The sequence below is a fragment of the Podarcis filfolensis genome (genome assembly GCF_964270895.1).
Source record: "Podarcis filfolensis genome assembly, chromosome: W".
In the NCBI taxonomy this organism is placed as follows: domain Eukaryota; kingdom Metazoa; phylum Chordata; class Lepidosauria; order Squamata; family Lacertidae; genus Podarcis; species Podarcis filfolensis.
In genome coordinates, this window is record NC_139619.1 from 22,391,256 (window position 1) to 22,679,613 (window position 288,358).

Genomic DNA, 288,358 nt, shown 5'->3' on the forward strand with positions numbered 1-288,358 from the left:
GGAGATCCAAAGGTATGTGCCTTCACACTCAAGCCCTGATTTCTACAACATATGAAAACATATGAAATGGACTGCCTGATATAGTGGCATCTACATGAGACCCTTGCAGAAACAATTGTTTACCACACCCCCAAAAGGATATTACGGAGCTAGAAAAGGTTCAGAAAAGGGCAACCAAAATGATCAAGGTGATGGTGCAATTCCCCTATGAAGAAAGGGTGCAGCATTTGGGACTTTTTAGTTTAGAGGAAAGATGAGTAAGACATAGTATGACAGACGTTTAGGAAACTATCCGTGGCCTGGAGCAAAGCTGTTGTGCTCAAATTCTGCTTGCTGGTTTCCCTTTGGGGCATCTGGTTGGCCACTGTGAACACAGGATGCTGGACTGGATGAGCCATTGGCCTGACCCAGCAGGGCTTTTCTTAGGTTCATACGTTCTTGTTCTTGTTCTCTCTCTCTCTCTCTCTCTCTCTCTCTCTCTCTCTCTCCACACACACACACACACACACACACACACACACAGGGAATGCATGAAGCAGGATTGTGGTACATAATGCCAGTATACCAGGCCGCCACACTCCATGAGGCAGGTACACATTTTCAGCTGAACCCATGAACATTCAAACCATGGGTGGGATGACAGCAGCAACATCCCCTTCTGCATCAGCTCCATCAGCTTAGTTATTAACCTTCTTGCACTGGGCAAGTCTGCACTGCAAGGTTTCCTGCTCAAATTTGCTTGAACCCTAGTGGGATCTGCTGTGCAATCAGGGCTCCCACTCACGTTTCAGCAAACACAAGTGGAAGACCCTTGCAGACCTTTCCCTGCTCAAGGCAGGGACATCAGAGGCCACAGGAGTGGGTGGGGACGATGTGTGTGCCTCCCTTGCCCTCATCAACAGGCTGAATGTTCAGCTGTCATGAACACAACTGGCCTAAGTAGAGAAATACAGTATGAGTCAGTAAGCAGTCCTCCTCCCCCTCTCTCTGACACAGAATGGAATGTTGATAAGCAGCTAGCAGAGAGTGGGAGAGTGAGAAGTCAGCTCACTCAGTACACACAGGCAGACTTGGAAAGCAGGCGGCGTAATATTTCCTCACCGGACGAGGAGGCAATTAATCATCTGAGCCCAAGGAGTCATTGTATGGGAAAGGTATTAGACAGGAAGCAAACCTAGAAGCATAAGGGTCATAGGTTCAGGATATTCTGCAGAACCAGAACCAGGAAGCATTCTTCAGAAGGGTCAATTGATTCATAAGCCATAGACGTTCGGTTAGCTGTCCAAGGCTAATTGTTTGTATTGCAATAAATCTTCAAGCTAATTACAACTTGTGTGCTGTATTATCAAGACGGCAGCCTGGGCTTCTGACATCAGCTGGATGTCTGAATGTGGTTCTGCTGTGTGTGTACTTTGCTGTGTGTGTGGTCTATGTTAAAGTTAAGAGCCACTAATTTATTTATTTAGTACATCTCTATCCTACCTTTGTCTCTAAGGAGCTCAAGGTGGCGTCCATGCTTCTCCCCCACTCCTCATTTCATTCCCACAACAAGTTTGTGAGGTTGGTTAGGATGAGAGGCAGTGGCTGGCTTCACGGCAGAGTGGGAATTCAAGCCCTGGTCTCCCAGGTCCTAATGTGACACTCTAATCCTCACAACAACCCTATAGCCTTCATGGCTGGTGTTTTCTGTTCTAGTGGCAGTGAGTTTCACAGATGCAGTGAAGATGTTAGTTGGTGTTGCTGTAATTTATGTATAGGTTGGGGGGGGGTTGCCCCTCCAGCAGATATCAGGCACATGCAGCCCACTACCAAAATCAGCACAATCACTTTTGTGACTTTTGTGATTTGTCCCCACAAAACACTTCATCACAGTTTCTTCCTATCTATTCAAAGGGCCTCTGCTGCACAATACCAAATGTAACATAACAATTCACTGATAAATGTATCTATGTACTGGCTCACTGGGAAAACTTCAGAAATTCATATAGACATGTGAGCTCAGCTACTCAGCAGCCCCTCTGCCTGAGTGATAATTCCTGGCATCCTGATACCTGAGTGACAGACAGGTAGCCATTCCAGAAATAACAAACCCAGATGAAGACAAAAGGGTGTGATTAACTTGGCTGGGAAACAGGGAAGTGTAAAAATCTCTTTTGTTACACTTGATGGGTGTTTGGTGGAGGGCAAGGGGAACCATGGGGCAGGGTCCAGGATGCTCAGATTACTGCCACCAGACCGCCCCTTTCATGATGTAACCATGACGTATTAGTGATGTAGTTTGGGGGAGTGTAACATGGAGATTAGCAGCTAATAAAAGTTTGGGTTCTCTTTTGTTTGGGGCTTCTGTTATGTACTGAGTTGAATAGGATCCAAAATGCAGCAGCCTGATTGGTCCTAGAACAATGCAGCAGTATGATTGGTCCACAGGAGCCACCCAATCCAGCTCCAAGTGGAAGTGAAGCCACAACCTGATTGGCCTACAGGAGAATCCTGGAATTAGCCAATCACGTGCAGCCCATTGTGTAAATAATGTATATAAAGCAGATATTTGGGGGGAACATTCATTCCTCCTCACCACTATGAGCTGAATAAAAAGCATGAAATCCACTCTTGACTCCAGGTATATTTCACTGACAACGAGGATGGGATCCCGCTGAGCTGACCACCACAAACAGCACCGCCACCTGCCACACCGCTGCCTTGCACCGTGTATCTGTCAGGATCTCCGCTCGGCTAAGCTGATAAAGCTCATTTTCCTCTGGCCGAGTCCTCTGACGATAATTAACGACCTGAGCCTTTGATGAGGCCTCAGACACATTCCCGTTCAGCAGAGAATCAAAGCAGCACAGGGAAGTGATGAGATTTATGGCTACATCGCTATGCTTCACTTCTTACTATGCAGACAGCAAAGAAATATACATTCTCTCTCTATGAAAGCAGAGAGCAACTGCACAACAAAGGAACAAAGGAACAGAAAACCACTAACGTCACATCCCGTCTCCCATCTCCCGTGAGACTTCCAACAGCCTGGACTGTCTCTGGAATGTAAACAGAGTCCTGTGACTCTAAGCAGCTGCACAGTGGCACAAACAGAAACTAACATCCTCCCCCTTTCTGTGAACACCACTGGGCAGTGTGTCATGTACAATCTCAGTACAAACCCAATTTCTGTACATAGGTACAGTGTTGATCCTTCGGAACAACTTTGGACAATAAATCAGCAGGAATTTCATTACCTGGCATGTAGGACACCATTACAAGTCCTTTCTGAACACATTCCCTAGCGTGTTGCAGCTTCAATTGCAAGTGCTTTGTGCTTTGCTTACAACCTTCAGAAGTCAGCAAAGCCAAACATGCTTTGTTGTCCTGATAAACCTGGATTGGACACTTGACAGGAATTCTCATGTCTTTACACAATTGTAACAACCATTCACAATCCACCAGTGAATAAGGCAGTGCATTCAGTCCAGCTTCACAAGAACGCAAGCTTACTGTTGTTTGCTTCTTGCACGACCAATCAAATAGACCCTGGTTGTACATGTAGCAAACTCCAGGCGTGCTTTTCCTGTCTGTAGTGTCACTTCCTAAACTCGCATCAGCAAATATCTCAAGACCACCAGACTTCTGATTGTTAAACCTCAGTCTGTAATGCATAGTGCCTTTCAAATAATGTGCTATGCGTTTCAGAGCTTTCCAATCCTTAACAGTAGGATTGTTGACTTCTGCTTAGCAAATTCATGCTAACTTCAGTGTCAGGTCTTGAACATCTGGCAATGAAGTTTAGTTTGCCTAGCACACTTCTGTACAGTGTTGTGTCAAAAAATGCTTCTTCAGTATCATCTACCTGATAACCTGTTGTCATTGGTGTGTCTACAGGGTTAGCATCCATCAGGTTTAGTTTGGTTAACACATCAGCAATTTTCTGTGACTGGTGTACTAAAATATTACCATCTTGGTCTCTCTCTATTTTCAGAGATAGGTAGTTGGTTACCTCACCAAGATCTTTCATGTCAAAGTGCTCCTTCAGTTGAGCTAGGGCACTATTGTACATCCTGCCAAAAGAAAAGAATATAATCAACATAAAATAAGCATCGTGTTGAGAAACATGTAGATTCTCTTCTGCAGCAAGTTTGAGCATAAGCCTAATGCTCTCATATCTCATGGTGGGTGTGTAGGTCTCGTGATAGTCTTCTTCTGGTACCTGTGAAAAACCTCTGGCTACCAATCTGGCTTTGTGTCTGACTTTGCTTTGAAGACCCATTTGCTGTCAAACAGTTTCATCCCTGGAACTGATTGAAGTAGCTCCCATGTTTTGTTCCTCTCTAAGGAATCAAGCTCAGCCTTCATGGCAGTTAACCATGGCTCAGCATCCTTCGAGTCCAAAGCCTGGATCTCTTGGAAGCTTCAAGGTTCAAATACCTTCCTGGAGTTATTAACAACAGTTACAGCTTTTGCTGCTTTAGCAAATTCATCAGCAAATCTCTTTGGAGGTCTACCCTTTGTGGCTCTTTCAGACCTGCGAATTAGACGTAAGTCTTCAACGCTCTCCTCTTCTTTCTGAGGAGAAAAGTGGCTTATAGTGAACAGTGGTTCCTCCGATTCTCAATCAGAGCCTTCAGAGGGTCACAGAGAGGCCTTAGCACTCTTGAAATCGTCCGAACCATCTGAGTCAGTTTCAGATTCAGAATCAGAACCTTCATCAGTGGGTGTGGGGTATTGCTGCTGTTTATCCTCAGTCTCTTCAGTGTCATCAGGATAATATTGGAAACTTCCCACATTCTCCCCCCCCACACACACACTTGGCATTGTACTCAACACTTCTAGTGAGCCTAATTGTCCTAGAGTCAGTCATCGTTACTCTGTAAGAACCTTTCTGATATCCTAGAAAGACACCATGCAAACCACGTTTGCCTAACTTGGAGATTTGTGGTGTGTGAACCCACATGTCAGAACCAAAAATCCTCATGTGCTTGATGAATGGTTTCTTGCCAAACTTCTTTTCATAGGGGGTACAACCAATCGGTGATGACAATCTGCGATTATAAGCCTAAACAAAACAGCCGAGCACTTCTGCCGATTGGGATCATGCAGCAAGGTTTTCAAGCCCTGAAGCAAAGTTTGGCTTGCCCTTTCACAAAGTCCTTTCATCCAAGGAGACCGTGGACTTGAAAGGTCATGTTGAATTCCTTTCTCAGTCAGAAAAGCTTCAAACTGCTGAGAAGTGAATTCTCCCCCTCGATCTGTAAATAAACATTTCACCTGTTTATCATGCACATTTTTCAACCAAGCACAGAATTCCTTGAACCTAGGAAATGCTTCTGATTTCTGCTTGAGATTGAACACATGAATATACCTGGAAAATGAATCATTGAGGACCATAAAGTACTGTGATGGCCTGGGAATCTGATTCAGAAGCTGAATCTGAGGAGTCCCAGCCTGCACAGGAGTCCCCGCCTCCAGGGCCAGCTGAACTGGGGCAGGGGCTGGAATCTGAAGGGCCTGCACCTGTGCCGGATCCTCAGGAGCAGACACCAGATGCATCCATTCTGGCTCCGGAGGTGATTGAGCACCCATTGCCTGCAGGTGCACCTCTCCCAGCCCCGTCGGGAAAGGTGAAGCTGCTCCTGGGTCCAGTAACCCTCCAGCCTCTCCTGAGCTGCAGAGGCTCAGGGCAGAGAGGCGGAGGGAACTGGGTTCTCTCAGGAGGAGTGCTCGCCTTAAGGCCAGGAGAGGCGGGTCACCTGTGGGAGGAGATAAAGGCCAGTCAGCCCAGTCCCAGGTTGCGGGAGCAACGTCGTTGGAAACCTGTTTCTGCCAGCACCCAGACCTGTTTTTCTGGAGTTCCAGACCACGCCCGGCTTCTTGCTTTGGACCCCGCTTCCCCCTTGGTGGACAGTCTCCAGACCCTCGGCCCAGGACCGGACTTTGACCACACCTCACGGTAACACCCCCCCCCCCGGGACCAGCACAAGTACCTGGCTCCACCCAAAGAGGGTGCTAGTGGACCAACTAGATCAGCATGCACTACCTGGTATGGTTCTGTAGCTTGTCTACTAGATACCTTACCTTTTGCAGCCATTTTGACCTTGTTTGCTGCGCATGCCTTACACTTCAAGTGGTAACTGCAGGGTTTAATAGTCATACCTTCAACTAAGGCAGGCATTTTGGAAACTGCCTCGAAGTTTAAGTGACCAAGTTGCCTGTGATAATCATGAATACATCCTGCATGCAAAACCTTGTTAGTATCTGCAATACAACCAGTTTCATCCTGCACATCAACAGAATCATCATAATGCAATACAAACAAACGATCAATATAATCAGCATGCAATACAAAGTCATCTTTCTTGGTGATAGTGCACTTCCTCTTCTTGAAGGAAACGTCTATGTCCTGTTCAGTCAGCTGCGAGACGCTCAATAGGTTGTGTGCAGCATCTGGAACAAAAAAAAACATTGCGTATCGATGCATCCAAGCTGTGAAGAACAACCGTCCCGTAGCCTTGACTGGAGATCGTGTGGTCATCCGCTTGGTGAATCGCACCTTCCTGCGGAGTAAAGGACACGAACAGGTGTTTGTCTTTGCAGATGTGCCGAGCTTCTGTCACTCTCGCACTAGCCATCTTGTGTCTTTAAAGCAGGCTGTGTCTGTTTACAAGCAAGCTGCATTCCAAAAGCACACTACTTGAGGCTTTTGCTTTCTCCTGCTGCTGCCGGTAAGTGCTTTGGCTAAAAGTTCAAAGTCCACCCTTATTGCCATTAATTAGGGACTGGCAGGCTTTCCGGGGCTTGAGCACATACCTCTCATCAATCTTCTTGACACGCAGAGAAGATAAGCTGCATTCCGTTCTTCTGGGCCCGGAACCAAAAATGTCGGGATCTCCGCTCAGCCAAGCTGAAAAAGCTCATTTTCCTCCGGCTGAGTCCTCCGACGATAATTAATGACCTGAGCCTTTGATGAGGCCTCAGGCACATTCCCGTTCAGCAGAGAATCAAAGCAGCACAGGGAAGTGATGAGATTTATGGCTACATCACTATGCTTTATTTCTTACTACGCAGGCAGTAAAGAAATATACATCCTCTCTCTATGAAAGCAGAGAGCAACTGAACAACAAAGGAACAGGAAACCACTAACGTCCCATCCGTCTCCCGTCTCCCGTGAGACCTCCAACAGTATGGAATGTGTGGAATGTAAACAGAGTCCTGTGACTCCAAGCAGCTGCACAGTGGCACAAACAGAAACTAACATGGACTACACTGACAGGTAGCAGTTCTCCAGAGTTTCAGACCAAGATGTCTCCCAGGCATACCTGGAAATGCTGGGGTTTAATCCTAGTACCTTCCACATGCAAGGCAGATGCTGTATCACTTAGCTACACCCCTTCCCCAAGAGGGCACAGCTAGGGAGATAAGCTGGGAATTCTTCTCCCGGTTGTTTATTTATTCCAAACATTTGCATTCTGCCCTTCATCTAAAAGATTCCAGGGTGGTGAGCAACAAGTCTAAATAAATTATTTCTATCATAAACACTAAAATATACAATAAAGACATAGTATTAATAGATAATATGAGGCATCAGCTACAATCATTCAGGAGACAAAGGCATTCCACAAATTAAAGCACGTGGGAAAATTAAAATGTTTTAGCCTGGTGCTGAAAAAACTAAAAAAAGGGCAATGTACAATAGGTGCCAGATACAACTCTTTGGAAAGTGCTTGGGTTGTAATCTGAACTGGAGAACAATTCAGGACACCCTTGATACCCACAAATTTTAAGACAAACCCTGAAACTGATAATGGAGCCCAAAGACCTTTGCTGGCAGCCCAAAATGAGTCCTAGATCAGAAGAAATTAACTTTGGCTGCATCATGCAAAGTGATAATATGATTTGCTCTGCTAGTAAAAGAGTGAAGAAACACTGGGATGTACAACTGATGTACCACAGTTTAAAGCTAATTCAGGCCCTGGGTAATTTGATATTTAACAATTTGTGATTCTATTTTTAAATTTGCGCACAGTGGTTTAAACATATGAGATGCATTTATTTGATACATAGGGGTTGATGAGGTAAATTTATAGAAACAGTAAATATGCATACATATTGCCATTAGCCATAGCTGTTATTTTATAAACCCAAATAGCACCAACCTGCTATTTGTTGTTAAATGGCTTCCTTTCAGTTATTACTGTTGCTTCAGTTTATTTTTTATTAGTGTGGGATAATTTTTAACCATAATATGTGCATGATCATTAAAGTGAGCACTGAAACTCCTATATTTGGCTTGAACAAATCATTTGCAACTGAAACAGCAAACTCAGAGTCTGATTAACTAAACATATTCTATTTATACTAGAAGGAGTGGGAGGCTGTGAGCAACAATTCATGCTTCTTGTATGAATTCAATACTTATCAACCTTTGGCATAAATTCAGAATGTATTGTTCCTTGAAACACCAGCATTTTTTGGAGTCCTGTGGAGGACAGTGAGAGGAGAAAGACCAAAATATGTCAGCAAAAAGGTTTCTTGGAAACTGGTGGATCCTATCTGTCATCCTGACCTAAGGTCTTCAAGGTTGCTCTTGAAAGACTTTGTTTCCTTAGTGGCACACCATAAACATGGCAATAGCTATGTGGATATATTGTTTTATAACTGATCCATTCCTCAGATTAAAACCAGTTAAGTACATGAAGCCTGCTAGAAGGAACCTGCCCTTTGAACCAATGCTCCCTAGTAAATACCGTATTTTTCGCTCTATAGGACACACCAGATGATAGGATGCACCTAGTTTGGGGGGGAGGAAACAAGAAAAAAAAATTCTGAATCCCAGAAGCCAGAACAGCAGGAGGGATCTGGCTTCTGGGATAGCCTCTTGCTGTTCTGGCTTCTGGGATAGCCGCTGGGATAGCTAGTCTAGCTTTGCGCGAAGCCTCTGCAGGGCATGGGGAGCCTTCATCCCCGTGTCCTGCGGAGGCTTCTGGGACAGCCCGCGAAGCCCCTGGAGGGCAGTGGGATGAAGGCACCCCACTGCCCTGCGGAGGCTTTGCGCCGCTAACCCCGAAACTAGAACAGCGAGACGGAGTGCTGCGCAGCGCTCCTTCTCACTGTTCTGGCTTTGGGGACAGCCTTTGAAGCCTCCGCAGCTAACCCTGAAGCCTTTGGAGCGCAGCGGGACCTCGCGCTGTGCTCCAAAGGCTTCGGGTTCCTTTCGCTGAAGCCGGGAGAGTCTTGCTCTCCCGGCTTCAGCGAACGGAACCTGAAGCCTTTGGAGCGCAGCACGAGGTCCCGCTGCACTCTCCAGGCTTCAGCGAAAGCAACGCGTAGCCTCCGGAGCGCGGAGGGAGCTCTCCCTCTGGGCTTTGGAGGCTTTGCATTGCTTTCACTGAAGCCAAGGAGCCTGCATTCGCTCCATAGGACGCACAAACATTTCCCCTTAATTTTTGGAGGGGAAAAAGTGTGTCCTATAGAGCGAAAAATATGGTACATCTAAATGTCTGTGAAGTTTTGTTCCTGCTACACCTAACTAATTTACTATTATGTCTTGTGGGCCTACCTCATCATTGACCCTTTGATGTGTGCAGATCTATGAATTTGTTTAAGCAGTTCAACCCAAAGTTTCATTTATTTCATATCCATTATTTTTGGATACACGTTTTGAGCTGCGCAAGTGGCCACTTTGCCTGCACAATGAAAGTGAAATGAGAAGGAGGAAGACATTGAGAAATCTGCCATTTGTCTTTGAAGTGCAACTGCTTGCTGAGTGTTATAAAGAAAGCTCTGGCAGAGCTTGAGAGCGGCCAGGGGGGAGCCATGTTACTCCTCTGGTCCAAATGTACTGTTTCTAAGACTTTACGTTCATTTCTACATCTCTTAGATCAAGAAACCATACAGCCTTATCCTTTGGTTTGTGTTTTTTCTTCCATTTTCATGCTCAACAACATGCAATATGGCTAGACACTATTTTCCATGGAGGTCAACCTGAAATTAATCTTGTATTGCATTTCTTTTAGCAAGCTTTATTTACAGAAAAAATGCATTACACGTGATGGGAGTTATTTATTGGAATTAGACTTTACGTATGGAGGAGAAGGTCTGTCATTGGCTGTTGGCTGTGATAGTTAAATGAACCTCTATGTTCAGAGGAAGTCTACTTCCAAATGCCTAGTGCAGCGGACTATCTGGTGATTCCCCTTCATCTGGGCCTGGTCAGTCTCTTCCCCTTCCTTACGTTGCACAAACAGTTGACAGTAATTGAATTAGCTACTTTTCTAATTTGAACCTCATTTCACTATCACCTTCAGCTCCAGCTTGTGAAAGCTCAAAAACATTTATATATCCAGTGCTGAAACGAGAGTAGATGGACTTCCATCATTCCTGACCACAGACCAGGGCTGATGGGACTTGGAGTCCAACAAAATCTGCCTGGCCCTAATAAGGTCTTTTCTTAGGTTGTAGTTGCAAATCTTATTCTCAGTCAAAAATAAGAGTCTACACTTTCCCACTGAGAATAAGATTTGCAATAAGAACAGCCTTGAAGTTCAGCTATGTTGTATGGAAATGTTCCGTTTACAGCATGAGCTATCAGTGATACGTGGTAGAAAACATAATATTTGGTTGAGCATTATAATGAAGTGTGTACCATTGAACTCAGTTATGCTTATTCCAAGTAAAAATGTCTACCATTATACCGTATTTTTCGCTCTATAAGACGCACCAGACCATAAGACGCACCTAGTTTTCTGAAGAGGAAAACAAGAAAAAATATATTCTGAATCCCAGAAGCCAGGACAGCCAGTGGGATCGCAGCGCAGCGATCACGCTGGCTGTCCTGGCTTATGGTATAGCTGTGCGCAGCCTCTCCTTGCCCGGGAGAGGCTGCGCACGGCCAAGCAAGAAGCCAGGAGAGCCATCGGAATTGCAGCACTGTGATCCCGCTGGCTGTCCTGGCTTATGGGATAGCCATGCGCAGCCTCCCCTTGCCCGGGAGAGGCTGTGTGCAGCCAAGCAAGAAGCCAGGCTGTCCTGGCTTATGGGATAGCCACGCGCTGTGCTCCGGAGGCTTCCGGCGGCTATCCCTGAAGCCAGGAGAGCAAGAGGGGTCAGTGCGCACCACTCCCTCTTGCTCTGCTGGCTTCGCGTTACTTTCGCTTAAGCCATGGAGCCTGCATTCGCTCCATAAGACGTGCACACATTTCCCCTTACTTTTTAGCAGGGGAAAAGTGCGTCTTATAGAGCGAAAAATATGGTAAGTACTGATTATGGATTTGCTGCTGGGAGATTCTACTATAATTAGTTACGAGAATATTGTTGTGGTCAACTTCACTATTGGGTAGTTGAGGAAGTAAATTATAATTGATTGCTAAAGGGAAAGTCTGGCATGAATTACTGGAATCAGCGCAGTTAAAAAGCTGTTCAGAGGAAAACATCACACAGAGCCAAACAAACCCAGTCAGGTTTTTGATATTGGTTTGGAAAGAAGAATGCAGAGGGAGAGAGGCGGAGGTCAAGCAGAGGAGGTCACAGGACAAATTTGTAGGAGGAAAATGTATGAATCCCTGTGACTCACATGTGTGGGGTAAATTATAAAAGAATCAGCTGGGTGCATGGATTCAAAATGTGGAGCTAAATTCACTCTGAAACAGGAGAGAGCCTCTAGTAGCAGAATTTAAACTCACAAAAGTCAAGGAGCAGTTGGAAGTGTAGGTTGTTAAAACCTTTTCATATCCCATTTAGTCTGCTTGCAAAGTGCTCCCTTCTTTTTATCCCTATGTGAGTGACTCTAAGCAAAAGACCTGCAGCACAATACCTTTTTAAAGCAGTTTTCTTCTTCACCTCTCCCCAACCCACATCACCCCCCGCCTAATAATTCATGCACAGCAGCTTTATCAACCTCTATTCAGGCTGTTGCAAGTGAACTCAATATTGCCCCCCTGCTAACTTTGTTTTTTCCATGTTTTGGAGCAACTGCCAAACCGACATTTTAAATTATCTATTTTGCACTGGCTTGCAAACAACCCCTCCATTACAGCTCAGAATGAAAAAACATAAGCTGTTGCAAGTGTCAAACCACTGCAGCTATCATGTATTCACCCTGCATTATTTTAACGTTGACACTTGCTTTTCCTTTACTGGATTTCCCCCCTCATGTTCATGGGACTAGTCAAAGCTTTGCAAGATCCGGAGCTGGGCCTCTCTGAACTCGGAGGCTATAGTCACATCAGTGTCACTCTGTAGATCAGACTTCAATTCCTAGCTCATTCCTTTTCAACCTGTCTGTCTCAAAATTCACTTGCATCCTGGATGTGACACTTAGCTGAACTACCGTAGATTCCGGCGTATTAGGCGACTGGGCGTATAAGACGACCCCCCAACTTTTGCCTTTAAATTACAGAGTTTGGCCAAGCGCCGCCAGGGGCAGAGCACGCACCCCTCCTCTGCCTCTGCCGTCGCAGCAGCAGCAGCCCAAGGCGAGGCGTTTGGTGGGTGGAACTCCCTCCCTCCCAGCTCCCTCCCTCCCTCCGGGAAAAGGCCGCGAGCGGCTCCCAGCCCTGCATGATCTGGGGAATCCTCGGACACGTCATCCCCAGGCCAGCCAATCGGCTGGCCCAGGGGGTGTGGCTTGCCTCATTTAAGGCAAGCGCGGCTGAGGAACTCCCTCTTTGGCCGGATGCCCTTGTCATTCAGCTGGGTGAAAATGATCTGGCCTACCGGAAGGGCGTTGACTTAATGTGGAACATTTTTGATGATTTTGATGATCTGAGGATTTCTTTCCCAAATTTAGTCATAATTTGGTCATCACTGTTGGAAAGGCGCACTTGGAGGGACTGGCGATGCCCTATTGCTATAAACAAATCCAGAAATACCCTGGAATGCTCAGTGGCTCGTAGAGTGGCAGCACTGGGGGGGGGGTCATTGACCACCCCAACATCCAGTTCAGCAAGGTGACTGTTAAGGTGTGAAACCTAAGACGCTGGCAAGTTAGCAATGTCATGTGACTTTAAATAGTCAAACTCGTTAAGTTGTTAAGTTGCTCAGTATATAAAGAGTGTTTGTTTTCTCTGCCTGTGGGGCGTGAAGCAAAAATGTCTGAAAGCTCCGGAGGTGTTTCTGTTATCTTTCTGCAATAAACCTGTCTTTGGAAAGACAGGCTTCCCTGTGTTGTTATTTCTTTGCTGCTGAGACTTTGAAGCTTGTACTGCAACAAGAATCTCTGCACTGGACTTAATTAATGCTCTGCAAAGAGAACTGTTGCTGGTGGCGCAGCAGAAGCGTTTACTGGACCAGTACACAGACTGTCTTAGGTTATGGCTCCTTCTACGTTTCTACAGCTGTATTGTGTGCAGAGAAAGTGAAAGCAGCTTTCGGATGAGAGAAGACCGGCTTGGTCGTAAATCCAGCTCTTAAAGGAACTGAGAGGCTGCAGAAAGTTGAGAGAGCTGCGTAAGTGAAGATTTACAGCTTAATTAGCTGCAAAAGGCTAGCTTGACCTCCCGTTGTGTTTTTGTTTTGTTAATAAAAACAGAGGACGGTGGTAGGTTGCTAGTGAAGAGACGGAGGGAAAAAGTTTAAAAGGCGTCAGAGGAGGCTGGAGGCGTCTGAAAAGTGAGTAAAACAAATCCCAAGGGGAAAGAGAAGCAAGGGCACACAGAGGGAGTAGCAGCAGACCCCAAGAATGGCAGTGGAAAATTTCCAGGTTCCCTTTACAAAGTTGAACTCTGCTAATTACGTGCAGTGGTCTAAGAGGGCTCAAGTCTGGTTGGAAGCCAAAGAAGTGTGGGCTGACTATGTCCAGAGGCGAAAGCCGTTTGTGGCTGTTGCAGCAGATGCCACAGCAGAGCAACAGGCTGCTGCACATGCTCAGAACAGGGAACATGATAAAACGGACACTAAAGCTAGATGCATGTTGATGGTATCGATAGACGATTCCCAATTACCTCATGTGGAAAATTTAAGGTCTGCATTTGAAATTTGGGAAGCTCTTAGGCGAATTCACCATAGAGCCACGCCCAGAGAGAAGGTGAACATTATACGTGCTTTGTATGAGTTGAAACTGAAGCCAGGGGATAGTGTGGTTGAACACACGTCACAGATGACTGAGTATTTCAACCGACTGTCATCTCTAGGTGTGAATTTTCCTGAAAATATTAAAGTTTATACTCTGCTTAGCAGCCTGCATGCAGGGTTTGAAAACTTAGTACTAACTTTACAAGTTTTGCCAGAGGACCAGCTGAATATGAATTATGTGACTGGTAGTTTGTGTGAGCAAGAATATCAACATCATCGAAAACGTACTGATAATTCAAATACCCCAAGGGTTGGATGTTCAGATAATTCCCAGTGTGGGGGAACTAGCAGGCAGAGCTGTAAGGAAGCCTCACAAGTGTCTGCTATGGCCCGCAAGTCATGTATTTGATGTGGCAGCAGGTTTCATTTGATAGCAAAGTGTCCAGAAAAGCAACAGGAATTTCAACAGTCCAAGGCCAGTTTCCGGAGCTACAGGGGAAGACGACGTGAGAACTACAAGAATCAACGATCCAGAGGGGGAGCAGGTGCTGATAAGGGACTATCTGCAATGGCAGCACAACAGAGTCCTAAAAGGAGCCAACAAACCTTGAAGTGGATAATTGACAGTGGAGCAAGTCACAGTTTAGTTCCAGCGACATCTAGTGGCAGCTTGATGAACTGCAAGACATTGCCAGTTGCAAAAACTGTGACTATAGCAGACAATAGTAAACGAGAAATGAACCTTAAAGGCACAATTTATGTTAACTGTTTGCAAACTAACCTTCCTGTTTTTGTTCTCCCAGGAATGAAGAATGGACTTTTGAGTGTGTCATGCCTGGTAAAAAGTGGTTTTAAGGTTGAGTTTGAAAATGATGTGTGCACCATTTCGAAACAGGGGAAGGAGCTAGTTAAAATTCCCTGTGAGGGTGGGCTTTTTGTTTTGGATGAAGAGCAGTTAGCAGCAGGTAGATGTTCAACAGGTGAAGCGCAAGCTAAGTGTGTAAATAAGGCTCCTCATACAGGTTGTGCACATCTACTACACAGAAGGTTAGCTCATATATGCTTTAAGTATGTAAGCAAGATGCCAGATTTAGCTGAGGAGTGTAACATTAAACCCTGTCCAAATTTTCTGGATTGTTGTGCTTGTAAACATGCTAAGGTTAAGACATGTGTCAGAGCTGCCCGAGGTCCCAGCTCACAAAGGACCAACGCCACTTCGTTGTTAAATACGAAAGTCTTTATTGAAGTTCAGTTTCACTTCCAGAGCCGCAGCGTGCAGCTCTACGTCTCAACCGTTAGACCGCTGATGCTCCGTCTGAGTCTCCTCCCCCCAGACACCAGTTTAAGACTCTAGCCTTACTCCACCTCTTCCTCTGTTCTTTCCGCCTCTGGTTCCGCCTGTCCGTTGGGGTCTCGCCCTTTCTAGACTCTTCTGACGCTGAATCCCCTGAGCCTTCCCCCTCCCTCCGGCGGGCTTTAGGAGCTGGTTCCCAATCCGGGTCTCCTGCTGTCCCCCGCACCTGTACATTTGAACTTGGCGCGCGCGCCCAGCCAGCAACTTTCCTCCTGACCGTTTCACTGCTGCTGTCACTGCTTCCCCCTCGGGGGGGGGGGGCTAGCTGCAACTGACCTCCCCTCCTTTCCCCCACTCTCCGATGGAGGCGTGGTCAGCCCTGACTCACCTTCTCTCCCGGCTGGAGGAGACGCTGGCCCTGACACATGTGACTCTTCCCCCCCACTACGCTCTGGTGGGGAAACTGGTCCTGATCCCCCACTGCTGCTTCCCTGGCGAGGAGATATTCCACTCCCTCTTCCCCCCACCTCGAGTCCAAAATCTCCGTGACCTCGTTGAGTGGCGTCGCCCTCCGTGACCCCTCCCTCGTTGGAGATTTGTTAAGTGGGTCTGGCGCGTTCCCTGGCGCCTGAAACCTGTGGGGTGCCCTGTAGGGTGTGAGCACTGACCTATGAAAGACTGGATGCATTCTGGAGCCCTCCGGGAGTGTTAACCGGAAGACCACTGGATTGATTTGTGCCGCGACCTGGTAAGGCCCCAGCTGCTTGTGTTTGAGCTTCCTCTTAGCTAACGTCCTGGCCGGCACTGCCTGGGCTGCTAACCAGACCCAGTCCCCCACCTGGATGTCTTCCCCAACTCTCCTGTGCTTGTCTGCCTGCATTTTGTAGGCGTGTTTCGTATGGAGAGAGTCAGAACTTACAGGGTTAAGAAGTTCTGAGTGACGTCTCACATTCTTTGAGGCGGGTTTAGAACGCGGAAGTGGGAGTGTTCTGTGTCTCTGAGAGAGAGAGAGAGACACACACAGTGTGAGCTGAGTCCGCTCACGGAGAGGATCGAAATGAGTGCTCTGTCGCCGGGAGATTTATGATTTGTTGTTTTTGTACGACAATAAAGCTATTTGTAAGATAAGGAAGGACACCGAGCGTCTGACTGATTTACTGCACAAAGGCAATTATCGGCTCTGTTTCAGTCGCTGTGCTAAGCTCTGCTAACTGCAGCTTGGGGCCCGGAGGGAGCAGAGACACGCACGGAAGCGTGTGGGTTCCAAGGGCAAGTGAAGCTGCCAGTCAATTTCACCAAAGGTTATGGGAGGTCAGCTGACGCTGTGAAGCAAGCCAAGTCCGTGCCGGTGTGTGCTGTGGTCTCCTGCCAGGGAGGGCAGTGGAGAAAAGCTGAAAGCCGAGACGCTGAGAAGCTGGAGCCAGCTGGGGAGCTGTGCCTTTGATCGTGAGGCAAGGAGCTAGCTGGGAGCAGCTGTGCCTGGACCGGGTGCCGGAGAAGCTACTACTGTTCGTAAGTAAGCTGGGCCCCGGGGGAGAAGATGGCAGACAGCCATGAATCGTGTGCAGTCCCTTTTGAGAAGGTGGACGGGAAGGAGCCCTGGGTCGCGTGGCAGGCACTGAAGCTAGTGGGAGCCAGACCAGAAGTGGGGGCCAGATGCTGCACAGAAGCTGCAAGTCCAGCAGGAGCTGGGGGACGCCCAGAGAGTCCAGACCGGGCTGAGCGACGCCCTGTGAGCCCAGTGGGGGCTGGAGCTGTGTTTGGAAGCCGGTGCAATGCTTCGACACGCCAACGTGATGGGCAGCCGTGTGCTGGAAAGCTGCTGAGAGCTGGGAAGAGGAAGGCAGGAGCAGTCCGTTCCTCTGGAAGTTATGCACCCAGGAATGGTGGTGCAGGCCGGATGGGCCAGTCAAAGGGTCTTGAAAGTGCCCCAGCTGTTTGGCAGGAGCTGGAGAAGGTTTGCAGAGAAACCACCGAGCTGGAAGCCAAAAGCCGCATCCCCAAGTGCAGAAAAGCCTCAAGGAGTGCTGCTGGCAAGAGTGGGGGGGCACAGAATTCCAAAGGCCACTTTGTAAAGTTTTCCACTCGTTGCTGTTTTGTTTGCGGTTCCCCTGACCATCTGCGCAGCTGCTGCCCACAGAGAGCGATGGAGACAGGGCAGGAAAGTCCCAAGGACATTTCCCATGGGAACCAGCCAGGTTTCCATGGCAGCCAGCCCGGCAGGAGAGGCCAGCGTGGGAAGGCGCAGGGACGGCCAGAAGGGGAAGGAGGTGCTTATCAGCTGTCTGCTTCAATGGCTGTTTTGAAAGACACCTGCAAAGGCCCCAAAGAGGGGGGCAGAAGGAACTCTGTTGCTAAAGCAACGAAGGACAGAGTGCTACGTTGGGTAGTTGACTCTGCTGCAAATAGACATCTCGTGCCTGAGACACCTGGTGTCCAGATAAAGAACTGCAGAGCTGTTTCAGCTGGGAAATCAGTGTGTTTTGCTGATGGGTCACAGAGGCTTGTAACAAAAGCTGGGAATGTTTTTGTTTCTCTTTTGCAGGCGCAGCTGGAAGTCTATGTGGCGCCGGGAATGAATTGTTGTCTTTTATCTGTACCGTGTCTTTTACAGGAGGGGTATATGGTTTGTTTTGAGAACAATGTCTGTACAATTTCCAGAGGGGGGAAGCAACTGGTACGTGTTGAAAAAAGTCAGAACAACCTCTTTGTTCTAGAAATACCTCTGGAGGGAGTGGGGAATGCTGGGAAAGCTAACATTCACACTCATGTTTCATGTGCATGTGTGTGGCACAAGAGGATTGCACATGGGTCTTGTGGTGACTTGCAGATGTTATCAGAATGCACCAAAGGGTGCAAGGTAAGAGAATGTGGTGAAACCCTAAATTGCAGGGCTTGCAGAAAAGCCAAGACTAAGGGATACAGTTATCCCAGGGTGGAGAGAGTAACCACAAAGCCTTTTGAGCTTGTGCACGTAGACCTGTTTGGGCCTATGCCTCAGCCAAGTCTGGGCAAAGCCAGGTTTCTGCTGACATTGTTAGATGATTTCACTCAGAACTCCTGGGCTTTCTCGCTGAGAACGCAGGAGGAAGCAACACAATTGATCAGGGATTGGGTTGCAGAAGTGGAACAGAGGTTCTCCACCAAGGTGCAGGGATTCAAGTGTGACCGAGGTTCAGAGGTCACTGGGTCTGCTCTAAAGAGTTTCTTTCGCCAGAGGGGGATACGTCACAAGGTGACTTCGCCTCAGGAGAGTGGCGTGGCAGAGCTGAGGAGTAAAGCTCTGGTTCAAGCATCAGAGGTCCTACTGTGTGACTCTGGGTTGCCTCACAGTTTCTGGGGGGAGGCAGTAAAAACGGCCAATTTCACGATGAACAGGTGCTACAATTCAGTGGTAGGTGACACCCCGTATTTCTTGCTCAACGGACAGAAGCCGCAGGTGCATTTCTTCCGTTCGTTTGGTTGCAGAGCCTTGGTGCCTGTACCAAAGTGTCTGCAGCAAGAGGGTGGTCCAAGGTACCAGGAAATGATCTTCTGTGGGTATGAGCCTACGACAAAGGGGTGGAGATTTGCATACCCAGAAGGTGATCAGACCAAGCTTCTGATCAGTAAACATGCTGAGTTCAATGAGCAGCAGGAAAGTAGGGTAAGGCGCAAAGCGAGCCATGACATTGTCTCAGATTGTCTGTCTGAATCTGAGGAGGAGGGAGAGCCAGGTAATGGTGATCTGATCGATGATCAGGATCAGCACCAGGGTAAGGCGTCTCCACAGGTTGTTAAAGGAGTGTCCAAGAGTGAGCCCTCATCTCCTGTTAGAGTAACGGAGAAAGCTCACAGACGGGTCAAGTCAGAGGGGGAGTCGTCTGATGAGAAAGACGCACTTGCTGGCCCCAGTGGGTCAGAAGAAGCACCCCAGTTTGTGCCCAGGCGGTCTTCTTGGGCAACAAAGGGAATTCCACCTGAGAGGTTTCGAGTCACAAATGCGTGGATTGATCTCGCACAGTGCGAACCTGAGATTTGTGAGGAGACTCAGCAGGCAGGTGGGAAGGTGTGGAACACACAGAGGTCTGTAAAGGTGTGTTCACAAGTCCTCTCAGAATGTGATACGAGAGGGGGTATGGAGAGAGTCAGAACTTACAGGGTTAAGAAGTTCTGAGTGACGTCTCACATTCTTTGAGGCGGGTTTAGAACACGGAAGTGGGGGTGTTCTGTGTCTCTGAGAGAGAGAGAGAGAGACACACAGTGTGAGCTGAGTCCGCTCACGGAGAGGATCGAAATGAGTGCTCTGTCGCCGGGAGATTTATGATTTGTTGTTTTTGTACGACAATAAAGCTATTTGTAAGATAAGGAAGGACACCGAGCATCTGACTGATTTACTGCACAAAGGCAATTATCGGCTCTGTTTCAGTCGCTGTGCTAAGCTCTGCTAACTGCAGCTTGGGGCCCGGAGGGAGCAGAGACACGCACGGAAGCGTGTGGGCTCCAAGGGCAAGCGAAGCTGCCAGTCAATTTCACCAAATTTCGCCAGTTCCAAGTGCCTTCGGAGTTGCTCGTGGACCTCCTGTAACTCTGTTGCTAAGTGCTCTGCTCCCCGTGGCTCCCCCTCCCCCTTCATCTCTAACCCCGGGAAGGTTCTGGGATGCCTCCCATTGTTGGCGAAGAACGGTGTCACCCCTGTAGACCCGTGCTTCGTGTTGTTGTAGGCAAACTCTGCCAGCGGTAGGTAGTCCACCCAGGTGGAGGGTTGTTGATTTGCATAGCATCGCAAGTACTGCTGCATGATGGCGTTGACCCTCTCCGCCTGTCCGTTGGTCTGCGGGTGTCGTGCCGACGCTAAGTTGATCTTGACGTCCAGGATGCCCAGCAGCTTCTGCCAGAAGCTCGAGATGAATTGGCGACCCCAGTCGGACAGGATGGACCGCGGCAAGCCGTGAGCCTTGAACACGTGGTCTATGAACAGCTTGGCGGTCTGTTCCACTGTGGCCACCTTCGCGCAAGGAATGAAGTGCGCCATCTTGGTGAACATGTCTACGACCACGAGTACAGCTGATTTGCCTCGCGAGCTGGGCAGATCTGTGACAAAGTCCAGGGCCACTCTCTCCCACGGTTCGAACGGCGTCTGTAGGGGTTCTAGCAGACCCGCCGGCTTCCTGTGTACTGGCTTGGCCCTTTGGCAGGTGTCACACCTGGAGACGTAATCCGCGACTTCTCCTCTCATCTTGGGCCACCAAAAGTCTCTGGTTACTAATTCCGCCGTCTTGTCCTTGCCGAAGTGCCCAGCGCTGGGCGCGTCGTGTAACTGCTGCAGGACATTCGCGCGGAGGTCGTCTCCGGGTACGTAGAGAGCCCCTTTGCGGATGAGCAGTCTGTCTCGTATCTGGAACTCGCCGTCCTTCGCTGTGCCTCTTCGCACCTCCTCCATCTTGGATTGTGCGAACGAATCCATCTGCAGCGCTCGACGCACCGCGTCCAGGTCCACTGCGGCTGAAGCGCACGCCCACGCTTTCGGTGTGAAAATGTGTTTGGCCACCACCGGTGCCGCTTCCTCGAGATACTGCGGCTTCCTGGATAGTGCATCCGCCATGACGTTGTTGTCTCCCGGGATGTATTCTATCCGGAAATCGAAATCCGCAAAGAACTCCGCCCAGCGGATGTGTCTCTGGTTCAGGAACCGCGCCGTGCGCCAGTACTCCAGGTTCTTATGGTCCGTGCGGACCTGCACTGTGTGTCTGGCTCCGACGAGGAAGTGCCGCCACGCCTTGAAAGCTGCATGAATGGCCAGCAACTCCCTGTCCCAGATGGTGTAGTTCTGTTCCGACTTGCTGAGTTTCCTGGAGTAGAATGCGCACGGCCTCCAGTCCCCTTGCGGATCTTGCTGCAACAGGACCGCCCCCACTGCTCTGTCCGAGGCGTCCGTCTCAACCCTCATTGGCTTGCTGGGGTTTACGTGTAGCAGCTGTTCTTCGGACGCGAAGAGACGCTTGAGTTTCCCAAAGGACTGCTCCGCCTGGTCCGTCCAGGTGAACTTCTTCTTCTTGGAGCTGAGTGTGTCCGTGATGGCCGCCGTCTCCTTCGCGAACCCCTTGATGAACTTGCGATAAAAGTTGGCGAAGCCAACGAACTTCTGGACCTCCTTCCGATTGCGCGGGCTCTTCCAGTCCAACACCGCACAGACCTTGGTGCTGTCCATGGCGAGTCCCTTGTCGGACAGCTTGTAGCCCAGGAAATCCACCTCCGTCATGTCGAACTGGCACTTCTCTAGTTTGGCGTAAAGTCTGTGCTCCCGTAGCCTCTGCAGGACCTCCTTGACGTCCCTCTCGTGAGCCTCCTGCGATTCTGAGAAGATCAGTATGTCGTCCAGGAAGCAAACACACTTCTTGTAGAGGAGTCCCGCTAACACGTGATGCATGAAAGCTTGGAATGTATGGGAGCCATTTTGCAGACCAAACGGCATTACGCGATATTCATAGGTGCCTAAAGGTGTAAACATGGCCGTCTTCCACTCATCGCCCTCCCGCATGCGTATAAGGTTGTACGCCCCTCGTAGATCCAACTTGGTGAAGAGTCGTCCCTTCCTCCTATAATCAACTACGAGCCTGCGTTGGGGCGTGTCTTTCTTCTTCACGAAAAACAAGGGACTGCCCCCCACTGCTTTGGATTCTTGGATGAATCCCCGCTTCAAGTTGTGATCTATGAACTCCCTGAGTTCTTGCAGTTCGTCCTCAGACATGGAATACAGTTTTCCAGTCGGCAGCATCGCCCCCGGCAGGAGGTCAATCTTGCAGTCGTAAGGCCTGTGGGGAGGCAGGTTATCCGCTTCCCTCTCGCAGAAGACCTCCAAAAACTCCTTGTATTTGTTGGGTACCGCTTGCACCATGCCTAGGTGTAGCTGCGGTTCATCCTCTTGCCCCTCTTCTTCCTGGCAGGTCCGGATGCAGTGTTTTGCGCAGTAGGAAGAGCAGAAGGTTAATTGCCGCTGGTACCATGCTAATGCCGGGCTGTGCCTATCCAGCCAACTCATGCCCAACACTATGGGCGTGTCCGACAGGTGGGTGACGTTGAAGCTGATGACTTCCCGGTGGTTTCCAATTTGCATTACCATAGGCGGTGTTTGCTGTACCACCTCTCCTCCCAGTATCTTCCTGCCATCGACCGTGACGACGTTTAGGGGCATCGTGGCTGGCAGGAGTGCTATGCGATGTTGCTTGATGAAGTCCACTCCTACAAAGTCTGCGTTGCTACCAGAGTCAATTTCCAATGTTATTGCAGGGGACTTCAATGCTCGCATTGCAACCAAGTGGGAGTCCTTAATCAAAGCCAAATGGTGGATAACCCCAGAATTCATTGATGACCTCTCCCTCCATAATCAAAGACTTTCCAAAGACAAAAGGGTAAATGAAGCAGGAACCCTTCTTTACCAATTGGTACTACGTCTAAACTTAGTGATTCTAAACGGGAACTGCCCGCCTGACGTACCGGGTGAGTTTACACACATAAGCTCCTCTGCAAACAGTGTCCTGGATTATATGTTAGTATCTCATGACATATTCCCCAAATTTTCCCACTTTAAAGTTGAAAATATTCAACTGAGCGATCACCTACCGTTGGTCGCCACAATGACTATAGACTGGACCCCAGATGGAGACAGACACCCATCACATTTGATTACGAACTCAGCATTGCAAATCAAAAGTATAAAATGGTCCAAACTACAGGCCCAAAAATACTCAGAATATTTCCAACAAGGACTAAAACAAGCATACGCAGGCTTAATTGAGGATCATTATGATTATGACCAAACTCTAAGACTATTCTCGAATCTGTCAGAAGATTTAACGTCTTTTTTCTCTGTCCCGATGCATAAAATAAATCGAACACAAAGGAAGATAAGTGCATTGTGGTTCAATAGTGCTTGTAAACAGGCTAGACAACTTCTTGGTAACATCTACAAAGAGTATAAAGCCTCCGGGGCAACGGTCCTGCCAAAAGAATATTTCCAAGCAAAATCGGCCTACAAGCAAATTCAAAAGGGAGCCAGACAGGAATGGCAAGTGAATCAATGGCGGGCAATCATAGAAGCCTCATCATCACGGAACTCCAGACAATTTTGGCTCCTGGTAAATAAAAGAACTAAAAGATACCCTTTAACTATTATTTCTGCCCCGGTTTGGGAATCTTACTTAAAAAACTACTTTGCCACAACCGACTGTATTGCTAACACAAGAGATGAATCTCAAGATCAGCTTCCCCTCTGGCCCCCCACCGATCCGGAAGACATCCATGACTTGATCGTTAAACTCAAAACAGGGAAAGCGCCTGGACCAGACCTGATCCCGGCAGAAGCTATAAAATACCACGCGGACTGGTGGGCCAAAGTCCTGGCAACCATCTTCGATGCCGTTAACAACTCTGGAATGATCCCGGAAGTATGGAAGGACGCTGTTATCGTTCCAATCCACAAAAAGGGCTCACCAGATGACCCGGGGAATTACAGAAATATCAGTCTGCTCTCAATAGTGGGGAAACTGTATGCCCGCTTCCTGTTGAACAGACTTATTCAATGGGCCGAAGAGAAAAAATTAATTGGGCCCGAACAAGCTGGATTCCGCCCAAAACAGTCAACAATTAATCATATTCTAATTTTACAGCATCTTGCCTGGAAATATTCCACCCCAAAGGGTGGCCAACTCTGTGTGGCATTCATTGACCTAAAGGCAGCATTCGATAGTATCTCCAGGAGCATCCTCTGGGAAAAACTCACCCGCTGGGGCATCGACAGAAAGCTTCTCTGGCTAATAATCAAACTCCATGAGAACTCAGCGGCTAGAGTGAGACTCACCCCGGAGGGTGATCTCACCAATTCAATTCCCATTAACAGAGGTGTCCGACAGGGTTGTATATTGGCTCCATTCCTGTTCAATTTGTTCATAAGCGACATGAGGACTCCCCTAATAGAGGCTCAAGAAAAGATTCACGCACCACGCCTAGCACTTTATCGCTGCCCTTTGTTACTATATGCGGATGACACAGTCATCCTTTCTTTTTCTAGAGTAGGTCTTATGAGGGCCTTAAAATTTTTTGGATCATATTGTAACGCAAATTCCCTTACAATTAATTATGGAAAATCTAAAGTCCTAGTTTTCTCAAAGAGACGGAAACTCCATAATTGGAGAATTGACGGGAGAGTCATCGAACAAGTCTATAGATTCCAATACTTGGGAGTTTGGTTACAACATAACCTTAGATAGAAGGCCCATGTAGCCTATGTTACAAACAGAGCCAAAGCTATCTCCTTGGCGATCTTGCGATTTTTCTTCACCGATGGGGCCCTTCATATCCCATCGGCGCTGAAAGTCTTCAAGGCCAAGGTGATCCCGACAATTGCTTATGCCATCTCAATTTGGGGGACTTTTGTCAACTTATCTCACTTAGAGGTTATTCAAAATCAGTTTTTAAGAGGGATATTGAAACTGCCCAACTGTAAGTAATTCAGCGCTACGCATAGAACTTAATATTGTATCCCTGGAAAACGCTCTGTGGAAGCACATACTTTGTCACTGGCTATCTCTATGGCACAGTCTCCCAAACTTGTACTTGATACAGTGTATGTGGAGAGATGATTTCCAGAGCCCATGGGTAAAAAATTTACAACTGAAAATTACGGCAATGGGAATCTCCCCATCCAAATTACTAGAGCAGGATATATTTCCAGCTAAAAGAACAGTAACCTGTAAACTAGAGGAGATGGACTTGCAGCAGAAAATGGTCTTGGGCAATGGTACCTGCTCACCTCTAAACCTCGGTTTATTACCCCTCTTAAGGCTCCCAAACTATTTGAATTCCTTGACTTCTTCGGCTCATAGATATGCCTTTGTAAAGGCAAGATTCAACACCTTCCCATCGTACGTGCTGAGAAATAGATTCTCCAATGGACAGATATCGCTCTTATGTGATTGCAATTGTGGGGCACCGGAATCGTTGCATCACATAATTCTTGACTGTGCTTTTCACTCATCGGCCAGGAGCAAGTTTCTTGCTCAATATCTAAAGGGAATTGCCGATGATATGAATGAAGCCAAACTGAGATATCTATTAAATGATGATGACCCCCTAAGATCACTCATGGTTGCCAGATTCTTGATCAGCGTCCTATCCCTAAAGAAGAGAAACGGACTCCTGTGCGGCTTGGATAATCCCTTTAAACTATGATCTATGTTTTAGGTTGTAATTAGGTGATATCACCATGGATGTCTTCTACTAATTTATAAGCAGAGGGCGATGTTTATGTTACAAATTTATTGTAATGTATTATGTTGGTCCTTTGTTTTTGTTTTGCTTTGGTTCTTGTCTGTTGTTTGTAAGTTTTGGCGGTTTTAAATTTGGAGGTTTAAGTACATTATGTTGGTATGGGAAACTGTCGTGTGATGGGCCAATGGCCGTAATAAAGATCAATACAATACAATACCAGAGTCAATGGTAATTGGGACTTCCAGGGTGAGCCCATTGGGCAGCTGGAGAGATGCAGTGAGTTGCACCACTGGTTTGGGTGGGAGGGGGTCTGTGGGCTGTAAAATCTCTGGGGACTGCTTCACTGACTCGCCTGGCTGGGCCCCAGTGCTTCCGTTTCCAACCAGGCTTCTTCTTTTCCCTGCAGCTGTTCTTGCTGCTGAACTGCTCCCTATACTGTTGCTGAGGCTGCAGTGTGCTTCTGGATCCTCTGGGGACACTCTTTGGCCATGTGCTGTGCACTGTCGCAGATGTAACACTTCCTGCTCCCTCTAGGAGCCTTCGCCTTGACTGCTCCTGGTGTTTGGGCTCTGCTTGCTGTCTGAGCCCTGGCACCACCTATCTCCATCGGCTCTTCTCCCCTCCCCAGTGGAGGCGTGGATAGCGCGCGCCCTGTCTCTTTGGGTAGGAAGGGAGTTGTTTTGGCTGGGGTGCTTGCCCTATGTCCCTCCTCTCTGCTCCAAGGGCGGTCTTCCAGGCGCACCCCTATCGCCAGCGCTCTCTGGACGACTTCTGTGGTGCTTTTAGGTCTTTCTCCCCTTGCCAGCTCATCTTTCACGGGCCCCATTCAGTCCTTCCCAGAACAGATCCCTGACGGCAACGGAGTCCTTCTCCCAGCCCAGCACATTCACTAACGCAAAAAAGCGGGAGTGATATTGTCTCACCGTGGCTTTCCCCTGCTGCAGCCCATGCATTTCCCTCCTGGCCACATCCACATCTACCGTTGATTTAAAACAAGCGTCCATAGCTTTGATAAATGCGTCGGAATTTTGGAGGGCGGGATCATTTTCGCGCCATAAATTCCGCAGCCACGATTTAGCTTCCCCATGCAGATGAGTAATTATGAATCCCACTTTCTCTTCCTCATCTCTAAAGTCTTTCCGAAGCAAATTGAGCACGTAAATTATGTCGGCTCTGAAGTTAGGGTACTGCTGCAGGTTCCCGTCGAAGTGGGCTACTATGCTGCCCCCCCTCTTCCCGAGGCCAACTCCCTCCGGCTTGGGTCCTGGCAGCCCCTCTTTGCCCCAACGTTCCCACCTGGTCTGCAGATCCCAGCAGAGCGCTACTGCTTCTTCTTCTCTTTTCCTGGATGCTTCTACTTCTGCGTACAGCCTTGTGACTGCGTTTTGCAGTTCTGTCACCTTCTCCTCTGTAGTCATCTTTGCCTATCTTCGTGAGCTCGCAAAACGCCAAGTCTTGCCCCTCGCTGCGCCAACTCACGCTGCGAGGGTTAATTCTAAAGGAGACGGAGCATACTGTCAGAGCTGCCCGAGGTCCCAGCTCACAAAGGACCAACGCCACTTCGTTGTTAAATACGAAAGTCTTTATTGAAGTTCAGTTTCACTTCCAGAGCCGCAGCGTGCAGCTCTACGTCTCAACCGTTAGACCGCTGATGCTCCGTCTGAGTCTCCTCCCCCCAGACACCAGTTTAAGACTCTAGCCTTACTCCACCTCTTCCTCTGTTCTTTCCGCCTCTGGTTCCGCCTGTCCGTTGGGGTCTCGCCCTTTCTAGACTCTTCTGACGCTGAATCCCCTGAGCCTTCCCCCTCCCTCCGGCGGGCTTTAGGAGCTGGTTCCCAATCCGGGTCTCCTGCTGTCCCCCGCGCCTGTACATTTGAACTTGGCGCGCGCGCCCGCCCAGCCAGCAACTTTCCTCCTGACCGTTTCACTGCTGCTGTCACTGCTTCCCCCTCCGGGGAGGCTAGCTGCAACTGACCTCCCCTCCTTTCCCCCACTCTCCGATGGAGGCGTGGTCAGCCCTGACTCACCTTCTCTCCCCGCTGGAGGAGACGCTGGCCCTGACACATGTGACTCTTCCCCCCACTACGCTCTGGTGGGGAAACTGGTCCTGATCCCCCGCTGCTGCTTCGGGGTTCCCCGCTGGCTCCTTGTTTCTGGTGCGTCCCCCCTGGGACCCCCCTTGCCCTGACCATCGGCGCCCCCTTCTGGGAATCTTCTGATTCGCTGGAGAAGCTCATGGAATCTCTTGGGTTACTGTCATACTCCCCTACGCTTCCCTCGGATTCTTCCCCTACGCTCTCCCAATCCTCTCTCCCCTGTGCTCCTGCTCCTGAGCCCCTGACAACATGTAACTATCCTAGATCTGATAGAGTAAGCAAAAAACCCTTTGAACTTGTGCACACAGACGTGTGTGGCCCTATGCCAGTCAAATCGCTTGGAGGTGCGAGATTTATGCAAATTTTGGTGGATGATTTTTCAAGGGCTAGTTGGGTTTTCTTTCTGAAAGAAAAATCACAAGCAGCTTCCATCCTGATGGATTGGATTGAAGAAGTCGAATGTAAATTTGACACCAGGGTACGTAAAATACAATCAGATCGTGGTGGGGAATATGTGAACCACACGCTGGAGACGTGGTTAAAAAGGAAAGGTATAGTTCATAGACTTACCAATCCCTATTCACCACAGGAGAATGCAGTTGCCGAAAGAATATTTCGTACATTACAGGAAGCCATTGCTGCTTTGCTGTTTGATTCTGGACTTCCACAGCGTTTTTGGGCTGAGGCTGCACTGTATGCGAATTATACTTTTAACAGAGTATACAATAGCACAGTAGGCAACACTCCTTACTTCATGCTATTTGGGAAAAAACCAAAAATTGATCATCTAAGAGTTTTTGGATGTCGTGCTTATGTGCTGGTGCCTAGGGCACAACGTAGGAAAGGCGATCCTAGATCTAAAGAAATGTTTTTCTGTGGTTATCAAGCAAACACAAAAGGTTGGAGATTTGTGAATGTAGAAGGCAATCAAACGAAAATCACAATCAGCAGAAGTGCAGAATTTTGTGAACAGGATGATTGGAATAAAATTCATGGAAATCCTGACATACTATTTGATGTGGTGAACAGTAACAATGAAACTCAGGCCCCCGGGCAGGTATTAGTTCCAGAACAGGCTGAGGAATTTGAGTCTAAGGACAAGGGTGAGAAATCGTCTAGTTCACCCACGTCTGTAAAGTCAGGATCTTCTAGCTCTAAAAGTTCACCTGTACAGCAAGAGAGACGTGTAAAGTCAGAATCAGAAAGTTCTTCAACTACTAGTGACAAACAGGTGACAACTAGTGATTCTGGGTCAGAGAGAGAAACTGAAGGAACATCGCAGGAACTGTTAAGGCGTTCCAAGCGTACCAACAAAGGTAAACCTCCTGAAAGGTACCAAGCTATTAGTGTTTGGGCTGGTTTGGCAAATTGCGAACCTGAAAGTTTTGAGGAGGTTGAGCAATTACCCCAGGAGGAGGCCAGTAGGTGGCGTGAGGCCATGCAAAAAGAGTTGAATTCTATGAAAGAACTGGGTGTGTTTTCCATCACCAGACTGCCAGAAGGTACCAAGGCAGTAAGTTGTAGGTGGGTGTACAGGATAAAGACAACAGCGATGGGGAAACCAGAGTACAAAGCAAGGCTTGTAGCTCGAGGTTTTACGCAAAGAAAGGGGTTACATTATTCTGAAGTCTATGCACCCACTTCAAGGAGTGAAACCCTACGGGCACTATTAGCAGTTGCTGCTCAGAAAGGGTTCAAAGTGAATCAATTTGATGTCTCTACAGCTTATCTTCATTCAGACTTGGCTGAAGAGCTCTATATGGAGCTACCGCCAGGATTGGAAGTTGGTAAATCAAATCAGGTATGGAAACTACATAAATCTATTTATGGACTCAAGCAATCTGCTCATAATTGGAATGAGTGTTTGAATGACGTTTTGGTAGGCATTGGTTTTAGCAGGAGCAAGGCTGACAATTGCTTATATTTCAGAGGTTCAGGAGATGCTCAAGAATCTTTGCTTGTTTATGTAGATGACCTGATTTATACTTCAAAGACACAAGAACAAGTAAAAAAACTAGCCAAAGAGTTAAATAAACACTTCAAAGTTAAGAATCTTGATGATGTGAAGGTCTATCTTGGTGTTCAGATAGATAGGACCAAAAATGGCAGCTTTCTACTGAATCAAAAAGGCAAGATATTGCAAATGTTGAAAAAATTTGGCATGACGGAGTGTGCAGGTGTTAGAACACCAATGGAAATGGGTTTTGTAAAAGACAATGAGTTCAAGGATAGTGCTGAATTCAAGCGTGCTGAAATCTTTCAGTCAGCACTGGGAAGCTTACTTCATCTTTCGCAATGGAGTAGACCAGATATTGCTTACGCTGTTAACTTACTCAGCAGAGAAGCTTCAAAACCTAGTGTAAATGCATGGAAAGGAATTCAAAGAGTGTTAAGATATTTACAACACACCAAAGATTTTTGCCTTGAATTATCTTCTGAAGGACAAGCACAGATTACTTGTTGGGCAGATAGTGATTGGGCAAATTTAAAAGATAGAAAATCAGTGTCTGGCTGTGTAATAAAATTTGGCAACTCTCTGATTGGGTGGAGATCCAAGAAACAGAACCTGATTGCTTTATCGTCAACAGAAGCTGAGTTCTGTGCCTTATCTGAGTTATGTAGAGATCTAGAATTTTACAAGTGCTTGGCACAAGAGATGTATGAAAAGGCCATCACTCCAATCACTGTATGAGGTGATAATCAACCGTGTCTTAAGTTAGCACAAAATGGGCAGTTTAAAGGTCGTACAAAACATTTGGATATCCGCTTTCAAAATGTTTGTCAAACGGTAAAAGCAGGAATTGTTAAATTAAATTACTGTCCCAGTCATGAAAATCAAGCTGATGGTTTTACAAAACCGCTTGGGTTTCAGCGGCATGAAAACTTTTGTGAAGAAATGGGTCTGAAGTAATTTTGTTTTTGTATTGCCAGCGAGAGGGGGTTTAAGGTGTGAAACCTAAGACGCTGGCAAGTTAGCAATGTCATGTGACTTTAAATAGTCAAGCTCGTTAAGTTGTTAAGTTGCTCAGTATATAAAGAGTGTTTGTTTTCTCTGCCTGTGGGGCGTGAAGCAAAAATGTCTGAAAGCTCCGGAGGTGTTTCTGTTATCTTTCTGCAATAAACCTGTCTTTGGAAAGACAGGCTTCCCTGTGTCGTTATTTCTTTGCTGCTGAGACTTTGAAGCTTGTACTGCAACAAGAATCTCTGCACTGGACTTAATTAATGCTCTGCAAAGAGAACTGTTGCTGGTGGCGCAGCGGAAGCGTTTACTGGACCAGTACACAGACTCTCTTAGTGACCCTCTACCGCGAGGATGGTGTGCATCTTTCCAATGCGGGAAATGATGTTTGGTTGGCTGGCATATCTGTGGGGATTAGGGATTGGTTGCAAGTCTGAGGGTATTGGCGGCGAGCTTTGCTCGAGTGGCGGTTAGGCATTGGTATGGGTATTGTTATGTGGATGTATGGGGGGGAGCGCCATCACCTCCCCCGGATATTGAAGGGTAGTCCAGTAAAGGATTCTGGGGGGCGTGGCCCTGTCCAAAGCCTATGGAGGCCAGGGCCCAAGGCACGCCCCCGAGCAGTGACCCTGGGGGAGTGGCTAGTTGATGTGCATCAGCAGGGCTCCCCCTGCTGGTGTTAACCCTTCCCGGTCTTCAAGCAAGCATGCTGAAGCCGGATAGCCGGATAGTCGGATAGGACCAATGCCTAAGCCAATACCGCTCATCACCTGTAACCAATAAAGTTGTGGCCAATTTTAGCCCATTAACCTTAAATTAACGGTGTCTTGTGTCTTTATTCCTACTGGTGGGAGGTGGGAACTTGTCACGCGAAGGGGAAATTGGTCATCCAATGTCATCAATACTTCAGGTGACTGACAGGATGTGGGACCCTACTGCGGGTCACGGGCTTTGCCAGTAGTCAGAGTCCACCAGCTGGATCCTGTCTTATGTTTTCAGCAGAGATATGCTCCAGAGAAAAAGACAACCATAAAGAAAGTCTGTCAGGTCCTTGTTCAAGGATGAGTGCCTTTTATAATTCCCTCTTAACAGGGAGGAACAGTGAATGCTGTGATTGTAGCAAGTGAGTGTCGGAGAAAAATCAAGAATTCCCAAAATCTTTAATATTTTTCAAAACTAAAATAAACACACACAAAGCCTCTGGGATAGGAAAGAATGCAGCCTGAAATAAACATATAGTGTTGTTGTTTAGGGAGGAAAGGGTCCCAAAAGCTTTAGCGTTGAACTAGAAACAATAGATAAAAGAAGCAACTAGGGTGAGATTAAAAGAAAAATAATAATTCAGGACTATTTTTTAAACCCTATATCTGTAACTCATAGAGTTTATTTGACTTGTGTGACTTCTATAGTTAATAATATACCACACTGCAGTTTGATGGTGAGTGCAGAATAAATATTCTCTCTGTTTGCGGGCCAGATGTTTCTCATTTCATCCTTTATTTAGAATGCAGAACAAAGACAGAATAAGTACAAAGCTTTGAAAAAGCATACATGGGTATTGTGCTAAGGGATTTTTTGATACATAAGCATAGTTATAATGACCATTGAAGAATGTTTCCTAGTTGTATAGATGCTAAATTTGGATCTCCGGTGCTTTGTTAGGCAAACAGGAAGATACATTGCAGAAAGATTGTGGAAGATGACATGGAGAACCAATTGGGTTTTTAGGAGGGAAATTCAGCTCCTAATGCCAGCACCTGACTGGCCAATTAGGAAAGCTGAGGCGTGCATTTATAACATACCTCCTCCCCTGTTGGGCATGCCAAACATTTCCTTGCCTGTTTGTGATTACCTGAAGTCCATTATAATGGTCCTAATGAGTGGCAAAGGCATTTTTCAGCAAGGCAGCTATTTTGATTTTTCCTAAATGCACACCCTTGGTATAACGTTGTCATTTCAAGAGGCAATGTAATTTTGTAGGCTCCATCCAAGTGCTGTGCTGGCAAACAATAGAAGAGGAGATTGGAGATTTCCATTTAAATATATTTCTGACTTGTTGCTTGTTCCATTTTTTTCCTTTCATATATGATTGTTCGGGTAATCAATCCCAGTCAGCACGGCCAATGAGCAGGAATGATTAGAGTTGAGTTTCACAACATCTGGAGGCTACTGAATTGGCTGCCCTGATGTAGCAGCAGGAAACCATGTTTTCCTGTCATATTTGAGCCATGCCCGTGGTTTGCCTTGGTTAACCTAGATGTTTGGAATATACATGAAAGAAAATGAAGTGTTGCCATTAAAATAACTCTGCGGTCCATCAGGAGTATGGTTTTTTATAATAATAAAAAAACTGCTAATAAATACATATGAATTAATAGATATTCCACAATGGAGCACCGAAACACATAGATTTAGGTTGCAATTTTAACTTTTTTCTTTTCTTTTCTCAAAAGCTTATACTATAGGAAGTTCACAATGAAAGGAAAGCATACTGTTGACATCACAGTGAGCATCTGAAGCAAATGTTGCTACCTGAAATATTTACTTCACCAAGTAAGAATGTTGAAAACAATCTGGCTGGGCCCATACTAAAACCTTTGCTTTGCCTGGAATGGGAGCTGGCAACAGCCTGATGAATTGACCAAAAAGGGGCCGGGTTGGATGGCAGTCATGAGATTTAAAGTACAAGATGATGAGGGTTGTCTTCCCAGGGGCCCAAATCATTTTTCAACTCGCCTGTGTTTCTCCTTTCTATCCATATTTGCTGTGAACACTCTTGTTTGTTTCATCAAGGTATCTGCAGTTGGGATAGGAAACCTCAGGCCCATGGCCAAATGAGACCCTCCTGTCCTTCCCTATCAAGCCACTGGGACTCGTCCCGGGCCATGTCCCACTGTGGGTCACATCTCCTGTCCTCAGAACACATCCCTTTTCCCCTTATCCACTCTCCTTTAGGGCTTTTGCCTTTGATCAACAGGTAGAGGGTGATGAGAGGGGTATCGATGTATAGAACTTTCTTTTTTTTTTTTTTTTTGAATTTGGATAATTTTTTATTAGAGTTTTACAGAAAAGAAAAATAGAAATTCTCAGAATAAGAAACCATAAGTTACAGAAAACAGAAACACAATAAAAATACAAAGAAAAAAATCACAACTAGTTAAGAAAAGTTACATTTAAGCAAAGAAAAAAAAAATAAAACGAATCCATTTTTCCCAATGACCTCAGATTCATATGCTTATGTTCTTGACCTCCTCACGCCTCCCCCCTTTGTATTCCCATTTAGATATTTAATTCAGCAAATTCTTACCCTTTTTCAAATATTTAAGCTTTATACCATAACATATTCTATATCAATATTTTCAACCAATCATCAATACCTTTTTTGCATAATCTTATTAACTTTTATCACTAATTACCACTTATTACCAATCCAAGCACAGTTTTAGCATTCATTAATTTTATAGTATTTCTGAAGATAGTCTTTGAATTTCTTCCAGTCTTCTTCCACCAACTCTTCTCCCAGGTCTCGGATTCTGCCAGTCATTTCCGTCAATTCCATATAGTCCATCACCTTCATCTGCCACTCTTCCAGGGTGGGTAACTCTTGTGTCTTCCAATACTTTGCGATAAGAATTCTTGCTGCTGTTGTTGCATACATAAAGAAAATTCTGTCCTTCTTTGGCACCAATTGGCCCACCATGCCCAGGAGAAAGGCCTCGGGCTTCTTAAGAAATGTATATTTAAATATTTTTTTCATTTCGTTGTATATCATCTCCCAGAAAGCCTTAATCCTTGGGCATGTCCACCAAAGGTGAAAGAATGTTCCTTCATTCTCTTTACACTTCCAACATTTATTGTCGGGCAAATGGTAGATTTTTGCAAGCTTGACTGGTGTCATGTACCACCTGTATATCATTTTCATAATATTCTCTCTTAGGGCATTACATGCCGTAAATTTCATACCTGTGGTCCACAACTGTTCCCAGTCAGCAAACATGATATTATGACCAACATCTTGTGCCCATTTGATCATAGCAGATTTAACTGTTTCATCCTGCGTATTCCATTTTAGCAGCAAGTTATACATTCTTGAAAGTATTTTAGTTTTGGGTTCTAACAACTCAGTTTCCAATTTTGATTTTTCCACCTGGAAACCTATTTTTTTATCCGTATTATAGGTTTCTCTTATTTGAAAATAGTGCAGCCAATCTCGCACCTTATCTTTTAATTTCTCAAAACTCTGCAATTTCAATTTATCTCCTTCTTGTTCCAATATTTCCCAATATTTCGGCCATTTGGCCTCCATATTGGACTTTTTCAGTGCCTTTGCCTCCATAGGTGACAACCACCTTGGGGTTTTATTCTCCAATAAGTCTTTATATCTTAACCAGACGTTAAACAACGCTTTCCTGACAATATGGTTTTTAAATGCTTTATGAGCTTTAACCTTGTCGTACCACAAATATGCATGCCACCCAAAAACATTGTTAAAACCTTCTAAATCCAAAATGTCTGTGTTTTCAAGAAGCAGCCATTCTTTCAGCCAACAAAATGCGGCCGATTCATAATAAAGTTTCAGGTCTGGCAGGGCAAAACCACCTCTTCCTTTAGCATCAGTTAGTATTTTAAATTTTATTCTGGGCTTCTTGCCCTGCCAGACAAATCTAGAGATATCTCTCTGCCACTTCTTGAAACAGTCCATCTTGTCTAAAATTTGCAAAGATTGAAACAAAAATAACATCTTTGGCAATACATTCATCTTAATAGCCGCAATTCTGCCCAATAAGGAAAGCTTCAGGTTTGACCATATCTCTAAATCTTTCTTCACTTCTAACCAACATTTCTCATAATTATCTTTAAATAAATTTAAGTTCTTAGAAGTCATGTTAACCCCCAAATATTTAACTTTCTTTACTATTGTTAGGCCTGTCTCCTTCTGAAACCTTTCTTTCTCAATCGGTGTTAAATTTTTCTCAAGAACTTTAGTTTTTGACTTATTCAACTTAAAACCAGCCATCTGCCCAAATTCTTGAATCACTTCCAAAACTCTTTTCGAACTAGATTTTGGCTCCTGTAATGTTAAAACTAAGTCATCTGCAAATGCTTTCAATTTATATTGCTTAGCTCCGACCTGAATGCCTTTAATCAGACGGTCCCTTCTAATCATGTTCAATAGTACCTCCAGGACTGAAATGAACAACAATGGGGAAATTGGGCAGCCTTGTCGTGTACCTTTCTCTATCTTAAATCCCTCTGTCACCACATTATTAACAATTAATTTAGCCTTTTGTTCTGAATAAATTGCACTTATACCATTTTCAAACCCTTGACCCACCCCCATCCCCTGAAGATTTTTCTTCATAAAACTCCAAGAAATGTTGTCAAAGGCTTTCTCCGCATCTATGAAAATTAAAACTGCTTTAGTATTTATATTCACTTGCAACTTCTCCAGAATGTTAATTATGTTCCTTGTATTGTCCGACAAGTGTCTACCCGGGAGGAAGCCAGCTTGGTCCTTATGGATCTCTTCCAATAGTACTTTTTTTAATCTATTAGCCAAAATGTCAGCAAATATTTTGTAATCCACATTAAGGAGGGATATGGGGCGGTAGTTCTTAAGTTGCGTCTTTTCAGACTCAGTTTTCGGTATAAGTGTAATATAAGCTTCCTGCCACGACTCCGGCGCCTTTTTCCCCTCTAATATCTCATTGCACACCTCCATTAGTGGTCGAATTAACCAATCTTTCAAAACTCTATAATATTTGGAGGTTAAACCGTCTGGTCCTGGAGATTTGCCCAACTGCATATTTTGAATGGCACCCGCCACTTCCTGTTCTGTAATTTTGTCACTCAACATTATCTTTTTTTCTTGAGAAATTTTTTGTAATCCATTTTTCCTCAGGAATTGGTCTAACTCGGCCTCTTTCTGTGGCCCTTGTGTATAGAGTTGTTTAAAATATCTCTGGAAGCAGTTTCTAATTTCCAATGGATTCTGTATGATCTTTCCATTTACCTCCAAATTTGTAATAGTATTTAATTTCTGTCTTTTCTTCATCTGCCATGCTAGCAGTTTCCCACATTTGTTGGCCGATTCAAAGGACTTTTGTCTCATCTGCTTAATTTTCCATTCCACTTCCTGATTTATCATTTTCATATATTGTACTTGATATAACTTAATTTCTCTCAGGATCTCTTGGGATTTTGGTTTCGCTCTTAGTCTCTTCTCTCCTTTTATTTTTCCCAAAATTTTATCTTTTTTCTCATTTTGGATTCTCTTCTTTATTGCATTCTGTTGGATCAGAAACCCTCTCATGACCGCTTTGCCTGCGTCCCAGATTGTTCTTTTTTCAACCGTAGTGTTCAAATTTATCTCGAAATAGTCTCTCAAAGTTTTTTGGGCCTTCTTAGTCACTTCCTGGTCTCTGAACAGGGTGTCATTCATTCTCCATCTAAAAGAACCGATTGGCATTAGTTTCATCTCCATCTTCACTGCATTGTGGTCGGAGCAAGTTTTTGGGCAAATTTCCACTTTTCGTGTCTTAGGTGCCAGTCCTCTAGTTATCCATATTTGATCAATTCTTGTCCAGGTCATATTGGCTTCAGAGAAGAATGTTCCCTCTCTTCCAAGGGGGTTCTTAGTTCTCCAAATATCAGTAAGGTCCATATTGTCAACTAGTTCAAAAAAGGTTTTCGGTAGTCTGCCGTCTTTAGTTACCACCTGTCTTTGCGACTTATCCATGTTAGTAGATACCACTCCATTCATATCTCCCATCAAAATGATGTTATAGTCCATATAGTCCAACAATGTCTCATGCAGTTTCTTAAAAAATTCAGATTTCCCCTCATTTGGTGCATATACTCCTACAATCAAATATTTTTCACCTTGTAGTTGGATCTCAATTGCGACAAACCTTCCTTGTTCGTCTTTAAAAACAAATTTCGGTGATAGGCTCTCTTTAGCATAAATAACAACTCCTCTCTTTTTAACTTTATCCGATGAAATAAATTCTTGACCCAATCTTTTATTAATGAGAACTTTTCTGTGGAGCCTTACCACGTGGGTTTCCTGCAAACAAATTAAGTCCAATTGTTCCTTTTTCAATATATGAAAGACTTTTCTCCTCTTCTCCGGAGAGTTAAAACCGTGAATGTTCCAACTTAATAATTGCAGAGACATAGTGTAATTATTTTAGTTACCTCCAGTCGCTCCCAGAAGCTCGTCAAGTTCTTGCGGTGGTATCTTCTTTTTTGATTTGTCGAATTCCAAAGGTGGTAGTGCTGTGTCTACTCCTGGTCTCAAGGCTTTTAGCACATCTGTCGCTTCCTTTTGTAGATCTTCTTCAAAATCTCTCAGAAATTTTTCCTTGTCTTCCACTGATCTGATTCTGAACTTTTTTCCTTTAAATGTAAAAGACAGTCCCTGGGGGAACTCCCATCTGAAAGCAATAGAGTTCCTTCTCAGCAAGGCCACCAAATCTCCGTAGTTAACTCTCAAATCCAAAAGATGTTTCGGAATATCTTTAAAAATCTCCACTCTGGACTCATTAATCTCAAGGGTCTTCTGGAAGTGAGCACCCAGTATTTTGTCCCGTTCCTCTTTCGAACGGAGGGTCACCAAACAGTCTCTCACCCTGTTTTTCCTCCCTCCTCTTCCAAGTCTAAAGGCGCTCACTATCTTAAAATCTTTATCCAGCTCCAAATTCCAAAATTTCTCAAATTCCTGTGAAAGATAGTCGTTCAAATTATCTTTCTCAAGTTCTGGCACCGCTCTGATCCTCAGGTTTGTCTGCCTCTCTCTCAATTCGACCATAGACAATAAGGCCTGGTGGTCCCCAATCTGTTTACGTATTGGTTTAATTTCTCCCTCCACAGCCACAGCTTTTTCTTTTGCCTCCTCGGCTTTTTCTTTTGCCTCCTCGGCTATTTTCCTGGTAGTCGCAGATTCCTCCAGCAGTTTTTCTATAGCTTTGGTATTTGAGTTGATGCTAGCTGTGTTTCCTTTAATTTCAGCTGACTGATCTGAGACCTGCTTACTTAGGCCTTCCAATTTTTCATAAATTTTGTTCAACACAGATGTAAATTCCCCTTCTGAGGCCATTCCTTTTAACTCAGATTGCCCTGCGTCTTCCTCCTGAGTCGCAGGGGGGCCAGGCACAGATGCTCTGCGTTGCTGGGAAGCTAAGGTGGACTGTTGCACTTTGACCTTAGCTCTTGTTGCTCTTTGTTTAGTCATTCCCCCTTATCTTCCGTCAAGGTCAATTCCCAGAGTCAAGCCTTGCAGTGGAAAGTCCCCAAAGTTAGTAATGGAAAATTCCCCCAGTCAGATACTGACTTCAGTAGTCCTCTAGGGGGACACAGTAACCGCCATTGGATTCTCAGTAACCAATAACAAAGTCTTTTTGTAGCTTTCCGTGTCCCCTCTTTAATTAAAACTAAGTATCCAGTTAAAAGGAGACTCTGAATGTATCTCCTTGCAGAGTTAGAGCTTAGATATTTACAGTATCCATAGTCAATGCGAGCTCAAATGTAGCAGTCCTCATTAATCTGACAGTCCGTTCCCAGGGAGTCCGAAAGAAAAAACTATTTAAGTTCCCAGAAGGTCCCCAGAAGAAATACAGTCACTTTCTTAACTTCCCCCCTCTCCTCTAATGGGGGAGTTCTTTCTTTTGATGCTTGGAGTTAAAATTTTACAGTCCACTTTGAAGTACTAGCATAAAAAGGTCTTTGCTTTGATCTTTTACAAAACGGAAAGGCGGACTTCCTGTTTGCACCTTTCCGCTTCGGAGCCCAAATTCGCTTATTTTTACTCTTCAAATCCGAAATTCATAAATTCCCCTACTCACGGATGTTCTCTTTAGAGCCGAATTTCACAGGAAAAAGGTCAGCGCTCTCCGGCAACAGCTACGCGGCTTCGCTCCATAGACGCAGCAATCGACCCGTAGCACCGCGCCACTCCCGCTGCACACCGGAACCCCTTACGGGGCTCCCTTGCTAAAACGGGGGGCGCAAAGGGTGCCTGCTGGGTCCCACGCTCGCAGGCTCTTTCTGCCTGCGATTTCAAATTGGGTCCCCGCTTCGCCGTAGCGGAACAGACCCACTTTCTACGGAGCTTCTCCTCCTGCTCAGAAGGAGACCGCCATTGCCGTTGGCGCCGCCTCCGGAAGTCCTCGATGTATAGAACTTTCTGACTCTTGCACAGCTGAGATGGAGCCTGCTGTGGAAAGGTAAAAATCGCATTTGATTGTTTTGCCCACTTCCCTCTGCTCCTGCCCACCAGTGGAATACAGTCCCCAGAAGGATGTCCACAGGAGAATGCGGCCCTCAATTTCACCACCCCTGATCCTAAAGAATTCAGGATAGCTATTAATGAAATAATATAGTTGGTGTTTCAAATCCAAGAACAATGAAGCAGATGTCTCTAACCATACTGACATGGTCATTCATCATCTCCAGCAGTCATGTATTTTGCTTATCATATCTATACGCCGACCTTCTTTCAAAGAAGGCAGAGTGTCTTGCATAAAGTTTCCAAGCAGTCTTTCATCCAGATAGCTGATAGAGCCAAACCTTTTTAAATGCTACCCTATCTAAGCAAAGTCAAGGTTATTTATTTACTTAGGCAAGTCTGGATTTAAGCCGATCACAAAAGGAAGTCCCTCTTCTGTCTGTGGAAGGCCTTTGATTCAGTGAAGGCAACATTCTGGCAGACTGAGAGAAGAAACTATTTTTGCTTATTCTCCTCTCCGTGTGCAGCCTCCTATGTCCCCTAGAAATCTGCCCCAGGTGAATGGGAAGAGCCTCTGGAACAATGCAGGAGGTGAGCCTGGGAGTTGCAAGGGAGAAGTGAAATGTCCTGAGTGACACTCTACTTTGAGGATGCTACTGCCAATGATGGGATAATCTGTACCCAACTGTCAGCTTCGTTCCAGAGCTGACAGAGGCTGGGAATGAGAGCAGACAAAGAGAGATAAGGACACTGGAATGTGAGCTGGAATGTGAGAGGGAGGAGGGGCAGCCTAGCGGCATGGCTTCAGAGAACAGAGAGCAGGCAGCAGATAGCAATGGTAAAGCCACTTCCAAACCTGAGCAGGAGGTGGGGTTGCGGGCTTCACGCCCACCCCACGTGAGCGGGGGCTGGTTTCAGCCCCCGCGAGAGCAGGGGAATCCCGGCCGCGTCGTCCACCCAGCCAGCCAATCGGGTGGCTGGGGGGGCGTGGCCTGCCCTATTTAGGGCCGGCGCGGCCTTTTTCTATCCTTCACCAATGCCTTTTCTTCTGCACCAAAATTAAGAAAATAGTATATTGTTGTTTACTAACTTTATGAGAAATCAATGTTCTGGTACAGTATGTGAACACATTCACTTTTGTTGTGGTGTCATATGTTGAAGACTTTTAAAGGAAAAAAAATGAGGTCTGTTAGAGTAAAATGGATCCTTCAAAAATTATGGTAAATATGTTAGGCTGACATGCACTCAGTAGCCTCTGTGAATTTATTTTCTTTTCTTTTTTTATAATATATTTATCGTGTGAATTTATTTTCAACACATCAGCCCATGTCATCAAGATCCTAATTGGGCACTAACTGCTTGGGGAGGTTGGCATGAAATTTAATTTTGCTAATCAGCCCAAGGCAACATTAGCATGAAATAAACAATTTGTGTAGGTTTCATTTTTTTTGTAATGGGCAAAAGATCATCGTCTTGCTTTTGAAGAAATTCTGCTGTTTGAAGGAAAATGTATTTTGGCAAGTGGCATGAAAAATATGCATTAAGGCTAAGGTAATGCCAAATCTGTTCTCAGCAGTTAATTTCATTTTCACTCTCTCTCTCTATTTACTCTCAGGCAGCTAACTGCATCCCAAGTCTTACTGAACATTATGAACCTTCTTTGTGCTAATGCACAGAATGAAATTCCAGGAAATGCAACACTTTCCCTTTCTGTAATCATTAAAAACTAGACCCCTTCCCCTCAATACTTAAGACTAGAGTACATATATTGGATGGAATCTTATAGTTTATAATTTTGGCAAGGGGTGTTTTAAGTATCGTAACAAGAGGTTGTTTCATCCCCCATACTGACTTAAGTATTTATTTATTGCTAAATAAAATAAGGCACTCTATAAATAAATTAAAAATTATTAATTATCATCACACACACACACAAACATTTGGTTACAGTGGCTCTTTTCATTGCAACATGGCAGCAAGGAGAAAGCTGTATTCAGTAATTGTGAGATAAATATTCCACTGAAAATATGGTGCTTCCCTTTTTAACATTTCATTTTCTTTTTGTTCCTCCACTGACGTATGACTGCTAGAGTTTTAGATTTGTTGTTTTTTAAAAATAATTTTTATTAAGTTTTCCATTTTAACAATCCAATCAGATCACATTAAATATTCCAAATTATACAAATACATATCATAAAGTCCAAATATTTTGCCAAATTATAAATTTTTGTTGGGGCTTCTCATGTTTCAAGTTCAGTGGGGTCCAATCATCTTATGGTTGGTTCTACTGCCTTAAGTTTCCAATAGTTCTTTCTTTAAATCTTCCTGCTGTTATCCTTCTTTCTTTCATAGCCTCTGAGTTGTTTCCACAGGCGACCTGAAGTGAGCTATAACATGCTTCTGTGTGAACTTTGTATGACTCTCCCTTTTTTTTTTTTTTTGCAGCTGGTAAGTCTTTTATTTTCAGTATGACCTCACACACTGGTGTTTATGCCGAATCGATCCAAAAGTAGTAGTAGTAGTAGTAATAATAATAATAATAATAATAATAATAATAATAATTTATTAATTATACCCCGCCCATCTGGCTGGACTTCCCCAGCCACTCTGGGCGGCTTCCAAGAAATATCAAATACTGTAATAACCTCAAACATTAAAAGCCTCCCTAAACAGGGCTGCCTTCAGATGTCTTCTAAAAGTCTGGTAGTTGTTGTTCTCTTTGACATCTGGTGGGAGGGCATTCCACAGGGAGGGCACCACTACCAAGAAGGCCCACTGCCTGGTTCCCTGTAACTTGGCTTCTTACAGTGAGGGAACCGCAAGAAGGCCCTCGTTGCTGGACCTCAGTGTCCGGGTAGAACGATGGGGGTGGAGATGCTCCTTCAGATATACTGGACCGAGGCCGTTTAGGGCTTTCAAGGTCAGCACCAACATTTTGAATTGTGCTCGGAAACGTACTGGGAGCCAATGTAGGTCTTTCAAGACCAGTGTTATATGGTCTCGGCGGCCACTCCCAGTCACCAGTCTAGCTGCCGCATTCTGGATTAGTTGTAGTTTCCGGGTCACCTTCAAAGCCCCACGTAGAGCGCATTGCAGTAGTCCAAGCGGGAGATAACCAGAGCATGCACCACTCTTGCGAGGCAGTCCGCAGGCAGATAGGGTCACAGCCTACGTACCAGGTGGAGCTGGTAAACAGCTGCCCTGGACACAGAATTGACCTGTGCCTCCATGGACAGCTGTGAGTCCAAAATGACTCCCAGGCTGCGCACCTGGTCCTTCAGGGGCACAGTTACCCCATTCAGGACCAGGGAATCCTCCACACCTGCCCGCCTCCTGTCCCCCAAAAACAGTAATTCTGTCTTGTCAGGATTCAACCTCAATCTGTTAGCCGCCATCCATCCTCCAACTGCCTCCAGACACTCACACAGGACCTTCACCGCCTTCACTGGTTCTGATTTAAAAGAGAAGTAGAGCTGGGTATCATCCACATACTGATGAAGACGCAGCCCAAACCCCCTGATGATCTCTCCCAGCGGCTGCATGTAGATATTAAAAAGCATGGGGGAGAGGACAGAACCCTGAGGCACCCCACAAGTGAGAGCCCAGGGGTCTGAGCACTCATCCCTCACCACCACTTTCTGAACACGGCCCAGGAGGAAGGAGCGGAACCACTGTATTACAGTGCCCCCAGCTCGCAGCCCCTCAAGACGGTCCAGAAGGATGTTATGGTCGATGGTATCAAACGCCGCTGAGAGATCCAGCAGAACTAGGAAACAGCTCTCACCTTTGTCCCTAGCCCACCGGAGATCATCAACCAGTGCGACCAAGGCAGTTTCAGTCCCATGATGAGGCCTGAATGGAAGGGATCCAAATGGTCCGCTTCTTCCAGGCGTGCCTGGAGTTGTTCAGCAGCCACTCGCTCAATCACCTTGCCCAAGAATGGAAGATTTGAGACTGGACGATAGTGTTAGGATATTTCCGTTCCACCTTAAAAGGGAGCAGGCTTTGTGAGTCACAGAGTCTGCGTCTTTCCTGTTCACAGGAAGCATATGTTTTGTCTATTGCTTTCGTTCTCTCTGTGTGTCTGAACATCGAAGCAGGCAGTCATGTTTTTTTCTTTGTTCTGACCAATGCTGAATAAACTTGTAAATATGCTCTCCTGAGTGCGTCTTTCACTGTGCGAACTCTGCTGATAGAGCGTGCACCAGCTCTGGAATGTGGCAAGCTATTTCTGAAGTTCGTGTCACTAATTGACTGATACTGTATCGACGGGAGATCGATGGATCGTCCGGAATCGACGTGGGGTCATGATGGCCTTTGTCTCCCTGGCAGTATCCCAACAATAGGTTTCGGGCCCAGATTCACGGCACTTACAGGAGAGTAAGACTGCGACAGACTGCTGAGGTATGTGTGGAAAAGTCAAGGCTTTTCGTTGCCGCGGCAAAGTCTCTTTGAACTCCGGCCGGCTAATTGGCCTGGGAGTCGAGCCAAGTAGGCCTCAAGATTTATGAGTTGCTGAGATAAGAAAGCATAAAGGCTCACGGCTCAAGTGAATAGCTGAGATGGATCTTTTACAATCCTCAGAAGCTGCTCCGTGTCCACCAAAGCTAAGTGGCCACAACTATCAGACCTGGGCAAGGTACTGTGAGGGCCAGATGAGAAGGCTTGGAGTATGGAATACCATTTCTGAGGACCCCCCAGCCCCTGTGACAGATGAATGGAAGGCACAGGATTCAAGAGCCATGGGGATAATTTTGCTCTCAGTAGCTCCTGAAGAGTTAATCACCCTGGCTGGCAAGGCCAGTGCCCGTGAGATGTGGGATGGGCTTAAAGCCTGTCATCTCCGACAAGAGGCTGGGTCTGTGTTGCTTTACTTCAGAAAGCTGCACAGGAAGCGTTTGGGGCCAGGGGAAGACCTTAGAGCCCACATTTTACATTTGCAGCATCTCAGACAGGAATTGACTCAGAGAGGTTTCAATATGCCTGAGTCACTGTTTGCAATTCTTATCCTGGACTCCCTGGATGAAAGCTACCATGCCGTGGCAAGTCAGCTGGCGACTCTACCTGCACAGGACCTCACTGCTACAAAGGTCTTGGCGACTTTGCAAAACGAATACGATAGAAGGAATGCAGAGTTGGCTTGTGCGCTTCAGGGGGAGCAATGTGGGACAGCATTCCAGCCTCCAGGGGGAGCCAAAGCGTTGGCAGCTGTGAAGTGCTGGAACTGTGGGACCCAAGGTCACACTCAGAAGTTTTGTCCAAAGACTGGAAATAAACAAAGGAAGAAGCCAGCAGATGGCCAGAAGCAGAGGGGGGGTGGAAAGCCCAAGCCAGGGAAAAACAAGGCTTTGTTTGCTGGCACTGCTTCTCCAAAAGCCGAAGGCAAGTTTGATGGCCAGGAGCAGGGGGGCAAGCAGCAAAAACCCACGCCGGTGGAAAACAAGGTTTTGCTTGCTGGAAAAGCTGCTCCAAAGGCCAAGGCCAGGTTTGTTGTGTATTCTGGCGCATCAAAGCACATTGCCAACGACCGGCATCTCTTTATCTTTTTTTTTTTAATAGATATTTATTGAAGTTTCAAAAAAGGTTACAAAGAAAAGGTTACAAAATGAAAAAGGGAAAAAAGGGGGGGGAAAGAAAAAATACAAAAATGCAAAGAAATACAAAGTACAGAAAATAAATAAAAAGCAGTTAAAAAACAAATCAATCTTTTCATATCATATATTTCATTTGCTTGTTTCCCTGACCTCCTCACACCTCCCTTTTTTGTATTCCAGATCAATTAGTTAGTTCAGCAAATCCTTTCCCTCCTTGTTTTTATCTTGACCCTTTGCCTTAATGTGTTATAACTTTACATTTTCACCTAATAACAATCCCCTTTTATATACTCCTTTATAACATTGCCGCCAAAACCACTTAACTTCACTCCGACATCAATCTAACATTCCTTAATTTTGCAGTATTTGTCTAAGTAGTCTTTAAATTTCTTCCAATCTTCTTCCACCAACTCTTTTCCCTGGTCTCGGATTCTGCCAGTCATTTCCGCCAGTTCCATATAGTCCATGACCTTCATCTGCCAGTCTTCCAGGGTGGGTAAATCTTGTGTCTTCCAATACTTTGCAGTAAGTATTCTTGCTGCTGTTGTAGCATACACAAAAAAAGTTCTGTCCTTCTTTAACACCAATTGGCCAACCATGCCCAGGAGAAAGGCCTCTGGTTTCTTCAGGAAGGTATATTTAAATACCTTTTTCATTTCATTATAAATCATCTCCCAGAAAGCCTTAATCCTTGGGCACGTCCACCAGAGGTGAAAAAATGTACCTTCATTTTCTTTACATTTCCAACATTTATTATCGGGCAAATGATAGATTTTTGCAAGCTTGACTGGTGTCATGTACCACCTGTATATCATTTTCATAATATTCTCTCTTAAGGCATTACATGCCGTAAATTTCATACCTGTGGTCCACAACTGATCCCAGTCAGCAAACATAATGTTATGTCCAACATCTTGTGCCCATTTTATCATAGCAGATTTCACCGTTTCATCCTGAGTATTCCATTTCAACAGCAAGTTATACATTCTTGATAATATCTTAGTTTTGGGATCTAACAGTTCTGTTTCCAATTTTGATTTTTCCACCTGGAAGCCAATTTTCTTATCCAGATTGTAAGCCTCCCTTATTTGATAATAATGAAGCCAATCTCGCACTTTATCTTTTAGTTTCTCAAAACTCTGCAATTTCAATTTATCTCCTTCTTGTTCCAAAATCTCCCAATATTTCGGCCATTTGGCCTCCATATTGAGCTTTTTCTGAGCCTTCGCTTCCATCGGTGATAACCACCTTGGGGTTTTATTTTCAAGTAAGTCTTTATATCTTATCCAGACATTGAACAATGCTTTCCTGACAATATGGTTTTTAAATGCTTTATGTGCTTTGACCTTATCATAACACAAATATGCATGCCACCCAAAAACGTTATTGAAACCTTCTAAATCCAAAATGTCTGTGTTCTCAAGAAGCAGCCATTCTTTCAGCCAGCAAAATGCTGCTGATTCATAGTAAAATTTAAGGTCTGGCAGGGCAAATCCACCTCTTTCCTTTGCATCGGTTAATATTTTAAATTTTATTCTGGTCTTCTTGCCCTGCCAGACAAATCTAGAAATATCTCTCTGCCACTTCTTGAAACAGTCCATTTTGTCCAAAATTTGCAGTGATTGGAACAAAAACAACATTCTTGGCAATACATTCATCTTTATAGCAGCAATACGGCCCAGCAAGGAAAGCTTCAAGTTTGACCATATTTCTAGATCCTTTTTCACTTCTGACCAACATTTTTCATAGTTGTCTTTAAATAAATTTAAGTTCTTAGCGGTCATATTAACCCCCAGGTATTTTACTTTCTTAGCCAACGTTAAACCTGTCTCCTTCTGAAACCTCTCTATCTCAATCGGTGCTAGATTTTTCTCAAGAACCTTAGTTTTTAACTTGTTCAACTTAAATCCTGCAACTTGACCAAATTCTTGAATCAATTCCAATACTCTTTTAGTACTAGATTCTGACTCCTGTAATGTCAGTACTAAATCATCTGCAAATGCTTTCAATTTGTACTGTTTGGCTCCGACCTGTATACCTTTAACCAATTGGTCCCTTCTGATCATATTTAGCAAAACCTCCAGGACCGAAATAAAAAGCAATGGGGAAATTGGGCAGCCTTGTCATGTCCCTTTCTCTATCTTAAATTCCTCTGTCACCACATTGTTAACAATTAGTTTAGCCTTTTGTTCTGAATAAATTGCACCTATACCATTTCCAAAACCTTGACCAACCCCCATCCCCTGAAGTTTTTTCTTCATAAAACTCCAAGAAATGTTGTCAAAAGCTTTCTCCGCATCTACAAATATTAAAACTGCTTTAGTATTAATGTTCACTTGTAGTTTTTCCAAAATATCAATTATGTTCCTCAAATTATCAGACAAATGTCTTCCCGGGAGAAAGCCCGCTTGATCTTTATGGATCTCTTCCATCAATACCTTTTTCAATCTCTTGGCCAAAATGTCAGCAAAAATTTTGTAATCCACATTAAGTAACGATATAGGGCGGTAGTTCTTAAGCTGAGTCTTTTCAGTCTCTGTTTTCGGTATAAGTGTAATATACGCCTCTTTCCACGACTCTGGTGCCCTCTTCCCTTCCAGAATTTCATTGCAGACTTCCTTCAAAGGTTGTATTAACCACTCTTTCAAAGATCTATAATATCTAGAAGTCAGCCCGTCCGGCCCTGGAGATTTGCCCAGTTGCATATTTTGAATGGCACCTTCTACTTCCTGTTCAGATATTTTATAGTTCAACATTAATTTACTTTCTTGAGAGATTTTTTGTAATCCATTTGTTTCCAAAAATCGGTCTATGTCCATTTCTTTCTGTGGCCCTTGTGAATATAATTGTTTAAAGTACCTCTGGAAACAATTTCTAATCTCAGTTGGGTTATGTATGTTCTTTCCTTCCACTTCTAAATTTGTAATAGTATTTAATTTTTGTCTTTTTTTCATTTGCCAGGCCAGCAATTTCCCACATTTATTAGCTGATTCAAATGTTTTTTGTCTCATTTGTTTAATTTTCCATTCTATTTCCTGATTCATCATTTCCATATATTGTACTTGATATAATTTTATTTCTCTCAAAATCTCCTGCGATTTTGGTTTTACCCTCAATTTCTTCTCACATTCTTTTATTTTCTCCAAAATTTTATCTTTCTTCTCATTTTGACTTCTCTTCTTTATTGCATTCTGTTGTATCAAAAACCCTCTCATAACAGCTTTGCTTGCGTCCCAGATTACTCTTTTTTCTACATTAGTGTTCATATTTATTTCAAAATAATCTCTCAAAGTTTTTTGGGCCTTTTTATACACTTCTTCATCTCCAAATAAGGTGTCATTCATCCTCCATCTGAAGGAGCCAGTTGATATTTGCTTCATCTCCATCCTTACAGCATTATGGTCGGAGCAAGTTTTTGGGCAGATTTCCACTTTCTTTATCTTTGGTGCCATTCCTCTAGTTACCCATATTTGGTCAATTCTAGTCCATGTCATATTGGCTTCAGAAAAGAAGGTTCCCTCTCTTCCCAAGGGGTTCTTTGTTCTCCAAATATCCACTAAGTCCATATTGTCTGTCATTTCAAAAAAAGTTTTTGGTAGTCTACCATCCTTGGTAACTACCTGTCTTTGTGCCTTGTCCATGTTTGTAGATACAACTCCATTCATATCCCCCATCAAAATCAGATTGTAATCCAGATAGTCCAATAATGTCTCATGCAACTTTTTAAAAAATTCAGATTTCCCCTCATTCGGTGCATAAATTCCTACGATCAAAAATTTCTCTCCTTGAACTTGAATTTCAATTGCCAGGTATCTTCCTTGTTCATCTTTAAAAATAAATTTCGGTAATAATCTCTCCTTTGCATATATCACTACTCCTCTTTTTTTAACTTTGTCAGATGAAATAAACTCCTGTCCCAATCTCTTATTGATAAGTAGTTTCCTGTGTAACCTTGTTACATGAGTTTCTTGTAGACAAATCAAGTCCAATTGTTCCTTTTTTAATAAATGAAAAACACTTTTTCTCTTCCGAGGAGAGTTAAGACCGTTGCAATTCCAACTTAAAAGTTGCAGAGCCATGATGGGGTTACTTCGCTTTACCTCCGACTGCACCAAGTGTCTGTTCTTGTTCTGTCAACTGTGTCTCTTTCTCTGGGCCGTGCAATCCAAAAGATAGGTTTGCTATATCCAGTATTCCTTTTTCCAGTGCTCTTGGCTCTTCTCCAGATTCCACTTCTTTTTGTAGATCTTCTTCGTGGTCTTTCAGAAACCTGTCTTTTTCGTTGACTGATTTTATTTTTATCTTTCTTCCTTTGTATTTAAAAGATAGACCTTGAGGAAATTCCCACCTAAAGAGAATTCTATTTCTTCTCAACAGGGCCACTAAGTCTCCGTAGTTAAGCCTTAAGTCCAAAAGATGTTTTGGAATATCCTTAAATATCTCCACTCTTAAGACGTCAATTTCCAAAGTTCTTTGATAGTGCAAGTTCAAAATTTTATCTCTCTCCTCTTTTGTTCGAAAGGTAATCAAACAGTCCCTCACCTTGTTCCTCCTTTGTCCTCTTCCGAGTCTGAATGCACTCACTATCTTAAATTCTTCCTTTCCCAAGTCCTGTTGCCAAAAATCTGTAAATTCCTGTGTAAGAAAATCAGCCAGATTATCTTTCTCACGTTCTGGTACAGTCCTGATTCTTAAATTTTTTTGTTTCTCTTTCAATTCAATCATAGACAATGTCAACAAATTTGGTCAATTCTTGTCCGTGTCATTTTGGCTTCAGAGAAGAAAGTTCCCTCTCTACCCAAGGGATTCTTTGTTCTCCAAATGTCAACTAAGTCCATATTGCCAGTCATCTCAAAGAAGGTTTTTGGTAGTCTGCCGTCCTTAGTAACTACCTGTCTCTGTGCCTTGTCCATATTTGTAGATACCACTCCATTCATATCTCCCATCATGATGATATTGTAGTCCAAATAGTCCAACAATGTCTCATGCAACTTTTTAAAGAATTCAGATTTCCCCTCATTTGGTGCATAAACTACTACAATCAAAAATTTCTCTCCTTGTGTTTGGATTTCAATTGCCACAAATCTTCCTTGATCATCTTTGAAGATAAATTTCGGTGATAGGCTCTCTTTTGCATAAATCACTACTCCTCTTTTTTTAACCTTGTCCGATGAGATAAACTCATGGCCCAATCTTTTATTGATCAATACTTTCCTGTGTAGCCTTATCACATGTGTTTCCTGTAAACAAATCAAGTCCAATTGTTCCTTTTTTAATAAATGAAAGAGTTTTTTTCTTTTCTGTGGGGAGTTAAAACCATTAATGTTCCAACTTAATAGTTGCAGAGCCATGACGTAGTTACTTTGCTTTTCCTCCAACTGCACCCAGTAATTGTTCTTGTTCTGTCGGTGTTCTTGTTCTGTCTCCTTCACACCTCAAGATGGTGAGATCCACCAGGCTGATGGAAAGACGTTGCGAATTGCAGGAGTCGGGACTGTGAAACTGGCAAGTTTGCACACAACCATCAAAGATGTACTTTATGTTTCAGGTTCTGCAGACAATTTGCTCAGTGTCCCACAGCTGACTGGGCATGTCTTTGAGATTTCCTTCAAGAGGAGCGTCTGTGTCATCAGGAAGGCAAAGAGGACATTTTGCATGCAAAGTTTATAGATGGTTTGTTCTGTATAACTTATGATGACAATGGTGCTGCTGTGTCAAATGTTGATTCTTGTTGTGTTGCACAAACTAACAAAGTTATTCATGCAGGATGCATTCACGAGGCACACAGAAGGTTTGCTCACATGTCTTGGCAGGCCCTGGCCAAGATGCCTGAGTTGGTTCAGGGTTTGAACATCAAGCCCTGTAAGTTTCACATGAAATGTGTATCTTGTGCAGAGAACAAGGTGAAGGTTGCTCCAAAAGGCAAGGAGTCTAGCAGGCAGGCTTCCAAACCCTACCAGCTAGTCCACGCAGACCTGGTTGGTCCACTTGCGCCCTCTTTGGGTGGAGCAAGGCACTTCATGGTTCTAATTGATTCTTTTTCCAGGTACATTCATGTGTTTATGCTCGAGCCGAAATCGCAAGCGTTTCCTAGGTTCAAGGCATTCTGTGCTTGGTTGGAGAATGCCCACAGTAAACGTACTGGCTGTTTGTTTACTGATCGAGGTGGGGAGTTCACTTCTCAGCAGTTTGAAGCTTTCCTGACTGAGAAGGAAATCCAGCATGACCTCTCAATGCCTAGATCGCCATGGCAGAATGGACTTGCTGAGCGAGCAAACCAGACATTGCTTCAAGGCCTAAAAACCTTGTTGCATGATGCCAATCTCCCTGAGAAGTTTTGGAGGGAGTCTTTGTCAACGTTTGTTTATTCCTATAACAAGAGACTGTCATCACCTATTGGTTGTACTCCCTATGAGAAGATGTTTGGTAAGAAACCTAACGTCAAACACATGAGAATCTTTGGTTCTGACATGTGGGTACACACCCCACAGAGCAATAAGCTTGGGAAGCGTGGGGCACATGGTTTGTTCATGGGGTATGAAAAAGGTTCATACAGGGTATGGATGACTGACTCTAAGTCCATTAAGTTCACAAAGAGTGTTGAGTACAATCCTAAATGGGGGGGAAATGTGGGAATTTTCCAGAGTTACCCAGAGGAGGATGAAGGTGATGTGAAAAAAGCAGATGATGTTGAGGTAGAAGAGGAAGCTGAGGATGATGATCAGAGTTCGGATTCCAGCTCAGTGGGCGGCGCTGCTGCTGGTGTCAGCGACAGTGATGACACAGCAGACTACAAGAGCGCAAAGGCCTCAGTCAGACCATCTGATGCGTCTGACAATGAACTGGAAGAACCACTGTTCACCATTGGTCACTTTTCTCCTAAGAAGGAGGAGATGAGTCCAGAAGACTTGCGTCTAGTACGCAGATCTGAAAGGGCCACAAAAGGCAAACCTCCTCCAAAGAGATTTGCTGATGAGTTTGCTAAGACAGCGACTGCTGTTCTTAGTAGCTCAGAGAAGGTGTGGGAACCTTCAAGCTTCAAAGAGGTCCAGGAGTTAACCTCTAAAGATGCTGAGCCTTGGCTTAATGCCATGAAGGCTGAAGTTGATTCCTTGAATAGGAACCAAACTTGGGAGCTGGTACCGGTAGTCCCAGGAATGAGACTGGTTGGCAGCAAATGGGTCTTCAAGGCCAAGACAGACCAGAATGGCAAGGTTGTCAGACACAAAGCCAGATTGGTTGCCAGAGGTTTTTCACAGGTACCAGGACAGGATTACCACGAGACCTACTCACCCACCGTCAAGTATGAGAGCATTCGGCTAATGCTCAAGATTGCTGCAGAGGAGAAACTGCATGTTTCCCATCACAACATTAATACAGCTTTTTTTGTATGGGGTTTTGGGGGAGGAGCTGTTTATGCTTCCACCTGATGGAATGCAGATACAGAAGGGAATGGTCTGTAAACTGTGGAAATCCTTATATGGTCTCAAGCAGAGTGCCAGGTCTTGGAACACAAAACTCACTGAGACATTGCTTTCTCTAGGTTTTCACCAGGGCAAAGCTGATCTGTGTGTGTTTGTCAAGGAGGAGGGGCAAAACAAACTGTATTGTTTATGTTTTGTTGATGATCTTCTGATGTTTTGGAAGAATCAGGCTTTGTACCAAAGCACCCTAGCTCAGCTGAAGGAGCACTTTGACATGAAGGATCTTGGTGAGGTATCCAACTATCTTTCTCTGCAGGTGGAGAGGGACCAAGCAGGTAATTTTCTGGTACACCAAACACAGAAAATTGCTGATGTATTAACCAGGTTGAATTTGGTTGATGCAAACCCAGCAGACACACCCATGGTGACAGGTTACCAGGTAGATAGTACTGCTGAAGCATTTTCTGACACTACGCTGTACAGATGCATTCTAGGCAAGTTGAATTTCATTGCTAGATGCTCAAGACCTGACATAGCTGTAAGCACTAACCTGCTTAGCAGACATGCTAACAATCCTACTGTTCAGGATTGGAAAGCTCTGAAGCGCATAGCCCGCTATTTGAAAGGGACTTTGCACTACAGGCTGAGGTTCACCAGTCAGAAGACTGGAGGTCTTGAAATCTTTGCAGATGGTACAAGCACTTCTGGAGTATGCTACATGTACAACCACTGCCTGTTTGACTGGCTGTGCAAGAAGCAGACGACAGTAAGCCTAAGTTCCTGTGAAGCAGAACTCAATGCTCTGTCATTTTCACTCATGGACTGTGAATGGTTGATGCAACTGTTTAAGGACATCAGAGTTTCTGTGAAATGTCCTATACAAGTGTATCAAGACAATAGATCCTGTTTGGCTTTGCTGAACTCAGAGAGTTGCAAGCAAAGAACCAAGTACTTGCAGATTAAGCTACATTGTGCAAGAGAGTGTATTCAGAAAGGACTCATTCAGGTGTCCTACATGGCGGGAAATGAAATTCCTGCTGATCTGTTGTCTAAGGTTGTTAACAGAGAACAACTTAAGGTTTATGTACAGAGGTTGCAATTGGGTTGAACCACAGGTACTACAGGTTACACGAAAAGGGGGAGGATGTTAGGATATTTCCGTTCCACCTTAAAAGGGAGCAGGCTTTGTGAGTCACAGAGTCTGCGTATTTCCTGTTCACAGGAAGTATATGTTTTGTCTATTGCTTTCGTTCTCTCTCTGTGTCTGAACATCGAAGCAGGCAGTCATGTTTTTTTCTTTGTTTTGACCAACGCTGAATAAAGTTGTAAATATGCTCTCCTGAGTGCGCCTTTTGTTGTGCGAACTCTGCTGATAGAGCGTGCACGAGCTCTGGAATGTGGCAAGCTATTTCCGAGGCTTTGTGTCGCTAATTGACTGATACTGTATCTACGGGAGATCGATGGATCGTCCGGCATCGGCGTGGGGGCATGATGGACTTTGTCTCCCTGGCAGTATCCCAACAGTTAGGGGTGGTCCAATTCAAAAACCCTGAGGATCTATGTTTTGGAACCATGATTTTGGCATACGTTGTTGCCAGGAAGCCGTGGGTCCGTGTTTTTTGTGTGTTCAGGCTGTGCCCATGGACATGATGTGTGATTTGAATGTGAGTTAGGGGTGCCCCAATGCAAAGCTCGGAGCCCATTGCCTGCAGGGGCTCCACTCTCAGCCCCGTCAGGGGAAGAGGAGGTTGTTTCTGGGTCCGGTAACCCTCCAGCCTCTCCTGAGCTGCAGAGGCTCAGGGCAGAGAGGCGGAGAGAACTAAGTTCCTGCAGGAGGAGTGCTCGCCTCCAGGCCAGGAGAGGCGAGTCACCTGTGGACCGGGGCCGCACTATGCCTCGGGGCAGATAAAAGCCAATCAGCCCCAGTCCCAGGTTGCGGGAGCAACGTTGTTGCTAGCCTGTTTCTGCCTGCACCCTGTCCTGTTCTTCTGCCAGAGTTCCTGACCCCACCCAACTCCCTGCCTTGGACCCAGCTACAGCTTTGACAGACAACCTCTATACCGCACCATTGACCTCGGACTGGACTCGGACCTCGCCTCTCAGTAGCCCCCAGGACCAGCACAGTTTGCTCCCGCCACACCCACACTCCCCCTTCGTTGGGATGCATTCGGGAAGAACCAGAAGCCATGGCCAACCAGGCGGCTGTGCTAGTGGCATTGGCCCAGGAAAACCAGGCCTTGACCCACACCATTCAGCAGCTAAGTGATGCAGTTACGGCACTTCAGCAGCGTTTGGGTGCCTTACCGGCTCCTGGTGCAGACGCCCCAGCTTCTGGCAAGTACCCAGTGGCCCTGCCAGAGAAATTCAATGGGACCCCGGCCAGCTTTCCCATGTTTCTCGCCCAGGCCAAGCTGTATATTCAGGGGCGAGCCCAGAATTTTCCTGATGATCGCACCAAGGTGCACTTCTTGATCAGCTTGCTGAAGGACCAGGCAGCCAAGTGGGCATTGCTGCTGCTCCGGCAAGACTCTCCCTTGCTGACAGACTATATGGGGTTTTGCAACCATCTGGAGACCGCGTTCGGCAACCCTCAGAAGGGGAGTCAAGCCAATAAGGTGATTCGGCGGTTGAAACAGGACAAGTCCACAGTGGCCGCCTATGCCACGGAATTTCGGCTGTTGGCACAGGACTTGTCCTGGAATGACTCTGCACTTCAGGATCAGTATCTCGAGGGGCTTTCGGACGAGATACTGGACCAGCTGGCCACGATGGATCGCCCCGCAACGCTGGATGCCCTCATTCAACGGAGCCTGCAGATCGACGATCGATTGGAGGACCGTCGCCAGGCCCAGGACCGCCAGCACTCCCAGCTCTCAGCTCCAGTCTCTTCCAGCAGGTCCACGGCCACAGTCAAGTCGCCGGAGGAGCCAACGCAGCTCGGGGCAGCGCGGCCTCGCCTCTCCCCCTTGGAGAAGACGTGGCGCCGGGAGGGGAACCTGTGTCTCTACTGCGGTGGGAGTGGACACTACGCCCGATCGTGTCCTGAAAACCGCCAGCTGCAGGGAAAACCGCCAACCCCAGTAGCCGATGGCCCAGGCTACCTGGGGTCCCAAACAATGTATGATGGGCCCTCACCGGTGGAATTGCAACACCTCATAGTCCCAGTGCGTCTATACCCCCCTGGCGGGCCCTGGATCCTCACCCACGCTCTGGTGGATTCAAGGGCAACCCGCTCCTATATGGACTCTGCCTTTGCCACCCATCATCAGGTGCCACTCCAGGATAAATCAGAACCGGTACAGGTGGAGGCAATTGCGCTCGGGCGCCATTACTCAGGAGACCCAGCCCTTGGTTCTGTGTCTCCAGCAGCACCGGGAGGTGCAAACTTTGGACATTGCTACCATGCCCCGGTTTTCCCTGGTGCTCAGGATGGACTGGCTGGAGACTCACAATGTTCAGATCGACTGGGTCAATCGGACTGTACGCTTCCCAGACCCATGTCCCCATGCTCGGTCCAAGATGCTAGCGGCTGCCCCCACTGGGGAGGCTGAGTCAACGCTCCCTGCTGTTTACCAGGACTACCAAGACGTGTTCGAGGAACAGGGGGCAGACCAGCTGCCGCCTCATTGGTCTTTCGACTGCGGCATAGACCTCCAGCTCATGGCGCCCCTGCCTGTGAGTCGCCTATACTCTCTTACGGAGCCAGAGCACAAAGCTTTGCAGGACGTTCTGCGCAAGAACCTGGAGCATGGTTTCATTCGGCCTTCTACCTCGCCCACCGCCGCTCCAGTGCTCTTCGTTAAGAAGAACTGTGGGGAGCTTCACCCTTGCCATGATTACCGGGCCCAAAATAAGATTACCATCCCAGACCAGTACCCCTTGCCCCTTATCTCAGAGTTGCTGGAGCGGGTGCAGGGGGCGCAGGTGTTCACCAAGCTAGACCTCCAGGGGGGCTAAAATTTGATTCAGATCCGAGCCGGGGATGAGTGGAAGACAGCATTCGGGACCCGGTATGGGCAGTTTGAATACCTGGTTATGCCCTTTGGATTGTGCAACGCGCCCGCTGTGTTCCAACGGTACATCAACCACGTGTTCCAGGACTTGCTAGACAAGTATGTGGTGGTGTACCTAGATGACATTCTGATTTTCTCCCACAACCCGGCTCGCCACGAGGGTCATGTCCGGACCGTGCTGCAGTGCTTGCGGGAGCACCACCTGTATGCTAAGCTCAGCAAGTGCGAGTTCCATCAGCGGTCAGTAGACTTCCTCGGTCACCGACTCTCTCCAGATGTGCTGCAGATGGATCCTGGGAAAGTGGCTGTGGTTCAGGAGTGGGCGGCACCCCGGAACCGCAAGGACCTACAGCGGTTCCTGGGGTTCGCCAACTATTACCGGACCTTCATTGCAGACTATGCTCATCGCACCACCCTGCTGACCCAACTGCTGCGCCCCAAGACGCCATTTTCCTGGGACAAGGAGGCAGAGGAGGCATTTCAGGGGTTGAAAGCCTGTTTCCAGAGGGCGCCGATTTTACAGCATCCTGATCCCTCTCGACCCTTTGTGGTGGAGACCGACGCCTCCAGCATGGCTTTCGGTGCTGTCTTGTCCCAGCAGCACGGACCTGATGCGCCACTGTTACCCTGCACCTACTATTCCCGCCAGCTCCTTTCGGCGGAGTGTAACTATACCGTGTGGGAGCGGGAACTACTGGCCATCAAGGTGGCCTTTGAGGTCTGGCGCCATCATCTTGAGAGGGCCCAACACCCGGTGGAAGTGAGAACCGACCACTGGAACCTGGAGTACCTTCAGACCACCCGCAAGTTGAATCAAAGGCAGATCCAGTGGGCGCTGTTCTTCTCCCGGTTCCAGTTCCAGATCCGCTACATCCCTAGCTCCCAAAACCAGAAGGCGGATGCCCTGTCCCAGACACCCGAAGACGTTGCAGACACGGTACAGCAAGCAGTACCAATAACTATCTTACCACCGGCCGCATTCCTGGCCACTCAGGAGGCTGAGCCACTGCGGGCTCAGGTGCAGGAACAGCAACGGGTCGACGCTTGGGCTCAAGAACAACTCCGGGAACTGGCCGAAGGGTCATGCCCTCAGTATCCGGGGCTGGTCTTGCACCAGGGCCTACTGCTGCACCACGGTCGTCTGTACATCTTGCCAGGACCACTGAGGGCTGAGGTTCTCCGGATGTCCCACGATGCCCCAGCAGCGGGACACTTCGGGCGGTATCGTACCACCCATCTGGTAAGCCGGGGGTTTTGGTGGCCCCGCCTGAAGGCTGACGTGGCTTGCTATGTTGCTGGTTGCTACGTCTGCTGGTGGGCCAAGGGCCCTACCGGGCGACCCCCCGGCCTACTCCAGCCGTTGCCAGTCCCACCACGTCCTTGGCACATGGTCTCGCTGGACTTTGTGGTGGACTTACCCCCGTCTTGTCACTGTACCTGCCTCCTGGTTTTCACAGACCATTTCACTAAGATGGTGCACTGTGCCCCCTGCCCATCTGTACCCACGGCTAAGGAAACTGCTCAGCTCTACCTTCAGCACATCTTCCACCTGCATGGCCTTCCCGAGCGTGTGGTTTCCGACCGGGACGTCCAGTTCACATCCCGCTTCTGGCGAGCGTTGCACCAGGCCCTCGGGACAGAGGTCTGTCTATATTCAGCCTACCACCCGCAGACTGATGGCCAGACGGAACGGGCGAACGCGGTGCTGGAGCTGTACCTCCGGTGTTACTGCAGCTTCCAGCAGGACAACTGGGTCGACCACCTAGCATTGGCAGAGTTCGCTTACAACAACGCGGTGAACGCCTCCACCCAGCGGACCCCGTTCCAGGCCACTTACGGTTACCATCCACGGTTGTTCCCGGATGTGTTGCCAGCATCCGCGGTCCCTTCAGTGGCATATTGGCTCCAGGAGCTCCAGTCTCAGCAACAACTATTGATGGAGCAACTGCGCCAGGCCAAGGATGCATACAAGGCCCAGGCCGACCGCCACCGCCAGGTGGGGCCGGAACTCCACGTCGGCGACCTGGTATGGCTCTCCATTTGCCACCTTCACCCCTCTCGGCCTTCGCGGAAGCTGGATGCCCGCTTCACCGGCCCGTTTCCTATCGTGGATCAGGTCTCGCCTGTGGCATTCCGTCTCCAGTTACCCTCAACCCTGAAGGTTCACCCGGTATTCCACTGGTCCCTACTGAGACCGGTGGCCCCGCCCGACGAGTTCCACCTGAACCAACCACGACCGCAGCCAGTTTTGGTTCAGGGGGAGCCCGAGTACGAGGTGGAGCGCATTCTTGTATCAAGATACCGCAGGGGGAAGCTCCAATATCTCATCGACTGGAAGGGGTATGGGCCCGAGGTTCGTTCCTGGGATCCCACGGACAATGTCCACGCTCCTGCCTGCCTCCGTGATTTCCATGCGGAGTACCCCAGCAAGCCTGGTCCGGTCCCTCAGTTGAGGGGGGTCTGGGAGGGGGGATGGTGTGATGGCCTTGGATTCGGACTCAGAGGCTGAACCTGAGGAATCCCAGACTGCACAGCAGTCCCCGCCTCCAGAACCAGCTGAGCCGGGGCTGGGGCCTGAGCCTGAAGGGTCCTCACCTGTGCTGGACCCTCAGGTGCAGGCACCAGCTGAGTCTGCTCTTGCCCCTGAGGTGATGGAGGGTCCATTTCCTGCAGGTGCTCCACTCTCAGCCCCGTCAAGGGAAGAGGAGGTTGCCTCTGGGTCTGGTAACCCTCCAGCCTCTCCTGAGCTGCAGAGGCTCAGGGCAGAGAGGCAGAGGGAACTAAGTTCCTGCAGAAGGAGTGCTCGCCTCCAGGCCAGGAGAGGCGAGTCACCTGTGGACCAGGGCCGCCCTATGCCTCGGGGCAGATAAAAGCCAATCAGCCCCAGTCCCAGGTTGTGGGAGCAACGTTGTTGCTAGCCTGTTCCTGCCTGCACCCTGTCCTGCTCTTCTGCCAGAGTTCCTGGTCCCACCCGACTCCCTACCTTGGACCCAGCTACAGCTTTGACGGACAGCCTCCATCCCACACCATCGACCTCAGACTGGACTCAGACCTCGCCTCTCGGTAGCCCCCAGGACCAGCACACCACCACATGTGGAAAAAACTGCCTTTTTCATCCCACATTTCCAACAATTTTTACTTCCTTTTTTATTTTATTATTTATGTTAGTTTGTGTCAGGTGCTGGTGTGGCTACTCGAGAGTAAACAGGCAAGACTCCAACCTGTCTTTTACAGGCTTTATTCTTAGTGCAAACTATTTACACTGCAGAGCGTCGTAAGTTCATGTCTGGCTCAATCGCTAGCAGAATCTGGGAGTGGTCGGTCTTTGTACCTCCCCCAGCATAACAGTCATGTGACCCCAGCCTTCTCCACCCCTCCCTGCGCTGAAACCTACTGCGCAGAATGGGCGCTGGCAAAGGGGTACTTCCCTCCTCTCCGGTTTGCTCAGGCTCGGTGTTGAGGCTCTCCCTAGCATCCCCTGGTCCCTGCACCTCCTCTCCACTGGAGGCAGGGCTTTTCGCCTCTCCAGAGGAGGAACTGCTTCGCAAGATTTTTGGAGGTTCCCTATAACACAACTGCCCTTCCACCTCTCGCCTCTGAGCTGATGGCAGTTCCCTGACAGTTTGGTTTGAGTAAGGTACCACCTATACATCATTTTAAACAGATTTTCTTTTAATGATGTACATGCTGTGAATTTTAACCCTGTATTCCATAATTTTGACCATTTTTCATATTCAACATTATGTCCTATATCCATTGCCCAATTGGTCATAACATCCTTAATTTCTTCGTCTTTTGTGTGCCATTCTAGTAGAAACTCTTAAGTTTTAGACAATGTTTTTATATTATTTTGTAGTACTGCAGTTTCTAATATTGCTCTTGTACATTCAAAACTTCTTGGTTTTTTTGTCTTTTAAAAAAATAACATTCATTTGGTGGTACTCCATCCAACCTGATAACTTGTCCTTTAATTCCTCGTATGGCCTAATCTTGATTATATAATTTTCTTCCGACAGCATATCTTTCTACGTTAACCAGTCTCCCTTCATATTTAATTTTTTCACTGAGAAGGCTTCCTGGGGGGGCTTCCGGTTTTCGTTGCGAACAGATAGGGAGCGCGGAAAAGCTCCGGAGGAGTTTTCCGAGTAATACAGGGGCTTGGGGTGTCGCAAAGGCACTGCGCCCCCCAAAAATCTCAAGGGGGAGACCCTTGGGGGAGACATACCCAGCCGTGTGGAAGCGGTCCGCTGTTTTTTCGGAGGGGTTTTTTTTGGAAGATCTCGAGGCAGCGAAACCGCTAGCACAAAAGGGAGAGCAACGACCCTGTATTACGATGCCTCTGGCTCCCACTGAAGAATGTGACGAACCTCCAAAACTGTAAGAACGGAACCCTTAGTGTGAGTAGACTCATTTAATGCTAAAAAATTTGAAAATACACTAAGAGAACGTCGGATGTTAGACGATTTAATTTAGGAATTCACCTCGGAAGAGGATTAAAATGGCACAGGCTACAAAGTCACAAGGTGGAGGAAGGAAGTATCCCCTCGCCTGACTGAGTGACTGAGTGAACACAAAGTAAACGTTTCAGGATTTATTGTGGGGAACTAAAAGAACTTGAAACATTCCATCGTTATGATACATTCTCTGCTCTTTTCGGGGGAGGCAGACAAAAAAAAGAGCAAGTAAGGAAACTTCAGAGAGCTATTTAAAACGGAGCTTCTTAGAACTGCTTAAAAGGTCAGCTGGAAATACGACCCAAAGAAATTAAAGAAATACTCGGAAAAAGAACTTTCTCTAACTTCCCCTAACCTTGGGAATTTATTGACGTTTCTGGGATTTATTCTACGTATGTTTATCTGAACTTTAGTCCAAAGAACCCTAGGACCCCTTGAACTCTGGAACTTTCCGTAGAGGCTGCATTTATGTCCTGCTCATAAACCTCTGGCTTCTTCTCTCTTCCCACTTTCTCTCCTTCCCTCCATGTTCTCCTATGTTATTTATGATATTTACATTTTGATTTGAATTAGAGAATTATCTGGTTATTTTGCCCCTCTCTTTTCTCTTTCCTTATTTCTATGTATCTGTCTCCTTTTCTTACCTTATATTCTTCTTTCTTCTTCGCTTCCCACTATAATTAACATAATTAATAATCTATCTTCCTTACCCTTAATCCTGAGGAAAATTTAGCCTGATTCCACCAACCTGAGCAGGACCAGCATTTAAACCAAGACGTTTTTTAAGTAAATGACATGTTGAATAACCTCAGATTCTGAAAAGTTGGAGACTATTTGATATAACCACTGAGAAGTCCCTGAAATATCTACACCCTTTCTAGGACTATAAAGTGAACTAATAGATTCAAAACTCGAGGTAACAGAAAACAATGAAAGTCTGACATATTTTCTGTGAAACGGATTAGGCCGACAAGTGGCTGAAGAGTAAAGAAATTGAACAATCTTTTCTAGACTGCAAAAGAGAATACCAATTTTGATTTTTGCCTTTCGTTCTGTCTTTCTCTTTCTTTGTTGTTGAAACAGCTATACTAACATATTAACACAATTTAAATATATGATAGCCAAAGGCTATTGGTAAAGTTAATGGGAGTGGATAATTTTGAATAAGCCATTGAAAGATCTCTCTTTTCCTTTGGGGAATATAGGTTGGATGGTAATTACAGAGGATATGTCAATAAGAGTGACAAAATGATATAAGAAAATGATATAAGAATATATAAATAAAGGTGCTGATATTATAGAAAGGGTAAAGGAAAGATTGTGAGCCCCCTAGGGGAGAGAGAAAAAAGTAAAGCCAGCTATTGAGAATTAATCCACAAAATGTCGGGGAAAAATGGGGAAAAAGTAGGAGGGACACCAGGAGAGAGAAAGGTATCCCGACAAGAGGAAATTAGAGATTTAGACATTTTATGGCTAAAGATCAAAGAGGAATTCAAGCAAAATGAATTACATATGGAAAACAAATTAGGAGAAATACAGGAACAGATAGATAAGAAAATAGAAAGTGCTGTAGGAGAACTCTCTAGAAAGGTACAAGACTTGACAGCCAAGTCAAAAATAATTGAAGAAACCAATAAAAAAGCTCAAAAAGATCTGAGAGACCAAAAAAAAGAAACAGAAAAATTAAAGGAAGAAGTAAAAGATTTAAATAAAATGCAAGATCAATTATGGGACAATTTAGCTATGACAGAAATGCGTCAGAAACAACTCAATTTAAAATTCCGAGGAATTGCAGAAATAAATGAAGACATAAGAGAAAAAAGGTTAAAGAACTTGCAAAATGGTTGGAAATAAAAGAAGAACAAGTAGCATACACGATAGAAAGTGCGTTTAGAATAAGAGGAAAATCACAACAAATTAAATAAAAAAAAATCCCTGGTGATTGTTTAGTAATATTTAATTCAATGGAAATGAAGAACACTATATTAAGAACAAGCTATAAAAGAAAGTTAATCATTGGAGGCTGTCCAATTATTATTTTTAAAGAAATTCCAATCAGGATTTTGCGCAAGAGGGAAGGATACAGACATTTAACAAATGTCCTGAAGAGAAATACAATACAGTACAAATGGGAATTCCCAGAAGGGATCTCCTTTTTTTATAAGAATAAAAAGTTCAAACTGATAGACACACAAGAAGCTGGAAAGTTTTTGAGAAGATATGAAAAGGACCTGGGTAGGGAAGAAGAAAGATTTGGAAGAGGAGAGGGGAGAGTGGGGGAAAGAGGAGGGAGAGGAGGGAAAGAGGTCGAGGAACTGGAGGGGAGGGGAGAAGGGACAGAGGAAGAGGCGGAAGACACAGGATCGGGGGAGGAAGAGGAGGGGGAAGAGGTAGAGACTATTGGAAACAGAAGCACCAGAATTTAAATCAGAAATTAGGATAGAGGGTTGTTAGCTGAAATGACCCTTAAGTTTTTGTCGTGGAATGTGAATGGTTTTAATGAAAAGTCCAAGAGAAATAAATTTGAGAAAACTATAAAGAAAAAAAATGTTGACGTGATCTGTTGCCAAGAAACACATGTTGCCAAAAAACACAAACATATTTTAATAAACAAAAAGTTGGGAATAGAATTCATTAACTCATATTCCAAGAAAAAAAGAGGGGTAGTAATTTATGTGAAAGAGAAATTAGAACCTAAACTGATATGTAAGGACGAGGAAGGAAGAATCTTAGGAGTGCAAATCAATTATCAGGGAGAAAAACTCAACGTGGTGACGGTCTATGCGCCAAATACAAATAAGATGGAATTTTTCAAAAAATTAGAACAAGTCTTATTAAATCTAGAGAATAATAAACTGGTCCTACTTGGAGATCTAAATGGAGTGCCGAAACCAGAACTAGATAGAAGCTCAAAGAGGAAGAATCTAAATCAAGGGAAACTTCCGAGATCGTTTAATGACCTCGAGGAAAATTTAGACTTAATAGATATATGGAGATATAAAAACCCCATGACAAAACAATTCACTCACTTCTCAGAGCTGCATCAGAGTTGGAGCAGGTTGGACCAGATATGGGTATCAAGAGAATTAACAATAAGAGTGTCGAAATGTGAGATACTACCTAGAACACTATCTGATCACAACCCAATAATATTACATTTAAATTGGAAAACTCAGGGTATGTACAAATGGAGAATGAATGACTATTTATTTGAAAAAGAAGAAGTGATTGAAAAGGCTAAAACCACCTTAAAAGACTACTTTGATTTAAATATCAATAAGGAGACAAATATGGACATAATGTGGGATGCCAGTAAGGCAGTGCTAAGAGGTTTTCTGATACAACAAAATAGTCAAAGAAGAAAGGTGAGAGAACAAAAAAGAAGAAGATTTAATTACACAATTGAGAAAATGTGAAAAGAATCTGATAGAAAAACCAAGTGATGAAGGGAACAAGCAACTGTACAAGATATTACAAGCACAATACTCAACATTAATAAATCAAGAGGTAGAATGGGGAATTAAGCTAATGAAACAAAAATTTTTCGAATCGGCAAACAAAACTGGAAAGTTTCTGGCGTGGCAACTGAGAAAAAGGAAAAAACAAAACGTTATTAATAAAATAAAAGTAGAAGAACAAATCTTGGAGGACCCTAATGAAATAAAAAAGAGCTTCCTCAAATTCTATGAAAACCTATACAAAAGAGAAGAAGAAGATGCCATAGAAATAGAAAAATACCTAGAAGAAAACAGAATTAACAGCATATCGGAAGAGGAAAGAAGTCTGTTAAATAAACCCATAAAAGCAGAGGAAATTCAAGAGGCAATAAAGAGGATGAAACTGGGGAAAGCCCCAGGCCCAGATGGTTTATCGGCCAAGTATTATAAAGTCCTAGAAGAACTTATAACACCGGTGCTATGTGAAGTAATGAATGAGATTTTAGGAGGAGGAAGAACACCAGCGTCCTGGAAAGAAGCATACATTACGTTGATACCAAAACCTGACTTGGACAGACAGATTATTAAGAACTACAGACCGATTTCATTATTGAACAATGACTATAAGATCTTCGCAGACGTAATGGCGACCCGACTTAAAAAGTGTTTAGTTAACCTCATCCATACCGATCAGGCTGGTTTTTTACCTAATAGGCAAATAAAAGACAACATAAGACATACAATAAACATCATTGAATACTTAGAATGCAAAAATGAAATCCCCGCAGTTTTAATGTTCATTGACGCCGAAAAGGCTTTTGACAATGTATCCTGGAGTTTTCTTATAAAATGTTTGGAAAAGACAGGGATAGAGGGCACATTCCTTGAAGGAATAAAAGCAATTTACTCACAACAAAGTGCCAAATTAATTATCAATAATAATTTAACAGAACTCTTTGAAATTTCGAAGGGTACAAGGCAGGGGTGCCCTCTGTCACGTCTTCTGTTTATTACGATGTTAGAGATAATTACAAATAAGATAAGGAAAACTTCAGAAATACGCGGAATAAATATTGGAGTGAAAGAATACAAATTGAAAGCATATGCGGACGATCTTATGTTGTCTTTGGAGGATCCAAAAGAGAGTGTTAGTAAGGTGTTAGATCTGTTAGAAGAATTTGGAAAATTATCTGGTTTCAAACTAAATAGAACAAAAACTAAAATGATGACTAAAAATGTGAAAGAGGAGGTAAAAAACCATATTGAATCTCAAACTGGTATCAAAGTAACAAAAAAAGTAAAATACCTTGGAATCTGGTTAACGATGAAAAATATAAATTTGATGGAAGATAATTACATAACCACATGGAAAGAAATAAGGAAGGACTTAGATACCTGGAATAGAATAAAACTTTCTTGGTCGGGTAGAATGGCGGCGATTAAAATGAGTCTATTACCGAAATTGTTGTTCCTATTTCAAAATATACCGATAATCAGGGGAACCTCAGTATTCAAAGATTGGCAGAAAATACTCTCTAAATTTATCTGGCAAGGGAAAAGGCCCAGAATTAGATTTAAATTACTTACAGATCAAAGAGATAGGGGAGGATTCGCAGTTCCAAATTTAAAGCTGTATTATGAAGCCTCGTGTCTTTGTTGGGTCAAAGATTGGATTGTTATTAAAAATAAAGACTTGTTAGATCTAGAAGGATTTAATATAAGATTTGGTTGGCACTCTTACCTATGGCGTAACAAGGGAAAGGTCCATAAAGGATTTTCTAACCACATTTTTAGAGGACCACTGCTGGAAGTGTGGGAAAGAAACAAAAAATTATTGGAACAGAAGACCCCTTGGTGGCTATCGCCAATTGATATCCTGACAATAACAAAAACAAACATCGAAGGAGAAAGATGGACCTATGAAGACCTGCTAGTAAAAACAGAGACTGGTTGGAGGATTAGGCCTTATGAAGAAATAAAGAACAAATTGACAGGATGGATCCAATTTCACCAAATTAATTCCATATGGACTGAGGATAAAAAGAATGGGATAAGTGAGAAAAAATCTAGATTTCAGATTGAAATACTAGAAAGTAAAACAAAACTCCTATCGAGAATGTATAGCCTGCTACTTGAATGGGACACCAAAGATGAAGAAGTAAAGGAGGTAATGGTGAGATGGGCAATGGACTTCGGACATAACATAGAGTTTGACAAATGGAAGACATTATGGAATAAAGGTATGAGATTCTCGGCATGCACAACACTCAGGGAAAATATGTATAAAATGATGTACAGGTGGTATGTAACGCCCGTAAAATTGGAAAAAATATATAAAACTGGTGATAAAGTATGTTGGAAGTGTAAGATCAAGGAGGGCGATTTCTATCATATGTGGTGGTTGTGTAAGCCTATCAAAAAATTTTGGGAATCTATTTACAATGAACTAAAAAAAATACTCAAATATACCTTTATAAAAAAACCCGAAGCCTTTTTGCTGGGGATAATTGGGGAGGAAATAAAAAAGGAAGACCAAACACTCTTTCAGTACGCGACAGTGGCTGCCAGAAATCTAATAGCACAGAATTGGAAGACATCAAAAATCCCAACTATAAATGAATGGCAAACCAAACTATTTGATTATTTAGAACTGGCAAAAATGACACAGAAAATAAGAAATCAAAAAGACATAAAGTTTAATAAAGAATGGAATAAATTTATGACATACATGGAAACAGAGGTCAAAAATCTAAAAATCACAGTAGGTGTGACGTAACACTTGTGATGTAAAGAGATTTTTGAGGAAAAGAAACTGCAGCTAAAAAATCATATAATATATTCTGAAACCAAGATGAAGGGAAGTCAATTAATGTTGTGTGTTATTTAGTTATTTAGTTAATGGAAGTTAATTTGTTGGTGTCTTATGTTAGGAGATGTTTTTTCTTTTGGTTTTTTTTATTAATATTTCTTTTTTTATGTACTCTTTTTTTTGTATGTATGTGTTATGTATGGTTTTTTTTGTATGTTTTAATGTTTGATGTAGCAAAACGAATTAAAATCAATTAAAAAAAAAAGAGAAGGGCTTCCTGGGGTGACAGCCACCATGGTGTTTTTCTTTCAAATCAGTCCTTGTATCTCGTCCATACTTCATATAATGGTCTTTTTATAATATGGTTTAAAAAGTCACGATGTACTCTGACCTTGTCATACCAAAGGTATGCATGCCACCCATATCTGTTTCCAAACCCTTCCAGATCTAATATATCTGTATTATCCAGTCTAAACCATTCTTTCAACCATGTTATACATGCAGCTTCATAATATATTTTGAGGTCCGGCAGTGAGAAGCTACCTCTTTCTCTTTTATCCGTTAAAAGTTTTAATTTTATTCTGGGCTTCTTCCCCTGCCACACAAACCTTGAGATTGTTTTTTTGCCATTCTCCAAATTGACCTAATCCAGTAATACTTGGAATAGTTTGGAATAAAAAGAGCATCTTGGGTAGGACACTCATCTTGATAGCAGCTATCCTCCCCAGAAAGACAATTTCAGTCTATTCCATATATCCAAATTTGTTTTTACTTCCTTACATTTTGTTATGTAGTTATCCTTGAATAGATTTGAATTTTCCGGGACAGCCAAACACCCAAGTATTTTATTTTATTTACCACCGTTATTTCCGTTTTACTTTGTAACTTACCTGATTGTTCCTCATTCATATTTTTTACCATCATTTTTGTTTTATTTTTATTAATTTTTAGTCCTGCCATTGATCCAAATTCTTCAATAACTTTTAACGCTTCCACTGCTGAGGATTGTGGTTCTTGTAGTGTCAAGACTATATCATTGGCGAAAGCTTTCAATTTGTATTCTTTTACTCCCTGTTTTATTGCTGTAATTTCTTCTCTCTTATATTTTGTAATAACACTTCAAGTGCTGATATGAACAATAGAGGTGACAGTGGGCACCCCTGTCTTGTGCCCTTTGTAATTTGAAAGCTCTCTGTCAATCCGTTGTATACTATAAGTTTCACATTTTGATCTTTATAAATTGCCTCTATACTTCTTAAAAAATTTGTGCCTAGACCCATCGTTTCTAAATTCTTTTTCCTAAAAAACCAAGACACATTATCGAACGCTGTCAGGGAACTGCCATCGGAGCCCAGAGTGGAGGTAACACTCCCAGACGATGCAGGAGAAGGGACCAGCAGGGGGAGAGAGAAGTTTTCCTCCGGGGAAGGGAATGGGCGTGTGTCAGGGAACTGTCATCTGAGACGAAGGAGGTGAAAGGGCTCATGGAGGGTGAGAGAGACCACTCAGCGGAGGAGGGGACCAGCAGGGGGAGAAGTGGAGTTCCAAGGGAAAGTGAGTCGGAGGGAGGGCTCAGAGACACTTCAAGCGAGAACAGTGGGGAGGTTTCAGGACCTCCCGTAGGGACACCCACTCCTCGGCGGAAACTGTCACGCCGAGAGTCCAGAAGACGCGTTTCCGTTAAGGAGCTTTTATGCTGGAAGAAGTTCCGTAAACGCCCACTGTCCGATTCAACGAGCGATTGATGGAGCCATGCTTAAGGAGCTCCAGCACAGACAGAGGTTTGGGAACTTAGCCAAACTCTGAGGGATCAGGATTTTACGCACAAGCAGCTCACCATCCCATCACAGCAATCGGACAGTCCCTGAAAGCAGCTTGTGCAGAGAGGCATCATGAGCAACCCAGCCGGAGCCGGAGGAGCAGCAGGAGCTGGAGAAGGTCCAACTCTGGAAGAAAGGTACAGAGTGTTGGAACTCCAGCTAGCAATGCAAACGGCGAGGCTAGAAGAAAGGAGGGCGCAGGATGCAGAAAAGGCAAAAGGCGCTACACTAGCAAGAAAGATGCCAGGAATGGTGCAGAAGTTTGGGGGGGACCCCAGGAACTACCAAGCCTTTAGGACAGAGATGCAGTATGCTCTCGAACTGCAGTTTAACGACTTTCCCGACGAGGCATCGCGAGTGGCGTTTGTGATTGGCCATCTCGAAGGGGGGGCGAGAGACTGGGTTAGACCCCTGATGGCAGGGAATAGTGACATGCTGAAGGACGCGAGGAAGTTTTTTCGCGCCATGGATTTGATGTTTTCCAGCGAGATTGAACAGGGACTGGTGCGCAGACAATTGATGGCTTGCAAACAGGGGAGCCGATCGGTTCGTGAGTACTGGACTGAGTTTACAATGTTGATACATAAATTGGGGTGGGACCTATCGGCGGAACCCATTCAAATGCTCTTTGAAGAGGGGCTTTCTTCGGCGGTGAAAGACGAACTTTCCCGGGCGCCCAGGGCGGAGTCTATGGACCAGCTGACCAAATCAGCGCTGACCATTGGAGCGCGCCAGGAGGCAAGAGCCTTGGAGAAGCGGGAGGGGAAAGGAGAGCGTTGGAGGGATTTCCGCATTCCAGAGATTCCAGAACCAAGTTTCCCGCCCGGAGAGCCGATGGAAGTTGGAACAGCGCGCGCGCGCGCAGTTTCAAATCCCAGTGAAGGGAGGAAGAAGGAGGGAAAGAGCGCCAAGAAATGTTATCTCTGCCAGCAGCCAGGTCACTTTGCCAGAGTCTGCCCACAAAGAAAGGAATGGCAAGGGATGGCGGGAGCTGTTGGGGGGAAGGAGGAGGAAATCCAGGAGCCAGTAAAAGCAAACGCCTGTCTGCCACTGTCAGGGCACTGCAGACAGGCCAAGGAGCAGTAAAAGTGCCCACTCCGGAACCTCCAAGACCAGCCCTAGTAATAGAGGTGTTGCTAGAGCTGGCAAACGGATACCCACTAAAGACCAAGGCGCTGTTGGACTCAGGCAGCTCCTGTAATTTTATGAGCAAGGAGTTTGCAGCTGAACACCAGATACAGACACTCCCTCTAAGCAACCCCCTGCAGGTCACCACGATCGATGGGAGGGAGCTGTTGGGGGGAGAAGTTAGCCTACAGACCGTCCCAATGGTTATGAGGGTGGCAAGGCACACCGAAAGGATAGCGTTCAATGTAGCCACCCTGGGAGGGGCGCCAGTCATTTTGGGAATGAGCTGGCTAGCGTTGCATGACCCGCTAGTGGGCTGGCATCAGAGGGTGGTCTCCTTTGGGTCAGCACATTGCCTGGAACACTGCAAAGAGGGAAAGGTGCCAGAAGGGGCAAAAGCCTCCCTAGCAGGGACGGAAGTGGCGGACAAAGGGAAGGTGCCCAAACAATACGCTGACCTGAGCAAGGTCTTCAGCGAAAGGGAAGCAGATAAACTACCACCGCATAGAGACTTTGACTGCCAAATTAACCTGGTCCCTGGGGCCCAGCTCCCTGTGGGCAAGCTGTACGCCATGTCAGACAGGGAAATGCAGGAGTTGAGGGAGTTTATTGACAAAAACCTGAAGAGAGGTTTCATCAGAGAGTCCAGAGCGGTGGGGGGCAGCCCAGTGTTTTTTGTGGGCAAAAAAAACACGGATAAACCGAGATTGGTCGTGGACTACCGGCGGTTAAATGCCGTGTCAGAACCAGTGACTTTCCCCATGCCCAGGATTGATGACATTTTGACCAGGGTGAGGAAGGGAAAGATATTCACGAAACTGGACCTGAGAGGAGCGTACAACCTGATACGAATAAAGAAGGGGGATGAATGGAAGACAACGATGTTCACCCCCCTAGGGGCTTTCGAATATCTCGTTATGCCCTTTGGATTACAAGCAGGCTCCGCCTGTTTTCAATCGCTCATGAACCATGTACTGGGACCTTTGCTCTACAAGAATTGCGTGGCCTTCCTTGATGACGTGCTGATATATTCAGAGAATGAGGAGCAGCATGTAAAGGATGTCAGGGAAGTGCTGAGCCAGCTGCAAGCAAACCAGTTGTGGGTGAAATTGGAGAAGTGTCAGTTCCACACCAAGGAGGTGGAATTCCTGGGGTACCGCTTATCAGACAAGGGATTAGCCATGGATCCAGGCAAGGTCCAGGCGGTGCTGGAATGGAAGACACCGAAAACGAAAAAAGATGTGCAAAGGTTCTTAGGGTTTGGGAACTTTTACCGTAAATTCATCAAGAACTTTGCCCACTTAACGGCTCCCATCACGGACTGTCTAAGCAGCAAGAAGAAATTCGTTTGGACGGCGGAGGCGGAGCACGCTTTTGAGGAATTGAAAAAGGCATTCGCTTCGGAAGAACAGCTCCTGCATGTGGATTTACAAAAACCCATGAGAGTGGAAACTGATGCCTCAGACCGGGCGGTGGGGGCGGTGCTGCTTCAGCCAGGGAGCAATAAGTCGGAATGGAGACCGTGTGCCTTCTTTTCGCGTAAGCTGAACAAATCCGAGAGGAACTACACGGTATATGACCGAGAACTACTCGCCATTCACGAAGCGTTCCGGAGATGGAGACACTTACTAATTGGCGCACAGCATAAGGTGCAAGTGTGTACGGACCACAAGAATTTGGAGTATTGGAGAACGGCACGAGTGCTCAACCAACGACAAGTGAGATGGGCCCAGGAGTTCTCCAAATTCCATTTTGAAATCTGCTATGTGCCAGGTCCAGAAAACATCAGAGCGGACGCTCTCTCTCGCAAACCTGAATATTTGGAGGGGGAGGGAGCGCCAGAAGAGAGACATATTATCCCAGAGGACCACTGGGTGTGTGGTGCGGCCTGGGTGGGGCAAAGAGAACTGGTAGAGGGAACGGTAAATGATGAGTACGCCCAGGATAAGCTCAGAGGTTTAAGGAGAGAGGGAGAAGACCCCGGAGGTTTTGAAGAAGTTCCGTAAACGCCCGACTGTCCGATTGCTGTGATGGGATGGTGAGCTGCTTGTGCGTAAAATCCTGATCCCTCAGAGTTTGGCTAAGTTCCCAAACCTCTGTCTGTGCTGGAGCTCCTTAAGCATGGCTCCATCAATCGCTCGTTGAATCGGACAGTGGGCGTTTATGGAACTTCTTCCAGCATAAAAGCTCCTTAACGGAAACGCGTCTTCTGGACTCTCGGCGTGACAGTTTCCGCCGAGGAGTGGGTGTCCCTACGGGAGGTCCTGAAACCTCCCCACTGTTCTCGCTTGAAGTGTCTCTGAGCCCTCCCTCCGACTCACTTTCCCTTGGAACTCCACTTCTCCCCCTGCTGGTCCCCTCCTCCGCTGAGTGGTCTCTCTCACCCTCCATGAGCCCTTTCACCTCCTTCGTCTCAGATGACAGTTCCCTGACAGCGTGAAACCAGGAAGTCGGAGGGATGGCTCCAAGACTCTGCCACAGAAACCAGCGGGGAGAGCCCAGGAACCCCGCTTGCGACGCCCACTCTGCGCAGAAGACTTCCACGCAGAGAATTTAGGAGGAGACTTGGTGTCAAACAGCTTTTATGCTGGAGGAAGTTTAGGAAACACCCACTAACGGATTCTGCCAGCGACTGACACAGCCATGGAGTTAGGGCTGTGCAGCCAGGGAAAGGTTTAGCCAGAGAACGTTGCCTAAAGCAGCAACCACCCCTTACGCACGAGCAACCCCTAATACCTTTACAGCAATCCATTAGTCGTTGACGTTGCTTGTGCACAACGGCAGGACAGGCAGCATCATGAGTCAAACCGGAGGAGCAGGCGCCGGAGAGGGAGCAGCGGCAGCACCAAATCTGGAGGAGAGAAACCGAGATTTGGAACGGCAGGTGACTCAGCTGGCGGCGCGGCTGGATGAAAGGCGGACTCAGGATGCCCAAGGAAAGCCCACCCCCATTGCAAGGAAGGTACCGGGACTGGTGCACAAGTTTGGGGGAAACCCCAGGGATTACAATGCATTCAGGACGGAGGTACAGTACGCGCTGGAACTGCAGTATGATGACTTTGCTGACGATGGGGAGAGGGTGGCTTATGTTATCGGGCATCTTCAGGACGCTGCCAGGGAATGGATCCGGCCATTAATGGCAACGCAGAATGCTGCCCTTAAGGACCTCAGGAAGTTTTTTGGCGCCATGGACGCCATGTTCTCAAGTCAGTTGGAGCAGAGTGTGACTCGAAGGGAACTGATGGCTTGCAAGCAAGGGGGCCAGTCAGTTAGAGAGTACTGGTCACGTTTTGCGATGCTTATCCATAGACTTGGGTGGCAACTAGCTTGGGAACCAGTGCAAATGCTATTTGAGGAAGGCTTATCCCCCTCAGTGAAGGACGAACTTTCCCGCACGCCCCGCCCTCAGTCGATGGATCAGCTGACTAAGGCGGTACTTGCCATAGGAGTACGCCAAGAAGCGCACACTCTAGAGAAGCGGGAAGGGAGGGGAGAGCGTTGGCATGACAACCGCATTCCTGAAATACTGGAGCAATCTTCCCAGCCAGTGGAACCAATGGAGATTGGAGGAGCGCGGGCGCGGGGGGTTGCAAACTCCAGCGAAGTTCGAAAGAAGGAGGGAAAGGAGGGGAAAACAGTCAAAAAGTGTTTCTTCTGCCAACAGCCAGGACATTTTGCCAGGGTTTGCCCTCAAAGGAAGGCTTGGCAAGGGATGGTGGGGGCTGCTGGCTGTAAGGAGGGGGGAGATCAGGAGCAGGGAAAAGCCAACGCTTGGCTGCCGATCAGCGGGCACAGCAGCCAGGCCAGCAACCAGTAAAAGTGCCCAAGCCAGACCCCCCCCAAGCAGCCATAGCCATAGAGGTGGTGCTAGAACTCCCTAATGGGCACCCAATCAAGGTTAAGGCACTGCTGGATTCAGGCAGTTCCTGCAATTTTTTCTGCAAGGATTTCGCGCTGGAGCACCAGCTACACCTCCTGGCGCTAGAGTGCCCCTTACAAGTAACGACCATTGATGGCAGAGAGCTCCTGGGAGGGGACGTGATGCACCAGACTCCCCCCATGAGAATGAGGGTCTCCAGACACACAGAAACCATTGCCTTTCACGTAGCTACACTGGCAGGACCACCAATCATACTAGGAATGAGCTGGCTGGCACTACATGATCCAGTAGTGGCATGGCACCAACGGACAGTTGCCTTTGGGTCAGCTCACTGCTTGGAACACTGTCATGGGGGGGGGGGGAACCCCGAGGATGGCCATAGCCAGGGTGGCAGGTATGGCGGTGGGGGAAAAGGGAAAGATACCGCCACAATACGCTGACCTGCAGGATGTCTTCAGCGAGAAGGAAGCGGATAAACTACCCCCCCATAGGCCCTTCGACTGTCAAATCAAACTACTTCCAGGAGCTCAGCTACCAGTGGGTAAACTGTATGCCATGTCAGACAAGGAGATGCATGAGTTGCAGGAGTTCATTGACAAGAACCTAAAAAGGGGTTTCATAAGAGAATCAAGGGCGGTGGGGGGCAGCCCGGTGTTCTTTGTGGACAAAAAGGATACTGATAAGCCGAGGCTCGTTGTGGACTACCGGGGCGTCAACCTCGTGTCAGAACCCGTGACCTTCCCAATGCCCAGGATTGATGACATTTTAACACGGGTGAGGCAGGGGAAATTTTTTACCAAGCTGGACCTTAGAGGGGCATACAATTTGAGCAGAATGAGGGAGGGGGACGAATGGAAAACCACCATGTTCACCCCCCTCGGAGCCTTTGAGTACCTCGTTATGCCATTTGGATTACAGTCGGGCTCCGCCTGCTTTCAAGCTTTCATGCACCACGTGTTGGGACCCCTGCTGTACAAGAACTGTGTGGCCTTTTTAGATGACGTGTTAATCTATTCGGACAACGAGGAGCAGCATGTGAGAGACGTCAGAGAAGTGCTAAAGAGGCTACAGGAAAACCAGTTGTGGGTCAAACTGGAGAAGTGCCAATTCCACGCCCGAGAAGTCGAGTTCCTGGGATACAGGTTGTCGGACAAGGGCCTAGCTATGGACCCAGGCAAAGTGCAGGCGGTGCTGGAATGGAAGACCCCCAAGACTCGGAAGGATGTACAGAGGTTCCTGGGGTTTGGGAACTTCTATCGGAAGTTCATCAAGAACTTCGCCCACTTAACTGCACCCATCACAGATTGTCTCAGTAGCAAGAAGAAGTTCGTCTGGACAGAAGAGGCACAGCAATCTTTTGAAAGACTAAAGAGGGCATTCGCTTCGGAAGAGCAGCTCTTGCACGTGGATCTGCAGAAGCCAATGAGGCTGGAGACAGACGCATCAGACCGAGCTGTAGGGGCGGTGCTCCTCCAGCCTGGGGACCAGTCCAACTGGAGGCTGTGCGCGTTCTTCTCGAGGAAGTTGAGCAAGTCGGAGCAAAACTACACGGTGTATGACAGGGAACTGCTTGCAATTTATGAAGCCTTTCGACGCTGGAGACATTTGTTAATGGGGCGCAGCACAAGATCCAGGTGTGCACGGACCATAAGAACCTGGAATACTGGAGGACTGCACGAGTACTCAACCAACGACAGGTGCGATGGGCTCAGGAGTTCTCCAAGTTTTTCTTCGAGATTCGGTACGTACCGGGAGAGGAAAACGTCAGAGCAGACGCCCTATCCCGGAAGCCGGAGTACACGGAGGGAGAAGGACCACCAGAAGCCCGACATGTGATCCCCGAGGACAGATGGGTGTGTGGGGGAGTATTAGTAGGGAGACGAGAACTAACCGGGCTGATGAGGGACGATGAATTCGCCCAAGCCAAAATCAGGGAACTCAGGGGCACGGGGGAAAACCATGGGGGTTTTGAGGAGAAAGAAGGGGTACTGTATTACAGGGGAGCACTGTATGTACCAGGGGATGACTTGAGGAGAAGGGTACTCAAACAACTCCATGATAACCCGACGGCGGGGCATTTCGGTCAACACAAAACCATGTTGCTTGTCACCAGGCAGTTCTGGTGGCCAAGAGTCAGGGAAGATGTACGTGAGTATGTACGAGGGTGCGAGTGCTGCCAGAGAGCTAAAGGGGAGAGGGCGGCACCCGCGGGGTTACTGGAACCCTTACCCACACCGGGAAGACCATGGGAGGTAGTATCCATAGATTTTATGACCGATTTGCCCAAGTCAAGGGGCAAGACAGCCGTCATGGTGGTGGTGGACCTGTTAACAAAAATGTGCCATTTTATCGCTTGCTCACATGCGGTGACGGCAGAGGAAACTGCCAGGCTGTTTGTGGATCACATTTTCAGGCTGCATGGCGCCCCCTTGAGGGTTTTATCAGACCGGGGGAAGCAATTTACTTCCAGGTTCTGGAGGAAGCTCATGAGTTTGCTGCAGGTCGAGGTGAGCTTCTCGACGGCCAGACACCCGGAAACTAACGGACAAGCGGAAAGAGCGAACAGTATACTCCAACAATACCTACGCTGTTATGTCAGCGAGAGGCAGAGCGATTGGGTGGAGAAGCTAGCGCTGGCCGAATTCGCGTACAATAACGCGGAACATGTGTCCACGGGAATGAGCCCTTTCATGGCCAATTATGGGGGTCACCCCAGGGCTTTCCCAGGGGAAGGGGAAGAGAGGTGGAGCGTACCGGCAGCAGAGCAGTTTGTGGAGGAAATGGAGGCCTTGCACCAACAACTTAAGATGAACTTGGAACGGGCCAAGGAAGTGTACAAAAGACAGGCAGACAAGCACCGCAGGGAAGGGGAAACCATACAGGTTGGGGACCGGGTGTGGTTGTCAACCCAAGGGTTACCGTTCAAGGGAGGTTGCAAGAAATTGCGGCCAAGGCGGCTGGGACCTTTTGAGGTGACCCAGCAGGTAAATCCAGTGGCTTTCAGGCTCAAGTTGCCGACCAGCATGAAACTACACCCAGTGTTCCATCGGTCATTACTCTCACCATATAGGGAGGGACGGGAATTTCCAGGGCAAGAGAGAGAGGTCCACACACACCCACACGTAGAGGAGAGGGAACTTAGTAGTCAAGCCGCGGAAATACTCGATTCAAGATGGCGTGGGGGACAGGTGGAGTATTTGGTGGCTTGGGAGGGGGAACCCGAGTCGGAAAACACGTGGGTTCCTGCGGAAACCATCAGGGATGAGTATCTCCGGAGAGAGTTTCACAGCAGGTTCCCAAGGAAACCCAAACCTACAGCGAGGTTTTGGGAGGAGCAATTTGGCACCACAGATGAGGAAGAGGATTTTATGGGGTTCCCGGCCTCCGAAGAGGAGGAAGGAGAGGTATCCGAGGGAGAGGAATCGGATTGGGAAGATTACCCGGTGCAAAGAGATAGCAGCAGGTGGAGAGCTATGTTTGACTCTTCAGAGGATGGGGATAGCTCCTTCTGGGGATTCCCCGCATCACCGTCAGAGGTAAGGGAGGAATTTAGGCCGAAGGAACGGGACGGAGGTGAGGGGGGTCCTGGGGGGGAGGTGGATGTCAGGGAACTGCCATCGGAGCCCAGAGTGGAGGTAACACTCCCAGACGATGCAGGAGAAGGGACCAGCAGGGGGAGAGAGAAGTTTTCCTCCGGGGAAGGGAATGGGTGTGAAACCAGGAAGTCGGAGGGATGGCTCCAAGACTCTGCCACAGAAACCAGCGGGGAGAGCCCAGGAACCCCGCTGGCGACGCCCACTCTGCGCAGAAGACTTCCACGCAGAGAATTTAGGAGGAGACTTGGTGTCAAACAGCTTTTATGCTGGAGGAAGTTTAGGAAACACCCACTAACGGATTCTGCCAGCGACTGACACAGCCACGGAGTTAGGGCTGTGCAGCCAGGGAAAGGTTTAGCCAGAGAACGTTGCCTAAAGCAGCAACCACCCCTTACGCACGAGCAACCCCTAATACCTTTACAAACGCCTTCTCCGCGTCTATGAAAATTAATGCAGATTGTTTATTTATCTTGGTTTCTAAGTATTCAATTATATCCAGAATGTTGCACATATTGTCTTTTAGATGGCATCCTGGCAAAAAACCTGCCTGATCTGAATGAATTTGTAAAGCCATAATCTTTTTTAACCTCTGCGCCAATACATTAGCAAACAGTTTATACCTAGTTGTTGTTCAACAATGAGATCCGTCTAAAAAATTTTACATTTGTAAGATCTGTTCCTTGTTTAGGTATTAGCGTGATAAACACCTCTTCCCATTTCTTAGGAATCTGACCTTTCTTCATTATGTTATTCATTACATCCCTCAGTGGGAGAACTAGTTGTTGACTTAGTTTCTTATAGTATTTTATTGGTATACCATCTGGCCCTGGGGCCTTTCCATTTTTCCCTTGTGCAGTTGCTTCTATAATCTCTTCCTCTGTAATCGGCCTTTCTAGTTGTACTGTTCTTTCTTGCGGCATTGCCTTTAAGTTATGTTTCCCTAACTAACTCATTATCTTGTCCTTATTTTCTTTGGGTGCTTTATATACAGTGGTACCTCGGGTTACATACACTTTAGGTTACAGACTCCACTAACCAAGAAATATTACCTTGGGTTAAGAACTTTGCTTCAGGATGAGAACAGAAATTGTGCTCCGGCGGCACGGCGGCAGCAGGAGGCCCCATTAGCTAAAGTGGTGCTTCAGGTTAAGAACAGTTTCAGGTTAAGTACGGACCTCCGGAACGAATTAAGTACTTAATCTGAGGTACCACTGTAATTCTTTATAAAATTTGTAGAAAACTTTCCTTATTTCTTTAGAATTATCTATTATTTCGTTATTGCCTTTTATTTTATTTATAATATTTTGGCTTTGTTTTTTCCTTAATTGCCAAGCCAGCAGTTTCCCAGTTTTGTTTGCTGATTCAAAATTTTGTTGTTTTAATAGTTTGATTTTCCACTCCACTTCTTGTCCCTGGAGCCGACCCTCCCGAGCGCAGGGGCAAAAATCAGGCAAAAATCCAATCGTGCGTGTCAGGGAGGAGGGAGCTCCGTGAGAGAGGAAGCTGTTGTTTTCCTCCATTCTGCCTCAGGGTCTTACTGCCCACCCTCTTCTGTTTTGGTTGCTGTTTGCTCAAACGGAACAAAGAGCAGGCAAATCCCCTCCCCTCCAGGCAACCCCTCCCCTCCAGGCAACCCCTCCCCTCCAGACAAGCAGAGGGGAAAGGAAAGGATTGCATCCTAATTCCTCTCCGTGCTCCGGTGCTGCTGCATCCAGGGAAGCGTTTTAGGGACTCGCAGGCAGCCGGAAAACATGCAGGTGGGAGAGAGAGGGGGGGCTGGCTTGGGTGGGTGGGTGTGGGAAAACTTTTGCCTTCCTTTCCTCCCTCCCGTTAAACCCCTCTCCTGCATTCTTAGCCAGCTGCTTCTCTGCACACCCCTCTCCTGCTCCTTGTCCCTTCTGTGTTTTTCCTTCCCTCCCCACTTAAAACGTGGTTACAAAGCACGGATCCACATGAATCCTCAGGATCTTTGCATTGGGTCACCCCAAATTCACCATCAGATCACATAGCATGTCCATGGCTACAGCCTGCACCAAAAAAATCACGCACCCACTGTTGCCTGGGGCTGCAATGGTGCAAAAACGTGGTTACAAAGCATGGATCCACATGGATCCTCAGGATCTTTGCATTGGGTCACCCCAAATTCACCATCAGATCACATAGCGTGTCCATGGCTACAGCCTGCACCAAAAAAAGCACACACCCACTGTTGCCTGGGGCTGCAATGGTGCAAAAACGTGGTTACAAAGCATGGATCCACATGGATCCTCAGGATCTTTGCATTGGGTCACCCCAAATTCACCATCAGATCACATAGCATGTCCATGGCTACAGCCTGCACCAAAAAAAGCACACACCCACTGTTGCCTGGGGCTGCAATGGTGCAAAAACTTGGTTACAAAGCATGGATCCACATGGATCCTCAGGATTTTTGCATTGGGCTACCCCAAACTCACCATCAGATCACATGTCTGTGGCCACAGCATGAGGCACAAAAATGATACATCCACTGTTTCATTCAGAATTTTTTCCCCTTGTTTTCCTCCTCTAAAAACGATGTGCGTGTTATGTTATGGTCAGGTGCGTGTTATAGAGCGAAAAATACGGTACTTTTTTTTAATAACACATGTCCAATTTTATTTCTTTTAGCTTTATTGTTCATGCCATTTACATTCCATGATATTGCTTTTATTGTCATTTTAAATTTATTTAATTGAATATATTTTTATTTTGTTGTTCAAAATTATTTTTCTCCCTCTCTTCCCTCTTGTTCTTGTTTGTCTTCTTCACTTTCCTGTTCCACTCCCTCTATCTTCCCCAGCTCTTTATATCTCCTCCCAAATTTCTGCATTTCGTGTACTGTCTTAATTTTAAATTTCTTATCTTTATAATAAAATGACACTCCTTCTGGATATTCCCATCGGAACCTTATTTTGTTAGTATTTAGTTTTTAGTCAATTCCTTAAATACATTTATCTTGCGAAAAAAACGATTTGGGATGTCCTTAAACACCACAATTGTTTTACCATCTATGACCAATTGTTTTTTCTCGGCTTTTTCTCAAAATGGTATTCCTTACGTCTATCAAGCTGAGAGTTGCTAAACAGTCTCCTGGATATTTTTTAGCTCTCGCTTGGGGTGAGGTGACTTTTATTCTAAAGGCATTAATTATCATGTAATCTATCTCCTCCTCCTTCATTTCTAACAGTTTAGCAATTTCTATAATTAACCTCTCTCACACATTCTCTCCGTCCATCTCTGGAAGACCTCAAAACTTTAAATTCTGTGCTTTTCGGTTCATTTCAAGGAAAGCTAAATTGTCCAATGTAGTCTCCTGTATTTTGGAGAGTTCTTCTATTTGCCCTTTCAATTTCTCTCCTTTTTTATTTTCTCTCACTTCTTTTATACTCGCTTCGATTGTTCCTCAACTGTTTGGATCTTTACTTTCAATTCCTAAATCTGTTGCTACTTCCGCTAGCTTATTTCCAATATTCTTTTCACTTTCCTTTACTTCTCTCCTACTCTCTTTTATCTCAGCCAGTATTTTTGCAAAATCTCCCTCCCCTTCCATTTCAACTTTTGATGACCTTCTCTCTCCTGGTGTTGTTACTTTTAATCCTTTACGCTCCATGTTTCCTTTAGGTTAGTGGTTTTTTAAAAAATATTGTTTCATATATCCCCACTAGGGGTCGTATGTTACCTTGTTAGCCAATAAACTCAATAAACTTGTTCTCTTAGCTGCTATTCCCCCTTCCACCAGCGGGTGTCTCTGATCTCCTTTCCTTAACTTCCTCTTAAGTACCTTTTTTAAACATTCCTTCCTCCTTATCGTCTAGATTGTTTCCTTATATTGAATCTCCCCGCTTAGAAAACGCTACACATAATTAAATACCCAAGAACATACATAATAATCACCAATTTGTCAGGTTACAATCTGACTGTATCTAACCCCATATATCCCCCCGGTAGTTCGTCTCCTCCAAGTCCCGAAGAGATCCTCTTTTTTAAAAAATAAAATAAAAAGACATTGAGCACCTCGCCCTCTAAGATCTTCTCTCTTCCCTCAATCTTCAGCCTCTTATTCAGTTTCCATTTACAACCTCTGACTGAGGCAATGGCGGGGGGGGGGGGCGGGGCGATGGACGTCGCACATTCACTGGCTCATTAACTTCAGTACGGTCTTTACAATGTTTTCAACAATGGTTGATGCTGCTGCTGCTGCTCTCGTAAGTGCTGGGAAGACCGCTCCCTCTCTTGCAAACTCCATCGGGCCTAGGGGCGGGGCCTGCACTCACCACTACAGTTTAGAGGCCTGAGCAGCTCCCTGCAGCAAGGGACAAAAATGGTTTTAAATGTTTTAAGTGCTTTTAATTTGCTGCACCTTAAATGGTGGTTTTTTAAATAATATTATATTATTTTATTATTTTATTTCTGCTTGGGGTGGGATAAGTATTTAGTCAGGTGGGGAGTAGTTTAATTTGACATAATTGTTTATTGCTTTGTTTTTATTAATTTATTATTCTGTCAAGTTACTATATAGTTTGTATTTTGCTTTTTAAGGGGAGGGGTCAGGGCTACCTGGGAGTGGGCCTCAGCCAACAGAATGGCTGGGGCAGGTTCCACAGGGGGGGATGTATTGGGACACCCGATCTCAGTGATCACGGGCAGGAGGAGGAGTTATGCTAAGACCAGACCATGTCATTACCGAGGTGGCAGGTTTAGTCATTGTTTGAGGACTATCCCTGCCTCCAGGTCTGGTCCTGACCGGAAGGATACAGGAATCAGCAAGGGAAACCCACATGACCTGAAAGTGTTGCTGTGCAATGCCAGGTCAATGATGAATAAAACCACTGCCATCCACGACCTGATTGTGGATGGAAAGTTTGACCTGGCATGTGTGACAGAGACCTGGTTGAATGAAGCAGATGGGCCTGTCCTTGCCGCTGCTTGCCCACCAGGTTTCTCTTACGCACAGCAACCCAGGTCATGTGGGCGGGGAGGGGGGGTTGCAGTGATTTTTAGGAAGTCATTAGTCTGCACTAGGCATCCTATTGGGAAGACCCAGTTTTCTGAGTGCATGTTCTGGAAGTTGGGCAATAGGGGCAGTACAGGATTCCTATTGGTGTACCAACCTCCCCACTGCACCAAGGATTCCCTGCCTGAGCTGCTTCAGGTCGTGGTGGATATGTTCCTGGAGACACCTAGCTTGGTTGTCCTGGGGGATTTTAACATCCATGCCGACACGACCTTACAAGGGGCTGCTCGGGACTTCGTGGAAAGCATGGCCTCTATGGGGCTGTCCCTGAATAAGTTTGGCTCAACTCATAGCCGCGGACATGCCTTAGACTTGGTGTTTACCTCTACGGATGTTGGTGATCTGACACTAACTAAAAGCGAAACAAAAGAAGTGCCATGGTCAGATCACTTCCTGGTGCAACTGGACTTCTCCACGACCCTTCCCCTCTGCAGGGAGGTGGGACCGATTTGGATGGTCCGCCCCCGCCACTTAATGGATCCAATTGGCTTCCAGAGAGTGGTAGGGGATGTTTTATGATTCAGCTGATTCCCTGGAGGCCCGCTGGAATGCAGAGTTAACCAGGGCTATTGACTGTCTGGCTCCGAAGCGCCCTCTCCGATTGCATGGAGCCCGGACAGCCCCGTGGTTTTCCCCAGAGCTGAGGGCAATGAAACAATCGTTGAGACGGCTAGAGCACCGGTGGCGGAAAACTCATTCTGAATCAGACCGGACACGGGCTAGAGCTCAACGTCGAGCCTACCAAGTGGCAATGGTGACGGCAAAGAGGGCCTTCTTCGCCACCTCCATTACATCTGCAGAAAACAGCAGCAGGAGACTTTTTCAGGTGGTTCGCAATCTATCGGAACCACCTGCACCACTGGGGCCTGGTAGGGACCCCAAGATCTCCTGCAATGCTTTTGCAAAGTTTTTTGCAGATAAAGTCGCTCAGATTCAGAGGGAGGTAGACTCCACTGTGGGAGCAGGGCCAGGGTGGGAGAGTGCTAGAGTTCTGTCTAGTCCTGTTACATGGGATCAATTCCAATCTGTTACCTCCGAGGATGTGGACTGGCTGCTTGGACAAGTGAAACCGACCACCTGTCTCCTTGATACTTGTCCATCCTGGCTGATAAAAGCGAGCCGGGAAGGGCTGGGTGATGGGCTCTGCGGGGTGGTGAATGCTTCCCTCTGTGAGGGAGCCTTCCCAGACCCGCTGAAAGAGGCGGCCATTAAACCGCTTCTTAAAAAAACATCTTTAGACCCGGCCAATTTGGCCAACTATCGCCCATTCTCAAATCTACCATTCTTGGGCAAGGTGATTGAGCGAGTGGTTGCCGAACAACTCCAAGCACGCCTGGAGGATGTGGACCATTTGGATCCCTTCTAATCGAGATTCAGGCCTCATATGGGACTGAAACTGCCTTGGTCGAGCTGGTTGATGATCTCCGGCGGGCTAGGGACAAAGGTGAGAGCTGTTTCCTAGTTCTGCTGGATCTCTCAGTGGCCTTTGACACCATCGACCATAACATCCTTCTGGACCGTCTACAGGGGCTGGGAGCTGGGGGCACTGTTATACGGTGGTTCCGTTCCTTTCTCCTGGGCCATGTCCAGAAAGTGGTGTTGGGGGATGAGTGTTCAGACCCCTGGGCTATCACTTGTGGGGTGCCTCAGCGTTCCGTCCTCTCCCCCATGCTTTTTAATATCTATATGAAGCCGTTGGGAGAGATCATCAGGGGGTTTGGGCTGGGTGTTCATCAGTATGCAGATGACACCCAGCTCTACCTCTCCTTTAAATCAGAACCAGTGAAGGCGGTGAAGGTCCTGTGTGAGTGCCTGGAGGCTGTTGGAGGATGGATGGCGGCTAACAGATTGAGGTTGAATCCTGACAAGACAGAAGTACTGTTTTTGGGGGACAGGGGGCGGGTGGGTGTGGGGGATTCCCTGGTCCTGAATGGGGTAACTGTGCCCCTGAAGGACCAGGTTTGCAGCCTGGGAGTCATTTTGGACTCACAGCTGTCCATGGAGGTGCATTTTAATTCTGTGTCCAGGGCAGCTGTCTACCAGCTCCACCTGGTACACAGGCTAAGACCCTACCTGCCCGCAGACTGTCTCGGCAGAGTGGTGCATGCTCTAGTTACTGTATTTTTCGCCCTATAGGACGCACTTTTTCCCCTCCAAAAATGAAGGGGAAATGTGTGTGCGTCCTATGGGGCGAATGCAGGCTTTCACTGAAGCCTGGAGAGCGAGAGGGGTCGGTGCGCACTTCCCGCCGGGCTCCCAAGCCTTGAGGAGAGCAGCCTGCAGCCCGAAACCCGGAGAGCGCAGCGGTGACTTCCCGCCGGACTCCCCAGGCTTGCGGATAGCAGCCTGTTCTGGGGGCTGGGGCTGGGGCTTGGGCTTCCCCCGCCCCAGCCCCGACCCTGGGGGGAAAATAATTTTTTTTCTTTATTTCCCCCACCCCCCAAAAAAATAATCTAGGTGCGCCCTATGGGCCGGTGCGCCCTATAGGGCGAAAAATACATTATCTCCCGCTTGGACTACTGCAAGCCCCTCTACGTGGGGCTACCTTTGAAGGTGACCCGGAAACTGCAATTAATCCAGAATGCGGCAGCTAGACTGGTGACTGGGAGTGGCCGCCGGGACCACATAACACCGGTTCTGAGAGATCTGCATTGGCTCCCAGTACGTTTTCGAGCATGATTCTAAGTGTTGGTGCTGACCTTTAAAGCCCTAAACGGCCTCGGTCCTGTATACCTGAAGGAGCGTCTCCACCCCCATCGTTCAGCCCAGACACTGAGATCTAGCGCCGAGGGCCTTCTGGCGGTTCCCTCATTGCGAGAAGTGAGGTTACAGGGAACCAGACAGAGGGCCTTCTCGGTAGTGGTGCCCACCCTGTAGAACGCCCTCTCTTCAGATATAAAGGAAATAAGCAGCTATCCTATCTATAAAAGACATCTTAAGGCAGCCCTGTTCAGGGAAGTTTTTAATATTTAACGCTGTACTGTTTTTAACACTTGATTGGGAGCCGCCCAGAGTGGCTGGGGAAACTCAGCCAGATGGGTGGGGTATAAATAATTTATTATTATTATTATTATTATTATTATTATTATTATTATTAGGAGAGGGTAAACCCTTGCCCAAAGTGATATTCTGAAAACTGAGTAGCAGATACAAAGTTCCAAACCTCTCTCGGGTTACTCTGAGATTCTTGGGCATTTGAAACATTGTCTTAAGTCCCACAGTCAAATTTATTTTATCCACCTTTCGTCTATGCCTCCTTTTTCACCTTAGGGTACTGAGACTCTTTCCCCCTTATTACTCACTCAGTAGATCTTGTAGTATGCTGGCTCACTCATAACAATCTTTTCATGCGCCATTTTCTCCACCAGCATCAGGTAGGATTTCCTTAGTTTCCATACGTTTGGAGCAACTTTCCGGACCTCCTTAATACTTCTGCTTCTGTTCTGATTTTTCCTTTTGTTTCTTTAGAGTCCGGAGTTAAATTTTATGCCTCGGAATGCTTCACCGCTTCTCATTCGGAGCTTGTGGCATTGCTTTGCGGGTCTAGAATGGATCCTAGCGTTCACGTCTGCAATCCTGCCTCCTTCCCAAACCCCTGCGGGTTTGACACACATTCCTGCATAAATTTCAGCAGGATGTCCGTGAGTTTGAGAATGTCCACATGGTTAGACCCTGCTCCATAGGCGGGAAACAGCACCCTTTCCACAGTTTCTCCATTTGCAGCCACATCAGACAGGTCCAACAGGGTCTTTTGCTCTCTTTTATTCCTCTGTTGCCCTGCAGGGAGATGTGGGGTAATCCTTAGTCCTGGGATGATATATCCCACAAAGCAAGATCCAGACATGTGAGGGCTAATTCAGGTATACACTCGATGCCCACAGATCCAGAACAAACCATTGAGGAAGGATTCCATCCTTCTGGAAGCAAAGGCTTGGAGAAGCATGGCGTTGAGGTAATCTGGCTGCCACTTGGCAGGGTGGCCCACGGCCTCCTTCAATGTGGTGGTGAGGTCTGGGTAAGTCCTAGACTGAGTGCTGTTAGAGGCAGTCACTTGCCCTGTGATCAAGATGTCAAGGTTGATGTCACAGGTGCTTTTCCCAACAGGGGTTCCCTCCCCTGTGAAGAGGTGGCAGAGGGGTCCTTTTGTGGGTTCCGTCAAGTACAGGTATTGATGGGTAAGGTTCAGGGCTGTCAGGTTCCAGGAAGTGATGTCCCCAGTGGAGTATTGGTCCAAGGTCACAGCCACTGCTACCAAGGGCAGGCCTTGCTTCTGGTGATTTGGTGTGTGAGCACAGATCCAGCAGTTGGGGTAAGGAGCTTCTCTGGCCACCTTGCTCAACAGTCGGATATTTCCTCCTTGCCCCAGGAGCAAAGATCTTGCTCTGGGTACAAATGGGTTGGGCCAACATGCCTCGGTGCAGTGCCTAGGGGATGCAGAGGGTCATTGATTTTCAGAAGTCTCATGTCCTTGGTGACCCGCCCGCCCCACACCTCTGAGGCCCAGTGTGGTCCCACTCGGGGTTTTGTGCAGCCCCTGCGGAGTGAAGCCAGCCTTCCAGGTATTCTGGCCCTTCCCAGTCATTGGTTACTCCAATGTCCCAGAGGCAACAAAATCGCCGTAGGCAAAGTCCTTGCAGGTGGGTTTTCTGGGGCTGAGAGTCCATTCGAAGGCATTGGAACCCAAAAATTAAGTTCTCTGTGGGGTGTTTGGAATCTGTGTAGATATAAACAGCTCGCCCATTGTCCACCTCTGTTTAGTTTGGGTGCTTGGTAACTTCCCCTTGGCTGTAAAGGAGGTAGCTACCGTTCATACATTGCAGGCGATTTTGTTGATTATTATCCAGGGTAAGAATGGCAGTACCCAGGCGGGTGTAATGTCTGTCTCATATAAAAAGTTCCCAATATTGAGTTCCTTGGAGCTGGGGTGTCAGTGAGTGTCTGAGCAAGGTTCGTGGCTCAGGCTGGCAGATGTCAAATTCCCCCATTCGATCCATGTTTGACTTGCCCCTACACTCTACAGTGTCATAGTCAAGAAAGTTGTAGTCCGTTTGTAGACCTGGGCATAAATCCAAGGGGTGTGCACAGTGTGAGCTCCAAGGGAGAAGGATGAGAAGTAGAAGGATGTATTTGTTCATCCTGGAGCAGCGTGGAGCAGTATTAGCTGTCAGAGGCAGTGAGCTGTCAAACAAAGAGGTGAGCTGTCAAACAAAGCGGTTGTCAAGGCAAACTGTCAAACGAAGCGGTGGGCTGGCGTTTTAGCTGGAGTTTGATTCCGGCCCCCTGTGGGATGATCTCAGAGGTCCAGATAGTGCCAGGTTCGCAGTGGAGTCTGGTCCGGTCTGTTGGGCCCGACTCTGGCCTTGATCTGGTCCGGTCTGTTGGACCCAACCCTGGTCCCAATCTGGTCCAGTCTGTTGGACCTGATCCTGATGCCGATCTGGTCCAGTCTGCTGGTCCTCGTCGTTGTCAATGTAGGAGGTTGGAGTGGGCAGAAGTGCAGAAAAAACAGTGTTGGTGTCCTGGGTCTCGTCTTCCTCAGATGGTTGGACCACTTTGCACCTCGTGTGATGAATACAGGCGTTCTTTTCTCCAACCTTAATGGCAGTGGGCAAGGTGAGCAGAATCTGGTACAGTCCTTCCCAGGCTGGTTGCAATAGTTGTTTTTGGTACACCTTCGTAAGGATCCAGTCACCGGGTTGGAAAGAGTGGGCTCGAGCGTCAATGGGCAGAATCTGTCCTTCAATCGCAGCATAGCTGTGAAGGCGATGCAACTGTTTCTGAAGCTGAATAACATAGTTAGTCAGTTCTGATTCCCCTACGTCCCGTTCTGAGAGGGGAAACTGAGTGTTATAGACCGGAGAGGGTCTCCCAAACAAGAGTTCATAGGGAGAAAGTTTCAGGAGGCCTCTAGGAGAGCTGCGGATGTTGTGGAGAACTAAAGGTAGGGCATTTACCCATTTAAGTCCAGTTGCACTACAAATTTCCCCTAGCTGAACTTTTATTTCTTGATTCATGCGCTCTACTTGTCCAGACGAAGCCGGGTGGTATGGTGTATGTAGTTCCCATTTGATACCTAGCACCCATGCAACTTGCTGGATCACCTCCGATGTAAAATGAGTTCCCCTATCACTGTTCAGTCATCGGGGTACCCCATAACGCAGGATTAGTTCATGAAGGAGGGCTCTGGCAACTTCCTGTGCAGTGGCTCTCCTACAAGAAAACCCCTCCACCCAGGAAGAAAATTTATCCACGATGATAAGAGCATGTTTGAACCCTTGGCAAGGAGGTAGAAGTAAGCTTTCGAAGGGAACAAACACCCAGGGTGTGGCCCCTGGGGGGTGATTAGGTTCACATTTGGGATTAAAGATTTGGCATGTGATACAGTTATTTGAGGTGGCTGTGGCCGCAGTAGCCACTTCTGGAGTATACCAGCATCTCTGTATGTTGTCTATCATTTTTCCCTTTCCCCAGTGAGTGCATTGATGAAGAACTCTCACATATTTGGGGATCCATGCCTGGGGCATAATGACCCTCCCATTGAGGAGAGACCACGTTCCATTTATTTTTGTGGCTCCTAAGTATTCCCACCTAGACTTCTCCTCCTATGTGGCTACTTGATACATTTGCTCAAAGTCCACATAAGCAGGCATTTGTATTCCCTGAAACTCGGTTGCATCATTGGAGAGGTGTATTGCTGTTGCCTGAGCTGCCCTGTCTGCCCTCCTGTTTCCCTTTAAGACTTGGTGTGTGCTTTGCAATGGATTACTGCGATCGCCTTTGGCATGTAGATGGCCGTCATCAGTCTTTCCACTAGGGCAGCATGCGAGATCTGTCATCCTACAGCAGTTAAAAACACACGTTGAAGCCCAATCTGTCCTGTTGTATGCCTGGAGGCCTCAAACAACCTTGTGGTAAACCCCCCCCCCCAAAAGCTCAACAACTTCAATCGTTAAAAAAGCTCAACAACTCCCCACCCCTTTTTTCCAAATAATTTTTATTAATTTTCCATTAAGAACATCCAATTAAGAACAAATCAAATCATAATCCAATTCAAGGGGAATAAATAAATAAATAAATAAATAAATAAATAAATAAATAAATACAAATTACAATCCAAATTATTAATTATTAAATTTCACACGGACTTCCCATATTCTGGACCTCTAAAGAATCATCTCACATAATTATATTTCTGCCTTTTCCTTGTTGTTTTCATAATTTCCACATTCTGATCTTAAACTCTCAAAGTCTCCAGTCCCTGGCTAATCAATTCTCAATCATGTTGAACAGTCATGTATCATTTCATCTGGCGAGCACAGCTTAATTTGTGTGTGTGTGTGTGTGTGTGTGTGTATTCCTTTGTCAGTTTGCCAGCACAGCTTTTTGTGGCTTACTATTATCTTCCAGTCCAGGCTATTGTCCAAGTCTGCCATTTTAAGTTTTGTGATGCAGTAAATTCCCGTGTTGTCAAGTTATTATGCATACTGTTCACAGATATATGTAGCAATTGAAATGGAATATTTTCCACAGATATAAATCATTTAGCGATTTTCTGGGGACCCCGCACACTCTCCTCTGGGCCCTAGAAGGGAGCTGCTAGACACCCGTTTCGCCTTCTCTCTCGCCCATAATGAAGAAAAACCTGCAAACAGATGCACTGTATGTTGTGGGATATTTCCCAAATTATTGTCTCAGATCTTTGTAGAATCAGCCAAAGGATGTTTCCCACTCACACGAAAAAGGGAGGAATACGCTTTTTCCATCCTGTGTCACAACTAGCAAGCACCATCTTTGTTCCTCTCCTTTATCTTTGTGAAGTCCAATTAAAACTGCTCAGCTGAATAATCAATTTCAAATAAAAGTCCATCTGTACTCGGTTTTAAAAAATTAGATCTTTTTTAATGACGCTCGGCATATAAAAGCAAATGTAGATATAAAAGAGAGAACGTACCAATCACCTCCGTAAATCCAAGCACCGTGATGAGAATCTCTTTGAAGTCCAAACTTAGACACCAGTGACTGTGCAGTTCCACAGATTTTTCCCCCTTATCTCCATCAGTCCATAATACGCCTGTTTTTCCCCCAAATCTTACTAATTTTTAAGAAACAGGTGTCCCTGCTCGAGAGAATGACTCAAGAGAGTGCCCAGTTTCTGTGCCAGGCTTAGCACCCAAAGTCCTCTGCTCCCACATCTGCCAGATAACGGACTCCACGGGTTAGACAGCCCTCTCCTACCCTGGAGAGAGATCAACAGGACTAATTACCGTATTTTTCGCTCCATAAGATGCACCTAGTTTTTAGAGGGGGAAGGCAAGAAAAAATATATTCTTTAAAGGGAGCACTGAGTGGAGCCTGTATGCATCCCAGGCTCTGCTCAGCGCTCCCTTTCACGAGCCGCGTGGAGCGTGTGTGCGGCACTTGCAGGCTTTCCCCTGAGGAGGGAGAAGGGAAAAAACCCCCAAGAGCCACACACACGCTCCGCGCGGCTCGTGCGGGCTTTTCCAGGAGGTGGGGGAAGGGACAGAGGGGCTAAGCCAGAAGCTAGAACAGCAAGTGGGAGCACTGTGCAGTAATCCCTCTCACTGTTCTGGCTTCTGGGACAGCTTCGCAGCCTGCATTCGCTCCATAAGACGCACACACATTTCCCCTTACTTTTTAGGAGGGAAAAGGTGCGTCTTATAGAGTGAAAAATACGGTACTCTCATATCAGTCCTGAATTTCCGGCACGACTGGGGGTCCGATCTCATGGGAGGCAGCCATTTCCTTTGAAAAAAGCTCAACAACTTCAATCCTAAAAAAAAGGTCAATAACTTTGTTCACTTCATCAAATCTGGCCCTCTTTGAAAAAAGTCTGGGCACCCCTGCTCTAATGAGAGCTATTAATTCATCTGCTTGGGGTCTGTATTGAGGGTTTATGGGTTTGGCCTTGAGTATCTCAAAATCAGAAACTACTGCATATCCAGATTTTCTTTCTCCATTCACTACTTTGGACTTTCCGTCCGTGTATAATATTAATTCAGGGTTGTCTAAGGTGAGGTGGTCTAAATCTTCTCAGGGTTTCTTGGCTTGTCGGACTATCTGGGTACAGTCATGGTGTGGAGAGCCATCTTCTGATAAAGGTAATAGTGTAGATGGAGGGAAAGCCTGAGCAAGTAAGTGTATCTATGAGGGCGGAGTTAAGATGGCCGCCGTGTAAGGTTTCTCATTCCAGCGCTCTCCGATCTCTTCTCCTGAATTGGATTTTACAACTGCTGGAGTAAGTTATTTATTTTAGTTTTGCATTCTGCTAGACAAGTAATTGCTGGACTCCCTACTGGTGTGATGCCAGATTTTAATTAAGTTTGACAAAGGAGGATTGCTGTCAGCGCTGCCCAAGGTCCCAGCTCACACAAGACCAACGCTGCTCCTTGCCCAAGTTTAAAAGTCTTTATTGAAGTTCAGTCTCATTTCTAGACGCGCAGCGCGCAACGCTACATCTGTCCGTCAGACCGTAGAACTCCCATCTGAATCTCCTCCCCCCTGACACCAGCTTACGATTCTAGCCTTACTCCACCTCTTCCTCTGTTCCTTCTTTCTCTGGGTCCTTCTGCTAGTCGGAGTCTCAGCCCTCCGAGATTCTTCTGACGCTGATTCTCCCGACTCCTCCCCCCCCCTCTTTCGGGCTTTAGGACCTGGCTCCCAATCCGGGTTTTCTGCTGTCCCGCGCTCCTCCACATTTGAACTTGGCGCGCGCGCGCAGCCTCCCACTTTCCTTCTGACCGTTACACTTGTGTCACTGCTCCCCCTTTCGGGGAGGCTAGCTGGACCTGGCCTTCCCTCCGTCTCCCCACTCCCCGATGGAGGAGAAGCTGGTCCTGACTCACGTGACTCTTCCCCCCCACTGTGCTCTGGTGGGGGAACTGGCCCTACTGCTCCGCTACTCCCTTGGGACTCCCCTCTGGTTCCTTGTTTATGGATCGTCCCCTCTGGGATTCGCCTCGCCCTTACCATAGGCGCCCCCTCCTGGGAATCTTCAGATTCGCTGGAGAAGCTCATGGAATCTCTCGGTCCACTGTCATATTCCCCTACGCTCCCCTCTGATTCCTCTCCTCCGCTCTCTATTTGCTCTCTCCCCTGCTCTCCTGCTCCTGAGCCTCTGACAATTGCTTTGGATTGATGGCTAAGGAAAAAAACTGCAGCGACAGCGAGAGCCCTCTGAGTCGCTTAACCAGATCAAAAACAAAATCTAAACAACTAAGCCTGACAGACCTCTCGGACTGGGCAATTGCCGAAATTGAACAAGAGGTGCCTGATGGGCTAGAAACAAGGACAGGGGAGCGGGTGGAGGAGGGGGGCAATGGGCATGACGCCGACTCAGTCTCCCCACAGTTCTAAACAGCAGCTAAACAGTTTTTTCGCAGGACCCCACCCCACCAAGCAACCAAAAGGCCCAAGGCTGAAAAGCTCAAAGAACAACGGGACCACAGGAAAGAGTTCAGAGATTAAAGCAACCCAATCATCCCACGCCGCTGCCCAGACAACTCCTCAAAAGCTACCTTCACCATACGGAGCTAACGAGGAGATTACAATCAGACTGCGGCAGTTTGGATCCTATTCAACTCAATATATAACACCCCTCCCCTCTAAGTTCCAGTCCTGCCCGGGAGGTCGCATTCATAGTCCTCAAGGTACGCCGTCGGCCTACGTGTGCGTTGCGGCCTGGGGTGTTCCCTGGTCCGGGGTTCAGGTTCTGGCTCGTGTTCCAAGGATGCTGGCTGTGATGGGGCTGTTTGGTCTGGCGCAACCGGCTCGCTCAGTCGTGGTTCTGGTTCCGGCGTCCTTTCGGCCTCACGGGTCCTCTCTGTATTTACTGATTCTGCCTCTCCTGCTTGCCCCTGCTGCTCTATGGGCCTCACCGCCCCACTGTTAGCACCTCGTACGACACGGGGCCAGTGACCCTGGTGACTGTGGCGGGTACCCATGCAGGGCCTGCCCCAAAATTCTTTGCATACACTGGGTCCTGGGCCTCGAAGGTCCGGGGGTTCCTGCCTTCCCCCACCACTACCTCATCCTGAGCTCTATCGGGGTGAAGGCGGTCCAATCTGATTGCAAGGCGCCGACCCATTAGTAGTTCAGCGGGGCTCCGGCCAGTCGTTGAGCTCGGGGTGCTGTGCTGTGCTAGAAGGAATGTGGCAAGGCGGTACTCTCAATCCCCTTGCGTCATGCGGCGAAGGGTGTCCTTGGTGGTCCGCACCATGCGTTCTGCTTGGCCATTGGTGGCAGGGTGGAATGGCGCCGAACGGATGTGGCGGATGGCGTTCTGCGCTGTGAAGGTCTGGAATTCTCCTGATGTAAATGCAGTCCCGTTGTCTGAGACGAGAGTGTCAGGGAGCCCGTGGGTTGCAAACAGCCTGCGTAGTACCCGGATGGCTGCAGACGTAGAAGTGGACGGTACCAGTGCGACTTCCAGCCATTTGGTGTAGGAGTCCACCACTATGAAGAATGTTTTCCCCTGAAAGGGGCCAGCGAAGTCCACATGCAGGCGTGACCATGGTGCTCGGGCGGACTCCCAGGACTGGACTGGGGCCCTTGGGGGATCTGGGTGCGATTCTTGACAGGCCTGGCAGTGTTTGACCCAGGCCTCTATCTCTCCGTCGATCCCCGGCCACCACACATAACTCCTGGCAAGGGCCTTCATTCTTACTACCCCTGGGTGTGTCTCGTGTAGAGCTGTGAGGACCCTTTTGCGGAGGGGCTGGGGAACAACGACCCTGCTTCCCCATAACAGGCACCCCTTGTGGGCCGACAGTTCATGTTTGCGGGTTGTGTAGCCGGCGAATTCTGGTCCGGGGCTGCTGCTGGGCCATCCCCTCCACACCCAGTCCAGGACCCGGGAGATGACCCTATCTTTCTTGGAATGGTGTGCAACTTCTTGTGCCTGAATGGGGCGGTCGGGAAGCAGCTCCAGGCTCATAACCTCTTGTGCAGGTGCTGGGTCGGGGCCTGTTTCCGGTAGTGGTGGGGGAAGGCAGGAATGGTAAAAGTTCAATAGTCCCAAGAAGGCCTGAAGTTCAGTCTTGTTCTTGGGCGCTGGGGCATCACAAATGGCCCGTACCTTGTCCCCAGTCAGGTGGACCCCTTCTGCGTCCACCATGAATCCCAGAAAGTCCACCTGAGGCACTCCTAGTAGACATTTTTCCCGCTTCACCTTGAGACCCGCCGTCTGGAAACGGTGCAGAACGGTGCGGAGGTGGTCCTCAAACTCCTCGGGTGGGGGCCCGGCAATCAACACATCATCGAAGAAGGGGGTGACACCAGGAATCCCTTTAAGGAGAGAGTCCATTAGATTCTGGAATATGCCTGGTGCCACGCTGACACCGAATTGCAGCCGCTTTACCCTGAACGCTCCTCTGTGCGTCACAATCGTCTGTGCCTCTGCTGTGGCCTCATCTACTGGCAGCTGTTGATAGGCTTGGGCCAAGTCCAGCTTGCCAAAAATTTTCGACCCAGCCAGGGTGGCAAGGACATGGCTGACCACTGGCACTGGGTATGCATGGGCCGTGAGGGCCTTGTTTATGGTACATTTGTAGTCTGCGCAGATGCGGACCGAACCATTAGGCTTGACAGGTGTGACGATTGGGGTTTCCCAGGGGGCATTAGGCACCGGCTCTAGCACTCCTTGCTCCACGAGTCGGTCCAATTCCTCGTCTATACGGGGTTTCAGGGCGAACGGGACCCGGCGGGCCTTGAGCCTGACCGGTCGTACTGCGGGGTCAAGCTGTAGAGCAACGGGGGGGCCCGTATACTGTCCCAATTTCCCATCAAAAACCCCCGGAAATTCCTTGCATATGGCGTCCACGTCCACTTGTAAGCTCGTGTGGTTCACCCCGGTGACGGCTAGCCCCAGTGGTCCAAACCATGCCAATCCCAGTAAGCTAATGTAGGGGACCTTGACCACAAGCAAGTCCAGTTGCCGCGTCCACCCTCGGTATTGCACCCTGAAGGTCCCCACCCCCATTGTGGGGACCTTACGTTTCTGGAAGTCCCGGAGGGTGAATGGGGCCGGCCTGAGTTTGGGACCCCCAGTAGGACACAGTTTCCTTAAGGTCCTTGCCGAGATTATGGATAGAGTTGAACCCGTGTCAAGCTCCATGCGGCATGGGGCCCCCTCTATCTGTACCTCCACATATATTTTCTCTACGTTGGGGTGGGGCAACTGGTATACCTGGAAGTCCGTGAGCTCCGTCGAGTTGCCTTGGTGCGTTGGACCTCGGGACCTGGGGCTCTTGGATTGGTCATCTGATGCCTGGCGTCGGGTGGGCCGAGCCCGACACACCCGGGCGATGTGTCCCAATTTTCTGCACTGCCTGCACTCTGCGTTGCGGAAACGGCAGGTCCTCCTCTCGTGACTTTCTCCACAGCTTGCGCAGTTCCCTCCTTCTCGTCGAGGCAGCTGTGGTATGTGGGCTGCTTGAGTGCGCTGCTGTACTCGGTGCACCTCCTCCCTGTTGGATCCTGAGTCGTCGGTGAGGTCTTTGTGGTGGACCCTCGGTTGGGACGGCTGGCTCGGCCGTGCCTCTTGCGTCGACCTCTCGGCAGCTTCCGTTGCCAGGGCCTCCTCCAGAGCGACCTGGAACGTTAGGTTCTTCTTAGCGTAGAGGCGTCGTTGCAGCTTCTCATCCTTCAGGCCACCGACAAGGCGGTCCCGAAGCATGTTCTCCAGCTCTGAGAAGTTGCAGAACCGGGCGGCTTGGCGGAGAGAGGTCACAAACCCAGTTATGGTTTCCCCAGGGGCTTGCCGCTTTGCATAGAAGGCATTTCGACGAGCCACTACTGAGGGCTGTGGCGAAAAGTGCCCCTTCAGATGTTCCATTATTGTTTTGTATGGAACAGTAGCAACGTCTTCAGGCGCAAGGAGAGCCCGGGCGATTTCAAACGTCTCCTCTCCGCAGACGCTGAAGAATATTGCCCTCTTCTTGGCGTCTTCTTCATCGGTGACCCCTTTGGCTTCTAGGAGGAAGGTGAAACGGGAGGCGTACGCTTCCCAGTCTCCAGATGCTGGGTTGAACGGCGAGAAGCTGCTGTCGGTTGCCATTCTGGGTTCCTTGTGTCCCGGAGCTGAAGCCTGGATACACGGTGCGAGGCAGCGGTGCGGCAGGTGGCGGTGCTGCGGTGCTGTGTGTGGCAGTCAGCTCAGCAGCATCCCACCTTCGTCGCCAGTGAAATATACTCAGAGTCGCAAAGTGATTTCATGCTCTTTATTCAGCTCATAGTGGTGAGGAGGAATGAATGAATGGAAGTCCCCTCAAAGTATCTGCTTTATATACATTACTTACACAATGGGCTGCACATGATTGGCTAATTCCGGAATTCTACTGTAAGCCAATCAGGTTGTGGATTCACTTCTATCTGGAGCATGATTGGGTGGTTCCTGCCAACCAATCATACTGCTGCATTGTTCTAGGACCAATCAGACTGCTGCATTCTGAATCCTATTGTTCTAGGACCAATCAGACTGCGGCAGTTTGGATCCTATTCAACTCAATATATAACACTCTCCCTGCTGGTCCCTTCTCCTGCATCGTTGGGGAGCCTTACCTCCACTCTTGGCTCCGATGGCAGTTCCCTGACATCCACCTCCCCCCCAGGACCCCCCTCACCTCCGTCCCGTTCCTTTGGCCTAAATTCCTCCCTTTCCTCTGACGGTGATGCGGGGAATCCCCGGAAGGAGCTATCCCCATCCTCTGAAGATTCAAACATTGCTCTCCACCTGCTGCTATCTCTTCGCACAGGGTAATCTTCCCAGTCCGATTCCTCTCCCTCGGATACCTCTCCTCCCTCCTCTTCGGAGGCCGGAAACCCCATAAAATCTTCTTCCTCATCTGTGGTGCCAAATTGCTCCTCCCAGAACCTCGCTGTTGGTTTGGGGTTCCTTGGGAACCTGCTGTGAAACTCCCCCTGGAGATACTCATCCCTGATGGTTTCCGCAGGAACCCACGTGTTTTCCAACTTGGGTTCCCCCTCCCAAGCCACCAAATACTCCACCTGTCCTCCTCGCCATCTTGAATCGAGTATTTCTGTGCCTTGACTACTAAGTTCCCTCTCCTCTACGTGTGGGTGTGTGGGGACCTCTCTCTCTCGCCCTGGAAATTCCAGTCCCTCCCTATATGGTGAGAGTAAAGACCTATGGAACACCGGGTGTAGTTTCATGCTGGTCGGCAACTTGAGCCTAAAGGCCACTGGATTAACCTGCTGTGTCACCTCGAAAGGTCCCAGCCGCCTTGGCCGCAACTTCTTGCAACCTCCCTTGAACGGTAACCCTTGGGTTGACAACCACACCCGGTCCCCAACCCGTATGGTTTCCCCTTCCCTACGGTGCTTGTCTGCCTGCCTCTTGTACACTTCCTTGTCCCGTTCCAAGTTCATCTTAAGTTGTTGGTGTAAGGCCTCCATTTCTTCCACAAACTGCTCCGCTGCCGGTACACTCCATCTCTCCTCCCCTTCCCCTGGGAAGGCCCTGGGGTGACACCCATAATTGGCCATGAACGGGCTCATTCCCGTGGACACATGTTCTGCGTTATTGTACGCAAATTCGGCCAGCGCTAGTTTCTCCACCCAATCGTTCTGCCTCTCGCTGACAAAGCAGCGTAGGTATTGTTGGAGTATACTGTTCGCTCTTTCCGCTTGCCCGTTAGTCTCCGGGTGTCTGGCCGTCGAGAAGCTCACCTCGACTTGCAGCAAGCTCATGAGCTTCCTCCAGAACCTGGAAGTAAATTGCTTCCCTCGGTCGGACAAAACCCTCAAGGGGGCGCCATGCAGCCTGAAGATGTGATCCACAAACAGCCTGGCAGTTTCCTCTGCCGTCACCGCATGCGAGCAAGCGATAAAATGGCACATTTTTGTTAACAGGTCAACAACCACCATGATGGCTGTTTTGCCCCTTGACTTGGGCAAATTGGTCATAAAATCTATGGATACTACCTCCCATGGTCTTCCCGGTGTGGGTAAGGGTTCCAGTAACCCCGCGGGCGCCGCCCTCTCCCCCTTCGCTCTCTGGCAGCAGTCGCATCCTCGTATGTACTCCCGTACATCTTCCCTCACTCTTGGCCACCAGAACTGCCTGGTGACAAGCAACATGGTTTTGTGTTGACCGAAATGCCCCGCCGTCGGGTTATCATGGAGTTGTTTGAGTACCCTTCTCCTCAAGTCATCCCCTGGTACGTACAGTGCTCCCCTGTAATACAGTACCCCTTCTTTCTCCTCAAAACCCCCATGGTTTTCCCCCGTGCCCCTGAGTTCCCTGATTTTGGTTTGGGCAAACTCATCGTCCCTCGTCAGCCCAGTTAGTTCTCGTCTCCCTACTAATACTCCCCCACACACCCATCGGTCCTCGGGGATCACATGTCGGGCTTCTGGTGGTCCTTCTCCTTCCATGTACTCCGGCTTCCGGGAGAGGGCGTCTGCTCTGACGTTTTCCTCTCCCGGCACGTACCGAATCTCGAAGAAAAACTTGGAGAACTCCTGAGCCCATCACACCTGTCGCTGGTTGAGTACTCGTGCAGTCCTCAAGTATTCCAGGTTCTTATGGTCCGTGCACACCTGGATCTTGTGCTGCGCCCCTATTAACAAATGTCTCCAGCGTCAAAAGGCTTCATAAATTGCAAGCAGTTCCCGGTCATACACCGTGTAGTTTTGCTCCGACTTGCTCAGCTTCCTCGAGAAGAACGCGCAAGGCCTTCAGCTGGACTGGTCTCCCGGCTGGAGCAGCACCGCCCCTACGGCTCGGTCTGACGCGTCTGTCTCCAGCCTCATTGGCTTCTGCAGATCCACGTGCAAGAGCTGCTCTTCCGAAGCGAACGCCCTCTTTAGCCTTTCAAAAGATTGCTGTGCCTCTTCTCTCCAGACGGACTTCTTTTTGCTACTGAGACAATCTGTGATGGGTGCGGTTAAGTGGGCGAAGTTCTTGATGAACTTCCGATAGAAGTTCCCAAACCCCAGGAACCTCTGCACATCCTTCCGGGTTTTGGGGGTCTTTCTTTCCAGCACCGCCTGCACCTTGCCTGGGTCCCTAGCTAGGCCCTTGTCCGACAACCTGTATCCCAGGAACTCGACTTCTCGGGCGTGGAATTGGCACTTCTCCAGTTTGACCCACAACTGGTGTTCCTGTAGCCTCTTTAGCACTTCCCGGACATCTCTGACATGCTGCTCCTCGTTGTCCGAATAGATTAACACGTCATCTAAAAAGGCCACGCAATTCTTGTACAGCAGGGATCCCAACACGTGGTGCATGAAAGATTGAAAACAGGCGGAGCCTGATTGTAATCCAAAAGGCATAACGAGGTACTCAAAGGCCCCCAGAGGGGTGAACATGGTGGTTTTCCATTCATCCCCCTCCCTCATCCTAATCAAATTGTACGCTCCCCGAAGGTCCAGCTTGGTAAAAATTTTCCCCTTCCTCACCCTGGTTAAAATATCGTCAATCCTGGGCATTGGGAAGGTCCCGTGTTCCGATACAAGGTTCAATGCCCTGAAATCTACGACCAGTCTGGGCTGTTTCGTGTCTTTTTTGTCCACAAAGAACACCGGACTGCCTCCCACCGCCCTTGATTCTCTTATGAAACCTCTTTTCAGGTTATTGTCAATAAACTCCCGCAACTCCTGCATCTCCCTGTCTGACATGGCATACAGTTTACCCACTGGTAGCTGAGCTCCTGGGAGTAGGTTGATTTGACAGTCGAAGGGCCTATGGGGGGGGTAGTTTATCCGCTTCCTTCTCGCTGAAGACATCCTGCAGGTCAGCGTATTGTGACAGTACCTTCCTCTTTTCCCCCACCGCCATCCCTGCCACCCTGTCTACGGCCATCCTCGGGGCTTCCCCCCCGTGACAGTGTTCCAAGCAGTGAGCCGACCCAAAAGCAACTGTCCGCTGGTGCCATGCCACTACTGGATCATGTAGTGCCAGCCAGCTCATTCCCAGTATGATTGGTGGTCCTGCCAGTGTGGCTACGTGAAAGGCAATGGTTTCTGTGTGTCTGGAGACCCTCATTCTCATGGGGGGAGTCTGGTGCGTCACTTCCCCTCCCAGGAGTTCTCTGCCATCAATGGTCGTTACTTGTAAGGGACACTTTAGAGGCAGGAGGTGTAGCTGGTGCTCCAGCGCGAAATCCTTGCTGTAAAGGGAATTGGGGGTTGCTCGTGCGTAAGGGGGCTGCTGCTCTAGGCAATGTTGTCTGGCTAAACCTTTCCCTGGCTGGACAGCCCTTTCTCCGTGGCTGTGTCAGTCACTGGCAGAATCCGTCAGTGGGCGTTTCCTGAACTTCTTCCAATATAAAAGCTCCTTGACGCCAAGTCTCCGCCTAGCTTCCCTGCGCGGAAGTCTTCTGCGCAGAGTGGGCGTGGCCAGCGGAGGTCCTGGGCTCTCCCCGCTGGTCTCCGTGAAAGAGTCTTGGAGCCATCTCTCCGAAGTCCTTCCCTGCTCCCCTTTCTTCCTGGTGTCACGCCGATTTCCTTCCCCAAAGGAAGTGTTCTCTCTCTCCCTGCTGGTCCCTTCTCCTGCATCGTTGGGGAGCCTTACCTCCACTCTTGGCTCTGATGGCAGTTCCCTGACATCTCCCTTTCTCATATAAGATGTTTGTTTTGGAACACTTTCCACAGTGAACAGGGAAATAAAAATTATTTTGCCTAAGACCTCTCCTGGCATGTGCACTCAGAGCCATCTCAATTTTCAATTAATAGATGTCCAAGGAGTATCTTTCATGGGAGGGACATACTAAAAAAAAAACCACAAACAACATTCCAGGTCCCTATTCTTGCCGTTAATTTATGGATGGTTAGCTGTCCAGCCAGCCAAAAAGAGGGCTGTTCTATAATATATTATATTCTTAATTCTTAATTCAGAATTCTTTAAAAGCTGGTTTTACTCATGAAAACCTCAACCAAGAATCTGATTGCATTTTAACAGCACATGCAAGACTTTGACAACAGTGTGTCGCTGGTCACACACACCCTTTATGCAATTCAGCTTTTACTATATTTAGTAAACTCTCTCTCAATAATACCATCTTAATATATTACTTTCATTAATACTAATCAGCATAAACACTCAACCGTCTTTACAGCCCATTACCCAACTTTTCTCCTGTTCCAACATTCTCACTTCTCTACCCTCTACCTCTCACCTACTTTTCTACTTCCCTCTACCTTCTCCCGCTGAGACCACTACTTCACCTTCTGCATAACATTTGGGACACAATTGTTCATCCCTTTTACAAATAAAAATTATACGCATTTCAAAAATATATCAGAAGAAAGGTAGTGCAAAAATCAATTTTGGTATCAAATAGTGTGCTCATCCTTATTTTAAACTGAGCTGAGATTTATAATAAAATCTAACTTGCAGAGTTGCTCTGGGGGCTGGCATGCCATGCAATATTTAGTAATTTTGTAATTTTCCTGAGTGTTCTTTGGCCCCATTTTCTGTGTTTAGCACACACAAACTGCAGGGGTACATTTGTACATTTTTACTTTTGATCAACATTTAACAAGTGGTTTCTAAATCACCCAGGGTACCTACGCAACAGAGTCAATAAGAAACAAACTTTTAACAAAAATTTTAAGATACCAGGTAGCTCAAAGCACAGTGAATTGATGACATTCAAATTCTGAAACCAGTACATGATTACATGATTGTATTAGTAATTGAAACCTTCCCACCTTTAACATGAAAATATAAAATTTGACCTCATGAGCAACTCATGTCACTTTTAATGTTAAAGACCAAATAATCCCCCCCCCTTTTTTATACTTGTACTCTGCAAGATTCTAGGTGTTTTAAGGTCTGTTTCCCAACCCCCTGAGATGCAGCACAGTAGATGTGGCAGAATTGGGAACCCCTTCATGCAGGGTTCTATTCCTGGCGCCTCTTGCGCGTTGGCAGAGCACATATCTCTTTTTACCGGACCCCACGTGTTGGCAATACAATGCAAGCCAACTGGACGCACCTATGCTGGTCACTGCCAGAATACAGAAAGGAGCTCACAAGGGTTTTCAACTGTAGCTTGACATTTCCAATTGTCCCCAAAATAAAACACTGCAAGGGGATCAATTTACTGCAATTACATCATCAATCAAACCTTTATTGCATTAGCATACAGCCATAGCAGGATAAGACAAAAAATGCTAGAGAGAAGCAACCTAACAAGATTCATTTTCAGGATAAGACAAAAAATGCTAGAGAGAAGCAACCTAACAAGATTCAAACGATATTACTGGCATTGTGACATTTAAATTACCCTAAAACATTAATGTAAAAATTTAGTTGCCAGCGCCGGGAATCTAAAATGCAGATGTATATAAAACATATAATGGCCCCAAAATAGGCTCGGCACATTAGGTTAAAAAGGTAATACAAAGAATTAAAACAGGTCCAGGTCTGGGACACACTACCCAGTCAGTGTAGCCCTGAGTTTCAAAGCCTGCACGATAAAGATTGCCACCCCACGTGAAATTTGGGGATTTGCATCCACAAGAAGCGATTTCAAACAGTCTTCCTTAGATGTGATGGTGGGCGGGATCAAGAGGAGGAGCTTAGTTCTTATTAGCTCATAAATAGGGCAGTAGAAAAAGAAATGTATGAAGTCCTCTACTTCATTCATTGTGCATGGACATAGACGCTGAGTAATGGGGGTCTTAAAGTAAATCCCCTGCAAGAAGGCCGTGGGTATAGAATGGAAACGGGCCATGGTAAACGCTCTTCTCAAATTGGGCTCCGTCAAGTCTGTCAAGTAGTTGGCCAGTGATCTTACCACTTTCACTTTAGGGAGCCACTTGGAGAGGCGAGCTGTGGTGGACTGTGCCCGGTCCATGGCCTCGTCTCTTGTAAGAATCCAGGCCCAGATATTATGATGGTCCCAAGATGACAGCGTGTCAAGATCTGGGAGGGAGTAGCGTGCCGTGATAATCTCCATGGCCTTGGACCATTTGTTGTTATGAGCACAAGTTAAAAAGGCTTGCCTGGCTAGTAGGGAGCCTGGGGCTTTGATTAATTTACAATAAAAACTAATTATTCTAATGTACTGCAATTTACTGGGACACTCCGACCACCTAATGTAATTATTCACTCAGTCACCTTTCTCCGCGTCCTGTCAGTGGCCTAGACGGACTCGCGTCGCTAGGAAACGCACCTCAAGTACCACACTTCGCTTCACCAATGGCTTCTGAGCCTCGACGTCTCATCCACTCAAAACATTCACTGGAGTGTCCCCACACACAAATAAATGCACATACATACGAATCCCCATACACATAAAAAAAAACCCATGCACCTCCCCAATCCCCTTTACCCATAAACTTCCCAAGACCGGTGGCACTTACTGTTCTTCTACCGGCAAACCAGCGGCACTCTGCTCTCTACTGGTTAAACCCAGCGGCACTTTACTGCTCCTACTGGGCGGGGCTGATCAAACCCCTGACTCCCACAAAACAAGCTGTGGAGCCTACATTTCCCCTGGGTACCCTTCTCCCGTGCAGCTGCTGTCTTTCTTCCGTCTCTGCTGCATCTCCATTCAAGTACTGGGTGGGGGGCTCCCCCTAGAAAATGTAGGGTGCGCGCTTGGAGCCACCGACGCCAACCAAGCTGTTCACTGAGCAGTGACGCCCCGGTCCTTCGTCCTTGTCTTCAGAGAACGCGGATTCCCGGCCAATGCACCAAGAAATGTAGCCTTATCGGAGTTCACCGATTGGGTCTGCGTTGCTCCGGGACAGGAGGAAGGAAGTCAAAATGACACCGAGGTTGGTTCAAAGAAAGAGTTTATTCTGCTCTCCAGATAGCAGAAGGCACTTGCGTGGTGAGTCCACAGCAAGTACAAAGAAATGACAGGTTTCATGCAGTTTATATATCCTCCAGGCACCCTCTCACTCCTCCCCTAGGAGCCCAACCACGTCGGCCTACGTACACAGGTTGACATCACATATGTTCCTGCTCTGGTACTCTCAACCATAAAAGGATCTTCCTTCCTGTACTACTGACCATAAAAGGATCTTCCTCTTCCTACTCTTATCTGGGAAGACGTCATAATCTCCGGGAACACGCTTTTGGCGTTTTTCTCGGACATTGGTCTTGTGCGTATTTTGTGGTCAGCACATAAGATAAAGTTCTGACGTGTTTTCTTTGTTCCCCTGGAGAGCCAAGGCCATCCTTTGTTTATGCAGTTGTGTCCTTACTATGGTTTTGCTCAACAGTTCAAGTTTTACGCATTTAAAAGTGCTCTCTTTTCAAAGAACAAAAGGGGGGGGGTTGAGTCAGTTTTAAACTTCCTACACAGAAACCCATTCCTTCACTTGAGATTGGATATAGGCTCTCTGGACTTAAAAACGCTGGAAAAACTGCTGAGCCATCCAAAAGTAACAAAGCTACTTCTCAAATTTCAAAGTCATGCCATCCCCCTGCTTCTCCCCAAAATGGGTGGCTTCCTGAGTCATTTCCACATTACAGTTAAAAAGGTGTTTGCAGACTTGGACGCTGTACCTCTACTTCCAGCTATACATAGGCCGACAAGTCGGTTATCTCCTGAGCTACCCCCCGACTCAAGCTCTGCCCCACCTTCAAGATTAAGCCAATGTGGAAATTTTCTAGATCCTCTGATTGACACTAACACAGCTGCAGTTAATAAAGGAGGACCTCAAAGAGTGACTTTAAAGACATCTCCACTCCTTAGGAATGTTGAGCGAAGAGTAACGATAAACACAACCCCAATTAACTCCATACTAGAGGAAATTGAAGAAATAACAAACAGTATTCAAGATTCAATGTGTGACCTCAACAAACCCCCATGAACCTGCTAACGTGGGCAGCAGGAATACGAATAATGATAGGTCTGGGAAAGAGGAGATACTGGCCTTTCTACAGGAGGAATCCCCGGTAAGAGACTCACCCAACGAAGAAAGGCGTTTACAAACCAAGGGACTGGATCCAACTATATGCCGAATCAACATCTATGACACTATATATAATCCATCCTCACCTCTATCCATAGAACAGACTTTGCCCACAGTTATGGAGGAGGAGTAAGCAAGATCAGAAACTACACAAATATCTGGGGGACTTTTTGAACTTAATCAGAAGATGCACACTAGGAAGCTGGTCACCCCGAGAGCTGAGCTACGATTGCCCCCAGCCGAGGACCAACCAGAAACCTTCCCGATAGATAACATAATGCCAAACCTACCGGGTGTATCACAAACTGTTAAGCAACCTATTCTCCCACCTGTGTTCCAGGACTGTCCCAAAGCTCATCTGCAAGAAGTTAACATTTTAATCCATCAACCTTCAACTTGCCCCGCAAATGCTGACTTGGATATGCCGGCACTAGAGGACACCTCAACAGAAGAAGAACTCCCGGGAACGACTTCTGGAATGCACATTCCCGTCGATGCTCTCAGACCTAGTGATCTTGCCCCCCAAACTGGCTACTTGACTTCAAACAAGGAGTTGACAGCAGACAGTTTAAGAAGCGCCGACAATAGGGACCACGAGTCTTCTTTGCCTGAACTGGAATGCTCTTCTGATATTAATCCTTCTGGTGATGTAAACAAATTAAGTGGAAATGTGCTTCCTTTATCGGATTGACCATTAGTATCCGTAAATCATAGATCTCTGCAAACTCTTTCTATCATATCCTGGAATGTAGCTGGACTTTTATGTAAATTAGCTGACCCAGATTTTATAAATTTTCTTGATTCTCATGATATAATCCTTTTGCAGGAAACTTGGTCTCTTAAACCTTTAGTTATTCCTAATTTTATTACTTTTAATTTACCCACCACTAAAATGTCAAGAAAAGGACATCCCAAAGCCAGTTTGATCTGTGGTATTAAACAGTCTTCTAACCTTAAAATTAATTACACTAGAAATATTGGACAGTATGCACAATTGTTGTCATTTCCAATTTTCACAAGGAAATACTTCTTTTAAATATATATTTCCCTCCCATAGAGTCAGAAGCCAGACCACATTATTGTTGGAATATAGTCTTTGAAGAGCTGTACTTAATACGCAGTAAATTCCCAAATATCCCCCTGATTGTAATGGGGGACACTAATGCGCGAATTGGATCAGATAACACAGCTCTCTATAAATGCTATGTCTCAACTCTAACCGAAGATGCTCCACTTCCTTTGAGAATAGGGAGGATTTCAAAAGACATTACTATTAATAAAGCGGGAGGAAAACTCTTACAACTGGTTTTAGAATTTAATCTTGCATTTTTGAATGGCTCAATACGGCCTGATATTCCAGGAGATTTTACCTTCCGCTCCAAAAGGGGCAGGAGTGTAATTGAATATTCCTTAGTCTCCTTAGAAATGTTAGATGAAGTTGCCTCTTTTACAGTTGTACCCCGCTTTGAGAATGACCACTTTCCAATTGTTTTAGAGATGTATAGAAACTCCAGAATTAATGACCCTTGTCCTCTTATTAGTACCGATAAGACTGGTTATGCCAAAAGAATTTATATAAATGATAAAAATAGGGAGGGTCTATTAGCAGTATTTGAAAATAACCCAGTTATTCTCGAACCTTTGGCTAACCAAAATTTGATACCTTTGGCAGACATTGATTATTATTATAATACTATTCAGGAATTATTTTCTTCTTTTTTAAATCTCTAGTTCAGCAACAAACCTTTAAATAAGTATAACTGTTTTGATAAAGAATGTATTAACCATAAGAAAGAACTTAGAACTTGTCTAAAAGAAGCCTCTATTACTAACTCCCAAGATCTCTGGAAGACCTATTTTGAAATGAAAAACGCTTTTAAGAACATGCTCCTGGAAAAAAAAAATCTGTTTTCACAAACCAAATGGTCCAAAATTGTTACTGCATTAGAAATTAAAGATACCAAAACTCTTTGGTCACTCCTTTCAATAAAAGCTACCACTGATTTCCCTAATATAAGTGATGAAGCTTGGATTACGCATTTTACTGCTGTTTTCTATGATTCCCAAGTTTTTACGAAGGAAAATTTTAACTCTTCTTTGGCAATAACCACACAATTTCAAATTACTGTTGAGGAGATGAAAAGGATAATTCTTTTGTTTAAGCAAGGAAAATCTCCAGGTATGGACGGCATCTCAATACACCTGCTGAGATTAAATGTAGAATGGTGGGCCACTAATCTTGTCCCGCTCTTTAAGTCTATCTATCACTTAGGCCTTGTACCTAAATCGTGGAATAACTCAATAGTGGTGCCGATTTTTTTAAAAGGTGATAGGAATTGCCAAGAGAATTACAGGCCTATTAGTTTGTTACCATGCATAAGCAAAATCTATGCCAAATCCCTGCTTATTAAACTGGAATAATGGGTGCTTACAAAAGGTCTACCTGGTAAGGAACAAGCTGGTTTCAAGGCAGGCTCTTCAACTCTTGACCAGTGTCTAGTGTTAAGTCATCTTGTGGACAAATATGTCTTGAGAAACAAACGAAGACTCTTTGTGGCATTTGTAATTTAAAAAGTGCCTTTGATTTGCTCAATCGTAATAAACTGCGGACCAAATTGGAACACCTCGGTATTGACCCATACCTGCTTACATTGATTAAAAGTTTACACTCTAGTAACCAAATATATGTTAAAGTTTCAAAAGATGGTAGACTTGCAGGTCCAATTCTGAATAACCAAGGAGTTAGGCAAGGCTGTATCTTGGCCCCTACCCTATTTAATCTCTTTTTATCTGACCACCCATTATTTATTCAAAATGCAACCACTCATATCCCTTATTTAAACAATATCTCAGTTTTTTAATTACTTTATGCAGATGATGCGGTAATTATCTCACTTTCCTCTTTGGGTTTAAAAAAAAATATTTAAGAGTTTCTCAATTTTTTGCTCTCTTAATAACCTCAAAATTAACTATGATAAGACAAAAATTATGCAATTTACAAAGAGAGGAAACCCCAAAAATTGGATAATCAATGGACATCTAATACAAGAAGTTAAGCATTTTAATTATCTGGGAATAGGTATTTTAAAATAACTAAAGTGACAGCTAACCATATTAAATCTTATTTTTTCCCACCCGTAGGAAATAGATATATTCCAGCTGTATTGCAAGTGATTGATATGAAACTTTGTGCCCAACTTTTATATGGCACCCCAGTGTGGATTTCAGGTGACCTCAGGAGGTTGGCTAAATTTCATGCATCCCTTCTGAGGTCATTATTAGGACTTGCAAACTCTGTAAAATATTAATCAATATGTTGTGAGTTGGGAATACTTCCTTTATCTGTAAGAGTATGGTTGAGAACCTTGAAATATTGGATCTTCCTGCATTATAGAGCCTTATCTCCTAATTCTCTCCTTTACGACCTCTTAAGTGATAATGTAATTTACAATTTATCATTGATTTGTAGGAGAAAATTGAATTTGATAGGGCTTAATTTAACTGACTTTGAAAATTCTGACCCCAAAGATATTTGGGAAATTATCAGGAAGAATCTTACAGAAAAAAAGTGTTCTCTCCACTCTTGAGGTTGCAAAGCACAGCACTTGCTCTCCTCTCTATTTAAATCTCCCTTTGTGTAGAGATTTTCAAAAGGGATACTTGACAAATCTGAAGAATCATGAATTGTGCAGGCTGTTTATGTTAGCCAGATTTAATGTTTCCCTCGATGATAGTAAGAGGAAGATATTTAGCTCTCCCAGAATCAGAGTGTCTCTGTAAATGTAGTAAACAGGAACCTGATACTTTGGAGCATATTTTCTTTTCTTGTGATTTTAGCATTTATGCCAGAAGACAATTATTAGAGGCCTTACAACTCAATAGGCTGATTTCTATGCTACCAACGGTTCAGGACCTGCTTATGGACAGGAATGATCAAATTACTTTAATAGTGGCTGAATTTCTGAGTGCTGTCCATGTAGAAAGACTGGGTCATTATAAAGAGAATCAGTGGTTCTTAACTGATCGGGGAGTCGGTAGGTCTGTATTGTATTATTTATGCAAATTTATTTTCTCTGGAGTTAAAGATCTGTCTGGGACAAACCTTGTTATGTTGAGCTCGTATTTTGCACAATTTGTATACGGTGTCTGTTTGATAATGTGTGGTTTGCTATGCCTAATAAAAGATACTGGATTGTAAGTGTAGATGGGTTCAAGGAGTTAACTCTTTTTATGGTTATGTTGGAAGGGGTGAGGAGGAGAAAGAGGTGGATTTGCCCTGCCAGACCTTAAACTTTATTATGAATCAGCTGCTTTTTGCTGGCTGAGAGAATGGCTGCTTCTTGAAAACACTGACGTGTTGGATTTAGAAGGCTTCAATAATGCATTTGGCTGGCATGCATATTTGTGGTACGATAAGGTAAAAGCACATAAAGCATTTAAAAATCATATTGTTAGAAAAGCATTGTTTAATGTTTGGATAAGATATAAGGATTTGTTAGAAAAGAAAACCCCAAGATGGTTGTCACCAATGGAAGTGAAGGCACAGAAAAAACTCAATATGGAGGCCAAATGGCCGAAATATTGGGAAATTCTGGAACAAGATGGAGACAGAATAAAACTGCAGAGCTTTGAAAAATTGAAAGAAAAAAAAATAAAAAAAATTGAAAAACAGAGTGCGAGATTGGCTCCATTATTACCAAATAATGGAGGCATACAATTTGGACAAAAAAGTTGGATTCCAGGTGGAAAAATCAAAATTGGAAACAGAATTGTTAGATTCAAAAATCAAGAATTTGTCAAGAATGTATAACTTGCTGTTGAAATGGAACACTCAGGATGAAATGGTGAAATCAGCTATGATTAAATGGGCACAAGACATTGGACATAACATAATGATGGCTGACTGGGAACAGTTATGGACCACAGGTATGAAATTCATGGCATGTAATGCCCTAAGAGAAAATTTAATGAAAATGATTTACAGGTGGTACATGACACCAGTCAAGCTTGCAAAAATTTACTATTTGCCCGACAATAAATGTTGGAAATGTAATGAGACTGAAGGTACATTCTTTCACCTTTGGTGGACATGCCCAAGGATTAAGACATTCTGGGAGATGATTTATAACGAAATGAAAAAGGTATTCAAATATACCTTCCTGAAGAAACCAGAGGCCTTTCTCCTGGGCATGGTCGGCCAATTGGTGCTAAAGAAGGATAGAACTTTTTTTATGTATGCAACAGCAGCAGCAAGAATACTCATCGCGAAGTATTGGAAGACACAAGATTTACCCACCCGGGAAGAATGGCAGATGAAGTTGATGGACTATATGGAACTGGCGGAAATGACTGGCAGAATCCGAGACCAGGGAGAAGAGTCGGTGGAAGAAGACTGGAAAAAGTTTAAAGACTATTTACAGAAATACTGTAAAATTAATGAATGTTAGAAAAACATTGGAAAGAAGTTATATGGCTTTAGTAGAAATGTTATTAAAGGGAAAAAATAAGGTCAGAATATGTTAAGATAATTATAGGATAGAAAACAGAGGAAGATGGAAAGGAATTGCTGAAACAATTAACAGAAGTGGAATACAAAAAGGGAGGTGTGAGGAGGTCGTTGAAATAAGTGAATGAAAGATAAGATATTGATTGTTTGATGTGTTTGAAACTGTTTTTGTTTTGTTTTGTTAGTTTAATGTGTTAGTGTTATGTAGTGTTTTTGTATTGTATTGTATTGTTCACTTTTTTGTAGTGTTTAAATTGTTGGAAAAGTAATAAATATTATTTTTTTTAAAAAAAAGGAAGGGGTGAGGAGGAGTGCTTCATAGCGATTTAAGCGTGGATTTGAAAAGTGGTGGCAGCCTTTCAGGGTTAAGAGAGTAGAGACTACATGTGGGACATGGATGGTGACTTCATGACATAGTACTTTCTCTTGCGACTTTTGGAGTAGGATGGCAGCAGCAGCAATGGCTCTCAGACATCCTACTGCACCCTTTGCTGTGTTATCTAGGTGTTATGTACTGAGTTGAATAGGATCCAAACTGCAGCAGTCTGATTGGTCCTAGAACAATAGGATCCAAAATGCAGCAGTCTGATTGGTCCTAGAACAATAGGATTCAGAATGCAGCAGTCTGATTGGTCCTAGAACAATGCAGCAGTATGATTGGTCTGCAGGAGCCACCCAATCCAGCTCCAGATAGAAGTGAATCCACAACCTGATTGGCCTACAGGAGAATTCCGGAATTAGCCAATCACGTACAGCCCATTGTGTAACTAATGTATATAAAGCAGATACTTTGAGGGGACTTTCATTCCCTCCTCACCACTATGAGCTGAATAAAGAGCATGAAATCCACTCTCGACTCTGAGTATATTTCACTAACTGTAGGCTATAGTAGGCTACTGGTCTCTGTTGGTCACAGAAAGTTTGGGTTAAAACTCTGGAGGCCACCCCCCATTTGTTCATGAATAAACAGACCTTAATTCTCTTTTGAGGCGTTCAAAGCTTGAGTATGCATCATCGTTCCAGACTAACTCATCGAGATGGTCGTTGGGTCATGGCTGATAGTGGCTTTGTTATTTCGCTGTACCTGGCTATCCAAGCCCTGTAGAATCCTGCCATGCCTAGGAAGCCTCACAGTTGGCACTTGGTTTTTGGCAAGGGGTTTTCAGTTCTGGCTTCTATCTGTGGCCAAGCTCTGGGTGCCGACCCAGAGAATGTGTCTCAAATATTTGATTTCTTGCTTACAGTATTGTATCTTTTTAGGGGATACTTTATGTCCTTTGTAAGCTAGTGCTGTGATGAGGTGTTTAGTGTCTGTTTTGCATGCTTCCTTGCTGGTAAAGGCAAAGGTAAAGGTACCCCTGCCCGTACGGGCCAGTCTTGACAGACTCTAGGGTTGTGTGCTCATCTCACTCTATAGGCCGGGAGCCAGCGCTGTCCGCAGACACTTCCGGGTCACGTGGCCAGCGTGACAAGCTGCATCTGGCAAGCCAGCGCAGCACACGGAACGCCGTTTACCTTCCCGCTGGTAAGCGGTCCCTATTTATCTACTTGCACCCGGGGGTGCTTTCGAACTGCTAGGTTGGCAGGCACTGGGACCGAACGACGGGAGCGCACCCCGCCGCAGGGATTCGAACCGCTGACCATGCGATCGGCAAGTCCTAGGCGCTGAGGTTTTACCCACAGCGCCACCCGCGTCCTTGCTGGTAGAACATATTAAAAAGGTCACCAACGTACTGTAACATGACAGACCCTGCAGGCAGAAGCAGGTCCTGTAGATCCTGATGCAGAATTGAGGAGAATATAGCGAGTGACTCTGCGTACCCCTGGGGCAGCCTTGTCCATGTGAGTTGGATTGCCATTGAAATAAAAAAATTAAGGATATATATATATATACATATATATATATTGTTGTTGTTTAGTCGTTTAGTCGTGTCCGACTCTTCGTGACCCCATGGACCAGAGCACGCCAGGCACTTCTGTCTACCACTGCCTCCCGCAGTTTGGTCAGACTCATGTTTGTAGCTTCGAAGACACTATCCAACCATCTCGTCCTCTGTCGTCCCCTTCTCCTTGTGCCCTCCATCTTTCCCAACATCAGGGTCTTTTCCAGGGAGTCTTCTCTTCTCATGAGGTGGCCAAAGTATTGGAGCTTCAGCTTCACGATCTGTCCTTCCAGTGAGCACTCAGGGCTGATTTCCTTAAGAATGGATAGGTTTGATCTTCTTGCAGTCCATGGGACTCTCAAGAGTCTCCTCCAGCACCATAATTCAAAAGCATCAATTCTTCGACGATCAGCCTTCTTTATGGTCCAGCTCTCACTTCCATACATCACTACTGGGAAAACCATAGCTTTTACTATACGGACCTTTGTTGGCAAGGTGATGTCTCTACTTTTTAAGATGCTGTCTAGGTTGGTCATTGCTTTCCTCCCAAGAAGCAGGCGTCTCTTAATTTCGTGGCTGCTGTCACCATCTGCAGTGATCATGGAGCCCAAGAAAGTAAAATCTCTCACTGCCTCCATTTCTTCTCCTTCTATTTGCCAGGAGGTGATGGGACCAGTGGCCATGATCTTCGTTTTTTTGATGTTGAGCTTCAGACCATATTTTGCGCTCTCCTCTTTTACCCTCAATAAAAGGTTCTTTAATTCCTCCTCACTTTCTGCCATCAAGGTTGTGTCATCTGCATATCTGAGGTTGTTGATATTTCTTCCAGCAATCTTAATTCCGGCTAGGGATTCATCCAGCCCAGCCTTTCGCATGATGAATTCTGCATATAAGTTAAATAACCAGGGAGACAATATACAGCCTTGTCGTACTCCTTTCCCAATTTTGAACCAATCAGTTGTTCCATATCCAGTTCTAACTGTAGCTTCTTGACCCACATAGAGATTTCTCAGGAGACAGATGAGGTGATCAGGCACTCCCATTTCTTTAAGAACTTGCCATAGTTTGCTGTGGTCGACACAGTCAAAGGCTTTTGCATAGTCAATGAAGCAGAAGTAGATGTCTTTCTGGAACTCTCTGGCTTTCTCCATAATCCAGCGCATGTTTGCAATTTGGTCTCTGGTTCCTCTGCCTCTTCTAAATCCAGCTTGCACTTCTGGGAGTTCTCGGTCCACATACTGCTTGAGCCTTCCTTGTAGAATTTTAAGCATAACCTTGCTAGCGTGTGAAATGAGTGCAATTGTGCGGTAGTTGGAGCATTCTTTAGCACTGCCCTTCTTTGGGATTGGGATGTAGACTGATCTTCTCCAATCCTCTGGCCACTGCTGAGTTTTCCAAACTTGCTGGCATATTGAGTGTAGCACCTTAACAGCATCATCTTTTAAAATTTTAAATAGCTCAGCTGGAATACCATCACTTCCACTGGCCTTGTTATTTGCAGTGCTTTCTAAGGCCCATTTGACTTCACTCTCCAGGATGTCTGGCTCAAGGTCAGCAACCCCACTACCTGGGGTGTACGAGGCATCCATTTCTTTCTGGTATAATTCCTCTGTGTATTCTTGCCACCTCTTCTTGATGTCTTCTGCTTCTGTTAGGTCCTTACCACTTTTGTCCTTTATTATGGCAATCTTTGAACGAAATGTTCCTTTCATATCTCCAATTTTCTTGAACAGATCTCTGGTTCTTCCCATTCTGTTGTTTTCCTCTATTTCTTTGCATTGCTCGTTTAAGAAGGCCTTCTTATCTCTCCTTGCTATTTTTTGGAAATCTGCATTCAATTTCCTGTATCTTTCTCTATCTCCCTCGCATTTTGCTTGCCTTCTCTCCCCCGCTATTTGTAAGGCCTCATTGGACAGCCACTTTGCTTTCTTGCATTTCCTTTTCATTGGGATGGTTTTCGTTGCTGCCTCCTGTATAATGTTGCGAGCCTCCATCCATAGTTCTTCAGGCACTCTGTCTAGCAAATCTAAATCCTTAAACCTGTTCCTCACTTCCACTGTGTATTCATAAGGGATTTGATTTAGATTGTATCTTACCGGCCCAGTGGTTTTTCCTACTTTCTTCAGTTTAAGCTTGAATTTTGCTATAAGAAGCTGATGATCCGAGCCACAGTCAGCTCCAGGCCTTGTTTTTGCTGACTGTATTGAGCTTCTCCATCTTTGGCTGCAGAGAATATAATCAATCTGATTTCGATGCTGCCCATCTGGTGATGTCCACGTGTAGAGTCGTCTCTTGTGTTGTTGGAAAAGCGTGTTTGTGATGACCAGCTTGTTCTCTTGACAGAACTCCATTAGCCTTTGCCCTGCTTCATTTTGCTCTCCAAGGCCAAACTTGCCCGTTGTTCCTTTTATCTCTTGATTCCCTACTTTAGCATTCCAATCCCCTATAATGAGAAGAACATCCTTCTTTGGTGTCGCTTCTATAAGGTGTTGTAAGTCTTCATAGAATTGGTCAATTTCAGTTTCTTCAGCACCAGTAGTTGGTGCATAAACTTGGATTACTGTTATGTTAAAAGGTCTGCCTTGGATTCGTATCGAGATCATTCTATCATTTTTGAGATTGCATCCCAGTACTGCTTTCGCCACTCTTTTGTTGACTATGAGGGCCACTCCATTTCTTTTCCGGGTTTCTTGCCCACAGTAGTAGATATGATGGTCATCCGAACTGAATTCGCCCATTCCTGTCCATTTTAGTTCACTGATGCCCAGGATGTCAATATTTATTCTTGCCATCTCATTTTTGACCACATCCAACTTACCCAGGTTCATGGTTCTTACATTCCAGGTTCCTATGCAATATTTTTCTTTACAGCATTGGACTTTCCTTTCACTTCCAGGCATATCCGCAACTGAACGTCCTTTCGGCTTTAGCCCAGCCGCTTCATCAGCTCTGGATCTACTTGTACTTGTCCTCCGCTCTTCCCCAGTAGCATGTTGGACGCCTTCCGACCTGAGGGGCTCATCTTCCAGCGTCATAACTTTTATATGCCTGTTGTCTTTGTCCATGGAGTTTTCTTGGCAGGGATACTGGAGTGGCTTGCCGGTTCCTCCTCCAGGTGGATCACGTTTGGTCAAAACTCTCCACTATGACCTGTTCATCTTGGGTGCCCTGCTCGGCATAGCTCATAGCTTCTCTGAGTTCTTCAAGCCCCTTCGCCACGGCAAGGCAGTGATCCATGAAGGGGTATATATATATACACATACACATATATACGTATATATATAAGACAAATGTTCGTAACTGCATATATAAACCACATGTCTGAAACCCCACAGAAAAAGTCCTGAAACCATTTTGTCCCTCCCAAATTGACCTCACATATTTCTCTGCAAGGTCAAAGGAAAATGGAAAAGCCTCCCCATTGTCTTTTCGTTCACAAATCCTGTCTTAAGGGTATGTCTGTGTATGAATAGGGTGAGCCTGTGACCTGGCTCAGGAACTAAGTATTTGTCATTACAAAAGACTGCCCAGGCTCCCCAGGGTATCCAATCAAGTGACCATTAACAGGTAATCTGCCAGACAGGAGATAAACAATGCACTGAGATTTCTGTTGTAGATATGATGTATCTGGGGGTGGGTAGTCTTGAGCTACACCCCTTCTGTGATGTATGTATGATGTTTCTGGGGGTGGTCTTGGACTACAGGGCGGGCAATTTAAAATGTCTCTATAAGGGCAGGCACATCTTTGTTCGGAGTCCTCCTCCTTCTCCTGCCTGTGGGGGGAGCACCCTGTTGCAACAGTTCAATAAAGATCAGGCTTACTAGCTGCTTTGCTTCTCAATATTCTCTGGTTGGCCTCTGTTATTGTGATGGCCTGGGAATCCGATTCAGATGCTGAACCGGAGGAACCCCAGCCTGCACAGGAGTCCCCGCCTCCAGGGCCAGCTGAGCTGGGGCGGGGCCTTGGATCTGAAGCGCCTGCACCTGTGCCGGATCCTCAGGAGCAGGCACCAGGTGAATCCACTCTAGCTCCGGAGGTGATTGAGGACACAGTGCCTACAGGTGCGCCTCTCCCAGCCCTGCCAGAGGAAGGTGAGTCTCCCCCTGGGTCCAGTAACTCCCCAGCCTCTCCTGAGCTGCAGAGGCTCAGGGCAGAGAGGCGGAGGGAACTGGTTTCTCCCAGGAGGAGTGCTTGCCTTAAGGCCGGGAGAGGCGGGTCTCCTGGGGACCGGGACCGCCCCTGGCCTCAGAGAAGATAAAGGCCAGTCAGCCCGGTCCCAGGTTGTGGGAGCAAAGTCGTTGAATACCTGCTCCTGCCCAGACCTGTCCTTCCAGTGTTCCCGTCCCCGCCCGGCTTCCTGCTTCGGACCCCGCCTCGCTCTTTGTGAACTGCTTCCAGACTAGCGACCCAGGACCGGACTTTGACTACGCCAACGGTAACCTTCCCCCCAGGACCAGCACAGTTTGCTCCCGCCACACCCGCACTCCCCCTTCGTTGGGGTGCATTCGGGAAGAGCCAGAAGCCATGGCCGACCAAGCAGCTGCACTGGTGGCATTGGCCCAGGAGAACCAGGTCTTGACTCACACCGTGCAGCAGCTCAGCAATGCGGTTACGGCACTTCAGCAGCGGTTGGACGCCCCGGCCAGCTTTCCCATGTTCCTCGCCCAGGCCAAGGGGCGAGCCCGGAACTTCCCTGACGACCGCACCAAGGTGCACTTTTTGATTAGTTTGTTAAAGCACCAGGCGGCCAAGTGGGCGTTGCCGCTGCTCAGGCAAGACTCCCCCTTGCTGACAGACTATATGGGGTTTTGCAATCATTTGGAGGCCGTGTTTGGCAACCCCCAGAAGGGGAGTCAAGCCAACCGGGCAATTAGGCAGTTGAAACAGGGCAAGTCCACTGTGGCCGCATACACCATGGAATTTCGGCTGCTGGCACAGGACTTGACCTGGAATGACTCTGCTCTTTGGGACCAGTATCTCGAGGGGCTTTCGGATGAGATACTGGACCAGCTGGCCACGATGGAACGCCCCACCACGCTAGACGCCCTCATTCAACGGAGTCTACAGATAGACGATCGGCTGGAGGACCATGGTCAGGCCCGGGGCCGCCGGCACTTCCAGTTCTCGGCGCCAGTTTCTACCAGCAGCTCCACGGCCACAGCCGAGTCATCGGAGGAGCCTATGCAGCTCGGGGCAGTGCGGCCACGCCTCTCCCCCGCAGAGAAGACGCAGCGTCAGGAGGGGAACCTATGTCTCTACTGTGGCGGAAGCGGACACTATGCCCGGTCCTGTCCTGAGAAACGCCAACCCCAGTAGCTGATGGCCCTGGCTACCTGGGGTCCCAAACAGCACAGAATGGGCCTGCACCAATGGAATTGCAACACCTTATGGTCCCAGTGCGTCTATACCCTCCAGGTGGATTCTTACCCATGCTCTGGTAGATTCGGGGGCAACTCGCTCTTATATGGATGCTGCTTTTGCTGCTCATCATCAGGTGCCACTTCAGAACAAGCCAGAACCGGTACAGGTGGAGGCAATTGACAGACGGCTCCTGCGTTCGGGTGCCGTTACTCAGGAGACCCAGCCCTTGGTCCTGTGTCTCCAGCAGCACCGGGAGATGTGAACTTTGGACATTGCCTCCATGCCCCGGTTCCCCCTGGTGCTCGGGATGGACTGGCTGGAGGCTCACAATGTTCAGATTGACTGGGTCAAACGGACTGTGCACTTCCCAGACCCATGTTCCCATGCTCGGTCCGAGATGCTAGCAGCCGCGCCCACTGAGGAGGCTGCATCAATGCTCCCCGCTGAGTACCGGGACTGCCACGACATGTTCGAGGAACGGGGGGCAGACCAGCTGCCACCGCATCGGTCTTTTGACTGCGGCATAGACCTCCAGCCCGGAGCGCCCCTGCCGGTGAGTCGCTTATACCCTCTTACAGAGCCAGAACGCGAAGCTTTGCAGGACTTCCTTCGCAAGAACCTGGAGCATGGTTTCATTCGGCCTTCTACCTCGCCCACCGCTGCGCCAGTGCTCTTCGTTAAGAAGAAGTGTGGGGAGCTTCGCCATTGCCATGATTACCGGGCCCTGAACAAAATTACCATCCCAGACCGGTACCCCTTGCCCCTTATTTCGGAGCTGCTGGAGCGGGTGCAAGGGGCGCAGGTGTTCACCAAGCTAGGCCTCCGGGGGGCCTACAATTTAATTCGGATCCGAGCCGGGGATGAGTGGAAGACAGCATTCGGGACCCGGTATGGGCAGTTCGAATACCTGGTTATGCCCTTCGGATTGTGCAACGCGCCCACTGTGTTCCAACAGTACATCAACCACGTGTTCCAGGACTTGCTAGACAAGTACGTGGTGGTGTACTTGGATGACATTCTGGTTTTCTCCCGTGACCTGGCTTGCCACGAGGGTCATGTCCGGACCGTGCTGCACCGTTTGCGGGAGCACCGCCTGTATGCAAAGCTCAGCAAGTGCGAGTTCCATCAGCGGTCAGTGGACTTCCTTGGTCACCGACTCTCTCCAGATGGGGTGCAAATGGATCCTGGGAAGGTGGCAGCGGTTCGGGAATGGGCGGCACCTCGGAACCGCAAGGACCTACGGCGATTCCTGGGGTTCGCCAACTATTACCGGACCTTCATTGTGGATTATGCTCATCGCACCACCCCGTTGACCCGGCTACTGCGCCCCAAGACGCCATTTTCCTGGGACAAGGAGGCAGAGGAGGCGTTTCAGGGGTTGAAATCCTGTTTCCAGAGAGCGCCGATCTTGCAATATCCTGATCCCTCTCGACCTTTTGTGGTAGAGACTGATGTCTCCAGCACGGCCCTTGGTGCCGTCTTGTCCCAGCAGCACGGACCTGAGGCACCACTCTTACCCTGGGCCTTCTATTCCCGCCAGCTCCTTCTGGCGGAGCGTAACTATACCGTGTGGGAGCGGGAACTACTGGCCATCAAGGTGGCCTTTGAGGTCTGGCGCCACCATCTTGAGGGGGCACGACTGTTGGGATTCGCAGGATACTGAGTAAGTCTGCAGGCTTCAACAGGCTGATGCAATACTCTGTGAAGTGCTGGGTCAGAGTGACTCAGCAGGAGTGTGATTAATGTGATTGGCTATCACCTGTTTTAAAAAGGAAAGCCTGCTCGACAGTGGTTGTGGTGGTTGTGCTGTGGTGTGGTGGTGCTGTGGTGGAGAGTATTTGTTTGCCTTAATTTTTTTTCCTTTTTTAAATTTTTTTTTAAAAGATATTTATTGAAGTTTTACAAAAACATAAATTTACAAAATGAAAAAAGGTCATATAAAAAGAAAGCCATTTCCTCCTGGGAGGAGAGGGGGTTGCGGGCTAAACCCTCCACCCACACACGCGGGGGCGGGATCTTGCCCCCGCGTGGACAGGGAATCCCCGGGCGTGCCTTCCACCCCGTCCACCAATCGGCGGGCCGGGGAGGCGGGGCCTAGCCCATTTAAGGCCAGGCACGCCCGGGGACTGCCCTCTTTTCCCTTTCCCAGCCGAGCGGTTTGTATTTCCTTCCTTGAGGTCTTCGCCTTGGTCCCGGCTCGATTTTCTTTCCCTCCCGCTAGGTCTCTTCGTCTACACATCTTCGGAGGCTCCTGCAGCTTTCTTCCAACACTGTGCAGCAGGACCAGGGGTTTTTTCCCCACAGCGCGCTCTCCTTTTGGTCACAAAGACCTTGGATTACAGCTCTTTTCACAACTAAGGGGACAAGGCTTTGTCTTCATATCACAGGGCGTCAGTCCTGCGTGAGGTTGGTGACTTTGGGGGGAGGGCGCCGAACTGAGCTTCTGTTTTAAACTCTTGCGGCTGTGCATCTGGGCGTCTGAGCAAGTGCAGGGACTTTTGTTTAAATTCTTGCAGCCGGCGCCCCTCACACTTGCGCGCCTGAGCGTCGCAGGATCGCTGGCGCTCCCTTGATAGCTGGCAGCTTGTTTATTGAGGAGAACAGGGTGCTGTAGCCATCTTCCTAAAATAAATAAGTAAACAAATAAATAAAATAAAGGGTGGAGAAGCTGCTGCTTCTTTGAGGGCGCGCGATAGCGGGGCTTTTCTAGCCGTGGAGTGAAAGTGTTTACCGGTTACCTAGGTTACCGCAGCTTGCGGCCGCCATTTTGTCTTAGCCACATGGCTTGAGGGGGCGCCCGCCATCTTAGGTGAGGCGTTTGCCCTCTGTGAGGTTAAGTGCGTTTAGATATAGAACCTTTCTTTGAATATTAAGCTGTGTCTTCGCTGTGCAAGGGGTGGCAACATTGTGGTGTAATCAAGTAAAACTGCTCTTGTTGTTAGCACAGTCTTACCAGTAACTCAGACTGCCTAGTAACTCGCAACTTTGTTAGCCTTCTGCACGCACGCTCAATAAAATCGCCTGTGCAGGCGGAGCTTTTCTGTGACTGGGGGCTGCTACTTTGTAGCTTCATTGGTAAGGTTATTCTGCTGCTTGCGTCAGTACACCGGGGCTTTGCAAGGGGAATCGCTACTGTTGCAAACTGCTGGGAGCAAGTACCTAAAGTGTATAAAGTGGTAAAGTGTTGTGTGCTGTTTCTAAGGTGCCGGTAGCTTGCAAGATTAATTGGGGGCAATTAGCAAACGCTGCAGCTTGCATATTATTTAGCGCTGCTTTTATAAATTAATTGGTTCAATTGGCAGACGCTGCAGCTTGCATATTATTTAGCGCTGCTTTTAAAAATTAATTGGTGCAATTAGCAAACGCTGCAGCTTGCATATTATTTGGCGCTGCTTTTAAAAAATTAAGTGGTGCAATTAGCAAACGCTGCAGCTTGCATATTATTTAGCGCTGCTCTTGAAATTAATTGGTGCAATTAGCAAACGCTGCAGCTTGCATAATATTAGCAAACACTGCAGCTTACATATTATTTAGCGCTGCTTTTAAAAAATTAATTGGTGCAATTAGCAAACGCTGCAGCTTGCATATTATTTAGCGCTGCTCTTGAAATTAATTGGTGCAATTAGCAAACGCTGCAGCTTCAAACACTTTGCATCTTGCAATTTTCCAAGGCATATGCTCTGCTTCATTGTCTCTTTATAAAAAAGTTCACACTTTAGGGTTTTCCTTTCTCAATAATTAACATACTTTGGGATTGTTTTCCTAAGGCCTGATTGGCGTCTTATTTTGGCACACTGCTTAAAGGGTCTTCCTAAGGGATTATTGGCTGGCTTAGCATTTGGCGGTGGACAGTGTATATCACAGTTTCATACTCACCTCTAATACTTTCCTTTTGGTCTATTATTACCTTGATTATTTAATAAGCTTAATTATAGTTTCTATTGGGTTGTTCATCCTTAGTAGCTTCTACCGGGTACACATTTCCACAGTGTGGGCAATACTGAGCTAGGAGTTTCCCAGATAATTAGAAGGTTCCTTGCTTCTTTCATAGTTGGGTATGGCTTCTGGGGGTAATCAGCAGGCTCCCTCCAACGATAGTCAGCCGGGACCCTCCACAAGTAATGGAGGTGCTCAGTTGCCAGCTATGCCATGTGATCCGCAAGCCTTTGCCCAATTTTTCATGGCTTTTGAAGCATTTTACAGACAGTGTAGGCCTAGGGGAGCACTGGCGCTTCCAGCTCCGGAGCCATTGCAGGAGGTGATACCCGATACCACCCCTAGTTATCAGGGGCAGGGGCTGCAAGATATTCCAGCCATTGCAGGGAGTAGCGCACAGTCAGAAACAGCAAACGTAGGTCGCCCCAACACCCGTGCCCAGGCAGCCATCGCTAAGAAAGCCAGTCAAAGTATTGGTAAAGGTAAAGCACCTGCTAAAGGTCCCGCCAAAGGGAAGGCTACTTCAAAAGGCACCAACAGCAACGCCTTGTCACAGGTTGTAGATATTTCTAGTGCCTTTCAGGAACAGCAGCCCCAACAGAGCTCTACCGAGGACAGTGCGGGTTCCGGCGAGGAGGAGGAGCAGGTGGACCCCCAGAGTGCGCAGCCAGCAGCCGGGGCGGACCCAGCCAACGTTGAGGCGCAAGGGGGAAAAAGAAAATCTAAGAAGAAGCACACATCAGCAGAGAAGAAAAGAAGTAAGCAGTCCAAGACAGAGGACGAGTCAGGTACGTCATCCTCGGATTCTGATGGTGAGGCTCCCATGGATGGTTACTGGGGTTTTGGTGAAGGGAATCACGGGATTCCACTTTGGGCGCACGAAAGGAGGGCCAATTCCCATCGTAAGACCTTTAATGGAGTGCTAGATTGGAAAGATGGGGCGTTGGTCGAAGATGTAAAGGTTGTTGATATCAAGCCTTGTCATTCAGAGGCATTTGGCACTCTCCAGGTGCCCGGCTTGATTCCTTGTTGGCCTCCCCCGTCAGCGACTCCCGGCAAGACAAGGCGAGGTCTTTATCGGCCGATCCTTCTTCAAACGTGAGAAGAACACAGCCACTCCTCCTCCCTCACTCCCTGCCATCCCCAGGGAGGGGAAAGAGACAGACAGAAATGTATTTACATGCCTTTATTTCTGCCTTTCCTCAGTGCAGAGAACAACATGTCTGCACTCTCTGATACCCAGCTGCAGAGAGAGAATAACTCCACCCATGTACTTCCAGTACAGGGTCATGTGACACTCTGAGCTAACATCCGGTGCTCAGTGCACATAATAGACTGTCCCTTGTTCCCACAGTACAGTCCCAAAACATCAACATCCTGTTTGGCTTTCCAGCCATCTGGAGCACTCAGCAGCATTGCTCCTTTTTCATAACAACCTCCCCCAAAAGAATCAATGCGTGTTGCGGCAAGCAAAGCGTGATCCAGAGAAGAAAACAAACAGTTGTTATACACATAACACTCCCCTGTTGTTTCAGTTCCACCCTTGGAACTACCCGCCACTGGTTTCCCCAGTGTACCTCTCTGGTTGTCTGGCTTCCAAGGAATGAGTGCATCTGCATTACCTTGGCTAGCAACTCTCTGTTGTGTCTTTGTCTCTGACTTAGACACAGCTCCAACCTGTCCTCGGTTGTGTACAACAGCAACACATGCAACAGCTAAGTTAGCATACTCTTCTGAGTACCTTTTGGGTGGTTCACCCTTTTTGACTCTCACAGACCTGCGTATGAGGTGCTGATCCTCTCTGCTCACTGGTTCTGTCTCAGGACTCTTAGGAGAACCAGTTCCAACAGTAAACAGTGGTTCAACCTTCACCTGTGAAGGTCTATCCATTGTGTGAGATTTCCTCTCAATGACTGTGACAACAGAGCTGTCTGAGCTATCACTGTCACTCTCAGTATCACTGTACTCTGTGAAATCATCATCATCATCTGAATCGTCCTCTGTGGGAAATGTGTGCACTATGACTCTCTCCTTTTCAGGAGCACTCTCTAGAAATTTTGTGAGAATCACCTGACCAGATTCAGACAAAATTACTCTGTAGAGACCCTTTTCATATCCCACAAAAATGCCTCTGGCATTCTTTACTCCACCTGGAGCTTCTGTCCTCACATGAGACCCAAAAACCTTGAAATGGGCAACAGAAGGTTTTCTCTGGAACAGTTTCTCAAAAGGAGAACTTCCCAACTCTTTCGAAACCTTTCTCACCCATGCATGACAATACGACATGAGTGACTCCGCCCAGAACTCATGTGGCAGATGTGAACTAAGCAATTGCGCATTCATTCCCTTTTGTAATTCTTTGTTCACTTTTACACAGACACCCCTGTTCCACGCTTCCGCTGAAACAGCAATCTTGTGTCTGATCCCCTTCTTCTGCAGGAACCTCTGGAAATCCTGTAAAAGAAAAATCTGCTTCTCATCTGTGAATAGACAACCAATGTTAGCATCATGCATATCTTTAACTTTGTCACAAAACTCCTGAAACCTTTCTAAGGCTTCCTGTGGCCTCTTTAACACATAAACCCAGACAAAGTTAGAGAAATGATCCACACACACAAGATAAAATCTTGCATTGCCTCTAGATGGTTCTAGAGGACCAATCACATCAGCATACACCCGCTGAAACGCTCTGTCGACCCTGGCCACCTTCTTGGTGCTCGTTTTGTTCACACCTGCAAGAGAAATCAAGTTAGACTCAGAATTACATTCCATGTAATCACTTTGGTCAAAGTCCAACATATACAGTCCACCTTTCTGTCTGGCAGAAAGATATAACTCTCCATCTTTGAAGATCTTGCAGCTCTTATCATCATAGGACAGTTTCAGTCCTTTCTTTGCAATCTGCGAAACACTCAGCAGATTGAACTTCAATTCAGGAACCAAGTAAACATTGTTTATTGTCAAGTTCAGACTCTTAAGATAGACAGTCCCTTTTCCGGTCGCTTCCAGCTCCTGACCGTTGGCCTGTGTCACAGCGAAGCTTTGCTTCTTAAACGATGAAAAGAGTCCTCTGTGTGGGGACATATGAACCGTCGCTGCAGTGTCGATAATAAACGCGTTCCCAACATCTGGCGTGGTTCCTTTCGCCATCAAAGCCCTTGCAGGTTCCACCATAGGCTTGGTATGACCTTTGCCTGCTGCCTCAGGCTTTGCTGAGCGGCCCTTCGCTCCTTTCGGCTGGCGTGGCTTCTTGCAGTTCCGCTGAAGATGCCCAGTCTGTCCGCAATTGTAGCATCGGACAACGTTCAAAGCTACAGCATCCTCTCCAGTAGCAACATCAGTGGGGGAATTAGAACTCCGTTCTTCCCTCCCCCTGTCCTTCACCTCCAGTGCAGCAAGCCTGTCGTGTTCATTCAAAACAACGGCACACACCCTTTCCGCGGTCAAATCGTTCGCGGGGAGGGAACCCAGCTGACTGGCAACGGTTTTGTAAGTCCGATTTAAGCTGTTAATCATCATGAAGCAAAACACTTCCTCCTGCAGACGGAAATTGCGTTCCACCATCTGTTGGCGCAGATATTTCATTTCCGTCAGGTGCGCTTGAACATCTCCATCAGGCGCAAGCCTCAGATTGGTCAGCTTCTCAAAATACAACAACGCTGAAGAGCCAGCATCTCTCTGGTGTGTTCTACGCAGCGTTTCCCAAATCTCACGCGCATATTCCAAATCCTGAATATGCACAAGTTGATCATCCGAGACACACAGAATTATAGCCGTCCTGGCCTTCACATTCTGTGATTCCCAACCTCGGGTTGGTGCTTGAGGGATGGGGTTCTCAATCACCCCAAAAATCCTCTGATTCTGCAGCAGGGCCTTCATCTTTACAGACCAAGATGAATAATTGTCATTAGTCAGGGGAGGCGGGTAAGGCAAGGCTCCCCCCTTCTTGGGATCCATTTTGAATCCAAGTCTCAGCTCTCCACTCTCGAGCTAGTAAAATCCCAAAAGCTCCTTTTTGAGCTGTCTTTCTGCCTGTCTCTCAGGCAGGCAATCTCCAAGCTGTCTCAAAGTCAAAACAACTTTCGCTTTCCCGGCTCTGACTGAGCCAGCCCCAGGTGTCAGTAACTTTCCACGTACTGGCGGTCGTTGCCTAGCAACCTTCTCGGGACGGGAATCCTTATCTACCACAGGAATTCCTGGTATGCCAGCCTTTCTTTCAGAGCTGTTTTTCCAAACGCAGCTCTCGTGAACCAGAGAATAAATCAATCTGCATTCACACTTTTAGCCCGATATTCAGCATACCTTTTTGGGGCTCCGTTGCTTGGAAAACACCCCCTCTTGGGGCCAGCCGTCTGTTCAGCTTCTGGCTGCAATTGCAGACGTTATCTTCTTTCCTTGGTGCAGAGGATGGCACACGATCCATCAACCTCTCACCTCTCATGCTGATTCCCATGGATCAGATAACCAGCAGCGTCTGCTACCATATGTTGATATCAAGCCTTGTCATTCAGAGGCATTTGGCACTCTCCAGGTGCCCGGCTTGATTCCTTGTTGGCCTCCCCCGTCAGCGACTCCCGGCAAGACAAGGCGAGGTCTTTATCGGCCGATCCTTCTTCAAACGTGAGAAGAAAACAGCCACTCCTCCTCCCTCACTCCCTGCCATCCCCAGGGAGGGGAAAGAGACAGACAGAAATGTATTTACATGCCTTTATTTCTGCCTTTCCTCAGTGCAGAGAACAACATGTCTGCACTCTCTGATACCCAGCTGCAGAGAGAGAATAACTCCACCCATGTACTTCCAGTACAGGGTCATGTGACACTCTGAGCTAACATCCGGTGCTCAGTGCACATAATAGACTGTCCCTTGTTCCCACAGTACAGTCCCAAAACATCAACATCCTGTTTGGCTTTCCAGCCATCTGGAGCACTCAGCAGCATTGCTCCTTTTTCGTAACAAAGGTTGCCACCAATCAGTCCACTGATTTTATATTGGGTAACCATTTGTCCCAGAAGAAGAGGAATAAGATCCTCAATGGGGACTACGTTGACATGTTTACTCTTCTCCCCCCCACTAAGCTAACGGGGAAAGGCGAAAAGAGACGCTCCTTTGGTAAGCGGAAGTACAGGACGCCTAGGGCGGAGCGCACTTTTGAGAATTGGTTGGACGGGTACCAGGTTTTTATGGGAGTTGTTTGCGCTGCTTATCCGCGTCGCTCCATGGATTTGGTTGCATATCTGGCTCATGTAAGGAGGGCACACACGCTCGCAGGCGAAAATGCTGCTTTAACATATGATGAGAATTTCCGTAGAAATGCTTCCCTCCTTCCTTCCACACGTTGGGACTTAAGGGATCCTAACTTCTGGGGTGAGGACGTTAATCCCTACATCGAAAAGAAAAACCTGGAACCAGCGAAGGCGGGTAAGACTGAGACAAAGCGGCGCCGCCTGTGCTGGGAGTTCAATAGGGGTGTATGCTCTCGCCCCTCCTGTAAGTACCTGCATGAATGTGAGCGGTGCTGGGGGAACCATCCCGCTTCTGCGTGCTTCAAGAATAAACAGCAGCCCTTTCGAGGGGGCAGGGGGTACTTCCATAACAACACCAGGGGTGCCCCCCGGTTCTGCCCACCAGGGACCTGGTAACCGTCAGTAACTTGCATCTTGGGATGGCCTCCTCTCCTATCCGTCTTCAGCCGCTCAAAGTTATGCTTGATCAATACCCCAATCGGACAGCAGCTCAATACCTTTGGGAGGGGTTCTCCATGGGTTTCAGGATCCCTGTGGCTTTCCCGCCTAACACTGGGGATCCGCAAAATCAAAAATCGGTTAGGGAAAGGCCAGAGATAGTTAGAAAAAAGATAGAAAAAGAGATCAGGGCGGGTAGAGTAGCAGGCCCCTTTCCCACCCCTCCCTTTGAAGGACTTCATCTATCCCCCCTGGGCATCGTTCCAAAGAAGACCCCGGGTGAATTCCGCATGATCCACAACCTCTCTTATCCTAGAGGAGACTCAGTCAATGACGCGATTCCCCAGGAACTTTGTACGGTGAAATACGCCTCCTTCGACCAGGCGGTTAAGATGATCCGCAAATTTGGCCAAGGGGCGCTTCTTGCCAAATGTGATATTGAGTCGGCGTTCCGCCTTCTACCCGTCCATCCAGATGACTTTCGCTGGTTGGGCTTTAGATTTGAGGGGGCGTATTTCATTGACAAAGCAATGCCTATGGGCTGCTCCGTGGCTTGCTCAGCCTTCGAGTCTTTCAGTACGTTTCTAGATTGGGCCTTACGTTTCAGGACAGGATCTTCGGGCGTGTCACATTACCTGGATGATTTTATTTTGGTGGCAGATAACAGACAACGATGTTCCGCCCTCTTGGAGGCTTTCACAGCTTTGGCCGGGGAACTGGGAGTCCCCCTGGCCGATGAGAAAACGGAGGGTCCTGCCACGTCCATTGTCTATCTGGGCATTCAGTTAGACACTGTGGCCCAAACGTCTAGGTTACCCATGGAAAAACTGGTCGCCCTTAAGGCATTGATCCAACAGCTGCTGCCACTAAGGAAGGTTACCCTAAGGCAAATCCAATCCCTGCTAGGCCACCTAAATTTCGCTTGTAGGGTAGTGGCGCCAGGTCGCCCCTTTTGCGGCCGCTTGGCCAGATTGTCGGCAGGTCTCAGGGCACCTCAGCATAGGGTGCGCCTCTCCAAAGAAGTTAAGGCGGATATGGGAGTTTGGCTACAATTCCTCGACAAGTACAACGGTATATCCTTATGGCAAGATTCCATGGCTCTCAATGCGGACTTCCAAGTCCAGTCAGATGCGGCAGGTTCCTTGGGTTTTGGAGTTTATTTCAGGGGACAGTGGTGTGCCCAAAGGTGGCCAGCAGACTGGCAGGGCCAGCCCATTACTCGCGACCTTACATTCTTGGAATTCTTCCCTATTGTAGTGGCAGTACATCTTTGGGCAGAGCAGTTCCGCAATCATAGGGTTTGTTTCAACACAGATAACCAGGCGGTAGTAGCGGTCCTCTCCAGACAGTCCGCCCATTCCACCAGGGTGGGAGACTTGTTACGGGCCTTTGTCCTCCTGTGTCTCGAGCAGAATATATATTTTTCGGCCAAATTCGTACCCGGCATTAATAATGACATCGCGGATGCTCTGTCTCGCTTTCAGATGGAGCGCTTCCGCTCATTAGCACCGGATGCAGAACAATCATCAATGCCTTTCCCGGAGCATCTCTGGAGTCTTGGGAGGAAGAAGTGATGAAGGGAGTATTCGGTGCAGTCGCCCCTTCCACAATGAGATCTTACAAGAAAGCGTGGGCTGACTTCCTAAAGTTCCACAATAAAACACACAGCTCGAGGCAGAACTCTATTCCCTCAACGAGGGAGGTCCTTCACTACCTGGCCCATCTGAAGGAGCTAGGCAGGGCACCAAAGACTCTCAATATTCAGTCCGCGGGGATCTCATATTTTTGTAAAACCTTTTTTGCCACCGACCCGTGCGCCAAATTTATAGTGCGTAAGACGTTAGAGGGTTGGCGCCGGACCCAGCCCCCCAGCTCGGACAAGAGGAGGCCCATAACTTATGATATTTTGACCCAGATTCACAAAAAGTTACGTGCTATATGCTGGTCGAAATATGAAGCGCGCCTATTCTCCGCCGCGTATTCCATAGCATTCTTTGGTGCCCTGCGCATAGGGGAGCTAGTTTGTGAGGGAGGGGTTGCCCACTGCCAGAGGGGCATTCTCTTAAGTGATCTGACCCTATGAGGGAACGACCTAATCGTTCAAGTGCGGAGCTCCAAGACGGACCAACAGGGTAAAGGGGCCCTCATTCGGTTACCAGCCGCACAGGGTAGTGGTCCCTGCCCAGTGAGAGATACAAGGCGTTTCCTATACTTAAGACCCAGTAGCCCTGGCCCCCTTTTTATCCGCGCAGATGGATCACTGTTGGCTAGACACCAGTTTACACAGGTGTTGCGCATGGCTTTGGCAGCTTGCGGCCTGCCCGCGGCCAAATTTGCGGCTCACTCCTTTCGGATTGGGGCCGCCACCATGGCTGTCCACCTCGGGCTCTCCGCGGAGAGCATAAAGGACCTGGGGCGGTGGAAATCTAATGCTTACAGGGCTTACGTAAGAAAGAATCTGTGGTATCCCTGACCTCGGTTTTTCTGTCTATTTGCTTTTCAGAGTGCAGGAAGGTGCGCATCTGGTTGGTGGGCCACAGCATCGTGCATTGGGCCAAGAATCGCGCTATGACCACCGGGTTGGGGCAAAACTTGAACTTACCTGCTAACGTTGAGCTGGTGTGGATAGCGCGAAGAGGGATGCGCTGGAACGAATTCAAGCCAGCCGTGTTGTCGAGAGCCGCCTTTGAGGGCCCCCCGGATGCCCTGGTTATCCAGTTGGGGGAAAACGACCTAGCATACCGCAAAGCTATTGACTTGAGATGGAACATTTTTGACGATTTTGCTGATCTGATGGCAGTTTACCCAAACATTACTATACTGTGGTCCTCGTTGCTTGAGAGGAGGACATGGAGGGATTGTGTGAGCCCGGTTGGAATCAACAAAGCAAGAAAGGTTTTGCAGCGGGCTGTGGAGCGTAGAGTGGCGGCTCTGGGTGGGTGCATCATCGGCCACCCAAGCATCCAGTTCAGCAATGAGGCCCTCTACAGATGGGATGGCGTGCATCTGTCAGATGCTGGAAACGATATTTGGCTGGGGGACATCATAGCAGGGATTAGGAATTGGTTGCAGGTTTGAAGGTATTGGCGGCGAGCCTTGCTCGAGTGGCGGTTAGGCATTGGCAGGGGTTAATTGTTATGCAAATGAATGGGGGGAAGGAAGCGCCATCACCTTCCCCAATGGAAAGGGTAGTCCGGTAGAGGACTCTGGGGGGCGTTGCCTTGTCCGAAACCTAGGGAGGTAAGGGCCCCCGGCATGCCCCCGAGCGGTGACACCCGTGGGATCCTAGTTGGCGTACTTCAACAGGACTCCCACGGCTTGTGGACAACCCTTCCCGGTCTCCATGCCGGGTAGACGATAGGAGCCAATGCCTAAGGCCAATACCTTTCAATTCTGTAATCAATAAAGTTGTGGCCTTTTTATGCCCATTAACCTTAAATAATGTGCCCAGTGTCTTCATTTCTCATGGGGGGAGGGGACTTGCCACGCAAAAAGATACAAAAAAAAAGAACATTGAAAAATACATGAAAAAGAAAAAAGAAGAATAAAAATACAAAATACAAAAGACTTTGAACTTTGTAACTTTGAACTCATTAGCTTATTTCCTTCGCTTCCTCACACCTCCCCTTTTTGTATTCCCATTTAAATAACCAAATCAGCAAATCCTTACCCTCTTTCGTTTATCTTAACTCTGTATCTTAACATATTATAACTCTATATTTTCATCCATTATCAATTCATTTTTGCATATTCTTATTAACTTTGTTGCTAATGCCACTTATTTTCAATCCAACATCATTTTAACATTCATTAATTTTACAGTATTTCTGAAGATAATCTTTAAATTTCTTCCAGTCTTCTTCCACCAACTCTTCTCCCAGGTCTCGGATTCTGCCAGTCATTTCCGCCAATTCCATATAATCCGTCACCTTCATCTGCCACTCTTCCAGGGTGGTTAGCTCTTGTGTCTTCCAATACTTTGCAATAAGTATTCTTGCTGCTGCTGTTGCATACATAAAGAAAGTTCTATCCTTCTTTGGCACCAATTGGCCGACTATGCCCAGGAGAAAGGCCTCTGGTTTCTTCAGGAAGGTATATTTAAATACCTTTTTCGTTTCATTATATATCATCTCCCAGAAAGCCTTAATCTTTGGGCACGTCCACCAAAGGTGAAAGAATGTACCTTCATTTTCTTTACATTTCCAACATTTATTACCGGGCAAATGATATATTTTTGCAAGCTTGACTGGTGTCATGTACCACCTGTAAATCATTTTCATAATATTCTCTCTTAAGGCATTACATGCCGTAAATTTCATACCGGTGGTCCACAACTGTTCCCAGTCAGCAAACATAATGTTGTGACCAATATCTTGTGCCCATTTAATCATAGCAGATTTAACCGTTTCATCCTGCGTATTCCATTTTAACAGCAAGTTATACATTCTTGAAAGTATCTTAGTTTTGGGATCTAACAGTTCTGCTTCCAATTTTGATTTTTCCACCTGGAAGCCAATTTTTTTATCCAAATTATAGGCCTCTCTTATTTGATAATAATGAAGCCAGTCTCGCACTTTATCTTTTAATTTCTCAAAACTCTGCAATTTCAATTTGTCTCCTTGTTCCAATATTTCCCAATATTTCGGCCATTTGGCCTCCATATTGAGCTTTTTCTGAGCTTTCACTTCCATTGGTGACAACCACCTTGGGATTTTATTTTCCAGTAAATCTTTGTATCTTATCCAAACATTGAACAATGCTTTTCTGACAATATGGTTTTTAAATGCTTTATGTGCTTTAACCTTGTCGTACCACAAATATGCATGCCATCCAAAAACGTTGTTAAAACCTTCTAGGTCCAAAATGTCTGTGTTCTCGAGAAGCAGCCAGTCTTTCAACCAGCAGAATGCTGCTGATTCATAATAAAGTTTAAGGTCTGGCAGGGCAAATCCACCTCTCTCCTTTGCGTCAGTTAATATTTTAAATTTTATTCTAGGCTTCTTGCCCTGCCAGACAAATCTGGAAATGTCTCTCTGCCACTTCTTGAAACAGTCCATCCTGTCCAATATTTGCAATGATTGAAACAAAAATAACATTTTTGGCAATACATTCATCTTTATAGCTGCAATTCGACCCAACAAGGAAAGCTTCAAATTTGACCATATTTCCAAGTCTTTTTTCACTTCTATCCAACATTTCTCATAGTTATCTTTAAATAAGTTTAAGTTCTTAGCAGTCATATTAACCCCCAAATATTTAACTTTCTTAACTAATGTTAAACCAGTCTCCTTCTGAAACCTCTCTTTCTCAATCGGTGTTAAATTTTTCTCAAGCACTTTAGTTTTTTACTTGTTCAGCTTAAATCCTGCCACATGACCAAATTCTTGAATCAATTCTAATACTCTTTTCGTACTAGATTCTGGCTCCTGTAACGTCAAAACTAGGTCATCTGCAAAAGCTTTCAATTTATATTGTTTGGCTCCGACCTGAATACCTTTAATCAGACGGTCCCTTCTAATCATATTCAGCAAAACCTCCAGAACCGAAATAAAAAGCAATGGGGAAATTGGGCAGCCTTGTCGTGTCCCTTTCTCTATCTTAAATTCCTCTGTCATCACATTATTAACTATTAACTTAGCCTTTTGTTCTGAGTAAATTGCACTTATACCATTTTCAAACCCTTGGCCCACCCCCATTCCCTGAAGATTTTTCTTCATAAAATTCCAAGAAATATTATCAAAAGCTTTTTCCGCATCTATAAAAATTAAAACTGCTTTGGTATTGATGTTCACTTGCAGCTTCTCCAAAATATTAATTATGTTCCTCGTATTGTCAGACAAATGTCTACCTGGGAGAAAGCCCGCTTGATCTTTATGTATCTCTTCAACTAATACCTTTTTTAATCTGTTAGCCAAGATATCAGCAAAAATTTTGTAATCCACATTAAGCAGGGATATGGGGCGGTAGTTCTTAAGTTGTGTCTTTTCAGACTCAGTTTTCGGTATAAGTGTAATGTAAGCTTCCTTCCACGACTCTGGCGCCTTTTTCCCCTCCAAAATTTCATTACAGACCTCCTTTAGTGGCTGAATTAACCAGTCTTTCAGAGATCTATAGTATTTGGAGGTAAGACCATCCGGCCCTGGAGATTTACCCAACTGCATGTTCTGGATGGCACCTTCAACCTCCTGTTCTGTAATTTTATGATTCAACATTATCTTATTTTCTTGAGAGATTTTTTTAATCCATTTGTTCTTAAAAATTGGTCTAAATCAGTCTCTTTCTGTGGCCCTTGTGTGTATAGTTGTTTAAAATATCTCTGGAAGCACTTTCTAATCTCCAATGGATTCTGTATGTTCTTTCCTTCCACATCCAAATTTGTAATGGTGTTTAATTTTTGTCTTTTTTTCATCTGCCAAGCTAGCAGTTTCCCACATTTATTAGCCGATTCAAATGTCTTTTGTCTCATCTGCTTAATTTTCCATTCTACTTCCTGATTTATCATTTTCATGTATTGTACTTGATATAGTTTTATTTCTCTCAGAATCTCTTGCGACTTTGGTTTCGCTCTTAATTTCTTCTCTCCTTCTTTTATTTTTTCCAAGATTTTATCTTTTTTCTCATTTTGAATTCTCTTCTTTATTGCGTTCTGTTGAATCAGAAACCCTCTCATGACTGCTTTGCTTGCGTCCCAGATTACTCTTTTTTCAACCGTGGTGTTCAAATTTATCTCAAAATAGTCTCTCAAGGTTTTTTGGGCCTTCTTGGTAACCTCTTGATCTCTAAATAAGGTGTCATTCATCCTCCATCTGAAGGAACCGATTGGTGTTAGTTTCATCTCCATCTTCACCGCATTATGGTCGGAGCAAGTTTTTGGGCAAATTTCCACTTTTCGAGTCTTAGGTGCCAGTCCTCTAGTTATCCATATTTGGTCAATTCTTGTCCATGCCATGTTGGCTTCAGAGAAGAATGTTCCCTCACTTCCAAGGGGGTTCTTGGTTCTCCAAATGTCAATCAAGTCCATATTGTCAGTCAGTTCAAAAAAGGTTTTTGGTAGTCTGCCATCTTTAGTTACAACCTGTCTCTGCGACTTATCCATGTTTGTAGATACCACTCCATTCATATCTCCCATCAAAATAATGTTATAGTCCATGTAGTCAAGCAATGTCTCATGCAATTTCCTGAAGAATTCAGATTTCCCCTCATTTGGTGCATAAACTCCTACAATCAAAAATTTTTCTCCTTGTGATTGAATCTCAATTGCCACAAATCTTCCTTGTTCATCTTTAAAAACAAATTTCGGTGATAGGCTCTCTTTAGCATAAATAACAACTCCTCTCTTTTTAACCTTGTCCGATGAAATAAACTCTTGACCCAATCTTTTATTAATCAGTACTTTCCTGTGAAGCCTTATCACATGAGTTTCCTGTAAACAAATTAAGTCCAATTGTTCCTTTTTCAATAAATGAAAGACTTTCTTCCTCTTCTCCGGGGAATTAAATCCATGAATATTCCAACTTAATAATTGCAGAGACATGATATGGTTATTCTATTTTCCTCCAACTGCTCCCAAAAGTTCTTCTTGTTCTGACGGTGGTATCACTTTTTTTTGTTTGTCCAGTCCCAAAGGTGGTGGTGCTATGTCTAGTACTCCTGATCTTAAAGCTCTTAGCTCTTCTGGTACTTCTTTTTGCAGGTCTTCTTCGTGGTCTCTCAAAAATTTTTCCTTGTCTTCCACTGATCTTATTTTGAACTTTTTCCCTTTAAAGGTAAAAGATAGTCCCTGGGGGAATTCCCACCTAAAAACAATTCTGTTTCTTCTCAGTAGGGCCACCAGATCTCCGTAGTTGGTTCTAAGATCCAATAGATGTTTCGGTATATCCTTAAAAATCTCCACTCTCGAGTCGTTAATCTCCAAAGTCTTCTGGAAGTGCGCACTCAGTATTTTATCTCTCTCTTCTTTCGTTCGGAGGGTAACCAAACAGTCTCTCACCCTGTTTTTTCTCCCTCCTCTTCCAAGTCTGAACGCACTTACTATCTTAAAGTCTTTCTCCAGCTCCAAATTCCAAAATTTTCCAAATTCCTGCGTAAGATAGTCACTTAGGTTATCTTTTTCAAGTTCCGGTACTGCCCTGATCCTCAGATTGGTCTGTTTCTCCCTCAGTTCAATCATAGACAGAAGTGACTGATGATCCCCAATCTGTTTACGCATAGGTTTTATTTCTTCCTCTACAGCCACTGCTTTTTCTTTTGCTTCCTCAGCTATTTTTCGATTAGACGCAGATTCTTCCAGCAGTTTTTCAATAGATTCTGTATTGGAGTTCACCTTCTGTCCCAGATTATCTATTTTAGTTGATTGTTCCGTAACTTGTTTGCTTAGGCCTTCCAATTTTTCAAAAATTTTATTTAACACAGAAGTAAAATCCCCTTCTGAAGCCATTCCTTTTGACTCAACTTGTGCAGAATCTTCCCCCTGTGTCACAGGAGGGCCGGGAACAGATGATCTGCGTTGCTGGGAAACTATACTGGGCTGCTGCACTCTGGCCTTTCCCGATCTTGTTGTCCTATCCGTCATCACACTTTTGTCTATGAATCAAGGTCGGTCCCACAGTCAGATCTTGCCGTGGAAAATCCCCAAAGTCCAGAGTGGAAAAATCCCCCCGCTGGGTGTACAGCTTCAATGTTCCTCTAGGGGGACACTGTAGCAGTCATTAAAGTTACAATAAAAAATCTTTTCCAACTTTCTTAAGTCCCCTCAAAAAAAAAATACAAACAACAGTTTCAAGTCCAGAGAAGACCTTCAACAAGTATCTTTTTTGCAGAGTTAACCATTAAAAAGTTACAATGTCTATAAATAGTGTGACTCTCAATGCAACAGTTCTAATGAACCTGGCAGTCCGTTCCCAGGAGTTAAATAATTGTCTCTATTTTTCCCAGAAGAAATAAAGTCACTTTTCCCTCTCCCCCCCCCCTTCTCCACTAACCTGGGGGGGGGGGGTTTCTTTCGCTTTAACGTTCGGATTTAGAGCTTTAAAAGCACCGCTCTCCAGGTCTTAGCTTAGAAGCGTCTTTGCTTTGATCTGTGTACAGAAACGGAAGGCGGACTTCCTGTTTACGCCTTCCCGCTTCAGTGCCAAATTAATCCCTTTTTTCTTCCTTTAGTCCCAATTTCTTAAGCTTCACCTACTCACGGGTAGTTGTTTAGCAGCCGAATTGTCACAGGAAAAAGGTCAGCGCTCTCCGGCAACAGCTGTGCGGCTTCACCCCACGGAAGGAGCAATTGACTCTCAGCACCGTGCCTCCCGTTACGCTCCGGAGCCCCTTGCGGGGTTCCTTTGCCAATTCGGGGGGCACTAAGGGTGCCCGCCGAGTCCCACGTTCACTGGCTTCTCCTGCCTGTGATTTCCAAAAGGGTCTCCACTTCGCCGTAGCGGACAGACCCACTTTCCGCGGAGCTTCTCCCTCCAGATTAGAAGGAGACCGCCATTGCCGTTGGCGCCGCCTCTGGAAGCCTATTTGTTTGCCTTAAGGAGCAGGTACTCTGTATGGACTGTTTTTGTAAATACCTGTATATAGCTCACATTAAAAAGACTGCACTGGGACTCTGAGCGTTTCTGCTAAAAGCGCCGTGAGGAATTCGCGACAGGGTTATGAGCCCAGCACGCTTCCGCTGTGCAAGAGTACAGGTGGCAGTTATCTAGCTGTGGGTGCTGGAGGTGAGCTGCAGGGATGGAGCAGTCCAGAACTGGCGTGTTGCTGGAGAAGCTGACGGCCACGAACTACAGCATCTGGTCGGTCCGCATGCAACACTTCCTCAAGCGTGAGGGCCTGTGGAAGGTGGTGGAAACTCCACCGCAGCCCCCTGAGGAGGATGAGGACGATGATGAAAAGCTGGCACTAGCAGAGGCCCAGCTAGAAAAGGATGAGAAAGCTTTGGCTACGATCATTCTTGGAGTGGACAACAGCCAGCTAGTCTACGTAGCTGATAAGGTGACGGCAAGTGAGGCGTGGAATGCGCTCAAGGCTGTCCATGTGCGAGAGACAGCTGGCTCACTGATAACATTGACCAGGAGACTGTACCAGTGTCGGAAGAAACCGGTGGACTCCCTGGTAAACCACCTAAAATTCCTAACAGGCTGTTTCCAGGAGCTAGCCTTAAGAGGGAGGCCTGTGGGGGAAGAGGACAAAGTCTTTATAGTCCTGAGTTCCCTTGATGACAGCTATGATATGCTGGTCAATTCCCTTGAGTCGGTAGAGACTGATAAGCTGACTCTGGAATACATTACTGGACGGTTGTATGCAGAGGAGGACAGGCGTGCAGAGCGAAAGATGACCTCAGCCCAGCTGTTGGAGCATCCCAGAGGGAACAACAGCTGGGAAGAGCAGAGGTGTCGGGAGCCGGAGAAAAAGCCAGGAGGAGCTGCTGCAGACCAGCCGGTGGTCAACAAAGTAAAAAGGTGTTTTTGCTGCAAGTCCAGTGGACATCTGCTGCGGGACTGCCTGAGAAAACAACAAAAACAGCAGAAGCACAGGAGGCAGCAGAGAGAGTCTACCGCTTGGGTGTCTGCAGATGGTCAAGAAAATGAAGAGCTGTGGGTTCTGGACAGTGGAGCTTCTCAAACCTTTTGTAAAAGAAAAGGATTGCTAACTGATGCTAGGGCTTCAAACAAAAAACATGTAAGTCTTGCTACGGGCCAGTAAGCTAATGTGGTATGTGAGGGGGAGGTTGTGTTCCCACAGCTGGGACACACATTCAGGAATGTGTTGTGTGTGCCTAGTTTGCAAAACAATCTCCTGAGTATTCCAGACTTGGCAAAAGCAGGCTTTGAAGTAAACTTTGTGGGAGATCAGTGCCAGATAAAGCAAAATGGGGCAGTGTTGGCAAATGCTAACCTTAGAACTAATATGTATGTACTGCAGTGTGAGTCTAAGGTTGTGAATGTGCAAAATGTCCCAACCCATGATATGTGTATTCATCTCCTGCACAGGCGTCTGGCTCATGCTAGCTATAAGGTGCTAAACAAAACATTGGAGTTATGTGGGGGGATGAAAAACATTAAAAGTTGTGATAATTACTTAGATTGCAATATCTGCAAGGAGGTTAAAAGCAGGGCTTGCCCAGTAGCAAGAGCAAGCCAGAGAGAAACCAAAAAACCACTGGAGTTGATTCATGCTGATGTAACTGGTCCTTTTCCACCAAGTGTCTCCCATAACAAGTATTGTTTGATCCTAGTGGATGACTATTCTAGATTTGGCTGGGTCTATCCATTAAAGCAAAAGTCTGACGTTGCCCAAACTTTGAAGTTCTGGGTAAGAAGGGTAGAAAGGCAACTTTGCGAAAAGGTGTGCTCTATTCAGACAGACAGGGGAGGAGAGTTTATGGCAAGCTCCCTAAGAAACTGGTTGCGTTCCCAAGGGATTAAACATAGGCTTACCAATGTGGCGACGCCTCAGGAGAACGGAGTAGCAGAGCGTAGGGGAGGTGTCTTGCAGACACAAATGAAAGCATTGTTAGCAGATGCAAATCTTCCAATTAAGTACTGGGCTGAGAGTATTAAGACCGCGAATTATATTGCGAATTGCTTGTGGTCAAGGGTACTAGATGACATACCCTATAAGATTCTCTATAACAAAAGTCCCAGTTTGCAACATTTGAGAATCTTTGGGACAAAGGCGTGGGTTGACATACCTGTAAAGAACCGAAGAAAAGGCGGGAAAAGGGCACAGCAGTTGCTATTTCTTGGGTATGAAAGTGGTACGAAAGCCTACAGGTTTGAAGATGATAAAAATCTTTTGAGTTATAGTCAGTCAGCCAGCTTTAATGAGCAAAGAAATTGGCCCAAGATACATGCAAACCTGCTGCCAGAAAAAGTTTTACTGCCGAGCATACCTGATAAGGCAGTTGAAACAAAGCTAAGAATTGGCAGCTCTCCCAGAGAAACTGAAAGGGAGGAGGTTGAGCATTTTTCTCCAGCTGCTAGCATGGAGCAGGGGGGAAAAGAAAATGCAGCAGGGACAGGAGGAGGTAGATCTACGGAGTCAATCCACCCCAAAAGCAGTCCTGAAGGTAGCCCAGGGGGTGAGATTAATGAACCAAGGAGGTCTGCAAGAAGTAATAAAGGTCAACCTCCAGACCGTTATGGGTTCCCAGCCACCATAAACCAGGTTTGTGTAACTGAGCCAGAAAACTTTGAAGAAGTGCAAGAGTTACCTACTCTAGAGAAAGAGGTGAGGTTAAAGGCAATGCAGGCAGAGTATAACTCTCTGCTAAACAACAATGTGTTTGTACCTACAGAATTGCCTGAAGGTAAAAAGCCCATAAGCTGTAAGTGGGTTTTTAAAGTGAAAAAGCTGGCTGATGGTAGTTGTCAGAGGAAAGCCAGGTTGGTTGCAAGGGGCTTTACATAAAGAAAAATGATACATTATGATGAAGTGTTTGCCCCAACAGCAAAGGCTGAAACAGTAAAATCAGTTTTAGCAATGGCAAGTCTGAGAGGGTTAAAAGTTAATCATTTTGATGTTGCCTCAGCATATTTAAATGCTCCTATTGACACCAAGGTGTATTTACAGCAAATACCAGGTTATGAGCTGGAAAAAGACAGCATGGTGTTAAAGCTGCAAAGGGCACTATACGGTTTGCACCAAAGTGCACGTCTATGGCATCAATGCATAGATACAACTTTGAAAAAGATGGGATTCAAACAAAGCCTGGCTGATTCCTGTTTATATTCAGCAATGGTGCAAGGAAGTGTTTGTTATTTACTTTTGTATGTTGATATCTGTCTAATAACTGCACAAAAGCAAGTGTCTTGGTTTATAAACAGCCTAGGTAACAAATACAAACTGAAGTATTTGGGAGAGATTCAGAATTACTTAGGAGTACAGGTTCAGAGAAATGAGTCAGAAGGAAAAAAATCGAAAAGTTACTGAAGACATATGGAATGGAGAGGGCAAATGCGGTTGACACTCCCATAACTACCCAGTACAAAAATGAACCAGAAGGACAAAAATGTGAGAATGCAACAGCGTTTCATTCTCTGTTGGGTTCTCTGTTATATTTAAGTTGTTGGACAAGACCCGACATAACATTGGCAGTGCACATGTTAAGCCAAAGAAGTGCAGACCCAGCTCAGAGAGATTGGGTAGCACTTAAAAGAATCCTAAGGTATCTGAAAGGCACAAAAGATTACAAACTGATGCTGGATACAGGATATGATCAGCAAGTGTATGCATACGCTGATGCCAGCTGGGGGGACAGAGAAAATGGAAAGTCTACCACTGGCTATGCCATATATATTGGAAATGCCCTGTTCAGTGGAAATCCCAGAAACAAACATTTGTTGCCACAAGTACGTGTGAAGCAGAGTACTCAGCCATAAGCGAATGTGTGTCACAAATAGAGTGGTTTGCTTACCTAACAAAAGAGCTTGGAATACCTTCCGAAATGCCAATCACTGTGCTAAGTGACAACATGGCTGCACAACAGCTTGCTAACCAACAGACCTTTAAGAGCAAGAGTAAACATATTGCTATAAGATACGGAAATGTGAAAAATGCTTTGGAAAGAAATGTGTTAAAGGTACAGCACTGTAACACAAAATGTAATGTGGCGGATTTGTATACAAAATGTTTGGATGCTCCTAAATTTCGAGACTTAAGAGAATTATTAGGTCTCAAGCCTTTGACTTAAGGAGGAGTGTTGGGATTCGCAGGATACTGAGTAAGTCTGCAGGCTTCAGTTTGCAACAGGCTGATGCAATACTCTGTGAAGTGCTGGGTCAGTGACTCAGCAGGAGTGTGATTAATGTGATTGGCTATCACCTGTTTTAAAAAGGAAAGCCTGCTCAACAGTGGTTGTGGTGGTTGTGCTGTGGTGTGGTGGTGCTGTGGTGGAGAGTATTTGTTTGCCTTAAGGAGCAGGTACTCTGTATGGACTGTTTTTGTAAATACCTGTATATAGCTCACATTAAAAAGACTGCACTGGGACTCTGAGCGTTTCTGCTAAAAGCACCGCGAGGAATTCACGACAACGACACCCAGTGGAGGTGAGAACCAACCACCGGAACCTGGAGTACCTCCAGACCACCCGCAAGCTGAACCAAAGGCAGATCCGGTGGGCGTTGTTCTTTTCCCGGTTCCAGTTCCGGATCCGCTATATCCCTAACTCCCAAAACCAGAAGGCGGATGCCCTGTCCCGGAAACCTGAAGACATCGCAGACACGGTACAGCAAGCAGTACCAACCATGATCCTACTACCGGCTGCGTTCCTGGCCACTCAGGAGGCTGAGCCACTGCAGGCTCGGGTGCAGGAACAGCAGCGGGTCAACGCTTGGGCAAAGGAACGACTCCGGGAACTGGCCGAAGGGTCATGCACTCAGTATCCGGGGCTGGTCTTGCACCAGGGCCTTCTGCTGCACCACGGTCGCCTGTACATCCCGTCAGGGCCACTGCGGGCTGAGATTCTCCGGATGACCCATGATGCCCCAGCAGCAGGACACTTTGGGCGGTATCGGACCACCCATTTGGTAAGCCGCAAGTTTTGGTGGCCCCGCCTGAAGGCTGACGTGGCTTGCTACGTCGCTGGTTGCGACGTCTGCTGGTGGGCCAAGGGCCCTACCGGGCGACCCCCCAGCCTACTTCAGCCACTGCCAGTCCCACCGCGTGCTTGGCACACGGTTTCGCTGGACTTTGTGGTGGACTTACCCCCGTCTCATGGCTGTACCTGCCTCCTAGTTTTCTCCGACCCTTTCACTAAGATGGTGCACTGTGCTCCCTGCCGATCCGTACCCACAGCTAAGGAAACCGCTCAACTATACCTTCAGCATGTCTTCTGCCTGCACGGCCTTCCCGAGCGTGTGGTGTCCGACCGGGGCATCCAGTTCACATCCCGTTTCTGTCGAGCATTGCACCAGACCCTCAGGACAGAGGTCTGTCTATCATCAGCCTACCACCCACAGACCGATGGCCAGATGGAACGGGCGAACGCAGTGGTGGAGCAGTACCTCCGGTGTTACTGCAGCTACCAGCAGGATGACTGGGTCGACCACCTAGCATTGGCGGAGTTCGCCTACAACAACGCGGTGAACGCGTCCACCCAGCAAACCCCATTCCAGGCCAGTTACGGTTATCATCCGCGGTTCTTCCCAGATGTTCTGCCGGCATCCGCGGTCCCTGTGGTGACGGAGTGGCTTCAGGAGCTCCAGTCTCAGCAACAACTATTGATGGAGCAACTGCGCCAGGCCAAAGAGGCGTACAAGGCCCAGGCCGACCGCCACCGCCAGGTGGGGCCAGAACTCCATGTCGGTGACCTGGTATGGCTCTCCACTCGCCACCTCCACCCCTCGCGACCTTCGCGGAAGCTGGACGCCCGTTTCACCGGCCCATTTCCCATCATGGACCAGGTCTCGCCTGTGGCATTCCGTCTCCGGTTGCCCGCAATGTCTGTACACTAATGCGCAAAGCATGGGAAATAAACAAATGAGCTTGAGCTCTTGGTACAGCAAACTAAATATGACATAATAGGAATCACTGAAACCTGGTGGGATAAGTCCCACGATTGGAATGTAATAATGGAGGGATACAATCTATTTCAGAGAAACAGACCAGACAAGAAAGGAGGAGGAGTGGCGTTATATGTCAGGGATGTGTATACCTGTGAAGAGATCCAAGATTTAGAACCTCAAAGCCAAAGTGAGAGCATTTGGGTCAAAATTAAGGGAGAGAAGAATAACAGTGACCTCATTGTGGGAGTTTACTATAGATCCCCAAGCCAAACGGAGGACATAGATGATGCCTTCCTGGAACAGATGGCCAAGCATGCAAAAGGAAGGGAGATAGTAGTAATGGGGGACTTCAATTACCCGGATATTTGTTGGATGTCAAACTCAGCCAAGAGCATAAGGTCAAACAGATTCCTCACTGGCCTTGCAGACAACTTCATTGTCCAGAAAGTGGGAGAAGCAACAAGAGGAACAGCCATTTTAGATCTGGTCCTAACCAATGTTGATGACCTGGTTAGTGGGGTAGAAGTGGAAGGATCATTAGGCGCGAGTGATCATGCTCTTCTGAAGTTTACTAGACAGCGGAAAGGAGCAGCCAAGCATACTAGGACTCAATTTCTCGACTTTAAGAAAGCCGACTTCATAAAACTTAGGGAAGTGCTTGGTGAGATCCCATGGACAGTAATACTAAAAGGAAAGGGAGTTCATGATGGCTGGGAGTTTGTTAAGAGGGAGATAGTAAAAGCACAACTTCAGGCAATACCAATGAGACGGAAACATGGAAGGTGCCTAAAGAAGCCAGGGTGGCTATCTAAAGAACTTTTAACTGAGTTAAGATTAAAAAAGGATGTGTACAAAAAATGGAAAAGGGGGGAAACCACCAAAGAGGAATTCAAACAAATAGCCAGCACGTGTAGACACAAAGTCAGAAAAGCTAAAGCACAGAATGAACTCAGGCTTGCTAGAGAGGTTAAAAGCAACAAAAAAGGCTTTTATGGGTATGTTCGTAGCAAAAGGAAGAACAAAGAAACAGTGGGGTCACTCAGAGGAGAAGATGGTGAAATGCAAACAGGGGACACAGAAAGGGCTGAACTCCTCAATGCCTTCTTTGCCTCAGTCTTCTCCGATAAAGAAAACAATGCCCAACCTGAAGAATTTGGAGCAAATGATTCAGCAGAGGAAACACAGCCCAGAATAACTAAGGAGATAGTACAAGAATACTTGGCTAGTCTAGATGTATTCAAGTCTCCAGGGCCAGATGAACTGCATCCAAGAGTATTAAAAGAACTGGCAGATGTGATCTCAGAACCACTGGCAGTCATCTTTGAGAATTCCTGGAGAACAGGCGAAGTCCCGGCAGACTGGAGGAGGGCAAATGTTGTCCCTATTTTCAAAAAGGGGAAAAGAGAGGACCCAAATAATTACCGCCCAGTCAGTCTGACATCAATACCAGGGAAGATTCTGGAGCAGATCATTAAGCAAACAGTCTGTGAGCACCTAGAAAGGAATGCTGTGATCACCAATAGTCAGCATGGATTTCTGAAAAATAAGTCATGTCAGACTAACCTGATCTCGTTTTTTGACAGAATTACAAGCCTGGTAGATGAAGGGAACACAGTGGATGTAGCCTACCTTGATTTCAGCAAGGCATTTGACAAGGTGCCCCATGATATTCTTGTAAAGAAGCTGGTAAAATGCGGTCTTGACTATGCTACCACTCAGTGGATTTGTAACTGGCTGACTGACCGAACCCAAAGGGTGCTCATCAATGGTTCCTCTTCATCCTGGAGAAGAGTGACTAGTGGAGTGCCACAGGGTTCTGTCTTGGGCCCGGTCTTATTCAACATCTTTATCAACGACTTGGATGATGGACTCAAGGGCATCCTGATCAAATTTGCAGATGACACCAAACTGGGAGGGGTGGCTAACACCCCAGAGGACAGGATCATACTTCAAAACGACCTTGACAGATTAGAGAACTGGGCCAAAACAAACAAGATGAATTTTAACAGGGAGAAATGTAAAGTATTGCACTTGGGCAAAAAAAATGAGAGGCACAAATACAAGATGGGTGACACCTGGCTTGAGAGCACTACATGTGAAAAGGATCTAGGAGTCTTGGTTGACCACAAACTTGACATGAGCCAACAGTGTGACGCGGCAGCTAAAAAAGCCAATGCAATTCTGGGCTGCATCAATAGGAGTATAGCATCTAGATCAAGGGAAGTAATAGTGCCACTGTATTCTGCTCTGGTCAGACCTCACCTGGAGTACTGTGTCCAGTTCTGGGCACCACAGTTCAAGAAGGACATTGACAAACTGGAACGTGTCCAGAGGAGGGCAACCAAAATGGTCAAAGGCCTGGAAACGATGCCTTATGAGGAACGACTAAGGGAGTTGGGCATGTTTAGCCTGGAGAAGAGGAGGTTAAGGGGTGATATGATAGCCATGTTCAAATATATAAAAGGATGTCACATAGAGGAGGGAGAAAGGTTGTTTTCTGCTGCTCCAGAGAAGCGGACACGGAGCAATGGATCCAAACTACAAGAAAGAAGATTCCACCTAAACATTAGGAAGAACTTCCTGACAGTAAGAGCTGTTCGACAGTGGAATTTGCTGCCAAGGAGTGTGGTGGAGTCTCCTTCTTTGGAGGTCTTTAAGCAGAGGCTTGACAACCATATGTCAGGAGTGCTCTGATGGTGTTTCCTGCTTGGCAGGGGGTTGGACTCGATGGCCCTTGTGGTCTCTTCCAACTCTATGATTCTATGATTCTATGATTCTATGATTCTATGATTCTATGATTCTATAACCCTGAAGGTTCAGCCGGTATTCCACAGGTCCCTTCTGAGTCCGGTGGCCCCGCCTGACGAGTTCCACCCGAACCGTCCCTGACCGCAGCCAGTTTTGGTTCAAGGGGAGCCTGAGTATGAGGTGGAACACATTCTGGACTCCCGATACGGCAGGGGAAAGCTTCAGTATCTCATAGACTGGAAGGGGTATGGACCTGAGGACCGTTCCTGGGAACCAGCAGCCAACGTCCACGCTCCTGCCTGCCTCCGTGATTTCCATGCGGCGTACCCCAACAAGCCGGGTCCAGACCCTCAGTTGAGGGGGGGGGGCCTGGGAGGGGGGATGGTGTGATGGCCTGGGAATCCCATTCAGAGGCTGAACCAGAGGAACCCCAGCCTGCACAGGAGTCCCCGCCTCCAGGGCTGGCTGAGCTGGGGCGGGGCCTTGGATCTGAAGCGCCTGCACCTGTGCCGGATCCTCAGGAGCAGGCACCAGGTGAATCCACTCTAGCTCCGGAGGTGATTGAGGACACAGTGCCTACAGGTGCGCCTCTCCCAGCCCTGCCAGAGGAAGGTGAGTCTCCCCCTGGGTCCAGTAACTCCCCAGCCTCTCCTGAGCTGCAGAGGCTCAGGGCAGAGAGGCGGAGGAAACTGGTTTCTCCCAGGAGGAGTGCTTGCCTTAAGGCCGGGAGAGGCGGGTCTCCTGGGGGCCGGGACCGCCCCTGGTCTCAGAGAAGATAAAGGCCAGTCAGCCCGGTTCCAGGTTGTGCGAGCAACGTTGTTGAATACCTGCTCCTGCCCGGACCCAGACCTGTCCTTCCAGTGTTCCCGTCCCCGCCCGGCTTCCTGCTTCGGACCCCGCCTCGCTCTTTGTGAACTGCTTCCAGACTAGTGAACCAGGACCGGACTTTGACTACGCCAACGGTAACCTTCCCCCCGGGACCAGCACAGTTATTTTCCCCGACCGATGGAGAACCTACAAAGGACTCCATAAGGCCTCTTGTGTCCCCCATAAGGGAATAAGGAAGATTTTTGTTTATTACACCTTCCAGGTAAAAGCGAAAAGAAACTGACTCTCAGGTGCTAAGGGAATGTTTAAAAATGCTGAGCAGAGATCTGCAGCGCTGTACCTGGTAGTCTCTGCCAGGATGGCGTTTAGAAGAGAATTTGGGTTGCCAGCAATTATATATGTACAGACCCTCCAAGTGTCCCTATTTTCCAGGGACAGTCCCAGATTTACGGAAGCTGTCCCACTTTCTGATTTGTTCCTAGAATGTACTGCATTATTATTATTATTATTATTATTATTATTATTATTATTATTATTGAATAGGATGTCCCTATTTTATTTTAATTGGAGAAATGTTGGAGGGTATGTATGTACACATGTATCCGTGTTGAGATTGTACGTGCATGTCTCTGTGTGTGCACAAATATGATGATATACTGTTGTAAACAAAAAATTGCCCTTTTCCCTTATGGGGTATCCAAGAGCCCATACAGAGTCCTTACATAGGTTCCCTATTGGTAGGAGAGAATAACAGAGGCCAACCAGAGAATATTGAGAAGCAAAGCAGCTAGTAAGCTTGATCTTTATTGATCTGTTGCAACAGGGTGCTCCCCTCACACACAGGAAAAGAGGAGGACCCAGAAAAATGGTGTGCAAAGCCTTATAAAGACTTTTGAAATTCCTATCCTGTAGATCAAGACCACCCCCAGAAACATCATACATACATTACAGAAGGCGGTCTAAACAGAAATTTAAATGTTGTTTTTCTCCTGTTTTTGTTTATCTCCTGTCTAGCAGGTTACTTGATTGGATTTCCTGGGTAGCCTGGCCAGTCTTTTGTAATGATAAATACTTAGTTCCTGGCCAGGTCACAGGCTCACGCCTTATTCAAACACAGACATACCCTTAAGACAGGATTTGTGAGGAAAGAGACAATGGGGAGGCTTTTCCAGTTTGACCTTGCAGAGAAAAGATTTGGTCAGTTTAGGAATCAAAATGGCTCCAGGTTGGCCTTCCTGTGCTGATCTATGTATGTGCTTGGTTGGTACACTTATGAACATTACCATAGATCTGATCAGGACCATAAAATTCCTATTACAATACAATAGTATATAATATTCCTGGGTCCAGTAAGTGCTAGAATTTAAGCAAGTCTCCTGAATCCCTGGATCCAGGAAAAGTTAAAACATAAGACAGGCCAGTTTCCTGATGAGGTAATGGCCTGGAAGATGAGCCATCAAGGTTGTATATAGTGTATGTGCAAATTACCCATATATCAGAAAGACAACACAGTGCCTCATTTTCAGAAGCAATCACAGACCCTGTGTAAAACTCCAGGAATCCCCACTCAGAGATTGGGGCGGCATGCAACAATATAGTACAGTCGGGGACCATTTTGCACTGTTATATAGAATCCCACCCCATTTGATTTTTTTACATATTCTTGTGCTTGTGCTGATTGAGCCTTTTCTTTCTTTCTTTCTTTCATATGCATGCACACACCCAACAGTTCTCCAAAGAAAGCTGCCCTCCTATCTGAAAAGGCCACGCCTATCTTGCCCGGTGTGTCCCTGCTCCCCCCTTGCCCCGTCCCATTCCTTTTTACTCCTACATCCGGGCTTTCTGGCCTCGAGACGAATGTGCTGACGTCAGCTATATAAAAGCCCTCGGCGCCTTTCCTCCTTCTCAGTGCGTTGTTGCTGATGATCTAGCGTTTTGGAGGTAAGTTCGCGCGGGCGGGGGGGAGAGAGAAGCGCACGCGCGCATGCCTTTCGAATCGCCTGCCCTTTACTATCCACACCAATTGTTCTACACCGGCGGCAGTGAGCGTGGGGAGAGATTCGCCTTCTGCGATCTGCCGCTTATTCCTTTTTAATTCCTCATACGCACACGCCCTCTCAACGCCCGTTCCTCTCATTCATACGGAGGCGCCATTTTAAACCGTGAGGGAGGGGCGGGCGGGGGTCGGTTGCCGCCTTGGGCCAGCCCTGAGGGAAAAGTGAGCCGGAGGGGGGAGGAGAAGGGCGGCTGGGCTGGCAGGGAGGGAGGGTCGCCAAAGCCGCCATTTTGCGATCGCCTTCAGCCCCTCCTTTGTGGCCCCCTCCCCTTTCTCCGAAGTGCGCATCACGCGCGAGGGCGCCGGCTGGGCGCTGGAAACCGCGACAGCGCAGGCGCGACTCGTTCTTTTCTTGCGTCTTAATGGAATGCGCTTTCACCCCTCCCCTATTCTTTGCGGTCTCAGCGTCGCGCATGCGCGGCCGCAGGGTTACCTGAATGTGGCCTTTTGTCATTTCGGGTATATTCAGTTGCTTGCCTTTCTTTAATTTCTGAGTTTCCCTCCCCCCTCTCTATTGTAGCCAAGAAAGGCTCTGAGACCGGCTTATAAAATCACTATTATAAAAGCATAAATCTTTATGATGGCAGCCGCTGTCCTTGGGCTTAAGAGTCTAAAAATAAATTTTAAAAGGTGTAGGATGGAGGAGGGGAAAGCAAACGCCTCAGGTTCATGTTTAGGGGAAGGGCTGTAGCTCAGTGGTGGAGCATCTGCTTGGTAGGCAGGAGGTCTCAGGTCCTGTCCCCAGCACCTCTAGGCAGGACTGGCAAAGACCCCTGAAACCCTGGAGAGCAGACAATACTGAGCTGGATGTACCAATCAGCTTACTGTGTGTAAGTTCCTCAAGTTGTAGTTCATATAACAGAGTTAAGAGCAGTGACTCCTTGTCATTTGGTGTGCTTAAGCACCATAAATTGATTTAAGCTCTCCCTCCCTGCTACGAATTTGGGTCAGCTTGCTACTTCAAAGTATGTGTGGGTAGGATTGGGCTGTTGATGGACCTTGTTGAACACAGTTTTTTAAATACTGAAAGTTCCTCACTGAGCCTTTAGCCAATAATGTTGTGATGGTGGAGTATAGAAACATTGCAAAGCCTACAACATAGTGGTGATCTAATATATTCAGAAATTGCTTGTTTATATTATTGTTTAGTGAACTGTTCGGTAGAATTCTGAATGTATTCCTTGTCTCAATAAAAGGGCTAAGTAGTTTCCCCGCCTTCCTTTTAATGGGGAAAAAATTCAGGTGGGGGGCGGACTTAAATATCCCTGTGGGATATTTCTGTGTAAAATAGCAAAGATAATGCAAATGGATACAAAAAGATGTAAGGAAGTATAAGATAACATAGAAAGAACAAAGTAACAACTATTAGTACAACAGAAAAAAGAAACTGTAAATACAGTGGGGGTGATGGAAAGTCTTATGTATATGAATAATAATGTATGGTGAAAGGAATTGTATAAGTTTGAACAGATTTTTATTTGTATATTTGGACATAACATACAAAATAATGTTTTGCTATTAATCAATTTCAGTAAAGTTCACAAAAAGCAAAATAAATAAATAAACATCCATGTGGGAGACGGCTCCCTTTGTAGTAACCACTGTGGTACATCTTCAACCTTTTTCAGTTTTTGAAAAATCATAGGGGAGCTGTTGTATTTTATTTCCCTGTGAATGTTTCCTTATCTTAAAGTAGGTTTGCTTTTCTTTTTAAAAAAATTGTAACATTAGAGCTTTTGCTTGCAGGTAGTAATTAAAGGGCCATTGTTCTGTATTTTGGGGCAATGTGTTTGTAGTGTCAATATTTGTTCTCAATTAGATGCGTTTAAGCAAGGCCTTAGGGGCGCAGTGGGTTAAACCACAGAGCCTAGGACTTGCTGATCAGAAGGTTGGCGGTTCGAATCCCCACGACGGGGTGAGCTCCCGTTGCTCGGTCCCTGCTCCTGCCAACCTAGCAGTTCGAAAGCACGTCAAAGTGCAAGTAGATAAATAGGTACCGCTCCGGCGGGAAGGTAAACGGCGTTTCCGTGTGCTGCTGTGGTTCGCCAGAACTGGCTTAAGTTATGCAGGCCACATGACCCAGAAGCTGTATGCCGGCTCCCTTGGCCAATAAAGCGAGATGAGCGTGCAACCCCAGAGTCAGCCACGACTGGACCTAATGGTCAGGGGTCCCTTTACCTTTTTAAGCAAGGCCTTGGTCACCACAAAAAGGATGCTGCCATTTCTGTTTAGCAACTAAGGGCATGCTGATAAGGACCATCAAACCCTAATCAGATTTTTCAATATCTGCATATTGCTGTCTGAGGATTTATCCTGTTGTTTTGTCAAATATTTCCAAAGGACCCAAGCTTCTCCCATTTCAAGTTGAATGTGTGTTGTTCCAGATCCCAAACTGTGTCAAAATGGTTGAAGCAGATCGTCCTGGCAAGCTGTTCATTGGTGGGCTGAACACAGAGACTAATGAGAAGGCTCTTGAATCTGTCTTTGGCAAATATGGCCATATAGTAGAGGGTAAGCACACAGCCTTTTTAGGGCATAATATTAAGTTAAAGGTCTGCTTTGATGAATTTTACAGCTTCGATCAGTTGAAGTGATAGAGCTTATATGTCCTCTAAGAAGTTCTGAGCAGGCTTGTGTACAACTTGGGATACACCATTCTAAGATGAAAGTGGAATAACACTTTTGTCTTTCTTCAGTTCTCCTTATGAAAGACCGTGAAACCAACAAATCAAGAGGGTTTGCTTTTGTTACCTTCGAGAGTCCAGCAGATGCCAAGGATGCTGCCAGAGATATGAATGGAAAGGTAGGAACTAATGTGTTAATTGCAGAGTGTCAAGCTGAGGGTGATTGGATTGATTGATTGACAGAGTTGCTTTTATTAATGAGACAAGTTCAGCGATGTGTTATAATGGAGTGAATGCTTGGGTAATAGCATTTAGGGATGTTAAGGGAATTTGTTTAAGGGTTAGCTTTAAGACAAATAAAGCCTTATGGCTTATTTTCTTCAAGAATGCTAGTATGGGCATTCTATGGGCTACTCTTGAATTAAGAATGAAACTGGATGTCTCAAGAACTGCCTAAATAATGCAGCATTGCTTCCTGATTGTGATGGCTCAATCAATTATTTCTAGAAAATACCTGTAGTGACTGTTACTTTTTAATAACATGCACTGTCGGGATCTCCGCTCGGCCAAGCTGATAAAGCTCATTTTCTTCCCCTGAGTCCTTCGGAATCGCCTCCCGATGTGTTTAACGACCTGAGCCTTTAATAAGGCTCCAAGGCACGTTCCCACATTAAGCAGAGTATCAAAGCTGCAGAAGTGATGAGATTTATGGCTACATGCTATGCTTTATTTCTTACTACGCAGATAGCACAGAAATATACATCGTCTCTCCATGAAAGCAGAGAGCAACTGGAACAAAGGAAACAGGAAACCACTAACGTCACATCCGCCTCTAGTCTCCCGTGAGACTTCCAACAGTCTGGACTGTCTCTGGAATGTAAACAGAGCCTTGTGACTCTAAGCAGCTGCTCAGTGGCAAAACAGAAACTAACATCCTCCCCCTTTCTGTGAACACCACTGGTCAGCATGTCAGTACAATCTCAGTACAAACCCAATTTCTGTACATAGGTACAGCCTTGTGACTCTAAGCAGCTGCTCAGTGGCAAAACAGAAACTAATATGCACATCATGGCAAAACCTTTGCTTCTGAAAATTGGTTTGAATGCACTTGGAAACTAAAGATCTAGACAAATAAGATTGACATATTGAAAGCATGTAGCCGTAGAATATGGGTGTTCAATTTTTAAGTTCACCTTGGTTGGTTAAATCCTAGAGTGGTTTACAAAGTGGGGTTAAAGCAATATATTCATTTTTAAAATTATGTTTTTTATCTGCATAATACAAAACCAAACGTATTTGCTAGAAACCATAGCAGGGATAAGAACTGAGGCACTCTGTCCTACAAAAAGAAGCATTTGCAATTAATGTTAAGTTAGATTCCTTTGTTCAGTCTTTAGACGGAAGATCAATTAAAGTTGAACAAGCTACCAAGCCATCCTTTGAAACCGGTAGACGTGGGCCCCCTCCCCCTCCAAGGAGCAGAGGTCCTCCAAGAGGTTTTAGAGGCGGAAGAGGTGGAAGTGGAACACGGGGTCCCCCTTCAAGAGGGAGTTATTTGGGTATGTGTGTTTTCCCATGTGTAATTGGGCAGCATACAAGACACTGAATAGAGAATGCTGGTTTACAGCCTACTCTCAAAATCAAGACACAATTAGGACTGTGCAGTGTCTGGTTTTCAACATTTTATATATCAGCAGCTAAATATTGTATTATACTGCTACATTCCAAACATCATGATATATCTTAGCTGCCGCTTCTCTCCACCTTAGGGGAGGAATAAACAGCCTAGATACATATGCCCTGCAGTTAAGTAAGGCCCCATATTGCCTTAAACTTCTTGGCTGAGGGGCAAGAAGCCCCTAAAAATATCTGAAACAGATACTGCGATCTGAATGCCATACTGGTTTCAGACAATTTACCAATATATCGCCCAGCTCTAGACACAATACAAATGATGAATTTCTGGTGGTTATCTTACCCCTTTTGGAAGTTTGGGAAAAGATTGTCATCCTGCTATTTCACAGGATGAATGCTGTTCTTGTGTTTGATGTACTCAAGTATAGAGATGAAGCTAGCAAACTTGTAGGCTTGCTTAAAACATTGAGGTGTATTTTGGAAATTGGGCCAGGGATTAATCTCATGTTAAGCAAATTGGCAATTTGCCTTAACTGAAATTTTGCAAGTTTAGGCAGAAGTTATTTAATCGGTATCAGTAACATTTAAAAACAATTACAGATAGGTAGCCATGTTGGTCTGCCATAGTCAAAACAAAAAAATTTTTTTTTCTTCCAGTAGCACCTTAAAGACCAACTAAGTTAGTTCTTGGTATGAGCTTTCGTGTGTTGGTCTTTAAGGTGCTACTGGAATTTAAAAACAAGTATTGCAATCCCTGTAATAACAAACATCAGCAAATAAATAAACAACAAATTCATGAAAACAGAACGGTAAAATCATAGTTATTCAAATTATCGGAAAGAGCTGCTGAGAATCAGTTCTGTTCCAAATGACATTCTCTCTCTGGGAAGGGACAGTGTAGAATATTCTGTGTGTATCATGGGTACTGCCACAGTGGTACATTGTGCTCCTAGTGAGGCAGAACTGTCTGAGGAATCCTGTTTCTGCTATCTAGCTGGCACATTGCTGATCTTTTAGGTTCTTCTAGAGGCCCACTACCGATGAAACGGGGTCCACCCCCACGTAGCGGTGGCCCACCACCTAAAAGACCTGCTCCTTCTGGACCTGTTCGTAGCAGTAGTGGAATGGGAGGCAGAGGTAATTTTTTAAATCACTTTGATGCCAAACAGCATGTAAATGTAATAAAGTATTTTTTTATTGTCCATTGCATGGATCCACAAATCTGTGGTGGTTGGAGAAAGGCTTTTACAACTGTGCTGAGTTTTACTGGCACTCAGAAATAGCAAGTTAGTTGTGCTGCTTCCAGGACCCTCCAACAGTGCTGTGTTGGGAGCAAGTCCCCGCTAGTGTCTCTGTGTTAGGGCAGATACCCCTTGCTGGATTAAGAGGTATGAATTGACACTCCTTAGTTATGCTGGATGACTTCGGTTTTCAGCATATCTCCACATGTGAGTCCTATGCAACACGTTGGAAAAGGATTCTCGAGTTGTAGAATATGGGCTAAATACTCACTGGTCAGCCCTTGTTGATGTATGCTTAGTTTGACTAGGCCTCTGTTTGGAAGAACTGAAAGCAACCTTTCTTTCAGTATAATGTAGGACTTTGCTATCTCTTCATCTTGCTGATAGAGGTTGTATTGAACTTAAACCACCACAGAAAAGTTTGATTCAGTATGGTGTGGTCTTAGCTCATGGTGGGAACAACTTTCTCTACTAATACCTTGTTTTCAGAAGGTTTTATTTCAAAAATATTTCATTTTCTGCTTGATTACTTAAGCACCCCTCTCACGTGGTAGAGACGGTTATGGAGGACCGCCACGGAGAGAACCACTGCCATCACGAAGAGATGTCTACCTGTCTCCAAGAGATGATGGTTACAGTACTAAAGACAGGTAAAATCAAACCCTGTTGGATATTTTTCAGATCAAGGAACTTAATTATTGAACCTACTGCATTTTGATTGCAGAAGCAGTGATTTAATGGAAAGGGTTAGGGGGAGCACATCTGGGACATTTTTTGGACTGGGCGTGTCCCATCTGTCAGGACAACCAGACAATTGTCTTTGATAAATGTTTATTAAAATTTTTCCATCTTAGTAAAAAAAATCAAAAAAGAAAAAATTAAAAAAATAAATAAAGTTTACAATCTATATTTTCCATGACATATTTCCCTGACTTCCCCACACCTCCCCTTCTTATATTCCAATTCAAATTGTTAGTTCAGCAAGTTCTTATCCCCAATTTTTTACCTTTTTATATTTAGTTCATTTTGAATAAAAAACCCATTTTAACTTATAAACATGCCTATTTATACATCAGTACTCATTCTTAAAACCTTTTTCTAAAGCCGACCCAAATTCCCTTCCACGAATTCCCCAATTTTCTTACTAATAGCAAAACAAAATAAAAGAAAAACAGATTATAGTTATACACCCTTTGGATTCTCAGACCCCGCCACCCCCTTTCCCGGTTTCGATCCCCAACAAATGTCCATCAGTCTTAATCTACTATCAGCCTGGAGACCTCACATCCGAGGCTCTTAATTCTCTCTCAGTTCCTCTCTGCCGGTTTTTTTGATAGTCTTTAGTATTAAACACCAGATCTCGGAGAAGCTCTGTCCCCATAAGGTCCATGTTTCTTCCAGCCAGACCTCCATACTTGAAAAAGGAGCCCAAATCTTGTTTCTTACTCCTTTTAAGTCCAATTGTCCCGAAAGCTCTAACTTGCACCTTGATCAGATTTGTAATCCATAGGTCTTCAGATCTCCACATAAGGAGATCTCTCCATTCTTCAATCTCCAATTCAAACCAGATTTTCATCATCCAGTATTTATTTTTCTTTGTAGCCGTCATGTCAGGCCTCTGGCTTGAATTCTTATTTTCCTTTGTAACCATCATGTCAGGCCTCTGGCTCTCCTTTGTCATCTGCAAAATTACAGCTCCTCCTTCCTTTTCTTCAGAATCAACATATGTCTCCTTCTCCATACTCTCAAAACTCTCAAATGTCTCTTTTTGTCCAGCTGCATGGGCTTCCTGAGTCAAATCCTTATCAAATTCAATGATATTATTTACTGTTAAGTTCAGAGTTGCAACATTTGTAGCCAAAACATCCATTTGGCCTTGTAACTTTCCCAAGAGAACAAAAGCTCTGTCCAGCCCAGCTTGAATTTTCCCTCCTCCAGCCATTCTTGTAATGTCCCAAATCCCCCTCTAGAGGGATTTTGGTTACTTAGTATTCTTTCCAGTTCAAATCCAAAAGTCAAGTTAGTTTGTATCAGTTCTTCCTTATTTTCAACAAAATATGACCAAATTGCAACAAATATTTCCAGCAGAGACAGCAGAAACAAAGTTCTCTTTTTCCTTCTTGACAGCTAATTTTGACAGCTGTCAAACTCTTCTATATCTCCTCAACAGGCTCTCTCGCGGATCACTCCCGGGTCCGGGGGGGTGGCACTTCAGCTCTCAAAATTAGCTCTTATCCTCCAATAAGGTTATTTATGCTTATACTGCCAAATCGTGAAATTAATATATTTTACCCAATGAAGAAAAAGAAATTCTCTCGACCTTAGTTAACTAGTCCTTGCTTTAAAATATTTACAAGACGGGGAGGCGGACTTCCTGTTTGCACCTTCCCCGATCGTGCCAAATTTAACAAAAAAAAATTCCTTTTCAAGTCCAATTTCCGTACTACTCACGGGTTGTTACTTTTAGAGTCCAATTGTTCACAAGAAGAAGTCAGCGCTCTCCGACCATGGCATGTGGCTTCACTCCGCAGGAGAAGCAGTCGACTCTCAGCACCGCGCCGCTCACCCCGTCCCCCGTTCCGAAGCCTTTAAAAAGGCTCCTTCGCAGGTCGGGGGGGCGCAGATGGTGCCCGCCGAGTCACCAGGTTCACAGGCTTCAGTGCCTGTGATTTCTGAGGGTCCCCGCGTCGCCGCAGCGGCCAGACCCAGCTCCTGCACAGCCGATTCCCTCCGGAGCTCAGAGGGAATCCGCCATTAGCCGGTCGCGCTAACCCGGAAGTCCAGGACAACCAGACAATTGATTTGTTCTGGCAAATCAATGAGATAATGAGGCTTCCGGTGTTTACTGTTTATGAACAATTTGTCATCTGCATAAAGGAAGAATGAGGAGAATCAAAGTGGCTGGATATTTTCTTTCTTTTAACTGAATTTGTACTTAATGCTAGTCATTTAAATTGTAGCAATTAATTGTAGAATTGGTTGTATTTCTTATTTAAAGCTAAATGCTGATCAGAGAAGTTAACTCAGGTTTCTGCAACCCAAGTTTAAGATGCTAGTGGCTACACCACCTTTTGAAGTTCAGTATTCTGTGACTTGTCTTTTTTTTAAAAAAAAAATTCATTTTATAACACAAGTAAACAACACAAACAGAAAAACAAACAATACAAACATTCTTGTCTTATCCTTATTTTTTCTAAACATTGTTAGGTGGGCTTCCCCAAGTCCCCCCATCTGATTTTCATTTTTACTCATCTTTAGCAGTTTACATATATCATAATTTCTAACTATTTTTTTTATCATCACACTTACTTTAACCATAAAAATCTTCACATTTCATTTACAAATAATACTATTTTAAAATACACTAGCTTCTATTTCTAACCCTGCAGCCTATATCCACTTCCAAAGCTATTCTAAGATTTAAATATTAACATATTTTTTCGAATATTCCTTAAACTTTTTCCAATCTTCTTCCACTGTCTCCTCTCTCTGGTCTCGGAGTCTCCCAGTCAGTTTGGCAAGTTCCATATAGTCCATCATCTTCATCTGCCATTCTTCGATAGTTGGTAAATCTTGTTTCTTCCAATTCTTCGCTAGCAATATTATCGCAGCTGTTGTGGCATACAGAAAAAAGTAACATCCTTTTTGGGGATTTCACCCCCCACTATGCCAAGTAAAAGGCTTCTGGTTTCTTAATAAATGTGTTTTTCAACACTTTTTTCAGTTCATTGTAAATCCTTTCCCAGAAGTCTTTTACCTTGGGGCACGTCCACCACATGTGGTAAAAGGTTCCTTCTTTTTCTTTACATTTCCAGCATTTATTATCATGAGTATGATACATTTTTGCTAACTTCACTGGTGTTAAATACAATCTATACATCATTTTCATCAAATTTTCTCTTAATACGTTACAAGCTGTAAATTTGATTCCCTTTTTCCACAATTTCTCCCAATCCACCATCATGATACCCACATGATGCCCCACATCCCTGGCCCATTCAGTCATTACAGATTTCACTTGTTCATCTTTCGTATGCCATTCCAGCAATAAATTATACATCTTAGGTAGGTTTTTTGTTTTTGTATCTAGTAATTCCATTTCCAGATTGGATTTCTCTGTTTGAAAACCAATTTTCTTATCCATTTTAAACACTTCATTTATCTGGATGTACTGGAACCAATCATCTACTTTATCTTTCAACTGATCATAAGATTTTAATCTAAATTGGTCCCCTACTTCCATCAAAATATTATACTTCAACCACGTGTCTTTCATATTCAGCCTTTTATGGGTCTTAGCTTCCAGTGGTGATATCCACCCACCTGGGTGTTTTCCTTTCTAAACAAATCCTTATATCTCATCCAAACATTGTACAAAGATTTTCTAACTATATGATTTTTAAATCCTTTGTGAGCTTTTATCTTGTCGTACCATAAATATGCATGCCAACCAAATACATTATCAAAACCTTCCAAATCTAAAACATCTGTATCTTCCAATAAAAACCATTATTTCAGCCAGCAAAAGGCTGCAGCTTCTAAGTAAATCCTTAAATCTGGCAGGGAGAAACCCCCTCTCTCTTTCACATCTGTTAATAATTTAAATTTAATTCTGGGGTTTCCCCCCTGCCAGATAAATTTAGATAATACCTTTTGCCATTCCTTAAAACAATTCAACTTATCAATGATAGGAAGTACTTGAAACAAGAATAACAACTTAGGCAATACATTCATCTTTACCCCAGAAATTTGGCCCAACAAAGATAGTTTCAACCTTGTCCAGATATACAAATCCCTTTTGATATCTTTCCATAACTTTTCATAGTTGTCTTTGTACAAATTCAGGTTTTTTTGCAGTCATATTTACATCCAGATATTTCACTTTTTTCACAAACTTCAGCCCTGTGGTTTCCTCTAAATTAAGTTTTTCATGTATTGTTAATTTTTTTTCTAAAACTTTGGTTTTATTCTTATTCAATTTGAAACCTGCAACTTGTCCGAACTCTTGAATCATTTTCAGTGCTTTAATTGCACTGATCTCAGGGTCCTTTTGAAGTTCAGTATTCTGTGACTTGTCAGCCAAGTCTAATTAGATGTTACACTATGTCTCCTCCACTTTGTGGTAGGGTGTCTGCTGCTGCATTAGGACTCTGTTTGAGCGTATGGCTGTGAGCTGTTAGGAGGAGCTCCTGCACTTCACTATCGGAAAAAATATTTTAGTTTTCATTTCCATAGCTATTCAAGTCGGGACTATCCAAGCTCCAGAGAAACAAGAGATTATGCCCCACCGCCAAGAGATTATGCCTACCGTGATTATGGTCACTTCAGTTCACGTGATGAATACCCCTCAAGAGGCTACAGGTAGCTAATGTTTGATTTTGTGTGTTGTTGAACAAATCTCTCATATTCCATTAACAAGCTAGTCAAGCTCATTGTTCAATTGGCAAGTTCCAGAGACAAAAAAGAATATACTCCACCTCCAAGAGATTATGCCTACCGTGACTATGGTCATTCCCGTTCACGTGATGAGTATCCTTCAAGAGGTTACAGGTACTTAACGTTCACTTTTGTGTATTCTCAAACAAATCTTTTAATATTTCATTCAGTAAGTTAGTCAAGCTTATGTTTCAGTTTGCAGTGTGCTTCTTTGTACTTGATTCAAACGATAAGCACAATAATATAACAAGTGTTTTGTGGCACCTTGAGCAGCTTCATTATGCCAGAAGGTTTGGTGGACTACAGTCCTTTTCATCAGACACTTCTGAAGTCTTATACCTACTTGCAACTAAGGATAGTACTTCATGTGTCAGGTGAAGTGGACTGTGGTGCATGGAAGCTTATGCCATACTAAATCTGTTTATATTTAAGGTGCTACAAGAACATGTGTATCCCTCTTATGTTACAGAAGAGAAACCAATGAACAATTGTTGGCTTTCTTTAAGCAGTTCTAAAGCCACTAGCCAGCCATGTGAAGGTGGATAATGTAGGTCTATGGGAAGCTATATGTCATTATTTTCTATAGCACCATCTATGTTTATCAGGGATGGGGCAGACTTCAGGCTTTTGGAATATACTTTATTTGGAACTAAAACCTAGGAATCTATTAACAGGAGTCTAGTGTAAATGATGTACTTGGAATTAAAGAATTTTGAGCCCAGGAGTTCAACTGAACAGCGCTCATGTTCTACGCACAGATCCTTTAATGGTTGCCACAAGCTTTCTACATTTTGCTGCTATAATTGGGAATCACAAATCTTTGCTGATCTACTAATAGGTCCAGATCTATCTTCTGACTACCACCCCTGATATTCATGGTGCTCTGCAAAGAACAGCTTTGACTAGTTCTTACCCCAAGTGACTTATGTAGACACAAAGGAAATGGGGGGGGGGGGTAATTGATGCAAGGATAGATAGATCTTTGATTATTTTAGTTATGTGTACTTAGACTGAGTCAGGCAGGGTATTGGGACTAAAGGGTGGGTCATCTCAAAACAACCTGGATGGGAGACTGCTTGGGAACCAAATCTAAGATTCTTTTGAGGAAGAACAGGGTATAAGTGAAAGGTCTACCTTACTCTGTGCAAAAGTCACTGTGACCCTTCCCCTCTGCAGGGAGGTGGGACCAATTCAGATGGTCTGCCCCTGCCACTTAATGGATCCAAATGGTTTCCAAAGAGTGGTAGGGGATGTTTTATCCCACGTTGGTGGTCTTTCAGCTGATTCCCTGGTGGCCAGCTGGAATGTGGAGTTAACCAGGGCTATTGACTGTTTGGCTCCGAAGCACGCTCTCCGATTGCATGGAGCCCGGACAGCCCCGTGGTTTTCAACGGATCTGAGGGCAATGAAACAATCACTGAGGCAGCTAGAGCCCCGGTGGCAGAAAACTCATTCTGCAGCTGACCGGACACGGGTTAGAGCTCAGTGTCGAGCCTACCAAGTGACGGGAGCAACAGCGGAGAAGACTTTCTTCACTGCCTCTATTGCATCTGTAGAAAACAGCAGCAGGAGACTTTTTCAGGTGGTTCGCAATTTAGCGGAACCACCTGCTACATCGGGGCCCAGTACAGGCCACATGATCTCCTGCAATGATTTTGCAAAGTTTTTTGCAGATAAAGTCGCTCAGATTCGGGAAGAGGTAGACTCCACAGTGGGAGCAGGGCCAGGGGGGGAGAGTGCTAGAGTCCTGTCTAGTCAAGTTGTGTGGGATCAATTCCAATCTGTTACCTCCGAGGATGTGGGCAGGCTGCTTGGACGAGTGAAACCAACCACCTGTCTCCTTGATCCTTGCCCATCCTGGCTTATAAAAGCTAGCTGGGTGATGGGCTTTGCGGGGTGGTGAATGCTTCTCTCTGTGAGGGAGCCTTCCCAGACCCGCTGAAAGAGGCAGTTATCAAACCGCTTCTTAAAAAACCATCTTTAGATGCTGTCAACATGGCCAACTATCGCCCAGTCTCAAATCTTCTATTCTTGAGCAAGGTATTGAGAGAGTGGTTGCTGAACAACTCCAGGCACGCCTGGAAGAAGCGGACCATTTGGATCCCTTCCAGTCGGGCAGCTAGACTGGTGACTGGGAGCAGCTGCCTGGAATGCCCTCCCACCAGATGTCAAAGAGAAAAACAACTACTTGGCATTTAGAAGACACCTGAAGGCAGCCTGTTTAGGAAAGCTTTTAATGTTTAATAGGTTATTGTATTTTAGTGTTCTGTTGGAAGCCGCCCAGAGTGGCTGGGGAAACCCAGCCAGATGGGCGGGGTATAAATAATAAATTATTTATTATTATTATTATTATTATTATTATTATTATTATTATTATTATTATAGCAATGGCCTGTACTAAACCCCAGCAGTTATTCTTCTTACAGTAATCGTGATGGCTGTGGAGGGCGTGACCGGGACTACTCTGATCACCCAAGTGGGGGCTCATACAGAAATTCCTATGAGAGTTATGGTAAGTGCTTATTTTGAAGGTCTTCAGGAACTCAATAGGCCTCACTCTTGACTTAATAGACTGCATCTAACTAAGTGGGGAATTGGCATTCTGGGCTTGTCCACTGCAGTGAAAATACACCGTTACTTCATTTTTAACAAAATGATTGAATTACATTTCCCATAAACTAACGAAGCAAAAGTTCAACTGTTCTGAATTGCATCTATCACTGGAGAAAAAAAAATGGTGGAATTTCTGTTGTAAAAATAGCAAGCTGTTCTGGAATAATCCCAAAAAGAGCTGCCTTGAGAAATATCGTCTTCAAACAGTCTTTATTTCATTCACTATCCGATACTCCCCTGCCAAATGTATATTAAAACTTTCAGTTAATACAAAAGAGTAACAGACACCATTGATACAAATTCTTTTAAACTTAGATGTAAAGTTGTGGTGATATGATTTATAGTGTTATCCTATTACCTGACCATTGAACCTGCAGGTAACTCACGTAGTGCTCCACCTGCACGAGGGCCCCCTCCATCTTATGGTGGAAGCAGTCGCTATGACGATTATGGGAACACCCGAGATGGGTATGGTGGAAGTCGAGAAAGTTACTCAAGCAGCAGAAGTGATGTCTACTCAAGTGGCCGGGATCGTGTGGGAAGACAAGACAGAGGCCTCACCCCTTCTATGGAAAGGGGTTATGCTCCTCCACGTGATTCTTACAGCAGCTCCAGCCGCGGAGCACCCAGAGGTGGCCGTGGAGGGAGCCGCTCTGATAGAGGCGGAGGCCGAAGCAGATACTGAAACCTTTAAAAGTGCTGGACCAAATCAGTTTTTTCCTCCAACAAATGAGATGTGGAAGTTCTATCCCCAGAGGACTACTGAAACATTTGTCTTTATCTTTTTTATTGTTTCTTGTTAAGTTCCCCTCCATTACTTAATATTTTTTTTTTTTTGGTGAGGAGAAAGTAAACTTGTTTTAATTTCATTTCAGAATTGTTAAGATTTGTCTCAGAATGCAGGTGTTAATGTATGACATTTTTAGCCTGTGTACTAGTGTTGTAACTTCTTAAAGTAAAGGTTAACCCTGAAATGCAACGCTCTCACCTCATCCATGAAACCGGCAACCCTAAGGCTTCCCGTACAACGTGCAGCCATCTAAAATGGCCATGGATCGTTCTACACATGCAAACATGTGCCTTGTTTCTAGCAAACCCATTTTAGCTTTTGGAGGGTGGTGGGATGTGTGCCAGACTAAAATGTTAAAACATCCTCTCCATGCTGAAATGCACACAATGCTCCAAAATAGAAAATTAATTTAGTCTTGTGTAAAAATTCAGGATACCATTCAGTCATTAAATCCAAACGACATACGGATAATGCTGAATGTACATTGTGCCTTTCTAAATACTTCATTTGGGAATTTGCAAGAACCTCACCCCCCAAAATAACATATTAACCTGTAGTAAGCAAGCTACAGATGTGTAAGAGGTTTGGCCAGTTCCATCAAAGAAGCTGCAAAACAGTACTTGCTCTTACTGTTTCAAATTTTTGCAATCCTGTAGTGTCTCATTTTTAAAGGAACATCTCTGCTGTACATCATGGCAATGGAAGCTCTTTTAAATTTTAAAGCAGCACCCAATAGAAAAACTGCTGGATAGCCTTAGGCGAAGCCTTACAAATTCAACATAACCTTATCTTAGATGAAACTGTGTATGGCACAAAGCTTTTGAAAGCAACACTAAGAAAGCAACTCACTGTAGACAAACATTTCTTTAAAGGGTTGGGAGGGGTTATTTTTTGCCCAGTATGTTTCGAGGAAGAACTTAAAAAAACAACTGCTTGTACTATACTATACTAGGAAATTAAAATGCTAGCAAATCAGAAATTGGCTTAAATAGCCAAAATATATACCAGCTTGGGGAATTACAGACAAGCCGTTAATACAAACCTGATGTTTAGTTGGATGCCTGACTTCTTTGTACTAAGTCAGGTGGGCAGTTTTGATACAAATAGCAGAACCTGTGGCAAGTTGCCATGATCCAGGTGCAGCCAGGAAGTCCAAAAGATGCTCTTGAAATGTAGTAAGACTTGAAGACCACCAAATAAAGTTCTGCTATAATCCTTAAAGCATGCCAGTCAGGTTGTGGATTTACCACGAAAAGCACCATTGGAAAGGAAATGAGAATCCATAAGCCATTCCAGTTCATTCCAATCCAGTGAACCTTCCACCTCTCAAACTTAAAGCATCAGAGCTTGAAGCAGGTTAATTGGCAAACACAGGCATTCTTGCTATGTTTCTGGGGGTGGTTAGGGGCTTGGGCAGTTTGTGCTAGAAAAATCTTTCATTCCTGTTTTAATTGTTGCAGGATGACAGCGGTCTTTAATATGTGACCTGGTGCATGGCAGTGCTGGTGGACAACATGGATTTCTACTCTAATAGTACAACAGGTAAGCTGTGGATGGACGCAATGTTAGGAACACTGCATACTTTTTGCAAGTTAAAGATGGGCAGATAGAGTGTACAACTTAAATTGCTGATACCTTCAGTGAAGTTTGTGGTGAGTTCTTGGCTGCTCAATTTGGGTAAATAAATAACCACCCTGTTTTGGAATCTAGCCTTTGCAGATTTCTGAGGGAAGAGGAGAGAATAAACTAGATTTTTATTATTTTTATTTTTAAATAATTTTTATTAAAATTCCATTTATCAAACCAATCATATCCAATCATATTCCCAATTATATCAATTCAAATCACAAAGTCCAAATGCTAAGCCGAATTTTATTTTTTTTGTAGGGGGTACCCATGCTTCGAGTTCGGTAGGAGTCTAATCTTCTTGTATTTCTGCTGCTTTGATGTTCACAGTCCCATCTTCTCATCTCCTTGTCATTATCCTTTTTCTTTTAATAACCTCTGAGTTGTCTCCACAAGCGAGGTAAAAGAAACAGCCTTGTTTATATTTCTGTGTGAACTTTGAAATACTTTCCCGTAATTCATCTCACGTAAATCCATCCAAGAGTCCGTTCAAGCGGCAGTCGCCATTTTAGACAATTCTGATGAAATACAGTCTCAGCGTCCGTTATTTAATTTTTGCAGACCTTATGCGCAATAAATCAGCCTTTCCAGGAGGTTTGTTGCCCTTTCAAATTTACGATCCAACCTGATAACAAAACAGTGGCTCATACTCCCTATGACTGGAAATCTTGCAGCAAGGTCTGCCCCTTAATGGCTGGATCGCTTTTGTAACTACGCACAAGAAAGCCTCCATTCTTTCCAGATCTCCCACAGAGTAAAACCTTTTATTAGCATTTTTTGTTTCCACACAGTTTATTTTTCCATCTCACTTGCTGTCAGTCATTGTGGCACTTCTTCTAAAGGGGGGGGGTTGTTAGGTAAATCATATTAAAAAGCAGAAAGTTCCCCCCCCTTTCCGTTCCGTTTCACATACCAACATAGTTGTGTTTCTTTGATATAGTCCTCAGTTCATTCCATCACTTCATCGTTTCAGTGGTAGATTTATTTAGCAGATAACACACTCCTAACCTCGCTCGAAGCATGTGCGTTTACTTCTCCAAATTTTTTTCTTCTTAAGCAACGCAGCCAGTTTTGCTCCTGAAAGTAGTGTCCGGGAGTTCCAGGACTCGCACAAGGGCTTTCCGCCCAGTGCCCCCACCCCCTCCTTCTTTCGAACTCGGGGGTGATTTATGGGGAAACCGTGGGCGAGGCAGCATTTTCCCATCCCCTGGGAAAATGAGGAAGACTGATATACTCCCCATAATCAGCCTCTAATTACCTCGTGCAAGCCAGAGAGATGGTATTGTCGGCCATCTTTCAAGGCGCCCCTAGCGGCCCCCCGAAAACTAGATTTTTTTTAAAGGCAAGCTGTGAATGGCATTTCAGGAAAAGAATATGCAGATGTCACTGATATGAGTGCAAGCTTTGAAGAGGCTCCACTAGGGATGGTGACTTCAATACCAGTTAAATATGCTGTCAGGGTTCAGTTCACTTGTTGCCCTGATACCTGGAATGCCCTTAATGGTGGCATAGAAAGCTGTAGACTTTAATCTCTGATGAAAACTGGTTAAAAGCTTTGACCAGGATTTCAGACATACTGTTTAGTAGTCTTGGGAGTATTACTATTTTTCACCTTCCACATACGTCCCAAGGTGATGTATGAAATAAAATAAAAACAGCAGAAAAATAGCAAGATGAAATTAAAAACAAAAGACATCCGTGGCAAAGATATACCATAGATTCCGGCATATTAGGCGACTGGGTGTATTAGGTAAAGGGACCATTAGGTCCAGTCGTGGCCGACTGGGGTTGCAGCGCTCATCTCGTTTCATGGCCGAGGGAGCCGGCGTACAGCTTCTGGGTCATGTGGCCAGCATGACTAATCCGGTTCTGGTGAACCAGAGCAGTGCACAGAAACGCCGTTTACCTTCCCTCCGGAGCGGTACCTATTTATCTACTTGCACTTTGACGTACTTTCGAACTGCTAGGTTGGCAAGAGCTGGGACTGAGCAACGGGAGCTCACCCCGTCCCGGGGATTCGAACCGCCGACCTGATCAAGTCCTAGGCTCTGTGGTTTAACCCACAGCGCCACCCACGTCCCTATGGGCGTATTAGACGACCCCCCAAATTAGCAGCTGCAATTTGGGGATTTGTCTTAGAAGCCCAGTCGCCTAATACGCTGGGCAGCTCCAAGCCAGGAGAAAGCCGCCCGGCGCGGAGCTGAGCCTGCTGCTCACTGAGCCTGCTGCTTGGGGGGGGGGGGGCTCCTCACCAGGCGGCTTTCTCCCACCGCGGAGCTGAGCCCGCCGCCCGCTGCTGCTTCAGAGCCGCCACCGCAGCAGCAGCGGGGAGGCGAGCTCTGCTCCGCGCCACCCATACCCGGTGTATAAGGTGACCCCCGACCTTTTAAGCTCTTTTCCGGGATTAAAAAGTCACCTTATACGCCGGAATTTACGGTAGTTATCCACCTAGGGAAGCTTGCCAGAAATTTTTAAAAAACACTTCAGTTCTCTCTCTCCCTCCCTCCACCCAAAAGGAAAGGTAGTGGGCAGATGCCATAGCTCAGGCACAGGCAAACTCTGCCCTCTAGATGTTTTGTGACTACAACTCGCCTCATCCCTGACCACTGGTCCTGTTAGCTAGGGGTGATGGGAGTTGTAGTCCCAAAACATCTGGAGGGCCTAGTTTGTCTATGCTTGCCATAGCTAAACAGTTGCAAAAAACAAACATTAGCAGTGAGCAGAATAAGGCTTTCAGCAGCCACATTGCACCTAATAAGGATCCTTGAGAGTCTAATATTTTTGGGTTTGACTGTGCTGTTTTAGAGAAGCCTCTTCTATCCCTTAAGGATCATGTGCCCGCTTGGGACTGTAAAATAACACTTTTTCCAAGTAGACCATCGTAGTTTATACAGCCTGTATTTTGAGTTTGTTATCTGCATCAAAGCACACCCATTCATGACTGTCCCTGAGCAAATCATAGTTTTCTGATAACTTCCTTTTGAGGCACTGCTAATGTTACTCTCTTTATCTTAGGTACAAGGTTAATTGTGGCTGACATTTGAGGAATGGATGCCCATGGAGAATGCAGCTGCTGAGCAACTTAAATATGTCTACAGTGTTTCATGAAGACATTTCAGAGGGAAGTCAGATCTTAAATGCCAGTGTCAGTCGTTGTTGTGAGCATTGGATGTTCAGAGAAGAGAAGAGGAAGAGGCCTAAATGTCAGAAACACATGGATACAGATTGTTTGTGCCCTCTTACAAATACTGTGTATCAAACATTGGCATGTAATGTGCTACTCTGGCAGTACAATGCTATATGATGACAACTTGTGCAGGAGTTTGGTTCCAGGGGTTCCATGTATATGCAAAAACTCTCTAGCCTGTGGAACTCCCACACACTTGAGCATCCCAGGGTTTCCAGAGCTGGCATGCCAAGAGGGCTTCAACACCCCCATCCCCAGCAAGGCAGAGAGCTTAAAAACTCTTTGCATTGGGTTTTCCCAATGCAAAAAAAGCGCTTTTAAGCTCTCTGCCTTGCTTGCTTTTAACTTTGCAGGATTTCAACTAGGAGGCTTCAACCATGTATGTTATGTTTTGTTTATTGAAAATTTTAAAAACAAAGTTTGTAAAAATGGCTCAAATCCTGCAAGTTAAATGCTTGTAACATTCTAGCTTGTAAAGGGTCTGTCATGCATAAGTCTAGACATTTCTACACATCTCCATCCAGGCCTACAAGAGGCACGGCTTTGTTCAGCCATGCATTCTAGTAAAAAACGCTGGAGAACAGGCCTGGGGAGAGTCTCAGGGGGTTCATAGGTCTGAAGGGCCGCATTCAGTTCCTGAGTCTGAGGTTCCCACCCCTGGTTTAGTGTAACAGAGTGGATCTAAATGTCAATTATCTGTTCATTTTTTAACCTTGCCCAGCATATTTGGGCTGGGTATGAGTTCCCCTTTAAATTGGGATTGGATACACATATTTTTGCATTGTGTGAATGTACACTGGCGGATGCATTCATTACACACTGGGTAAGGAATCTTAGTTTTGTGTGTTTTGTGAGCTGATGCCTAAAAAACATACATTATTTATTTCAAACTTAAAGTTACAGCTGCCTTAAATATAATTTCTTAAAAGATGGCTGCTGTCTTGAAAGTTATAGCTAACACTTTAACATTTCCTGTGCAGGTCTAGCTGCTGAGCAGAACAGAGTGAGAATGAAGTGACAGGGACTGAGGTAGACTTACCTTTATCTCCTCAGGACTGCAGGAGGGGGACCACATTTTTAATTGATTCCTGCATTTAAAGAAAGAGTCCTGCATGTAAAAAGCTAGTGCAGTAAGGTTCAGCCTGGGCTTAACTTGCTTGCTGGTGAGTTTATTATTATTTTTGCACAGGGGAATACTCAAAAAGGGCATCTCCCATGATCCCTTCTACTGGCTCATTTTGCTGCAAGAGTAGTCAAGGTCTCTGTTTTATGTTATGCAGTGTGCAAAGTAAACATTTGAGAGATGCAGGATAAGGGCACCTCTATACTTACAGCAAAACATCCGCCACAAAAGCTCTTCCCCTTCCTACTTCTTCAGAAATGATCGCAGAAGACCAGAAACCATCATGCAAATACACACAAACCTGTTCCACCAGTCAGAGGAAAGTCTTTCTGGTAATCCCGCCCCCCACCACAATCAACCCGTTTGTGGCTTTAAGTGCAGGGCGGTAAGTAACCTCCACTGCTGTTTTGCTCACTCCAGAAGAAGCAGGAAGATACAGTCACGGATGTGGGTTAGGCATCGTTGCATGCAAGGTCTGAAGCTGAAGACATTACATCTTCAACCATGAATCCAGAAGAGCAAATCGTAACATGGCTGATTTCTATGGGGGCTTAAAATTCTCCCAAAATGATTATTGGCGACCCTGTGCAGTTCTTGAAAACATCTCTGAAAGATGGGGTTGTTCTGTGTAAATTGCTTCTCCGCCTTCTTCCAGGATCTGTAGGAAAGGTAAGACCATGAAAGTTGTTGTTCACCTGCCCACTGACGAAAACCTTTATTTCGGGCATTGTAGGAGAGGTACCATTTGGAAGTGATCCTATATACAGTGGTACCTCAGGTTACATATGCTTCAGGTTACAGTCTCCGCTAACCCAGAAATACCGTAGTACCTCAGAAATAGTACCTTTGCTTCAGGTCAGGATGAGAACAGAAATTGTGCTCCGGCAGTGTGGCAGCAGCAGGAGGCCCCATTAGCTTAAAGTGGTGCTTCAGGTTAAGAACAGACCTCCAGAACAAATTAAGTACTTAACCCGAGGTGCCACTGTATTTTCTAATGCCCTGCTGCAAGGATGTGGCCATTGCTTTAAATCTGAACCCCTGGTTCTTTCCAACAAACTTTAATATTTGCAAGAAGAAAAGAAAGTTGATGATAATAAGCATGGTCCTGGTGCACAGTGGTTGTGTTACTCTGCTAGTATGGGAGCAACAACAGGCCTGCTACACTAAGACAACAAGCCCCAGACTACATAGAAGCAGCAAATGCTTTGTCAACTTGGTTAAAGCTGCTGTCAGAATCTGCCACTAGAGTGGCTAAGGTGTCTTGGCATTAAAAAAAAAATGCTTTTCATAACAGCAGTTATGAAACTGCAATAGCCCTATATAGTAAGCTGCTGCTGCTGCTTTCTCCAAATTGCAGAAAGGTGGGCAGTAATGCAGCTGAGAGAACAGTGGTTTGCCTATTTCTGTCTTGATTTCATGGAAGGTGGTGATACGAGAATTTGAGACAAAAGCATCTGCTTTATAACTGGTCACATTATTTCCTCGACTAGTAGCTTTCGGGGGCCTCTGGCAGAGACTGCTTTCTTAGTTCTGTTGCCTCCAGGCTGAGGGATCCCAAATGCAACTGATCCCTCCCCAAGACCCACTGGTTGGACGCAGCGGTGAACCCTGCTATGTGAGGAAATTGGCTTCTGAGGATTTCAGTAGGGGCAAATGTAAGGTTCTACACTTAGGTATGGTCTTGGATTAAATCCTGTGGAGGCCCCTAGGCAGTTGAAATCTCGGGGGTCCCCCTCTTGTTGGCATAACACTGAACTAAGAAAGCTTGATTGTAATTTTCTTTCAAGATCTAATCAATATTATTTTGATCCATTGTTACGGGGCTCCTAAAAGGCATGGGGCTCATCGACCAGTGTCTATTCTGCCCATTTGATGATCTGGCACTGCTTAGGCAGGAAGAACCAGTTGCACAAATATAAGAAGCAGATCACCGGGCTTGCAAGTTGTACATGTGAAAAGGAGCTGGGGGTTTTAATAGACCACAAGCCTCGCATGAGTCAAGAGAGTGATGCAGCAGCAAAAAAAAGCTAATGCAGCTCTAGGCCCCATGAGTATAGCGTCCAGACTTTTTAAAAATAATTTTTATTGATTTTCCAATAAGAAACATCCAATTAATATATCCAATCATAATACTCCAATTAAAATAAAAAACTAAAAAACCAAATTATAGTCCAAATTATAATTAATTTTTCGGAGCTCCCCACGGTCTGGATCTCTGAAGCTTATTTCCACATCTCAGTCCTGCCTCTCGTTTCCATATCTTCCACATCTCGATTTTAACACTTTATAATTCTGCGTCCCTGAGGCCACGATTCTCAATCATGTCAAACATCTTATACTTTCATCCGTTGAATACAGCTTTATTAGTATATATTTTTCCAACTGCCTTTTTATCAGCGCAGCTTCCTCTGACTCCATTCCAATCCGGGATGTTGTCCAAGTCTGTTATCTGAAGTTTAATAGCGCAGCAACTCCCAATCTGTGATGGCCTGGGATTCAGACTCAGATGCTGAACCTGAGGGATCCCAGCCTGCACAGGATTCCCCGCCTCTAGAACCAGCTGAGCTGGGGCTGAGGCATGAGCAGGTGCAGGCATCAACTGAGTCTGCTCTGGCTCCTGAGGTGATGGAGGACCAATTGCCTGCAGGTGCTTGACTCTCAGCCACGTCAGAGTGTAACTCTCCAATCTCTCCTGAGCTGCAGAGGCTCGGGGCAGAGAGGCGGAGGGAACTAAGTTCCCGCAGGAGGAGTGCTTGCCTCCAGGCCAGGAGAGGCAAGTCACCAGAGGATCAGGGTCCCTCTGTGCCTCGGGGCAGATAAAAGCTGGGCAGTCCCAAGTTGCGGGAGCAACATTGTTGGTTGCTAGTTCCTGCCTGAACCCTAACCCGCCCTGGCTCCCTGCTCACAAGCCTGTTCCTGACTTCACCCGACTTCCTACCCTTCACCCAGCATCGGCTACTACGGACTGCCTCCACGTTGCACCTTTGACCACAGACCGGACTTTGACCTCGCCTCTTGGGTAGCCCACGGGACCAGCACACAATCATTAATTGTCCAAACCTTCCTTTTGAGCTTTATTGAACCAGTACCTTCCAAGTTAAATTGTTAGGCAAAACTGTTTGCAATATTGCAAAGTAGATAAACTGTATTCCACAAATATCAGTCATTTGGCAATCAATCAGACTTTGGGGACCGCACTATCCACCCTCTGGGCCTGGGGGGGGGGCTGCTAGACACCCCTTGGCCTTCTCTCTCCCTCATAATATGAAAACTTCTGCAAACGGCTGCACTGTGTATTGTTCCAAGTTGGTATCTCAAATCGTTGCAAAATCAGCCAGCACATAACTCCTGCTTCCAAGTCCAAGCTTAAACCCCCAGGGACTGTACACGTCTGCAGGTTTTTTCTTAAGCTTCTTCAATCCAGTCCATGTCTGTTTATTGTCCAAACAATGTATGTTTGTTTGTTTGTTGTTCAAACAATGTTCCCGGCTATGAAAATGGCATCAGAGTGCCAGCCGTCCCGTACTCTGCAACCCAGTGTACTGCCGCTTGTACCTTGATGCAAGTTGGCAATCTCAGACAATCCGTGGGTCTATAAGACAGTCCTCCCCCACCCTGGGGAGGCTGCCAGGGCTAATTACCCCCATATCAGCCCTGAATTTCCGGCATGGCTGGAGTCCGGCCGTGTGGGAGTCAGCAATTTCCCACCTCCGGAAACACCCAAACCTCAAATCACACATCATGGATCCTCAGGGTTTTTGCATTGGACCACCCCTAAATCACCGTCAAATCATACGTCATGTCCATGGAGACAGCCTGCAACACAAAAAACATGGATTCTTGGGGACACCATGGCCCAAAAACATGGCTTTAAATAACAGATCCTCATGCATTCTCAGGGTTTTTGCATTGGTCCACCCAAAACTCACTGTCAAATCACACGACATGTCCATGGGCACAGAGTGCTCCACAAAATACACGGATCCACGGCTTCCTAGAAACACCGTGGCTGAAAAACATGGTTTTGGAGCATGTATCCTCAGGGTTTTTGCATTGGATCACCCCAAACTTACGGTCAAGTTAAACGTCAAATCTTTGGGCACAGCCTATGCCAAAAGAAACACGGATCCACAACTTGACACCATTGCCCAAAAACATGGTCTTGAAGAACGGATCCTCAGGGTTCTTGCAATGGGGCACACCTAACTCACCGTCAAATCACACGTCATGTACATGGGCATTGTTCGCACCACAAAAATCACAGGTCCACGGCTTCCTGGTGACACCAGGGCCCAAAAACGTTCCGATGCACGAATCATCATGGATCATCAGCGTTTTTGCATTGGTGCACCCCTAACACACCGCCAAATCAGATGTCATGTCGACGGGCACAGTTCACACCACAAAAATCACGGATTCCTGGCGACACCATGGCTGAAAAACGTGGTTCCATACCATGGATCCTCATGGTTCCTCAGGGTTTTTGCATTGGGCCAACCCTAAATCAATGTCAAATCATACGTCATGTCCATGGGGACAGCCTGCAACACAAAAACCACGGATCCACGGCGTCCTGGCAACACCATGGCAGAAAAACGTTTTGAAGCAGGGATCCTCAGGGTTTTTGCATTGGATCACCCCAAACTTAATGTCAACTTAAACGTGAATTCTATGGGCACAGCCTGTGCCAAAAGAAACACAGATCCACGACTTCCTGGCAACACCAGGGTCCAAAAGCGTGGTTTTGAAGTACGGATCCTCATGGATCTTCAGGGTTCTTGCAATGGGACACCCCTAACTCATTGTCAGATCACACGACATGTCCATGGACACAGTTCACACCACAAAAATCGTGGATCCACGACTTCCTGGCAACACCAGGGCCCCAAAGTGTGGTTCTCAACCATGTATCCTCATGGAGTCTAAGGGTTTCTGCATTGGATCACCCCAAACTTACTGTCAACCTATACGTCATATCTATGGGCAGAACCTGTGCCAGAAGAAACACGGATCCATGACTTCATAGCGACACCATGGCGCAAAAACCTGGTTTTGAAGAAGGGGTCCTCATGTATCCTCAGCGTTTTTGCATTGGGCCACCCCAAACTCACTGTCAAATCACATGACATGTCCATGGGCACAGCCTGCACCAAAAAAAAAAAAAAAAAAACACAGATCCACGGCTTTCTGGCCACTCCATGGCCCAAAAACATGGTTCTCAACCAAGGAACCTCATGGATCCTCAGGGTTTTTGCATTGGACAACCCAAACTTAATGTCAACCTAAACATGAATTCTATGGGCACAGCCTGTGCCAAAAGAAACATGGATCCACGACTTCCTGGCAACACCATGGTCCAAAAACGTGGTTTTGAAGTACGGATCCTCATGGATCCTCAGGGTTCTTGCAATGGGGCACCCCTAACTCACTGTCAAATCAGACGTCATGTCCACGGGCACAGTTCACACCACAAAAATCATGGATCCATGACTTCCTGGCAACACCATGGTCCAAAAACGTGGTTTTGAAGTACGGATCCTCATGGATCCTCAGAGTTTTTGCATTGGGCCACCCCAAAGTGACTGTCAAATCACACGTGATATCCATGGGCACAGGCTGCACCATAAAAAGCATGGATCCACGGGTTCCTGGCAACGCTGTGGGCCAAAAACCTGGTTCTCAACAATGGATCCTCAAGGTTCCTCAGGGGTTTTGCATTGGGCGAACCCTAAATCAATGTAAAATCACACGTCATATCCATGGGCACAGCCTGCACCCCCAAAAACACGGATCCACAGCTTCCTGGCAACACCGTGGCCCCAAAACATGTTTTTGAAGAACAGATCCTCATGGATCCTCAGGGTTTTCGCATTGAGCCATCCCTAACTCACTGTCAAATCACACGGACAGCCTGCACCACACCACAAACCCACGAATCCACTTCCGGTTGGTCACCCGGTAATGGCAGACGGGAGCTCTTTTGGCTGAAAGAGCCCCAGCGCAGTGAAGCAAGGGGAGACCGTAAGAGCGATGCGGTCCTCTGGGAAAAAACCTCAGATCAAGCGTTCTGAAGACCTGGTGATCTGGTGGGTTCCTTTTGGCGACTTCCCCACTCCCCGGTAAGCTCATAAATAGCCCCGAGAGCAAGTGGGGTCGGAGACGCAGCACAGTGGAAACGATTGCTTCCTTCACAGCGTGAAGCTCCGAGTCTGGCGATCGTGAGCGGCCAATTCCTCAAAAAAAAAAGGGGGGGGGATAAAAATTCGGAACTGTGAGTAAAGGACGAAACTTAAATTTGACCAATATTGGGAGAGAAGGGATTTTAAAACGGAGGTCGATCCCTTTTGCTGAACTAAAGGAGAGTCGGTAACCGAGGACCGAAGCCCTAAGAGAGAGAAGACTGTTTGAAAGTTTGCAAGTTAAGTTTAAAGCCCCCCTTCTTGGAAGAGGGGGGGATTATTTTAAGCTTTATAAACCATGCGAGACTGTGCATTAAGACTAAGAAGCTCCTTCATTTTGAAGCGGACCTTCCGGCAGGGAAAGGCTAGACTCCATTGTGACGTCACAATTGAAGAGGAAACATTCAACTTTCCTTTCCATTGACTCTGATATATTGTATCCTGCTGCTGTGTGGACTTGTTTTTAAGTAGCAAAAAGTATCTGTTACCTCCAGGATTGCCTCTTAAATACGAAAAGGGATTGAATTTTTTTTCTTACAGCCTGCCTTTTAGTAATAAGGAGCTGGGAGGCTGCTGGCTGCCTGAAACTGACTCCTGTGGGATTGCGGGAATCTGTTTTTCTCTTCTTTCCCGCTTATTGTGGGACTGACCTTGAAATGCCTGAGCAACTATGAGTGCTGATCAAACAGACAAGGGACCTGTAAGACGAGGCTCTAAAAGTGCAGCTTTTGAGGACTCTGTAATGCAACTGTTGTCTGAAATTAAAGACAATACGAATCGTGACTCAGAGGGTATAGAAAAACTAAATAAAAAGCTTGAAGATTTGAGTGTGGAACTGAAAGAGGTGAAGACTGAGGTTACAACACATGAGACAAGGCTGACACAGCTTGAGACAGTTAGAGTTACTGATTTGGAAAGATTACAATATGAAAATTCAAATTCGATTGCATTTCTTCAGATGAAGGAACGGGAATCTCATCTAAGATTGAGAGGTGTCCCTCAACAGGAAGAAGAGCGACTCAAGGAGTGGTTGACAGATCAATTTGTGGCATGGTGGGACTTGAAAAAAGAAGAAGTAGACTTGTGGATAGAAAAGGCCTATAGATTTGGCCCCAAAAAGGATTAAAAAATCACCTATGATTGTATAGTTGTCTTTAAGACCAAAGAACAAAGAGATACCATTTTGGGACTGCATTACTAAAATTCAGGACAAAGCCATCGTCCTTTTAAAGAGATTCCTAGACACTTCCTGAGCCTGAGATCCAACTTCACAGATTTGGCAAACATTTTGAGGAGGAAAAATATTTTCTTTAGGTGGGAATTCCCAGAGGCTCTCTCCTTTAAATATGGAGGAAGAAAGCAAAGAATCAAGACTGTTGGAGAGAAAGACAGATTTCTGCAAAAGTACTCAGTGGAACTTGGATTGGAAAGCCCACAGTTGCCAGGGGTGGGAGCAGCTACCCCTTAATTTATCATCATGGCTTTGAGAATTTATTCTTGAAATGTAAATGGCTTAATTTCTCCACAGAAAAGGAGGCAGATTTACTATGTTTTGGCAAAGCAGAATTTGGATGTAATTTGTTTACAGGAAACACATATTACAAGATTACATAGAATTTTTTTATCAAATAAGAAACTTGGTCAAGAATTTATCTCTTCAGACAAAGTGAAAAAAAGAGGAGTGGTTTTCTATGTTAAAAAAAAATGGAATCCAGAATTGATCTTTAAAGATGAGGAGGGAAGATACATTGCAGTGGAAATTACAGCACAAAGCGAAAAATATTTGTTATTGGGAATCTACGCACCTAATGATGGCAAAGCAGAATTTTTTTAAGAATATGGAAACAAGTCTTTTGGAACATTTGGATTATAAATTAATTTTAATGGGAGATTTGAATGGAGTGGCATCTACGTTAATGGATAGAACTCAGAGACAAAAAATATTGAATGCTGGCAGATTACCTAAGACTTTTTCGAAATAACTGATAAATTTGATCTGTCAGATATATGGAGAGTTTGAAATCCAACTGAAAAAGCCTTCACATTCTATTCAGATGCAAATCAATCATTCTCGAGAATTGATTATCTATGGATATCCAGAGACTTGGTTCCTAAAGTATCAAAAACGGAAATTTGTCCTAAAACTTGCTCAGACCATAACACAGTTTTTATGGAAATGAAAATATTTCTACAGGGAACCTTCAGATGGAGAATGAATGATGATTTGTAGAGGAGTGACCAAATTGTAAATAAAGCCCAAAAAGCCCTAAAGGACTATTTTGAAAATAATATGAACCAGGGATTGGAAACAAGGGTTATTTGGGACGCCAGTAAAGCAGTAATGAGAGGATTCCTCATTCAACAAAATTCAATTAGGAGAAAGATACAGAATGAGAAAAAGGATAATTTTTTGGACCAACTGAAAGATAAAGAGAAGATCCTCAGAGGCAACCCAAAGAATTTGCAGACACAAAAGGAGATTAAAGCTCTACAGACTCAATATTCACAGATTATTAATCTAGAAATAGAATGGAAATTAAGGATGATGAGACAAAGGAACTGAATCTGCAAACAAATGTGGGAAACTTCTGGCTTGCGAAATACAAAAGAGGCAAAAACAAAGCACTATCACAAGCATCGTATCAGAAGGAAAGTCTGAGGAGAACCCTGTGGACATAAGAAGATGTTTTCAGAAATATTATAAACAACTGTACATAAAGGGTAAAGAAGATAATGCTAAAATTGAGCAATTTATTAGAATTAATGGTTGGCAGGAGCTGGGACAGAGCAATGGGATTTGAACCGCCAATCTTCTGATTGACAAGCCCAAGAGGCTCAGTGGTTTAGACCACAGCGCCACCTGCGCTTAATAAGCATGTGGTTGTTCCATGTGGGGTATATTTAAATATCTGAAATGGCATGATAGCCCTAGTTATGGAAAAAGGATAGCCAGCTTGGTGGGGGGGGGGCGAGATTTAATTGGGCTATGTCAAAGAAAGTGTAATGCATTTATGAAAGCATTCAGTATGGAAGATATTGAAGCTTTTTTGTGGGGTGGGATGGGGAGGGAAAGGGAACTTTGACCAAGAGGAATATCAGGAATATGTATAATTATATTATGATTATTATAAAGGTGGCTGACTCATAAACCTAACAATTCACCTCCGCTTTCCCCCGAGCAGTAAAGCATAGTCTATTAATGCAGTTTTTGTTGCTAAAGTCAACAAAGAGCCTTTTGTACCCTACAACTGAAGGGCATAATGTTGTGTGGCGAGTTCCTGCCTCCCACCAGTGGAAATAACAACACATGACACCATATTTTAGGTTAATGGGCTAAAATTGGCCACAACTTTATTGGTTACAGGTGATGAGCGGTATTGGCTTAGGCATTGGTCCTATCAGACTATCCGGCTTCAGCCTGTTTGCATGAAGACCGGGAAGGGTTAACACCAGCAGGGGGAACCCTGCTGATGCACATCAACTAGGGACTCCCCCGGGGTCACCGCTCGGGGGCGTGCTTTAGGCCCTGACCTCAGAATCCTTTACCGGACTACCCTTCAATATTTGGGGGAGGTCATGGCGCTCCCCCCCAATACATCTACATAATAATACCCCTACCAATGCCTAACCACCACTCAAGCAAAGCTTGCCGCCAATACCCTCAAACCTGCAACCAGTTCCTAATCCCAGCAAATATATCTGCAAGCCAAACATCATTTCCCGCATTGGAAAGATGCACGCCATCCTCATGGTAGAGGGCCACCTTGCTAAACTGGATGTCGGGGTGGTCTATGACCCGCCCCCCCCCAGTGCTGCCGCTCTATGAGCCACCGAGCGCTCCAGGATCTTCCTGGCTTTGTTTACAGCTACAGGACATCGGCAATCTCTCCAAGTGCACCTTTCTAGCAGTGATGACCAAATTACAATTAGATTTGGGAAAGAGATTCATAAATCCTCCAAATCATAAAAAATATTCCACATTAAGTCCACTCCCTTCCGGTAAGCAAGATTGTTTTCACTCAACTGGATGACCAGTGCCTCCGGAGGGCCTTCTGTGGCGGCTCTAGCTTTGACTGCAGGCAGAAATTCCACCCAATGCATTCCACGGCGGGTGATCCATGATATTTCAACATTTTTTGGTAGGTCTAAACCGCCCCCTCGTCCACGGCTGACAGCTCTGTTTCTGGCCCAATGGACGATACTATGGCCTACGATCCAAACACGCACAATGGTGCCACCTAAAAGGAAAAGAGGATGGGGGGGTCAGGGGTGATGCAAACCAGTCAAAAAGTCTTCCGAATGTAACCCTTAAAAGCATCGGATTTCCATCTACCCATGTTCTTTATCCTTTCTGCCGGTAGGCCTAAGTGTACTGAAGTAGTGGCTGCCCCAATTCGAAATGAATGGGCGCAAATTCCATTGGAGGGAGACTGCAATCCGCAATTGCCTTACGCATCACGTGTGTAAATTGATATTTAGCCAGTTCGAGGGCCATGGTTGCGCACACCACTGACCTCTAAAATACATTCCAAACCCTAAGGAACCCACCGCATCGGACTGCACCTGAAAATCGGCCTGCAGCGACAGGCTGTCCTGCCATAGTGAGATACCGTTGTACGCCTCCAAAAATTCGAGCCAAACCTCTAAATCCGACTTGACCTCCTTTGGAAGTCGCACCCTGTGTTGGGGGCCCCGCAGACCTGCTGACAACCTTGCCAACCGCCCACAAAAAGGGCGGCCCGGGGCCACAACCTGGCAGGCGAAGTTGAGATGACCCAGGAGTGATTGAATTTGCCTTAATGCGACCTTCTTGAGGGGCAGCAGCTATAAAAGAAACTCCTTAAGGGCAGTTAACTTTTCCTTAGGGAGGCGAGAAGTCTGAGCAATTGTGTCCAGCTCTATGCCCAAATAAGTCATGGTAGTGACTGGGCCCTCACTTTTGTCATTTGCCAAAGGAACTCCGAGCTCCTCTGCCAGGGATGTAAAGGCTTGTAGCAGTGCTAAACAGTCTGGCACATTACTTGCCACGAGAATAAAGTCATCCAAATAATGTCCCACCCCCTCAGAACCGGTTTTAAAGCGAAGAGCCCAGTCCAAAAATGTGTTGAAGGTCTCAAAAGCTGTGCATGCTACTGAGCAACCCATGGGTATGGCTTTATCTATGAAATACGCCCCTTCAAATTAAAAACCTAGCCAATGGTAGTCGTCTGGATGAACCAGAAGGAGGCGAAAAGCAGACTCAATGTCACACTTAGCTAACAGGGCTCCTCTCCTGAATCTACATATGAGCTTTACCGCTTGGTCAAAGGAAGCGTACTTCACTGAACACAGTTCCTGCGGAATAGCATCATTAACTTGAGCCCCCTCTAGGGTAAGAAAGATTGTGTATCATGCGGTATTCCCCAGGGGCCTTCTTTGGAACAATGCCCAAAGATGAGATGTGTAAGCCCTCCATGGGAGGAACTGCGATTGGGCAGCTACCCTCCCAGCCCTTATTTCTTTTTGTATTTTCTTTTTAATGATAGCAGGCATGTCTTTTACCGATTTCTGATTAGGGGGGTTCCCAGGGTTAGGTGTGAATGATACTGGGTTTCTAAAGCCAAGGGAAAACCCCTCCAATAGAAACCTGGTGGCTTGTTTATTAGGGTATAAATCTAGGAGAATTTTTAGAGGTTGCAGTTTAATTGGAGAGAAGGCCAGACAAAGGGATGTATTAGTAGCTGTTTCTGGCTGTCCTTTGGGAGGGACCGGGGGCATCTCGGTTTCCCTGGTGAAAGTGCCCCCTGCCACCCCGAAAGGGCTGCTTACCTTTAAAGCAATATGTGGCCGGATGATTGCCCAGGCACTTTTCACATTCATGCAAGTACTTACAACCTGGACACACACAAGTTCCGCGGTTATACTCCCAACACTGCCTACGTCGTTTTAGCTCGACCTTCCCAGACTTAAATGGGTCCTGAGATTTCTTTTCGACACAAGGACCCACATGCTCCATCCAATAGTTCTGGTCTCTAAGGTCCCAGCGGGTAGTGGGTAGCAAAGAAGCGTTTGCGTGGCAAGACCCCTCCCCCATGTGAAATGAAGACGCCAGACACAGAATTTTAGGTTAATGGGCATAAAAAGGCCACAACTTTATTGATTACAGAATTGGAAGGTATTGGCCTTAGGCATTGGCTCCTATCGACTACCCGGCATGGGAACCGGGAAGGGTTGTCCACAAACCGTGGGAGTCCTGTTGAAGTACGCCAACTAGGATCCCACGGGTGTCACCGCTCGGGCGTGCCGGGGGCCCTTACCTCCCTAGGTTTCGGACAAGGCCACGCCCCTCGGAGTCCTCTACCGGACTACCCTTACTTTGGGGAAGGTGATGGCGCTTCCTTCCCCCCATCATTTGCATAACAATTGACCCCTGCCAATGCCTAACCGCCAATACCGAAAAAGTTGTGACGTTTGCTACGAGGTAGGCGAAAAAACCAAACGGCTGGAAGTGCGCCAACTTGGAAAAATTCCTACCAGGCCCCTTGCGGCGACCAACCGAAGTCCATAGCAAAGTCAAGGCTAGCTAAACCTAAAGGGAGGGTGGGACGGGAAAACCGCTCGGCTGGAAGGGGACAAAGAGGGCGGTCCCCGGTCGTGCCCGGCCTTAAGTAGGCTAGGCCACGCCTCCCCAGCCCGCTGATTGGCGGGCCGGTGGGCTGACACGCCCGGGGATTCCCTAACCACGCGGGGGCAAGGGCCAGCCCCCGCGTGAGATGTGGGAGGGATTTCAGCCCGCAACCCCCTCTCCTCCCAGGTCGGAAATGGCTTTGCGTGGCAAGACCCCTCCCCCATGTGAAATGAAGACGCCAGACACAGAATTTTAGGTTAATGGGCATAAAAAGGCCACAACTTTATTGATTACAGAATTGGAAGGTATTGGCCTTAGGCATTGGCTCCTATCGACTACCCGGCATGGGAACCGGGAAGGGTTGTCCACAAACCGTGGGAGTCCTGTTGAAGTACGCCAACTAGGATCCCACGGGTGTCACCGCTCTGGGGCGTGCCGGGGGCCCTTACCTCCCTAGGTTTCGGACAAGGCCACGCCCCTCGGAGTCCTCTACCGGACTACCCTTACTTTGGGGAAGGTGATGGCGCTTCCTTCCCCCCATCATTTGCATAACAATTGACCCCTGCCAATGCCTAACCGCCACCCGAGCGAAGCTCGCCGCCAATACCTTCAATCCTGTAACCAATTCCTAATCCCTGCAATGATGTCCCCCAACCATATATCGTTTCCATCATCGGACAAATGCACGCCATCCCATCTGTAGAGGGCCTCATTGCTGTACTGGATGCTCGGGTGTCGAATGACATCCCCGCCCAGAGCTGCCACTCTACGCTCCACCGCACGCTGCAAGACCCTTCTTGCTTTATTGATTCCAACCGGGCTCACACAATCCCTCCACGTCCTCCTCTCAAGCAACGAGGACCACAGGATAGTTATGTTTGGGTAAACCGCCATCAGGCCATCAAAATCGTCAAAGATGTTCCATCTCAAGTCAATAGCTTTGCGGTATGCTAAGTCATTCTCCCCCAACTGGATGAGCAAGGCATCAGGGGGGCCCTCGGTGGCGGCTCTCGCCATCACGGTTGGCATAAATTCGCTCCAGCGCATCCCTCTTCGCGCTATCCACAATAGCTCAACATCAGCAGGTAAGTTCAAATTTTGACCCAGCCCGGAACTAATGGCACGCTTCCTGGCCCAATACACAATGCTGTGGCCCACCAACCAAATGCGCAGCTTTCGGGATTCTGGAAAGCAAATAGACAAGGAAACCGTGGTCAGTGACACGCCAAGTAGTCATACGGTTTTTCTTACGTAAGCCCTGTACGCATTAGATTTCCACCGCCCCAAATCCTTCACCCTCTCAGTGGAGAGCCCAAGGTGCACTGCCGTGGTTGCTGCACCGATTCGGAAGGAGTGAGCCGCAAATTCGGCCGCAGGCTGCCCACAAGCCGCCAGAGCCCTGCGCATCACCCGTGTAAACTGGTGCCTAGCCAAAGGGTTCCGTCAGCATGAATCAATAGGGGCCCTGGGCTACTGGGTCTTAGGTAGAGGAAACGCCTAGTATCCCTAACTGGGCAGGGGCCGACGCCCTGCGCGGCTGGTAACCGTAAGAGGGCCCCCCTGCCCTGCTGATCGGTCTTAGAGCTCCGCACTTGGACTATAAGCTCATTTGCTGAAAGGGTCAAGTCGCTTAATAGAATACCCCTCTGTGCATGGGAAGCCCCTCCTTCGCACACCATTTCCCCTATACGAAGGGCCCCAAAGAAGGCTATGGAATAAGCGGCCGAGAATAGGTGAGCTTCATATTTCGACCAGCATATGTCCCGTAACTTTTTATGTATCTGTGCCAGAATATCGAAAGTTATGGGCCTCCTCCTGTCAGGGGTGGGGGGCTGTAGCCGGCGCCACCCTTCCAAGGTCTTACGCACTATAAATTTTGTGCACGGGTCTGTGGCAAAAAAGGTTTTACAGAAGTAAGAAATCCCTGCAGAGTGAATATTGAGAGTCTTAGGTGCCCTGCCCATCTCTTTCAAGTGGGCTAAATAGTGGAGGACCTCCCTCGTTGAGGGGACAGATTTCTGTTTTGCGCTAGGAAATTTGTTGCGGAATTTCAGGAAATCGGCCCATGCTTTTTTGTACGATCTCATTGTGGAAGGGGCGACAGCACCGAATACTCCCTTCATCACTTCTTCCTCCCAAGACTCCAAAGATGCTCCGGGAAAGGCATCGATGATTGTTCCGCCTCCGGCGCTAATGAGCGGAAGCGCTCCATCTGAAAGCGAGACAGAGCATCCGCAATGTCGTTATTGATACCAGGTACGAATTTGGCTGAGAAATATATATTGTTCTCCAGACACAAGAGGACGAAGGACCGCAGCAAGTTTCCCACCCTAGGGGTGCGCGCGGACTGCCTAGCAAGAACCGCAACCACGGCCTGATTATCTGTGTTGAAGCAGACCCTGTGGTTGCGAAACGTTTCCACCCAGAGATGCACTGCCACCAAGATAGGGAAAAATTCTAGGAATGTAAGATCCCGTGAAATGGGTTGCCCCTGCCACTCTTCTGGCCACTTCTTTGCGCACCATTGCCCCCTGAAATACACACCAAAGCCCAAGGATCCCGCTGCATCTGACTGAACTTGGAAGTCAGCATTGAGTGACAGGGAGTCCTGCCACAGGGATATGCCATTGTATTTATCCAGGAATTGCAGCCAGACCTCCAAATCTGCTTTGACTTCCTTAGAAAGGCGGACCCTATGCTGCGGGGCTCGGAGACCGGCCGACAGCCTGGCCAGGCGGCCACAGAAAGGTCTGCCCGGTGCCACCACCCTGCAGGCGAAATTTAAGTGACCCAACAGGGATTGAATTTGCCTTAAAGTCACCTTCTTTAGGGGCAGCAGCTGGTGTATCAATTCCCTAAGGGCTGCCAGTTTTTCCCGAGGCAGTCTGGATGTTTGAGCTACGGTGTCTAACTCGATGCCTAGGTAGACCAATGAAGTCGCCGGCCCCTCCGTTTTTTCCGCGGCAAGTGGCACCCCTAGCTCACCTGCCAAAGCCATGAAAGCCTCCAGAAGGGCGGAGCAACGTAGTCTGCTCTCTGCCACCAAAATAAAATCATCGAGGTAATGAGACACGCCCGACGATCCTGTCCTGCTGCGAAGGGCCCAATCCAGAAAAGTACTGAAGGACTCAAACGCTGAGCAAGCCACGGAGCAACCCATAGGCATTGCTTTGTCAATGAAATACGCCCCCTCAAATCTAAAGCCCAGCCAACGGAAATCCGCTGGATGGACGGGAAGAAGGCGAAACGCCGACTCAATGTCACACTTGGCAAGGAGTGCCCCACGGCCAAATTTGCGAATCATCTTTACTGCTTGATCGAAGGAGGCATATTTCACTGTACACAACTCCTGGGGGATCGCGTCATTGACCGAGCCGCCCCTTGGATAGGAGAGGTTGTGGATCATGCGGAATTCCCCTGGGGCCTTCTTTGGCACAATACCCAATGGGGATAGGTGAAGACCTTCTACGGGTGGCTCGGCAAAGGGACCTGCTACCCTACCTGCCTTGATTTCCTTCTCTATCTTTTTTCTAACTATCTCTGGCCTCTCCCTAACAGATTTTTGATTTTGCGGGTCCCCGGTGTTAGGGGGAAAGGACACAGGGATTCTGAAACCCGATGAGAAGCCCTCCCACAGGTAAAGAGCGGATTTCCGATCGGGGTATTGATCCAGCAGGGTTTTGAGGGGCTGAAGATGGATCGGGGAGAAGGCCAGGCCAAGATACAAATTACTGGCGGCCACTGGTCCCTTGATGGGAGGATCCGGGGGCACCCCTGTTGCTGTTGTGGTAGAACCCCCGGCCCCCACGAAAGGGCTGCTGCTTGTTCTTAAAGCAAGCAGAGGCGGGGTGGTTGCCCCAGCATCGCTCACATTCGTGAAGATACTTGCAGGAGGTACGTGAGCACACACCCCTGTTGTACTCCCAGCAGTGGCGGCGCCGTCTCACCTCCGTCTTACCCACCTTGGTCGAATCCAGGATTTTCTTTTCAATGTACGGATTGACGTCTTCGCCCCAGTAGTTAGGATCCGTTAGATCCCATCGGGTAGAAGGCAGGAGAGATGCATTTCTACGGAAATTCTCGTCATATGTTAACGCAGCAGTTTCCCCGGCTAGCGCATGTGCCCTCCTCACATGAGCCAGGTAGGCAACCAGATCCATGGAGCGCCGAGGATAAGCCGCGCAAACGACTCCCATAAAAACCTGGAACCCATCCAGCCAATTCTCGAAGGTTCTCTCCGCCCTAGGGGTCCTATACCTTCGCTTACCGAATGAGCGTCTCTTCTCACCTTTCCCTGTTATCTTAGTCGGTGGAAGGAGGGTAAATATGTCCACGTAGTCCCCATTGAGGATTTTATTCCTCTTTTTCTGGGACAAATGGTTCCCCAGAATGAAGTCGGTGGACTGATTGGTGGCGACTTTTACATCCTCCACTAAGGCCCCATCCTTCCAGTCCAGCACGCCATTAAAAGACTTACGATGGGAGTTAGCTCTCCTTTCATGTGCCCAAAGGGGGATCCCGTGATTAGATTCACCCAGACCCCAGTAATTATCCATGGGGCCCTCGCTATCAGAATCCGAGGATGACGTACCTGAATCGTCCTCAGTCTCGGAGCGCTTACTTCTTTTCTTCCTCGAAGAGGTGTGCTTTTTCTTAGCCTTTCTCTTCCCTCCTTGGGCCTCGACGTTGGCTGAGTTCCCACTGACAGCTGCCTGAGACGCTTGAGGTTGCTCTTGCTCCTCCTCCCAGGCAGAGACCGCGCTGTCATCGGTAGAGCTCTGCTGATGATGCTGCTCCTGGAAAACACTAGGAATGTCTACAACCTGAGAAACCGTATTGGCATTGGTACCTTTTGCCGTAGCCTTCCCCCTGGTGTGACCTTTTACTGGTGCCTTGCCCTTTCCTGCGCTCTGGTTGGCTTTCCTATTCATGGCTGCCTGGGCACGGGTATGGGGGCGACCTGTGTTTGAATTTTCCGGTTGAGCGCCACCTACTGCTGGCACCATGGTGCCCGGCTGGTCCTGATTACTAGGGGGGGTATCAGGTATTACATCCTGTGATGGTTCCGGGGCCGGCAGAGCCGGAGCCCCAGGCCGGCATTGTCTGTAGAATGTTTCAAAGGCCCTAAAGAACTGCGCGAAAGCTAGAGGATCGCAGGGCATGGGCATAACTTGGGCGCCATCGCCACCTGTGGATGGTGCCCGCTGGTTGCCGGAAGTGGATGGCTGCTGGTCCCCGCCAGATGCCATTGCCAGCTAATCAAGGCCAACTAGGCGCAGATTAAACACAAACAGAAATGCGCCTACACCCTATTGGCACGTCGCTTCGGCTAGTTCAGTATTGTCTACACTAATAAAACGCACCCACGCAAATTGAGGCGCTGACTCGGGGGTCTGCCTAGTTCAGTATTGTCAACACTGGTTAAGGGCTGCTAAAGATTAAAATGAGTTGTTCTCCTTCTGAATTTACTGCCCCCTGCTTATGTATTACTTGCCGAAGCTACTGAAGAGCAGCTGCGGTGGTTGGTAGCCGCAGTAGGAGAAGGGCAATTGTGTGTAACCTGTTATCTTTTGCTAGCTAATCTTGTTTTATTTTATTTATTTATTACTTATTTATTTATTATTTTATTTATTTATTTATTTTATTTTATTATATCTTATTTTATTTATTTATTATTATTATTATTATTATTATTATTATTATTATTATTATTATTATTATTATTATTATTTTCTACCTATACTTATTATTATTATAAATATTATTGTAATTATGTACTGCCTATGGAATGCCCTATGTTGAGCTAATGCCAATTAAATCAGATAAGAGTTTAAGCTCTTACAAAATTAGATCACCTTTTGCAAGCCTTGAATTTACTTCGCGGTAAAATAAAATACAACTTAATTAGATTACTACTTAGGAATAGGGTAAAGAATAATTCCCAAAGCTGGATCTGCAAATCAAATAGCTTCCCAGGCGGTGTGTAACCTCTAAAACCTTGCTTTCAAAGCCAGCACTAATTCGAACCTCTGGGTAAATCCCAAAATTTAAAACCTGTTTACACGCAACGAAATAAAGGAGTCACTGCAACTCTGGAAAGAAGCTTTAAATAACGTGGAAATTTACCCCCGCCTGTTGGCCCCTCCGTACGTTAATGCGCCGGCCAAATGCGGGATACAGTAAACAATGCAAGGATCAGACCCACGGTATTATCCTCTGGTAAAATGGCGGCCGCTAAGCAAACCACGTGGTATCCAAAATGGCGCCGGGGACGGCCGCCTAGCAACGGAACCACCTTCTACGCCGAGATATGCCTTGAGCTGGCTGTGTAACCCCGCACGGCACGGTGCCCTTCGAGGTCCCAAAGCCCCTTAAGCGGCAGTTGGGAAAGAGCGCAGCAGGGTAGCCGCTCTACTGGTGCTAATGCTGCGACCGGAGGTAAAAAACGCAGGCTAAAACGCCAAGGAAAGTCCCGCGGTACTTGCCTCTAGCAAGATGGCGGGCGCTAGGGAGAGCACGTGGTATAACAAGAAGGCAGCTGTTGTGCTAATGGCTAGTAAATAACGCTAGCAGCCAAAACCCCCTCAAAGCACAGGGGCCGCAACAGACACGTCCCCTCTCCCGAACGCGGAGGGAGCCTGCACCCCGCACTAATAAGGCAAGACCGCACTGGTAAACCTAACAAATCCAAAGCGCTCTGATCCCGTGAATATCGCAGAGCCCCGGCAAAACTGCAGAATTCCGCCCGCCCCCAATTAGAACACAATAAAGCAATCCCGAGAATAATGAGCAAGAACAGAACAACCTGGTCTCCAAGCACCGCCGCAACTGCGAGGGAGAAAATATCTGCCGCTAGATACGCGCTGCCGCCAGTCAGCTGAGCGTGGGGGCTGGTTCAGTTCGCAGCCGCTGGGTTCCTAGAGCGCTGCCGCCAGACAGCTGGTCGAAAACCCGCCGCTCGAACAAGGGTAAGGCGAGGAGTAGCGCCAACCGCTTGCAGGATGTAGCCTTTTGCCGGGTTCGCTGTGACGGAACGGCTCCGGAACGTTGAGAAAAGACAAAAAACCCCTCCGCTGAAAAACCGCTCAGCTGGAAGGAAAACCGCTCGGCTGGAAGGGGACAAAGAGGGCGGTCCCCGGTCGTGCCCGGCCTTAAGTAGGCTAGGCCACGCCTCCCCAGCCCGCTGATTGGCGGGCCGGTGGGCTGACACGCCCGGGGATTCCCTAACCACGCGGGGGCAAGGGCCAGCCCCCGCGTGAGATGTGGGAGGGATTTCAGCCCGCAACCCCCTCTCCTCCCAGGTCGGAAATGGCTTTCTGCGAAAATCTTCATCATAGGTTAAAGCGGCCGCCTCCCCGGCCAGGGCATAGGCCCTTCTTACGTGGGCCAGGTAGGCTGCCAGATGCATACTGTGTTTGGGGTAACAAGCAGAAATTACTCCCATGAAAACCTGAAAACCGTCCAGCCAATTCTCAAAATTGTGCTCTGCCCGTGGCGTCCTGTACCTTCGTTTTCCGTACGTGTACTTCTTTTCCCCCTTCCCTGACACTTTCGTTGGTGGAAGCAGGGTGAACATATCTACATAATCCCCATTTAGAATCTCGGTCCTTTTCCTCTTGGACAGGTGATTGTCCAAAATGAAGTCTGTGGAAACATTAGTGGACGACTTAACGTCCTCCACCAAGGCACCTCCCTTCCATTCCAAGGACCCATTAAATGTTTTACGATGTGAATTAGCCCTCCTCTCGTGAACCCGAAGAGGGACCCCAGAAATATCCTCGCCCAGGCCCCAGTACTCTTCCAGTGGGGCGTCACTGTCAGAGTCTGAAGATGACGTACCTGACTCGTCCTCATTGTCAGAAGGCTTACTCTTCTTACTCTTCTTCAAAATGTGCATCTTCTTTGCTTTTCTCTCCCCCCCCCATGTCTTGCTGACGACCGGGGCCGGCTCAGTGGTTGCAGGCGTTTCCTCCTGTGCCTGCGCCTCCTCCTTGGATGATGAACCAGATCCGCCCTCCGTGGGTGTGGGCTGACACTGTTGAATGGTTTCTTTAAATGTAAAGGTTCATCATTGTTCCACTCGATGTGTATGTCTTTAAGGGGCCAGAGCAAGGGCCAGAGCTAAATAACGAGACCCAGCTTTACAGCTGTGAAACATAGCAGGTGCTGCTGAGTTGTATTGATTAAGCTCTGTCAGCAATTGGGTGTAGTATGTAAGGAGCAGCACCTAGCTCTCCCATTACCCTGGGGGATGGGTTGGTGGTTGGGTCTGGTTTGTTGATGTATTTAGTGTAAATGGAGTTTTTGTTTTTCTTATTAAAACCTTGTTTAAGTTATTTTTGAGTCCCTTTTTAATGCATGGTCTCCCCAGCAAGCTCTCTGCAGCGCTACCATACTGCAAATAGCCAACATCTTTGGTTATGGGCCCAGCTGCTGAGTGGATGACTGCATATTTTTGGACTCTGAGAAAGGTTTGAAAACTCCTTCTCCTGTTAGTGTAGTTCTGTGGGTCTGGAAGAGTTCCAGAATGGTTGACCGGGTTCCAGAAGCTGAGAAGGCTCTGGTCTTCCCACAGCTGACAAATGAGAACTATAGTTTATTGTCTTTTCGGGTGGAGGCGCTTTTGACCTCTAGAGAAGTATGGACCTATGTAACTGATGACCCTCCTGACCCTGTAACTAATGCTTGGTCGAAAGGAGATGCGAAAGCCAGGGCAATAATTAATGTGGCAGTCAGCGACCAGCAAGTAGTCTATATAAGGAATAAGAAAACTGCCAAAGAAATGTGGGACAGTCTTGCAGCGGTGCATATTAGAAAAGAGTCAGCATCTGCATTGATGTTTTTCAAGCAGTTGTACGAGACAAAGTTGCAGCCTGGTGGTGATTTGGCAGCACACTTGAGACGTCTGGAGGCGATATGCAATGAATTAATTCGAAGGGACATGGTGATACCTGATATTCAGTATGTTTTTATCATTCTTTGTTCCCTTAATGAGGACTTTGATGGTATAGCTAGCCAGATATCTGCCGTTCCACCAGCACAATTAACTGTGGAAGGGGTAACGGCAAGATTAATGGGCGAGTTGGATAGAAGGGAGGCTTGTGCCATAAGCTCTCCTATTTCCAGAAGTAATGAGGAACGCCATATGCAAACTTGTGGTGATACAACTGCATTTAAAGCCACCAAGCGTTGTTGGTTCTGCAATAAGCAAGGACATTTTGCAAAGGACTGCAGAGCCAAAAGAAAGCAAAGTACTCCCAAGTCTGTTTCTGTTCGTCAGTCACGGTCGTCAGTCCAGCAGCCGACATTGTACCGTAAAGACAGAAACGAGCCGCGAGCTTTTCATGCTTGGACAACAGATCGTAAAAGAATTAAAGGTGCCAAGTGGAAGTCTTTTATTGTGGACTCTGGAGCATCATAGCACATTTGCAACGATCGAAGCTTGTTTATTTCTTTCGAAGAGGAAATTGGTAATGTACATTTAGCCAATTCACAAGTCTTGCAGTCGCTTGGCAGGGGTACTGTTAAACTTGACTCTTTAAACATTACAATAGAGAACTGCATTTACTGCCTGTCAGTGGACAATTTATTATCAGTAAGGTGTTTTGCTCGTCAAGGCATAACTGTGCGTTTCTTAAAGTCAATGTGTGAGTTTTTTGATGGGAACGAACGTCTATTGTATGCCCGGGACTGCGATGGTTTATATAGACTGTATTTTCCCACCTACTCCCAATCGCCTATAAATTGCAGAGCAGCACAGTCAAGCCAGGGGTTGAGGAATGTAAGGCCACATTCCGGGTGTGTCCATGAGGCACACAGAATTCTAGGACACCTGAATTTTGCTGATGTAATTAAGACAAAGAATATTGTTAATGGCCTCAACTTAAAACCATGTAAATTCTTTATGCAATGTCTATCCTGTTGCAAGAATAAGATTAAGGTTGCACGCAAGGGTAGGTGCTCAGCTAGGAAAGTAACTGAGCCATTTGAACGTGTACATTGTGATTTAGTTGGGCCACTCCCACCATCATTAGGAGGTTCTAAGTACTGGCTTACCCTGATAGACCAGTATAGTAGATATTGTTGGACTTATGCAATAGCTGAAAAGTCGCAAGCATTTGAGAAGTACAAAGCTTTTTGCAACTGGGTAAAAGCGCACTTTAACAAACCAATTAAGAACCTGTTTTCTGACCGGGGCGGGGAATTTGTTTCTGAGGATTTTGAGAAATTCCTGGAAGCGCAGGAGACTACTCATGAGTTATCTTGCCCCCGAAGTCCCTGGCAAAATGGGCTTGTTGAAGTTGTGCAGCGGGACTTGCAGGCAGGGGTTAAAACTTATCTGCATGATGCTAATCTGCCCAAAGATTTTTGGGCTGAAGCGCTCAATGCCTTTTGTTATGTTAGAAATCGCAGTTATCATTCTGGTTTAGATGAGAAGTTGTTTAAAAAATGTCCTAATCTGAAATACCTACGCATTTGGGGTTCAGATGTAATTATGCATTATCCTGCTAAGCAGAAATTGGGTGAACGTAGTGTCCAGGGAAAACTAATGGGCTACCAGCAGGGGGCGTACAGAATTTACATACCAGCAACTGGCAAATTTCATATTACCAGAAGCATGATACAAATTGTAAATTGGAATGGCGTTGCTGTTTTCCAAGATACTAACGGTATAGATAATACTGAGGAAGAAGAGGAAGAAGCAGCAGCAGCAGGAAATGGTGCTTCTGAATTAATGGAAAAAGATGAAAAGCCTGTTGAATCTGATAATTTGTTTGATGATTTAAAGTCACAGGCACCCGAGGGGAAGTTAGATTCTGACCGAGGGGAAGTTTTCTGACCGTGAGCTTAGCCTACAGGCACCTCTTCAGTCTGACAATGATGATTTACAACCTGAAACTAGTAGTTTACTTAGTCCCATTAAGTCTGAGGAGTCTGACTCCTTCTGGACTAAGACGTTCAGATAGAAAGAGGCAGAAGCCACAACGTTTTGCAGATGAACATTTTAATACTGTGTATGCCAATAAGGCGGTTTTTGAGCCAAAAAGCTACAATGATGTTCAGAATTTACCCAAGCACCAAGCTGTAAATTGGTATAAAGCTATGAACTCCGAGACAGCTTCTTTAAAAGAGCACAACACTTGGTCTCTTGTACCACAACCCCCAGATATGAGACTTATTGATTCAAAATGGGTTTATAGAGTTAAAATGAATGACAAAAATGAAGTTGTAAGGTACAAGGCTAGATTAGTTGCTAGGGGTTTTCAACAAATTCCAGGCGAAGATTATGATTTGTGTTATTCACCAAGTGTAAAATATGAAACAGTTAAGCTTTTGTTAAAAGATGCATCACAACGTGGACATTCTGTTTATCATTTAGATATAAAAACTGCATATTTGTTTGCAGATTTAAAAGAACAAATTTTTATGCGTGTCCCTGAAGGCATAGATGCCACTGAAGGTTTGGTATGCAAATTAAATAAATCCCTTTATGGGCTGCACCAAAGTGGAAGGAATTGGCACCAAACTTTAGCAAAAGAATTGCTGGATATTGGTTTTTCACAAGGAAAGGCAGACAATTGTGTGTTTATAAAGGAAAGGGCAAACTCTGTAACAAAAATATGTGTGTATGTAGATGACATGTTAATTTCTACAAAAACTAAACAGGAATATGAACAGGTAGTATCACAGTTACAGAAGAAATTTGATGTGGTGGAATTAGGCATAGCTAAAAATTACTTATCCATGCAAATTGAGAAAGGCAAAAATGGATCTTTTCTGGTTCATCAAACTGCAAAAATTGATGATCTTGTTGAAATGCTAAGTTTAGAAAATGCAAATGGGAAGGAAACGCCTATGGTGTGTGGTTTCACCTTTACAGGTGAAGATAAGCCATTTCCTAACAAAACTTTGTATCGTTCTGCTATAGGCAAGCTAAATTTCATTCAAAGAATCTCAAGACCAGATATAACTTATGCTTTTCACTTTCTGGCAAAATTTGTGGAAAAGCCCACTACGCAATGTTTCTCTGCTCTTAAGAGAGTGGTAATGTACCTTAAACATACCAAACATTATAGGTTGCAGTTTACATCAAGTATTGACAAAGGTTTTGAAATTTTCTGTGATGCATCTCATGCAGTGGAACAAAATAATTGTTGTTGGACTTCCGGGGTGGCGCCATCGGCAATGGCGGACTCCCTCTGAACTGGAGGGACCAGCTCCGTGCGAAACGGGTCGTTTCCGCTACGGCGAAGCGGGGACCCTTTAAAAAATCACAGGCGGATGAAGCCTGTGACCATGGGACTCGGGCACCTTTAGCGCCCCCCCAACCCGCAAAGGAACCCATTAACGGGCTCCGAAGCGAAGAGGGGGAAGTGGCGCGGTGCTGTGAGTCTACTGCTTTTTCCATGGAGCAAAGCCGCATAGCCGTTGCCGGAGAGCACTGCCTTTTTCCTGGGACAATTTGGCATCTAAAGAATCACCCGTGAGTACTTAAAACTCGAACAATTGGATTTTAAATAAGGACTGGCCAGTAGAGAGGAATTGGACTCAAAATTTACCTCAATTTGGTACTGAAACGGGAAGGTCTAAACAGGAAGTCAGCCTTCCGTTTCTTTGTAGTCAAAATAAAGCAAAGACAACGTAAACTAGAGCTTGGAAAATTACTTTTAAAGGATTGGCTTTCATCATTTAAAATCGTGGAACCCCCCTTCGGTAGCAGGAGAAGGGGGATCTCTTTTTGGACTGTTTAAACCTGCAGAAGTGAGTTTAAAGTAAAGTAACTTTGCACCGTCCTGATCCTGGAGCGGAGTGTCAGGACTGACGTTTGAAGCTCATTGACCAGAGACAAATGTTTTTGACAGACAGCTAAAAGAAAAGTAACATAGTGATTCCATTGTTTCCTTTCGCATTTCAAAGGAACAAATATTGACTGAATATCTTAAAAAAGAAACTTTGTTGCTATTGTTCTTAAAAGAAAGAAGAAACAGAAGTTTTCCCCCTAGAGGGAGACTGTGAAATTGTAACCAACTTCAGGAGCTTGCAGCTGTTACAGATTACAATCATGGGAAAGGACTTGTGACCTTGTAGGACAATGTTTTCAGAAGCTCGGTTGGGTGCTTTCTGTAAAATAAATAACCTATTGGATCAGCTAAGCCAGAAGACGGATTTGATGACTAATGCAGCCAGAATTTTTGAACAGGCAGTAGGAAACTACATGGAGCCTACCCAGGAACTAAAACAGGAGTGTGCTATGACAGCACAGATGAGAGAAGAGGATATTGCTGAATCCTGGGTGCCAGAAATGGAGGGAGTTGCGGCCCTGCAGGATCATGAGCCTTTGGATTTGATAAATGAATTTGGAAAAAAACAGATTGGGAAAGATAAAATTTGGTTTGGTTTGGAAATGGGGGGTTGGACTGACCCTCCCATGCAGGGATGTTTGGACTTTCTGAGTCTGGTAATGGGCCGTCAGATGTTTGGAGCTGTGGGGGCTCTTAATTTTGGAGGGAATCTGAAACAGGTGTTTAAATATCACATGGAGTTTAGTCTGGACTATGGAAAGGGGGCTGATCTGCTGAAAAGGGTCAAAAACATTACTAAGCTGGAGTTCCCACGAGTGAAAGGAAAATATGAAGAAGAGTCGCAGAAGGGACATGGAAGAGACTTGAGGGCCTCGGATATAAGGATACCAGGTTAATGCGCTAGATTAATGGGACAAAAAGGACTGACAAAATCCGGGACCAGGAGGAAGGGACGCTGGATGAAGATTGGATTGTTTTACTTTTTTTTTCTTTTATCATTAGGACTGTTTTAAAATAATTGATGAATGTTAGAAAAATGTTGAAATGGAACTACTTGGTTCTAGTAAAAATGTTTAAAGAATTAGGTTAATGATATGGTTATGAGAAGTTGGTAAAAATAAGATTTAAGTTTTAAGTTTTAAGGTTTGCTATAAGACAAGATGAAAATAGATTAAGATAATGTAAGGACAAAATATTATGAACTATGGAAAGGATTTGCTGTGATAATTATTAACCAGGATACAAGAAAGGGGAGGAGGAGGAGGTCAAAGAAAGAAGGTAATGAAAGTTAAAAATTTGAGAATGATGGATGTATTTTTTCTTTCTATTTTTCTGTTTTGTCTATTTTTTCTGTTTTTTCTTTTTTATAATTTTTAAAAATGTTTAATATTATTTTTAAAAAAACAAAATAATTGTTGTTGGGTTGAAATAAACGACAGACGAATGGCAAGTGTCATATGGGAGGCATCTCTCGAGCATGTCTCGGAGAGTCCCTTTTATTGAATATTACAGCATTGCCACATATGTGCTTGTTGCTGATTGGTTAACACAATTACAATGCAAGGGTTGTATATAAGCATTAATCACCAATAGATTAAAGGTTGGGAAAGGGAACACAGAACTGGACAGGCGTGAAAACCTCCTTATTAAACTATTACTAGTGATTGATATAGCAAGACTTAAAAGAACATAACTATTACATTCCGTAGATGTGGTTAACCATGCATTAAGGTTACATCAGGGTACAAGGTTTCATGAACTCAATGTGAACTGAGCATTCTAGTTATGTGCAGAAGCAAAACTTCCCATCATCTCCCCCTTTCTTTTCTTTTTTGCAAGACGTTATGTGATTTCAGGGTGAATGGGACAAAAATACTTCGGGATACGTGGTTTGCCAGCGCATGCCCGAAGTAAGTCTGCCCACATCTCCCCTGTTATTTACTGTTGGTGCTGTAGGCAGCAATGATTTTATTAGGTGGCTGAGGAGGAGAAAAAAACTGAGACCAAAGACGCATGAGACCAGGAATGCATTGGATGAAGCAGCATAGCAAAATTAATATACATATTATGACAATAGCATATTGAAAAAGATTACGAAGCCAATTCAGATTTGGCAACCAGCCAGTGAGCCACTGGGCGAACGAATCCCAGAGGCCAGAAAATCCAACGTCCTGTTTAATGTGGTGTGTAAGATTTTGCAAATGAGAGATTTGCTTTTGAATAGCTTTGGAATTATCAGGAATATTGAATCAACACATGTCATTCACTTGTTCACAGCCATAATGATGAAGCATCAGTAAATAGTCAATGGCAGCACGATTTTGTAGAAGTCCATGGTGAAGTTCACTCTGTTCTTTATTCAAAAGCTGAAGGGCTTGTGAAGTAAAATTCAGAGCTTTTGCTGCGGAGCAAGCTAAAGAGTTAATATTCATACTATTCCGTACAGCCAATCCAGGGACTCCTAAGAGAGAAACAGCTAAGGAGATATATTCAGATCTACTGGGAAGAGAAACAGAATCGTCACAATCATTAGTCAATTCCACAGAGCGGCGATATCGAGAGCGGAACAAATGATGCTTTTTGGGTAAAATGATGGACAAACGGCTTAAGCAGCAGGGTGTGCCATGGCTGATGTTTGCTGGAATATAATTGAATGTATAGCCTGGGCACGACCAGAACCAGCCTTCAGGCAGCTCTGTATATTTATATACATAGGAAATATTTACATAAGTAGAGCAGTTAAAATTATCCTTGCCCATTTTCACACAGTTGGTTTTTGTGCAATTGACCATACAGGCGCAAGTGACATTAAAGGAAGCCACGTATGGGGTCAACAAATCAATGGCCAGAGGTGGGCGTTGGCGCACTTGGGTACCCCAGTTATGGTAACTGGAATAACCAAGGGTGTGGAGAGAATCATTTTTGGGTAGGGATGAGTAAAACCAGGTATCATTTTGCATATCAAAAGGGTCATGGCAAACAGGGATAAGGCAAGAGCCAAGGATTTCATCTATTGATACCTGCTGGGTTAGGCAAAAGGAGGAAACATTGAGGGTTTTTGCAAAAGATTCCCACACATTTATTGGTGTGGAACCACCGCTATTAAGAGCAGAAACAGAGAGGGGCAAAAACAAAACGCTGAAAATGAGCACTATCATGGAATTTATATTAAGGCAGGAAATGAGACACAGAAGCAAATTATCAGGGGTTGCTTCTAGCTGCTTTTCCTTTCTAAGCTGTTCAGCTTGAAATGAGAGTGATTTTATTTGGCCCCCCGTCACTGGTCCATTACGATTTCCCCGCTTGCGAGTCCTGGGGGGGCTGGGCACAGCATCCTGGGTGATCTGGAGTTGACGGTCGAACTGCGGTATCGGATTCTGCAGGGCCTGTTGCCATGCCATGGTAGAGGTGGACGCAGCGTGCGGGAACCCAGCGAGCACCCTGTGGAGTAGAAACTGCAGCATAACCCTTTCCCCAGGTAATCAGTTTTACTGGTTCACTCCATTCGTTGGAGGGTAATATTTTATAACGGACCAGCGGGGCTGGAAGTATCTCCTTTTGCTGGAAATGTTTTTGGAGGCGAGTATAGGGTTGATGATCATGTATGGAGACATTCAAATGATTGAGAGTAAAGAGAACACTAGCCAACCAGCCTTCCTTTTCTGAAAGTGAGGCTGGGACTCCGGCCTTTTTTTCCTGTCAAATTAAGGCAGTTTTTAGGGTGCGGTTGGCACGTTCAACAATAGCTTGGCCTTGGGAATTGTAAGGGATGCCAAATAAATGGTGAATATTCCAAGTTTCACAGAACTGAGCAAAGGTTTTTGCACAATACGCTAGGGCATTGTCAGTTTTTAAGGACTGAGGCTTGCCCATGACTGACATGGTACGAACAAGATGATTGCAAACATGTTTAACCTGTTCTCCCCTTTGAGGGGTGGCCCAAATAAAGCCAGAAAACGTATCAATGCAGACATGTATGAACTTCCAAGGTGAGAAAGGGGAAAAGTGAGACATCCATTTGCCACAACTGGTTGGCCTCCAGCCCACAGGGATTGACACCAGGGCTGGGGTGGCCAATCTGATTAGAGCATTGAGGGCATTGTTGGATAATTGCACGAGCCGCATCCAACGGAATTTGGAATTGGCGGCTAAGAGCTTTTGCATTCTGATGATGGAAAGCATGACTTTCAATGGGGGAGACAGGCAAAGCCCTAAGCAAAGAGTCTGCTTTTGCATTACCATCAGTGAGAAAGCCTGGGAAGGGTTGGTGAGAGCGAATGTGCACCACAAATAGTGGGTGGGAGCGATTGGAGAGAAGCAATTGTAAGGACAGGAAAAGGCTCAATAGATTGTCATCCAATAAGGGACTTACATAGCTGCCCTGTAAACGAGTTATAACATTTGCAACATAAAGACTATCCACTACCAAATTAATTGGCTGTGAGGAGAAATGATGCAGAGCTTTAACGGCAGCTGCCAACTCAGAACGCTGAGCTGATTTTTGTGGGAGAGTATAGAGGCTGTGCCATTCCTCATTTTGTTGCCATGCAACCACCCCCCTGGAGGGGGCTCCATCAGTAAAAACAGTAGGGGCACCCAAAGGGACAGGAGACAATATGGAAGAGAAAGATAGGGGAAATTGTTTACCCATTTTCAGGCGAGGGTCGGCGGGGGCATGGCAGTCCACCAAGCCGACAAAATCCGCTAAAGCGCACTGCAAATCCATGCTAGTGGAAAGAACAGTCTCCCATTGCTCCAGGGGCATGGGCACAATAATTTGGCGGCAATCAACACCAAAGAGACTTTTGCATCGACAGCGACCCTTGCTGATGAGCTGAGCAAGGAGATCCACTAAAGGAGTCACCGTGTTTTTTGGCGTATGATGTAAATACAGCCATTCAATAATATGAACTTTTGATGGGCCTAACTGAATAAGGGCCGCAAAAGGTTGGACAGAATCTGTCATTATGACTACATCTGGCAAAACATTAAGAATTGCTCGGTCAACTCAGTGGAGACGCATAATTTCCTTTAACTGGGCAACGGTTTTCTGTTGAGAGGAGGTCAAGGTAATTTGCTCACCAGGAGATTGATGGCCTTTTAAGGCTGAAAAAAGCGGCCATAAAACTTCAAGAGGGATTTTAAAATATGGTCTTATCCAATTGATATTGCCCAGCAATTGTTGTAGCTGGACATATTTCATTGTTTTTGGAGCATGAAGCTCAGGGACTATGGGAATGGAATAGCTAGCTATCATTTTGTGTCCCAGGTAATGAAAAGGAGAGGATTCCTGCACCTTTTCGGGAGCAATTTGCAAACCATAAATTGACAAACAGGCTACCATATCATGTTTCCATTGAGGGGGGAGGTGGGGGCCTGCAATTAAGATATCATACATGTAATGATAAATTAAGAGGTGTGGATACTGAAGACGGAAAGGCTGGAGGGCTTGATTCACATAATATTGACACATGGTAGGGGAATTCAGCATTCCTTGCGGTAGGACTTTCCATTGATACCGTTCCGTGGGCTGGCTGTTATTTAACACAGGAACAGTGAAAGCAAAGAATTTACGATCCTTCTCCTGTAAGGAGATGGAGAAGAAACAATCTTGCAAATCTATGATAGTCAATTGGTAAGAATGGGGGATCACATTCGGATTAGGCAGACCACACTGCAGGGGCCCCATGGGTTCAAGGATGTCATTAATCTTCCTTAAATCCTGGAGAAATCTCCATTTCCCACTTTTCTTTTTTATAACGAAGATGGGGGTATTGTAGGGGCTAACAGAGAACTCAATATGGTCTGCCAATAATTGTTCATTCACCAAGTGTTTTAAAGCAAGTAGCTTTTCCCCCATTATGGGCCATTGTTCCACCCATACAGGGGTGGTGGATTTCCAGTTGAGGGGGAGTGCAAGCTTACTCATCAAATTGAATGGTAGCTTGTAATTGTTGTAATAGGTCTCTGCCCCACAGATTGAGGTGGATTTTCAGCACACAGGGCTGGATGTATGCAATGGTTTCAGAGCTATCAGGCAGAGAAACAGGCAACCACTGTATGCTTTTGGAAGAGGTTTGAGGTCCACCCACACCCCAAACTGCAGAGGCAGACTCAAGGGGCCACGTGGGGTCCCAGCAATTATTGGATATGACAGAAATGTCTGCGCCCGTGTCAATCAAGCCTTCCCGAACTTTGCCATTGATTTTATACTTACGAATAAGTTTCTGTTCACCAATCCTCTGGATTACAGCTAATAGCTGTGGAGAGAGGGGAGAAAGCTGGTCCAAATTACTATCCATAATAGAAGCAGTAGGATGAGAAGGGAGCACTACCAAATGCGCCCAAGACTCACCCTTTTTTAACTGCATGGGCATATGGCTCCAAAGTGGAACCGTGATTGTGCCCACATAGTCAGGATCTAGGATTCCTTCTTTGGCCGCAGAGAATTTGGGTAAAATTAAGCCTGCGACCTTAGGTGGTAGTGGGCCCGCCAATTGGGTGGGCATGAGCACAATTTCACCAGGTAAAACAGCGTCTTTGGTTTCCTGATTGATTAAATCAATGGTGAAATCAGAGGGTGTATCCTTAGAAATTTTTTTAATAGTGGAAACTAACGGCGGAGGGCTCTCTATTTGTCCTGGCCCGAGAGCTGGGCCCCCATGGAGTTTCCCGAACTCCTGCACTGATTTGCCCAATGATAGCCTTTTCCGCATTTTGGGCATTTTTTGGAAGGTTTAGCCTTATTGGCATCACCATTCCTGTTTGCTCCCCCGCCAGGGGCTCTGCATTGTTTAGCAAAATGACCTGGGCGTTTGCAATTGAAGCAATTGCCCTTGGGCTTATTGCCAGCCTGGATGGCACCGGCAAGCAAAGACATCGCGTGGCTCTGGCTGCCAACATCTGCACAGGTTTGAATCATATCGGCCAGGTCATATTTGGGGCGATGTATGATTGACTGCAAAGCCTTCTTGCAATCGGTGTTTGCATTTTCAAAGGCCAACTTTTTCATCAATTCATTTTGAGCTGTAGGATCATCAATCTGCCTGGTGATTGATTCTTTCAATCTATCTATAAATTGATGGTAAGGCTCCGAATGTTGTTGCTTAATATTAACGAAGGAACTCAGTGGTTGCCCTGAGACAGGGACTTTCCGAAAGGCGCGTTGTACACAGGTTGCGGTGTTTGCGTAAAAAAATCCTGCGTCCAGTAAGCTTCCCTGCGTGGCGCTGCTTGGGAGCTGACCTGGCAGGAGAGCAGAGTAGCAGCGGTCCTGTGTCCGTGTGAGATGAGGGATAAATCAAGTCCAGAGACAGTTCGGTTCTTATCTCTAGAAGCGTTTATTTACAAGCCATAAATCAGTCTTTCTCCATCGGAGCTTTCTTGCATTTTCTCCCGTGCTCCAAAAGCACACACACAGCCTCTGAGCTGAGCTGCGTCTCAGTCAGAATCGAAAGCAAGTCTGAATGCAGTCACACACTGTGACTCACTGCTCTGTTTCAAGCTTCTCCCAGATACAGGACACCACGGAGTTTTAACCCTGTCAGTTCCAAACTCCACACGGTGCGACTGAAATGTAAAGGTGTCAATTGTGCCTGGGCTGGTATATTATCATACAGACCAGCGCCAAAGAGTTAGGAGGCTGAATGCTGTGGATCAGCCAGGGCTGCTGCGCTATGCTTAAATTCACTTTCAAAAACCACATACTGAGCAGGAGATAAAAGCATGCGCATCAAATCCTTCCAATCTTGAGGTAGCATTGTGTAACCATTTGCGATCCCCTTCAGTATCCCTAGCACATAAGAAGATTTGAGGCCAGAATCAGTAATGGCTTTCCTTAATTCTCTCAGAACAGAATAAGGAAGCGCCTCGTACATAATCTGCTGTTGTGCAGTGCCTGGGTTCGCACAGGAGATAGGGAAAGCAGATGGCATTTCCCCAGCCCATCCAGCCTCTTCCTCTAAGGAGAGGAGCCCTTGCTGCCTAGCTTGAGAAAGCGCGGCGCGCACAGCTCCTGTGGAAGAACACGCAGGGGCTGAGGCAGGCAAAGGACGGATGGGGGGTGGATGTGGGCTGAGGCGTAGGGAGGGGTTGGCAAGGCTGCAATGGAGGCAGAAGCTTTGGGTAAGGTGGGGGATTGTCTGCTGCGGCTAAAAGAGCAGGGGCCGACGGAGATGCCTGTGGTCCTAATCTAGCGACGGCATCTGCACATTTCTGCCAAGTGAGCAGACAATGAATCAGTGCCCTCGGTTCAGTGAAGAGGGTTTTTCCGATCTTTTGCCAAGCTTCTGATCCCAGAGAGCCTGACTCTGGGTACCAGGGGCATTGGCAAGCAATCTCACATGACAATTGTTCAATTTCTTTCAAAGAAATATGAGCACCCGCCACCCGCTGTCTAACGAGATGAAGCAGCTCCCTGGCATGCTCCTGTTGGAACCTTGTCAGTCCCCCCCCCCCATACTCATGAAGTAGCGCGCTGAGACTTTTCCAGTCGAGTGAAGTACAGGGGTGGCTGCGTAAAGGGATCTGGCACGTCGGGGTCACGAGATGTTGGGTTGAAATAAACGACAGACGAATGGCAAGTGTCATATGGGAGGCATCTCTCGAGCATGTCTCGGAGAGTCCCTTTTATTGAATATTACAGCATTGCCACATATGTGCTTGTTGCTGATTGGTTAACACAATTACAATGCAAGGGTTGTATATAAGCATTAATCACCAATAGATTAAAGGTTGGGAAAGGGAACACAGAACTGGACAGGCGTGAAAACCTCCTTATTAAACTATTACTAGTGATTGATATAGCAAGACTTAAAAGAACATAACTATTACATTCCGTAGATGTGGTTAACCATGCATTAAGGTTACATCAGGGTACAAGGTTTCATGAACTCAATGTGAACTCAATGTGAACTGAACATTCTAGTCATGTGCAGAAGCAAAACTTCCCATCAAATTGTAGGGGTGTGTCTGGTATGGTGTTTTGTTATAACGGTTGTCCATTTGAATGGAAGTCCCAGACACAAACCATTATTTGTCTCTCCACAACAGAGAGTGAATTATGTGCGTGCGTCCAGGCTACTCGTGATGTAGAATGGTATCTGCAAGTATTTGCCGACCTACAGATGCAAGTAACACTACCAGTAAAAGTTTACCTTGATTCCCAGAGTGGACTCGCTATACTGTGTTCAGAGACCAATACGCAGCGCACTAGAGTCTTAAGATTACGTTTACAGTTTGTAAAGAAACTAATTGCTGACGAAATGGTTATATTTGAATATGTTCCAGGTGACAATCAAATTGCGGACATTTTTACAAAAGCACTTCCAAAGGTTACACATGAAAGACATGTACAAAATATGCTTTATGTTCCACAATAATGAACCGCAGGGGAAATGTTGAATGGTTTCTTTAAATGTAAAGGTTCATAGAATCATAGAATCATAGAGTTGGAAGAGACCACAAGGGCCATCGAGACCAACCCCCTGCCAAGCAGGAAACACCATCAGAGCACTCCTGACATATGGTTGTCAAGCCTCTGCTTAAAGACCTCCAAAGAAGGAGACTCCACCACACTCCTTGGCAGCAAATTCCACTGTCGAACAGCTCTTACTGTCAGGAAGTTCTTCCTAATGTTTAGGTGGAATCTTCTTTCTTGTGGTTTGGATCCATTGCTCCGTGTCCGCTTCTCTGGAGCAGCAGAAAACAACCTTTCTCCCTCCTCTATGTGACATCCTTTTATATATTTGAACATGGCTATCATATCACCCCTTAACCTCCTCTTCTCCAGGCTAAACATGCCCAGCTCCCTTAGCCGTTCCTCATGAGGCATCGTTTCCAGGCCTTTGACCATTTTGGTTGCCCTCCTCTGGACACGTTCCAGTTTGTCAATGTCCTTCTTGAACTGTGGTGCCCAGAACTGGACACAGTACTCCAGGTGAGGTCTGACCAGAGCAGAATACAGTGGCACTATTACTTCCCTTGATCTAGATGCTATACTCCTATTGATGCAGCCCAGAATTGCATTGGCTTTTTTAGCTGCCGCGTCACACTGTTGGCTCATGTCAAGTTTGTGGTCAACCAAGACTCCTAGATCCTTGGGGCCACTAGGTGGTGCATCGGAAGATGGCTGACAATAACATCTCTCCGACCCACACGAGGTAATTTGGAGGCTATGATGGGGGTAATTAGCCTCCTTAACCCCCCAGGATTATGGGGGGGACGGCCCTTGCCTGCTGTGCCCTATACCACCCCCGAATTTGTGGGGGTGGGGGCACTAGGCACAAAGCCCTCCTGTGGGATTCCGGCACTCCTTGATGCCGTCTCTGATCCGCGCCTCTAGTTTGCAAGAATCTTCAAAAGAAACAATTTGGACGAGATAAATTGCACATACTTCAAGGAAAAAGGGGGAGTAAAGACTGCTGACAGAAGAGATCTCTGATAACAAGGCAAGAATAAAATATGAGAAGATACGACAAGATACGGTATTGCAAATGACTGAGGGGGGAGGGGGGAAAAACCTTCCATTCCTTTTTACGTGATTTAACAAGAATCCCCTCCCCTAATAAGTCAGAACTTTAAGGACTTAAGCTGTGATTTAAGGCTGTGTGGAGATAAACTTTCGAACCAAAGCAATGTTTCAAGACGAAGCTGGAAAGTTAAGAGTTTTGGAATGACGCAGTTAAAAATGCCGTCGCCATCTTGGGAGGCATTGTTGGAGCTCTTGGGTCTGGGAGGAGAAAGAGAGAAATAGTGCTGTTTACATATCGTGGATAAACTCCTCTGTGGGATTTAAGAGCGAAAAATGCCTGATTTATGATGGAAAGAGTGATGTTATCTACGAAGGAGATATATGGAAACCATCTGGACTTAGATTGGAAGAACGGGAAATTCACACAGGATTATTATATTTGCTTATCGGCTTAAGGAGACTAACAGAAGAGATCGTAAAAGAAAAAGAGAAATTATATGAACAAGATAGGATGTGGAAACACCAAGATAAGACTGGATAGAATTATGAACTTTGTCTGGACTGATTGGGACTGATTTGGACATTAACGCAGTAATAAGATGATTTGAATCCCCCTTTGGATCTTGAAGTATGGGTTCCCCCAACAAAATTTAAAAATTTGGCTTTGTAATTTGGAATTTATGTGATGTGATTTAATTTGATGTGATTGGCCAGTTAATAAAAATTATTTAAAAAAAAAAAAAGACTCCTAGATCCTTTTCACATGTACTGCTCTCAAGCCAGGTGTCACCCATCTTGTATTTGTGCCTCTCATTTTTTTTGCCCAAGTGCAATACTTTACATTTCTCCCTGTTAAAATTCATCTTGTTTGTTTTGGCCCAGTTCTCTAATCTGTCAAGGTCGTTTTGAAGTGTGATCCTGTCCTCTGGGGTGTTAGCCACCCCTCCCAGTTTGGTGTCATCTGCAAATTTGATCAGGATGCCCTTGAGTCCATCATCCAAGTCGTTGATAAAGATGTTGAATAAGACCGGGCCCAAGACAGAACCCTGTGGCACCCCACTAGTCACTCTTCTCCAGGATGAAGAGGAAGCATTGATGAGCACCCTTTGGGTTCGGTCAGTCAGCCAGTTACAAATCCACTGAGTGGTAGCATAGTCAAGACCACATTTTACCAGCTTCTTTACAAGAATATCATGGGGCACCTTGTCAAATGCCTTGCTGAGATCAAGGTAGGCTACATCCACTGTGTTCCCTTCATCTACCAGGCTTGTAATTCTGTCAAAAAACAAGATCAGGTTAGTCTGACATGACTTATTTTTCAGAAATCCATGCTGACTATTGGTGATCACAGCATTCCTTTCTAGGTGCTCACAGACTGTTTGCTTAATGATCTGCTCCAGAATCTTCCCTGGTATTGATGTCAGACTGACTGGGCGGTAATTATTTGGGTCCTCTCTTTTCCCCTTTTTGAAAATAGGGACAACATTTGCCCTCCTCCAGTCTGCCGGGACTTCGCCTGTTCTCCAGGAATTCTCAAAGATGACTGCCAGTGGTTCTGAGATCACATCTGCCAGTTCTTTTAATACTCTTGGATGCAGTTCATCTGGCCCTGGAGACTTGAATACATCTAAACTAGCCAAGTATTCTTGTACTATCTCTTTAGTTATTCTGGGCTGTGTTTCCTCTGCTGAATCATTTGCTCCAAATTCTTCAGGTCGGGCATTGTTTTCTTTATCGGAGAAGACTGAGGCAAAGAAGGCATTGAGGAGTTCAGCCCTTTCTGTGTCCCCTGTTTGCATTTCACCATCTTCTCCTCTGAGTGACCCCACTGTTTCTTTGTTCTTCCTTTTGCTACGAACATACCCATAAAAGCCTTTTTTGTTGCTTTTAACCTCTCTAGCAAGCCTGAGTTCATTCTGTGCTTTAGCTTTTCTGACTTTGTGTCTACACGTGCTGGCTATTTGTTTGAATTCCTCTTTGGTGGTTTCCCCCCCTTTCCATTTTTTTGTACGCACCCTTTTTAAATCTTAACTCAGTTAAAAGTTCTTTAGATAGCCACCCTGGCTTCTTTAGGCACCTTCCATGTTTCCGTCTCATTGGTATTGCCTGAAGTTGTGCTTTTACTATCTCCCTCTTAACAAACTCCCAGCCATCATGAACTCCCTTTCCTTTTAGTATTACTGTCCATGGGATCTCACCCAGCACTTCCCTAAGTTTTATGAAGTCGGCTTTCTTAAAGTCGAGAAATTGTGTCCTAGTATGCTTGGCTGCTCCTTTCCGCTGTATAGTAAACTTCAGAAGAGCATGATCACTCGCGCCTAATGATCCTTCCACTTCTACCCCACTAACCAGGTCATCAACATTGGTTAGGACCAGATCTAAAATGGCTGTTCCTCTTGTTGCTTCTCCCACTTTCTGGACAATGAAGTTGTCTGCAAGGCCAGTGAGGAATCTGTTTGACCTTATGCTCTTGGCTGAGTTTGACATCCAACAAATATCCAGGTAATTGAAGTCCCCCATTACTACTATCTCCCTTCCTTTTGCATGCTTGGCCATCTGTTCCAGGAAGGCATCATCTATGTCCTCCGTTTGGCTTGGGGATCTATAGTAAACTCCCACAATGAGGTCACTGTTATTCTTCTCTCCCTTAATTTTGACCCAAATGCTCTCACTTTGGCTTTGAGGTTCTAAATCTTGGATCTCTTCACAGGTATACACATCCCTGACATATAACGCCACTCCTCCTCCTTTCTTGTCTGGTCTGTTTCTCTGAAATAGATTGTATCCCTCCATTATTACATTCCAATCGTGGGACTTATCCCACCAGGTTTCAGTGATGCCTATTATGTCATATTTAGTTTGCTGTACCAAGAGCTCAAGCTCATCTTGTTTATTTCCCATGCTTTGCGCATTAGCGTACAGACATTGAAGTCCATTAATCATTCCCCCGTGTCTCTTATTTAAGGATTTTTTCCTCCCACCACTAGGTCTGCGTGCTGTTTGCTCCATTTGGTCTATGACATTTGGATGATCATCTTCATCAATTGATAGACTCCTACCTTCTGAGATTTCTGAGATTTTTGGCAAAAACATTCCTCCCAACCGTTGTGAGGTGCAGCCCATCGCTTGCCAGAAGTCCATCTTCAAGAAACTGCAGGCTGTGATCTAAGAATGCAAACCGTTCCTGTTTACACCATTTGCGAAGCCAGCTGTTCACTTCCACTATTTTTCCCTCTCTCCCTGGGCCACGTCGTTCAACTGGGAGGACAGATGAGATGACAATTTGTGCATTTAATTGCTTCAATTTCCTGCCCAGAGCCTCGTAGTCTCTTTTGATCTTCTGGAGGCTATTGCTTGCAGTGTCATTGGTTCCCACATGAACCAAGAGGAAGGGGTATTTGTCAGTGGGTTTTATGATTCCTTGCAGTCGTTCAGTTACATCTTGGATCTTAGCCCCGGGGAGACAGCACACTTCCCGAGACATCTTGTCAGGCCCACAGATCACTGCTTCTGTTCCCCTCAGTAGGGAATCCCCTATCACCACTACACGCCTCCTCTTAGGTTTGGTCGGGGTTCTTCCGTGAGCTGTCCGTTCCAAGGTCGCCTGCACATTCCCTGAGGACTGACTTTGCTGCTTGTCTTCATATACCTGATCGACTGTAATGAGGGAGAGATCCTCAAATGGAGTCTGCTCTTCGTCTTCCATGCTAGGGGAGAGGACCTCAAAGCGATTGTGTATTTCTGAACAATCAGAGCGAACCCTGGGCCTCCTACTTCTTTGAGTCACGTTTCTCCATATTTCTGGCTCCTGTGTTGGTGAACTAGCCTCCTTCTCAGGGGAGTCCCCTGTCTCCTCCTTGGTGGAGATGGTGTGCTCTGTTGCTTCCAAGAAGAGCTCCAGCTCTCTAATTCTTTGGAGCGTAGCTACATGTTCCTCCAGTTGCTGGACTTTGTCTTCTAAGAGGGCAATCAACATGCAATTGCTGCAGGTAAAGCTGCCTGCAACCTTTGGCAAGATGGCAAACATTGCGCAGGAACCACAGGTGACTGCAGCTGTTCCCTCACCCTCCATCTTGAGAACGTGTCGTTGGGGGTGGCTACAGCGGTCCTCCATCATAAAAAGCGTGAAGACAGGACAAATAACTCCCCCCCCAAAAAAACCTAGGTCTCCCCCAACAAACGTTTGAGACTAGCTCCCCTAAATCTAAAAGATGGATCAAACTGCACGTGCCGCTAGACGCGCGCCGCTGCCCTGCAAGCTCTGATAAGCTCCTCCCACAGCTAATCACCTGCCTCAACAGAAACCCTGCCCCCTCTGACCTTTGCACAGGGAGAGCAGCTAATCAGCCACAAAGAAACACACACACGAGAAAACCCTTTTTGCTCCTTCTTCAGCTGCTTCCCTGCAAGCTCTGATAAGCTCCTCCCACAGCTAATCATCATTGTTCCACTCGATGTGTATGTCTTTAAGGGGCCAGAGCAAGGGCCAGAGCTAAATAACGAGACCCAGCTTTACAGCTGTGAAACATAGCAGGTGCTGCTGAGTTGTATTGATTAAGCTCTGTCAGCAATTGGGTGTAGTATATAAGGAGCAGCACCTAGCTCTCCCATTACCCTGGGGGATGGGTTGGTGGTTGGGTCTGGTTTGTTGATGTATTTAGTGTAAATGGAGTTTTTGTTTTTCTTATTAAAACCTTGTTTAAGTTATTTTTGAGTCCCTTTTTAATGCATGGTCTCCCCAGCAAGCTCTCTGCAGGTAAACGAAATGTTTAAAAAAGATATAAAGGAAAGTGGTTATGAAGGAAAAGATTCTAAGTTCCAAACAGACATAATAAATAATGAATATAAAATTTTGTCAAAAATGTATAAGATATTGTTGGAATGGTACACGAAAGATGAAGAGGTCAAATCGGTAATGATACAATGGGCCAAAGATTTTGGTTATAATATTCAATTTGAAGACTGGGAAAAATTGTGGAAAGAAAATTTAAAATTTACTGCATGCACGGCGCTGAAGGAAAATGTTATGAAAATGTTTTATAGATGGTACATCACACCGGTAAAACTTGCAAAAATGTATAAAACATGCAATAAGTGTTGGAAATGTAAAGAAAAAGAGGGAATGTTTTACCATATGTGGTGGGAATGTAAGAAAGTGAGGAGCTTTTGGGAAGCAATATATAATGAATTGAAAAAGATGTTAAAATATACTTTTGTTAAGAAACCAGAAGCTTTTCTTTTAGGGATTACAGGAAATGAAATAAGAAGGAAAGACTGTAAACTTTTCCAGTATGCAGTTACAGCAGCAAGAATTTTATTGGCCCAGAAATGGAAACAAGAGGAAGTACCGACGATACAAGAATGGAGACTGAAATTAACGGACTATGCGGAACTGGACAGATTGACTGGGAAAATAAGATATGTTCGAAACCAAAAGTTCATCGAAGATTGGGGAAAGTTTGTAGATTATCTGAAAAATGTATGTGATGTGCAAACAACGCTAGTGGGGTTTCAAGAAGCACTGTAAATGTTTGAGATGTATTGTCAAAAAGAAATAGAAAGGGAAGGGAAGACAAATGGCAGTACAATGAAGTGAATGCGTTTCGAAGAGTAAATATGGATGATTACCAGAGAAGCGGAAGGAAGTCAAAAAAGATTAATTTGTTAAAACATAGAGAAAAATGTATAATTGTGTTGGAAAACTAATAAAAATATTTATATATAAAAAAAGCCTGAGGATTGCAAGGTATAGAAGGTACCTGAGAACCGCCCTGAACACCGGAGGGGGCCTGTGAGTTACCCTTGTTAGCCATATTGCCACGGAATTATTTACACAAACCACAAAGAGGCCAATGGAGGTACAGTTCAGTATTGCCTACACTAACCTTGCCCTACTGGCACCCTTGTGCCACCTGACAACTACAGAATTTGATGTTGCAATAGAGCGCCTACTGGTATCTCTCTTCTGGCAAGTAAGGAACCAGGGTCCCTGGCTAGAGTCCATGCACCTTATATGTACTAGATTTCTCAACATAGAATCATAGAATTGTAGAGTTGGAAGGGAACCCTGGGGGTTCCACTAGGCCTTTGGCCAAGGCACAGTCTGACCCCCTCCTTCTGTAATACCCATAGAACTCTAGCCCAATGGTTGCCATTAATTTGACTCTGAATTGATTTTAGAATGTATTTCAATTAATTGATTGTGATTTTATGTAAATTGTGTTATTTTTAGTGTTGCTAGCAGCTCTGAGCCCGGCTTTGGCTGGGGAGGGTGGGATATAAATAATTTTATTGTTGTTGTTGTTGTTATTTAGTCCAACCCCCTGCAATGCAGGAACCTCAGCTAAAGCATTCATGACAGATGGCCATCTGACCTCTGCTTTAAAACCTCCAAGGAAGGAGAGCATTTCATTTTCGAAAGGGGATCATTCCACTGTCAAACAGCTCTTAACATCAGACAGTTTTTCCTAATACTAGCTGGAATCTCATTTCTTGTATTTGAAGCCATTGGTTTGAGTCCTCCCCTCCAGAGCAGGAGAAAACAAACTTGTTTCCTCTTCCATGTGACAGCCCTTGAGATATTTGAAGACAGCTATTGTAGCACCCTGCTTGTGGTTAACGCTTAGCTGGAATGAAATATTCAACGCAGCAATAGAGAAATTAAAATAATAATTTATTTGTCAGACAAATAAATGATAGACACAGTGGTATATGGTTACCAAAGCTCTGCCCACTCCAGCCCTGATGGCCAGCACTTATATTTCCTCAGCCCAGCCCCCTTGCTCCTCCTTTGGCTGCCTCTGTCCAATCAGCCTGGTTGAAATTCCTATTGGCTGTTTGCTAGAACCAATCATAAAAGATACACCCATTTCCTATTACCTTTTATGGGAGACAAAGAGCTATATTTCCTTCTATCCATAAATGGCAGACAAGTAGCCATATATCTTACATTTGCCTCGACAAGGCACCTTAATTACCAGATCACCTTTTGCCCCTTTTGCCCCTACATTCCAAAACAAATGGCTAAAACAGATGGCTCGTGGTATTAAGTTCTATCTAAACAGAGATCTTACTATTTACCAACTCTCAATTAGTGTTTTTGCAGCTTGATTGTATTCTGTAATATGTAGGGTCAGTGTAACCTTTGCTCCCAGCCTGTATTTCCCTTTTACAACCTTGAGAAACCTGTCTCCTGCTACTGCTATAAATCAGGGGGGCCCTTGTCCAGGAGAGCAGAAAGATAAACAACTGGAAAAAAAGTACTTAGCCAGCTGGTTTTCTGCCTGGCATGAAACATACAAACATTTGCAAATCTTTAAGCTCATTTTAAAATACAGGGCTTGATCAGATGCCTCACTATCATATCTCCTCTCAGTCTCCTCTTTTTCACTGTACACATGGAGGCATGGTTACCATGTAATTTCCTTTTCACAAAAACATACAGAGAGCCCTACTGGATCGTACCAAGGGTTTATTTAATTCAGAGGGCTTTTCACCAATACTGGGCAATCTGGTGCTGCAGGAAGTCCACAAGCAAGTGTGAAAGCAACAATTATTCCCATTAAGTTTTAGCAGTTGTAGCACAGGTCTGTATGTGTAAAGTGAGGTTTCTTTCACTTATGTAGTTTCTTACTGCACTGACGCTTGTATTTTAGCATGTTTTAGTAGTTCCCTCCTGTGGGAGGAAGGACAGTATACAGTAAGATGATGACAGTGATGGTGGTGGGTAATAGCAGTTGATCAGCCTATACTCCTCCTTTCTTTAACAGTAAGTGGCTATCACAACTTTCAGTGGCAATGAATTCCGTAAGATAACTATAAATTATTAATTTTTGTGTGTTTTGAGTCTACTATTGACCAACCCATTACTTCCGGGGTGGCGCTTCGGAAAAATGGCTGATTCCCCTTAAACGGAGGGGACTGGCTCCGCGGAAACTGGGGTTCTTACCGCTACGGCGCAGCGGGGACCCGTATAAACCACAGGCGGGTGAAGCCTGTGGACGTGGGACTCGGCGGGCACCTTTTTGCGCCCCCCCAATCGGCAAAGGAGCTCAGTTTTGGGTCCCGGAGCTGAGCGGGGAATTGGCGCTGTGCTGTGAGTCGTCTGCTTGTTCCGTGGAGTGAAGCCGCTAAGCCGTTGCCGGAGAGCGCTGCCTTCTTCCTTGAAATTTGAAACCAAGACCAACGATCCGTGAGTAGGATTAATTCGACAATTAAAGGAATTGATTTAAAAGATTTGGCACCGAAGGCGGAGAGGTATAAAAAGGAAGTCTGCCTCCCGCTTTTTGTAAAGAAGTAAAGCAATGAAGATATAAGCAGGAATTTAAAAGGACTTTGTTAAAGTCTGCTATCCGAACATTAAACAAGTTTTAACCCCCCTCTGATGCAGGGAGAGGAGGGGGAAAGATTTGAACAGCATTTCCCTGTAAAAAGAGAGAGAAAAAGCAGCTAAATCCACTGCTCAAACCCCTGAGACCGGCTGCCGTGAACTGTAAATACTGCTTGGGGAAGTGTGCTGTCGCTGAAAGTATCTCTACCTTGCAACAACTAACTCTGCATTTGAGGATATAACTAAGATACATTTTTATTGTTTGGTTTCTCCTGATTTCAAAGTAACATCTTACAAATAAATTGAAACAAAAAAGCAAAAACGTTGTCCTTTGGAGACTGGGGGACGAAAAGGAAAGTAAGTGACTTTAAAAACATTATTGGTTCCTGTTAACATTGTGTCCCCCTGGAGGAAATTGGAATGCTGCAACTGCAGCTGGACTAAAGGAATTTTCCATTTCAAAATAAGCTTTGTCTTTGAGTGTGGGACTGACCTTGAAAGACTTTGACTTTGAATGTGCAACTGACCTTGGTCTCTATTTGGAGGTTATGGCTGATGGGAAAGACAAATTAGAGTCTCAACAAGCAACCAGATCTGGGAAACTTTTGCGTACAGATATTGGACTGCAGAGGAGAAGTTCAGTACCCAGCTCCTCTGGTTTGCCAACAACAACAACAACAACACCATTGGTACAACCCAAATCTAAAGGTATGGCGGCTGATGATGCCTTAGCTCAAGCTCTGAGTAGAATAAATGAGTCTCTGGACAAAATAAGTAGACAACTTGCTGAAGCATCAAATAAAATTGATCAGAACACTACAAGTATTAATCAAAATACCACAAGTATTAATAACTTGGGCCAGAAAGTAAATACTAATACTGAGACCATCGAGAGGCTAGTCCAGGAATCATCTTCAATACGAAAGACAGCTGATGAGGCAAAAGAAATTGCAACCTACACAGCTACTGTGGTAGAAGAGAAGATACCACCAATACATAGACAACTACAGGAGCATAAGTCAACTCTCTCTATGTTTGAACTGAGAGAGAAACAGACAAATTTGAGGGCCAGGGCGATCCCTGAACTGGAGAAGAATAATCTGATTGAATTCCTTACAAAAGAATTTGCTGATTTTTGGAACCCCGACTTAGAGAAGGACAGTTTCAAGATAGTGAGTGCCTTTAGATTGGGGAAAGGAGGGAGAAAGAACAAAGTAAGAGACTGTCTTATTACCTTTCGAACTAAAGAGGAGAGGGATAAAATTTTGAGCTTACATTTCCAGAAAACTTTGGTAATACATCAGTCAAGAGTGGAACTATTTAAGGATATTCCGAAACATCTTTTGGACCTTAGGTCCAATTATAAGGACTTGACTGCTCTGTTGAGAAGCAACGGAATCCTCTTTAGGTGGGAATTCCCTCAAGGTTTGTCCTTCAGTTATAAAGGCAAGAAGATAAGAATAAAATCAGAGGACGACAAAACAAAATTTTGGAGAGACCACGGAGAAGATCTGCAGAAGAAAGTTTAAGGAGAGCTAAGATCACTTGTAAGTGAAACCTTGGATATACCAGATCTTCCTCCTGGGTTAAAAGAGCGGCTGAAGAAGGTGGTACCACCAACTGACCAGGAACAGGCATTGGGTGCAGTGGGAGGAGAAGCATAGTACCTACATCATGGCTCTGCAACTATTAAGCTGGAATTTTAATGGTCTAAATTCCCCTCAGAAGAGGAGATCTGTATTTCATTTATTAAAAAAGGAGCAATTGGACTTGATTTGTTTACAAGAAACTCATATAACAAGATCACACAGGAAATTGTTGGTCAACAAAAGACTTGGTCAGGAGTTTATTTCATCGGATAAAGTGAAAAAAAGAGGAGTTGTTATATATGTAAAAGAAAGATTGCAACCGAAATTTATATTTAAAGATGACCAAGGAAGAATTGTGGCAGTGGAAATTCAAATACAGGGAGAGAAATTTTTGATAGTTGGCGTTTATGCTCCAAATGAGGGGAAATCTGAATTTTTTAAAAGGTTGCACGAGACCCTGATGGACTATATGGATTACAATCTCGTTTTGCTGGGAGATATGAATGGAGTGGTATCTACACATATGGATAAGGCACAAAAGCAGGTAGTCACCAAGGATGGTAGACTACCGAAGACCTTTTTTGAGATGACAGACAACTTGGATTTAGTGGACATTTGGAGAATAAGGAACCCCTTGGCTAAGGAGGGAACCTTCTTTTCTGAAGCCAAAATGACATGGACTAGAATTGACCAAATATGGGTAACTAGAGGTATGGCACCAAAGATTAAGAAAGTGGAAATCTGCCCTAAAACCTGCTCTGACCATAATGCTGTTAAAATGGAGATGAAATTGATATCAACCGGCTCCTTCAGATGGAGGATGAATGACACCTTATTTAGAGATGAAGAAATTGTAAAGAAGGCCCAAAAAACCTTGAGAGACTATTTTGAGATAAATATGAATTCTGGTGTGGAAAAAAGAGTAATCTGGGATGCTAGTAAGGCGGTGATGAGAGGGTTCTTGATACAACAGAATGCTTTAAAAAAGAGAATCCAAAATGAGAAGAGGGAAAAATTTTTGGAGAAAATAAAAGAAGGCGAAAAAAAAATTGAGAGTTAAACCTAAGTCACAGGAGATATTGAGAGAAATAAAGTTATATCAAGTGGAACTCATGAAAATGATGAATCAAGAGATTGAATGGAAAATCAAACAAATGAGACAAAAGACATTCGAGTCAGCCAATAAGTGTGGGAAACTCCTGGCTTGGCAAATGAAAAAAAGACAAAAACAAAACACAATCATAAACTTAGAAGTGGAAGGAAGGAATATACAGAACCCAGCTGAAATTAGAAACTGCTTCCAGAGGTATTTTAAACAATTATATACACAAGGGCCACAGAGAGAAATTGATTTGGACCAATTTTTGGTGAAAAATGGATTACAAAAAATCTCTCAAGAAAACAAACTAATGTTAAGTGATAAAATAACTGAACAGGAGATAGAAGGTGCCATCCAAAATATGCAATTGGGTAAATCTCCAGGGCCGGATGGACTGACTTCTAGATATTATAGATCTTTAAAGGAATGGTTAGTGCAACCTTTGAAGGAAGTCTGTAATGAAATAATGCAGGGGAAAGTGGCACCAGAATCGTGGAAAGAAGCATATATTACACTTGTACCGAAAACGGAGACTGAAAAGACTCAGCTTAAGAACTACCGTCCCATATCACTGCTTAACGTGGATTATAAAATATTTGCTGACATTTTAGCAAAAAGACTAAAAAAGGTGTTAGTGGAAGTGATACATAAAGACCAAGCTGGCTTTCTCCCAGGAAGACATCTTTCTGATAATGTGAGAAATATAATTAACATTATAGAAAAATTGCAAGAGAATATAAACACTAAGGCAGTTTTGATATTTGTAGATGCGGAGAAAGCCTTTGACAACATTTCTTGGACTTTTATGAAAAGAAATCTACAGGGTATGGGGGTAGGCCAGGGTTTTGAAAATGGTATAAGTGCAATATATTCAGAACAAAAGGCAAAATTAATTGTGAACAATGTGGTGACGGAAGAATTTAAAATAGAAAAAGGGACACGACAAGGTTGCCCAATTTCCCCATTGCTTTTTATATCGGTTCTGGAGGTTTTGTTAAATATGATTAGAAGGGACCAGTCAGTGAAGGGCATACAGGTTGGAGCTAGACAGTACAAACTGAGAGCATTCGCAGATGACTTAGTTTTGACCTTACAGGAGCCAGAATCTAGTGGTAAAAGGGTTTTAGAGTTGATACAAGAATTTGGTCAGGTTGCAGGGTTTAAACTGAACAAGTCAAAAACTAAGGTTTTAGAGAAAAATTTAACACAAACTGAGAGGGAGAGGTTCCAGAATATGACAGGTTTAACAGTGGTTAAGAAAGTTAAATACTTGGGGATCAATATGACAGCAAAAAATGGGAATTTATTTAAAGATAACTATGAAAAATGCTGGGGCGAAGTGAAAAAAGATCTAGAAATATGGTCAAATCTGAAACTTTCCTTGCTGGGCCGTATTGCAGCTATAAAAATGAATGTATTGCCGAGAATGCTGTTTCTGTTTCAGGCATTACAAATTGTGGACAAGATGGATTGTTTCAAGAAGTGGCAAAGAGATATCTCAAGATTTGTCTGGCAGGGCAAGAAGCCTAGAATAAAATTTAAAATATTAACGGATGCAAAGGAAAGAGGTGGATTTGCCCTGCCGGACCTTAAACTTTATTATGAATCAGCAGCTTTCTGCTGGCTGAAAGAATGGCTACTTCTTGAAAACACAGACATCTTGGACTTGGAAGGGTTCAACAATGTATTTGGATGGCATGCATATCTGTGGTATGATAAGGTCAAAGCCCATAAAGCATTTAAAAATCATATTGTTAGGAAAGCACTGTTTAATGTTTGGATAAGGTATAAAGACTTATTGGAGAATAAAACCCCAAGGTGGCTGTCACCGATGGAAGCGAAAGCTCAGAAAAAGCTTAATATGGAGGCTAAATGGCCGAAATACTGGGAAATTTTGGAACAAGATGGAGATAGATTAAAATTGCAGAGTTTTGAGAAACTAAAGAACAAAGTGCGAGATTGGCTCCATTATTATCAGATAATGGAGGCATATAATCTGGATAAGAAAATTGGCTTCCAGGTGGAAAAATCAAAATTAGAAACAGAATTGCTAGATCCTAAAACTAAGATACTTTCAAGAATGTATAACTTGCTGTTAAAATGGAATACGCAGGATGAAACGGTTAAATCTGCAATGATTAAATGGGCACAAGATGTTGGACATGATATAATGTTTGCTGACTGGGAACAGTTATGGACCACAGGTATGAAATTTACGGCATGTAGTGCCTTAAGAGAGAATATTATGAAAATGATTTATAGGTGGTACATGACCCCGGTCAAGCTTGCAAAAATTTATCACTTGCCCGATAACAAATGTTGGAAATGCAAAGAAAATGAAGGCACATTTTTTCACCTTTGGTGGACGTGCCCAAGGATCAAGGCCTTCTGGGAGATGATATATAATGAATTGAAAAAAGTATTTAAATATAGTTTCTTGAAGAAACCAGAGGCCTTTCTCCTGGGCATGGTTGATCAATTGGTGTTAAAGAAGGATAGAACTTTCTTTATGTACGCCACAACAGCAGCAAGAATACTTATTGCAAAACATTGGAAGACACAAGATTTACCCACTCTGGAAGAATGGCAGATGAAGGTGATGGACTATATGGAATTGGCGGAAATGACCGGCAGGATCCGAGACCAGAGGGAAGAGTCAGTGGAAGAAGATTGGAAGAAATTTAAAGAGTATTTACAGAAATATTGTAAAATGAATGAATTTTAGAATAATGTTGGATTAAAATTAAGAGATTTCTAGCTGTAATGAGTTAAAAGAATATGGAAAAAAAAATAATGGGTTTATTAAAGTAAAATATTAAGAACGTAACAATTTAAGAATAAGGATTTGGGTAGAATAAAGAGGGAAACAAATTGCTGAGTTAATAAAGTGAATTGGAATACAAAAAAGAGAGGTATGAGGAGGTCCAAGAAACAAGTAAATGAAAAATAATGTGATGGAAAGATCTTTTTTTTTTCTTCTCTTTTTTCTTTTTCTGTTTGTTTTTATTTTTTGTAATGTAAAAATCTTAATAAAAATATTATAAAAAAAAAAAAATACTATTGACCAACCCATTTAGGTGAACCTGAGTTCTAGTACTGTATGAAGAGAACAATCTATAACTTTCCACCTCTCCATAACATGATATATTTTTTATAAATTCCCATCAGTTCCTCCCATGGGCTGTCTCATCTCTTCGCTGTCCCAAATGAAGAATCCCTTCACACTTCAGACTTTCCTCTTAGGGAAGGTAGTTGAGCCCCTGAAGCATTTTAGCTCCTCCTCCTTACTCATTTCCAAGCTGTTAAAATATCCCCTTTAGGTAGAGTGTATTTAATGCTAAACTTTCCAGCTTCAAAATTCTCACTCCACCAGTTCAGTTCGGATGAAAAGAATAATAATATGTGCCTTTTTGCCATTTTGCTCATGATTTTTCTAAGGAGGAGTAGAAAGCAGAACTGAAAAATACAGAGCCACTTCTTTGATACATGTTCCCCATTTCCTTCAGACAACATGATAAAAGAACAATTTCTCAGCTCCCTACAATAGCAGGTGAGGAGACTTGGAGGAAGCAGAGCTGGCTCATTCATCAAGCGAGTTTACTGACTGCAACCCAAGCCACAGGTGCCAAGCTATTTTTGTTCTGGGAGTCCAAAGCTACATAGCCTGAAGAATATTTATTGCTCAGATAAGCCTTGGCGTCCAGCCCGCTTCGGCTGCGCAGCTACCAGCCAGGCCTCCGGACTTCAAAGGCCACATTCCAAAGGCTCTGAGCAAACGCAGAGATAAGCAGCAGCCAGAGAAAGCTGCAAACTCAAGTGCTTTCTTCAGTGTGCTTAAATAAAGTCCACTCAGGATCTTAGCAGCTAAAAGCAGTTTTTATTTACAGCAGACTATCCATTGTCGAACAGCATCGTGAAAACACGTCCACTCTCCTCAAAAGCGAAAGTAGAGGGAGAACAAAGGCTGGAGACTCTCGGAAATGACGCAGAATCTCTCCCCCCTCCCAAATGGTAGGCAGGGCGTACACTCTGAGCTGTTTAACCCTGTAAGCTCAGGTTCTCCTCACATAGCCATGCGTGGGGCCAATGGTTGTACCACCACACCAAGAGTAAAATATCTGGGTTGGGGGGGGGAATAATGGTGCCTGAAGCCTCTCAAAATATTGGTGCCGTATGTTGTGACACTGCACATGCACCACTGAGCAGTTTGCCCCGCCCCTTTGGGTGGTTTGCCCCGCCCCTCGACACCCCGCCCCGGGTGCTGGAGAGCCTTCCTTCGCCCCTGATCTGGCTAACCTGATTCACAACACCCACCCACCCCACTCACACATGGAAACAAAGTTCACCACAGCCAATCACAAACAAACAACCACACCCTAGGCCAACCCCAACCTCTCTCACCACCAAAGGAATACAAGTGAGTAGCAAACAGAACCCACACAAGCGACGCTGACACAAAACCCCACACATACACCAAGTAGAACAGAAGTATTGCCACCCAACCCCATCCCACCCACCATTCCCCCTCCCCCTCTTCCCCCTTTTCTTCCTAATGTAACACTAATGTCTCAACAAATGAAACTGATCTGTAGAAAATATAACTTGAAAAAAGAGATCTTGCACATACTTTTGTAAAGCAAGAAATCTTAAATAAAAATATGTTTTTAAAAATAAAAAATTACGATCCTATCCACCTGTCAGTGCCACAAAACTCTGCACATACACTATGCAAAATAATTAAAGATCATTATTTCCCCTTCTTTCTCCCACATCTCTCTCTGCCCAACTTCACAATGTCTGTGACAGCAGCACCTCACACTGAATGTAACGGACCTGTAGAAAGGACTCTTTGAATTGAAAACAGAGATGGTATATGAACCATTGTTATCCATAAAAAAATTTCAATGAAAACAAACCAACAAAAAAAGCACACAAGTTGTCTAAGCTACAAATGTCTGTGGTTGGTTTTTTTCTTGGAGGGTGGGGGCAAGGAACATTTGCACTCCCTTTGTTAAAGCCTGCAATAAATTGGCCCAAAGGACGTTCCATAGTGAGGGTACCAGTACAGAGAATGCCATGGATAGGGATGTAAGATTACAGAGGTCCGTTCTTAACCTGAAACTGTTCTTAACCTGAGGTACCACTTTAGCTAACGGGGCCTCCTGCTGCCGACCCCCCCACTGCCGCATGATTTCTGTTCTCATCCTGAAGCAAAGTTCTTAACCCGAGGTACGATTTCTGGGTTAGCAGAGTCTGTAACCTGAAGCGTCTGTAACCCGAGGTACCACTGTACATTTTGCTACAGTGTACTCTTGGTGCAGTGATCATTAACAAAATGGCTCCTATGCTCTTCAACCAACAACCTTCGGTGCTGTCTCAAAGTGACTTGATCCCGGCTTCCCAGGAGAGGGTGCTACTGACACACCAACAGAAATTTTAAAAATGTAGGGCTGAGCCAAAATTTCCCAGAAAATAATTTTCTGACAGATTTTGCAAATGTTCTTTATCAACCTACCCGCTGGCCAACATTACCATTCATGAAAGTTGTGTGCAGCTGTGGATTCCATTTTAATAATGTTTAATGTTATTTTAATATGGAAGGGAACAATGGTCTTCGCTCCTAGTCCTTCTTGACCATCTCTCTTAGCCCATTGTTTTCTTCATCCACCCATATGAATAAATAATATAGGACATGGTTGCCTAAAGAAAAGAACAAACTGCAGGGGAATTTAACCTCCAATAATTGTAAGCAAAATCTCTCCCCCCCCCCCCAATTAACTGCTCACAAATTGTGTGGAGGATTTTGGTAGGCAATTTTCTCTGAGTCCTAGCAAAAAGATTCCAGAAACACAGCTGGGGGCAGGAGCATCCCTGAGCTATGATCAGGACCCTTCAAGGGGGACTATAGATCCTTACAGAACATAGCTGTCAATGTTTCCCTTTTTTAAAGGGAAATTCCTTTATTCCGAATAGGATTCCTCGCAAGAAAAGGGAAAAGTTGACAGCTATGTTACAGAACCAGTCTACTGTCTCCTAATTCAAGTGAGCCACCCAATGTCAGATTTGGTTTCACTTGGATTGCATTTCAGTCCAAGCTATTAATATAGTGGTACAGTGGTACCTCGGGTTACAGACGCTTCAGGTTACAGACGCTTCAGGTTACAGACTCCACTAACCCAGAAATAGTACCTCGGATTAAGAATTTTACCTCAGGATGAGAACAGAAATCATGCGGCGGTGGCGAGGCAGCAGCAGCGGGAGGCCCCATTAGTTAAAGTGGTGTTTCAGGTTAAGAACAGTTTCAGGTTAAGAACGGACCTCCAGAACGAATTAAGTTCTTAACCCGAGGTACCACTGTATTTCGGAAGTCGAATGGAATCCGTTCTGGAAGTCCGTTCGACTTCCAAAACGTTTAAAAATGTTCAGCCAACCGGAAGCCGCGGAAGTCGTATTGGACATTCAGGTTCCAAAGAACGTTCGCAAACTGGAATACTCACTTCCGGGTTTGTGGCATTCGGGAGCCAAAACATTTGACTTGCAAGGCGTTCGGGATCCAAGGTACAACTGTACTTCCAAATATTGGTGAAGAGATTCTATCAGCTGAGACATTTCAGCAAAGGCATCTTTTTTCATCCCTGCATGGTAATCTATACCTGCTAAAAAAAAATATTCATTAAATGTATTAAATGTACACTGACCACACAGAACAAGTTAGACACTTCTGGCCAATGGATCAATGAAATGCATACTTACCAAAATGCCAAGCAGCCTAATAAAGTTAGAAGTGTATTTTCAGTCCTCATCATATGCACATTGCTCTTAACAAGAGTTTATTCTGCTTTCTGTAGCCAAAATCTAATTTGATCAGGAGCTTTATTAATAATATCAACAGGCACATATATTAATTGAATTCTAGTGATTGTAATGAGTGAGATAATTAAATGTTCTTGTTAGTTTCCTCCCCCGGAAATTTGTGAATTGTGTCTTGTTAATAATGCAGCACACATATTGGATAGTTAAAAGTTTTTCAAAGTTATTTATATGTTTATTTCATAATAAACTCTAGACTTTGTGAACGCCATTAAGAACCTAAAAAGTACAATTCTCAGTGGTCCCTTTGGTTTATCATAAAGTAAATGAAAATTCCAAAATAAGTGGTCTGAGAATTACACTATAAACGTTAATTTAAAAGCCGCAGAATTCAGATGCCTTCTCTAGGTATTGTATTAAAATTCTGTCCAAATGAGTTAAAAGGTTTGCTTGTTCTTATTGACCATTTGTTAGTCACTTGTTGAACAACCTAGTGCTCAAGGCTATGCAAACTTTCCAAAACCATCAGTATTTTACTTCTTTTAATGTTTTCTAAATTGCCCTTCATCTGGACGGGTTGTAAGCAGAAAACAACAACATATGATATTCTGCCAATGGACAGGGAGGTTCTTTTTTGATTTGGAACACAATGAACACACAAATGGGGTGGAGGCGAAATATTTTATTTACTAACTAGCAGAAAGCTAGAACACTGCAATTCTTTTGCATCTCTTCTTTTGTTCATTGAGAATCCTGTCAGTGACAGACATGAATCCTGAAACAGGAGCTGGAGTAGGAGCTAGAGTCATGGCTATCCAGAGATAAGGTTCTGACCAGCAGAAGTGTTCATGGAACTTATATATTATTGGGGTTACACAAAGCACATCTGGTACTTGGGATATTATCCATGGCCTTGCTTGCTAGACTGAAGGACTACTTAATGCTTGGCAGGGAGTGAACATAAATCTAACTCCCTATATCAGGAGCCAACCTGGGACCCTGTTCCCACACAGTACCATCTCAGCATATAACTACCTTTGCCAGGTATACCAGTTGCCCCACCCCAGCATAGAGAAAATTTATGTAGAGGTACAGATAGAGGGGGCCCCGTGCCGCATGGAGCTTGACACGGGTTCAACTGTATCCATAATCTCGGCAAGGACCTTAAAGAAACTGTGCCCAAGTGGGGGTCCCAAACTCAGGCCGGCCCCATTCACCCTCCAGGACTTCCAGAAACGTAAGGTCCCCACAATGGGGGTGGGGACCTTCAGAGTGCAATAGCAAGGGCGGATGCGGCAACTGGACTAGCTTGTGGTCAAGGGCCCCTACGTTAACTTACTGGGATTGGCATGGTTTGGCCCACTGGGGTTAGCCGTTACTGGGGTGAACCGCACTAGCTTACAAGTGGACGTGGATGCCATATGCAAGGAATTTCCGGAGGTTTTCGATGGGAAATTGGGACTGTATACGGCCCTCCCCCCATTGCCCTACAGCTTGACCCCGCAGTATGACCTGTCAGGTTCAAGGCCCGCCGGGTCCCGTTCGCCCTGAAACCCCGTATAGACGAGGAATTGGACCGGCTTGTGGAGCAAGGAGTGCTGGAGCCGGTGCCTAATGCCCCCTGGGAAACCCCAATTGTCACACCCGTCAATCCTAATGGTTCGGTCCGCATCTGCGCAGACTACAAATGTACCATAAACAAGGCCCTCATGGCCCATGCATACCCAGTGCCAGTGGTCAGCCATGTTATCGCCACCCTGGCTGGGTCAAAATTTTTTGGTGAGCTGGACTTGGCCCAAGCCTATCAACAGCTGCCGGTGGATGAAGCCACAGCAGAGGCACAGACAATTGTGACGCACACAGGAGCGTTCAGGGTAAAGCGGCTGCAATTCGGTGTCAGCGTGGCACCAGGCATATTCCAGAATCTAATGGACTCTCTCCTTAAAGGGATTCCTGGCGGCACCCCCTTCTTCGATGATCTGTTGATTGCCGGGCCCATGCCAGAGGAGTTTGAGGACCACCTCCGCACCGTTCTGCACCATTTCCAGATGACGGGGCTCAAGGTGAAGTGGGAAAAGTGTTGTCAGGGGCTCGGGAGCAGGAGCACAGGGGAGAGAGGAAATGGAGAGCGAAGGGGAAGAATCCGAGGGTAGCGTAGGGGAGTATGACAGTGACCCGAGAGATTCCATGAGCTTCTCCATCGAATCAGAAGATTCCCAGAAGGGGGCGCCGATGGTCAGGGCAAGGGGGGTCCCAGGGGGGACGCACCAGAAACAAGGAGCCAGCGGGGAACCCCAAAGCAGCAGCGGGGGATCAGGACCAGTCTCCCCACCAGAGCGTAGTGGGGGGGAAGAGTCACATGTGTCAGGACCAGCGTCTCCCCCAGCGGGGAGAGAAGATGAGTCAGGGCTGACCACGCCTCCATCGGAGAGTGGGGGAACGGAGGGAAGGTCAGTTGCAGCTAGCCTCCCCGAAGGGGGAAGCAGTGACAGCAGCAGTGAAACGGTCAGGAGGAAAGTTGCTGGCTGGGCGCGCGCGCCAAGTTCAAATGTACAGGCGCGAGGGACAGCAGGAGACCTGGATTGGGAACCAGCTCCTAAAGCCTGCCGGAGGGAGGGGGAAGGCTCAGGGGATTCAGCGTCAGAAGAGTCTAGAAAGGGCGAGACCCCGACAGACAGGCGGAACCAGAGGCGGAAAGAGCAGAGGAAGAGGTGGAGTAAGGCTAGAGTCTTAAACTGGTGTCTGGGGGGAGGAGACTCAGACGGAGCTTCAGCGGTCTGAAGTTTGAGATGTAGAGCTGCACGCTTCGGCTCTGGAAGTGAAACTGAACTTCAATAAAGACTTCCGTACTTAACAACAAAGCAGCGTTGGTCCTTTGTGAGCTGGGACCTCGGGCAGCTCTGACAAGTGTCTACTAGGAGTGCCTCAGGTGGACTTTCTGAGATTTATGGTGGACGCAGAAGGGGTCCACCCAACTGGGGACAAGGTACGGGCCATTTGTGATGCCCCAGCGCCCAAGGGCAAGACTGAACTTCAGGCCTTCTTGGGTCTATTGAACTTTTACCATGCCTTCCTTCCCCATAAGGTGGTGGTAGCGGAGCCCCTACACAGACTCCTGGACAAGCGAGCCCCTTGGGTGTGGGGCCAGAGCCAAGAGGCCGCATTCCAGGCAGTCAAGGACTTGCTTGTCTCAAACTCGGTCTTGGCGCACTTTGACGAGAGCCTGCCGGTGGTGCTAGCTTGCGACGCCTCGCCCTACGGCATCGGCGCTGTCCTGGGACACCAACTCCCGGATGGAAGAGAGGTACTGGTGGCATACTTTCCCCAGACACTCGATGCAACCGAGAGGAACTACTCGCAAATCAACAAGGAGGGTCTGGCAATTGTGAAGGGAGTAAAAAAATTCCATGATTTCTTGTACGGGCGGCCCTTTACCATGGTGACGGACCAGAAGCCGTTGCTTGGCTTGTTTGCCCCCGAAAAGCAGACCCCCCAAGTGCTGTCTCCTCACGTCCTCAGGTGGTCAATTTTCCTTGCCAGCTACCAGTATGCACTGATTCACCACCCTGGGAAGGCGATGGGCCACGCGGACGCCCTCAGCAGGCTACCACTACCGGAAACAGGCCCCGACCCAGCGCCCGCGCAAAAGGTTATGAGCCTGGAGCTGCTTCCCGACCGCCCCATTCAGGCACAAGAAGTTGCACACCATTCCAAGAAAGATAGTGTCATCTCCCGGGTCCTGGACTGGGTGTGGAGGGGATGGCCCAGCAGCAGCCCCGGGCCAGAATTCGCCGGCTACACAACCTGCAAACATGAACTGTCGGCCCACAAGGGGTGCCTGTTATGGGGAAGCAGGGTCATTGTTCCCCAGCCCCTCCGCAAAAGGGTCCTCACTGCCAGGAGTTATGTGTGGTGGCCGGGGATCGACAGAGAGATAGAGGCCTGGGTCAAACACTGTCAGGCCTGCCAAGAATCCCGCCCAGATCCCCCAAGGGCCCCAGTCCAGTCCTGGGAGTCCGCCTGAGCACCATGGTCACGCCTGCACGTGCACTTCGCTGGCCCCTTTCAGGGGAAAACATTCTTCATAGTGGTGGATTCCTACACCAAATGGCTGGAAGTCACACTGGTACCATCCACTTCCACGTCCGCAGCCATCCAGGTACTACACAGGCTGTTTGCAACCCACGGGCTTCCTGACACTCTCGTCTCAGGCAAGGGAACCGCATTTACATCAGGAGAATTCCAGACCTTCACAGCGCAGAACTCCATCCGACACATCCACTCGGCGCCATTCCACCCTGCCACCGATGGCCAAGCAGAGTGCATGGTGCGGACCACCAAGGACACCCTCCGCCGCATGACACAAGGGATTGGGAGTACCGCCTTGCCACATTTCTTCTAGCACAGCACAGCACCCGCAGCTCAACGACTGGCCGGAGCCCCGCTGAACTACTAATGGGCCGGCGCCTCACAGTCAGACTGGACCACCTACACTCTGACAGAGCTCAGAAGGCAGGAACCCCCGGACCTTCATGGCCCAGGACTCAGTATACACAAATAATTTTGGGACAGGCCCAGCATGGGTACCTGCCACAGTCACCAGGGTCACTGGCCCCGTGTCATACGAGGTGCTAACGGAGGGGGGGTAATGCTGGCGCCGCCACTGCGACCAGATACGGCGATGATTCCCAGGAGAAAACCAGGAGGAGTACAGGTCAGAGGAGTCCCAAGGGAACAGTGGGGAAGTCCCAAGGGATCTAAAAGATTCAGTGGCGGGTCCCCGTGTTAGAAGGGAGCAGAGAGAGAGAATGTTTATTTGTTCCTTCTGTAAATCCCCTGTGATGCCTTTCATCCTGTCCTGGAGGGTCCTTCACCCCTCTGGAGTATATTAGAGGTGGGTGGGTGGGGGAGACAAAGGGCTTCAGGGGCAGGGGAAATCAAGCAAAGGGAGGAGCATCCTTTGAGCTAAACTCTGCTCAGGGAATGCTCCCACCAATGGAGGTCCAAATATACAAAAAAAATAAAAAAATTGTCCAGTAGCACCTTAGAGACCAACTAGGTTTGTTCTTGGTATAAGCTTTTGTGTGCATTCACACTTCTTCAGATACAATGAAAAAGAAGTCCAGTTACTTCCATCAATGGAAATCCAGTTAGTATCCAAGCCACAACACACACACCATGCCAATATATCAGTACTAGCAGTCGATTCCTATGAATGTTTACTCAGAAGTAAATCTCTTAGTATTCAGTGGGGTTCACTTTCAGGTAAGCATGCATAAGACTGTAGCATTAGACTTCCACAGCATATATGTATACAATATCATTTCAAATCTAAAACTCTAGGGGCTCCGCTAGGGGCGCCACGGAAGATGGCCGACAATACCATCTCTCCAGCTCACACGAGGTAATTTAGAGGCTGAGATGGGAGTAATCAGCCTCCCAAATTCTTCCTGGTGGAAGGGAAGATGCAGTCTCATCCGCAGCTGCCCACAAACCACCCCCGAGTTCGTAAAGAAGGAAGGGGTGAGGGCACTGGATGGAAAGCCCTCAAGGGAGTTCGGATCTCCTGGACGTTGTCTCTGTGAGCGCTCCTAGTTCCAATTCTTCAGATAAAAAATTGGATTTAAGAATTTTGGACATGCTTTGGGCGAAGAAAGGGTAATTAATCTGCCAACTGAGAGTGTGGTGTAGTGGTTAAGAGCGGTAGTCTTGTAATCTGGGGAACCGGATTCGCGTCTCCGCTCCTCCACATGCAGCTGCTGGGTGACCTTGGGCTAGTCACACTTCTTTGAAGTCTCTCAGCCCCACTCACCTCACAGAGTGTTTGTTGTGGGGGAGGAAGGGAAATGAGAATGTTAGCCGCTTTGAGACTCCTTAAAGGGAGTGAAAGGCTGGATATAAAATCCAAACTCCTCCTCCTCCTCCCCCTCCTCCTCCTCCTCCTCCTCCTCCTCCTCCTCCTCCTCCTCCTCCTCTTCTTCTTCTTCTTCTTCTTCTTCTTCTTCTTCTTCTTCTTCGTTGTTGTTGTTGTTGTTGTTGTTGTTGTTGTTGTTGTTGTTGTTTGAGGACTATCCCTGCCTCCGGGTCTGGTCCTAACCGGACGGATACTAGAATCAGCAAGGGATACGCACATGACCTGAAGGTGCTGCTGTGGAATGCCAGGTCAATGATTCATAAGACCACTGCCATCCATGACTTGATCATGGATGGAGGACTTGGCCTTGTGGGCGGGGAGGGGGGTTTGCAGTGATTTTTAGGAAGTCATTAGTTTGCACCAGGCGTCCTATTGGGAAGACCCAGTTGGGCAATAGGGGCAGTACAGGATTCCTATTGGTGTACCGACCTCCCCGCTGCACCAAGGATTCCCTGCCCGAGCTGCTTCAAGTCGTGGCGGATGTTCTCCTGGAGACACCTAGTTTGGTTGTCCTAGGGGATTTTAACATCCATGCCGACACGACCTTACAAGGGGCCACTCGGGACTTCGTGGAAAGCATGGCCTCCATGGGGCTGGCCCTGAATAAGTCTGGCCCAACCCATAGCCACGGACATGCCTTGGACCTGGTGTTTACCTCTATGGATGTTTGTGATCTGACACTAAAAAAAAGCGAAACGAAAGAAGTGCCATGGTCAGATCACTTCCTGGTGCAACTGGACTTCTCCGTGACCCATCCCCACTGCAGGGAGGTGGGACCGATTCAGATGGTCCGCCCCTGCCACTTAATGGATCCAAATGGCTTCCAGAGAGTGGTAGGGGATGCTTTATCCCATGTTGATGGCCTTTCAGCTGATTCCCTGGTGGCCCGCTGGAATGTGGAGTTAACCAGGGCTATTGACTGTTTGGCTCCGAAGCGCCCTCTCCGATTGCATGGAGCCCGGACAGCCCCGTGGTTTTCAACGGATCTGAGGGCAATGAAACAATCACTGAGACAGCTAGAGCGCCGGTGGCGGAAACCTCATTCTGAAGCTGACCAGACACGGGTTAGAGCTCAATGTCGAGCCTACCAAGTGGCGGTAGCGACGGCGAAGAAGACTTTCTTCACCGCCTCTATTGCATCTGCAGAAAACAGCAGCAGGAGACTTTTTCAGGTGGTTCGCAATTTAGCGGAACCACCTGCTCCATTGGGGCCCAGTATGGGCCACATGATCTCCTGCAATGATTTTGCAAAGTTTTTTGCAGATAAAGTTGCTCAGATTCGGAAAGAGGTAGACTCCACCGTGGGAGCAGGGCTGGGGCGGGAGAGTGCTAGAGTCCTGTCTAGTCAAGTTGTGTGGGATCAATTCCAATCTGTTACCTCCGAGGATGTGGACAGGCTGCTTGGGAGAGTGAAACCAACCACCTGTCTCCCTGATCCTTGCCGATTCTGGCTTATAAAAGCTAGCCGGGAAGGGCTCGGCGATGGGCTTCGTGGGGTGGTGAATGCTTCCCTCCGTGAGGGAGCCTTCCCAGACCCGCTGAAAGAGGCGGTTATTAAACCGCTTCTTAAAAAACCATCTTTAGATGCGGCCACGATGGCCAACTATCTGTTGGGATACTGCCAGGGAGACAAAGGCCATCATGACCCCACGTCGATTCCGGATGATCCATCGATCTCCCGTAGATATAGTATCAGTCAATTAGCGACACGAGCTTCAGAAATAGCTTGCCACATTCCAGAGCTGGTGCACGCTCTATCAGCAGAGTTCGCAGAGCGAAAGACGCACTCAGGAGAGCATATTTACAAGTTTATTCAGCGTTGGTCAGAACAAAGAAAAAGCAGAACTGCCTGCTTCGATGTTCAGACACACAGAGAGAACAAAAGCAATAGACAAAACATATCATAGAATCATAGAATCATAGAATCATAGAATCATAGAATCATAGAATCATAGAGTTGGAAGAGACCACAAGGGCCATCGAGTCCAACCCCCTGCCAAGCAGGAAACACCATCAGAGCACTCCTGACATATGGTTGTCAAGCCTCTGCTTAAAGACCTCCAAAGAAGGAGACTCCACCACACTCCTTGGCAGCAAATTCCACTGTCGAACAGCTCTTACTGTCAGGAAGTTCTTCCTAATGTTTAGGTGGAATCTTCTTTCTTGTAGTTTGGATCCATTGCTCTGTGTCCGCTTCTCTGGAGCAGCAGAAAACAACCTTTCTCCCTCCTCTATGTGACATCCTTTTATATATTTGAACATGGCTATCATATCACCCCTTAACCTCCTCTTCTCCAGGCTAAACATGCCCAGCTCCCTTAGCCGTTCCTCATAAGGCATCGTTTCCAGGCCTTTGACCATTTTGGTTGCCCTCCTCTGGACACGTTCCAGTTTGTCAATGTCCTTCTTGAACTGTGGTGCCGGTTCACCTGTGAACAGGAAATACGCAGACTCTGTGACTCACAAAGCCTGCTCCCTTTTAAGGTGGAACGGAAATATCCTAACATCCTCCCCCTTTCCGTGTAACCTGTAGTACCTGTGGTTCAACCCAATTGCAACCTCTGTACATAAACCTTAAGTTGTTCTCTGTTAACAACCTTAGACAACAGATCAGCAGGAATTTCATTTCCTGCCATGTAGGACACCTGAATGAGTCCTTTCTGAATACACTCTCTTGCATGATGTAGCTTAATCTGCAAGTACTTGGTTCTTTGCTTGCAACTCTCTGAGTTCAGCAAAGCCAAACAGGATCTATTGTCTTGATACACTTGTATAGGACATTTCACAGAAACTCTGATGTCCTTAAACAGTTGCATCAAACATTCACAGTCCATGAGTGAAAATGACAGAGCATTGAGTTCTGCTTCACAGGAACTTAGGCTTACTGTCGTCTGCTTCTTGCACAGCCAGCCAAACAGACAGTGGTTGTACATGTAGCATACTCCAGAAGTGCTTGTACCATCTGTGGTGTCACTTCCAAAACTAGCATCTGCAAAGATTTCAAGACCTCCAGTCTTCTGACTGGTGAACCTCAGCCTGTAGTGCAAAGTCCCTTTCAAATAGCGGGCTATGCGCTTCAGAGCTTTCCAATCCTGAACAGTAGGATTGTTAGCATGTCTGCTAAGCACGTTAGTGCTTACAGCTATGTCAGGTCTTGAGCATCTAGCAATGAAATTCAGCTTGCCTAGAATGCATCTGTACAGCGTAGTGTCAGAAAACGCTTCAGCAGTACTATCTACCTGGTAACCTGTCACCATGTGTGTGCCTGCTGGGTTTGCATCAACCAAATTCAACCTGGTTAATACATCAGCAATTTTCTGTGTTTGGTGTACCAGAAAATTACCTGCTTGGTCCCTCTCCACCTGCAGAGAAAGATAGTTGGATACCTCACCAAGATCCTTCATGTCAAAGTGCTCCTTCAGCTGAGCTAGGGTGCTTTGGTACAAAGCCTGATTCTTCCAAAACATCAGAAGATCATCAACAAAACATAAACAATACAGTTTGTTTTGCCCCTCCTCCTTGACAAACACACATGGATCAGCTTTGCCCTGGTGAAAACCTAGAGAAAGCAATGTCTCAGTGAGTTTTGTGTTCCAAGACCTGGCACTCTGCTTGAGACCATATAAGGATTTCCACAGTTTACAGACCATTCCCTTCTGTATCTGCATTCCATCAGGTGGAAGCATAAACAGCTCCTCCCCCAAAATCCCATACAAAAAAAGCTGTATTAATGTTGTGATGGGAAACATGCAGTTTCTCCTCTGCAGCAATCTTGAGCATTAGCCGAATGCTCTCATACTTGACGGTGGGTGAGTAGGTCTCGTGGTAATCCTGTCCTGGTACCTGTGAAAAACCTCTGGCAACCAATCTGGCTTTGTGTCTGACAACCTTGCCATTCTGGTCTGTCTTGGCCTTGAAGACCCATTTGCTGCCAACCAGTCTCATTCCTGGGACTACCGGTACCAGCTCCCAAGTTTGGTTCCTATTCAAGGAATCAACTTCAGCCTTCATGGCATTAAGCCAAGGCTCAGCATCTTTAGAGGTTAATTCCTGAACCTCTTTGAAGCTTGAAGGTTCCCACACCTTTTCTGAGCTACTAAGAACAGCAGTCGCTGTCTTAGCAAACTCATCAGCAAATCTCTTTGGAGGTCTGCCTTTGGTCGCCCTTTCAGATCTGCGTACTAGACGCAAGTCTTCTGGACTCATCTCCTCCTTCTTAGGAGAAAAGTGACCAATGGTGAACAGTGGTTCTTCCAGTTCATTGTCAGACGCATCAGATGGTCTGACTGAGGCCTTTGCGCTCTTGTAGTCTGCTGTGTCATCACTGTCACTGACACCAGCAGCAGCGCTGCCCACTGAGCTGGAATCCGAACTCTGATCATCATCATCATCATCATCCTCAGCTTCCTCTTCTACCTCAACATCATCTGCTTTTTTCACATCACCTTCATCCTCCTCTGGGTAACTCTGGAAAATTCCCACATTTCCCCCCCATTTAGGATTGTACTCAACACTCTTTGTGAACTTAATGGACTTAGAGTCAGTCAAGAATACCCTGTATGCACCTTTTTTGTACCCCATGAACAAACCATGTGCCCCACGCTTCCCAAGCTTGTTGCTCTGTGGGGTGTGTACCCACATGTCAGAACCAAAGATTCTCATGTGCTTGACGTAAGGTTTCTTACCAAACATCTTCTCATAGGGAGTACAACCAATAGGTGATGACAGTCTCCTGTTATAGGAATAAACAAACGTTGACAAAGACTCCCCCCAAAACTTCTCAGGGAGATTGGCATCATGCAACAAGGTTTTTAGGCCTAGAAGCAATGTCTGGTTTGCTCGCTCAGCAAGTCCATTCTGCCATGGCGATCTAGGCGTTGAGAGGTCATGCTGGATTTCCTTCTCAGTCAGGAAAGCTTCAAACTGCTGAGAAGTGAACTCCCCACCTCGATCAGTAAACAAACAGCCGATACGTTTACTGTGAGCATTCTCCAACCAAGCACAGAATGCCTTGAACCTAGTAAACGCTTGCGATTTCGGCTCAAGCATAAACACATGAATGTACCTGGAAAAAGAATCAATTAGAACCAGGACTTCCGGAGGCGGCGCCATCGGCAATGGTGGATTCCCTCTAGTCTGGAGGGAGAAGCTCCACGGTAATCGGGTCTTGCCGCTACGGCGAAGCGGGGACCCTTTTGAAAATCACAGGCGGGTGAAGCCTGTGACCGTGGGACTCGGCGGGCACCTTCAGCGCCCCCCCCCCAAATCGCGAGGGAACCCTGCGAGGGGCTCCGGAGCGTAATGGGGAGATTGGCGCGGTGCTGAGAGTCAATTGCTCTTTCCGTGGAGTGAAGCCGCGCAGCTGTTGCCGGAGAACACTGACCTTTTTTCCTGTGACAATTCGGCTACTAAACAACTACCCGTGAGTAGGTGAAGTTTCAAAGATTGGGATTAAAGGGGGAAAAAAAAGGGACTAATTTGGCACTGAAGCGGGAAGGTGTAAACAGGAAGTCCGCCTTCCGCTTTCTGTATACAGATCAAAGCAAAGACTGTTTAAGCTAAGACCTGGAGAGTTGCGTTTAAAGTCTTAAATCCGAACGTCAAAGCAAAAGAATTCCCTCCCTGAATTGCAGGAGAGGGGAGGGAAGAGGGGAAAGTAATTTTTCTTTGCCTGCAAAAAAAAGACAAGAAGGAGAGAAAAGGGAATAAAGACCACCACTTAATCCATGGGAACGGATTGCCAGGATTGTTAGAACTGTTGTACTGAGAGTCGCACTATTTATGGACAATGTAAGTTTTTGACAGCTAGCTCTGCTAGGGAGATACTTGTTAAAGGGCTTCTTTGGACTTGAAACTGTTGCCTGTTTTGTTGAAGGGGGACTTTGGAAAAGACATTCTATTGCAATATTATTGACTGCTACTGTGTCCCCCTAGAGGAACACTGAAATTGTTACAACTACTTGGGGAATTTTCCACTCTCAACTAGCCTGGGAATTTCCACTGCAAAACAAGCTTTGGCCGTGGGACTGACCTTGATTCTCAGACAAAGTGTGATGGAGGAAAAAGTAACAAGATCGGGTAAGGTCAGATTACAGCAGACCAGTGCAGTATCCCAGCAGCGTAGAGCATCTGCTTCCGGCCCTCCTGCACCACAGGGGGAAGATCCTGTACAAGCTGGGTCAAAAGGAATGGCTTCTGAAGAGGGATTTACTTCAGTATTAAACAAAATTTATGAAACATTGGAAAAATTAAGCAAACAAGTTACTGAAGCGACAACTAAAATTGACCAGAATACTTCTAGCATTAACAATTTGGGGCAGAAGGTGAACTCCAATACAGAATCCATTGAAAAACTGCTGCAAGAATCTACTTCTAATCGAAAGACAGCTGAGGAAGCAAGGGAAAAAGCAGCGGCTGTAGAGGAAAAAATAACACCGATATGTAAACAGCTTGGGGACCATCAGTTGCTTTTGTCTATGATTGAACTGAGGGAGAAACAGACTAATCTGAGGATCAGGGCGGTCCCTGAACTTGAAAAAGACAGCCTAAGTGATTTTCTTACACAGGAATTTGCAGGCTTTTGGAACTTGGATGACAAGCAAGACTTTAAGATAGTAAGTGCTTTTAGACTTGGAAGAGGAGGGAGAAAGAACAGGTCGAGAGACTGTTTGATTACCCTCCAATCAAAAGAGGAGAGAGATAAAATACTGAGTCTGCACTTCCAGAAGACCTTGGAAATAAACGATTCAAGAGTGGAGATATATAACGACATTCCGAAATATCTTTTGGACCTTAGGTCTAACTACGGAGATTTGGTGGCCCTGTTGAGAGGAAATAGAACCATTTTTAGGTGGGAATTCCCCCAAGGCCTATCTTTTACCTTTAAAGGGAAAAAGTTTAAAATAAGATCAGTGGAAGATAAAGAAAAATTCCTGAGAGAACACGGAGAAGACCTTCAAAAAGAAGCTGTAGAAGAGCTAAGAGCTTTAAAACCAGGAGTACTAGACATAGTACCACCACCTTTGGGATTGGACAAGCTAGAAAAAGTGATACCACCGTCAGAACAAGAGGAGATATTGGGAGCAGTTGGAGGAAAGTAGAATAAATACACCATGTCTCTGCAATTATTAAGTTGGAACTACGGAGATTTGGTGGCCCTGTTGAGAGGAAATAGAACCATTTTTAGGTGGGAATTCCCCCAAGGCCTATCTTTTACCTTTAAAGGGAAAAAGTTTAAAATAAGATCAGTGGAAGATAAAGAAAAATTCCTGAGAGAACACGGAGAAGACCTTCAAAAAGAAGCTGTAGAAGAGCTAAGAGCTTTAAAACCAGGAGTACTAGACATAGTACCACCACCTTTGGGATTGGACAAGCTAGAAAAAGTGATACCACCGTCAGAACAAGAGGAGATATTGGGAGCAGTTGGAGGAAAGTAGAATAAATACACCATGTCTCTGCAATTATTAAGTTGGAACATTCATGGATTTAACTCCCCGGAGAAAAGGAGGAAAGTCTTTCATTTATTGAAAAAGGAACAATTGGACTTGATTTGTTTACAGGAAACACATGTGATAAGGCTACACAGGAAAGTATTGATTAATAAAAGATTGGGTCAAGAGTTTATTTCATCGGACAAGGTTAAAAAGAGAGGAGTAGTTATTTATGCAAAAGAGAGCCTATCACCGAAATTCGTTTTTAAAGATGATCAAGGAAGATTTGTAGCAATTGAAATTCAATCACAAGGAGAAAAATTTTTAATAGTAGGAGTTTATGCACCAAATGAGGGGAAATCTGATTTTTTTAAGAAATTGCATGAGACATTGTTAGACTATATGGATTACAACATTATTATGATGGGAGACATGAATGGAGTGGTATCTACAAATATGGACAAGTCGCAGAGACAGGTTGCAACTAAAGATGGCAGACTACCAAAAACCTTTTTTGAACTGACTGACTGTGATGGGATGTTGAGCTGCTTGTGCGTAAAGTTCCTAGTCCCTCAGTGTTTGGCTAAGTCCACAAACCACTGTCTGTAACGGAGCTCCATAAGCATGGCTCCGTCAGTCGCTGGCAGAATCCGACAGTGGGCGTTTACGGAATTTCTTCCAGCATAACAGCTCCTTAATGGAAACACGTCTTCTGGACTCTCTACGTGACAATTTCCGGCGAGGAGTGGGTGTCCCTATAGGAGGTCCTGAAACCTCCTCGCTGTTCTCGCTGGAATTGTCTCTGAGCCATTCTTCTGACTCGCTTTCCCTTGGAGCTCTTTCTCGCCCCCTGCTGGTTCCCTCCTCCGCTGATAAGTCTCTCTCAACCTCTGGGAGCCCTTGCACCACCGGTTCTTCCGATGACAGTTCCCTGACATCCACCTCCCCTCCAGGGCCCCCTCCACCCCCTCCCCTCCCTTCCTCTGCTGGAGGCGAGGGAGCAAAACCCCTGAAAGAACTTCCCTCATCTTCCGAAGTCTCGAACATTTTCCTCCACCGGTTGCTGTTTCGGGTTTCTAAGTACTCATCCTCCTCGGAATCTATTCCTTCTTCCCACTCAGACCCCGTGAATCCTTCCAATTCCTCCTCCTCGTCGGTGGTGCCAAAGTACTCCCTCCGGAACCTCGCTACTGACTGAGGTTTCCTGGGGAACCTTTGATGGAACGCTTCGATCAAGACCTTGTCACTGACTTCCTCTGCCGTCACCCAGGTGTTTTCTGACTCCGGTTCCCCTTCCCACGCTACCAAATATTCCACCTGATTACCCTTCCACCTGGAGTCGAGGATTTCCGCCACATGGTTGCTGCTTTCCCTCTCTTCTAAGACTGGTCCCTGTGGGGAAACCCCTTCTTTTCCCCCCCTATACGGTGACAGTAATGACCTGTGGAATACTGGGTGCAGTTTCATGTGGTTCGGTAACCGGAGTCTGAAAGCTACGGGGTTAACCTGTTGAATGACCTCGAATGGTCCCAATCTTTTGGGTCTCAATTTCTTGCAACCCCCCTTGAACGGCAGTCCTTGGGTGGACAGCCACACCTGATCCCCCACCCTTATGGTTTCACCTTCCCTTCTGTTCTTGTCTGCCTGCTTCTTATATTGTTCTTTGGCCCTTTCTAAGTTGAGTTGGAGTTGACGATGGATCGCTTCCATTTCTTCTACAAAAAGTTCTGCGGCTGGGACGCTCCATCTCTCCCCTCCTCCCCCTGGAAATGCCCTGGGGTGGCACCCATAATTAGCCAAAAAGGGGCTCATCCTGGTGGACACATTCTCTGCATTATTGTAGGCAAATTCCGCCAGCGCCAACTTTTCCACCCAATCGTTCTCTCTGTCATTGACATAACACCTCAGGTATTGTTGGAGGATACCGTTTGCTCTTTCCGCCTGCCCGTTGGTTTCTGGGTGCCGGGCAGTCGAAAAATTGACCTCCACGTGCAGTAAGCTCATGAGCTTCCTCCAGAACCTGGACGTGAATTGTTTGCCCCGGACTGAGACCACCCTCAAGGGGGCGCCATGCAGTCTAAAAATATGTTCTACAAACAATTTAGCTGTCTCTTCCGCCGTGACTGCATGTGAGCAAGCTACAAAGTGGCCCATCTTAGTTAACAGGTCTACTACTACCAGTATGGCGGTTTTCCCCTTGGATTTCGGCAGATCAGTCATAAAATCTATCGATACCGCCTCCCATGGCCTCTCTGGTGTGGGCAACGGTTCTAACAACCCCGCCGGCGCCCGCCTTTCTCCCTTGGCTCGCTGGCATTGGTCACACCCTCTTACATACTCCCTTACATCTTCCCTCACCCTGGGCCACCAAAATTCCCTGGTAACCAACCACATGGTTTTGTGTTGCCCAAAATGCCCTGCTGTAGGGCTGTCGTGCATCTGTTTGAGTACTCTCCCTCTCAATTCCCCTTCGGGTATATATAGTGCCCCATTGTAATACAATGCCCCGTTTCTTTCTTCAAAACCTCCGGAGTTTTCTCCCTCCCTCCTTAGACCTTGGAGCTTATTCTGGGCGTATTCATCATTCTGCGTCTCCTCTACCAGTTCCCTTTGCCCCACCAACGCCGCCCCACACACCCAGCGGTCCTCTGGGATGATATGTCTCTCTTCGGGTGCTCCCTCCCCCTCCAAATTCTCTGGTTTGCGTGAGAGAGCGTCCGCCCTGACGTTTTCTGGGCCTGGCACATAGCAAATTTCAAAATAAAATTTGGAGAACTCCTGTGCCCATCTCACTTGCCGTTGGTTGAGCACTCGTGCCGTTCTCCAGTACTCTAAATTCTTGTGGTCCGTGCATACTTGCACCTTGTGTTGTGCACCAATTAGTAAGTGTCTCCATTTCCGGAACGCTTCGTGAATGGCGAGTAGTTCTCGGTCATATACCGTGTAGTTCTTCTCGGATTTGTTTAACTTCCGCGAGAAGAAGGCACACGGTCTCCACTCCGACTTATCCTTCCCCGGCTGAAGAAGCACCGCCCCCACCGCCCGGTCTGATGCGTCAGTTTCCACTCTCATGGGTTTTTGTAAATCCACGTGCAGGAGCTGTTCTTCCGAAGCGAAGGCCTTTTTCAATTCTTCGAATGCTTGCTCCGCTTCTGCCGTCCAAACAAATTTCTTCTTGCTGCTGAGACAGTCCGTGATGGGAGCCGTTAAATGGGCAAAGTTCTTGATGAACTTCCGATAAAAGTTCCCAAACCCTAAGAATCTTTGCACATCTTTTTTCGTTTTCGGTGTCTTCCATTCCAGTACCGCCTGGACCTTGCCTGGATCCATGGCTAATCCCTTGTCTGACAAGCGGTACCCCAGGAATTCCACCTCCTTGGTGTGAAACTGACACTTCTCTAATTTCACCCACAGTTGGTTTGCTTGCAGTCGGCTCAACACTTCTCTGACGTCCTTTACATGCTGCTCCTCATTCTCTGAATAGACTAATACGTCATCTAGGAAGGCCACACAATTCTTGTAGAGCAGAGGTCCCAGGACGTGGTTCATGAACGATTGAAAACATGCTGAGCCTGCTTGTAATCCAAAGGGCATAACGAGATATTCGAAAGCCCCTAGAGGGGTGAACATCGTTGTCTTCCATTCATCCCCCTTCCTTATCCGTATCAGGTTGTATGCCCCCCTTAGGTCCAGTTCAGTGAAAATTTTTCCCTTCCTCACCCGGGTCAAAATGTCATCAATCCTGGGCATGGGGAAAGCCACTGGTTCCGACACTGCATTTATGTTCCGGAAGTCCACTACAAGTCTAGGTTTATCCGTGTTTTTTTTGTCCACAAAAAACACTGGGCTGCCCCCCACCGCTCTGGACTCTCTGATGAAACCTCTCTTCAGGTTTTTGTCAATAAACTCCCTCAACTCCTGCATTTCCCTGTCTGACATGGCATACAGCTTGCCCACAGGGAGCTGGGCTCCAGGGACTAGATTGATCTGGCAGTCAAAGGGTCTATGCGGTGGTAGTTTGTCCGCTTCCCTTTCGCTGAAGACATTGCTCAGGTCAGCGTATTGTTTGGGCACCTTTCCTTTGTCCGTTACTTCTGTTCCTGCTAGAAAGGCCTTTGCCCCTTCTGGAGCCTTGCCCTCTTTGCAATGTTCTAGGCAATGTGCTGACCCAAAGGAGACCACTCTCTGATGCCAGCCCACTAGCGGATCATGCAACGCTAGCCAGCTCATCCCCAAAATAATGGGAGCCCCTCCCAAGGTGGCCACATTGAACACTATTCTTTCGGTGTGCCTGGCTACCCTCATTACCATTGGGACGGTCTGTAAGCTGACTTCTCCTCCCAACAGCTCTCTCCCATCGATCGTGGTCACCTGCAAGGGGTTGCTTAAAGGGATTGTCTGTATCTGGTGTTCTGCTGCAAACTCCTTGCTCATAAAATTACAGGAGCTGCCTGAGTCCAATAGCGCCCTTATCTTTAAGGGATGTCCGTTTGGCAGCTCTAGCAACACCTCTATCACTAGGGCTGGTCTCGGAGGTTCCGGCGTGGGCACTTTTACTGCTCCTTGGCCTGACTGCTGTGCCCTGATGGTGGCAGTCAGGCGCTGGCTTTTACTTGGTCCTGCCCTTCCTCCTCCTTTCCCCCAACAGCTCCTGCCATCCCTTGCCATTCCTTTCTTTGTGGACAGACTCTGGCAAAATGACCTGGCTGCTGGCAGAGATAACATTTCTTGGGGCTCTTCCCCTCCTTCTTCCGCCCTTCACTGGGATTTGAAACTGCCCGCGCGCGCGCTGTTCCAACTTCCATCGGCTCTGCGGGCGGGAAAGTTGGCTCCGGAATCTCTGGAATGCGGAAATCCCTCCAACGCTCCCCTTTCCCTTCCCGCTTCTCCAAGGCTCTAGCCTCCTGGCGTGCTCCAATGGTCAGCGCTGATTTGGTCAGCTGGTCCATAGACTCCGCCCTGGGCGCCCGGGAAAGTTCGTCTTTCACAGCCGAAGAAAGTCCCTCTTCGAAAAGCATTTGAATGGGTTCCGCTGACAGATCCCACCCCAATTTGTGTATCAACATAGTAAACTCAGTCCAGTACTCACGGACAGATCGGCTCCCCTGTTTACAAGCCATCAACTGTCTGCGCACCACTCCCTGTTCAATGTCGCTGGAAAACATCAGGTCCATGGCGCGAAAAAACTTCCGTGCGTCTTTCAAGACTTCATTATGCCCTGCCATCAGGGGTCTAACCCAGTCTCTCGCCCCCCCTTCGAGATGGCTAACCACAAACGCCACTCGCGATTCCTCGTAGGGAAAGTCATCAAACTGCAGATTAAGAGCATACTGCATCTCTGTCCTAAAGGCTTGATAGTTCCTGGGATCCCCCCCAAACTTCTGCACCAATCCTGGCATATTTCTTGCTTGTGGGGGGGCCTTTGCCTTTTCTGCATCCTGAGCCCTCCTCTCATCGAGCCTCGCCGTTTGCAGCGCTAGCTGGACCTCCAACACCTGGTACCTTTCTTCCAGGCTTGGACCGGCTCCAGCTCCTCCTGCTTCTCCGGTTCCGGCTGGGTTGCTCATGATGCCTTCTCTGCACAAGCTGCTTTCAGGGACTGTCGGATTGCTGTGATGGGATGTTGAGCTGCTTGTGCGTAAAGTTCCTAGTCCCTCAGTGTTTGGCTAAGTCCACAAACCACTGTCTGTAACGGAGCTCCATAAGCATGGCTCCGTCAGTCGCTGGCAGAATCCGACAGTGGGCGTTTACGGAATTTCTTCCAGCATAACAGCTCCTTAACGGAAACACGTCTTCTGGACTCTCTACGTGACAATTTCCGGCGAGGAGTGGGTGTCCCTATAGGAGGTCCTGAAACCTCCTCGCTGTTCTCGCTGGAATTGTCTCTGAGCCATTCTTCTGACTCGCTTTCCCTTGGAGCTCTTTCTCGCCCCCTGCTGGTTCCCTCCTCCGCTGATAAGTCTCTCTCAACCTCTGGGAGCCCTTGCACCACCGGTTCTTCCGATGACAGTTCCCTGACACTGACAATATGGACTTGATTGACATTTGGAGAATTAAGAACCCTTTAGGAAGAGAGGGAACATTCTTTTCTGAAGCCAAAATGACATGGACAAGAATTGACCAAATATGGATAACTAGAGGACTGGCACCTAAGACTCGAAAAGTGGAAATTTGCCCAGAAACTTGCTCCGACCATAATGCTGTGAAAATGGAGATGAAACTAACACCAACCGGTTCCTTCAGATGGAGGATGAATGACACCTTGTTTAGAGATCAAGCGGTTATCAAGAAGGCCCAAAAAACCCTGAGAGACTATTTTGAGATAAATTTGAATACTATTACTGAAAAAAGAATAATCTGGAACGCAAGCAAAGCAGTTATGAGGGGGTTTCTGATTCAACAGAATACAATAAAGAAGAGAGCCCAAAATGAGAAAAAAGATAAAATTTTGGAAAGAATAAAATAGGGTGAGAAGAAACTAAGAGTGAAACCAAAGTCACAAGAGATTCTGAGAGACATAAAGTTATATCAAGTGCAATATATGAAGATGATGAATCAGGAAATTGAATGGAAAATCAAACAAATGAGACAAAGGACATTTGAATCGGCTAATAAATGTGGAAAATTGTTAGCTTGGCAAATGAAAAAAAGACAAAAGCTCAATACTATCACTAATTTGGAAGTGGAAGGAAAGAACATCCAGAATCCAGTGGAAATTAGAAAATGCTTCCAGAGGTATTTTAAACAGTTATATACACAAGGGCCACAGAAAGAGTTTGATATAGACCAATTTTTAAAAACAAATGGACTACAAAAAATCTCTCAAGAAAACAAGATAATGCTGAACCACAAAATTACAGAACAGGAGGTAGAAGGTGCCATTCAGAATATGCAGTTGGGTAAATCTCCAGGGCCGGATGGCTTAACCTCAAAATACTATAGATCTTTGAAAGATTGGTTAATTCAACCACTAAAGGAGGTTTGTAATGAAATTTTGGAGGGGAAGAAAGTGCCAGAGTCGTGGAAGGAAGCTTATATTACGCTTATACCGAAAACTGAGTCTGAAAAGACACAACTTAAGAACTACCGCCCCATATCCCTGCTCAATGTGGATTACAAAATATTTGCTGATATCTTGGCTAGTAGATTGAAAAAAGTATTAGTGGAAGAGATACATAAGGACCAAGCCGGCTTTCTCCCAGGTAGACACTTGTCTGACAACATGAGGAATATAATTAACATTTTGGAGAAGTTGCAAGTGAACATCAATACCAAAGCAGTTTTAATTTTCATAGATGCGGAGAAAGCCTTTGACAATATTTCTTGGAATTTTATGAAGAAAAATCTTCAGGGGATGGGGGTGGGTCAAGGGTTTGAAAATGGTATAAGTGCAATTTACTCAGAACAAAAGGATAAACTAATAGTTAATAATGTGATGACAGAGGAATTTAAGATAGAGAAAGGGACACAACAAGGCTGCCCAATTTCCCCATTGCTTTTTATTTCGGTCCTGGAGGTTTTGTTAAATATGATTAGAAGGGACCGTCTGATTAAAGGTATTCAGGTCGGAGCCAAACAATACAAATTGAAAGCTTTTGCAGATGACCTAGTTTTGACGTTACAGGAGCCAGAATCTAGTATGAAAAGAGTATTAGAACTGATTCAAGAATTTGGTCATGTGGCAGGATTTAAGCTGAACAAGTCAAAAACTAAAGTTCTTGAGAAAAACTTAACACCGATTGAGAAAGAGAGGTTTCAGAAGGAGACAGGTTTAACATTAGTTAAGAAAGTAAAATATCTGGGGGTTAATATGACTGCTAAGAACTTAAACTTATTTAAAGATAACTATGAGAAATGTTGGACAGAAGTGAAAAAAGACTTAGAAGTATGGTCAAATTTGAAGCTTTCCTTGTTGGGTCGAATTGCAGTTATAAAGATGAATGTATTGCCAAAAATGTTATTTTTGTTTCAATCATTGCAAATTTTGGACAAGATGGACTGTTTCAAGAAGTGGCAGAGAGATATTTCTAGATTTGTCTGGCAGGGCAAGAAGCCCAGAATAAAATTTAAAATATTAACTGACGCAAAGGAAAGAGGCAGATTTGCCCTGCCGGACCTTAAACTTTACTATGAATCAGCAGCATTCTGCTGGTTGAAAGATTGGCTGCTTCTTGAGAACACAGACATTTTGGACTTAGAAGGTTTTAATAATGTTTTTGGGTGGCATGCATATTTGTGGTACGACAAGGTTAAAGCACATAAAGCATTTAAAAACCATATTGTCAGGAAAGCATTGTTTAATGTCTGGATAAGATATAAAGATTTACTTGAAAATAAAACCCCAAGGGGGGGTGGAGGAAAAACTTTTTCCTTTCTTTATATGATGTGACAAAAATAACCCTCCACCCCAGAAAGAAAGAAACAAGATCGTTGCGTCTTTTAAGATTCATAAGCAGAAGTTTAAGAACTGTGTGGGAGGTGGAAAATAAGATCGGTGAATGCTGAGGAATTTTTATGACGCAGTTAAAAATGGCGTCTCGCCAAGACAGGCTGCTGGAGAAAAAGAGAAAGAGATGGGGGAGGAGATTCAGGAATGTTGGAAAAAGAAGGAGTACGGAACTGAAAGTTTGACCTGACAGAGCCCCCTGATCTATTTGATTTATCTGGCTAGCCTGGAAAATAAAATGACAATGAAGAAACCACACAGAGAAGCCAACTCTCAGTCTGCTTATGAGAATCATCAGAGATCGCAAAGAAAGGAACGTATGACAACAACAGGATGAAGAAAATAATAAAGGACTATCTGGATTGAACTGGATAGAACTGATTAATTAATGCAGTAAAATAAGTGATGTCTGGACTTATCCGGAATTTTGGACTCGTGCGGAGCTTGATATATGGGTACACCCAAAAAATTTAAAATTTGGCTGTATAATTTGGAACCAATGTGATTTGAATAATGTGATGTGATTGGCCTGTTAATAAAAATTATTTAAAAAAAGAAAGAAAATAAAACCCCAAGGTGGTTGTCACCAATGGAAGCAAAGGCACTGAAAAAGCTCAATATGGAGGCCAAATGGCCGAAATATTGGGAAATTTTGGAACAAGAAGGAGACAAATTGAAATTGCAGAGCTTTGAGAAATTAAAAGATAAAGTGCGAGACTGGCTTCATTATTATCAAATAAGAGAGGCCTATAATTTGGATAAAAAAATTGGCTTCCAGGTGGAAAAATCAAAATTGGAAACAGAACTGTTAGATCCCAAAACTAAGATACTTTCAAGAATGTATAACTTGCTGTTAAAATGGAATACGCAGGATGAAACGGTTAAATCTGCTATGATTAAATGGGCACAAGATGTTGGACATAACATTTTGTTTGCTGACTGGGAACAGTTGTGGACCACCGGTATGAAATTTACGGCATGTAATGCCTTAAGAGAGAATATTATGAAAATGATGTACAGGTGGTACATGACACCAGTCAAGCTTGCAAAAATATATCATCTGCCCGATAATAAATGTTGGAAATGTAAAGAAAATGAAGATACATTCTTTCACCTTTGGTGGACGTGCCGAAAGATAAAGGCTTTCTGGGAGATAATCTATAATGAAATGAAAAAGGTATTTAAATATACCTTTCTGAAGAAACCAGAGGCCTTTCTCCTGGGCATAGTTGGCCAATTGGTGCCAAAGAAGGATAGAACTTTCTTTATGTATGCAACAACAGCAGCAAGAATACTGATTGCAAAGTATTGGAAGACACAAGATTTACCCACCCTGGAAGAGTGGCAGATGAAGGTGATGGACTATATGGAATTGGCGGAAATGACTGGCAGAATCCGAGACCTGGGAGAAGAGTTGGTGGAAGAAGACTGGAAGAAATTTAAAGACTATCTGCAGAAACATTGTAAAATTAATGAATGTTAAAATGATGCTGGATTGAAAATAAGTGGCATTAGCAACAAAGTTAATAAGAATATGCAAAAATGGTTTGTAATGGATGAAAATATATAGTTATAATATGTTAAGATATAGAGTTAAGATAAATGAAAGAGGGTAAGGATTTGCTGATTTGATTATGTAAATGGGAATACAAAAAGGGGAGGTGTGAGGAGGTCAAGGAAACAAGCAAATGAGTTTACAGATATCAAAAATGGATTTGTTTTTAATTTTTTCTTACCTATTTGCTTTTTGCATTTTGTATTTTTATTTTTTTGTTTTTCTTTTTTATGTATTTTTGTATGTTTTTTCTTATTTCTTTCTCTTTATATGCTTTTTTCTTATTTTGTAAACCTTTGTTTTTTGCAAAATCTTAATAAATATTATTTTTAAAAAAGAAGAATCAATTAGAACCATGAAGTACCTTGCTCCACCCAAAGAGGGCGCAAGTGGACCAACCAGGTCTGCGTGGACTAGCTGGTAGGGTTTGGACGCCTGCCTGCTAGACTCCTTGCCTTTTGGAGCAACCTTCACCTTGTTCTCTGCACAAGATACACATTTCATGTGAAACTTACAGGGCTTGATGTTCAAACCCTGAACCAACTCAGGCATCTTGGCCAGTGCTTGCCAAGACATGTGAGCAAACCTTCTGTGTGCCTCGTGAATGCATCCTGCATGAATAACTTTGTTAGTTTGTGCAACACAACAAGAATCAACATTTGACACAGCAGCACCAATGTCATCATAAGTTATACAGAACAAACCATCTATAAATTTTGCATGCAAAATGTCCTCTTTGCCTTTCCTGATGACACAGACGCTCCTCTTGAAGGAAATCTCAAAGCCACGCCCAGTCAGCTGTGGGACACTGAGCAAATTGTCTGCAGAACCTGGAACATAAAGTACATCTCTGATGGTAGTGTGCAGACTTGCCAGTTTCACAGTCCCGACTCCTGGTCTTTCCACCAGCCTGGTGGATCTCTCCGTCTTGAGGTGTGTAGGAGATAAAAAGGTGCCGATCCTTTGTTAGATGGCGGGTGGCTCCAGAGTCAATAACAAATCTGGCCTTGACCTTTGGAGCAGCTTTTCCAGCAAGCAAAACCTTGTTTTCCACCGGCTTGGGCTTTTGCTGCTTGCCCCCCTGCTCCTGGCCATCAAACTTGCTTTCGGCTTTTGGAGAAGCAGTGCCAGCAAACAAAGCCTTGTTTTTCCCTGGCTTGGGCTTTCCACCCCCCCTCTGCTTCGGGCCATCTGCAGGCATCTGCCTCTGTTTACTTCTGGCCTTCCGGCCTCTGCAAAGACGATGACCTTGGTTCTCATGAGAAACAGAGCTCTCAGCTGCTGACTCCTTGGCTCCCCCTGGAGGCTGGAATGCTGCCTGGGATGACATCACAGTCAGCTCCCCCTGCAGCTTGCAACCGGTGCCCTCGGCATCCCTGCATTCACTCGCATTCTGGGAAACAGCCAGGACCTCCGACGCAGTCAAACTCTGGGCTGGGATGATTGGCAGATGGGCTACTTTCAAAGCATTCCACATCTGACGTGCTGTCGCATTGCCAGCTAGCGTAGCAATTTCCTCCAGAGAAACGGACAAGACAATTACGTCTATGGCCCGTGAATCTTGGGCCCTCCATCTATCTGTCAGAGGAACTGGAGGGGCTTCACACACAGTATGCCACACTCCAAACTGTCGTAGTAAACTCTCACACCACACAGCCCAGGTCTCATAATTGTGCCGATTCAACTTAGGGCACTGAGTGCCTTCAGAGGCTTGGAAAAACTCCATTCCAGGCTTTTACTTGAGCCGTGAGCCTTTATGCCTTCAAAAACTTCTTATCTCGGCAGCTCATAAATCACGAAGCCTCTGGCGCGGCTCCCAGGCCAATTAAGCCAGCCGGACATCAAAGAGGCTGCCGCGGCAACAGAAAAGTCTTACTTTTCCACACATACCTCAGCAGTCTGTCGCAGTCTTACTCTCCTGTAAGTGCCGTGAATCTGGGCCCAAAACCTGTTGTTGGGATACTGCCAGGGAGACAAAGTCCATCATGCCCCCACGCCGATGCCGGACGATCCATCGATCTCCCGTAGATACAGTATCAGTCAATTAGCGACACGAAGCCTCAGAAATAGCTTGCCACATTCCAGAGCTCGTGCACGCTCTATCAGCAGAGTTCGCACAACAAAAGGCGCACTCAGGAGAGCATATTTACAACTTTATTTAGCGTTGGTCAGAACAAAGAAAAAAACATGACTGCCTGCTTCGATGTCTCAGGCACAGAGCGAAACGAAAGCAATAACAAAAAGAGAAACTTCCTGTGAACAGGAAATACGCAGACTCTGTGACTCACAAAGCCTGCTCCCTTTTAAGGTGGAACGGAAATATCCTAACACTAACTGCTGTCAAATCACATGTCATGTCCATGCACACAGCCTGCACCACAAAAAACACGGACCCACGGCTTCCTGGCAATACCGGGACCCATAAAAGTGGTTTTGAAGCACGGATCCTCATGGGTCCTCAGAGTTTTTGCATTGGGCCACCCCAAACGCACCATCAAATCACACATCATGTCCATGGGCACATCGTGCACAACAAAAAAACACGGATCCACAGCTTCCTGGCAACACCCATAAACGTGGTTTAGAACCATGGATACTCATGGGTCCTCAGGGTTCTGGCATTGGGCCACCCCAAACTCATGATCAAATCACACGTCATGTCCATCGGCACAGCCTGCACCACAAAAAACACGGACCCACGGCTTCCTGGCAGCACCATGGCCTAAAAACATGGTTCCAACCATGGATCCTCAGGGTTCTTAAACTGAGCCACCCCAAACTCACAATCAAATCACACATCATGTCCATGGACACAACCTCAACCACAAAAAACATGGATCTACAGCTTCGTGGCGACACCATAGCCCAAAAACGTTGTTTCGAACCATGGATCCTCATGGATCCTCAGAGCTTTTGCATTGGGGCACCACTAACTCATGTTCAAATCACACGTCATGTCCACGGGCACAGCATGCACACACACACAAAATGGGTCCACAGCTCCTAGCAACACCGTGGGCCAAAAACATGGTTCTAAACGATGGATCCTCATGGATCTTCAGGGTTCTGGCATTGGGTCAAACCATTGGGTCAAGCCTGCAACACAATAAACATGGATCCACGGTATCCTTGCAACAACGTATGCCAAAATCATGGTTCCAAAACATGGATCCTCAAGGTTTTTGAATTGGACCACCCCTAACTGCTGTCAAACCACATGTCATGTCCATGCACACAGCCTGCGCCACAAAAAACACGGACCCACAGCTTCCTGGCAACACCGGGACCCATAAAAGTGGTTTCGAAGCACGGATCCTCATGGGTCCTCAGGGTTTTTGCTTTGGGCCACCCCAAATGCACCGTCAAACCACACGTCATGTCCATGGGCACATTGTGCACCACAAAAAACACAGATCCACGGCTTTCTGGCAACACATAAACATGGTTTAGAACCATGGATACTCATGGGTCCTCAGGGTTTTTGCATTGGGGCACCCCTAACTCACCGTCAAATCACACGTCATGTCCATGGGCACAGCCTGCGCACACATAAAAATGGATTCACGGCTTCCTGGCAACACCGGGACCCATAAAAGTGGTTTAGAACCATGGATCCTTATGAGTCCTCTGGGTTCTTGCATTGGGCCACCCCTAATTTTCCATCAAATCACACATCATGTCCATGGGCACAACCTCAACCACAAAAATCATGGGTCCACAGCTCCTGGCAACACCGTGAGCCAAAAACATGGTTCCAAACCACGGATCCTCAGGGTTTTTGCATTGGACCACCCCTAATTCACCGTCAAACCACACGTCATGTCCATGAGCACAGCCTGCACCACAAAAAACTGGAATCCACTGCTTCCTGGCCATACCATGGCCCAAAAACGTGGTTCTGAAGCACGGATCCTCATGGATCTTCACGCCTTTTGCATTGGGCCACCCCAAACTCACTGTCAAATCACATATCATGCCCATGGGCACAGCCTGCACCACAAAAAACTCGAATCCACGGCTTCCTGGTCATACCATGGCCCAAAAACGTGGTTCTGAAGCACAGATCCTTTTGCATTGGGGAACCCCAAATTTACCCTTTATTAAAATATCTTGTACATAACCACAAATCTAAAAATGTCGGAATCTCCACTCAGCCAAGCTGATAAAGCTCCATTTTTCTCTGGCCGAGCCTTCGAATCGCCTCCGACGAATAATTAACGACCTCGAGCCTTTGATGAGGCTCCAAGGCACATTCTTATCCATTAAACAGAGTTTCCAGCAACATACGGAAGTGATGAGATTGATGGCTACATTGCAAAGAGTTTTATTTCTAAGCTATGCAGTCAGAAAAGACATCCTCTCTCTTTGAAAGCAGAGAGCAACTGAACAAAGGAACAAAGGAACAAAGGAACAAAGGAAACCACTAACGTCACATCCCGTCTCCCTTTCCCGTGAGACTGCAAGGTCTCTGGAATGTAAACAGAGTCCTGTGACCCCAAGCAGCTGCTCAGTGATAAGAACATAAACTAACATCCTCCCCCTTTCTGTGAACATCAATGGGCAGTGTGTCAGTACAATCTCAGTACAAACCCAATTTCTGTACATAGGTACAGTGTTGATCCCTTGGAACAACCTTGGACAATAAATCAGCAGGAATTTCATTACCTAGCATATAGGACACCATTACGAGTACCTTCTGAACACATTCTCTAGCATGTTGCAGCTTCAATTGCAAGTGCTTCGTGCTTTTGCTTACAACCTTCAGAAGTCAGCAAAGCCAAACATGCTTTGTTGTCCTGATAAACCTGGATTGGACATTTGACAGGAATTCTCACGTCTTTACACAATTGTAACAACCATTCACAATCCACAAATGAATAAGACAGTGCATTCAGTCCAACTTCACAAGAACGCAAGCTTACTGTTGTTTGCTTCTTGCACGACCAATCAAATAGACCCTGGTTGTACATGTAGCAAACTCCAGACGTGCTTTTCCTGTCTGTAGTGTCACTTCCAAAACTCGCATCAGCAAATATCTCAAGACCGCCAGACTTCTGATTGTTAAATCTCAGTTTGTAGTGCATAGTGCCTTGCAAATAGTGTGCTATGTTAGAATATCATTTATTACGGCCATAGGCCCATACAGGTAAAAACAACACATAAATAACAGCTTGTGCCGTAAGGAGAAAAAAAAGCAATCGCTAAAACACCACTATAACAATAAAATACTATAAAATGGAAAGGCATACTACGCCTTAATTAGCTTGTAGAGCTCCTTGGCGTTGCTTTTGGGAAAGGACAGCAACTAGGAACCTAGCCACCTTCAGGGTCGTGTGGGTATCCTTGTCCTGCAAGATTTGGGCAAGGTGGAATTTTGGTGGGGTACCCTCTAGTTTCTGTATGATTGATCCCAACAAATTTGCCCGTGGCACATTAAACAAGGGGCAAGTGAACATAATGTGCTGGAGCGACTCCGGCGTCACCTTATCACATTCGCACACGGCGGGGGCTTGGCCCTTTGAGAACCTATGTCTCAGGACATTGGAGGGAAAAACGTTAAACCTCGCTTTGGTGAAGGCCAGTCTATGTGCAATAGTCGAAAGGGAGGAGAGGTATGATGGAACGCAGTAAGTTAAAGTGATACCAATGTTCTGGGGCGAACAAACACCTCCCCCCAGCGTATAATTTCGCTGTAAATCGATGTCATCCAGTCTTTGGCGGATCAGTCTCTGAGCAGTGATTTGGTCTAGTTTTAGGGAATCTGAGGGAGAGATTCCATAACTCAGGAGTTTGGCATGAATTCTACTAGTCCAAAGGCTAGAGAATTCATCTCGCCATAAGCATTGGGCAAGGTAATGGTTTGGTAATCTATGCCACAATGATAACCAGTAATTGAAGACTTGCTTCCACAGGCAAGTTTCTAAGGATGCGACCTTCAATTCTAGTCGCATGGCTGCGTTGCTTACGCACAGGGGGAGCATTAGGAGCCGACGTAGGAATTGGCTTTGCAGAGTCTCAAGGGGAGCAAGATCTGTCATCACGGCCCAGAGCGGGGCAGCATAAGCAAGCACGGCAACCACTTTTGCCTTGAACACCTTTAGGGCCGAGGGAACATGCAAAGCTCCGTCCGAAAAGAAGAATCGGAGGAGCGCATATGACAAGGTTTTGGCCTTATTAAGTAGGTGTTGAATGTGAGCTTTCCACCCCAAATTGTATTGAAAAATAACTCCTAAGTATTGAAATTTTAGGACTTGCTCTATTTTTGCCCCACCAAGCTTCCATTTGTATAATCTCCGGCTTCTGGAGAAGATCAGGATCTTGGACTTGGCATGGTTGATGGTTAATTGATTGAGTTGACAATACGTGGCAAAGATCTTCAGAGCTCTGGTTAGTCCAACACGTGTATAAGATAGAATTACCGCGTCGTCCGCATATAAAAGGAGTGGGCAGCGGTAATCCGCTAGTCTAGGCGCGTGTGTACTTGGAGATGAGTTGACTAGGGGTGCTCGCATGTCGCTGATGAATAGGTTGAATAGGCAGGGAGCCAATATACATCCTTGGCGCACTCCCTTGTTTATTGGTATCGAATTTGTAAGGTCGCCCGCTGGAGTGAATCTCACTCTGGCAAGGGTACCTTCGTGGAGCTGGCTTATGAGCCATAAGAGTCTTCTATCAATGCCCTGTTTCGCAAGTTTCTCCCAAAGAATATTTCTAGGAACGCTGTCAAAGGCTGCCTTTAGATCTAAGAAGGCAGCACAGAGGTAGCCCCGGGGGGGGGGGGGAGGAGTACTTCCGTGCCAGATGATAAAGAACTATCGCATGATCGGTTGTAGAGCGTTTAGTTCTGAACCCTGCTTGTTCATGGCCAATCTGGTTAGTCTCATCTACCCATCGCAATAATTTAGTCATCAAAAAGCTGGCATAAATTTTCCCTATGATCGAAAGGAGGCTGATGTTACGGTAGTTTTCCGGCTCCGTTGGAGAACCTTTTTTATGAATTGGTACAATAATGGCCTCCTTCCATGTTTTGGGGATGAGACCGGAAGCGTTGATTGCATCGAAGGTTTTGGCCAAGATGCCGGCCCACCATTGTGGGTGTAGTTTGATGGCTTCAGCAGGGATCAGGTCGGGCCCAGGGGCTTTGCCCAGTTTCAGCTGAGCTATTAACTTGGCTATTTCGTCAGGATCGGTGGGAGGCCAAATAGGTAGGTGGGTAAACAGGTGCATCAGATGGTCGGAGGGAGCATCTGCCTGTGAGAAGCATTTCTTCAGGAACCGTTCCCATGTCGGTGCAGAGATGACTGCCCTTGGGGAATTCCTCCCCCTTCTGTTAATCAAAGACCAGAATTCCCTGGATCTGTGTGGTTTTGAAGCAGTAATCAGAGCCTGCCAACGATTATGTTGCCACTCACGCTTGGCAATTATCTGCGTGCGTTTGTAAACTTGCTTGGCTTGTGCATAGCTAGCTGGCAGAGTAGATGCATCAGAGGTCTTGTATGCATTATATATAGCACGGAGGCGCTGTCTTGCTTGTTTGCACTGAGAATTATACCAGGGAGCACCGTGAGTATACTCGTTTCGATTTAAATTTTTGGGTGGTAACCTGAAGAAGGACGTAAGATCAGTCATATGATGGTAGAAGCGCTTCAACACTATGCTATGCTCGTCTGAGGCAGAGCCTATGTTGGGATAGGGCCCGAGGATTTCTTTTTGAAAGAATTCCAGGTACCTTTGAGCCTGTGTCTCCGACCATTTGATTCCTCTTACTTGGAAAGATTCGTTGGTTACCATCTGAGTCGCATGTCTATGAGCCTCCGGCTGCCAGTTCAGAGCTTTCCAGTCCTTAACAGTAGGATTGTTGACTTGTCTGCTTAGCAAATTACAGCTAACTGCAATGTCAGGTCTTGAACATCTGGCAATGAAGTTTAGTTTGCCTAGCACACTTCTGTACAGTGTAGTGTCAGAAAATGCTCCTTCAGTGTCATCTACCTGATAACCTGTTGTCATCGGTGTGTCTACAGGATTAGCATCCATCAGGTTTAGTTTGTTTAACACATCAGCAATTTTCTGTGACTGGTGTACTAGAATATTACCATCTTGGTCTCTCTCTATTTCCAGAGATAGGTAGTTGGTTACCTCACCAAGATCTTTCATGTCAAGGTGCTCCTTCAGTTGAGCTAGGGCACTATTGTACATCTTGACATCCTTCCAAAAAAAAAAAAAGTATATCATCAACATAAAACAAGCAATACAGTCTCTTTTTCCCTTCCTCTTTGACAAATACACATGGATCAGCTTTACCTTGCTGAAAACCTATAGAAAACAACACTTCAGTGAGTTTAGAGTGCCAGCATCGTGCACTTTGCTTGAGACCATATAGGGACTTCTTCAGAAAACAAACAAATCCCTGTTTTACCTGTACGCCATCAGGTGGAAGCATATAAAGTGATTCACCTAAGGTTCCGTACAAAAATGCTGTATTCACATCGTGATGAGAAACGTGTAGATTCTCTTCTGCAGCAAGTTTGAGCATAAGCCTAATGCTCTCATATCTCACAGTGGGTGCGTAGGTCTCATGATAGTCTTCTCCTGGTACCTGTGAGAAACCTCTGGCTACCAATCTGGCTTTGTGTCTGACTATCTTGCCATTCTGATCTGCTGCTGCTGCTCTTGTGAGTGCTGGGAAGACCGCTCCCTCTCCTGCCAACTCCATCTGGCCTAGGGGGAGGAGCCTGCACTCACCACCACAGCTTGAGGGCCTCCATCAAGGCCTCTGGGACATTGCTGCTGCTGCTCGCGTAAGTGCTGGGAGGACCACTCCCTCTCCTGCCAACTCCATCTGGCCTAGGGGGCGGGTCCTGCACTCACCACTACAGTTTAGAGGCCTGAGCAGCTCCCTGCAGCAAGGGACAAAAATGGTTTTAAATGTTTTAAGTGCTTTTAATTTGCTGCACCTTAAATGGTGGTTGTTGTTTTTTATAATATTATATTATTTTAGTATTTTATTTTTGCTTGGGGAGGGATAAGTATTTAGTCAGGGTGGGGAGTAGTTTAATTTGACATAATTGTTTATTGCTTTGTTTTTGTTTTTATTATTCTGTTAAGTTATTACATAGTTTGTATTTTGCTTTTTAAGGGGAAGGGTCAGGGCTGCCTGGGAGTGGGCCTCAGCCAACAGAATGGCTGGGGCAGGTTCCACAGGGGGGGGATGTATTGGGACACCCGATCTCAGTGATCACGGGCAGGAGGAGGAGTTATGCTAAGACCAGACCATGTCATTACCGAGGAGGCAGGTTTAGTCGTTGTTTGAGGACTATCCCTGCCTCAAGGTCTGGTCCTGACTGGAAGGATACAGGAATCAGCAAGGGAAACCCACATGACCTGAAAGTGTTGCTGTGCAATGCCAGGTCAATGATGAATAAAACTACTGCCATCCACGACCTGATTGTGGATGGAGGATTTGACCTGGCATGTGTGACAGAGACCTGGTTGGATGAAGCAGATGGGCCTGTCCTTGCCGCTGCTTGCCCACCAGGTTTCTCTTACGCACAGCAACCCAGGCCTTGTGGGCGGGGAGGGGGGTTGCAGTGATTTTTAGGAAGTCATTAGTTTGCACTAGGCATCCTATTGGGAAGACCCAGTTTTCTGAGTGCATGTTCTGGAAGTTGGGCAATAGGGGCAGTACAGGATTCCTGTTGGTGTACCAACCTCCCCGCTGCACCAAGGATTCCCTGCCCGCGCTGCTTCAGGTCGTGGTGGATATGTTCCTGGAGACACCTAGCTTGGTTGTCCTGGGGGATTTTAACATCCATGCCGACACGACCTTACAAGGGGCTGCTCGGGACTTCGTGGAAAGCATGGCCTCCATGGGGCTGTCCCTGAATAAGTTTGGCCCAACTCATAGCCGCGGACATGCCTTAGACTTGGTGTTTACCTCTACGGATGTTGGTGATCTGACACTAACTAAAAGTGAAACAAAAGAAGTGCCATGGTCAGATCACTTCCTGGTGCAACTGGACTTCTCCACGACCCTTCCCCTCTGCAGGGAGGTGGGACCGATTCGGATGGTCCGCCCCCGCCACTTAATGGATCCAATTGGCTTCCAGAGAGTGGTAGGGGATGTTTTATCCCAAGTTGATGGCCTTTCAGCTGATTCCCTGGTGGCCCGCTGGTATGCGGAGTTAACCAGGGCTATTGACTGTCTGGCTCCGAAGTGCCCTCTCCGATTGCATGGAGCCTGGATAGCCCCGTGGTTTTCCCTGGAGCTGAGGGCGATGAAACAATTGTTGAGACGGCTAGAGCGCTGGTGGCGGAAAACTCATTCTGAATAAGACCGGACACGGGCTAGAGCTCAACATCGAACCTACCAAGTGGCAATGGCAACGGCGAAGTGGGCCTTCTTCGCCGCCTCCATTGTATCTGCAGAAAACAGCAGCAGGAGACTTTTTCAGGTGGTTCGCAATCTATCAGAACCACCTGCACCACTGGGGCCTGGTAGGGACCCCAAGATGTCCTGCAATGCTTTTGCAAAGTTTTTTGCAGATAAAGTCGCTCAGATTCAGAGGGAGGTAGACTCCACTGTGGGAGCAGGGCCGGGGCGGGAGAGTGCTAGAGTTCTGTCTAGTCCTGTGACATGGGATCAATTCCAATCTGTTACCTCCGAGGATGTGGACAGGCTGCTTGGACAAGTGAAACCGACCACCTGTCTCCTTGATCCTTGTCCATCCTGGCTGATAAAAGTGAGCCGGGAAGGGCTGGGTGATGGGCTCTGCGGGGTGGTGAATGCTTCCCTCTGTGAGGGAGCCTTCCCAGACCCGCTGAAAGAGGCGGCCATTAAACCGCTTCTTAAAAAAACATCTTTAGACCCGGCCAATTTAGCCAACTATCGCCCATTCTCAAATCTACCATTCTTGGGCAAGGTGACTGAGCGAGTGGTTGCCGAACAACTCCAAGCACGCCTGGAGGATGTGGACCATTTGGATCCCTTCTAATCGAGATTCAGGCCTCATATGGGACTGAAACTGCCTTGGTCGAGCTGGTTGATGATCTCCGGCGGGCTAGGGACAAAGGTGAGAGCTGTTTCCTAGTTCTGCTGGATCTCTCAGTGGCCTTTGACACCATCGACCATAACATCCTTCTGGACCGTCTAGAGGGGCTGGGAGCTGGGGGCACTGTTATACGGTGGTTCCGTTCCTTTCTCCTGGGCCGTGTCCAGAAAGTGGTGTTGGGGGATGAGTGTTCAGACCCCTGGGCTATCACTTGTGGGGTGCCTCAGCGTTCCGTCCTCTCCCCCATGCTTTTTAATATCTATATGAAGCCGTTGGGAGAGATCATCAGGGGGTTTGGGCTGGGTGTTCATCAGTATGCAGATGACACCCAGCTCTAGCTCGCCTTTAAATCAGAACCAGTGAAGGCGGTGAAGGTCCTGTGTGAGTGCCTGGAGGCTGTTGGAGGATGGATGGCAGCTAACAGATTGAGGTTGAATCCTGACAAGACAGAAGTACTGTTTTGGGGGGACAGGGGTTTAGGGTGTGGGGGATTCCCTGGTCCTGAATGGGGTAACTGTGCCCCTGAAGGACCAGGTGTGCAGCCTGGGAGTCATTTTGGACTCACAGCTGTCCATGGAGGCACAGGTTAATTCTGTGTCCAGGGCAGCTGTCCACCAGCTCCACCTGGTACGCAGGCTAAGACCCTACCTGCCCGCGGATTGTCTCGCCAGAGTGGTGCATGCTCTAGTTATTTCCCGCTTGGACTACTGCAACGTGCTCTACATGGGGCTACCTTTGAAGGTGACCCGGAAACTGCAATTAATCCAGAATGCGACAGCTAGACGGGTGACTGGGAGTGGCTGCCGGGACCACATAACACCGGTTCTGAGAGATCTGCATTGGCTCCCAGTACGTTTCTGAGCACGATTCAAAGTGTTGGTGCTGATCTTTAAAGCCCTAAACGGCCTTGGTCCTGTATACCTGAAGGAGCGTCTCCACCCTCATCGTTCAGCCCGGACACTGGGATCCAGCACCGAGGGCCTTCTGGCGGTTCCCTCATTGCGAGAAGTGAGGCTACAGGGAACCAGACAGAGGGCCTTCTCGGTAGTGGCACCCGCCCTGTGGAACGCCCTCCCATCAGATGTCAAAGAGATAAACAACTACCTGACATTCAGAAGACATCTTAAGGCAGCCCTGTTCAGGGAAGTTTTTAATATTTAACGCTGTACTGTTTTTAACGCTTGATTGGGAGCCGCCCAGAGTGGCTGGGGAAACTCAGCCAGATGGGCGGGGTATAAATAATAAATTATTATTATTATTATTATTATTATTATTATTATTATTATTATTATTATCATCTGTCTTTGCTTTGAAGACCCATTTGCTGTCACGCAGTTTCATCCCTGGAACTGTCGGAACTAGCTCCCATGTTTTGTTCCTCTCTAAGGAATCAAGCTCAGCCTTCATGACAGTTAACCATGGCTCAGCATCCTTCGAGTCCAAAGCCTGGATCTCTTGGAAGCTTGAAGGTTCAAATACCTTCTTGGAGCTATTAACAGCAGATACAGCTTTTGCTGCTTTAGCAAATTCATCAGCAAATCTCTTTGGAGGTCTACCTTTTGTGGCTCTTTCAGACCTGAGAATTAGACGTAAATCTTCAATGCTCTCCTCTTCTTTCTTAGGAGAAAAGTGGCCTATATTGAACAGTGGATCCTCCAAGTCTCTGTCAGAGCCTTCAGAGGGTCGCAGAGCCTGTGGACCTGGTGACTCGGTGGGCACCTTTGCGCCCCCCGACCCGCGAAGGAGCCTTTTTAAAGGCTGCGGAACGGGGGACGGGGAGCGGCGCGGTGCTGAGAGTCCTCTGCTTCCCCTGCTGAGTGAAGCCGCATGCCATGGACGGAGAGCGCTGACTTCTTCCTTGAAATATCGGGACTAAAAGTAACAACCCGTGAGTAATACGGAAATTGGACTTAAAAGGAAAATATTTTTTTTTGGATTTGGAACGAACGGGGTAGGCTCAAAAAGGAAGTCCGTCTCCCCGCCTTGTAAACTTCTTAAAGCAAGGACTAGCTAACTAAGGTTGAGAGAATAATTTCTTTCTTATTGGATAAAAGTTATTAATTCCACGACTTGGCAGTTTAAGCTGTTTGCTGGAGGATAAGAGTTGTTTCTAAGAGCTGAAGTGCAACCCCCCCCCCCGGGACCCGGGAGCGATCCGCGAGAGAGCCTGTTTAAGAGACATAGAAGATTTTGACAGCTGTCAAATTAGCTGTCAAAGTTGGGAAAGAAAGAGAACATTGGTTCTGTGGTCTCTGCTGGATATATTTGCTACAATTTGGTTATAATTGATATAAACTAATTTGACTTTTGGCTTTTTTATGAACTAAGTAACCAGAATCCCTCTAGAGGAGGTTCTGGGACACTACAATGGCTGCAAGTGGAAAAATACTGATGGAGCTAAATAGAACTTGGTTTCTTCTGGGAAAGCTACAAGAACAAAATGATGTTTTGGCTACAAGGGTCAAAACATTGAATGAAACAGTAAACAATTTTACTGAACTTAGTAAGGACTTGACTCAAGTCTCTGCAACTGAACAAAAGGCCCTTGCAGCGGAACAAAAAGTTTTGGTAGCCGAACAGGAAGAGAAGCTTGAGAAAATTGAGAAAGTGGGAAAAGAAATATATGAGGTGCTGGAGAGTAAGGAAGGAGGAGCAACAATGCCACAGATGAAGGAAAGCCAGAGGCCTGTCAAAAAGGATACAAAGGAAAATAAGAACTGGATGAGGGAAATTTTGTTTGAATTGGTGAATGAAGAATGGAGAGACCTCCCCAGGAGATCTGAAGATTTGTGGATTATAAATTTGATCAAGTTAGAAGTTGGAGCTTTTGGGACATTTGGACTCAAAAAGATTGAGAAACAAGATTTGAGCTCCACTTTTAAATATGGAGATCTGGCTGGAAGAAAAATGGACATTACTGAGACAGAGCTTCCCCGAGTTTTGGTTTTTGGTATAAAGGACTATCAAAAAAACCGGCAGAGAGGAATTGAGAGAGAATTACGAGCCTCGGACGTGAGATCTCCAGGCTGATCGCAGATAGGATGATAGATATTGGTGGGGGATCAAAACCGGGAAAAGGGGGGTGGGGATTGGGAACCTAAAGGGTGTATAACTATATTTTGATTTTTTTATTCTATTTTGTCAGGGGTATTAAAAGGGGGAATTCATGGAAGGGTATTGGGGTCAACCTTAGAAAAAGATTTAAAGAATGGGTACTGAGGTACAAAGATGGATGTTTATAAGCTAAAATTGGTTATATAAAATGAATTAAATACAATAATGAATTAAATACAATAAGGTTAAAAATTGGGGATAAGAACTTGTTGAACTAATAATTGGAAATGGAATACAAGAGAGGGAGGTGTGGGGAAGTCATGGAAATATGTTATTGAAAAAAAGGTTGTAAAAGATGAATGTTTGTTTTTGTCTTTTTTTCTTTTTTTGTTATTTCTTTTTTAATCTTTTTTGTCTTTTTGGAAAATTTTAATAAACATTTTTGGAAAAAAAACAACAGAGGGTCGCAGAGAGGCCTTAGCACTCTTGAAAACCTCTGAATCATCTGATTCAGTTTCAGACATGCAGCTTTCAACATGGTCGATCACGAACTCCTGGACCACCGCCTTGCCGACGTGGGGATCCAGGGCACAGTCCTTCAAAGGCTGTGCTCGTTTCTCTCTGGTCGGGTACAGAGGGTGGCGCTTTGGGGTTAATTGTCATCGCACCACTCCTTGGTGTGTGGAGTACCTCAGGGTGCGATACTCTCCCCGATGCTTTTTAACATCTTTATGCGCCCCCTCGCCCAGCTTGTCCGGAGTTTTGGGCTGGGTTGCCATCAGTATGCCGATGACACCCAACTCTATCTGTTGATGGATGGCCATCCTGACTCGGCCCCAGACACACTGACCAGATGTTTGGAAGCTGTGGCTGGATGGTTACGTGGGAGCCGGTTGAAGCTAAATCCTTCAAAGACAGAGGTCCTCTGGCTGGGACGGGACGATATGGGATTGGGGGGGCAATTCCCATCTCTTGCGGGGGCGCAATTAGTGCCAGCACCGTCTGTTAAGAGTTTGGGTGTAATCTTCGACACCTCCCTTTCCATGGAGGCGCAGATTGCAGCTATAACAAAGGCGGCATTTTTCCATCTCCGCCAAGCTAAGCAGTTGGCTCCTTACCTCTCTCGCCCTGACCTAGCCACTGTGAGCCACGCGACGGTCACCTCCAGACTGGATTATTGTAACTCGCTCTACGTGGGGCTGCCCTTGAGACTGACCCAGAAACTCCAGCGGGTGCAGAATGCCACAGCGAGACTCCTTACGGGGTCTTCGCTGCGAGATCACATTCACCCGGTGCTATACCAGCTGCACTGGCTCCCGGTGGAGTACAGGATCAGGTTTAAGGTGCTGGTTTTAACCTTTAAAGCCCTATACGGCCTAGGACCCTCGTACCTACGGGACCGCCTCTCCTGGTATGTCCCACAGAGAAACTTACGGTCTTCAAATAAAAACATCTTGAAGGTCCCAGGCCACAGAGAGGTTAGGCTGGCCTCAACTAGAGACAGGGCTTTTTCGGCTGTGGCTCCGATCTGGTGGAACACTCTGTCACAAGAGACTAGGGCCCTGCGGGACTTGACATCTTTCCTCAGGGCCTGCAAGACAGAGCTGTTCCACCAGGCCTTTGGCCAGGGCACAGCCTGACTCCCTCCCTCGGCAATCTTCGTGGAGCTCTGGCCCAATGGTTGCCAGTGGCTTGATTTGAATTCATTTTATAATGAATGATTATGTTGTTGTGTTGTGTTGTACTTTTGTACTGTTTTATTGTTGTTAGCCGCCCTGAGCCCGGCTTTGGCTGGGGAGGGCGGGATATAAATAAAATTAAAAATTTATTTATTTATTATTATTATTATTATTGTCTACTAGACACCTTACCTTTTGCAGCCATTTTGACCTTGTTTGCTGAGCATGCCTTACACTTCATGTGGTATCTGCAGAGTTTAATAGTCATACCTTCAACCAAGGCAGGCATTTTGGAAACTGCTTCAAAGTTTAAATGACCAAGTTTCCTGTGATAATCATGAATACATCCTGCATGCAAAACCTTGTTAGTATGTGCAATACAACAAGTTTCATCCTGCACAACATCAGAATCATCATAATGCATTACAAACAAACGATCAATATAATCAGCATGCAATACAAAGTCATCTTTCTTGGTGATGGTGCACTTCCTCTTCTTGAAGGAAACGTCTATGTCCTGTTCAGTCAGCTGCGAGACGCTCAGTAGGTTGTGTGCAGCATCTGGAACAAAAAGAACGTTGCGTATCGATGCATCCAAGCTGTGAAGAACAACCGTTCCGTAGCCTTGACTGGAGATTGTGTGGTCATCTGCTTGGTGAATCGCACCTTCCTGCGGAGTAAAGGACACAAACAGGTGTTTGTCTTTGCAGATGTGCCTGGTATCTCCCGAGTCGATGATGAAGAAAGATCTAGACGTCTTCTGGACCTTTGGAGTGAAGCGTGAGACCATTGCCTTGTGTTGCGTCGTCTTGGACTTCTGACCTTTGCCTTTTCCTTTTCCACGCGTTGAGCTTTCGCTGCAGTGCTCTGTTGCCTTGGCCTTGGGATGGTTGCACTCCCTTTTCACGTGGCCTAGACGTCCACACGAGTAGCATTTCACTGCCTTCAGAGCTTTGGCGCCATCTAGTGGTTCCACTGCATTCTAGGATGACGTCTGTGAGGACTCCCCCTTGGTGATGCAGCTAGCACTATGCCGATCCGCTTCATTCAACACTACAGCAGTAACATGCGCTACCATTAGCTGAGCAGTAGGCAAAACAGCAAGCTAACTGGCAATCACTTGCCAACTTGAACCCAAAGAATGTAGAATCATGAAGGAATACACAGCCTCTGGAAAGGTGATTCCACGCTGTTGCAACTCATGCCTGAGAGTCTGCATTTCCATGAGGTGAGCACGTACATCTACTCCATCAACAAATGCCATATCATGCAACTTGGCATAAAAGAACAAAGAAGCACCCGCTTCTGTTCTCAAATGTGACTGTTGCAGACTGTCCCACATCTGCCAGGCTGAGGCCTTGTCACGCAAAAGACATAACTCTTCCGGAGACACAATAAGATTCAGAGTTCCCCTTGCTTTGGAATCCTTAGCCTTCCATTCTTCGGCTACTGGAGCTGGGGGGGGGGCATCTGATATCACATTAAACAGACCCTCTTTTCATAGCAGAGCTTCTGCATACTGCACCCAGTTTTGAAAATTATTTTTCTGGAGCTTTGGAAATCCAAACGCGTTTTCAAGAGCCTCTGTTACTCTTGGACTAGCAATGTCTGTGTCTTTTAAAGCAAGCTGCGTCTTTTTACTAGCTGCATTCCAAAAGCACAATTCTTGAGGCCTTTGCTGAACTTCTGTCGCTGCCGGTAAGTGCTTTGGCTAAAAGTTCAAAGTCCACCCCTTAATGCCATTAATTAGAGACTGACAGGCTTCCCGGGGCAAGAGCACATACCTCTCATCAATCTTCTTGACACGCAGAGAAGATAAGCTGCATTCCATTCTTCTGCTGTTCATCTGGGTTCTGTTCTTCTGGGCCCAGGACCAAAAAAGTCAGAATCTCCACTCGGCCAAGCTGATAAAGCTCCATTTTTCTCCAGCCGAGCCTTCGAATCGCCTCCGACGAATAATTAATGACCTTGAGCCTTTGATGAGGCTCCAAGGTACATTCTTATCCATTAGACAGAGTTTCCAGCAGCATGCGGAAGTGATGAGATTGATGGCTACATTGCAAAGAGTTTTATTTCTAAGCTACGCAGTCAGAAAAGACATCCTCTCTCTATTTGAAAGCAGAGAGCAACTGAACAAAGGAACAAAGGAACCAGGAAACCACTAACATCACATCCCGTCTCCCTTTCCCGTGAGACTGCAAGGTCTCTGGAATGTAAACAGAGTCCTGTGCTTTCAAGCAGCTGCTCAGTGATAAGAACAGAAACTAACACAAACATCATGGATCTACTGCTTCATGGCCCTGGCCAGATGCTACCCTGGATATATTGGCCAAACTTTTAGGTGGATGTGCTGGGATGGAGGAAACGTAGTCGGCTGAATCTCAATCCATTAAGGATGGGGGTCCAATGGCTGGGCCAGAATGATTTTGGTTCGGTTTCCCAGCTCCCAGCTCCTCATGGGCCGCAATAGTGACCTGTAGCTGCCATCAGGAGTCCTGGTGTGATCCTGGACACTTCTGTCTCTATGTGTAGCCTTCTTAGACTTTACTGACTGGTGGGGTCTGCGTTGCTCCCGGGAGGGAGAAAGGAAGTCAAATGACACCGAGGTTGATTCAGAGAAAGAGTTTATTCTGCTCTCCAGATAGCAGAAGGCACTTGCGTGGTTAGTTCACAGCAAGAACACTTAAAGAGCGGTTACACACAGCTTATATACCCTTTCTGGTCCCCTTGTGTAATGGTTCTAGGGGTTGCTCGTGCGTAAGTTGTTGCCACTCCTGGCTAGGTTACCTGGGTGAACCCTTTCTGTCTGGACAGCCTCTCACCCGTGGCTGTCTCAATCGCTGGCAGAATCCGTCAGTGGGCGTTTCTTGAACTTCTTCCAGCAAAGAAGTTCTTTGACGCCTAGTCTCCTCCTACTCTCCCTGCGCGGAAGTCTTCTGCGCAGGGAGGGCGTGGGCAGCGGAGGACCCGTGCTCTCCCTGCTGGTCTCCGGCGAGGAGTCCTGGAGCCCCCTCGCCGATTCCCCCATCTGGCCCCCTTCTCCACTGGTGCTACGCTGATTTCCTTCCCCAGCAGATGGGCTGCCTCTCTCCCTACTGGGACCCTCTCCGGCATCCCTCTGGAGCCTTCCCTCCGCCTCTGGCTCCGATGGCAGTTCCCTGACACCTTGCCTCCTCCCCAGGAATCCAGCCACGTCAGCTTATACACGTAAGTTGACATCCATGACCATAAGCAGATGTTCCTGTTCCTGTACTCTTGACCATAAAAGGATGTTCCTGTTCCTGTATTCCTTATCTTGGGGTAAGAAGGTCACCAACTCTAAGAGCACTCCTGGCGCCATCCCCGAGCGCGGGGGTGTCTTGCAAGGTCTGTGCGTCAGTGTGTCAGGATATTTACAACCCACAAGATAAGATAAGCCCCAGCTCTGCCATCCTGTCTCCACTTCGGAACTGACAAGGCCATCCACTAAGCATCAGGACTGATAAAGGAGAGGGCTTTGTTTATACAGCTGGGTTCCACCCTTGGAGATGGAAAAATGGGGATTTTGGGGCCCGTTTCAGACTGACTGCACAGTCAGATTTTAGATTTGGGAAACCCATACCTTCATATGGAGGCACTGGTCACAAATGTAGCCAAACTGGCATTTTTTAATCTATGTCAGGTTAGGCGATTGATACTGTACCTGTCCCTTTCCAACCTAGCCATGGTGATCCATGCAGCAGTCTCCTGCAGACTAGACTACTTTAACTCTATGCCTGAGCCGGGGACGGCAGGGTATAAATGCGATAGATAGATAGATAGATAGATAGATAGATAGATAGATAGATAGATAGGTATAGATAGATAGATAGATAGATAGATAGATAGATAGATAGATAGGTATAGATAGATAGATAGATAGATAGATAGATAGATAGATAGAGAGGTATAGATAGATAGATAGATAGATAGATAGATAGATAGATAGATAGATAGATAGATACGCAGGGCTACCCTTGAGACTGCTCCAGAAACTTCAAATGGTCTAAAATGCAGATGCATGAGTTCTTACTTGGACTTTGTGGAGAGCCCACATTCAGTTGGTTGTTCATCAGCTGGATTGGCTCCAGGTGAAGTATTGAATCAAGTTCAAGGTTTTGGTGCTAACCTTTAAAGCCCTAAACAGTCTGTGACCTTTCTTATCTTCCAATACCCCCCCCCCAAGAGTGTGACGCGCATCTAACAGCAACCTACTGGTGGTCCCTGGCCCAAAACATATCCAGCTGTCCTCAGCCAGAGCCTTTTTGGTGGAACGTTTTGTCTAATGAGACCAGGGCTCAGTGCAATCTATCTCAGTTCTCTCACTCGCTGGATCATCACATTGTCTTTTTTTTATATAATTTTTTATTAATTTTCCAACATATATTAAAACACAATACAACTGACAATACATAAACAAACAAACATATAAACACGTATAATTTCATAACCTCTTTTTCTTAAACCTTATTTCAACGACTTCCCCATACCTCCCTTTTCTGCATCCCTGTTTTAAACTTTCCCAGCAACCCCTAATTTCAATTACTTGTAATTCACTTTCTTTAATCCTTTTTCTCTTACCCAATTATTTGTCACTGCAATTCTGTTTTACATTACCCATGACATTTTAGCACTCATTAATTTTACAACAGTTCTTAAGATAAACTTTAAATTTCTTCCAATCTTCTTCCACCGTCTCTTTTCCTTGGTCGCGGATTCTGCCAGTCATCTCGGCCAGTCCCATATAGTCTATCACCTTCGTCTGCCACTCTTCCAGCGTGGGTAGTTCTTGTGTCTTCCAATACTTTGCTAAAAGAACTCTTGCTGCTGTTGTAGCATACATAAAGAACGTCCTATCTTTCCTTGACACCAATTGGCCTACCATGCCCAGGAGAAAGGCCTCTGGTTTCTTATGAAAGGTACACTTAAGTACCTTCTTAATTTCATTATAGATCATTTCCCAGAAGACCTTGATCCTTGGGCACGTCCACCAGAGGTGGTAGAAAGTACCTTCAGTTTCATTACATTTCCAGCATTTATTATTGGGCAAATGATAGATTTTTGCAAGCTTGACTGGGGTCATGTACCACCTATAAATCATTTTCATAATATTCTCTCTTAAGGCATTACATGCCGTAAACTTTATACCGGTGGTCCATAACTGTTCCCAGTCAGCAAACATGATGTCATGACCAATGTCTTGTGCCCATTTAATCATAGCTGATTTAACCGTCTCATCCTGTGTATTCCATTTCAACAGCAAGTTGTACATTCTTGACAAATTCTTAGTATTGGGTTCCAACAATTCTGTTTCTAATTTTGATCTCTCCACCTGAAAGCCAATTTTCCTGTCCTGTTTGAATACTTCATTTATCTGGTAATAATGAAGCCAGTCTCTTACTTTAGACTTCAATTTCTCATAACTCTGTAGTTTCACTTTTCCCTCCTCTTGTTCTATAATTTCCCAATATTTTGGCCATTTAGATTCCATATTAAGTTTTTTCACTTCCTTAGCTTCCATTGGTGACAGCCACCTAGGGGTTTTGTTTTCCAACAGATCTTTATACCGAATCCAAACATTATATAGTGCTTTCCTAACAATATGGTTTTTGAAACCTTTGTGAATTTTTACCTTGTCATACCATATATATGCATGCCAACCAAACCTGTTATTAAACCCTTCCAGATCCAAAATGTCTGTGTTCTCAAGAAGTAGCCAGTTTTTCAGCCAGCAAAAAGCCGCTGATTCATAATACAGTTTTAAGTCTGGCAGGGCAAACCCCCCTCTTTCTTTTGCATCAGTTAATATCTTAAATTTTATTCTGGGCTTTTTGCCCTGCCAGACAAATCTAGATATGTCTTTCTGCCACCTCTTGAAACAGTCCATTTTGTCCACAATCTGCAATGTTTGAAACAAAAACAACATTCTCGGCAAAACATTCATCTTAATAACAGCAATTCGGCCTAACAAGGAAAGTCTCAAATTTGACCATATTTCTCGATCTTTCTTAACTTCTGTCCAACATTTCTCATAATTGTCTTTAAATAAGTTCACATTCTTAGATGTCAAATTAATCCCCAGGTATTTCACTTTCTTTGCTACCATTAATCCGGTTTCACTATGAAACCTCTCTCTTTCAGCAACTGTTAGATTTTTCTCCAATACTTTCGTTTTCTGTTTATTCAGCTTAAAACCTGCTACTTGACCAAATACTTGTATTAGCTCTAAAACTCTTTTTGTACTAGTGTCTGGCTCTTGTAAAGTTAATACTAGGTCATCTGCAAACGCTCTCAGTTTATATTGTTTAGCTCCGACCTGAATCCCTTTAACCAGCTGGTCCCCTCTGATCATGTTTAATAAAACCTCCAAGACAGATATAAAAAGTAATGGGGACATTGGGCACCCCTGTCGTGTCCCTTTTTCAATAGCAAATTCTTCAGTAACCACATTATTTACAATTAATTTTGCTTTTTGTTCAGAATAAATTGCACCTATACCATTCTCAAAACCTTGGCCTACCCCCATCCCTTCAAGATTCTTCTTCATAAAACTCCAAGAGATGTTGTCAAAGGCTTTCTCCGCGTCCACAAATATTAATACTGCCTTAGTATTGATATTAGCTTCTAATAGTTCCATAATGTCTATTATATTTCTCACATTGTCAGATAAATGTCTTCCTGGAAGAAAGCCAGCCTGATCTTTATGAATCTCTCCCACCAAAACTCTCTTCAGTCTTTTTGCCAAAATGTCTGCAAAAATTTTGTAATCCACATTAAGTAGTGATATAGGGCGGTAGTTCTTAATCTGGTTCTTCTCAGTCTCAAATTTTGGTATAAGTGTAATATACGCTTCTTTCCACGATTCGGGTGCCTTCTTCCCCTCTAAAATTTCATTGCAGACTTCCTTCAGCGGTTGTACCAGCCATTCTCTCAACGCTTTGTAGTATCTGGAAGTCAATCCATCTGGTCCTGGAGATTTTCCCAATTGCATATTTTGAATGGCTCCCTCTATTTCTTGCTCAGTTATCTTCTGGTTCAAAATCACTTTACTTTGTTCAGAAATTTTTTGTAATCCATATTTTTTAAGAAATTCTTCTATCTCTTTTTCATTCACCGGCCCTTGTGCATAAAGTCTCCTGAAATAACTCTGAAAACAGTTTCTAATCTCATTTGGTTTATAAATGTTCCTTCCTTCAACTTCTAGGCTTGTAACCATATTCAGTTTTTGTCTCTTCTTCAATTGCCATGCCAGAAGTTTCCCACATTTGTCTGCCGATTCAAATGTCTTTTGTCTCATTTGTTTTATTTTCCATTCTATCTCCTGATTCATCAGTTCCATATACTGCCTCTGATAAAACTTAATTTCTCTCAAAATTTCATGTGACTTTGGCTTTGATCTCAGTTTTTTTTCTCCTTCTTTTATCCTTTCCAGAATCTTATCCTTCTTCTCATTCTGTCTCTTCCTTTTTATAGCGTTCTGCTGTATTAAAAATCCTCGCATAACGGCTTTACTTGCGTCCCAAATTACTCTTTTCTCCACCTCTGTTCTCAGATTTATCTCAAAGTAGTCATGGAATATATGGACTTTGTTGAATAACACAGACAGCGAATGTCCTAAACGCAGAACTGCCATCATTGCAAGAGACCTGTGACGTTTTAACATCGATATTGCAGTGCTTCAAGACTCTCAAAGAGCAGGCGAGGGACAACTGAAGGAAGAAAAAGGAGGCTGCACATTCTTCTGGAAAGGTCTATCTGAACAAGAACATTGAATACATGGGGTAGGCTTCGCTATGAAAAATGACCTTGTGAAGCTCCTGTCAGAAGTCCCTACTGGCATTAATGAGCGACTCTCAACCCTTCGAATAAAGCTCACCAAAAACCAACAGGCTACTATTATAAGCGCTTATGCACCAACACTGGATGCCAATGAAGACATTAAAGAAAATTTTTACTGTCAGCTGGATACCATCCTATCAGAGACGCCTAAGGAAGATAAAATTATCCTCCGGGGTGATTTTAATGCAAGAGTTGGGGGAGATTTTGATCTGTGGCCTGGGACTATTGGGAAAGAAGGAGTTGGCAACAGCAACCAGAACGGAATCTTACTTTTGACGATATGTGCAGCACACAACCTTGTTATTACCAAAACACTCTTTTGACAGAAAAATAAATTTAAAACTTCATGGAGGCGTCCTCGGTCAAACCACTGGCACCTCTTAGACTATGTTATTGTCCGTGCTAAAGATCAACGTGATGTGCTCCTTACCAGAGCTATGACAAGCGCCGACGACTGCTGGACAGATCACAGACTAATACGCTCCTCGATGGCTATCAAGATTATACCTCAATGCAGGCTTCAGGGAAGGAAACCAAGCCGCAAAATGAACACTCAAGCCCTTCAAGATCCCATTAAGCGGGATTGCTTCCAAACAACTCTTAAGGACCATCTGCTTTCAGAATTCCCTGATAACATCGAGGAACACTGGACCAAGCTAAAAACATCCATTATTGCAGCCTGTGAACAAACTATTAGATACCAAACCAAGAAACACCAGGACTGGTTTGATGAGAATGACAGTGCGATTGAACGCACGATTGTGACAAGAAAAGGAAGGCATTTCAGATCTCGCAATGAGATAGAAACTGTGCCACTAAGAAAAAAAAAACCTATGCCAATGCTAAGAACAAGAGAACTAAAAAACAACTGGTGGATAAGAAAAAGCTCAAGAGATCCAGCACTTAGCCAACACTCATGATGCACAGAGTTTCTTTAAAGCCACAAAGACCATCTATGGACCAATAAATCATGGCATATGCCCCCTACGCTCAGCAGATGGTACCACACTTCTAAAAGATAAAGAAGCTATTGCACTGTGCTGGAAAGGGCACTACCAACATCTCCTTAACCGCAACTCCCCCATAGCTGCTGAGGTCCTCTCACAAACCCCGCAAAAACAAATTAGAGATGAGCTTGCAGTATCTCCATATCTGGGAGAGTTGTATACAGCTATTAACCAAGTGAAAAACAACAAAGCCAGTGGACCTGATGGGATACCTGCTGAAATCTTCAAAGTGGGTGGAATTGAACTTACACAACAACTTCACAAGCTCATCGAAAAAATCTGGGAGAGAGAAGCGATCCCAGCAGAAGAAGAAGAAGAAGAAAAAGAAGAAGAAGAAGAAGAAGAAGATCATCTCTGTTCTGGGTTGAGGGTCTTGGAACTTCTGCCTGTCCAGTGCGTTTCCCTGCGCACAAAACACTGCTTTTCCCTCTGCGCAATCTTCTGGGAAAACTTCACCTAAGGCAGAATAGTAGAGTAGCAGCGGTTGCCTTCGTGTGGAAGGAGAAGGAAAAGAGAGTCCAAACACTGTACTTCTATTCTACAGCGTTTATTTACAAGCAAAAGCAGCAAACTCCATCAGAGCTAGAACACATCGTGTCTTTCTCCTCTCGCTCCCGGAAACTAAACACACAGACAAAGGAATTGCGTGACTTCCCGTAGAAGTCCCTCCCAGGCACAGGGCATACCAGAGGTTAACCCATTAACCACCAAACTCCACAGAGGGCAGCAATGGTTTTATTTTTATTTTTTTTTAAATGATATTTATTAGAAGTTAAAGATTACAGAAGAAAGAAGAAAAGAAAACAACAAAAAATTAACAAAACATACATTACAATACATAAAAAACAAAGAAAAAAAACATAAAAACCAATACAACAATAACAATAAAAAAACACATCCAATATTCCATATCTTTATCTTTCATTTACTTGTTTCATCGACCTCCTCACACCTCCCTTTTTGTATTCTAGTTTAGTTATTTGTTTCAGCAAATTCTTTCCATCTTTCTCAATTTTTATTGGGTAATTTATCTTAACAGTCTAACCTATTAATTAACTCAGCAAATCCTTTCCATCTTTCACTATATTCTGTCGTTCAATTTACCTTAATTTATTTTAACTTTATCTTACCATAAAATATCTTAAAGCTTAAAACTTAATACTTATTTATACATAACTCCTTATATCATTTCTACTAAAGCCAAATAGTTTCATTCCAACATTTTTCCTAATACTTGTTAATTTTACACTAATTCCCAAAATAAATTTTTAACAACTTTCTTCCAATCTTCATCCAACGTCTCTTCTTCCTGGTCTCGGGTTATGTCAGTCCTTACTGTCCATTCCATCTAGTCCATCAACCTGGTAATCTTATGTCCGAGGCTCTTAAGTCTTTTCCATGTCCCTTCTGCAGATCTTCTTCTTGTTTATACCTGCACTTTACCTTGTCTTTTGTTGATCTCTTTCTTAGTTTCTTTCCTTTCTCATTGAGGAGTAGGTCTTGGGGAGACTCCAACCCAAAAATATCTCCATCTCCCCTCAGCAGATCAGCCCATTCCCCACAGTCCCATTCCCCACAGTCAGCAGTGTAGTCCAGAAAGCATTTAAAAGCATGTTTCAAAGTCCCTCCAAAATTAAGAGCCCCCACAACTCCAGACCCCCCCTGGCCCACTCCAGATTCAATCTTCAAGAACAGCGGCTTATGCTCCTGCAGGGCCTCGGGTCTCCATTTGTGTTACTTGAGGTTCAGCAGCAACCTCCTCCATTGTCTTCTGCATTTGCACTTGCCCTGTCGAAACAGGTTCCTGGGTTGGTTCCTGAATGGTTTCTATATAAGTATTCGCTGTTTGTCCAAAGTTTTTGACTGCAACGGTCATCAAATCCATCTTCTCATGCATCTGGTCCAACAAAGCACTTGTCTTGCAAGAAGCAAGCACCAAAACTTCTTCTAAACACATTTTTATTCAAGGTCAGAGTCTGGTCCCACGATCCTAATCTCCACAGCTGTGAAATCCCCAGATCGACTCCAGCAACAATTTAACAAGCTCCCTCTAGAGGAGACAGTTTCTATTTGTATCCATCTTTTGAAAGCAGGTCCAACAAAAGAAAATTACTTTCATTTTTCAAATTTTTTGTTTCTTTAAAATGCAAAAGGCAACATTGGAATCAATTTGTTTCTCTTCTTTAACTATCTGTCAGAAAACGTTCCATTCACAGTCAATGAACTTCCCGAAAAATTTCTGTCTCTGACACCCCGTTCCCAGGTTTGAGACGGTGGAAATTTATCTTTCTTTACTCTCTCTCCTGCAGGCTTGAACAATCAAAATTCCCCCTCTTTTCTCCTGCTTCCAAGAGGGGTTTTGGTGGTTAAAACTGAAGGAAATTTAGACCTTTATATACGACTTTCCAGACTTTAGCTTGCACAATTTTTGCTTTAGTCTATTTACAAAAGCGGAAGGCGGACTTCCTGTTTAGAACCTTCCCGCTTCAGTGCCAAATTAAAATGTTTCTTAATCCAATTTTCCGTTCTACTCACGGGTACTTGTTTAGAGTCCAATTGTCCACAGGAAAAAGTCAGCGCTCTCCGGCAACGGCTGTGCGGCTTCACTCCGTAGAAATAGTGGTTGATTCAAAACACCGCGCCGCTCACCCCACGTCGCTTCGGATCCCCGAAAAGGGGTTTCCCTGCGAGTAGGGGAGGCGCTCCTGGTGTCAGCCGAATCCCACGTTCCCAGGCTTCCTCCGCCTGGGATTTTTGAAGGGTCTCCGCCTTCGCCGCGGCGGCAAGACCCGATTTTCGCGGAGCGGGTTCCTCTCGGTCAGAGGAACTCCGCCATTACTGATGGCGCTAACCCGGAAGTCGCAATGGTTTTATTTTTACCTTTCACTTCCCCTCCCCTTTTTATTTTCTTCTCACTCTTTCCCTCTTCCTGTTGGTCCTTTCCCTCTTCCCCTTTTATCCTTACCCTTGCTGGGCTAGTAGCTGGTAATCAGGGTGCCTCTGTTATTGGAGTCGAATTGTCTTTTAATCTATCTGTTTTATTGAATTTCTGATGTTGTACACTGCTCTGAGCCCACTTTGGTGAGGAGAGCAGCTTAAAAATCTAACAAATAATAAGAATTATTATTATAATTATTGTTTTTAAAAAAGCGCCAGGGCGAAGGCTGAAGCCCATTCTTCCTTTTCACTGTGGTACCAATCCAAATTTGGCCCCTGTGGTGCTTTTCCCACCAGGAGGTCACAACTGCTGCCCTGCTGCAAGTCCCTGTGGCAATCTAGTGTTTCTCAGTCTCATTTTGCCCTTAGAACTGATGGCATACTTGTATTCTTTTGCAATGCTAGAATATTGCTTTTCCTCAATTGCCTTATAACAGGATTAAGTGGTGGTTGCACCTGATTTTTAATGTGATGTCATATGCCTCAGAAACATCCGATAATTCCCATTCCCACAGGCCACGAGATATACTTAATCGGAAGAGATCACCTTCCATCAACAATCCTTGCACTTGCTCTTGCTCTTGTCCCTTTTTGATTGTCTGCACTGGGAGGGTGCAGAGGACACGCACTCATGCACCGCAAGGATGAGTGCGTAATGAGCCACTGTTTGAAATATCATGTGCATTCCATAGCTTCCCTGCAAAAGGAAGTCCTGCTCGCCAACATTTTGGAGTTCCTTGAGAAGGGTTACAAGCCCCTGCATGAGGGTGAGCTGTTACACATGATATGCTTGGACTTCCAAAGGGGTTTTTTATTAGAAACCTCACCAGACTACTGAGAGTAATCTTACCAGCCATGGGACCAAAGATTGGGCCCAATGGGGGATTACAAATTGGTCAAGCGACAGGAAGTTGGAACAAATGGACAGTTCTCCCAGTGAAAGAAAGTGAGCAGTTGGGTCCCACAAGGATCAGAACCGCTATTATTTCATTTATTCATGTATGATCTGGAATTAGTGCTGAGCAAACCAAATTCCATTCTGGAGACTATTGAAAAAGGAACTGAAAATGAAATGGTCAGTATTGTAATGTCCCTGTACAGTTCTAAAGTGTGGTCCCATTTGAAATACCGTGTACAGTTTTGGCATAGCTGGGAAAAGTGCAGAAGAGGGTGTTCTCACTCTGTATGGGATGGTCGTTCTCTTCCATGGAGTGTGTGGCATAGGGAGGGATGCACACTGATGGAGATGGCAGACACATTTCTTGCCAGTCTGATCAGCCAAATCAACCTTGGTGATCAACAGGGTGATAGATTGGGCAACCAGATTGCTCTTACATCTAGAATTGGGCAACCAAATGATTAAGGGGTAACAGTGCTTTTCCTTTGAGAAAAGGCTGAAGTGTTTGGAAATGTTCCGTCTATAAAAGGTGACTAAGTGGGGAGCAGACATGATAGAGGTTTAAAAATTTAAGAAGATAAAGTGGATAGAGAGAACTTTTCGTCCCTCTCCCATAATACTGACCTCAGGGGCACCCAGTAAAAGGAAGTGCCACTTTACTCCTTGAGAGATTAAACTGTGGAGTTAACTGCATGAAGATTTAGTGATGGCCACAGGAAAAAAATAAAAATATTATTGGGACAAAAATTCTGGCCCACTGGTCATTATGCACCCTTTTAGAATTTACTTTGGGAAATTGTTCCAATAAAAGAGACCACTCCAATATATAGAGCTTTCTTAGTGACATTATTGAGCAATTGCACAGAAAGGTAGAGACAGAGACACTGCATTAAAGCTGATCATTTAACATTTTCCTGTATGATTTTATATACATTTGTGTCAAGAGAAAGGCGAAATGGATAGAACTAGCAGGATACACACAGGTGAAGGCAGAACTGAGAAAGTCAGAGCTTGGGTTGGATATTAAAAAACTATAATTTAAACATTCACTTAACAGTCACAAAGATCAAATATGCACAACTTTCTTTTGCAGAGGTCATCCTGCAATTAACTATCAACCTCATGCAGCCTTCTCCTCTGTCTGTCCACATGCTCATCATATGGAGACTTGAAAGCATAATGCAGAGAACTTACATTCTTCATTCCTCCTTTCATAACAACTTTTCCTAAACATTTGTCTTATCTTTTAGGAAGATATTTCAGGCTTTAGGTGCCATAATAATACTAATATTTTAAAAATGATAACAACAGGGCATTATTGACAACTGGGAAAGGCACTTCAGGTGTGGTGTGGTGGTTATGGGTGGTGGACTCATAATCTGGTGAGCTGGGTTTGCTTCCCCGCTCCTCCTCATGCAGCTGCTGGGTGACCTTGGGCTAGTCACAGTTCTTTCTGAAGTCTCTCAGCCCCACCCACCTCACAGGGTGTCTGTGCTGGTCCGGGGGGGGGGGTTACAATGCGGCGTGGTCTGAGTCTGGTCCTGGGTCAAGGATCTGGAGTCAGTCCTTCGAGGGCGAAGCGGGGTCCAAGGCAAGCGGCTGGGCATGGTCAGGAACTCTGGGAGAGCAGGTCAGGGTGCTGGCAGGAACAGGCTTCCAACGATGTTGCTTCCGCAACCTGGGACTGGGCTGTCTGGCCTTTATCTCCTCTGAGGCCTAGGGCGGTCCCGGCCCACAGGTGACTCGCCTCTCCTGGCCTTAAGGCAAGCACTCCTCCTGTGAGAACTTAGTTCCCTCTGCCTCTCTACCCTGAGCCTCTGCAGCTCTGGAGACACTGGAGGGTTACTGGACCCAGAGGCAACCTCACCTTCCCCTTGTTAGTTTCTGTTTCCTCACTGAGCAGCTGCCTGCAGTCACAAGACTGTGTTTCCATTCCACAGAGTGCAGATACTGTTGGATTCTCACGGGAAAGGGAGACTGGATGTGACGTTCACTGGTTTTGTGTTTCTTTGTTCTGTCGTTTCTTTGTTGGGAGCTGCTCTCTGCTCTCACAGAGGCAAGATGTACATTTGTGTCTTCTCGGTATAGCTTAGAAATAAAGTATAGCAATGTAGCCATACCTGCCTCATCCTTTCGTTTGCGGACTATGGGATCATACTCTGCTGGGCTCAGGATCAAGATGAGCCGCATCAGCTCAAGGGCCGGAGCTGAATAAACTAACACCCATGACAGGGCTGAGAGAGGTGCACCAGCAGGCAATGGGTCCTCGATCACCTCTGGAGGCAGAGCGGATTCAGCTGGTGTCTGCTCCTGAGGATCCGGCACAGGTGAGGGCCCTTCAGGTTCAAGCCCCAGCCCCGGCTCAGCCGGCCCTGGAGGCAGGGACTCCTGTGCAGGCTGGGAATCCTCAGGTTCAGCCTCTGAATCAGATTCCCAGGCCATCACAGTGTCGGTTGTGGGGGAGGAAGGGAAAGGAGATTGTGATCATGTCAAAAATGTATAACTTGCTGCTGAAATGGAATACACAGGATGAAACGGTTAAGTCAGCTATGATTAAATGGGCACAAGATGTTGGACATAACATTATGTTTGCTGACTGGGAACAGTTATGGACCACCGGTATGAAATTTACGGCATGTAATGCCTTAAGAGAGAATTTAATGAAAATGATTTACAGGTGGTACATGACACCAGTCAAGCTTGCAAAAATATATCATTTGCCTGACAATAAATGTTGGAAATGTAAGGAGGTTGAAGGTACATTCTTTCACCTTTGGTGGACATGCCCAAAGATGAAGGCTTTCTGGGAAATGATTTATAATGAAATGAAAAAGGTATTTAAGTATACCTTCTTGAAGAAACCAGAGGCTTTTCTCTTGGGCATAGTCGGCCACTTGGTGCCAAAGAAGGACAGAACTTTTTTTATGTATGCTACAACGGCAGCAAGAATACTTATAGCAAAGCACTGGAAGACGCAAGATCTACCCACTCTGGAAGAATGGCAGATGAAGTTGATTGACTGTATGGGTTTGGCAGAAATGACCGGCAGAATCCGCGACCAGGGAGAAGAGTCGGCAGAAGAAGACTGGAAGAAATTTAAGGACTATTTACAGAAATATTGCAAAATTAATGAACTTTGAAAGATGCTGGATTGAATTCATGTGGTCTCTAGCTGTTATGATAAAAAGAAATGGGCTAAATATTGTTTAAGTTATAAAATTTAAAAAAAAGTTGATTGGAAAATAAGGTGTTAGTTAAAAGGAATGTTAAGAGATTAGGATTTGCTGGATAATCATTTTGAACCAGAAAACAAGAAGGGGAGGTATGAGGAAGTCAAAGAAACATGTTATTGAAAAATTGATATCGAAATTGATTTGTTTTTAATATTTTTCTTTTTCTTTTTCTTTATTGTTTGTATAAAATTGGAAAACTGAATAAATATTTATAAAAAAAAAAGGAAAGGAGATTGTGAGACGCTTTGAGACTCCTTAAAGGGAGTGAAAGGCGGTGTATCAAGTCCAAACTCTTCAGGCTGCTATTATTGCACTAAGATACCAACAGATACTTCACTTGTACTGCACTCTTCCCCAAAACATCATATCAAGGCCTGGAAAAAGACAGCTGCATCATGCTTAGATCACAAGATGATGCAGGTGATCCCCAAAAACCACCCACAGTTGGGTGGCTAAAATGGACACAAACATTGACATGAGACAGCCACTGTAGCATCAGAGCGGAGTTAACTAAAGAAAAGATGATCCTTTGGGGGAGGGCTAATCGAATCTGCCCCCCTTCCCATGCATCTACCTGTGAAGATGTTGGTGTGCTAGCAATAAAAAAATGTGTGGGGACATGAGACAAAGGTTTCTCTTAGCTATACATGCAGGGAGGTTGCAAAAGTCCAGTAGAATTGTGCCAGCACCTCAGTGGGCTTACCTCAGCCCACACTGGCTGCTGTGTAGGTCTGTGGGGCCCTCATTTCATTTATAGTCCTCTTTCTCCCCAGTGGGGACTCCAAAAGAAACACGTCCTTCTCCTGACCTCTACTTGGTACTCACACCATGCTGCCAGTTCTAGTGGTGCATCCAGCACCTCAGGGGCTCGCCTTGGTTGCTTATGAGAAGAACTGGCTCTGCATTCCATGCAAAATGTTGTTGTGCCTGCTGTTTGTTACAGGGACTGAAGATTCCTTCCCCAAGGTTTTGGCCCTGCTCAACAACCAGTTAACCACTTCCATGCCCCATTCATTTAAACTTCAGAATAAACTTGGCCCTTCCATGAATCCCATTGAAATCTATAACATTATTCGGTTGTGTCTCAGCATATTTACGGGAAATGTCACTATTACAAAGAGTTTGGAAGAAGAGTTTGGACTTGATATTCCGCCTTTCACTCCCCTTAAGGAGTCTCAAAACACCTAACAATCTCCTTTCCCTCCCCCGCCCACAACAGACACCCTGTGAGGAGCTGCATGTGGAGGAGCGGGGAAGCGAACCCAGCTCACCAGATTACGAGTCCACCGCTCTTAACCACTACACCACACTTGCTCAAAGAGTAATAGATGGCAGCTATACATAACCTTTAGCTTAAAAAATAGCAACAATATCTATCAAATGGAACAGTGCAGTGTACTAGCTAGTGTCATAGAATCATAAAATAATAGATTTGGAAGAGATCGCAAGGGCCATCTAGTCCAACCCCCTGTCTGTTGGGATACTGCCAGGGAGTCAGAGTGTGATGGCCTGGGAGTCTGATTCAGAAGCTGAACCTGAGGAGTCCCAGCCTGCACAGGAGTCCCCGCCTCCAGGGCTGGCTGAGCTGGGGCAGGGGCTTGAATCTGAAGGGCCTGCACCTGTGCCGGATCCTCAGGAGCAGACACCAGATGCATCCACTCTGGCTCCGGAAGTGATTGAGGGCCCATTGCCTGCAGGTGCGCCTCTCCCAGCCCTGTCAGGGGAAGGTGAAGCTGCTCCTGGGTCCAATAACCCTCCAGCCTCTCCTGAGCTGCAAAGGCTCAGGGCAGAGAGGCGGAGGGAACTAAGTTCTCTGAGGAGGAGTGCTCGCCTTAAGGCCAGGAGAGGCAGGTCACCTGTGGGCCGGGACCGCCCCTGGCCTCAGAGGAAATAAAGGCCAGTCAGCCCAGTCCCTTGGTGGACAGTCTCCATACCCTTGACCCAGGACCGAACACTGACCACGTCTCATGGTAACCTCCCCCCGGGACCAGCACACAGAGGCATCAGGCAGCCTCATCAGGTAGGCCTCCATCGTCGTCTCTGGACGATTTCCAGACTCCCATCGGAACAGCATCAGTCAGTTAGCGAAACGAGCCTCAGACGCATTCCAGGACTTGTGCACGCCCTTTTCGCAGAGTTTCCACAACGGAAGATTCACCAAGGAGAGTGTATTTACAGCTTTATTCAACATTGGTTAGAACAAAGGAAAAACATGACTGCTTGCTTCAATGTCGAGGAAGCAGCCAGAACAAAAGCTATATACAAATCGGAAACTCCCTGTGAGCAGGAAGTATGCAGGCTTGTGACACACAACAGCCTGCTCCCTTTTTAAGGTGGAACGGAAATATCCTAACATCCTCCCCCTTTCCGTGTAACCTGTAGTACCTGTGGTTCAACCCAATTGCAACCTCTGTACATAAACCTTAAGTTGTTCTCTGTTAACAACCTTAGACAACAGATCAGCAGGAATTTCATTTCCTGCCATGTAGGACACCTGAATGAGTCCTTTCTGAATACACTCTCTTGCACGATGTAGCTTAATCTGCAAGTACTTGGTTCTTTGCTTGCAACTCTCTGAGTTTAGCAAAGCCAAACAGGATCTATTGTCTTGATACACTTGTATAGGACATTTCACAGAAACTCTGATGTCCTGAAACAGTTACATCAACCATTCACAATCCATGAGTGAAAATGACAGAGCATTGAGTTCTGCTTCACAGGAACTTAGGCTTACTGTCATCTGCTTTTTGCACAAACAGTCAAACATACAGTGGTTGTACATGTAGCATACTCCAGAAGTGCTTGTACCATCCGTGGTGTCACTTCCAAAACTAGCATCTGCAAAGATTTCTTTTTAAAATAATAATAATAATAATTTTTATTAACCGACCAATCAAATCAAATCAAATCAAATCACATCACATAAATTCCGAATTACAAAGCCGAATTTTAAATGTTGTTGAGGGGACCCATATTTCAAGTTCCGAGGGGGGATTCCAATCATCTTCTTACTACTGCATTAATATCCACAAATCTGTCCAAATAATGTTCATAATTCTATCCAGTCTTATCTTGCTGTTTCCACATCTCATCTTGTTCGTATATTTTTCTTTTTTCCCCTTTATGATCTCTTCTGATAATCTCCTTAAGCAGGTAAGCACCAATTATATTCCTGTGTGAATTTTCCGTTCGTCCAATCCTCATATCAAGATGGTTTCCATATATCATCGCTTTCATAAATAACATCACTCTTTCCATCATTAATCTTGCAAATCTGTCGCTCTTAAGCCCCCCTGAGGAGGCTCACCCACAATATAAAAACAACTCTGTTCCTCCTCCCAGGCTTAAGTCTTCCGACAGAACTTGCCAAAATGGCGACGGTATTTTTTACTGCGTCATTCCAAAGCTCTTATACTTTCCACGATCTTCTTAAAACATGCTTTGGTTAGAAAATTATCTCCACACAGTCTTAAATCCACAGCTTAAGTCATTTAAACGGCATTTCTGACTTGTGACTTGTGGGGGGGGGGGGCTTCTTGGTTAATCACATAGAGAAAAGAAAGGAAAGTTTTTCCTCCTCCCCCATCCAGTCCTTGCCGAACATACCGAGCCTTGGTGTGTCTTGTCATGATTTATACTTGTTCCTCCGACCCGTCTTGTTTATCAGAGATCTCTTCAGTTAGCAGTCTTTACTCCCCCTTCTTCCTTGAAATATGTGCATTCTCTTCCTCCTAATTGTTTCTTTTGAAGTTACTGCAGCTAGGAGCGCGGACCAGAGACAGCGTCCAGGAGCGCCGAGATCCACAGGAGGGCGTTCTGCCTAGTGCCCCCACCCCCACAAATTCGGGGGTGGTATAGGGCACAGCAGGCAAGGGCAGTCCCCCCCACAGGCTTGGGGGGGCAGGGAGGCTGTTTACTCCCATCACAGCCTCTTAATTACCTCGTGTGGGTCGGAGAGATGTTATTGTCAGCCATCTTCCGATGCGCCCCTAGTGGCCCCTTCCGCATCTGCAAAGATTTCAAGACCTCCAGTCTTCTGACTGGTGAACCTCAGCCTGTAGTGCAAAGTCCCTTTCAAATAGCGGGCTATGCGCTTCAGAGCTTTCCAATCCTGAACAGTAGGATTGTTGGCATGTCTGCTAAGCAGGTTAGTGCTTACAGCTATGTCAGGTCTTGAACATCTAGCAATGAAATTCAGCTTGCCTAGAATGCATCTGTACAGTGTAGTGTCAGAAAACGCTTCAGCAGTACTATCTACCTGGTAACCTGTCACCATCGGTGTGTCTGCTGGGTTTGCATCAACCAAATTCAACCTGGTTAATGCATCAGCAATTTTCTGTGTTTGGTGTACCAGAAAATTACCTGCTTGGTCCCTCTCCACCTGCAGAGAAAGATAGTTGGATACCTCACCAAGATCCTTCATGTCAAAGTGCTCCTTCAGCTGAGCGAGGGTGCTTTGGTACAAAGCCTGATTCTTCCAAAACAGTAAAAGATCATCAACGAAACACAAACAATACAGTTTGTTTTGCCCCTCCTCCTTGACAAACACACATGGATCAGCTTTGCCTTGGTGAAAACCAAGAGAAAGCAATGTCTCAGTGAGTTTTGTGTTCCAACACCTGGCACTCTGCTTGAGACCATATAAGGATTTCCGCAGTTTACAGACCATTCCCTTCTGTATATGCATTCCATCATGTGGAAGCATATACAGCTCCTCCCCCAAAACCCTGTACAAAAAAGCTGTGTTCACGTCGTGATGAGAAACGTGCAGTTTCTCCTCTGCAGCAATCTTGAGCATTAGCCGAATGCTCTCATACTTGACGGTGGGTGAGTAGGTCTCGTGGTAATCCTGTCCTGGTACCTGTGAAAAACCTCTGGCAACTAATCTGGCTTTGTGTCTGACAACCTTGCCAGTCTGGTCTGTCTTGGCCTTGAAGACCCATTTGCTGCCAACCAGTCTTTTTTTATTATTATTGATTTTAATTCATTTTGCTACATCCAACATTAAAACAGGTGAAAAAATAAACATACATAACACATACATACAAAAAAGGAGTACATAAATAAAAGAAATAATAATAAAAAAAACAAAAGAAAAAACATCTCCTAACATAAAACACCAACTAATTAACTTACATTAACTAAATAACTAAATAACACACAACATTAATTGACTTCCCTTCATCTCGGTTTCAGAATATATTATATGATTTTTTATCTGCAGTTTCTTTTCCTCAAAAGACTCTTTACGTCACAAGTGTTATGTCATACCTACTGTGATTTTTAGATTTTTTACCTCTGTTTCCATATATGTCATAAATTTATTCCATTCTTTATTAAACTTTATGTCTTTTTGATTTCTTATTTTCTGTGTCATTTTTGCCAGTTCTAAATAATCAAATAGTTTGGTTTGCCATTCGTTTATAGTTGGGATTTTTGATGTCTTCCAATTCTGCGCTATTAGAGTTCTGGCAGCCACTGTCGCATACTGAAAGAGTGTGTGGTCTTCCTTTTTGATTTCCTCCCCAATTATCCCCAGCAGAAAGGCTTCGGGTTTTTTTATAAAGGTATATTTGAGGATTTTTTAAAATTCATTGTAAATAGATTCCCAGAATTTTTTGATAGGCTCACACAACCACCACATATGATAGAAATCGCCCTCCTTGATCTTGCACTTCCAACATAATTTATCACCAGTTTTATATATTTTTTCCAATTTTACGGGCGTTACATACCACCTGTACATCATTTTATACATATTTTCCCTGAGTGTTGTGCATGCCGAGAATCTCATGCCTTTATTCCATAATGCCTTCCATTTATCAAACTCTATGTTATGTCCGAAGTCCATTGCCCATCTGATCATTACCTCCTTTACTTCTTCATCTTTGGTATCCCATTCAAGTAACAGGCTATACATTTTCGATAGGAGTTTTGTTTTACTTTCTAATATTTCAATCTGAAATCTAGATTTTTTCTCACTTATCCCATTCTTTTTATCCTCAGACCATATAGAATTAATTTGGTGAAATTGGATCCATCCTGTCAATTTGTTCTTTATTTCTTCATAAGGCCTAATCCTCCAACCAGTCTCTGTTTTTACTAGTAGGTCTTCATATGTCCATCTTTCTCCTTCGATGTTTGGTTTTTTTATTGTCAGGATATCAATTGGCGATAGCCACCAAGGGGTCTTCTGTTCCAATAATTTTTTGTTTCTTTCCCACACTTCCAGCAGTGGTCCTCTAAAAATGTGGTTAGAAAATCCTTTATGAACCTTTCCCTTGTTACGCCATAGGTAAGAGTGCCAACCAAATCTTATATTAAATCCTTCTAGATCTAACAAGTCTTTATTTTTAATAACGATCCAATCTTTGACCCAACAAAGACACGAGGCTTCATAATACAACTTTAAATTTGGAACTACGAATCCTCCCCTATCTCTTTGATCTGTAAGTAGTTTAAATCTGATTCTGGGCCTTTTCCCTTGCCAGATAAATTTAGAGAGTATTTTCTGCCAATCTTTGAATACTGAGGTACCCCTGATTATCGGTATATTTTGAAATAGGAACAACAATTTCGGTAATAAACTCATTTTAATCGCCGCCATTCTACCCGACCAAGAAAGTTTTATTCTGTTCCAGGTATCTAAGTCCTTCCTTATTTCTTTCCATGTGGTTATGTAATTATCTTCCATCAAATTTATATTTTTCATCGTTAACCAGATTCCAAGGTATTTTACTTTTTTTGTTACTTTAATACCAGTTTGAGATTCAAGATGGTTTTTTACCTCCTCTTTCACATTTTTAGTCATCATTTTAGTTTTTGTTCTATTTAATTTAAAACCAGATAATTTTCCAAATTCTTCTAACAGATCTAACACCTTACTAACACTCTCTTTTGGATCCTCTAAAGACAACATAAGATCGTCAGCATATGCTTTCAATTTGTATTCTTTTACTCCAATATTTATTCCGCGTATCTCTGAAGTTTTCCTTATCTTATTTGTAATTATCTCTAACATCATAATAAACAGAAGAGGTGACAGAGGGCACCCCTGCCTTGTACCCTTCGAAATTTCAAAGGGTTCTGTTAAGTTATTATTGATAATTAATTTGGCACTTTGTTGTGAGTAAATTGCTTTTATTCCTCCAAGGAATGTGCCCTCTATCCCTGTCTTTTCCAAACATTTTATAAGAAAACGCCAGGATACATTGTCAAAAGCCTTTTCGGCGTCAATGAACATTAAAGCTGCGGGGATTTCATTTTTGCATTCTAAGTATTCAATGATGTTTATTGTATGTCTTATGTTGTCTTTTATTTGCCTATTAGGTAAAAAACCAGCCTGATCAGTATGGATGAGGTTAACTAAACACTTTTTAAGTCGGGTCGCCATTACGTCTGCGAAGATCTTGTAGTCATTGTTCAGTAATGAAATCGGTCTGTAGTTCTTAATGATCTGTCTGTCCGAATCAGGTTTCGGTATCAACGTAATGTATGCTTCTTTCCAGGATGCTGGTGTTCTTCCTCCTAAAATCTCATTCATTACTTCACATAGCACCGGTATTATAAGTTCTTCTAGGACTTTATAATACTTGGCCGATAGACCATCTGGGCCTGGGGCTTTCCCCAGTTTCATCCTCTTTATCGCCTCTTGAATTTCCTCTGCTTTTATGGGTTTATTTAACAGACTTCTTTCCTCTTCCGATATGTTGTTAATTCTGTTTTCTTCTAGATATTTTTCTATTTCTATGGCATCTTCTTCTTCTCTTTTATATAGGTTTTCATAGAATTTGAGGAAGCTCTTTTTTATTTCATTAGGGTCCTCCAAGATTTGTTCTTCTACTTTTATTTTATTAATAACGTTTTGTTTTTTCCTTTTTCTCAGTTGCCACGCCAGAAACTTTCCAGTTTTATTTGCCGATTCGAAATTTTTTTGTCTCATTAACTTAATTCCCCATTCTACCTCTTGATTTATTAATGTTGAGTATTGTGTTTGTAATATCTTGTACAGTTGCTTGTTCCCTTCATCACTCGGTTTTTCTATCAGATTCTTTTCACATTCTCTCAATTGTGTAATTAACTCTTCTTTTTTTTGTTCTCTCACCTTTCTTCTTTGACTATTTTGTTGTATCAGAAAACCTCTTAGCACTGCCTTACTGGCATCCCAAACTATGTCTATGTTTGTCTCCTTATTGATATTTAAATCAAAGTAGTCTTTTAAGGTGGTTTTAGCCTTTTCAATCACTTCTTCTTTTTCAAATAAATAGTCATTCATTCTCCATCTGTACATACCCTGAGTTTTCCAATTTAAATGTAATATTATTGGGTTGTGATCAGATAGTGTTCTAGGAAGTATCTCGCATTTCGACACTCTTATTGTTAATTCTCTTGATACCCATATCTGATCCAACCTGCTCCAACTCTGATGCGGCTCTGAGAAGTGAGTGAATTGTTTTGTCATGGGGTTTTTATATCTCCATATATCTATTAAGTCTAAATTTTCCTCGAGGTCATTAAACGATCTCGGAAGTTTCCCTTGATTTAGATTCTTCCTCTTTGAGCTTCTATCTAGTTCTGGTTTCGGCACTCCATTTAGATCTCCAAGTAGGACCAGTTTATTATTCTCTAGATTTAATAAGACTTGTTCCAATTTTTTGAAAAACTCCAACTTATTTGTATTTGGCGCATAGACTGTCACCACATTGAGTTTTTCTCCCTGAAAATTGATTTGCACTCCTAAGATTCTTCCTTCCTCGTCCTTACATATCAATTTAGGTTCTAATTTCTCTTTCACATAAATTGCTACCCCTCTTTTTTTCTTGGAATCTGAGTTAATGAATTCTATTCCCAACTTTTTTATTTATTAAAATATGTTTGTGTTTTTTGGCAACATGTGTTTCTTGGCAACAGATCACATCAACATTTTTTTTCTTTATAATTTTCTCAAATTTATTTCTCTTGGACTTTTCATTAAAGCCATTCACATTCCACGACAGAAACTTAAGGGTCATTTCAGCTAACAACCCTCTATCCTAATTTCTGATTTAAATTCTGGTGCTTCTGTTTCCAATAGTCTCTATCTCTTCCCCCTCCTTTTCCTCCCCCGATCCTGCACCTTCCGCCTCCTCCTCTGTCTACCCTCCCCTCCCCTCCAGCCCCTTGGCCTCTCTCCCCTCTCTCCCTCCTCCCTCCCCCACTCTCCCCTCTCCTCTTCCAAATCTTTCTTCTTCCCTACCCAGGTCCTTTTCGTATCTTCTCAAAAACTTTCCGGCTTCTTGTGTGTCTATCAGTTTGAATTTTTTATTCTTATAAAAAAAGGAAATCCCTTCTGGGAATTCCCATTTGTACTGTATTGTATTTCTCTTCAGGACATTTGTTAAATGCCTGTATCCTTCCCTCTTGCGCAGAATCCTGATTGGAATTTCTTTATAGATAATGATTGGACAATCTCCAATGATTAACTTTCTTTTATAGCTTGTTCTTAATATAGTATTCTTCATTTCCATTGAATTAAATATTACTAAACAGTCACCAGGGATTTTTTTTGATTTGATTTGTTGTGATTTTCCTCTTATTCTAAACGCACTTTCTATCGTATATGCTACTTGTTCTTCTTTTATTTCCAACCATTTTGCAAGTTCTTTAACCATTTTTTCTCTTATATCTTCATTTACTTCTTCTGCAACTCCTCGGAATTTTAAATTAAGTTGTT

At 45.6% G+C, this 288,358-nt stretch overlaps 2 protein-coding genes and 1 long non-coding RNA gene across 7 annotated transcripts; 2 read left to right on the plus strand and 1 right to left on the minus strand.

The window, feature by feature from the left end:
- Positions 1-82,505: 82,505 nt before the first annotated feature.
- On the plus strand, positions 82,506-232,342 carry LOC310753714 (uncharacterized protein; the record flags this gene model as incomplete). Its single annotated transcript, XM_083595065.1, has 3 exons — positions 82,506-83,467; positions 230,288-230,993; positions 232,332-232,342. Exons 1-3 carry the CDS (start codon positions 82,580-82,582, stop codon positions 232,340-232,342), a joined length of 1,605 nt encoding a protein of 534 aa, XP_083451191.1. The 5' UTR covers positions 82,506-82,579.
- Positions 149,413-168,701, plus strand: LOC310753802 (RNA-binding motif protein, X chromosome-like). Of its 5 annotated transcripts, none has more exons than XM_083595138.1 (11): positions 149,413-149,532; positions 151,811-151,937; positions 152,123-152,229; positions 153,441-153,609; positions 154,703-154,822; positions 155,462-155,576; positions 160,162-160,287; positions 160,375-160,476; positions 162,789-162,874; positions 163,353-165,307; positions 168,407-168,701. In XM_083595138.1, exons 2-10 carry the CDS (start codon positions 151,829-151,831, stop codon positions 163,658-163,660), a joined length of 1,242 nt encoding a protein of 413 aa, XP_083451264.1. In that variant the 5' UTR covers positions 149,413-149,532; positions 151,811-151,828; the 3' UTR covers positions 163,661-165,307; positions 168,407-168,701. The 5 variants fall into 5 exon arrangements, with proteins under 5 accessions (XP_083451264.1, XP_083451266.1, XP_083451267.1 ...); XM_083595139.1 differs by lacking the exon at positions 149,413-149,532 and adding an exon at positions 149,821-149,885; XM_083595140.1 differs by lacking the exon at positions 160,375-160,476 and having other exon boundaries at positions 162,774-162,874.
- LOC310753876 lies at positions 197,833-201,005 on the minus strand. The gene is made up of 2 exons (XR_014543481.1): positions 199,338-201,005; positions 197,833-198,952 (listed from the first exon to the last, which is right to left on the minus strand). It is a non-coding gene; the product is annotated as an uncharacterized lncRNA (long non-coding RNA).
- Positions 232,343-288,358: the final 56,016 nt, after the last annotated feature.

What these genes read in the sequence shown, in the direction of transcription:
- LOC310753802 (XM_083595138.1), top strand. Translation starts at nt 151,829, where the DNA reads ATGGTTGAAGCAGATCGTCCTGGCAAGCTGTTCATTGGTGGGCTGAAC. An exon ending in TTCAAGAGGGAGTTATTTGG is followed by an intron (nt 153,610 to 154,702) that starts GTATGTGTGTTT and finishes CTGATCTTTTAG; the next exon opens with GTTCTTCTAGAGGCCCACTA. An exon ending in TATCCTTCAAGAGGTTACAG is followed by an intron (nt 160,477 to 162,788) that starts GTACTTAACGTT and finishes TTCTTCTTACAG; the next exon opens with TAATCGTGATGGCTGTGGAG.